Genomic DNA, 280,783 nt, shown 5'->3' with positions numbered 1-280,783 from the left:
AGAGACAGAATAATGTTCCTCAGGTCACAGAACCAGGTTCTAAGTCAGGGTATTCCCACTGTAAAGTTTATGCTTCCGCCTCCCACTGCAGCTGAGTTTTCTTTAACCTGGCCACTGCCTATACAGGTTGATGCAAAGCATGGGTGGCATAGTCTGCCCAGACAATGCCTCTTCTGAGACAGGGCTTGCCAGTTTCTACTCTGAGTGTTATCTGAAACCACGTGCTTGTTTAATCTCACTTTTTAGTCGTTGCAATGAAATACTTGGGTTAGACTTACTGAGGCCAAGCCATGGACATGGCCCACACCAATACTACCATCCCCCTGGTCAATCCAAGTGCCAGGTGGTGGCCCTCTAGTGGGCTTGACCCTGCCTGGTATCCTAAGACCTGAGCCCATCCCCACCTGCCTGGCAGTCTCTTGTATACTACTGTTCCTTTTGTACTGAGTGTAGTTTACACCTGCCCATCAAAATGAATACACCATCAGGGCCCTGGGCCACATGTGCATCAAAGTTTTCTCTTCAACTACCATTCAAAGGTACCTCACCTAACAAATGGACCTCACCCCATACACACCTACCCTAAGTTTGTCTCCCTTCTGCTTGCTTGTCCTCAGCCATGGTTTCTACCCCTACCCTCTGTCCCATAACATGGAGAGAGCACAGGAATTTAGTCCACTGATCCTTGGGTATAATCTTGGCTCCAATTAAATGTCACCGGAATGTCACCTTCCTTAGCAAGGAGCCAGCATTGACAGTGCCTTCTTCATGTACATCTGAAGGTGTTTATCTGGCTCTGAGATGCCATCTTGGCAAGTTGATCATCCAGCCTGGTTCTTTGTTCTGGGACATTAGCTCTCTCCCCTGGCGAGTAGGCTGTGCTGGTGCCAGTGGCTGTGAGACTCTGGGATAACTGGACTGTGTTTGGCTGCACTCCTCAGCACCTGTTCATCCTCCAAGTATGTCACAGAAAGGGGCAGTTGTCAAGGAGTGGCACAGAGTAGGCACTCCAAAACTCTTGGCTTTTCTTCTAACATTATCATATGAATAAGATGCAATACAAGGTCAATTCTGCACACCAACTGGCTGTGCCAGCTTTCCATTATTATGACAATACGCCTGAGCTAATCAACATATGAAGAAGAAAGGTATCTTGTCTCTTAGTTTCAGAGGTTTCCGTCCATCCATGGTCACTGGGTACATGGCAAAGCATCACATCATGGTAGGAATGATGTGTCAGAGAAGGCTTCTTAGCACAGCTGGAAGTAGAGAAAGGAAATAGAGACCACAGTTCTACCCGCCTCTAAGATCCAGGGACTAGGGATGGCTCCTCAGTAACGCACAAAGCCCTGAGTTTGATCTTAAGAGTACAAAGACTTTATAGAGTTTGACTTTCAGGAGCCACATAAAAATGCCAAAATGGTGGCATGCGTTTATCATTCCAGTACTGAGGTGGAGATAGAAGGGGAGATAGAAGGAAGGATCCCTGGGGTCACTGGCTAACGGGAGACCCTATCTCAAAGAAAGATGACACCATTCCTGAAGGTGATACTCAAATTTATCCTCTGACCTAAACACACACACATGCATATGCATGCCCTGCACATGTGTAACTTTGGCGCACATGGACACATAGATGTATACACACATTTAAAAAAATGACCCCCAAATGACCTAGCCTCTTAATGTTTCTATACACATGCATGCCCATAGTACTGTAGGCTGGGGACCAACCCAGCATCATGTGGGGCTCAAGATCCAAATGACAGCATTAAACAAACATACAAGAATGCCAAAAACACATGAAAAAGGTCACCTGAGAGTGATGGGTGATCATGGGGCATACCGGTGGTCTAGGCTCTTTGTCACCACAGTACAGTGGGTACAGGTGTTACCTTGCTGCCTGCTGGGAAGCATAGAGCTAAATCTTGTTTTTGACTGCAGTAACTACCCTCAGTTTAAGCTTATGGCTCATTCCCTCTTCTCATTTTGTTAGAAAGCCCTTCCTCCTTCCCCCACTGAATGGGCCTATTGTTATTGTATATGTCATTTTCTAAAAATTAGAGTCTACCCCAAATCCTTTTTAGGAAGTAAATGTGGCAAGAATGATGAATGAGGGAAAGAAGCCCAGATGCAGGGAGCAAGTCACACATGGAATAAAGACACTGGCAAGGCATCTCCCTCATGCTGATAAGGGCTTCCCACCTTGGAAGTCAGTGTAGCTGTCACCTCCTCCGTGAAGCTTCTCTGGGACTGATCCCTTTGGACACTGCATTCATCAGAGTTCATCAGCAAAATGGAACCAATAAGAGACAGACAAAGGATGATGGATGGAGACAGACAGAAGATAGCTAGATAGAGAGAAGACAGAGGCAGACAATAGAGGATTAATAAAGATAGATGAAACATAGGAAGATATAGAGAGTAGATATCGAAAGCCTGGGGCTGTAGTTCCATGTGTGAGGCCTCAGGTCCAATCTCTAGGATTATTTCTGGTTAAAGTCCCCAAAATAGACATAAATAAAAGATAAATATATGTAGACAGAAGATAGATAAATAGATATAGATTGAAGATATAAGGTGGAGAGTTATAACAGAAGATAGATACAGATGGGTGGATAGCTAGATACAAAGATAGATAGATGATAGGTAACACATCGCAACTGGCTTGTAATTATGCAAGCTGAGCAGTTCTCCAAGCTTCCTTTTCAAGTTAGAAACTAGGCAGATAGAAGATAAATTTAGACAGACAGACAGACAGACAGCTCATAGTGAACAACTGACCTGTGCAATTATTGAGACTGAGAAACCCCACAATCTTCCCTTTTCAAGCTGGAGATAGATGTAGGGTGTCAGTAGTGTAGTTCTAGTAAAATCCTGGAGATTGGAGAAACAGGTATGAAAATCCTAGTCCAAGGACAGGAAGATGGTCAACATGCCATTTCCAGCAGGCAGGCAGGCAGGTTCAGCTCAGATAGTGCCCATACACAATACAGAGTCCAACCTCCTTCAACTTCACTAATCCAAAGGCTGATCCCCTCTGGAAACACATCCCAGACACCCAGAAATAACATTTAACCTGTGCACCCCTGGGCCTAGTCAAGTTCGCACAAAATGAAGCCCTACAGTGCACTAGCTGTTCCTCCTTTGTTCCTTGGGCTCATTTTTGTTGTTTCCAGGTCCTCTGCTGTAATTCTCTGTTCTCACACCCATCTATTAGCCTGTGGGCTCAGGGAAATGGGGTGGGGGTGTGTGTCTTGCAATGGACTCAAGCTACAGCTTATAGAAGAGACTCAGAAGAAGGAGCGTGTGCCTTTAGCAACCACAGTGTGGAACAGTGCAGAAGACAAAGGCCTCAGGCAGGCAGACTTGAGGTGAATACTATGTTACCCCTTTCTGCCTGAGCAACTTCAAATATGTTACTGTAGTTCTGTAGGCCTCAGTACCCACCAGCACTGTCATTAAAAAAACTATGTGGGCCTATTCCCAGTCTTTGGGAACATATTAAACTTCAGACATCACAGCAGCCAGGGCCACTTCCATTCATCCGTGCCTTGTGACCACCACTCAGGCCCTGATCTTAGAAGTCCATGTCCAATTACTTTGTCAACTTGACACAACCTAGAGTTATTGAGAAGGGAGTCTCAAGTGAGAGAGTGACCATATCAGATTAGTGGGCATGTCTGTAGGAGATTGTCTTGATTGTTCATTGATGTAGGAGTGTCAAGTTCACTATGGGTAGCACCATTCCCTGGGCAGGTGATTCTGGGCTGCATAAGAAAACTAGCTAAGTATGAGCAGGAACAAGCCACTAAGCAGCATTTCTCCATGGTTTCCGAATTAAGATTCTGGTTGAGTTCTTGCTCTGAACTCCCTCAGTGGTGGACTGTGAGCTGCCAAAGAAACCTTTTCATCCTCTAACTTTTTTTGGTGTGAGATGTTTTATCCAGAAACAGAAAAGCAACTTAAACACCCTCTCAGATACTTGAATGGGTATTGTGATTTCCTGTTTCTTCTTCAGTCCACACACTTATCAGTAGTGTGATCTTGGGCAAGTTATCTGGTATCCTTGCTATTACTAACAACGTATTAACAGTGACATGATTATTTAAGATGGTAACTATTTTACAGTAGCTATGATAATGAAGTGCATCCTGTGGCTGGGGACAGTGCATTCCATAAAGTTCTATTTCAAGGTCTGGCTCCTGACTCTGGGTGCTATAGCAAGAGCTGTAGCCTCTCCTGATCCACAATCTCCTCTTCCTCATTGTTGTTCTTTCTGTTCAGTCCTGCGGAGGACTAAGCATGGGGTTGGAGTCTCAGAGCCTTGGCTTTCCATCCTCAGGAATCACCTGCCACCTGTAGGACTGAGCACACTGCTGCTCCTGGCAGCAGCTTCTTTTCCAAGTCTGGGATCTGGGGGAAATCCCCTTGTGAGGATGTAGCTGAGAGGGGACCTGTGGGCAAGTCTCGCCAGGTGTCTGCAGAATCTGAAGCTTTGAGTGACGGTTGTGTTAGGCATTTTCTGAGTCTTTTATTGTTTATTGATGTCTACATTTTACAAGTCATTTTGTATATGCATGTGTGCATATGTGTATATGTGGTGTGTGTGCGTGCGCGCGCACATGCACATGGAGGGTGGAGGCCAGAAGCTGGCAAGTATCCTCCTCAGTCATTTCTTTAGTTTATTTTAATTTTTTAAAAAAACTGAGTCTTTCACTGAATTTAGAGCTCATTGATTGGCTAAAAAGACTAGCTATCTAGCAAGCCCCAGGAATCCTCCCTGTCTCCACGTCCCAAGCACTTGGGTTCCAGGTACACATTTTCTTTTTATGTGGTGCTGGAGATCTGAACTCAGGTCTCCATCCTTGTGCAACAAGCACTTTACTAGCTGATCCAGCTTTCTAGCCCTTGACTAGCTATTTTAAAAATGTTTAATTGCCCTAAACCAGTTGCCTTGACATTTGATTTGAAAATAACACTCAACCAATGAGGCCAGCAGCCCTGCTCTTAACCTGGCTTAAACTACAGCCTTGGGCAAGTTGCTTTGTCTCTCAGAACTCCAGGTTTTTTTGTTTTGTTGCTGTTATTGTTTTGTTGTTTGTTTGTTTGTTTTTCTGTAAGGTGGCACTTAGAATACCTACTTCACATGGGGTCTAGATCTGGCTTTACACCAACCACTGTGACAGAACAGCTCTGCAGCGACAGGCCGCACACCTGGCAGATGGGAGCATTCCCACTGGCTCACTACCACCTGTTTCCACACCTCAAGCTCTGCCCTCGGTTATCCCTAGGCTGTTACTTGAATAAGTACAGTGAGGGGTGGGAGGCAGGCTCAGGGCTGCCCATATCATGGTCAGGCTTCCATAGAACCAAGGAGGAACCAGCCTGGGGGATCCGTTTGCCAAATGGAGTCTCAGAGCCAGCTGGACATCTACAGTTGTCCCTGGTGGGAAGAGCTAGCTGTGCACCCAGGCTCAGTTTGACCACAGCAGATTTAACTTATAGAGAAACCAACAGTCATAGACAAACTGCACCAGGAACCTCCAGCATATCTGCATCTGTGAACTGGGTGTGACAGCAATGTTGTACCAAGCTCTAAGGTTGCTTAGGGACCAAGTGAGGGCCATGGATAACTGGGTGTGGAGGCTTCATTGCTTAGCCATGGGGTGTCAGGGAGGGATATTTTGGGAAGACTTCAGTTCCAGAATTGGCAGAAACACTGAGGGAAGATGCTAGTTTTGTCCTAGGGCTCGTGTGTGTGTGTGTGTGTGTGTGTGTGTGTGTGTGTGTGTGTGTGCGCGCGCATGTGTGTGCCCGCACGCATGCGTGCTTGCATGCATGTGATAACCAAGGGGTCATCCAGCTGGGCACTCAGTACTGAGTTCCAGGAAGGGGTGTAGATGAGAAATGTGGATTATCAGTTTTTGGTGCAGAATGGTGAAACTGTAGGGGCAGTTCATCCCTGAAAGTGACTGTGGAGCAAGATAGGAAAAGAAGAGAGAAGTAGGGGCATGTGCCAGAAACCAGACTCCTGTCAACAGGGCCCTGGATGCCCTCAAAAGACTATGGGAGGAGGTCAGGGGGAGACCTTCATAAGCCTCTGGTGGTCAGCAAACATCTGTGAGTCTCAGTTCCCACACCTGTGAAAAGGGGATACCATTGAGATTTCGGTCAGGGTTGTATGAGATCTGAATGACCTCATTCAACAAGACACCCAGGACAGAAAGGATCCTGAGGAAACATTAATGCTTTTTACTCACTGTATCGTGGAAATGCGTGTCCAATGGTGATCCTGAATCTTCCAGAAGGCCCATTCAGGTCAACTATTCTCATAAAACACACTCTAGATTCTTAGCCAATGGCATATCTCTCTTGTTTTAAAAGACCACTGGCCTTGGTGATGGGCACCCCAAAGTGGAGTTACTAAGCTCTCCTCAGGCCCTGCTCACTGGTTGTTCCTGAAGAGAAGTGGCTGCCTCAAAACAAGCTCGCTCTGTGTCAGGGGATTTGGTGTTCAAGATATACTAACAGCCTGGCAAGGGCTCAGTGCAGCCGAGCAAGGCTGAGTTTGTCCTAAAAGAGATGTCTGAAGATTCAGCCACAGTGATCACAGACCAGAGCACAGAGCGAGGTACAGACATCTACCTGTCGGTGGCCACCATGCCAGAGGAGCTGGAATTGTTTCCTGTGTTTCTGGTGGAAACCAATTCTGTCAAGGCTGTGTTCCGTTCAGTCACACAGGTGGCCCTGCTTAGGATGAGAAGGAAGCCTGTGAACATCTGGGTTTGAGGAAGTGGAGAGGACAGGATGAGGGCAGGAAGCCTCGGCAGTGCTGTGCGGTGTCCCAATAGGTGCAGGGAGGAACTGAGACCTGGTGTCACAGCTAGCCTGCTGGTGGGCCAGCTCTGAAGGGACAGACAAAATGCCCAGGCAGACAGAGACATTGCCACCTAGTAGACCACCTGCAGAGTCACCTCGGAACATTCTACCGCCTGTGCCTGGCTCCCTTCTCATGGAAGAAGCCATGGAAGGGAAGGGGCAGAATTGGGGCTACATGTTGCTGTCCACAATGGCCAAAAAGCTGTGAGACTCTACATCCCTGGAGTGAGTGTGAAGTCTGAAACAAACCAAGGAAACACAGCATGGCTTTTCCTAGAGGCTTGCAAGAACACGCACAACAGCAATGGGTCCTCAGCACAGGACATTCCTGTCCCCTCACTTATCAGATGAGGAAACGGACACAGAAGGAGGCAAGGATTTGTCACATATGTAGTATTTCCATTTATATTAGAGGCGTCCTTCTCAAAAGGCTCGTGTATTAGGGGCTCAGTTCCTATGGTGCAAGCACCATTAGCTGGGACCCCACAGATGGAAATAAGTCATTGGGAGTCTGGAGGTAAATTTGTGGGATATTCTCTCTCTCTCTCTCTCTCTCTCTCTCTCTCTCTCTCTCTCTCTCTCTCTCTCTCTCTCCCCTACCATGATGTTCTACCATACTTTCCTTGCATGGAAAGACTGACCCCTCTGAAACCATAAGCCCTGATAAATCAGTTGTTTCTATCAGGTGTTTGGTCACAAAACCAACCAAACAAACAAACAAAAACAATCTAATGTGTTAGAACTGACGAGGCTAATGATGGAAGCCAGGGCCCTAACCTCACGTCTATGACTGTTCTTCCCTCCTAGGTGGTGCTATGTCAGCTACAGCCCCCAGGCAGACCACTCTACTTTCAGAGGTACCATCTAGAGCTGGGCACCCATCCTCATGGCCACTATAGTGAGTGGCCATGCGTGCTGAGAGCAATGGCTGATTCACAGTGGCATGAGTTGTAAGGATGTATCGCAACATTTTAATTCAGGGGTACACATGTATGTGTGTTTACACACATGTGCATGAATATACGGTCAGTGCATTTGCATGTGTGTGCAGCTGGCTGGCTTGCTCCAGAATGCTGGGATTGCAAGCGGGCTGCCACACCCTCATGACATTTACATGGGCTCTAGGGATTTGAACTACTGTCCTCAGGCTTGCATGCCAAGCAATTGACCTTGAGCTGCCCTTCCAGCCCCAAGATTTGAAGTTGTTACATGAGTAAAATTTTTAAAAATTTTATTTATTCTTTTAGAATCTCATTAAGGATTTTTGATACTGATCAAATCTGATATGAGATTCTTTTAAATAAATTACCTGTTTGCTTCCGCTTTCATTAAGCTGACTTCTAATGTGAGCAGCACACGTAGCTCCCCTGATGTCACCGCTGAACAGTGCAGGTGACGGGTGGAATACAGGACTGCACACCTCAAGAGCCATCCTGGCACAGGGTGGCCTGTCCAGAGAGCGTGATTAGGGTTGCAGACCTCAGAACGAGACTGTATTGGATGATCTCAGGAACCACGTCATATAAGGGAAAGTTGAAGAAACCAGACTTGACCCAACTTAAAATAGCAAAGAACTGTCACAGGACAGTGGGAGCAGGTGTTCTGTGTGGCTCATAGAGGAGAGATGGGACTGGGTGTGAGCGGAAGCCCATGCCTGTCTGCAGATGAGCTGGGCTGGCTAGCCAGGATGCAGTAACAAGCAGGGCCTGGGATTTCTGAGTGGATTCAGGAGCAGAGATGCTGTCAGGGTACTTCCGTGGAAACAATCTGCTTTCTTTAGCCACATGGGCCATCCGTGGGATTGGATGGCTGGCCTGGGAGTTCAGGATGGAGGGACTGTCTGAGATGTCTGCCCAACAGTAACAATGCTGCTCACTGAGCATGTACTACAAACCAGGAGACTAATATTCTAATGATGATCTCTACTCGCCCCGGTAGACAGAGAAGGAAACTGAGGCTCAAAGGGTGCTTTGTCCAAAGCTACACAGTCTGGACAAAGCAGGATTTGAACTCTCTCTAGCAGACGCCAGTGCCCACTGGCATGGGGTGTCCTCCTGAGAGAGTCCGGAGGGCAAGGGCCAGCTGGAGTCCTGGGGGATCTAGACTGGTTCTTCCTAGGAAGCCAGGGCCCCACTGGGCTCTCCAATTAGCAAGAGCAGAGAAATCCAGGCGGCAACAAGCGCTGCTAATGAGCTGCCACATTAAACAATGAGTCACACTTCCATACGGTGCCGCTCCAGCCCTAACCCGGAACAAACAAGCTGTGAGAAACAGTTTACAAAACAGCGAGGTGTGACTGTTCCCTGCTGCCACTGCTGCTGCCACCACCAACGCCACCACTACTACCCCGTCACCCTCAACACCACCACCACCATCAACACCACCACCACTGTTAACACCACCACCATTAACACTACCACATTAACACCACCACTACCACATTAACACCACCACCACCATTCACACCATTCACACCATTCACACCACCACCATTCACACCATTCACACCACCACCATTCACACCACCACCACCATTACCACTACCATCACCATTATCACATTAATACCACCACCACCATTCCCACCATTCCCACCACCACCACCACCACTATTACCACTACCGTCACCATTACCACATTAACACCACCACCACCATTCCCACCATTCCCACCACCACCACCATTCCCACCACCACCACCATTACTACCATTACCACCACCACCACCAGCAGCATCACCACCACCATTACCACCATTCTCACCACCAACAACCACCATTACCACCACCACCACCATTCCCACCACCACCACCAGCACCAGCACCAGCACCACCACCATTACCACCATTCTCACCACCACCAACCACCATTCCCACCACCACCACCATTCCCACCACCACCACCATTACCACCATTACCACCATTACCACCACCACCCTCACCACCACTAATTTCATCATCATTACCACTGACACTACCACTACCAATACCCTCACAACCACCACTAATTACCCTAACCATTACCATTATTCGTACCACCACTACCCTCACTGCCAACACTGCCAATATTAACACCATCACTACCACCCCCCACCATCACAGCCTCTGCCATGCTCACTGCTACTTTTTTCACTGTCACCACCACCATCAGCCATCATTGCTATCATTCTCAGGATCCTAACACCACACTCTCACCACCACCGCCGCCTCCATTGTCACAGCCACAGCCACAGCCACAGTGTCACTGTGCAGCCATCGGCACCTCTGTTGGATGCCTTCATGCAGGTGTGGATGCAAGGGCAGATCTGGGAGGGGCTCTTAACTCTGCCCTGACTTCTGAGCTCAGGGCAGTGTCTGTCTTCAAAAGCAACGCCTTCCCGCTGCCCTCCGTCCAAAGCTGCAACATCTACTGCACCTTTAGCCGTGTCCTAGGACCAGTCTGTCATCTGGTCACTCTGGGAACTCATGCAAGTGACTTCATCTCTCTGGGTCTCAGAGTCCTTTATGAAGTTGCGGAGACAACAATCCTGCCCAGCCCATTCTTTCATCAGGTCTGACTGAGGTTACCAACCAGGTAAGCTGCCACCACAGGAGGCCCTGCACAGAGCCTATCCCAGCAAATTACAGATCACTCCCTCACTTTTCCCTGTAGAGGGAGAGGCCCAACTGCCTTCCATTTCCTGGCACACTTGTGCCCCTGGCTCACCCGCCTCTGCACTGGGGACTTGGGGTCAAGATGACCTTACCTTATCACTTCCAGTCCAGCACAGGGAGGCAGATGGTGCACTGAGAAGAGCACAGACTTTGGGGACAGCAGCTGTGGGTTCAGATCACTCCCTGACAACTTTGATCTTTGGGAGCATCTATGGTAAAAACCTAACCTGGGCCAGACTATGTGTCAGTATTCAATGCACTATGCATGGCCACCGTCCACCTAGTGAATCCAGGGAGAACATTACTATTCCACCCTGGAGAAGAGGACATGGACTCAGAGCAGTCAGCCTAGGAAGACTCTAGAGTCAGCTAAGGTTGGTGGAACCACATTTCCCAGAATCTCTTTCCTTTAGTCTCAGGTTAGAGTCTCTGAATGGTTCTGCTTCTCTAATCCAACCTTGACTGACACGCATGTCTACAGTTCCACACTGAGTTAATGATGGAGCTTGGATTCAAGTGGGCTGCCCTCAGTCAGGCCCAGGTTTTTAACAAGTCTGCTCTCACAGCAGCAGTGGTGCGGAGTTATTACACACCACTTATGTGGTACCTCTGTACTTTCCTCCACCAGCCATTTCAGTTCATCCCTGATAAACCATCCCAGCTGTTACAGGTGAGAAAACCGAGAAGAGGGATGATAACGCAGCTAGTAAGTAGGGAATCTGAGAGTTAATTCCCGATTGCTGACACCATCGCCCATCTTAGCTGGAACATTCTCTCTGCTCTACTGTATGCAACTTTATCCCTAAATTGCAGTTTTCTCTACCCATAAAATAAGGCTACCCTACCTAAAATACAGGATCATTGGGATAATTCATTCCGAATACGTTGTTACAGGGCTTCTGGGAATATAAAATAAGGTGCCAATTTGCTCTCTGTCCTACAACCACTGAAAAGTTTCCAGACACTGAACACCAGGCAGCACAAAGCAACAGTCCCTGAGAGAGGAGGAACTAATGAGCTGAGTCCTAGGATTGCCAGCTTCCACCTGGGGAGGGTTTCCAGGCTCTGCTCAAGGAGAAGGGACCACAGCTCCCTCTGAGTTGAGGAGACAGAGCCAGGAGCCTGGGCAGCCAACACAGCTGGAGTGCACAGGGCAGAGACCTGAAGAGAAGAGAGCTGGAGAGAGGGGGAGCTTCAAAGACCCTCAGGGCTCCCCGCAGGCCTGAACATGGGCAGAACCGGTGCGTGAGTGGACTACCCAAGTACAAGGAAGGACCACCCTAGAGGAGCCAAGGAAATCATCCCCAGAGTTCACACAGGCCTGGTACCTTTTACACACTAGCAGCCCGAGCGCAAAGCCTCTCTACTCCCAGCACATAAAGTAGGTTTCTTAGAAGAGCAGTCCTTCTGTACTGGAGGGGAAAGAGTAGTTCTGTCTGAGAGGGCAGCAAAGCAGGCCTCAGAAGAACACTCTTTTCAAGTGACTTCACTGCATCCCAGAACAAAGCTCAAGACTATTATCAGAATACTAAAACGATCAGCTCATACCAAGGTGAAATTCACAATGGCTCACAGCCAGCCAGCAACCACTGGGCCTGCAAAGACACAGGACAATACGGCCTATGTGAGGATGTACCAACCACTAGACATAGACCCCCCCCCCCCATGTAGCACAGAAGATGGAATTAGGACACAAGACATTAAGTAATTATGCTAACCATAGTCCACAGGTTCTGGAAGTTAGAGCAATGGTTGATCGTGCTAAGTAGAAAGAAAGAAAGAAAGAAAGAAAGAAAGAAAGAAAGAAAGAAAGAAAGAAAGAAAGAAAAGCCAACAACACAAAACCAAAGTGAACTTCTGGATATGGGGGTGGGGAGATAGTGTTTGGGATGGAAAGAGCATCCTGCGTGGAATTGGCAACATGAAAGAAATGAGTAGTAATTTAAAGATGTAGCAATAGATTAGAACGATAACGAGATGCTCAACAGAGGCGGAGGCGGAGGTGGAGGCGGAGGCAGGCAGATCTCTGAATTTGAGATCTTTGAGTTTGAGGCCAGCCTGGTCTACAGAGCGAGTTCCAGGACAGTAAGGGCTACTGTCAGAGAAACCCTGTCTCAAAAAACAAACAGAAAGACAAAAAAAAAAAAAAAAAAAAAAAAAAAAAAAAGTTGTAGCAATGAAAACTATCCAAAATAAAAGACAAGGATAAAAAGTACTTTTAAGGAAGTATTAATGAGCTGTAAGACAGTCCAACAGCTAATGTATGTGTAGTTAGAATTCCTAAGAATAGGGGTGGAGGGCAGGACGCAGGACAGGACAGGGTAGCTGATGAGGTGGCTCAACGGTTAAGAGCACTGGCTGCTCTACAGGAGGACCCTGGTTCAAGTCCCAGCATCCACAATGACTGTTCACAATTTTAACTCCAGTCTCAGGAGCTCTGGGGCCCTCCTCTGGCCTCTAAGAGCACTACAGGTATGTGGTGCACAGACATACATGCAAGTAAAATACCCACCCACACATACGTAAATAAACAATTAGGTTTCTTTTCTTTTGTTTTCTTTTCTTTTAAGAAGAAGTATAAAGATATTTGAAGGAATAACAACGAAAAGCCTTCCCAAATTTGGAAAAACAACCATGCATTCCAATAGTTCAGTGACCAACAAGCACAAGCACAATCAAGCTTAAAGCTTCACTAAGGCACACAATAATACAATTGTTTAAAACCAGTAATAAAGAGGAAATCTAAAAGGTGTGGAGGAAAAGAGGATCAGCCGAACAAAAGAACAGAGTGACCGCAGACTCCTTGTTGGACATGCTTTGGGGCAGAAGACAGTAGAGCGTCTTTATAGCACAAAGTGAGAACGAAGGCAGAGCAGAGACCTGTCAATCAATAATTCTATACATGGAAAATATATGTAAAAGCAGAATATATGTGAAATATAGACCTTTGGAAGATATAAAAAATGCCGAAAGAACCGATCTCAAATGGACACGGTCTACAAGAAAGTTGGAGTCCTTGAGACAGAAGGAAAGATAATCCCCCAATGGAGCCCAGGGTCTTCAGGAAGGACTGAAGGCCTCTGAGAAGACATCTATGGGGGAAAGTACCAGATACTCCATTTTCTGTAATTAAACATGTTGTGGGGGCAACAAGATGGCTCAGTGAATGAAACACTGGCTGTGCAAGCTTGAAGACTGGACCTCAGTTCCCCAAACCCACTTAAAAGCCAGGCAGGGGTGATGGACCACTCACCCACAATTCCAGCACATGGAGGCTGAGATGAGAAGTCCTTGATCAAGCAGACTAGCCAGAATCCCCATCTCCAGGATCAGCAAGAGAGTCTGGCTCAACATAGAAGGCAGAAACAACTAAGGAAGACACCCGACATGCACTTTGGACCTCCCCATGAGCATGTACATATATGCATGTTCACATGGACAACACACACACATGTGCTAATGAAGATAATTTATTGGATAAAGTGAAACATATTTTGATTTTATGATATATAGAATGCAAAATACATCACCAACATAAAGGCTGACAAAAGAGTTAATGTGAATTCCCCCTTTAGATGGTTCTCTCTCTCTCTCTCTCTCTCTCTCTCTCTCTCTCTCTCTCTCTCTCTCTCTCTGTGTGTGTGTGTGTGTGTGTGTGTGTGTGTGTTTATGTACATATGTGTGAGTGTGGCTATAAGTCAGAGGTCAATGTTGATTATATTCCTCAATTACTTTTTGCCTTATTTTAAAGACAGGGTCCCTCCCTGAACCAGGAACTCACTAGTAAGTCTCAGAGATCCTCCTGTCTCTTCCTCCCCAGTGCTGAGATTCCAGGTGTGTACTGCTACACTCAGATTTTCATGATGTGCTGGGAATCCAAATTCAGGTCTTCATGCTTTCATGGCAAGTACTTTACCAAGCAAACCTTCTCCTACCCCTGGCAGGTACTTGATGGTGCTCCTGGATAAATTAAAAAAAATGTATATTATCATCTCAAAAACCACTTAAGCCAATAAAAGAGATAAAATATAAAACTATTCAAGTCAAAGAAGGTAGAAAAAGAGAAAAAGGAGCCACCATGCAGGGTAAGTAGAAAACAAGGAGCAAGAAGACACATTTGAAACTCATTCATATCAATGACTGCATTAGATGTAAATGGTCCAAACACCATAGTTAAAAAGTCACAGGTGTTTTGCATATAAATATAATAATATAAACTGATTAAAAGAAGAACGAAGAATACATACCACTCTTAAAATCATCAGCCAAAACTGAAATTGCTACATTAATATAAGACAAAATAGATTTTAAGTAAGCAACATTATCAGAAGCAGAGGTGTTTCGTAATGATAAAGGGACCAATTTATCAAGAAGAGATAATAATCTCAAATATTTATATCCCTAGTAGTAGGGCATTAAAATACATTAAAGAAAAACTGATAGACCTACAATGATAAATGAATACATTTCCAATCATAGTTGGAGATATTTCAATATCCATCTCACAGTGACTGGCAGAACAAAAAAGCAGAAAATCAGCAGGGGCATATCATTATTGGGTGAATTTTCCTGGTGGGGAGACAAACAAGTCTCACCTCATGTTTAACCAAAGACAGTGTCATCCAAGTCTAGCCTAGTGAGCTGATAAGTTGACTAAGGTCATTTACAGCAATATAGGTGACACAAAAGCAGATGCATCATTTACAGCAATATAGGGGACACAAAAGCAGATGCATCATTGAAAGCCTACCCCTAATGTGGCCATTGACTCATGAAAGCCACATTCCCAGAGATCCCTATACAGAAGTTCCAAAAGACATTGTGAATCCTGTAATTTTCAGGATGCTCCTGAGCATTGTGTGTTTCATATACTTTGGAATTTTATCAACTTCCCTCTAGTAGGAGATTTTCAACTAGGAGGAGCTACAGCGTAGTAATAAACTTGAAGAACACTATCAACCTGCTTGACCTAACTTGATCTTTATAAAAAGACTTCCCACAACAACAGAAGACACACTTTTAAGTGGACATAAAATTGTTACTCAGATATTTTGACCATAAAACCAGGTGCAGTAAGTTTGAAATGGACTAAATTATATTCTCTGACAATAATAGAATTATAAACAAATAGCAAGAAGTTATTTGAAACTTCCCCCACCTATGTTACCCTTAACACTTGAAAGAGAAATATGTTATTTGAGTTAATAATAGAAACAAGAATGATATTAGAATGTATTTTGAGTGGAGTGAGGGAGATGGCTCAGTCAGTTTAAAGTGCTTGCCTCCCAAGTATGAGGCCTGAGTTTGATCCCCAGAAACCATGTTAAAAAAAAAAAAAGCCAGGCATGATGGCGCATGCTCATAACCCCAGCATTGGGAAAGCAGAGGCAGGACCATTCTGGAAATTCACTGCCCAGTCAATCTAGTTAATTAGGAGCCCAGTTTTATTTACAGACTCTGTCACAAAAAGTACAATGGAGAGCAAAAGAGGAGGACAGCCAGCATTGCCAACTCTGGCTTCTGTGTGTGTATGTAGGAGCATATCTGAGTGGGAAAACTTCAATATGTTCTGTGGCCATAGTCATACATGGAATAAAAGTATAGAAACATCCAATGTCAGATTTGCGATTAAGAAGAGGCAGTGGGGAAGGTTGGACTTTGTGTCTTCACTATTCTATTTCTTACAAAAGGAGAGTATTGTGACGTAACATGGTAAGATGTTACTGCTTTCTTAAATGAAATGAACAGGCTCCACAGCAGCCAGCAACACTTCCCTGTATCTTTCCACACCCTTGAAGGATTTTCATACAAGTGAATTAAAGGAATACAAAAGGAAAAGGAAGGAACCTGAGTTCTCCTTCTCCACTGGCACACAATGAAGAGTCTGTCACATGGATGCTAAGAGAGGTAAAGAGAGGAAGACAGCCCATGCCAGACATCACAGCAGTCAGCACTTTGACCTTGGGCTTCACAGCCTCCAGTTCCTCAGCAGTAAATGCTGTGGCCAAAGCCACCCATAGCAGCCCAAGACGAGCAGACAAAGGCAGATAGGCCTGTCTGTCTTTTTTTTTTTTTTTTTTTTTTTTTAAATCACATCTACCCCAATGAGTGTGATGCAAAATGGCAGGGTGGGGTTTTTGTTGTTGTTGTTAGTTAATAGTGAGTATCTTTGCATGTGCCTCACCATCAGCCATTTGATTCATGTCTCTGAAGACAAATCTGTCCATACACTCTGGTGTGTGTGTCTGTGTGTCTGTGTGTCTGTGTGTCTGTGTGTCCTGATTGGTCTAGCTACTTAAGTCTACAGGGACCACTGCACTCATGTGGAACAACGCACACAAAGCCGGCTTACCACTGCATTGGAGCTGTGGCGTTCACCCATACACGGAACAGAACAGAAAGAGCCAGCCACAGAGAACTTTATGGAAAGCACCCCAGGATATGCTATTAAATGAAAAGTTTAAAAAGACACAGATTATATAGGGTATGATTTTGAAGAAAGAATTAAAGTGTTTGTATTTCCATATAGAACCATTTAGAATGGTCTCCAAGAAGTTTCAATGAACTCATCAGTTGACTTAGTGTGTGGGAGGAGGTCAGAGGAAGACTTGCAGGAGCTGGTTGTCTCCTTGAAGCATGTGGGTCTCAGGGATGGATCTCTGGTCCTCAGGGTTAGAAGCAGCCTCCTTTACCTGCCGATCCATCTCACAGGCCTCCATGAGAAGATTTTTTTTTTTAAAAATTGCCAGGTTGGGCATGGTGGTACATAACTGTAATCCCAGGACTCATGTGGCAGAGGTAGGGGCACTCTGCCAGTTGGAGGCAGCCTGGTCTACAAAGTGAGTCGGGACAGCGAAGGCTATCTAGTAAGACAGCATTTCAACAAAGAGCTGGACAAGTAAACAAAATAAGTAGCGTATCTAAGTGGTGAGACCGGGGTTGAAAGGAGCCATGATCCACACCAGGACTCTCTGCTGTATAGTTTACTGCTTAGCACTTGGAAGCATTTAACCATGTTTCTTACACATACACATACCTTAATTTTAGGCAAAGTGGGCGGTCCTCAGCTGGTGCATTAACAGGAAGTCTCATAAAGATCCTGTCCTGTTAGCATCACATGTGGTACAGCAGTGAAAACTGAAGCACAGAGAGGCTTACCCAAGCTCATCTGTGCCCAGCAGATAGATGCTACAGCCATGCAAAGTGCCAGGATTACATCATTCTGCATCCCAGAGGAAGAGAAGGCTTCTTCTCGCCCAGTACTCACAGCTTGGCAATCTCAGGGGAGAACTCTGATTGGCTCTACTCAAGTCACATGCTCATCCTTGTGCTAAGAAGCAGGAGCTACAACTGAATGCAGCCTCAGAACCATGGGGGCAGAAGGGGAAGGAGGATCACTTCTTCACAGGGAGGAAGGATGACAATTAGGGAGCAAAGGGGGTGCTGTACAGGTCATAACAGGCATGACAAGTGACAGCTGTTTGTGTGGCATGTGCCACCATTACAGGTCTATGTCTGCTGGCCATGTGAGACCAGAGGAAGGCTTCTTGGAGGAAGGAGATTCTGGATGAGTTTTAGGTTGTGGACAGCTGGTCTTCACAGCAGTGTCGCTGGCAGTGAGAGCCAGGACCACAGTAATGACCCAAGGAGGAAAGGAGTGACAGAGGTGGATCACATCCTCTGACGTCTCACATGCTGGAGCCCTAACCCCCGAGAACTTCAGAATGTGGCTACATTTAGATGGGTTGTGATTAAGTTGAAATGAAATTCTAAGAGTGAGCCCTCATCCGATCTGATAGGTGACTTTATCTCAAGAGTGGATTGCCAAAGAAGCTCACAAGTACATACATGGAAGGTCACTTGAGAACTCAGAGAGACCACAGGCATGCCAAGGAGAGAGGACCCCTGTGTCTCTGGGGCTTGAGCCATGGAAGATCTTATTCTTTCTGTGTGGGTTTTGCAGAGTGAGGACCAGGTTGAACGAATAGGTATTTCCATTCTCAGCTGCCCTTGCCTCTGCTAATGACCCTCACATGCTGGACAATATAAAAGTACACCTTATAGAAAGGAAAAACCTGGCTTTGGGCAAGGAGGGGAGGTGGGCCTGGAACCTGGCCACAGCTCATTCCTTCCTCCTTCCAGGGCCCACATTAGAGAGAGCCCATGAATCTGCATGAATGTGCTCTGTTCAGACCCACAAGCATGGAGCAAGGGAATTCATTGCCGAGGGCTCCCAGCTACAACCAGTGACTACTTCCCCTTGTCACCCTGTTTCTCTCACCCTCTTACACACTGTCACACTTATTAAATGAAATAATGTGAGTTAAGCTGTTAGCACTCTGCCTGGGTATCAGTAAGCACTTAACAAACAACTCACAAATGCACAGACTCAGAGGCAGGGCTCCTCCATACCACACACACCCTCTTGTTGCTTCATTCTGCCCCCTGAGATCTCTCCCTGGCTGGATCTCAGGTAAGGGCCAAGTGGCTGGCAGTGTGGTGGGAAAGCTTGCTGCTGCTGAGCCAGCCCCTCCCCAGAGCTCAAATCTGGAGAAGCCCCAGGAAAGAAGCTGAGGCTGGCAGGGTGGGTGTCAAAGACAGCAAGAGGTGAAGGCTTTGGGCCTCGGTCGCCAGCATACTCACAGGGCTACTGAGATGGTCATACCAGGGACAAGTTTCAGAAAAACAGACTAAGCAAAATACAGAGACGGGAAGGCACCGCCTTCAGACTCTACAGAATCCAACCAACCTGAGAACAGGATTTTGTGGAGATCCTCTCTGGTACCTGAGGTCTTCCCACCTCAGATAAGAACCACAGTTCTAACCCTGAGAACCAAAGGCTGATACTGGCCTGGCAGGGGTAGGAGGAGAGAGGAGGAAACCAATAGGGACTTTGCCTCCCTATCTCCTACGTCATTGCCCATTTAGGAGGCCCCTGGTCCTTGATCTGATATTGATAAATAAGGAGAGAGAAGAGGTTATAAAAGTGAAGAGCGGTCTGACCCCCAGAAGACCAGGAAAGGAGAGAGACCAGCCTGGGTCCCAACGCATTCTGAACACCATCAGCACCCTCAAGATATGGAGCCCAGATACACGGACTCACAAAGTTCACATTGGAACCCATCAGCACACACTCAACCTGGATTTTCTGTGCAGATTCACAAACAAACACGTGTGTGTGTGTGTGTGTGTGTGTGTGTGTGTGTGTGTTTGTGTGTGTGTGTGTGTGTGTGTTTGTGTGTGTGTGTGTTTGTGTGTGTATGTGTGTGTGTGTTTGTGTGTGTGTGTGTGTGTGTGTTTGTGTGTGTGTGTGTGTGTGTGTTTGTGTGTGTGTGTGTGTGTGTTTGTGTGTGTGTGTGTGTGCGTGTGCGTGTGCGTGTGCGTGTGCGTGTGCGTGTGTGTGTGTTTGTGTGTGTGTGTGTGTGTTTGTGTGTGTGTGTGTGTGTTTGTGTGTGTGTGTGTGTGTTTGTGTGTGTGTGTGTGTGCGTGTGCGTGTGCGTGTGCGTGTTTGTGTGTGTGTGTGTGTGTGTGTGCGTGCGTGTGTGTGTGTGCGTGTGTGTGTGTTTGTGTGTGTGTGTGTGTTTGTGTGTGTGTGTGTGTTTGTGTGTGTGTGTGTGTTTGTGTGCGTGTGTGCGTGTTTGTGTGTGTGTGTGTGTGGAATTGGAGATTAGAGACAGATGTGAGCCATCATGTGAGTGTCAGTGACCAAACCTGAGTTTTCTGCAAGAGCAGCCAGTGCTCCTAACCAGTGAACCATCTTTCCAGCCTCTAGAACCTGTCTGTTCTTAATGCTTCCCTGCTCCTCACCTTTTCTCATCAGGGATTCCTGCGAACATGTGCACGCATATACACACTGTGCATACTTATGAGGGAGTCTTAGGGAACAATCTCATCCCCCAGAGAGAGGTAGCACCACTTTGGGTAGCTGGGAGGCAGGGAGAGGGACTTCAGGAGGGTGACCACTGTAACCCAAGAAAGTGGCTTCCTGGCTCCTTGTTTAGACCCCACTAGAAGCTCCAGCCCATGTGTGCTTGCTGCTCGTTGACAGTTTCAGGACACGCCATACTGTTCTTTACACGTACAACTTTCCTGCCCAGAATGTCTTCCAGCTCCAGCTGCCAACTGTTCTCAGAACTGAACTTCATGAACTAGTTAAAAACTTCAAGGATGCTGACAGAAAGTCACCAAATTTTCCTTTTGTTGGTAAGGATGTTTACAACACAGAAGCCATCCTCCATTCACGACCATTTTCTGGAAAAGATGCTTTGATGCCAGCAATGTAGAAAAGACATAATCTCCCGATAAATGCTTCACTTGAGCATTGTGAGCTTTATGCAAAACCCACCGCGTGTCCTTTTCCTTGTCTAGCCCTGTGAACACTGAAATGTCTCATATCTACATTTAGAACCACTGAGTCCTTGGCTCACGCCACGCTTCCTCCAGGAAGCCTGCCTCTCAGGCCACAGCCACATTCTTCCAGCACTGGTCTCCTTGTCTGTGAGACTGAGCTGTGTGTCGCACACACAGCCACAGCCATATTGTTCCTCCTCGCGGGCCTTCCCAGCTAAGCATGGCCAGGTGCTTAACACGGATTATCCCGTTTTATCCTCATAAGCCTGAAAGGTGAACGTTTGCACATGGGAAATTCTTAAGTGGCTTCCCCAAATCCTGTGCCCTTTGCTGGAGACTTGGACAGGGGAGTGGTGGAAGGCACTCAGAGACAAATCTAGCTGCTGATCTGGGCTCCCCTTTGGGTTGTATGACCAGTCTGGGCTCTAGTTTCTTATGCATGAACTAGGAATGGTAGTATATACTTTCGGTGCTCGCCTGGGGCTGTGAGAGTAAGTCCTCTGAGACAGTATGTGCCAGCGCCTCTCCTGCATGCCCCATGTCCCCTCCCCAACCCTGCATCCCTCTGGCTTTCCCTATACTTCATCCTTATGATCATCTCCCAACCCATCTTTCCCAGGTCCTGTGCTAAACTCTTGCTTTCTTCCCTTCCCAAATGACTGTGGCCCAGAGAACAAGCCTTGGTCCTCTTCTCTCTAGTCTTATCCAGTCTTTCAATATCATCTACATGCTGACTCCAAAATTTGAATCTCCAGTTCCCATCTTTTCTTACACTCCAGACCCATGCGTTCACTTGCCTGTCAGACAGCTCCTTGTGTGTAGCCTTATGGGTCTTCTCACTCCAACCTGTTCCTGAACTGGCTTTCTCCTCTCAGTAACTCACACCTTTATGGTCTGGATTATCCAAGCCAAAATACCATTTGGTTCTTCTTCCTATTAACCCTCACTTTAAACCATCAGCAAACCTCAGTGCCTATACATTACACACACACACACACACACACACACACACACACACACACACATATATTTACACACACATATATACATACATACACACATATACATACATATATACATAGACATATACATGCATGCATGCATACAGACATACATAATTTCTCCTTTTACCTCCACCTTCACTACTGTCCATGGGGTCTGAAGTCCATACCACTTTTTCACTGTTTTATGCCAATAACATCCCAATTGGTCTCTATACTTACTTTATGATAAAACTTTATTTCATCTCTAAATTCAACTACAGAAACATGAGTTTTGTGTGCCTGTTGTAGGTCTGTCTTTGTGGTTTTATTTATAATGTCACTGTCATTGGTTCAGGGGACCTAGAAAAAATTAGTTTATAAAACAAATGATCCACATGGGTTATGGAACACTGTGGTTTGCTATGAAATCACATATTCATTTGCACATTCAATTTTGCAGACATTTGTGTTTTGGTTTTGCGACAACATCTTGCTATGTTGCCCAGGCTGGTCTCAAATTCATGGTCTCAAGTAATCCTCCCACCTCAGCAACCTCAATCATAGGGTCCACGGGTGTGCGTGTGCCTGGCTGTAGCTTTTTAGTTATTAAAAGTAAGACACACTCCCTGATTTTTGTGGAGCCACAGTGGCTTTCAGGACACACAATTAGTAACTGTGGGGCATTAGAGGTTGTAAGGTTAACAAGTGGATTTCACCATTGGCCTTTTCTTTCAAATGAAACAGTAACTTTTTAAAAAGCCATCTTTGTATCAGATGGTGTGAAGCCTTTAGTCGTACCATTTTCAAAATTACCTAATTCCCTCTCACGCTTGCACAATTTTAGAATGAGTTTGTCATTTTATCAATGCTATGCTGGGGCATTGGCTGCCGTCTCCAGTTCATTCGAGGCATGGTGAACATCTTAGCAGGAGTGAATCTCTCACCTCCCGAAGGCAGTCTTCTAGTCCCTTCAAGTCTTCTCTATTTCAACGGAGTTTCTAATTTCTGTACAGAGATCTTCCCTGTCTTTGCTAGGTCTGTTTCAAAGTACTTAAGGTTTTCATGCCACTTCACTAAATTTTGAAGTTTTACTTTTCCAATTGCTTACTGATAATATAGAAAAGACAGATGATTTTTTAAAGATTTAATTTAATTTATTTATTCATTTATTTGTGAGTATGAAGTTTGTCTCTCTGTGTGAGTAGTCACACGTGCATGCAAGTACTTGGACAGGCCAGAAGAGGGCGTCAGATACCAGAGCTAGAGTTAGCATCAGTTGTGTGCTATGTGAGTGCTGAGAAAAGAACTCCAGTCCTCTAGAAGAGCAGCAAACACTCTAACAACTGAGCCATCTCTCCAGCTCCCTCAAGTTAGGTTTTATGTTTTATCGTGGCTCTCCCTTCTTAGCTCTGGTAAGTTTTGGGGACTGTGGTTTTCTACAAAAATAATTACATTGGCTACATATGAAAACAGTTTCCCTTTTCCCTTCCAGTCTTTGCATCTTTGTTTCCTTTTCTTGCATTATCACACTGTCAAGGACTTTCTGTGAAAGCTGAATAGAAATAATGAGACCAGGCACCTTTGCCTTGATCCTGAAGAGGAGACCCGTCTTGCAGTAGGTAGTCCAGAATAAAGTATTTTTATAGATGTCTTTCACCAGGCTGAGGAACTTCCCTTCTATTCCTGGTTCGCTGAGGACATTTGTGTTGTCTCAGATCCTGAGTGGGCATTGACTTTGTCAGCTCCATACTCTCCTGATGCTCTTTTCCTCCATCTATTGAGTTGATTTTAGGGTTTTACCCTTGATTCTGTCAATGCGGTAAATTAAATCGATTGTCTTTTTTAATGTTAAACTTTTGCACTCCTAGAATAAACCCCACTTAACATTCATTATGGTTTGGATCTATAAATGTCCCCAATGGCTAGGAGTTTGGGAAGATGGGATCACAGAGCTCTGACTTCATCAACGAATTCATCCACAGATAATTCATAGTTTGAGAGGTGATAGATATGGTCTTCCTTAGTAAGGTTCTGAGTTTTACCCCCGGCACTACAAAAGATGAGTCGATATGCAGGAGGAAGGGGAGGAGGAAGGGAGAGGAGAGGAAGAGGGGAAGGACAAAAGAAAGGAATAATAATAATCTCAAAGCAGGATTCATTTTTATTAAAGTATAACTGATCTATACACTGGGAGACAGATAGGAGAGTGACTTACTCAAAGATGCACAAGAATTGAGGGACTTCTAAATTACAACCAGTAACTATAGTTTTTCTCCCATGGGTTGCATCATCTGATTCTGTCTCCTAAGAGGCTTCAGAGTTGCCTCTGCTGCATCTAGTGATGGGTGAGGAAGCCAGACTAGTGTTCTACCTTGACAGAAGGATCCCTCTGGGCTGGGCTTGTATAGCACCTGGGAACTGCTCATTCTTTTACCAGATGCTGCCCATTTCCGGGCATTCAGAGGAAAAAGTAAGTGCAGTTGGGCCGAGGGTGGGTGAGAGGGTCCAGGACAGCAAGTCAATAACTTAGTAAATGTCTATTTATCACCCTCTAGGACTATGTGTCTTAAGATCCAGACCAACAGTAATGAAGAAGACCAGTGAGGTCCCTGCTTACACAAACCCAAAATTCTAGAATGCTGTGGAGAACACCTTAGAGATAAACGTGTTGACAAAGAACAAAGTTGATGTCAGAAAGCAACAAGCGATATAAAATTTAAATGGATAATATGGAAGAGTGACAGACAAAACAGTATTGATGTTTGTTGGTCAAGAAGACATTCCTCGGAGGGGCCAGATCTAGGAACTAAGATCTCTGTGACAGGAAGGAGGCAGTCCGGTAAACACAGAGAACAAGGCACCAGTGAGACCAGAAAAGCCGGGGCCAGATTACAGTGAGCTTTGTAGGCTGGAGAGGGACTTCTGTTTTATTCCCAGGTCATTGGGTTTTCATAATGGAAATGAGATGGTTTATTGGCATTTCAAAGAGCATGGTAAGGCTGAGGCAGGAGGGTCATGAGTTCTAGGCCAGCCTGGACTACAAAGTGAGATTCTGAAAAACAAACCAAAACTAAACCAACCCAAACAGATCACTCTATAAGGAAAAGCAAATATGAGTCTGCTGAAATTATTTAATGAGCAAAGGTGATTTTTTTTCCAAACCTGAGAACCAGTGTTAGATCCCCAGGACCCATTTGATGAAAAGAGACTTGTGGTAGATTTCCTTTGGCTTCCTTTATAGCCATAGCATATATGTGTGCAACACACACACACTCATACATATACATGCATATACACACATATACATGCACACACACATACATATAGATACACACTCACATACATACCTACATGTAATAACTGCTTTAAAAAAGAACAAAGTACTTATGATTCTATATATATTTTAGAAATTATCCAGATATGGTGGTTCATGCCAGTAATTCCAGCACTCTAGAGATGGAAGCAGGAGGATCAGGAGGAGTTTAAGGCCAGCCTCAGCTCCATACAGAGCTCAAGGCAAACGAAATATGTGTCTCAGAAACATTCCCTACCCCTCAAAAATAGAAATTAAATTTATAATGTGAAATCCACCATGTGGGTCCTTTCAATGGTAAATTTTTATCAAATGCCTAAGGACCAATATTAACCATCTTCCACAGGCTCCGGGAACTACAGAGGAAGGACTCTGACCTACTCTGTTTCTGAGCCTGTCACAAACCTGCTGCTGCTCATATTTACCCAGTGAACTGTCCCTGAAGGCTGTGAGTTAAAGCATACTTCTCTTCCTGTCTTTCACTAGGCTGGGGTCAGGGATTTGGACAGTGGAGAAGGCCCATCGAAGTTCTACGGCATCTGTGGCCTCAGCTGGTGAGCCCCAAATTGTGGGGTATGTGACAGTCAAAAGTGCCAACTCTGTATCCTCTCCCCTCTCCATAGGCCTCCTCTGAGCACCATGGTGATTTCTGGGAAGACAGATCTCCATCACAGTTGAGTCTAAATCCAGAGAGGCCTGGGAGAAGCTACAAAGATTTTTGTAACTAGCTTTGCTTACTGTTGGCCAAGCAAACCAGTAAGGGAAGGAGATTAGACACCACTTCTCAGCAGGAGAGTTGTACACACTTCCCATGCAAACCCTGATGAGGATGTCACTAAGAAAAAAAGGCCACCAGTCAAAATTACTCATGGAAAATGTGTGAAGCTATTTAATAAAACAGTTATCAAATCAAGTCTCTACCAACTCATAAAAACGATAGCACATTGTTACTGTGTCAGTCAGTTGTCTGTTATTGTGACAAAAAACAAACAAACAAAAAAGAAAACAAAGGGGGAGAGGTAGGCTTGGGCTTAGAGTTCCAGAGGGCCCTGTTAGCACACCATTTGTGGGCTATGTGCCTTTGGTCAGGCAGTGTGTAGCAAAGACGACCTCTTACCTAAAGCAGCCAGCCAACAGAGCCAGGGAGGAAGAGACAGGGAGCAAACACAATCCTTCAAGGAATCCAATCCCTTCAATGAACATCTGTGGAGGTGAGTTTTACATCACCTTGACAAAAGCCGGAGTCATTTGGGAAGAGGGAACCTTAACTGAGAAAACGCTGCCACCAGATTGGCCTGTGCTGGAGTTTCTTGATTGATGATTGATGTGGGAGAACCCAGTTCTCCCTGGGCAGCGTTACCCCTGACCTGGTGGTCTTATAAGAAAGCAGGCTGAGCAAACCACAGGGAGCAAGCAGCACCACTCCATGGCCTCTGCATCCCTCCTTGCCTCCTGCCTTGAGCTCCCTGCCTGACTTCCCTCAGTGACTGATAGCTCTAATCTGAAATAAACCTTTCCTCCTCTAGTTGCTTTTGGACATGGTATTATCATAGCTTCATCCCCACATTTCTAAGGATGCAACTTTGCCCCAGTACTGATAACCTTGCCTTAGATGTAGAAACTGGAGCTCAGAGAGGCTCGGTAGCTTAGCCGCTGCTGCACAGTAAAGTAGCTGGAAGAGCTGGCACTCAGATTTTCCCCTCAATTTATGATCCACCAACAAGGGCATCAATTTCAGAGACTAACAGCTGCAAATGATGGCATCAAACTGGCTGCCCCAGCAGCCCTCCAAAGTGCATCTCCAATTCAGGTTTATCTTCATTAAGCAAGTAATTCATTACGGGCGGTAAGCATTCACATCAGAGTGAGAATATTAAAAAAGTAATTATATTTTTCACAGTGCAGCTTTCTGGGTAAATTGTATGCAAATTGCTGTCTAAATCAGGCTGCCAGATCCCAAGCAAGTCTCTACTCTTTGGGGAGCTACTCTGGAGGCTGGCCTAGTCACCCCCAGTTCACCTCTGTGTGTGTCCAGCCCAGTGCCTCTCATTCAGTCAGGGAAGGCTCAGAGCAGTTATGTCATAACTCTAGCAAGCCACAGTTTTCTCACCTTGAAGTGGGCTCCTCCTGGGATGGACAGTGTCTGGCATGAGACCTGCCACACATGGATATGGTGGACAGGTCCCTTTGGAAAATGGAAAAGCTGTCCGGGAAGAACTACAAGTTGTCACAGCAAAGTGCTGAGTGAGCGTGGGGCAGTGACCGGAGTGGAGCAAACTCATCTCATCGTTGACCTCAAGTTCTCCACTTCTCCCCACTGGGCTCTGCGTGATGCCCAGCATCACTAAGTCCTCTGCAATGGTCAGCTATCAGGCACGCGCAGCCTCATGGGGAAAAACAGCCCAGATGAGGATGGAAGCAACTCAGAGTCACGAGTTGGATAAGGAGCCAGGACCCAAACCCCACGTGCTACTGATACCCATGGTCAAGTGGGCGGCTCTTTAAGGTCTGCTGGGGAACCTGAAAAGTGTGCCTATCTGAAGTAATCAGCGTGACCCTGGGCTTGGATCTGTACAAGTTACTTCCCATCTGATCTTCACTTTCTCCATGTGACAGTTGAGTCTCTCTGGACCCCTTCCATGGGACTTTTTTACTAGGTAGGATGTTAGCTTCATCATTTGTGTTCTCCCAGAAGGGGAGAATTTGAAAAGAAACCTGGAACTTCTGAAGAATCTCGAGGCAGAAACAGTTGGGACTAGACTAGGGGGTCTTGGTGCCAGATGGAAGCATACTTGGCCCACCCATGGGACACCAGCTGAAGGTAATGGTTTAGGAAGATGCACAGCGCCCCCTTGTGATAGGGAAACCTGTTACAGAGTCCCAGGGATGGATTTAAACCGGACCATGCAATTCAACACAAATGTAGCACATTGGGACAAGGGGTTATGCTGAGGACCATGGCCATCCCTGCAGCGAAAGTCATTAACAACCTAACTGTACTCTAAAGCTCATGTCAGACCAACTATACCCATGGACATACAAATTGAGCCAGGTATGTCCAGACATGGTTACACTAGTTATAGTTAATCACGACGGAACCCTGGATAGTGACCTCCCAGAGGAGTACTCCATAGTCACATTTGTCCTTGGTTGCATCTAGACATGGACTCTGCTTGGGGAACAGATGCTTCTCCTTGTCCCAGCTTTTGTCATACACCCTCAGCTGTGCAGGCTCTCCTGTCCTCACTGTTGAGACAACTGGAAACCTGACTACCCCAACCAAGATAATGGGTGCCCGGCCACATACCTGAGCACCAGCTTCTGTGTGTGGCCAGCACTCATCACAGCGGTACTGTACGTACCTCTGAGATTTTTCTAATTCTCTCATTTTGCTCAGGTTCCTCATTTGAAACAGCCAATCTTTAGAAAAGCTGTGGAACGCCTACTCTCACCTTCCCTAATACCACTGAGACAAAGCCCAGGCTACGAGGTACTGCAGGCCTGGCCAATCTGCCTTCTGTAGCCTTTTCTGAGGCTGGGTCTACAAGGGTTTAGGACTAAGAATATACTGTGGCGCTTTCTCCAGGCTGTGAAAACTCCCTCCAGGCTTTCAGAGCCTCTTCTGACTGGCCCTCCCTTAACTCAGCTTTCAAGAGGAATCTCAAGGCTCTGGAAGCCTTTTATCACTGTATCTACAAGTGCCAGCCCCTGGGCACAGCCATAACAGTGCCTTGATGCAGGAGTTCAGAGTCTAGGGATGTAATCTTAGCATGGACCCATCTATTCTCTGTGGGCTTCAGTTTCCCTTCTGTGCAGTGTGGTGAGTGAACTGGAATACGGGTCACTTTGGATAGAGCTTCAGAAACTCTCCAGATCCATATTTCTTTCTTTCTCTTAAAAACTGTGCATGTCTTTGTGCCTTTGTGAATTTATGTGTACTACTTGCATGCAGGTGGCTGCAGAAGCCAGAAAGCATTGGATCCTCTGGAACTGGAGCTATAGGTAGCTGTGAACCTCCTGATTTGGGTGCTGGGAATTGAGCCCAGGTCCTGTAAAGAGTAGAGGTGCCCTTAATATCTGATCTTCTCTCCAGCCCCCAGCCACATATTTCTTTGACCTAAACCCCATATTACTTTCATTAAGGATGGAGTCAGCAGGCCAGACCCCTATCTCTGGATATCATTTCTAGTAACCTTCCTCTACTGTGAGCTGCAGAGCCAAGCCCCACTGGCAAAATGATTGTGGACACAATCAGAGATGGCTCTGGGTACACAGTGTGTCTGGCATTCCTGTCTGGGTCTGGAGCTTCTTCCTGCACAAACCTTTTTGCTAAGTCAAATCTAATTCCCTCCTTCCCTGACATGTAGCCTTGGGCTTGAAGCTTTGTGTCACCGAGCCCCACTGTCTTCAGCTGCAAAATGGAGATAACAGCCTGGTTACAGGTGGCCACGGGGATCCTTAAGATACAGTCTGAGAAAGGACTGGCCCAGCTCCTAGGCTGAGGATATGTGGGTGGATGCCAACAGGTATCTCTGCTTCCTCCCCCATCAAGCCTGCACTGTTACTCAGCTGGCCTAGGAGTCCAGCTCTCTGTAGCCTACAGGCCTGCAAGGAAGAGGAGGACAGAGTGGGAGAGCAGGGAGAGGAGGGGATGTGAGCATCGGGATCAAGGTAAAGATATTGGGCTAGTGGAAACAGGTTTCTCCTCCTTCTTGCCACATTCGGAGCTCCCCAGGATTCTGAGCAGGGAGCTACATTGTAATGGAGAGAAAAGGGGAGAACACCTCCACTCACCACGAATACTTGGGATCCTCACTTCTGAGATAACTGGTCAAGGGTACCCACTGAAAGAAGAAAGCCCTCTGCAGCAATGCCAGCATCCTCTCTTAGGAGAGAATGCTTACGGCCTCCCAGAGTTCCTCATGCTGTGGCAGGGCATCCCTTCATTCTGCTAAGTAAAGCCGCCTCCCTGGACATTCTGTGTTGGTTTCAGGTTTGCCCTCTAGACTGTGTGACTGCATCTGCTCAGGCAGCCCCAGGACATGCTGACCAGCTAGGTGCTCTGTCATATCCACACCTATATCCCCTGTCCTCCTTGAAGGCAGCCATGCAACTCTTGCTGTCATCTCTGGGTCTGACTCTTCTCACCTGCTTGGACACACTTCTGCGTGTCTACGTTCTTGTACACATCTGTGCACACATGCACAGTCATCATGGAAGTGCACATTTACTCTCTGCAGTAGTGGCTGCCCCTCCTCTCCTGGATCCCTCTTCCATGCTGCATGAACTTCCCTGGGAAGATAGCGAGCTGGAGAGTAAGGAGGGGTCCCTGGGACGACCCATTTCCCTCCAAGAGCCCTTCTTCTCTCTCCTCCCCCTGCCTTCTGCCACTTTCCTATGTCAGGGCCATGCTGATGACACCAGAGAATCCATCAAATGCCACCCCCATGTCAGGTCATGTCACAACATAATTAAAGCATTAGATCTTCGTGATGAAGCCGTTGCCATCAATTCTGAGAGTGACTGATCCAATCTACAGAAAGAGGAAATTTCTCTCCGCCCGCCACAACCACCACAGCTGCCTTCCCCTCCCCAGGAAGGGAGATGGTATTGCTTGCTGTGTCGAGGGCTGCAGGTCTCAGCCTGGATGCCAGGAGTTGAGCCATGTGATAAAAGGATCTGCTTTGAAGGTCTGTGCTCCTCCTGCCTCTGGGTCTACTGAGGACCGGCTGAGCCTAAAGGCCTGGGAAATCTTTGGGCTCAGGTACTGAGTCATTCTGTGTGGCCTTGGAGAAGACTCTTCTTACTTCGTTCTCGTAAGTGGGTGGGTGAGAGGAAGCTGTTGATCTCCTAGGACCACTAATGTAGAAGATTCAGGAGTGTGGGGTCAGATGGGACCTGCTGCACATCTGGGCTCACATGAATTCTCAGTTGCCCTCCTACAGGAAGGGGCAACTATTTATGGCTCACAGGACTCTTGTGAAAATTAAAGGGGATAGGAATGTAAGGACCTAACACAAAAGAAATGGTCCCACCCCCTCAGCATCCTAGTCCTAGGCTTGTGGGTTTTAAGTAGGCCCTTGGGCCCAAGAGATACTAGCCAAAGGCCTGGATTTCAACTGGGTTTTCTTGGCCCACAACTTGCCAAGTATGGGAACAAAAATGTTAGGTCTACAGTGACAGGGAGAAGACAAAAGAGGTGGGACAAGCAGAGACAGAAGAGTTGCTGTGTCTCTTTGCAAATGATGTCACCGGAGGGTTGGATACAGTGGGAACAGGAGCCAGGCTCATGGGAACAAGGAATCAGGGAAGGTCCATGATAGAGAAACAACAATGGGTCAAGGCCATCAGTCTACAGCTGGTATGTCAGGAGAAAGTAGGTAAGAACTAGGAAGGCAGCTAGAGCTTACACTCTTCACCTGGTTGGGAAGTGGGAAACAATGAGACCTGCTTGAGGCCACTTTAGCGATCAGGGTCAGAATGACAGTAGGGCTGGAGAGATGGCTCAGTGGTTAAGAGCACTGACTGCTCTTCCAGAGGTCCTAAGTTCAATTCCCAGCAACTACATGGTGGCTCACAACCATCTGTAATGGGATCTGATGCTCTCTTCTGGTGTGTCTGAAGACAGCATATATCTATATCTATCTATCCTTTTTTTTTTAAAGAGAGAGAGAAATGACAGTGACTTGGACTAAGTTTGAGGTGTTGAGAGACAAGGGCAAGTCTTAATTGGCAAATGTGAACTTGGCTTTGGCCAATGGCTTCGTTGAGCTATATGGCCTTAGAGTAAGGTCATTATTGCCTCTGGGCAGGACCACTACTGTACCAGAAAGCATTAACCACAAGTTCCAAGTACCATTTGTACCATGACATTATAACACTTATTAAGTCATTTTTGCCTCAAAGCCACCCACATAACAAGCTTCCTATAAAAGCTGCCCCATAGAATGTATTCGCACAGAAAGTTCATCTTTACTTCCTAACCCACTGTGCTGTATTACAGCTCTTCCATGACTTGTCTCCAACAGAAGGCTCGCTGCTTTTAGAGATCAGGTTTGGGTAGACTGGGCTTGAGGGTTGGCTGGATAAGCAAGAGTTAACATTGGAGACATAGAGGAAACATGAAATCTACCAGTCTGGAGTTCAGGGCAAGGTCCATGCTGAAAAAGTCCACTTGACTCTTAAGAGTCATCAGCAAATAGATAATCCTAAAGCCAAGAGATTGGCACTGGTCTCTGGGGAAGTAGGCTAGGCAGAGAGAGGTGGACTGAGCCCTGAGTACTGACTACAGCATTTCTAAGACAAGGCTGGGAGGGGGAGGTCAGAAGGGAAGGGCCAAGGCAGGCCCCTGTGCTGCCTGTGTGGGGAGGAGGAGGCGTTTATCTGTGAAGGGGAATGACAGCTCAAGCAGAGGAAGATTGAGAACCGGCTGATGACAATGTGGAATAAATATTTGCTGAATGAATAAACTGGGAGTGCATTGAAATTCCACCATAGAACGAGGGTGACAGATAGGATCTAGGGCGGGATCTGACCTGGTGAGGACAAGGTAATCTAGCATAGCTACAGCCATGGAGCCATGGAGCCATGGAGCCATGGAGCCATGGAGCCATGGAGCCATGGAGCCAAGCACCTAAGGGGCAGGATTGAGCTCTCAAAGTCTCCTAGCCTAGGGTTGGGCAGGATGGGTCCTAGGAGCTTGGAGAAGACCCATGATGCAGGTGACTCCTTGATGGTAGCTGTGGGTGGATGGGGGTGCTCCAGGCAAGGCCGGAGGACTGAGTCCAGATCAAAGACAGAATTAAAATGCCATAAAAGCCCATTGATCTGTGCTATGTATGTACCAGACATAAAACTAAGCCTGTCCCAGAGAGCATCCTCTGCCTGACGAGAGAAGAGAGACCCATGCAGACAGAACGCTCATGTCCCTTAGTAAATGCCCATCTTATGCAGCTCCCTTAGCTACCCAGGCCAGCTCCTGGAACCAAGATCCTATAGGCTGGGTAGACAGAAAACATTTTGCTTTGAAAGACTTTTGTCATCTAGGTTTTGAGTATCTGATTTCTGACCTCTCTTTATTTATGTTTACGTGTGTGTGTGTGTGTTGCTATGCATGTATGTACGTTCATATGTGTATATAAGCACATGTGTGTGTACATGTGTAGAGTCTTCCTCAATTTTTGTTCACCTTATTTTTTTTTTGAGACAGGGTCTCTCATATGAACCCAGAGCTTGCCAATTTTGCTGGTCTCACTAGTTTATCTCAGAGATTCCTGTCTCCACCTCCTGAGCACCAGCTGGCATTTTAGGCAGCCACCACTCCCAGCCTGTATTCCTGTGGGCGCAGGAGATCCCAACTCAGGTCCTCATGTTTCTGCAGCAAGCACTTTAAGACTGAGACTTCTTCCCAGGCTCTGACCTCATGCCTGATTCTTCCTGGGGCCTGATCCTCTGGATATGAGGATCACTCAAGCCTTGAGTCTTCAGTGCAGCCAAAGAAACCATCTGAAGGCCCTGCCTGACTTGTCTGAACCTGTTCCCACCCAAGTCTTTCCTTCTCCTGCTTCTTTTGTCTTGGGATCCTGACTCTCAGAACCAAGGACAACTTCCCCAACCCAGCCATTGGTCCCCACTCTACTTAACCGCTTCAGGACCAAACCATGACCCCACATGTGCAGCATAATTGTATAGAAGCTCATTCCCCAGCTATGCCCTTGGGTCTACTCTGGAGCTGGTTTTCCTTCCAGGTCACTTGGCCTAGGGACTTGGCTCAGAGTCTCTCCTGCCCTCATTCTATGAACTGTTTACCCATCCTGCCTGACCAACATCCCCCTCCAAAGACAGATGGCTGATGCTTTAGCAGGGAGAAACCATCCTGCACAGAAGGGAAAAGATTGATTCTAGCCTGTGAGCTCTGAGGCTGCCTCCTCTATAGAGCTCACTCAGATTGGGGGTGTCAGACAAATGGAGATATTATAGAGACTGATGAAGGCATCTTTGAGAAGGGGAGTGGTTTGCTTGGGAAAAGGAGTCATGAGATGCCCCTCAAAGTGGAAATGGGGACCAAGAAGAGAAGGTTGAAGGGGAGTAGACAGTAGCCACAGGCTCCATCCTAGATGCTGCCAAGCATGGCCATGGGCAGGAAGTCGCTGTCTACTTCACTCTCAAAGTCAGCCCCACACTCACTACTAAGGATATTCCCAGAAGCTCAGTAAGAACACAGCCCCCTTCCATTGAGGACTTCTAAATTGGTCTCCAAAAGTTCTATAAGGTCCCAGGATAAAGGTTGAGTAATTCCTTATTTTACTAAAGCCTGCACCTCTCCAAGTACAGAAAAAAAGTTCTGTACTTGGAGTTCAGGAAAAGAGAACAGAATGGGCAGCTTCAAGACTGTCTCAGAACTGATGTTACACAGGGGAAAGAAGCATATGGTCAGGACTCCTGGCTTCTTTTCAGAGAGCTGGACTGGAGGAAGGAGGCCACTGATGGAGCAAAGGCTGAGGGTTGGGACACACAGCATCAGGACCAGAACGGATCCTCAATACAGTGCCAGGGTCCCTCTTTACCATCCTCATCTGCTGGCCTTCTGCTCCCTCTGTGCACATCTTGGCTTCCCAGATGTTCACTACCTTCCAAAGGAGGTTGTTTTATCCTAGTACAGCTCCAGGTTCTAAATCTACATCTGTAGAACACTCAAGGTCAGAGTCCTTTGTACTTTTAGGGTCTACAGAAGTTATTCTATAGTTTTCCAAAACCACAGCCTCACAGAGACAGAATTGTGACCACAATGTCCTACGAAATTCAAAACCCCAAACTAGTTGTACTGTGCTCTTGAATCTGGACCATTATATGAGGAGCAATGTCTTTCTCCATGTGTGGACCCAGGTGGGTTTGTGACTTGTGTCTTGAGCACAGCACACCTGTAGCTGAGGTCTGCAGGTGTACAGACTGCCTCTGTGTCTCAGGTACAGGAGAGCATCGTGCTATACACTGCTGGTTATCTTGCATGAGTGCACGGCTGCATATGAGTATTGATGATTGTCTGGGTGTGGGCACAAAAGTGTCTGTGGATGAAGGTCTGTGTGTTGCTAACAAACAGCGATCGCATGTGTGAGTATTCCCATGTGCTTCTGCATACAAAGGACCTTCCAGGGCTGCATGTGAATATGACCAGCTAGATGTGTGTAGGTGTGTGTTTCTTGTGCAGTTGTCTCTGGGTGTCTGTTTGTGACTGTGTGAAAATTGTGTGTGTGAGTGTGTGTGTGTGTGTGTGTGTGTGTGTGTGTGTGTGTGAGAGAGAGAGAGAGAGAGAGAGAGAGAGAGAGAGAGAGAGAGAGACAGATTGCAGCTCAATGAATATGTGAGGCTGTGTTCATGACAGATTGTAATTTAATGTGTGTGTGTTTGAGACTGGCTGGGGCCATGAGAGTCTGAGAAACTGGTTCCATGTACCTAGGTGTGTGGATGTGGTGTGTGTACATGCTTGGACATGCTGGTGTGACCCTGTGGCTGTGTGTTAATGACTGTGCATGCAATGGTGGCTCTGTCTGTGTATGAGGATGCAATGAATGTTTGTGACTCCACTGTATGTCTCTCTCTCTCTCTCTCTCTCTCTCTCTCTCTCTCTCTCTCTCTCACACACACACACACACACACACACACACAAATGGCTGTGGCTAAGTGCAAATGCAGGTTTCTGAATGTAGAGGTAGAGGTGGAAGGGTGAGGACAGTGCAGGAGAAAAGGGGGACTTGCTCAGAAAGGTCTCCCCAACCCTGTTTTAATCAGAAACGGAGCAGCTGTTAGTCTGAATAGACACTGCACAACGGCAGACGTCTTAATCTCCTCTGCATTGTGATTCACTCGGCGGAGCCCTATTACTCAGCTTTTGATAGGAGCTTACTTGTCTCAAGTGTTTTCATTATTGCCCTAATACTATCTATTAACATACTGGAGGGAGCTCACTGCTGTCTGGAGCTGGCATCACTGGGCTTTTAAAGATTATGGGCCTTGCAAATACATAACATTTTACTGCCTTGCAGACGTAATTCATTGTGTGTGTGTGTGGGGGGGGAAGCTCACGTAAATAGATAGGTAAATAGATAACGGAGTAGGAGACAGAGGGCGCTGGAGGGAGAGAGAATCTATGATCCAAAGGCACTCACATCCCAGCTTAAATAATCGCCTTCAGGAGGAGGGGCCAGACAGACGCCTGTCTCTTTTGGGGGCAACTCCTGTGCCAAATTCTTCATTTCTGGGTATTGTATGGTAGCCTGTATTGCCTGGGCCTGTTTAGGACATTAAACCCTGGGCTTCACTAAGGTGACCGGAGGTGCAAACTGAGGCATGATATGGGAACGTGTGGGGTGAGGGATTTAGGAAGCAGAGGCTCATGTTCCAAAGAGGCTCATATCTTAAGAATAAATCGAGGGTGTTAGAGTGAGCTAAAGTACCATCTCCTAGAGTCCCCACTCTACCCTATAGACAGTAGGGCATTTTTGCCTCACAAAAATCAGTATCTAATTCACCAGGCCAGCCTCCAGAGGGAGAAGGGGCCACAGGCTTGGTTTCTACAGCATCATGCAAGATACAAAAATGTCATCTGGTCCAAGCACACTGTTCCTTCAGCACCCCTACTGTGTGAATACAGGCCTGCATCAACAGGGGTCTCTCCACTTTCTTCTCCTTTTTACAAAGTAAATTCATTGCAGTAATAGAGACCCCTCCCAAATACATTCTTACTAGCCTAAGGAAACTAGAAATTGTGATATCAGACAAATTTGAGGATTTTCTAGAAGATAAGAACAAACAGGATTAGATTTGTGAAGACAATCAGAGTAATGACATCAGTGCAGAAGAAATTGGCCCAAGAGGTATATGTTGTCCTTCCAACAGAACCTTGGAGACACTCCAAGTGCCAGGAGCAGAGAGCAGGCCACAGAACAGATATCAGGTAAAGAACAAGCACAGAGGCAATCCTGTCTCTTCCTCTTCTACAGACACAGAATGTCTGACTGAGGCTCTTCCACCCCTTCCTATCCTACAGACACAGAATGTCTGACTGAGGCTCTTGTCCCTAATGTTGGAAGCCAGTGAACTGATGAAAGATCACCTCACAGATGTGGTAAACTGAGACAATGAGTCACTTCTCTTGCTGTTTAAATGCTTGTGGGTCCCCTGCATCTCGCTTGATACCACATGACTTGCTTCAGCCAATGGGCATCAGTAAGGGCAATATAAGCTGAGACCAGGTAAATACTTAAACTGGGGCTTGTCTGCCCCCTGGAAGCCAGCTGCAGCTCCAAAACAAAGTCCACACTCACCTCCCAGAGGATTAAACAAAACAATACAATACAAAACAAGCAAACAAACAAACAACAAAACCATGTAGAGAAAGAGGCCAGTTGGTGGCAAAATGAGGTGTCTATGCTGAATGTTAGCCACAAAGCCCCCAGACTGTAAGAACATCTTGGGCCTCCCAGTACAGTCTATTCAGCTGCTGACCTCAGTCCACGTAAAATGGAAATGGTAGTGCATATCTGTAATTCTAGTGTTCCTTCAGTGAAATGGAGAGTAAAGACAGGCAAATCCCAAGAAGCTCAAAGTCCAGGTAGCTTTGTGTACATGGTGGCAAATAAGGAGAAGCCCTGTTTCAAATGAGGTGGGAGGTGAAGAGCAACAGCTGAGGATGTCCTTTGACCCCTCACTAACACAGTGGCATGCATACGCCCGAACTCACTCACGCGAACCCATGCATACACAGTACACACACAGCCTACACACACATACAAGGTATTTACTTATTTGAGTATGAGAAAGAATAAAATGAAAACCCAAAATGACTCATCCCAGAGTCCGTGGAGATAATGTAGGGAAGAATAGGGAACATTAAGGAACCCAAAGAGACCCAAAAGACATTTGCTTTAACAAAATAAGAAAAGACTGCTATTGGGAAGGAACAAAGAAGGAACCATCCTTGAACAGTAAAAGTGAGAAAATGAAGTCAAAGAACTCTTCTGGAAGGTACATTGATGGCACAGAAAATTCAAAGTAAGAGGAGATATAAGACCCAATATTTACCTTAAAGGCGTTAGCAACAAAAATGACAAAGACTAGAGGTGATGAAATAATTTAAAATGTGATTTTAAAGTAATTCCCAAAATCTAGAGAAAGATCTGAGTTCTCAAACTATAAAAAGACTTACCAAATGCTAAGCAGAAAGTACTAAAAAGACACGCATCCTGTGACATTTCTAAGTTACAAAATAAAAACAAAATTTTCAACGCTTCTGGATTTTTTTGAACGTGCAATTCTACATCAGCCAAGCTATCAAGCATGAAAAACAAATCTGAGATATTTTCAGATAATAAAGGACAAAGAAAATTTACTACCCATTCACTCCTGCTGAAAAAATAATTATGCACTTCAGAAAAACAAAAAAGGAACTCAAGAAAGAGAATGTCACAGGAGCACAAAATTTTAAGAAGCCAACACATACCCAAGAGTCTAAATAATAAATAAAAATACATCTGTAAGAGTTCACATGGTTTTTAAGAAATAACTTCTTTTGAAAGTATAGAAACAAAGTAAAATCACAATACTTGGATCTAAAGTTTTAACAGAATGTGGGAGGCAGTAGGAGGTTTAAGACATTATTGGAAAGAAAAAATGTTTAAATAAATTTATCTAAAATGTAAGGAACTAACAAATGGTACATAAAATGTGCCAATAAATACAAAAAAAATAAGAAAAACTTGATCAAACAAGTAAAAAGCAGAGGGGAAATCCAAACATATCAGAAATAATAATAAATATGAATAGATTAGAACTCCTACTAAACTGCAGAGACTATCAACAGCCCATTTATGCATCCCTACATACAATGCATTCTTATTATGAGACTGACACTCTACTTACAGTGGTAACAAAGCATCTGATAGAGTCCTGTTTAAGACAGTGCAACACAGAAAAGATTTTAAAAAATGGAAAATCTGTATGCAATAACAAAACAAAAATGAAGTATATGCACATTAGTATCAGATTAAATAGAAATGAAAATAAAAGCATTGCCTGAAACAAACAGGACACTTTATAAAAGGGGCAACCCACCAAGAAGATATGAGAATAAAATATGTTTTATATTAAACAATGGAATATAGAATAGAAGAAGAAATAGCTTTAAAATGGCAAAGACAAGGTATCAAACGCAATAATACTTAACTTTTACCTACTTCTCCAGAAACTGATAAGTGGAGTGGTTAAAAGTAAGTAAGGCTACAGGATAAGATGCGTAATATAATCTGGAAGTTCAATTTAAGATTTATATAAGAAAATTTATGGAAATGCAGTATGCTGCAGAAATGCAGCTATGATTTTTTTTTATTGTGCCCTTCAAAGAAACACGAATTTATGGGTTCAGTGTTGAGTGGGGGGACTTTTAAGAAGTGATAAGGTGGGGCTGGAGAAATGGCTCAGTGGTTAAGAGCACTTGTTACTCTTGCAATAGACCTGAACTTGATTCCCAGCACCTACATAGTGGCTCACAACCACCTGTAACTCCAATTCCAGGGGGTCTGATGTCCTCTTCTGACCCCTTCAATTACAAGGCATGTATGTGAGATATATATATATATATATATATATATATATATATATATATATATATATGCAAAACATTCAAACATATAAATTACAGAAATTAAAAGCATCAATTAAAAAACCAGAGTTGAGAAGAGGAAGAAGCACAGGGTTCTCTTGACTTATCAATGCCATTATGTGTTGATCGGTTAACAATCCTTTGAGTGATTCCTGACAAAAGAATGAGATTGGCCCTTCACTCCACCATGGCACAACACCTCTTGCCATGTAAATTTTGTTTTCCTTTAGGACACTAAAAAAAAATCATTTTATTGATTCTTTGTGAATTTCCCATCTTGTACCCCAGTCCCACTCGTCTCCCTGTTTCCTTGTATCTACCCTCTGCCCTTGTCTCCCTACCAAAAGAAAATAAAAAAAAAAAAAACATACTGACAAAAACACAACAAAGCAAAGAAAACATCTTGTTGTGAAAGTTGTGATGTGTCACAGTGTGTCCCACAGTATACCCCTCTGTCCACACACACATCCTCACTTGTGAATGTTCATTGCAATGAGTAATTGGTCTGGTTCGAGGTCTCTGGCTTCTATGAATCCATCAATATTAGACCCTCTCCAGGACTCCTCCCAGTTATCCTTTTGTTGCCCTGTGTCATGGAGATCCTGCAGCTTTGGAACAACAGGAGTGGCCCTTTCATGCACCCTAACAGTTCACAGATGACGTAGATTTTGAAGTGAGCCAGCTCAAATCCCTGGATTGGACCTGCGTGGTAGCTGAGCTGGTCAGTCTGCCACACCTTCTTCATTTGCACCGTCAGCGTGAGTTCTCCAACACTGTTCCAGCTAGGATACCCAGTGCCACCACTGGCAGGAGACAGGGTCAGCTCTCTTGCTGTCATGCCCTAGGGCTGCTCACCTGCACCTATGCCTCCAGAGCCAGGTCCACTGTGCTGCCCAGTCAAGATGCTGGGCTCACTCTCCCAAGTGCTGCAGCTGTCTAGGGGCTGGGCCAGCTCTCCTGCTCTTGGGACTGGCTCAGCCATGTCCCCTTCATCAGGGACAGCTCTACTGTGCTGCTCAGTCGATGTGCAGGGCCAGCTCTCCCGAGTGCTGCAGCTGGTGAGGGGCAGGGCCAGCTCACTTGTTTTCCTGATTGTCCCAGGTGGCAAGGGGGAAGGCATCACCCCCAAGTCCTCAATACTTCAAGGCAGATGAGTGTTAGAGCCAGCCCTGCCTTGCTCTCACCCTTGCCGTTGAGGTTGACTTATCAGTGCCCTACCACCAGGGAAGTTTTCTTTTTCTCTTGTTTTACTGTTATTTGCTTGGTTTGGGGGAGAGAGGCAGATATTTGTGGGTTTTTTTATTTGTTTGTGACAGGGTTCCCCTATATAACCCAGACTGACCATCAACTATATCCTCTTCCCTCCTAAGTCATGGATTACAGGTTTGTGGCACCGTTTTTAGTGTTTTTAAAAAAAAAAAAAAAGATTTATTCATGTATTTTATATATGAGTACACTGCAGCTGTCTTCAGACACATCAGAAGAGGGCATCAGATCCCATTGCAGATGGTTGTGAGCCATCATGTGGTTGCTGGGAATTCAACTCAGGACCTCTGGAAGAGCAGAGGTCTTAACCACTGAGCCATTTCTCCAGCGCCTTTAATATTTTATTTTAAAGTTTGTATGTATACCTGTTCACAATTATGGGTGCATGCACATGTGTGAACATACTTGTTTGCAAGTGGAGGGCAGAGGTGGATGTCAGGTTCCTTCTCAGGCACTCTCTGTCTTATATATCAAGGGAGGAATCTCCCACTTGAACAGAACTTTCCAATGGGCCGGTCGAGCTAGCCAGCTTGTTCCAGGGATCCTGAGTCCTCCTCCCCAACACCGGGATTTAAGTGGCTGCTGCACTTGCCTGGCACTTACATGGATTTCAAGGATCAGAACTCTGTTCCTCACATTTGTACGGTAAGCACTTTACCCACAGAGCCTCCTCCAGCCCTTGCCATGTTTTAATATGGCAAGAAGTCAATCACAGATGCAGCCTCTCAACCTTCCCACCACCCAGCCTCAAGAACCACAAGCCAAACAAATTTATTTATTATAAATTACCCACTCTGCTGTATTCAACTATAGCAACAGAAAATGATCGAGAACACATATTTATACATTTAAAATATGATTTAAGATATGTATGGGTTACTTACAAAAATAGCCAATTCTTAAAGTTGATTACAAGAAAAAAAGAAAAAAAAAACCTTATAATATCCAAAAAGTAGAAAGCACGTGGACTACATTTTCTGACTACAATGTGAAAAGAAATAGTCTCAATGAGAGAAAAAAAGACAAAAACTCACCTCTCAGAATCTTAAAACACTGTCTATAGAACACTTGAGAGTGGAATGACAGATTATTTAAAAAATGAATGGCTCTGAGGGCGTCAGGAAATGAAACTGATTGTCAAGGTCGGTACAGTGCTTATAGAAAATATATAGCCTTGAACACGTTTGTTAGAAGGGAAGAGAGAAAATAGAATGCAAGCAGCTGGGAAAGAGAAAACTGGAGGGTGAAAATTCTGAAAAGAAGAGATGAATCGAGACAAAAGCAGAAATTAATAAGACGAGAAGCAAATGTCGACGTGGAAAGCGAAACCAAATGCTAATCGTTCTGTTTACTCATCCACTTAAGGGCTCAGGAAGAGGTGAAGACGGCAATATCCACAGAAGCTCTTGGATGATTTAACATCAGCTTCTGAAAATGGCATCAGGCCTAGAATGAGTTAAAGGAGACGTTCAAGGAACAAGTAATTTCTATTCAATTCCATTCTGTTACAATGTTAAAGGTGGGAGCCAGCCCAGGGCCCTCTGCATCTGTTGTTTTAGCTCTTTGGGTCCATTCATCCCTTTACTGGCTATGCCCTGACTTTGCTTCTACATCCCACTCTGTGGCTGCGTCCATCCAGGAATGTGTACACCATCTCCGGTTCCAGGCCAGGCTTCCTCAAGCCTTTGCTTCCTAGCACCCACTGTGAATGACTCTAGGAAGAGCGTGGGATTCTAACCAAAGACAACAAAAAGAAAGACAATTTCCAGGGACTTCTGCAAAGAAGTGGCTGTTGACCTCGAGGCTGCAGTACTCTGGGCAGACACTTGCCTGCCACATAGAGTCAGACTGAAGGGCTAACTCAGGGAAGCAAAGCAGGTGATCTCTGGTTACAGAGCCCACGGGCAGCCATGCCTGGAATGCACCTCCCCTCAGCTTACTGAGCCAGTCTTTAAATCAACCGAGGTTGTCATTATCAGCTGAAGCCACTGACCCTGAGATGCCAAAGCCAAACAAAGACAACACACACAAGGGCATTCGGCCCAATCAGTTACTCAGCTAGATGGCCTATAAATAAAATAGCAGCCATCTTAACTTCTCTACATTATATAACTGATAAATCATAACCAAATAGGTTATCCCAACCAACCCTCTATTTCAACATCATGAACTAAATAATGATTTTTGTTCACTAGTGACATAGTGAAGAACATGTAAGTATCACCTCTATGGATGACTGAAAACAACATTGTAAGAAACTCATGGATGGAGGTGTGGCCCATTACTAGAGGGCTTGCCTAGCATGCATGAGGCCCTGAGGTCAATCCCAGCAGTTTAAAAAAAGATAATAAAGAAAAGAAAGAGGCTATGTTAACCAAAGGACCAGAGGCAACTGGTTCTGTGTGTCTGGATGCTATGTATAGTTCTCGTTATTCAATCATACACCATGTGTGATTATAGGTATTACTGTGAGTTTTTAGTGATTGTGATTAGAGTCCATAAGTTCCTTTAATTAAAGGACATCATACTTAATAATCTTGGAGGACCAGGCTCAGTCACTGGCTTTAGGAACAGAACCAAGGCTGTTCAGAGGTGCCACCCCTGATGCCAGTGTACAGCTCAGGACTTTGCTCACAGCTGCTCTGCAGATTTAAACGGGCCTCACCAGCCCCACAGCCACACAAGCCAACTCCTTGTAGGAATCTCCTAGAGGTTTTGTTTCTATAATGGGAATCTGAGTGACACAGGGTTCCAATGGTGGCAAACTCATACACATTTGAGCTCCAGGAAGCATTGCTTCCTTCCCAGAGGCTGAAGCATGAGGACTGCTCTGCCCACCCCCACCCCAACCCCCTTTCTGAGACACCATAAAAGCCTGCCATTCGAGTTAGCCTGGAACTTACTGTGTAGACCAGGCAGACTTCAAACTCATACTGATCCTTCTGCTTTGGCCCCCGAGTATTTGTATTCCAAGCATGAACCACCACACTCAGCCTTTCAGATGCTCCTAAAGGGGTGGTTAGGAAAGTCAATGCCCCTCCTCAAAGCATCCATGTTCAATGTCCATGTCTCTGGAACCTACACATGCTGCCCTTACATGGCAAAGACAACACCCGAGCTGTGTACTCACATAGCACATGCTTGGTAAATTTACAAAAGTAAGATATTTTAACCAGAACTAGTACCTGAGGACTAGACTTTCTGCTGTGGGTGTTTCCTTGATGCTGGAGTGACTTGGAGTGAGAGCATGCCAGAAGAGGCATCCAGGGAGCCCTGAGTGGAGGCATCTTTTTTGCTTGGGTTCTGTAGGGTGTATTAGTGTGGTCCATGGTTCCTTCCATGTTATTGGAAGTTATCATCAGCTTTCCTGGAGCAAGAATGGTTTCCAGAAACCTTCCTCCCACCCACTCTGCTGCCGTACCCTGGAACTTGACGTGAGGGATTTAATTGAGTGCTGTCATCTCGCAAAAGTTTTTAAAATTAGTCACTGCCTAAGAAAACTTGAAAAACTCAAGACATCTTACTGCTCCCATATAAAAGACATTTGACGGGTTTTTAGCAAATGAGACAATTCCAAAGTTTACTCCCCTTTAGTAATAACAGGTGGGGAGGAGAGAGGAACATTTTCTAAAGGGTTAGAAATTTTAACTAGTCATAGGAGAGGGGATATTTATATTTTTTTCTATTGAAAATGTCTTTACAGACAAAATTATATAAACCAGTGACCAAAATTATAAAGCCCCCAAAAGATGCCACACCCTTTCTGCCCAAGGCTCAGCAATCATTGAGAAAGAAGGGGTGGAAAGGCATGAGCTGGTGGAGGACTCCAAGAAACAGTGCCTCCTGAACACAGCAGGACAGCTGCATGGATGGACTCACAGCGGTGGCAGCACACACAGAACCTGTGCAGTCTCAAGCCAGACCAGACCCAAGCACGCAGAGAGGCAGTGAAGTTCCACCCCTAGCCACAGAGATTGACGACGGTTAGCTGACAGAAGACTGGGAGTCAGTTTTCAAGTACAGCCCCTGGTAGCCAACCATGACCCAGGGGAAGGCCACTTGGCTAACAATATTTGGGCAGCACAAATCGGTCTTCATGGCTTTAAAAAAAAGGAGATAAAATCAAGTGGTTAGGTGGGTCTTGAAGGAGTCGGGGAAGGGAAAGGAATATGATCAACTTATAAAATTATTAAAGAATTAATAATTTTCTTAAAAAGCATTTCTGTCATGGAATGGTAAGCTGCAAAACAAACTACTGCTTCATCAAAAACAAAGGAAAAAAAGTAACACGGTGGGCAATTAATAAAAACCACTGCTGAAGGGGGCTGGAGAGACAGCTCAGGGTGAAGAGCACTGACTGTCTTCCAGAGGTCCTGAGCTCACTGCTGCTTTTCTTGGATTTTATTTTAGATGTTTATTTTGTTTTTGGTTTTCTTTGTTGTCATTGTTTTAAATTTGTTTTGAAGTAGGTTGCTCTGGAACTCACCGTGTAGCTCATGTTAGCCTTGAACTTTCAGCAATCCTCCTGCCTCAGACTCCCAACTGCTGAGATTACAGGTGTGAGCCACCACATCCACTTATTTGTTTGCTTAAAAAAATGGTATAATTTGTTATGATCTCTCATCCTAAATGTTCACTTTTATACTTAATTTCCTGGGGTTTTTTCCCTTTATGTTTTTCTTAAGTGTCTATGCTTTAGGTCCTACAAAAACCCGAATAAGTTCCAGAAGGGAAGAGAACTCGGATGAGAACAAGGGTAGTATGCTGTCTGTAGCATCTTTGTTGAGATCCATTGCTCATCCTTCTGCACCTCCATAGCAGGGGAGTGAACATGTGACCATTTTCCAGGGATCCTGTCAGTCGCTTTCTGACAGGATCTGACCAATGACAGGACAGGGCAGTAAGTGGTAGCCAACTCTAGTTCCTCTGTCTGCTGCCCCAGGACCTGCCAAACAAGCCAGCCAGGGTCCTGGTTTCTTTCCAGGCAATTGCAGCTCCCAGTGTATTGCCACCAGTCACCTCTACAGCCCTGGGCCTTGTAACTTGCTGCTCTTGATGACTGCTGAACTGCCTCCCTACTCCCCAGCTGGCCCCTCAGTTTCCTACAGTATCTACTGCTCCCTTACAGAATGATACTGTTTCCCAGGGTTGATCCCAATGGAATGATGGGAGTGGGGAAGGACACAGGACCTGTGTTGGAACTGGTGTGGTACCCAGGTAAAAAGTAAAGGTAACATATTCCAAAGTAGTGGTACTGACCATGTTGAGAAACTGCTTACGGATCACACTCGGGGAGGAAGAGGTAGAGAGGAGTCAAAAAACAATTGCAAGGTATGTGGCCCAAGCACCTGAGAACACAACGAAGATGTACAGCTTTAAGGAAACAGGAGGGGACAGGGAGCTTGTTTGGGGACATGTTCAGTTTGAGGTGCTTATTAAACATTCAAACATAGCAAGTTGGCAGTTGGATATAGAGTCCCTGTCAGGAAAGAGCTTTGATATGCAAATATAAATTATCAATGCATGAATAGAAACTGTGAACATCAGTGGGTGCCAGTGGGGTAACTGCAGATGCAGAACAGATGTTTAGAGGCCAGGGGTATGAGGACTGCTGAGAGAGTCTGAGAACAGGTCCTTCGAGAGATAGAAAGCAAGGTTTGGGTCTCAACGTTTCCCATTGGCCTGTGTGTTAATAATGATACACTGTTGCAAGGCAGTAGAAGAGTTAGGAAGCAGGGCCTGATGGGAGGAAGTGAAGTCACTGGCTATCAGCCCTCAAAGAAGATGCTGTCATCATTTCCTGTCTGGCACAAGGTCCTCTGCCACATGCTGTTGCCATGATACGCAGCACCACCCCAGCCCCAAAGGAACAGGCAGTGACCACGGACTTCTGGTATCATGAGCCAAAGCAAACCTTTCCTCCCTTTAACTTGATTAGCTCAGGCATTTTGTCATTGCAAACGGAAAGCTGACAAACATATAGAATGGAAAGGACGAACATCAAATGAAGAAGTCCGCCTAAGAGAAGGGTCCTGTGTGTCAAACTCTGCTCATAGATAAAGCCCAACATAAAACTGTTTCTAGCTTAGTAGGTTTTTCTATATGGCTACTGGTGACTTTGACAAGAGCAATTTCAGAAGAATATAGGCATCTAAAATCTATGAGACTAAGAATCTAAACCATGTTTTGCAATTTTAGTGGTAAAGTAAAAGAGAGAAATATGTAAAACCATATAATAGCTCAGAATTAAAGTAGGATCAAGAGAAAATTATATACACATGTGTATGTGTATATATATAGAAAATTACATACACATGTGTACATGTATAGACACAGATAACTTTTGGTTAAAGTATAACATATATTCAGAGGAGTGCACACATTCTAAGTATATGCTCATGGTTTTCAGAAGTGTTTATCTATCAGTGAGACCACCCTCTGGATGAAGAAAGAGAACATTGCTTAGAGTCAGACCTCCCATCCCCTTCCGTTTCCCATCTTTCGTCCCCAAAGGTAAACTATCCTAAGCAATAAATTGCCTTTGTCTGTTTCTGGAAATGAGGTAGCAGAGCCATTTGCTGTGACTTCTTTCACACTGTGAGCCCACAGCAGTGACAACCTCTTTCTTCCCGTTGTCATCTAGAATGTTCTTATCTGGCCATTTCACAATTTACGTGTTCATCCTATTCCTGATGGACCAACAGTCAGAGGAGATTCTGTTGGTGCCTTTATATTTAACGTTGCTATGAAATGCCTGGATGTGCCTTTGAAATATGAATGCATGCACCTCTGTCTGCTGGAGAAGGGCGTTGGAACTGCTGGGTCTCTGGATGAGTGTTCCTTCATATTTAGTAGATATTGTCCTGCAGTTTTCTAGAGCGCTGCACCAATCTACACTACCACCAGCAGAGAAGCCCACTCGTTCCAGACCACTTGGCACCGTCACAGGCATGTTTTATTGTATCCACCCTGATGGGTATGTCATGGTACCCCACTACAGTTTTCCTTTCCTCCCTCTGGTGCTTGGGAGTGAACTACAACCTAATACATGCTAGGCAAGTGCTGTACCACGAGCTGTGTCCCATCCACGGCTTTAATGTTCATTCTTTTGATGATGAATAAAGCTCAGTACCTTTTTGTTCTCTTAAAGCCATTTGGATGCTTTCTTTACAAAGTGGCTCGGGTCTTTTGAGGAGTGAGGACAAGGTGTTGAATCGGAGAGCAGAGTAGTGAGTGGTCAAGAACTACTCTCTTTCCCTGTACCCACTGCAGCCTGGAGAAAAGGAATTTCATAGGACTGGCCAGCTTGTTATGTTTTTTTTTTTTTTTCTCTCCCGGATTCATTCAGATGCACAACAGCTAATGGAAAAAGGGGGGGGTAACAGAAAATAACAGGGGGCTCTGGACAGCCAGAATGAGCCAAGGCTGAGAGTCAATGCGTGAGTGTGAAGACATCTTGAGAGGCACAGGAGCTGGCCTGTGTGAGGGGACAGTGATGATGAATGACAGAATGAGAACTGGGCAGGGTGGAGGATACAGATGGTAAATCTAGTTGGTCACTGGAGAGTAGGTCTTAGTGTGGTCACTGGATGGTAGGTCCTGGTGGGTTGAAGGTGTCTCAGAGTAGATGAACAAGAAGAACTGGCAGGAAAGATGAAAGCTGGTGACCTAACAGGTGAATTGCTTAAAGAAGTCAGAGATGTTGGTCGCATCAGGTCTATAGTTTGTTGAGAGCTCTGAGTGGAGGAAGGAGGTGAAAGCACAGACTACAGTGGAGGGGAAGTCAAAGGAGCAAAGGGCAGAGTGTCTGAATCCATTGTGGTCCGAGGAACTTAAAATGGACATTTATTGGCCGATGATCTGAAGGCTGGGAAGTCCAAGGTCATGGTGCCAGCATTCAGGAAGGGTCTGGTTGCAGCATCACATGGCAAAAGGCAAAAGTTTAGCAGAGAGTCCACCCACTTCTACCAGCCCATGTTAACAACAGTGTCAGTCCCTGTAATAACCTTGTAAGGATAAGTACTTTAATTTTGTTTGCTTTTAAATTGTAACTTCTTTTTAATTCTTTTATACTTATTTATTTTATTAGTTCATATGTATGGGTGTTTTGCCTTGATGTATATGTGTACATCATGTATGTGCCTAGTGCTTGGAAGCTAGAAGAGGTCACTGAATCCCCTTTGTCTAGAGTTACAGAAGGTTGTGAGCTGCCATGTGGGTGCCGGGTATCGAACCCAGGTCCTCTGCAAAAGATACAAGTGCTCTTAACCACTGAGCCAACTCCCCGCCACTTTTAACTACCTCTTATTGCCTCTTAAAGGCTCCACCTTCCAACACTTTCACACTGGGGATTAGTGTGAGGATAGTGTGGAAAATAGTGTGAGGATCCCCAGCTCCACCAATACACTTCAGAAGGCATACATGCTCTCAAACCATCAAAGTGTCCAAAAGAGGATCTATTTGAGCATGAAATCTCCAAGAATTCTGACCAGGTTAGAGTTACTAAAAGTCACAATCATTTGCCAGTGGAAAGTAAGAAGCAAGGAATAAATATTGCAGGGGTTTAGCCAAAGTGGAGAAGTACCCCTGCATGGGAATTCACTATTTAGAAAAGAGAATTCATGAAATTAGAACAGAGAGGGTGGAGCGTTCCATAAATAGCAATGAACAACTGTCTACCCATTTGGAAAACAATAAGAGTTGACCCCTGACTCACACTGCCTACATTAACTTTCAAACAAACTGGAAAAAAAAAAAAAACCTTAAACATTAGTTACTCAAAGAAAATGAACTAGAATGTTCCATAATATTGGGGTGAAAATGTTTTCCTAAATTAGAAATGAAATCATGAGCAGTTGTTAATTTATTGTGTGGGGTCATATGTTGGTTATTAGTCTAAGAGCTTTTAATGTGTATGGATTTAGGATAAAGAGACGTCTCAGAGGTTAAGAGAACTTGCTGCTCTTGCAAAAGACTTGGGTTTGGTTCCTAGGACCTGGGTTCAGTTCTTAGCACCCACCCACATGATGGCTCATAACCATCCCTAACTCCCAGTTCCAGGATACCCAACACCCTGTCTGGTGTCTGTGGGCTCCTAGACACACATGGGGCACATAAATTCACATAGGCACATACACAGAAATTAAATAAATAAGTAAGTAAAATTTTAAATTAAAAATATTTATTTTTGCATGTTTGTGGGTACCTGTTGGTCTGTATGTGTACCACATATATGTGCCCCTCACAGAAGACATTTAATCCCTTGGAAATGGAGTTACAGATGATTGAGAGCTGTTATTTGGGTGCTGGGAACTGAACCTAGGTCTTTTGAACAGCAGTAAGTATTTTGGCCACTAAGCCATCTCTTCAGCACCCAATAAACAAATCTTTTAAAAAGATACTTAATATCTATGTAGCCACTCAATCCACTGCATTTTACATAAGGAAATTGAGCACAGAATGATGATGTAATGTGCCCAAGCCACACAGCTAACTCTAGAACACAAATTGTCACTTGCCATGTATGCATAGAGAATTTACATGTCTTCAATGAGGTTTAAGGATGGCAATGTGAGAGGAAATATATGAACTGTAAAGTTTTAACTTTTTAAAAAAAAAAGCCTTTATTGAGGTGTGATTGACATACAATAAACTATACATATTTAAAGTACAGAATTTGATGAGTTTTGACATAAGCACACACCTGTGAAACAGCCACAATCAAAAATGAACATCTTCATCACCCCTAAAAGTTATTTATAACTCTCCAGCCGACGGTTTCCATGTCATACATACATAAAGAGTTCCTACACACCAATAAGGCAAGAACATAAATGAAATAAATTGAGGGAAAAGTGATGCATACTTTTAATCTCAGCACTTGGGAGGCAGAAGCAAGTGGATCTCTGTGAATTCAAGGCCAGCCTGGTCTACATAGTAAGTTCCAGGACAGCCAGAGTTACATAGTGAGACCTTGAAAAAGAAAATAGAACCTAAAAGTTGGCAGAGGGTAGCACTGTGAAGTCCCAGTTCAAGATGGTTATGGTTTTTTGTTTGTTTGTTTGTTTGTTTGTTTGTTTTTTCCAGAAAGGGTTTCTCTGTGTAGCCCTGGCTGTCCTGGAACTCACTCTGTAGACCAGGCTGGCCTCGAACTCAGAAATCCGCCTGCCTCTGCCTCCCAAGTGCTGGGATTAAAGGCGTGCGTCACCACTGCCCAGCCCAGTTCAAGATGTACAAAAAACTATAAATCATATGATAATGTGTGCAGCCATAGGGACTGTATGGGGAGGCACATCAGCGTGATGAGATAGTTTCTGAGTGGTAAGACTTGGGGAGGGATTGCTTTTCCAAAGTGAGGGTGTAGACACACAATTTGTCATACCCTGTAGTAATAGGTATTTACATGCATTGTTGTTGTTGTTGTTGAGACTCACTATGTAGCCCTGGATTACCTAGAACTCACTATGTAGATCAGGTTGACCTTCAACTCACAGACATCTGCCTGCCTCTGTCTCTCAAGTGCTGGGATTAAAGGCCTATACTGCCATGCTTAGCCTGTGTGTCTTTTTGGAATATAGTAGATATACTTTATGTCTAAATACACAAACTTCCTTCTTAACAGTTCAGTTTTCTAGGCCTCTGTCCAGCAATTGTAACACAATTATGCCAATGTCTAGAGCCACATTTTAATTAAGGCAACATTGAAACATTGATATTGGGGGTGCCCCAAATTTCCATCAAGGACTGATTTATGTTTAAGATGATGTGAATATATTCTGGGCCATCATCTATTGCTCTAGTTTCATTTCTGTTGCTATGATAAATTACCCCCAATAAAAAGCAACTTAGGGAAGAATATCTATTTAGTTCACAATTTCAGGTTACAATTCATCATTATAGGGAAGTCAAGGCAGGAACTTGAAACAGATGCTCACATCATATTCATATGAAGAACAAAAACAAATGCATATATGGTTCTATGCTTGCTTGCTTGTGCTCATGTAAATTCAGCACCCCCTGCCTAGGGAATGGCGCTGCCCACAGTGGGCTCTCCACATCTGTTAACTAAGATAATCCCCACAGTTACGCCCATATGCCAACCCCATATAGACAACTCCTCACTGAAACTCTCTTCTCGGTGACTGTAGATTGTGTCAAATTAATGATTAAAGCTTACTATCACACCTGCCTATTAAAAATAATAAGGAAGATTTCTATGTACTAACAGGAAAAAGCAGAGCCTTGCTTTTATTTTTTTTTAAAACTCTGCATGTGAAAGATTTTTTATCTTTTACTCTTTGAACTTTTGAATTATTTCAATATTAACAAGGAGTTTAAAAATACATGAATATGAAAAAAGTATCTCATGCTTGTGGGTAAACAAATTCATGCAATATAAGACCAAAGAAGCTGTGCACATCCTTTCCTTGTTTACTAATTCATGAAACGAGCTAAGTTCTAATGTGGGCCAGATATGAGCAAAATACTGTCTCCATCCCTATAGAGCTTGCCCTCTATCTAAGATGACAAAGCAAGGCAGGTGTGGTGGCCCATACCTTTAACCCCAACACTTGGGAGGCAGAAGCAAGAGGATCTTTGTGAGTTTGAGGCCAGCCTGGTCTAGAATGAGCTCCAGGACAGCTAGGATTAGAACCTGTTGTTGTTCTAATAGAGAGAAAACATGTCTCAAAAAAGGAAAAAGAAAAAGAAAAGCAAGCATTGATGAGGAAGGGGTTGGAAAGTCCTCTGATGGAAAGTGAAGGCTAAGGACAGGTTAACAAGGTGGCAGGCACAACAGGGGTAGCAAGAGGAAACTGTGCTCCTGAAGGCTGTGTTACTGGGTAGGACAGGTGTGTGGTACACAGGCTATCTAGAAAGAAAACAGGAATGGATAGTGGCTTGGAGATTGGTTACATGTAAGAAGACAAGTGGGGAAAGGAGGTGCCTGGATTTTCAAACTCTGGCAGCCTCAGAGCTGTATGATTTCTGGTCAGAAAAGGTTATCCTTGTTAGGTAGACAGTTTGATGCATTTAACAAACACATAGTCATGAGACCACAACCACAGTCAAGTCGTAGGGCATTTCTATGACCCCAGAATGTTTCCTTGTCCTCAAAATCCCCACCCGTGTCAGCCCTCACAGCCACTGATCAGCTTACTGTTGCTATAATGTGTATCATCTATAGCCTTCAAAGATGCTTTCCTCACTCTATTAAAAAAAAAAAAAACTTCTGAGATTAACCCATGCAGATATATCTGCATGGTTATGGTTAATGGTGTCATTAACCAGTGTTTTATTGCTGTGAAGAGACTGTGATCAAGGTAACTCTTATAAAAGGAAGCATTTAACTGGGGCTGGCTTACAGTTTCAGAAGTTTGTCTATTGTTAACATGGCAGGAAGCATGGCAGCATGCAGGCAGACATGGTCCTGGAGAAGTAGCTGAGAACTGTACATCCAGACCCACAGGCAGCAGGAAGAGACAGAGCCTCTAGGCCTGGCTTGAGCCCTTAAAACCCCAAAGCCCACACCCAGTGACACATTTCCTTTAACAAAGCCACACCTACTTCAACAAGGCCCCACCTCCTAATCCTTTCAAACAGTGCCATTTCCTGGTGACCAAGCATTCAGTCTAAGAGCCTATGGGGCCACTCTTCAAACCACCACAGTCGGTATCTTTGGTGATTAAAGGCATATTTGACTAGGTGTAGAATTACCATGAAGCTATTTCTAGACCTGTCTATGAGGTTGTTTCTAGAAAAAACTGAATGGAAAAGGGAAGAGTGGCCTTGAATGTGGGCATCATCACCTCATGGACTTGGGAGGGGAGGGGCGGTCTTTGACTGAGTGGAAGGAAAGGGAAGCTGACACCAGCATCCACCTCTTTGCTTCCTGACCAGGTACACTGTGATAAGCCTTGCCCATCACGATTAACTCTATCTCTGCTTAACCTGAGTCATGATAACCTGTTCCACCTTAAGTTGCTTCTTGTCAGGTATTTGGTCACAGGTAGGAAAAACTAAGATTGTGCACACTGGCTGAGATCTGTTCCCTGCATCACAAAAAAAAATGAATTTAGTGACAGCTGAGTTTCTTTGTTAATCTGTTTTCAGTTTGGGACAATGACAGAAGCTGCTGGGGACATTATGTACCTGTCTTCCTATGGTTGTGTCATTTCATTTCTCCTGAGTAAATACCTGAGTGGAATTGTTGGATCAGATATAAAGTGTGTAAGAAGCTGCCACGCTGACTTCCAAAGTGGCTATGGCATATTGTACCCCACAGGGCAGAGTGTGCAAATTCCAACTGTTTTTATTCCTACCAGCACTTGATATCATCAGTTTAAAAACTCGATCTTCAAACGGTTTTATTTTGCATTTACCTAATTGTTTGTTTGTTTGTTTGTTTAGTCTCTGTATGTGTACATGCATGCATATGCCATCAAGTGACTATGGAAGTCAGAAAGTAACCTGCAGGCGTCAGGTCTCTCCTTTTACCCTGTGGGATTTCAGAATCAAACATGGACCACAGGCTTGGTGGCAAGTCCCTTTACCCACTGAGCCAAATCACCATTCTTAGAACTCATTCTTATTTTAATCATGCTAGCAGGTGTGTAACAACACCTCACTGAGATTGTGTTTGCTTTTCTCCAGTGATTAATATTGAGCATATTTCTATCTGTAACTCTTCTTTAGGGAGGTGAGCCTTAGGGCCTTTAATTTACATGAAATTAATTGTAAAATCCCCAAATCTTAAGTCATAATCAAGATCTGATTTGAAAGTTGGGGACTAAGAGTTGTAACCACTTGGCGTTTCATTGGCATCCCCTTCCTGTCCCAAACTCTGACCTCTGAGAAACTGATTAGTCCATAATTTTCTACTATAACAAGATATCTAAGGTATTCTAAGGTGTGTGTGTGTGTATGAGAGAGAGAGAGAGAGAGAGAGAGAGAGAGAGAGAGAGAGACTAGTTCATAATTCTGCAAGTTCAAATGCATCACTCCGGCATCAGCATGGCTTTCAATGAGAACCTTATGACCTATGATGTCACAACTGCAGGGAATGCTTGCAACAGAAGTAGGAGTCCAGTGGGACCAGACACAGGATTCTTAACTTCTCCCAGATCTGGTCCCCCACTTCACGTCCTTTTTGAAAAATACCCCACTTAGTCCAGTTTGAACAGTATATGAGCATGGAGCCATCCTTTGGTGCATGGTCACCTGACTAGGTCGACACCCTTAAAGGAAAACAACTTTTCCCTCTCCCGGTGGCTGTCAACAGTTGGTGGCTTCTCAGGGGCAGGGACTCACAAGCTTCTCACCACTCCATGCTCGGTGCTGATTGCCTTGATCTTATGCAAGTCTCCTGCAGGCAATCACAACTGCTATGAGTTCATGAGTTTTGCTTTGATCCTTCCTGATCTGCAGCTCTTACAATCCTTCTGCCCCCTCTTTCATGATGTTCACCAGGCTCAGACTTGTCTAACCTCTCCAGAGAACTAACCATGGTGCTGCGAGAAATACTTTAATCCCTTCCAAAGGAATACCCTCACTGAACCCTCACTAGCCTTCCCCCCAGAAGATTCTACACTGTCTCCCAAATCCTAACACCTTGGAAACCAAGTCCCAACATCTGAACCTCTGGGTGGGCACACCCCATCATTTCCAAACCTTAGCAAGAGTCCTCTGTGGAACAGTGCTCCAATCACAGACTAGCATTTTGCCAGCTGCCAGCTGCCAGTCTCCAGGGATGGCACCCACACAGAATCTGGACTGATGCTAAATGACCAATAAAACAGAGCAGGCCTGTGACTTGAACCAGTCAGGATATACAAAGCTCCCACTTCGATCCTTTAGCAGGTTCTGGAACCTAGTTCTCAACCTGTGGGTTGCACATCAGGTATTTATGTTTGGATTCATAACAGTAACAAAATTACAGTTATGAAATAGCAACAAAGTAATTTTATGGTTGGGGGTCACCACAACAGGAGGCACTGTATTAAGGGGTCATAGTATTTGGAAGGTTGAGAATCAATGAGTTTAGGAGAAGCCAGCTGCCAGTCAAAAGGCCCAGCTGAACTAAGACCATTCTGCAATGTAAGAGCCCATGTAGCCTTGCAGAGAAGTTTCATGGAGAGCCAGCCCATGCTTTTCCAGCCATTGCAACCAGCCTCCTGATGTGGGAAAGAGGAAAGGGAAGTAAGTCATCTTAAATATCCATTCCCATGCCACCTTTGGAGGCACTGGCTCCAGCTACCCATAAACCACAGCCCTAACAGGGTCCTCAAAACCAACCCCAGAGCCATTATAAATGATTGTTCTAAACCCCTACATTTTAGACAGTTTTGTGTTGTCCCCATAGTAACCAGGACTGAGGTGTGTAATGGTATGGCTTGGGACCTTCTGACTTGGGAAGATGGCAGGTCGTCCTTGAGATTGAGAACACGACAGGGGGCTGCTGTCTGCTGTCACGTTCCTTCTACATTCAAATTCCCCATCCTTACACGATCTGTGCCAGAATCGTGGGTGGCTACAAGCAATCGGAGACTGGCAAGAAACAGGAACTGGGAAAGTCAAAGCAGATGCCAGGCCCAGGAATGAGCCCAACTCCAACAAGATAATGAGAACCGTGATTCCTTGCAGCCCACGGCCCCTCACAGTTTCTAGAGCACCCTGAAAGGTGCTCTCTTACTTGACCTATCACCCAGATGAGAGCCACATGATGACTCCATTTAACTAGAAAAAGAAGGCGGCTCAGCAAGAGCTCAGGGAAGGACTTGTAGAGAGACTAGTCCAGGCTCACAGAGCACTGAGAGGAGAGACTGGCTCGGCCCTGGCTTGGGTCTGGGTTGGGGTTTTAAGTCACTTTGTGTATGGAGCCGGTGTGTGGCTCAGTATTGGAAGACTTGCCTGGCATACACAGACCCTGGGTGTGATTCTCAGCATAGATAGTTGGGATTGGTAAAGAAAAGGCGCAAGGCTATTTGTTGTGCACCTGACATTAGACCAAGTCCTTCCCATGTTGTGCATTTACTCTTCCTGAGCCTTTAAGTAGGTTTGATTATTACCTTTTTGCAACAGGCCTCCAATGCCAGAGCTCATCACATAACTAATGCTCTGGACGCTGCCTCTGTGGGTAAGCCTAATGCCTGGAGACGAGGGTAGAGTCTTAGTTGGCTCTATGAGGACTGTGCTTCAGAGCAACAGGCCTTGAGCCCACCCACAAGCCTAGATCCCATGGCAGGTCCAGACCAGCATGTATTGGCAGCCCCCCCTCATTTCCCTTTGTCATTAGTTTGGGGGTAGGCATGTGGTGAGAAGCCTGTTGGACAAGGCTGTGAAGAGGATTTCTCACTCCAAAAAGACACCTAAAAGGAGGACCTTTTCTTTCTACTGGACATGTGCTGTTTGTTTAGATGAGATACTTGGATCTGAGTAGCCTGAAAACAAAAGTCAACTGTTGATCAAATTCCTTCCCAGGGTATGACACAAACAATGTATACCCCTCCTCTTGAGATTTCAATGACAAACCAAGGTGCGACTCCAAGAACGTTCACTCTGGAGAACCAGTGAGTTTATTAGGGGTTTGGGTGCTCCTTCCACAAAAGGCTGCACCAGAAAGTCTTTATCCAGCAGGGCTGATGGTGTCACCACAGCCACATTGATGGGGTATTCTGCCTTTAGCCTTCTGAAGCCTATCCCATGCCACCATGCCAGACCACCCCTTGCCACCAGAGGACTTGCGTAGGTTTCAAAGTTAATTAGCAAACTACCTAGAGTCTCACAGGAGTCGCTCTGGCTATGACTCCAGTCCATTCTGTTGATTTAAGTAAACTCTGTGTGCAGACCCCTCTCCTGAGCCCAACACTAGAAATGTCTCCTTCTGAGAACAGCAGCATGCTTAGTTGTCTGGGTCTTAAAAGACACTGACCCACTGCAGTCCTGAAAGCCACCACATTGTCTCTGCCTTCTGCATTGTCCTTTCCTTATGGCTGCCTTGGGTATTCAGGCCCACTAGGAAGTTTTCTCACTCTCACCATTGGGTACCTTTTAGGCCACTCTAGCTCCCTAGGAAATTTCCTCCTGAATCCTAACCAGCCAGTGTTAGTTAGCATAGTCTCCAGAATCTTCTCTACCTTCAGTGTGAGTGTGTGTGTGTGTGTTGCTAAACCCTACCTCCTCCAGTGCACTATCCTTTGGACATATGGAAGACTGCCTGCACCCAGCCCCCAGCCTAGACTTTGCCTTTAGTCTCCATATCTCTTCTGGCTTGTCTTCCCTTAATGTTCTGCCCAGATCTTAGACTTATACCCCAAACTTTCCTTCCCAAATCTGTTCTTCTTTTTTGTCCCCCTGATAGGAAGATGTAACCAAACCACCCAGACATACAACTTAGGACCCCACAACATAGTCTCCAGCTGACACACGAAAACTGTAGCCTAGCCACACGTAGACATCAGTGACTCCACAGATTCCCACATCTTGATCCCACGGCAGACACACTAGACACCTATGACACGATGCTTACACTCTCACAAAGCCCTTGCACAATGCAGAAGATTGTTCGGGCACACAGACCACAGAGCCCTAGAGAGGCAGACAGAGCCCAAGGCCTGCAGCATCCCAGCAAGTCACATGGGATGATAAATGCATGTGCACACTCGTGCACACACAGTGCTATGACATGCTCTGAACAAGGGGTGTGTCCTGGGGAAATGAAACATCATAAAATCCAATCATCTCGAACCCAGATCTGAGAGCTGAGCCCATTAATCTTGCTGGGGAGAAAGGCTGGAGTTGCCTCTCCCTATTGCTGATAGCCTGTGATTTGTGCCTCCTCTGTGGGCCCTGGTGCCATAATTTATCCTTGGTGCCCACAGGATGACTGCCTGGAATTCTTCCCGACACAGACTCCAGCCTTGTCTATTCCTGTCTTCCTAGCTTTCGCAGGGTCCAGCCATTGTACAAAGACTGTGCACATGCAAGCTTGTGGTGAATCTCGGAGATGGTCACATCAACCGATCCCTCTTCCAGGATCCTCTGTGCTGAGTATTTGTCCAGGGAACTTCTAGACAACCTGCTTTGTAAATCACCCCATCTCTAAGCCACCTTAAATACCTTAAACTGGCACAGAGGATCCAGTGGCCACAGCCTGGACACTGATTGTAAGACTCCAGCCTCTTTCAGTACAGGTGACCCAGAAGCTACTGCTGACAAAAAGCACAGCTTCCCTTCCCCACAAGCTCTAGTATACTTCATACACACTGGCTGTGGTGGCTCTGGCTATCTTCCTGAAGAGCATAGAATGTCTCCAATGCATGCCTGGGACCAGTGCTTACTCCCTGCAGTAGGAGTCTAAGTGAGTATGGCCAGATGGCTTATTTATATGTGACTATGGTGTTATGAAGGTCTTGGGGGACAGTGGGTGCTAGAGTAATGAGGTGGTGAGGTCTCAAGTTACAAGGCAATATGCTCTTGACACCAAAAGCAGGCACAGCTTGATCTTGATTGCTCAGACCTGGCTGCAAGGCTCCCACCACACATAGCTCTTTCTGGAAGGGACTTTTAAAATTACTTATTCTTACATTTTTATTTAAATTATATGCATGGATCTGTGTGGGTCTGTATACTTGAGTGCAGATGCTGAGAGAAGCCAGTGGTGTTGGATGCCACTGGAGCTGGAGTTATAGGTGGTTATGAGCCACCTGATGTGGTGCTGGGAATTGAACTCCAGTCCTCTGGAAGAGAGGCCATGCACTTAACCTCTGAGCCATCTCTTCCACCCCTCTGTGAAGAGAGTTTGGTGATAATACTGGGTGTGGCCCAGTTCCACTAACATCTCTGCACATGTAGGACAAGCAAGATCACCAGGAGGAGGGACTCCCATTCAGAACTGCTATATATAGTCTCACCTATTGACTCTGGTGGAGCAGTACTTAGTACCTTTCTCCCCTCTCTAGTCTTCACTGGGGCTCAGATTGGAAGAACAAGCATTCAACTGACCGTTGACAACTTTAATGGTCAACTCTACACACCTGGGAATTGAGAAATCACCTTCATCTGGTTGGCATATGGGGTATTTCCATGATTGCTAGCTGATGTAAGAGAACCCAGACCATTTTGATTGGTGCCATTCCTAGGCAGGTGGGCCTGAGCTGTACTTGAAAGGTAGTTGATCTGATAAGCCTGGAAGCAATGTAGTATAAACAGTGTCCTCTGCTGATTTCCGCTTCAGGCTCCAGCCTGGAGTTCCTACCTTGGCTTCCCTTGATGATGGACAGTAGTCTGTAAGCCAATTTCCTCCCCAGTTTTCTTTTGGTTACAGTACTTTTCCCAGAAACAGAAAGCAAACTAGAACACTGACCATTCATTTGAAAAACGATAATGCTGGCACTGTGCCGGCACTGTGCCTTGCTCTTTGAACCAAAATAAACTCCGAAGGGTAAAAGCATGGAATGAAAAAAAGCAAAAAGTGGCCGTGGACAAGCACACTAAAGCAAAGTGTGCATCCACAGTTTAGAAAAGAGGCTTCTCTCTAACACAACATGAAATACAAAAGTTACAAAGAGAAAAGCCTGGCAGACTTTACCACATTAAAAAAAAAAATCAAGTACTTATGAAGGACAAGAAATAAATAAGGTTGAAAGTCAGGATGAAGTAGAAAAAGATTAGAGATATGATCTCTAATATGCAAAACAGCTCCCAGGAATAAGAAAAAAGATAAATGCTCCAGTGGAGAAGTGGGCCAAGCACATGATCAGATGCCTCAGGGATGCGATGTGAATGTCTGCTGAGACCTGAGTTCAAGTCCACATGCTGGTTCACTGCTGATCAAAGAAAACAAACAGGAAAGGGAGGTCCACTGTCACCTAACGAATGCAGAAGCCTGTCTTTGTTTTCAAAGGGGCAAGGGTATTTTTGATCAGCAATGGCATAAAGAAAGGAGCTGTCCTCCACACTGCTGGCACTATGAAGGGAAAGACATAGGCAGGTTCAGTGTTTCTGGGGATCATCCATCCAATTCATCCATGCAGGCAGATACATACCACCCTCACTATGCAGTAGACAGCTTTCTAACTGCTTTGCATGCAACTGCCTACTTAATCCTGACACTAAACTCATGAATAAATCTCATTATGTGCCATGTCACGTGTATGTATAGAGGTCAGGACCATTTACAGGAGGTGTTCTCTCTTGCTATCATGTAGAGTCTCAGGGATCAAACTCAGATCACCAGTCTTCGTGGCAAGTTCCTTTATCTGCTAGGTCATCTTGCCAGCCTGCTATCATCCCCATTTTAGAGATAAGAAAACTGAAACCCATAGACCCAATTTACTTGAGACCTTTGCTAAGCAGTGGTAATACTGGCTTTGAAATCTCAGGCACCTGGCTCTATGAGGCTTTTCTATGGCAAAATGTAAACTATGCCAACCCTTTGTCTAGAAATTTTATTTCTGGAAATGAATCTTAAGGAGTTAACTAGGCAAGTGCACAGAGATAACGATGTAAGAATTTTGCCCTCTGTGGCAAATATGTCCGTGATAAGATGGGAACATTCTCAAAGCTCATCGATAAGAGATCCATTGACTAAATTATGTTATTTCCATAAGACAGAATGCTACGCAACCATTAAAAAGCCTGATGTATATTTATATTCGCTGATATGGAAAGATTTCCACAACATATTGTTGAGTGGAAAAGCAGGTTGCAAAACAGCATGCCTAGTATGATCCCATTTAGGTAAAATTATATATATATCACTCAAGATCGGAGACGATGCTCACCAAAACGCGAAAGGTTATTATCTTGACGGGGATTTCAGGGAATTTGTATTTTTTTTCTTTTCTTCCTTTCTTATGTTGTTTGGATTTTGTACAGCGAGCATATATTATCTTTGTAAACAGAAAAGGCAATTTTAAAAAATAAGCCTCTTGGGATTGGCAGCTCCTTCCTTGGTTCTCTTAGTGCTTTGTTCTGCAGCCTAAAAGGTGAACCTACTGTGTGTGGGGCCCCGAAGTAGGAGGACAAAAGGAGAAACAGGCACCTAGAAGGCAGAGACAAGATCACAGCAGGAAACACAGGGACTGTACATTTGCAGATGTGGGTGGTGACAGGCAATGGGCCCAGGCAGGGAGTCCGGGAGGTAGGGAGGCAGGAAGGGAGGCAGGGAGGCAGGGAAGGAAGGAGGGAGGGGGGGGAGAGAGAGAGAGGGAGAAAGGGAGGCAGGGGATGAGGCAGGGAGGGAGGGAGGCAGGGAGGGAGGGAGAGAGGGAGGGAGGAAGGCAGGGAAGGAAGGAGGGAAGGAAGGAGGGAAGGAAGGAGGGAGGGAGAGAGAGAGGGAAGGAGGGAGAAAGGAAGGGAGGAAGGGAGGCAGGAAGGCTGGGGATGGGATGCAGGGAGGGATGGGGGCAAGGAGATGAGGGGGGCTGGACTAGCCAGGAGCAAAGACCAGAATGTGCGATGCAGGTACTTGGTATGGGTGCCATGTCCTGGCTCCCAGGTTGGCTAATGCTGTCCTGTTAATGAAGTGAGTGATTAATAGCCAGGGGGATAGAGAGCTGGTGTATGAGATTAATCCCAGCTAATGAATCCATTGTTAACGGCATTAAATAGCAACAGGGGGGAGGGGAGACAGCCTCCTTGCTCTTCTCAGCACTCCAGGCCTCAGGGGGAGGAAGGCTCCTGGCATGAGGAAGAGAAAGGAGCACGCAGAGCATGCCCACTGTGAGCCCCAAAGCTCCCTCACACCCTCACCTGCACCATGCTGCTCAGCTTCTGTGCCTGCTGGAGAAGACAGCTCGGCCCTGTCCCCAAGGCTGTGCCCCATGTGTGTGATGCCAAGCCAGGTTCACACCATCAGACCACACTCCCTTCCAGGGCAGGCTGAGTGGCAATGTCTCAGGAGATGAGCTGCAGGACCAGAGTGTACAGGGAAGCTGTCACTGGTCACTGAAGACCAGGGACAGGAACCAGCAGGGGCGAGGGTGGTTTCCTCTAGTGTGAGTTAGAGGAAAGGTAACAATGACAGCAAAAGAGCTTAGAAGGCATCAGGGTAGGGATGAGGTGACCCTGGAGTACACTGCCTCTCCTGTGGGGCCTGATGCCAGGCATCCTGAAGCAAGCAAGGCTCCAAAATGGAGGCCACTTCTATCTTTCTTCCACCTGAACACCTGGAGCCCTATGAGCCTAAAGAGGACTGGACCGTCCCTGCCTGCCCCAAAATGCTGCAGGTATCCAGCAACATGTTCTTACCTCACCTGTCTGGGAACTTGTCCAGAATGACTGAAGATGTGACTTGCTTGCCTTCATAATGACCTCAGGCACTCAAAGGGACTGCTCCCATTTTGCAGATAGGGACACTGAGGCTTGAAAGCCATCACTATCTGATCCATGATCACACAGCAAGTTAGTGTTAATGCTAAGACTCAAGACCAATTTGAGCTGACTCCAAAGTCCAGGCTCTTTCTGCAGATCCTTTCTGTTCTTACCCTGTAAAAGGGGGGCCCAACAAAATGTCCCTGTGTTCACACTGGCACTACCGGGCAACCTGCTAGACGTGAAACTTCTGGCTTAGAGGGCTCAGTGGTTGAAGCCCTTGCCATGTAAACATGGAGAGCAGAGTTCAGATTCCCAGAATTGGGATACATGTCAGGTGGGCATAGTGACCAGCTTTGGAAGGCAGAAACAGGTGATCCTCAGAGCAAGCTGCCTAGTGAGTCTGGCTACATCAGCAATCTCTAGGTCGGATTAAAAGATACTGCCTCAAAAGAATAAGGTAGAAGAGATGGAGGAAGATTCCTGACAGTAACCTCTGGCCTCCATATGCACACAAACACACACACACACACCATGTATTTGCACACACACACATGTGGGCCCACACACATATGAACATGCATACACACACACAAACGCATGAGATGAAAGGGAGAAAGAAATACAATTCTTATGCTAGGAATGTGTCTCTGTTCGTAGGGGTGCTTGTCCAGCATGCACAAAACTCTAGGTTTGCTCTCTAGACAACAATAAATAGGCGTGGTGTGCACATCAGGAATCTTAATGACACTCAGGAGGTGGAGCAAGGTCAGAAGTTCAAGATCATTCTTGGTTACATAGCAAATTTGAGTCCAGCCTGGGGTACTTGATGTTCCATCTGTATCTTCCTGTCTCAAGAAGAGGAGACAGAGGTTCAGGTGGAGGAGTGAGGGGGGAAGAGGAGGAGGAAGAGGAAGGAGGAGAAAGAAGGAGGAGAGGAGGGGGAGGAGGAAAGGGGAAGGAGGAAGAAGGGAAGGAGGAAGAGGGAGGAGAGGAAGGGGAGGAAGAAGAGGGGGAGGAGGGAGAAGAGAAGGGGGAGAGAGAAGGGGAGGAGGGAGAGGAGGAGGGGAGGGAATGGAGAGGGAGGAGGGGAGGAAAAGGAGGAGAAGGGATAGAAGGAGGGGAGAAAGAGGAGGAGGGGAGGATGAAGAGGAGGAGGGGGAAGAGGAAGTGGAGGAGGGGGAGGAGGAGAGGAATGCAGTTCTGGGGCCTTGCCCAGCAGACCTGTGTTAACAAGCCTGAATGATCCTGAGGCCCACCATCACAGAACTTGGTGTTTCCTTCCTGGGGTAGCAGAAGACCTTCCAGGGAGGCCCTACAAGTCATCAGTCTCTGGCCCCTCTTCACTACACCACCAACGCTGAAGCTCTTATGCAGCCTATCTCTTGCCTGCACCTCCCTCCGGTGATATCATCCTACCTCGTGGCTTTCAACAACACTTTTACACTGACAGCTCCCCAATTTATGTCTTCAGTCCTGACATCTCCCCTGAACTCCCATCTCACATCCCGCTGCCTAGCTGACATTCTTGCTTAGATGTCTAAAGCCATCTCAAAATTAAAGTCAACCCTCATTGCCCCCAAACCCATCCTTCCTCCCAGCTCTGACTTAGCAAACAGCACCCACATTCACACAGTCGCTCTGGCCTGGAGTCACAGAGTCAGCCTTGGCTTCTCTCTTGGTCTCAGTGCCACATTCAGTCTCACAGGAAACGCTGTTGTCTCTATGTTTGAAATACTTCAGGGCTGACTCCTGTTTACAATCCCATGGTGCTCCACATGGCTCCCATGGTGCTCCACACTGCTACTCCCCTCTCACCCAGCTTATACAGTGGCTCCTCAATTAACCCTTTCCCTCCAGTCCTGCCACCCATGACCTTATCGGTACTTTGTAGTCAGGGGTATTTTGCAACCATGGAACTGAGATCCTGCCCCAGCTAAGCCAACACAATGTAGAGTCACTTCCCCGGCTTCATAAAACCTTCCAACCCACCCAGCCTCATCCATTCCCCACCCACAACCGCAGCCATCTTCTTGTCTGCCTTGATCACAGCAGGCAGGCTCCTATCCCAGCAGGGTCTTTGCTTGCCTTTGCTCAGAATAGGCCTCATGATTTCCCTATTGAGTTTTCTGACTAAAGATCAGATCTTCAGGTCCTGTCCCACCAATCCCTGACGCACCTAGTTTCTTTGTTTGGCTTCTTCCCTGCACAGCACTCATTACTCAACATGATATGGCTTTGACCATCTCGCTTCCAGACTTTTTCAACCACTTGGCAACTAGAATAGTGTCTACCATGGAAGTTGCCCAATAAGTATTTGCTGAGGGGATGGATGGATGGATGGATGGATGGGGATATGGATGGATAAATTGACAGGTAGGTGGATAAATGAATGATGAAGGATGGATGGATGAGTGGATGGGTGGGTGTGTAGGTGGATGAGTGTGTGAACGGATGTATGGATAGGTGGATGAGTGGTGAATAGGTGGGCAGGTGGGTGAATGAGTTTCTCTGAACTTCTGCTTCTTCACTATAAATATAGGCATATCTATCTCTTAAAATATCTGTGAAGACTAGGAAAACATATTAAAACACCTAGCTCATGATTGACATAGTATGGATTATAGAGAAAGATTTTTGACTTGTTTTGTTTTTTTTTGCAATAGTGCCTCTTGTAGCCAAGGCTAGCCTACGTAGCCAACTTGTCGTGTGTTTTTATCTAACTTTCCTTTGCTTGTTTCAGAATCTCTCCTCTCTCGGTGTCACCTGCCACCTCACAGGCGAGGCTTAACCTGGCCTGGCTGACTAGAGTTCGCTAAGGGCTGGCACATAGCAAGACTATTGTCAAACCTGCCATCTCCTCATCCCTGTGTCAATGTGCTATAGCTTTCTCTACATTGGTATCAGTCTCCACACCCATCCAGTAAGCCATGTATCCTCACACCTCTGGATAGGACACTCATAATGAATGGTGTGTCCAGGGCATGCCCATGAAGGGAATCGGCCTCCTGCCCTTTGCTGCCCCTTCTCGCCTCATCCTCCTATGTCTGTCAGAACCCTATTCTTGCAGTTTACCTCCTCACTTCTGAGTACCCACTTGTGCCCATTGCCCATCTCTTCAGCATGCTCTTTCTTTACTTGGCAATGCATCTTTGAGACTGCACACATGTACTCCTGTTTAAGAACTCTGAGACCGTGGCTGCATATCTTCTATTACTTCTTTTGGTGTACATTGGGCTGACGTCCAGATGGTCTTTACAACCACTGCCCCTGTGTGCATGCCTGTAAACATATGCCTCTTCTATGGGAGAGGACACTCGAGATGCTGGGGTAGCCAAGGCTCAAGCATTTGACTAGCGTAGACAAGACTGCATTCCATCCTCAGCACCACAAAATGAGTGGAGTCCCAGGGAAGAAAGCTGCTGCAAAAATTGCTGGGCTAAATTACACCATGCCAGTGGCATGACACATTGACCCTGTATGTCATCTGCATGGGAACCAGAGAGGTGGTGGCACTGGTACCTCTTCCAGGTGAAGTCTGGAATTCAGCCCCATCTTGCCACTGGCTGGGGTTCATGCACAGGTCTAGTCTTTCCTGTAAGAACAAGACAAGTCCCCAGACCCTACAAGCAGCAGAATGGATACCTATATGTTAGGGAATCTCAGAGGACTTGTAAGCATAAAAGGAGACTGGGGGGTCTTCAGGGTAGAGGTGGGAAGTCTAGAGGTCAGGACACCTAGTGGGGCTCAAAAGCCTGAGGAAGGGCTTTCTTCCCACTCCTTCCATGGCTCAGAGGAGCCTGGGCTCAGGCTGAGAAGCAGGGCTGCTATGTTGCCATGGAAACAGAGGGTTCCTCTCTCCCTCACAGCAGGAATCACGGTGATTGGGGGGTGGGGGGTGGAGGAGGACGTTTCCCTGGCAGCACCAAGGGTTGGGGGTAGGAGGGGCTGGTCACTCCTCTCCCTCCCCTGTTCCTCTCCTTCTCTTTCAACCTCACCGCTGAGATCAGCAGGTTTGTGATGGTGCTGCTTGGTCTGGACTGGGGACATGGGGAGGTAAAATCGGTGGAGGTAGGATGGGGAGTCAGGGAGACAGAAGCTGCAGAGGTCCCTTCTCTTAGATATTCCATGCATCAGGGTCATATATGTACTCCACGTGCTATCCAGACACTATTAGAAGACAGGTCTCCTTTCACTGTCACTCAGAGTCACAGTCAGCCTCACACACAGGCCCACCCAAGATGCATATACTTATGAACTTCACACTTGCACTTGCACGCACATGCATACACATGCACATATATGGGTGCATGCACTTGCACACACGCATGCACGCACGCACGCACGCACGCACACACACAGACACCATACACTCACATGCACTCATGCACTGGCATGCTCAAAGACTGGCAGTTTTCATACTCATTCATACACTGACACACCCACCCCTAGCCCCCCCCCCACACACACTGCATGCACCTGATGCACACACGTGATTCCACAGTCACGCTCACAAGCAAACAGGCACAAGCACACTCCCTCTGTCTTTGTGAATGACTGTCAGTCTCTGAAAGCACTCTTTCTCCCTCCTCCTATCTCCTCCCTCACCCTCCTGTCTCTACCCTCAGTCCTCAGCCTGTCCTTGTCAGGAGTCCTGCCCTCTGGGCTGAGCCCTAGAAGGAGAGGTTGTCATCTGCAAGAGGGCAGATTATTGGGCACAGACAGCATTTGGCCTTGAGGAAGGGCTAAGGTTGGAGATTTTAATGCACACACACCCCCTCCAGATGATATACTGTCAGATCCTGTGCTGGATTTAACAGCAGCAAAACTTACCCCCTCTTCAAACAAAACCCTCCTACATGCTTGCCACAGTGAATCTCCAAATAATTCTGCCTAACTGTAAGTGGCAGCTGAGTAGCTGTTTATTGAGGGTTTGAGCACTAACTAGGTGCTGTGCTGAGTAGCTGTTTACTGAGGGTTTGAGCACTGGGTGCTGTACTGGGTCCTCCATCCCACTTACTTCCTCTGTCAGCCTCCCACCAGGAAGATCAGATCTGTTTCACAGAAAAGGAAATCAGACCTTGCACAGTGCCTATGACCTCTAAGTGACAGAGCTGGGTCTCAAAGTGAGGTCTGACAGCTTGCACAGCCAAAGCTGCATCCAGAGAGGGCTCGTGAACATCCCCTGGATCCGCAGGTGCTGGAAAAGACACCTGCCAATCAAAGCTAGCTACTGGCCATTGTTTCCCCTAAAACCCTTGGGTCATTTTCTGGCTTCCACTGTTTGCAGACAATCTTTGGGTCTCTAACACTTCTGTTTCCAGGTTACCTACTGACTCATCCTTCCAAGTCCCCCACTATAAATTAAGTCTGTTAAAGGAACTATTCTGGTTCTGTATGCCTCTTGCTCACTCCAGCCAGGCCTAGGTGTCAAGTGTTTACTGCAAACACAATGGCTCATCAAGGTGTTATGTTAGATATGCTTAGAAAAAAGGAATTCCTTTCTTAGATATCATTGGTTTTTTCTCTACTTTATGCTAAAAGTATATCCTTCTACATTTTGGAAGGTAAAATGTTCTCTTTTGAGACAATATCTCATGTAGCCCAGGCTGGCTTCAAACTTGCTAAGTAGCCAAAGATGACCTTGAACTTCTGATTCTTCAACTCCCACCTCCAAAGTGCTAGGATTAGAGACATGCATCATCATGCCGAGTTGGGGATTGAACCCAAGTCTTATCGGATGATAACCAAGCAATCTACCAATTGAGCTACATACGCAGGTCACAAAATGTTCTTTTTAGTAAACTTGAGGGGAAAAAACTCAAGTTACTTATTTTTCTGGTTTCACTGCATGTCACTTCCTGTCTCTTAGTAAGAGAGTCTGGGAAGAGTCTCTTAGTTAAGAGAGTCTGGTTAGCGATGCAACTAACCCATGGCTCTCAACCTTTGTATTGCCATCCCCATAGTGGTCACATATCAGATATTCTACATATCAGATATTTACATCACTGTTCACAACACTAGCAAAATTACAGTTATGAAGTAACAACTAAATAATTTTATAGTTGTGGGTCACCACAACCTGAACTGAATTACAGAGGTGCCGCATTAGAAAGGTTGAGAACCACTGACCTAATCTTAACCCCCTCATTGCCACAAGATGAAGAAATGAATGCAAGAGAAACCTAGCTTGTCAAAGAAGATGCTTTCTCTATGGACTGCCTACACTTTGGGATCAAAGACTTGCTTCAAAGCCAACCAAGCTACTATGTGACCACAAGTAGGCAAGTCCCTGGGTTTGTGTGAGCTCTGGTTTCCTCATCTGACTATTGACCGATCTGGGAATGAAATCAGACATTGATTTGATTATCATTTGGAAACTGTAAAGAGTGAGTTGCTACAATCTATTAGCTGTCGTGGCCCATGCCCTGTTATGTCTCCCTGGTTCTTATGTTCCAGGGGGACAAGAGTGGTCTATGGAACACTCACAGTTGCACAATGTGGTCCTCTGAGACTCATCTTCAGAGAGCAAGAGAGCACAGAAGTTCATCGGGGGTTGACAGCAAGCTGTGAGTTACTATACAGAGAGGAACACAGAGTAGTGAGCACGCAGCGGAGAAGTGGTTACACTTTCTTTTTCCCATCACATCTCTTTCCTCTAGCACTGTTCTCTGAATTTCTACAGTGGCAACCATTTTCTTCCTTAGGGTTTGATTTTGGAAAAAGCCCAAGGTCAGAGGGTCAGAGGGTTAGTAACAGAACCCACGAAGGATGCCTGCAGGGGAGAAGGGAGGGCTTCTTTCCTGGTGGCCCATGCAAGCAAGCAAGGCTTGCATGGCTTCCTATGGAGAGGTAGGTTTGCATCTCCCTAAATAAGGTGGTCATTGTGGAAGCTCATAGGGGAGGACTCTGGCCTTGGTGGCTGCCTGTCATCTGTGCCAAGCCAGATGTCAGAAATAGGATGACACAGCACCTATTCCACACCCCCTATTCCTCTTAAGTGACTGAAGCAGAGCCCTGCCTGCCTTCTCCTGCCTGCTGATGGACATAGGGGAGTTTCAAGGACAACTCAGAAGGTTCAAACTAGACAGTGACCTTGGCAGTATCTAGCCCAACTCCCTCCCCTGCACTCTCCCTTATCTATAAGGAGAAAGAAAGCCAGAGGGAGCAAGCAACACCCAAAGTCTCCCAACCTTCACCCCATGTCCTAAAACTGCCCTGGGACACAGCTCTGCATATGAGGAGCAAAGAACTCCTCTCCCAGGATTTTCTGGCAACAGCCATGGCTGTGACGGAAAGAGAGTAAGCCTAAGAAAAGATGTAAGGTGGAGGGAGGCCACCAGCTAAGAGAAATTGGCAAATCAAGGGATGCTATCCCACATTTTGAGCCAAGGCCCTGCCTGCTATGGAGCCCTTCTGCAGCAGAGGCCAGCTAGACAGCCACTGTGTCTCTGGCTCCCCAGGGGACCAGGCAAGCCCTTCATCCTGTCTTCAGCATCTTCATCTATGAAAGAGAATGAGTACTGGTTCGTATCTATCCTAAGACATTCACCTTGTCTGTAAGGGCTATAGATAGCCTCTGGGATCCCCCAGCAGGACCTGATAGCCATAGTGGCAGAGGTGCCCTGTGCCACCAACTCCCACAGGGCCCAGTGAAGAACAGCAAGGATCTCTGGTTTAGGGTTTTTGCCCCAATTTCCCATTTGGTTCACTCTCTGGATCATCTTTGGCCCTCCATTTCCCCCAAATCTTCTAGCCTCCTTTAGCAGTTGCTCATGGGGACTGAGCCTAGGGAACTGCGCCACCTAGGGGCCCTTGGCTTCCACTGTCGCATGAAGGTACAAGGAAGGAGTAAGGTAGCAGACAGGGTTGGCTCCTGGTCTCTATCTGACTTCTGGGCAGTTAAGAAAATTCAAGGAAAGTGGAAAGCCAGAAAGCAACAACACGACATAATCCAGACCAGATCTCAGGCCTTCTGATCTAGCAAGTTCTTCTTTTTGTCTCCCTGTTCCAAGGACATCTGGGTAGAGGGACATTCACCCATTAAAAGTAAGACTTAACAATACTCTTTGGTGGCACAGAAGTCATTTTCAATCACTAGGAAATGCTCTCTGCTTGTGTCCATGAAGATCTGGAGGGGACTGGAGTAAGCTGTGGGTGGGAATGGCCTGACGGAAACCACAGGGCTTGGACCGCAGGGCTTGGAGGGGACAAACCAGCCAGCGTCTGGCTTCATCAAGGACTTGTCTGTGTGATTCCAGTTGCTGACCAGGAGAGAGTTCCAGGAAAAGTAGTAAAGGGAAATTGACTTTCTTCTGTATTCTCCTGAATAAAATTTGAAAGCAAGCATGTGACTGACTTCCAAGCAACCACTGGGGCCACCTGCCCCTCCCCCACCAGTCTAGGACAAGAACCAAAGTTCTTGCCTCCCTCCCTTCCTTCCTCTACTTTCCCCTCTCTTTCTCTCCCCCTCCCTGACCTTCATCCTCCCCCCATCCTCCCTTCCCACCCACTGTCCCTATCTATTCCCCCAACTGCTACTGGTCACCTCACCACTCTTCCGGACCCTAGGGGGAGTTTTTGCTTTGGCCTCTGCTTGCAGAACCTTCTGTGTAACTGTCCCTCTGATTGCCTTCAGGGCTGTAATTAAATGTCACCTTCTGGAGAGGTCTTCCCTACCTGAAGTCCAGCACCTGCTGGGCTTTCTCAGCCTTAACATTGTTCTGAATGTACTTTTGTTCCCGTCCTGGCTTCATTCAGTGTGGCATTGCTGAGTTCCGAGCACAGAGTAACACTCATTAAGTGTGTGGATGACTATTCAAGCAGTAATTCTAAAAAGAAAGTAAAAACAGAATGCTGACCCACCCTACAGCCTGCCCTTGGAAACTCAGAAAACAGTTAACATGCAAATGCTTCATTTGTGAAACTCCTGCCTTTGAGCATTCACTGGTCCCCTGGGCACTAGGAGACAAGGGAAGGCATGGCAGTGCCCCTCACCCCTGTAGATAATGAAGTGGAAGCATCACAGGCTCCAGGGCTGGAGTGCAGCCCACAGCTGGTATTGCTGAGAGCCCAGTCTGTAGGCTCAGCCGACACAGAGCCATCTCCTTCCCACGCTGCAGCTTCTATGGAGTGGGGGACCTGGAAGCACTTACGGCGAAGCACTCTGCTGAAGTATTGTTCTTCGCATAAGCACAGCACTTAAGTGGCCACCCAGTCGGCTTTCAGAGGGCCATCTCAGGGGACAGACGGAGCCTTTCCTAACATGCGGGAAAGCTTATTAGGCACCAACTCTATGGCAGGCTAAGAGACCAGTCCAGGGCTGAGAAGACCAGCTGCTCAAAGCACCAGGGCTGGCTTCCCAGTGCAGAATCTGGCCTCCTGGGGGAGCTGAGGGCAGTGGGTGGATTTGGAGAGCTATGGGGACGTGTGAGCAGGGGAGCACTTGGGCCAGGCATAGAGAATCTGGGACTGAATCCCAGCTTCTCAGGCAAGTGAACTTATCTCCACTGGCCAATTCTGAGGGGCCAATTTTACCCCTCTTAGCCACTGTTCCCTATGGCCCATCTCTGATGCAGCTCTCAGTAAACTGCATTAGCATGTGTGCCCCAGGGGAGTTTTGCTTCCAGGGGACATTTGGCAATGTCTGGAGACAGCTTTGGTCGCCACCTCTGGAGGATGCTACTATCCAGAGATAGCAGATGCCAGAGGTGCTACAGCATCTCCTATGCTGCACAGCATCCCTCAAGGATTACCTCGTCTGAAATGTCAGTTGTGACAAGGTAGAGAAACCAGCCAGACCAAGTCCTAGAAAAGCAGGATGTGTGCATATGTTGGAGTCTCTTTTACACACACAGTGCCCAGTGTGTTGCCTGGAATTATATACTTGAGTGCCTACTGATGGATATGGACCAAACTAGAAAGCCTCAGGGTCTGCCTTGCTCTGGGCCTGTGATTTAAAGTCCTCTGGCTTTACCTATCAGAGTTCACAGAACCTTCTCATTGACAGGCTGACAGATCTGGGGTTGGAGGTCAAAAGTGTCCCCAGGAAAGGACTCACATCCTGTTTGTATGTGTTTCCATTTCTTCCTGAAGTTTCCAGCCCCTGCTATGCCTCCTATATACCTCCTCTCAGATGCCTTGGGATTGGCCTGACATAGATATGAGCTTAGTTCTCCATACACACCCTCTTTGATTAGCCTTGGTGAGCCTCTTTATTCTCCCTTCTCATCTGGAAACCCACACCATGATCCCTGGCCTGCCCCAAAAGCTTGTGAGCCCACACTGAGGGGCTGAATTGTCATGAACAAGCTGGGTGCTTCAGATTGAAGAGTTCTGATTGCAAGGGCCGGGCTAGAGGGCACAGCTTATCAGGATAACTCTGCTTACCATGACCTGGTCAAGCCAAAACCACCAAAGGTACCCCAGACACAGGTTCCAACCCAAGTCAGCAGCAGGTAACCCTGATCTGAGACCCAGGCAGATGCTCAAGGCCTCTGAGTGGGGCCTCTGAGTGGGGCAGTGCTTGGCATATTTGCTTGCTTGTAACCCTGTTGAGAACACTTGTGGCATATGTCATATCCACTGTCGTCCCCAGTGGAGCCTGACCAGATCTGCATCCTGTCCTAATGTCCTCACAGTTCCACTTGACACTTGTAACAGCCCCTCTTGGAGGAGATACATTCCTAAAGGAACTGAGGGGCACCAGGGTAAGGCATCACAGAGTTGGAGACTTCCTACTTAACCACCCTCCCCCTCCTCCAAGAGTTCAAGGGAAAGACCCTGACACCCAAATGAGCTTCATCATGTAGGAGGGAAGAAGGGAGTGTAGCAGACAGCTTACTGAGGCAAGAACAACCTGAGGTACTTAACTCATGAGGAGAAAAGGTTTATTTTGGCTCACTGTTTTGGAAGTTCTGATCCTAATTCATCAGCCCCACTGCTTTAGGCCTGGGTGGGGGTCCAGGAAGTCCAGCATGGCAGGAGTTTGTGCCAGAGCCACTCACCTCACTACCCAGGCAGCCAAAGCAGAGGAGAGAAAGGGGCCAGCGCCACATAGTTCCCTTTGGAGTCAGCCTTTCCATGCTCTAAGAAACACCCATTAGGCTGCCCCTCCTCAGGGACCCACAATACCTCCTAATACCACTGAGTAAGAGACCAAGGTTCTGACCCATGGGCTTTTGGGAGACAATCAATATGCAAGACATAGCAGAGTTGATAAACATAGTAGTTAGTTGGTTTTGTTTTGAGACAGGGTGTTATTATATAACCTAAGTTGGCCTTGAACTCTATGTAGCCAAGGCTGAACCTGAAATTGTTATTTTCCTACCACCCAAGACCCAAGGATACAGGGATGTACCACTATGCCTGGACATATATTTTTAAATGTGTGTGTGTATGTGTGCGTGCATGTGTGTGTGTGTGTGTGTGTGTGTGCACGTGTGTCTGTGTGCATGCTGGTATATGCACTTAAGCTTTGACAGACTCCACATCCCTAGTAATCCCTTACCCAGAGCAAAGTTACAGAACTACCCTTTTCTTGGTCCCCATCAGCCATCCACTCCTGTGCTTAGCGCATGTTAAAGTCATTTGCAGCCTGCTTTTCTATTAGATGCTGAGTTTCACAAGAAAGCCCTTACCTTACACATCCCGTGTGTTCAACACCAGGTCAGAGATGGCACCTGGCAGCCACTCAGCAGGTGTTACTGACCTCAGCTGATGCCTCTGAACACAAATAAGGAACACAGACCTCTGCTCTGCCTCCACCTTGAGCTATACAGCAACATACAAGGCAGAGTGGCTTCTCCTCATGTACCCCCTCAGTGCGCCCATCCTGTGCCAGGCATTGTTCTGGGCAGCAAGAATGTTAGCATTTGAAGTGCAAGCATGGCCTCTGCCCCCACAGAGCTCATGTCTGACACCTCAGTCCGTGCCCCTCAGGACACCATCATTCCCTTCTCCTGCCAGACTGATGCCCCCCACCACCACCACCAATGCCCAGGATTACAAAAGAAATCTTATAGCTCAACCTCTTCCCACCTGCTCCAGCCCCTCAGGCCCTATGATCTCTCCCAGAGGGACTTCCCACCTCCTTCACTGCCCTCCTGGAAGGTGACTACTCCAGCTCCCATGTGCTCGTTAATTTCATGCTCTGTCTCCTGTGTGACTGACCTACTTTCTGCTCTTTCCCATGTGCCTGCCCAGCAGCTCTGGGTCTTTCACACACCTGGGACCACGTCTCCCTCCACCTCTCCCTGTTCCCTACGGCTGTAATGTCCCCTCAGACCTCTGACCTTCCCAGCCCCATCTCTGCAGAGGAGAGATCTATCCTGTCAAAGCAGGAACTGAGAACTTGTAATGCACAGCACTGGGTTCAAATCCCAGACTCGCTCACCTGTCCCAGGTGCAGTCCTGAGCTAGCCGAGCCACTACCCACGCCAAGCCTGCATTGCTTTGTTTGTAAGTAGGCCTATCCTGTAGGTAGTAGAGAAGATGGCATCTGAGAAAGAGTGGGAATCGCAGGGACGGATTCAAAATTATCTCTTGCTCCAGTCTCATCCATGGACCACCCCCAACCCCAGCTGAGATTTCAGTTACTGAAGAAGCTTGCTATAACTATAACACAGTTCCCTCTGCTCCCAGGGGTGCTCATGCTTCCTGCCAGGCCCCTTCATCTGCCTTCTGTCCTCTTTCAAGACGAAGCACATGCAGTGGGGTGTGGGGGTGGGGACTCTTGAGGAGTGCCCCTGGCCACTTTCTTCTTTCCAGGCCTCCTTACAGAGCAGCATGCATTTCTTTATACCTTGTCTCACTAAGAAACAGACTCAATGCAGGGCTTTTAATTGGTGATCCTCATTTGGTATTCATCACATCTGGGCTTCTCTGGGAGAGCCCCAGTGTCAGATACTCTGCATTCTCATTCCCATGAACACAGCTCGAAATAATCAGTGTGATGGCTAGCATTCGCTGTGTGCTACGCCTGGACAGGCACAATTCTCCAGACTCTGTGAACGGGACTTGTGAAGCCTCTCACAAGAACCTGACAGAGCAGATCTTATCATCACTCCTCCTTTCTCAAGAGAAATTGAGACACAAAGAGGAAGTAGGAAAATTGTTCAGGTTGGTAGAGGTGGAATCCTAGCCAAGACAGACTGTCTCTCCCCAAACCATCATGAACATAGCCTAAAGGACACCCAGATATGGCTTTAAAATCCCTTTGTCAAAAACAATTGCCCAGAGATGTAGCTGAGTGGGAGAGCATGTGGCCAGCATCATGTATGGGACTTGGGTTTGCCCTCTAGCACTAAAGAAACAGAAAGTACTCCCAGTAACTCCCCACAGGCAAACGGGACTATTGGTCTCTTCCCTCCAACAGGAGTGAGCAGCAGAGCTGAGGCTTCTTGAACTCTCCATGGACTGGCAGCTGAGAGCTCTGTGTCCCAACCAGAAGATATGGCCAGTTGATGTTCACCCCAGGCATGGCCAGTGTAAGGCGCTTTGTATGGTACCTGGTCCTAGCCATACAAGGGCCATGGGAAGCATCAGAGCCACTCTGAAGCTACTTGGAATGACACAGGCAGGGCCTGGCTTCACGCAGAGAGGTAGGGACATCAAGTAGAAGCCTACTCCACAAATGTCATTTGGAAACATGCTCGGAGGACAGAGATAAGCAGCCTTTCCGTTTCAGAACAGAGTACGGTTCCATCGGCCCAGCCCCACAGCAGAGGCTGAATCCAAAGCCAAGTGTCTGGACACTCACTCTGCCTCCCGGAGTTACTGCCCAAGGGGAGGAGTGGGATCCTTGTAACACCACTGAAGCAGAAAACTGCAGAGGTGACTTCTTATATCTCACAGATCTCATTTAGTTTTAATGATGCATATTAGTTCCCAGTTATAAAGAAAAAAAATGCTTATTCTAAATATTAAGAAATGTCATGTGTGCACATGTGTATGTGCAGAGGCCAGAGGAGAATGGCAGTGTCCTACTCTGTAACTCTCTGCCTTGTGCGTGTCAGATGGGCTCTCGCACTGAACCTGAGGGAGAGAGGCTAGTGGCCAGCAAGTCCATGATTTAACAGCCCTACTGTCTCAGCCCTTCCTACAACTTAGCATCAGGGTAACAAAACCACACCTGGCTCTTTTATGTAAGTGCTGGGATTTGAACTCTGGTCCTTAAGCTTGTGTACCACAATTCTTACCCACTGAGCCATTACCCCAGCCTCAAAAAACATTTTTTAAGTTAAGTCATTCATGATCCCACCATTCAGATATAAGAACGGCTAGCACTGTGGGGTTTTTGGAGTCATTTTCCTACACTTCCATCATCATTAGGAATCTAACAGTATATGATAAATATTGTCATACCCCCAAAGCTCTCCAACCATGATTTAACAGCTGTGCAATATCTGATTCTCTAGGAGATCTCACAGAAAGTTAGCCATTCTCTTCTTGTTGGATATTTAGATACAACCTGGCATGCATCTAGGGTAGTATGGCTGTAGACTGGCTAAACTTTAGACTGTTCTCTCTTATGTCCCTTCCAAAACTTCAGTAGCTGTTGGAGCAAGAAGCCATGCCACCTAGTCTGTATGAATGAAAGAACAGATAAATGAATGAACTGGATTGAGAGTCTAAACAGCCAGAAGAGGGAGTCTGGACCCAGAGAGAGAAGGCCTGAGCTGGCCATCAGAAAGCTCTTATTTCCTTTCAAGGCAGATGCTGTGACCAATGCCCTGGCTATGGAAGTGCAGGCAAGAGGCCCTCCCTCCCCAGGGCTGGCATCAAAGAATAAACTCAACAGGAACCCCAGTGAATTTGCCAACCATGCACCCCCAGTGGCACAGGATTGAAAGAAGCACTTGCTCTACTTTCCAAAGTATTCAAAAGCAGAGCTGTCAAAAGCAGGCCCCCAAATGTTCATATTATGTGGGAGACAGTCTTGGGGAGAAAAAGAGAAAGAAGGGGAATTGTGCAACTGGAAATGCATAGCAATCCAGACACAAGACTGTACTCAATGACAATTGCACTCTGCCATGTTTTGTGATTTGAGAGAAAGGGAGACTCACTCATAGATACAGATAGAAACATGCAGAGCAAGAAAAAGTGGGGAAAGGTAGGCGCAGAGAGGTGGTGGCAGCCAGAGGGAGGGCCTGTGAGAAGCATGTTGGCATAGTGGGCTGAGTAGCACAGCCTTATTCTTGGCCTGTGTCTGCTTTCTGTTGACCTGGTCTGCAGAGGGTGAGCACAGGAAGCCCAGGGCTAGTCCTGACTCAACTTGTTCAAAGGGGAACCCAACAGACCACCTCCTCTTCCAATAGGAGGACTTGGAATGGTTTTCTTTTACTGCTCTGTTCTCTCTCTCTCTCTCTCTCTCTCTCTCTCTCTCTCTCTCTTTCTCTCTCTCTCTCTCTGTGTGTGTGTGTGTGTGTGTGTGTGTGTGTGTGTTTGTGTGTATGTTCTAAGTACTCTCTGTAAAGGATCTCTCGTGGAATACTGCTTAACAATGGAAAAAATACACTAACATGTGACAACTTGAGTAGATTGCAGGGAAGTATGCTGAGTAAAGAAAGCCAATCTTTTCAGACGCTCCAATGTTTTGTAGTATAGGGACTGTGCAGGTGTTCAGCGGTCTCTATAAACTGGCTAAATTTTATGCTTTGTGCTTCCCATAATTTCAGTTAACTCAGTCATTCTGGATTTCTGATGGGGTTGGAAACTTATAGTCTCATAGCCAATCCTGGCTATTTACTTTGAGAGAAAAGATTTGAGAGGATGGTTTTCAGCTGATAGTCATTCTAAAGCCAAGAAAAAGCCAGGTTCAGAACTATGTCTTTTAGTTAGGAGAGATAACAGAGGTTCTGGTTAGTCAACAAAATGATGGACTGGGTATTAGGTCTATCTTGCACCTTACTGACACAAATTGGTATGGTTATGCTCTAATTGTATTTTGAGAGAAAAGTTTTATTTTAACAGGAAGGGTGATATGTAGGAGGAGCTAAGGTGGGAGGAGTATGGAGAGGAAGAAGAGGAGTAAGGAGAGGAGGAGAAGGAGAGAAAGAGCTAGGTGATGAGAGAGAGAAGGGGGGGTGTGGAGGTGGATGTTCACATGTCTCTGCCAGTCAAAGATAGTTAATATATCTAGGTTGGGTATTGGGTTACACTTCTAATTGATACTGAGCATTACCAAACTTATAAAACCTTTGGTTAACATTTAAAAAGTTGTATAAAAGCAAAAAGCAGCCGGGCAGTGGTGGCGCACGCCTTTGATCCCAGCACTTGGGAGGCAGAGGCAGGTGGATTTCTGAATTCGAGGCCAGCCTGGTCTACAGAGTGAGTTCCAGGACAGCCAGGGCTACACAGAGAAACCAAAAAAAAAAAAAAAAAAGCAAAAAGGAGGAGGAGGAAGGATGGGATAGGGGATAGGGGGTTTCTAGGGAGGGGAAATGGGGAAAGGGGATGGCATCTGAAATGTAAATAAATTAAATATCCAATTAAAAAAAAAGAAAACCAATCTTTAAAGGCTTTATATGGTATTGTCCAATTTATTTATTTATTTATTTATTTCTCCCTCCCTCCCTCCCTTCCTTCCTTTTTTCTTCCTTCCCCATTTCTCTTCCTCCTTCTTTTTGTTTTTGTTTTGTTTTTCAAGACAAGGTTTCTCTGTGTAACCCTGGCTGTCCTGGAACTAGCAAGTACTGTCCAGTTTTTAGGGCATTCTAGAAATGACAGAACTGTAGAGGTGAGGAGCACATTAACAATTGCCAGGGCTAGAGATGGCGTGTGTGTCTGTGTGTGTGTGTCTGCATGTGTGTGTCTGTGTGTGCATGTGTGTGTGTGTCTGTGTGTCTGTGTGTGTCTACATGTGTGTGTGTATGTATGTGTGTCTGTATGTGCGTGTGTGTCTGTGTGTGTGTGTCTGCATGTGTGTGTCTGTGTGTGCATGTGTGTGTGTGTCTGTGTGTCTGTGTGTGTGAGAGAGAGAGAGACAGAGAGAGAGAGAGAGACAGAGAGAGAGAGAGAGAGAGAGAGAGAGGCAAAAAGAGACAGAAATAGAGAAAGGGAGGCTAGCACATGGGGGACCTATGAAGTACTTTAATGGTTCCGTATCCTGATGGCAGTAGTGTTTGCACACATCTGTACATGTGATCATATGACATAAGGCACACACATTGTGTTGATGTTGGGATCCTGGTTTTAATTTGGGCCTTTAGGGGAATTAAGCGAAGAGTCAAGGGACCTCTTTGTACATGTTTGACAACTTCCTGTGAATGTATAATTATTTTAAACTAAAAAGTTACCCAAAATAGAACATGTCCTATTTTATAATTGGAAAAGTTACCCTATGATGTTAATCATCACATAGATGAAAGTTAAAATACATTTTGTCATGACCTAAGGGTTACAATTCACACAGAGATTCTCACATTAGCAGAAGTTACCTCAGGAAGAGAAGTGGGAACAGAAACCAGTTGGGGGATTTGGAATAAAAGTGGCTGAGAAGGACGTAACTTAGCTGTGTGTCTTCGGGCAGGTCACTCTGCCTCTCTGGGTCCGGAGTCTTCATCTGTGAAATGGACTGTTATACATATTGGAAGACACAGCACTTGTGAAACACATTATGCTCAACAGAGATGAGTCCCTTCAGTGCTCCAGGTAGTCATCTGTTGTGACAGCTGCCCTGGCCTGAGAGCACCTTACTGTTACCTGCTGAGGCTAAGCAGGATAGCTACATCTGAAGTGCCCTTAGGAAAATTCCCTAAATACTGTGTTGTATACCAGAAACATATTTGTGGTCATTGTTTACAAGTACACTAATACTGGCAGAAGAGCCCCTGTGAAGACTGTCCACAAAGATGAGTGGACATGGGAGGCTGAGGACCCAGGCAGTGGGGAAACCCTGCAGTGCCTGGTCTCCAAGTTCCAATAGAAGAGATTCTGTGAACGCCAAGTTCCAACTCCCTTATTCACAGATGAGACCTCCCTACCCCCAACGAGAAGTCTGTGTCGGAGTTCTCAGGCCTTGCTTTTGGAAATCCATCAGCACGGGAGCACGGCCAGCTCTGGAGCTGCATGGCCTCTGGGAACATCAGTGGCATCTGTGATGGCCTGTCCCGCTGTACCACATGCCTTCATCGAGCTGTTTCCTTTGCTTCTCACTCTTGCTTCAAGCCTCCCTCTGCCAGGCCCCAGGCTCTGGAGGAAGGTCAGCTGTCCACCGCTTGAGTTCCCCCAGTGACAGCAGCACACCCCGTGTTGGACAGCTCCTGTTGTCAGGAGGCTCTCCGGGCCAGCCAGGTGTGATGGCTTTGACCCAGCCAACCAACCCCACACACATCCTGTCAGCTTGCTGCTTACATTTCATTCCCGCACCTTTGAAAGACAGAAACACACTCTAGAGTCCCTCCTTAAAATGCAAGTGACCACCTAAAGCTCCAGTGAGAGGAGACCTTGAGGTGAAGTGCAGGTAAGAACCCCAGGCTAGGAGCACTATGAAGAGCTGGGATACAATAACCAGCAAGCCCGGGAGTCTGAAGGCTCAAATGCATTGCAGACCTGTCTTCTCAGGTACTAGAACAGAGATTTAAAAAAAAAAAAAGTGTGTATGGTGTGTATGGGAGGGGGGACCCTTTGCTCCCTGACTCTGCATACAGGCTCCTGGGACAATTCTGCCCTTGGCCACAGGTGTCTTCCGTCTACAGATTAAGGGGTTCATAAACTTCTGGTCAAATGACATTGCAAATTCATGTTTGCAGTCCTATACTCCCCATCCCCTGCACTAAACTTAGAGCAACAATGTAAAAGACAGACTGAGAGAAGGAAGCAAAACTAGGACAAACATCTCTGTGGATCAGGAACACAGGGAGTGAACCTCAGCCAGGGTGGGATTCCAGTAGCAGGGGACCCTCTGGCCTCTGCTCCCTTAGGGCCCGTGAGACTACATAAGCTGCACATGAGTCTGGACAAAGCTCACACCCATTAGGAGCTGGGGTGTGAAGTCCTCACTCTCACCTAAGACAAGAGTATTGAGTTGTCTGTTTAAAACCTGATTCTGGAAAAGACTAGAAGAGACCAGAAGTACAGAAAGGACTTGAAGTCCACAAAACATTAATCCCACCTCAGAAAAGCTGCAAAAGAAAGTTCCAGAACAAAGGGGGAAAACAAAATCAGTGGCTTGGGAATAACTCCATTGACGATAAAAGGCAAGTCGTGGGGTCATACGAAAACAACCTCAAAATAAAGCCAAGAACAGGGATTGTGAGATGGCTCAGTGACGATGTGTTGGGAGGCTTGCTGCCATGCCTGATGACCTGAGTTTGATCCCAACTTCACATGGTGATGGAAAGAATTAATTCCTACAAATTATCCTCTGACCTGCACAAGTATGCTGTGGACACACACACACACACACACACACACACACAATCTAAAAAGTCAGTAATAGCAGCCATTCATAATAATAATAGTAGATTATAAATTAAAGATGTGTAAACAGCAAGCATAAACCATTTTAAAACACTGACAGTGATAAATAGGACATATGTGTGTACCATAGGAGTCAGAATAAATTCGATTGAATATGGTAAATAGTAGAATTAAGTATTTGGAGGCAAGAATTGAAGATTTCACTTAGGATGCAAGAGTCAAATTATAGGACACAGGAAATAAAGAATGTTCTGGTGAAGGTTGGTTTGTACATAGTGTTAGTGAACAGCCTACATTCCCCTGAGTGACCTAAGCAGTCATTTAGGACAGCATCTCTGACCACAAAGCCATGCCCAGTTTATAAAGGGGAGGCAGAGTGCTAAAGCAGGTTGCCCCAGAAAAGCTGTGGGGCCCGCAGAAGACATCAGCTCTTGGCTAAATGCTTTGGCTTCCTTTGAACCGGTGGGATAGTTAGGTGGCCCATTTGGCACTGCGCCCTTTTAATGGTTTGAATGAAAATGGCTCCCAAAGGCTCACAGGGACTGGCATTATTTGAAAGGATTAGGAGATGTGGCATTGTTGGAGTAGGTGTGGCATTGTTAGAGGAAGTGTGTCACTGGGGTGGGCTTTTAGGTTTCAAGTCCTCAAGCCAGGCCTAGTGATCACACCATCTTCCTGCTGCCTTCTGACCCAACTGTAGAACTCTCAGCTCCTTCTCCAGCATCACGTCTGCCTGCACGTTGTCATGCTTCCTGCCAGGACAATAATGGACTATATCTCTGAACCTGAAGCCAGCCCCAATTAAATGTTTTCTTTTATAAGAGTCGCTGTGGTCACGGTGTCTCTTCACAACTTCACAGAAAGCCTAAGACGGTTCCTATCCTTGTCAGGATAAGTATCAGTTGTATCCAGCAAAAACTTGCTCGTGGCTCAATCTTTTGCTAGTCTTTCCTTTCTGTCTCATGGGACTTTTTATCTGTGTTTCTTGGGTCCATCCCTTGAATAAACCACTTGCATGTAAATCCTTGTTCCAGAGTTTGCTGTTGGAAACTGGAATGGAGATAAGTAGAGAAAAACATTGTTTAACTAGGATGCAACTTTCTTCTGGAGTGGTCCAGCCTTATGTAGTATAGGACTAAAACAACTGCATAAAGTCATTCAGTGCTGCCCCGACTCCAGCCAGCCTTCTCATGCATCTTTCAAATAGAAAGAAACAGGTCAAGGGCCAGAACACTCCTTTGCATTAAAGATGTTTCCCCAGGGCTCCTAGTTGCATTCAGTCTAGAACTATTGAGAGCCTGGCTTTTATTCTAAGAGACCATGTGCCTAGTTAAAGGATAGATTTTATTTGCTAAGGAAGGTGAGGTTAGGTACTGGGAAGCAAGTAGCGATGTATGGCCCTAGCAGCTCAGAGATGCAGGTCGGCAGGTGCCGTGGAGGAGTTCCAGAACTGAGGGATTGCCAGAGAAGCAAAATTAAAGTGGTAAAGACTAAGACTTTTCCAGGATTAAAGGGGGATTTGAAATGCATACTCAAGGGTGAGGGAGAAAAAGAAAAGTAAATCCACACTTTGCCTGAAGAAGCCGTTCTGGGCCACACTTCTTCATTCTTCATGTCGACCCCCTGTGCTAAGCCCCTCAGACTCTTGAGCCATGACTACTGACTTCTCAACCCTGAGCTCGGTGATGTTCTACGGAGGCTTGAAATCAGCCACCACAGAGAGAGAACACAAACCATCCTCAGACACTACAGAGCTCTCCACTTCCAAGAGCACGAAACTGTGTTGCAAGAGTGAGTCACTGGCTGGAAGGCATGAACTCTCTGGGATGAGTGTGGGATTTGGAAGCCGTGGCCTTGACTGGAGCCAACTCTTAACTATATCTCTTTGGGACATGATTTAACTTCTTCCACTCAGTGTGACACAGAGCTAGGCCTGAGAGGGTGGCTCTGAATACTAAGTCTGTCAAAAGTGTGCTTCCCCCTTTCCAGAAGCAGAATGACATGACCCACAGTCCCCAGAACCACTCCCTTCTTAGAAGCAACAAGACAGGTTCCTGGTCGCTTCTCTTCCTGGAAGGTCTCTACTGCCACCTATTGTTCAGTATTTGTTTCTGCAGGCCAGCCTTTCTGGTGAGAATGGCTTAATCCTGAAATGGCCTTAAGACAAGCACTCAGCTAGATGGAACCAAAGACACATTATCTGTCTTAACATTCACTGTCTGGCCTGTCAGCAAAGCCTGCTCTCTGTTGCCCTACAGCTCCCACTGTGTTCCAGCCTTGCTGTGCACCCTAAGGGGAGAAGGCAGAGTGCAAGGACCCATGTCTTCAGCATCCACTCCCTTTCTGATGCAACCATTCTAATTCAGTCTTTAACATGCATGTGCATCTTTCCTTATCTGAAAAATGGAGGCTGAAACCAGGAAGTGACATTCACTTAAGGTTACTAAGATTACTAGGTGAGCAGTTGAGGTAAGATTTGGTTTCAGAACCTCTTTCCACAAGTCCAAGAGTCTAAAAAATAATAATAATCTGCTTGCTTATTTATTATTCATTTACCTATTTGTGTCTGTGGTATGTGTGTGCACATGTGCATATGTGCAGTCCACATATGGAGGCCAAAGGACAACTTGCAGAAGTCAGTTCTCTGCTGTCTTGTGGGCTCTGGGGCTTGCACTCGGATAGTCAGGCTCACTTGCAAGTGCCTTTACCCTTTCACCCTGTGAGCCATCTCTCTGGCCCAAGTCCAAGACTGCTCCTTTTCCCACAATTGCATCTATCACAAACTAGGCATTGAAATGTTCAGTGGGTCGTTCTATGTATTAGGCTCTTTTAAAATAAGGAAGCAAAGAGGTCACTGAGCAGGGTCAGGAGATCCATACCCAGGGTCACGTTCTCTCATTAGAACTGGCGGAGTAATCTTAGTGACCCTCAGTGGTATTCAGCATCGCCAGGACAAAAGGATTGACTCAGATGGTCTCAAAGGTTACCACAAACACTTGGCTGTGACCTCCATAGCTACTGGCAGGACAAACTAGTCTTTGTTATTCCATAGATGTGCCACCATGGGCAAGTTATTCCTCTTGGCATACATTTTCCTCTCTTCAAAAATAAGAATATGAAAGTTCTTCATCTAAAAGAACCTCTGCAAACTGTTTAGTTCTTAATAGGTGGTAATTTGTGTTCATTATAAAAACTATCTTGAGTCTGCATGCTACCTAATTTCTTTTGCTAAGCCACCGACTGACCATGTGAAAGCCTGGCTCACTACAGACAGGACTGTGTTAATTCCCGCAAGGTAAATCTGCAGCGCTATCTCACACAGAGCTGCAGACAAAGCAGCTGTTGAAGTCATTTGTTTGACATGCTCATTCCTCATAAGATCACCAGGATTTACAATGTCAATAAAATTTGACATTCTTAAGACAAAGTGATCTCCAAAGAGCATTGTTCTATCCTAAGTTTCATTGTTTATGATACCTTTGCTATGTGGAAACCCAAATTCTAAACTGGGCTATTGTGGCATCCAGTTTGTGAAGCTGGGAACCAGACTAACCAGTACTCACAAAGACCCTTATTTTGTACCAGGTCCTAAGTAGGTTTTCACATAGCTGAGTCAAAATACAGTGTGTATTGGCAAAGGGACAAGGTACTGGCCCCTCCTGGGTCACAAATGACAGGTATCAGGCTAGGGAGATAATTTAATAGGCAAAATACCTGTCTTGAAACCACAAGGTTCTAAGTTCCATCCCCAGAACCTAGATAAATAAGGGCAGGTGTGATGGCGTGTGTTATCCCTGATCTAGGGAGCTGGAGACAGGTGGACGGAGCTCTGGAGCTACCAGCCAGCTAGCTTAGCCTACTTGGCAAGCTAAGGCCACTGGAAGTCCCTGTCTCAAAGCACTACTACCACTGATAAGACAAGATGAAAAAAGTCAGCTAGTGCCTGAAGAGAAATACCTCAGGCTGTCCTCTGGCCTCCACATACATGAACACATTCACACACAGACACACACACACACACACACACACACACACAAATATGTTCATACACACATGGTCAATACCAATTCTGAGGAATGATGATCCTCTCGACTCTATTCTTTGGGGTCTTTTCATGAATGCAGAGAGAGTGGTGGACACCTTGCCTCAGGTAGGGACACAGCCTCTTTCCTCAGAGTTTCAGGCTTCAGAACAGTTCAGGCCAGCAGAACCTCCTTGAATGAGATGAGATCTGGTGTCTATGCCACATTGTGCAGTGGCCAGGCGGCATCAGTGGTGCTCAGTTTGATTTTATTTGTTTTTTTAACTAATTTAAATTTGAATAGTCCCTTATACCTGATGGCCACTGAGCTGCACACCTGGCTAGACACTGCCATTTGTGGAACAGCGTGAACTGGAAAAGCCACTAATCTTTTCACACCCTACTCCATAAAACAAAGACAAAGGTCTTCCCAGAGTCATCTTGGGGCTGAGATGTGATGAAGTGCGTAATTGTGCCTAAGACCTCAGCTGATGCCATGCAAATATGGAGGAAAAGGCAGCCATGTCAGTGGTTTGCTGGCCCAGCACCCATAGCCAAGCTGCGGGGCTCTCCTGTGGAATATTCACAGAACACAAAGCCAGACAAGATTGTTGTTATTATAATACATAAAGACAAAATATACCACCCTGTAACTGCCTGAGTACTGACAAGAGACCAGGACACTGGTCAAAATCATTAAAAGGATCAAACATCTCCCTCCCCTGAGCAAATTACCAATTATAGCTTCAACCCTGCTCCGGTCTTCCTTCTCTTAGATAAAAGTTTAAAAGACCACTAACTATAGAGTTACCTCTGCCCTCTGCCAATACATGCTCCCACAGTGTGCCATGTCCTTTGTTCAGTGTGGGATCATGCAGCTTTGAGTATAGGATGTGTTTCTGGGAAGCCTTGTTGTGAAATGTTAGAAAAGATTTAAATGGTAGATGCTCGTCCCTGTACCATATAATAGTGGAGAAATAGATAAAAAGCTACACGCATATGCACGGTTTTTTGTTTGTTTGTTTGTTTGTTTTGGGTTTTTTTTTTTTTTTTGTCATCACAAGTTCTTTTCTTTAAATTATACAGAGTGGGTCACTTACTAACCTGGAAATTAGAGAAATGGAGCCTCTGCAAAATTTGGGCAATAACTTTTTTTTTTTTAAGATTTATTTATTTTATGGTATGTGAGTACATTGTCTTCAGACACACCAGAAAAGGGCACTAGATCCCATTACAGATGGTTGTGAGCTACCATGTGATTGCTGGGAATTGAACTCAGGACCTTTGGAAGAGCAGACAGTGCTCTTAACCACTGAGCCATCTCTCCAACACCTGCCCCACCTCCCCGGGCAATAACTTTCATGAGCAGGAAAAGAAATGAGGACAAGAAGAGAGAACTATTTGTAGAAACCTGTCTGCTTGCCAGTCTGTATCATTTATTCCTCCGTGACTAACCCTGGAGGTAGAGTACTGTATCTGTCTCCCAGCTAGAAGACAAGGAAGTAAGTCCACAAAGTGTGGAGGAGGTGTCTGTCAAGCAGGACTGCCCCCTCATTCCTTGCCTGCTCTATCCTGGATATGAGCACCTCCACCTTTCCCAGAAAGAAGGAATGAGAGAGCTGGCCCACCCTGTCCAGCCAACTCCACTGCCTCAATGCAGCCCCCCACCCCCACCCCCCACACAGCACTATACATAACCCACAGACTAACATCTAACACCATTCTGAGGAAAGCACACTTGTAAAGGAATTGGGTCCAGAGGAAGTGAGGCCCTGCTTCCATCTGGATTTCCACCAGAGGGAGGGGAGCCAGTCCCTTCTACTTTACAAGGGGCAAGGACAAGCGTCTGGTGTCAAGGGAAAGCCTAGCAGTAGCTACATCAGCCTTGGTGTCTGACTCTCCACTGTAGAGGCCAGCAAATGCTACGGACAGGATTTCTTTTTTTCACTTTGGGTTGTTAAAGAGGTTCAATTTTCAAACACTTGCCAGCATGCCATCGGCTTCTCTCCATGAGAGGGGGTTATAAACCGGGGTGGGGATGCGTGGGGACGACTCGACTCCTGTCGGAGAGCAGGCAAACTGTGAGTTTGCCATTAGTATTCATGTGATCGGTGACTGCTGGTATCAGAACAATCAGAGGATCGTATTGAAAACGTTTGCTGGGCTGTTCTGAGTCAGGGATTTATAGAGGGAGACCCTGGCATCTGCATTTTCTAACAGGTCTCCTAAGATGAGACTTTGGTTTCAGAGTTTGGTTGTCACAACTTTGTTATCCTCTCTGTCATATCAAGGGGCACCTCAGCTACATAAAGCAAAGGTTAGACCATCAAAGAAGATAAAATTCTCCCTCTATTTCCTGAAAACCCACCATAGGCTAGCTGAAGGTAGGGGAACCCAGGGTCTCCATCTTGGTTCTATTCCTCTGAGGTAATGTTAGAAGCCCAGTGGTGCACAGACGTTGGAATTAGACAGACTCCCCCCACCCACATCACCTTTAGGGGTGAGTTTGCCTGCTAGATCTTCTCCTATGCATGGAAATAGCCAGCCTCAGAGGTTTGAGAAAACCAAGCAGAATGCTCTGAAAGCTGACTCATTCACATGGCACTGGGTAGGTGCCCTTCCCCCAGCTAGCTCCTTCTTACTAGCGGTTCTTCTCTGCGTTATGAGAACTGTCTCTGGGTGTGCTGAAATTTACTAAATATTTCTTGATGAGCATGAATTTTAGATGTGAATACTGAACATAAATCCTAAGTGTCAGGGTTCTCCAGAGAACAGAACCAACAGGGAAGATGGGTAGATGAATAACAGGATAGACAGACAAACAGACAGGTAGATAGGCTGACCAATAAGATCTTGGAGGCTGAAGAGTTCCACACTCCACTGTGCAATATCTGGAGACACGGGACTCCTACTTGTGTGGCTCATAGTCTTGTAAACCTGAAACCTGAGGTGGAGATTTCAGTCCAGATCTTAAAGTCTGAGGAACAAGAGCACCAAAGGCAGGAGACCATCACTGTCCCAGCTCAGAGAGCCAAAGTAATCGTCCTCTGTCTCTCTGTTCTCTTCTGACCCTCAACAGCATGCATGCTGCCCAGACAGACACTTGAGGCAGGGTGGGGGATGGGTGAGAGTGGCTCTGCTTCAGTCAATCCAAATACTGATCTCTTCTGGGACCAGCATTATAGACACACCCAGGAATAATAATCAGGTACGTGAGCATCCTATAGGCCATCAGGTTAACATATATCATTGGCTGTCATAAGTAGGTATGAGCCACACAAAGAAAAAAACTAAAAAAACAAAACCTAAAAGCACACACGGAGAGATACACATAGCTACTGATTGGAGATTGCCACAGGGAGGCAGCATGCAGTTATAAACAAACCATTAGGTCAGGAATTGAATGCACTTCTATAGCAAACTACCACAACCTCAGAAACTTAACCCACATGCCCACAGACCTGGGTTCTGTGGGTCAGGAATCAATGGGGGCATTTTCCAGGGCCGGAGTCTCCTCTGTGCTTGGCTAGGGAGAGATCTGCTTCCATAGCACTTGTGATTTGGGCAGAATTCAGTTCCTCCAATCGCAGGATGGACAGGCCAGGCTTCTTGTTGGCTGTCAGGCTGGCCATCTTCAGGTCTGTTCCTCGCCTAGGAGGTCTCCATCAGAGGCAGCCCAGCACATGGCAGCTGGCTTCTTCAAAGCCAACAAGGCATTGGCAAGGTGTTAAGACTCTGCAAGACAGGTACCATGCTTTCATGGGAAATGACTTTGTTACCCCTCCATCCTTCCACGTATGCTGAGTCTACCAGTTAGAAGAAAGTCAACCCCCCCCCCCCCCACACACACACACACTGACAGGGAAGGAATGACACAAGTTACGATTGCAGAACAAAGAAGTAAGATGACAGGTGATTGACTCAACAACCTGCTCACTGCAAAAGCTGAGGTAAACCTTTTTAGGGGATTTCACTGGCAAAACTACTAAGCATATTTGGGGCACAGTAAGTGTGTGTGTGTGTGTGTGTGTGTGTGTGTGTATGACACATATACGCATCCATGCCCATGTACATATATATGCTAGTTTGCCTTACTTAGGAGAAAGTCTACGGAGAGGCAGCAGCCAATGGGATTAAATAGCTCTGTCAGACTAGAATCCATAATTCCAATTTCTACCACATTCCCACTGCTGCTGACTGTCAGGACTTTGGGGATGAAAAATATAAACTTAGGTGACACTTAGAAGCTGTAGTTCAGGGGACACTGGAATGTCTGTGGATATCTACAAAATCCTAGTCCTTAGACATTCAAGACTCTTGGGTTCCCTGGCCCGACTAAGCATCCTTCTCTCTCCTCTTGCCAGTATCCCCTCATAATTGATGTGTCATCAAAGAAGGCCATTGGTACTTCCAGGGGACACTCCCCTCCCTTTGTATGTTCCCCCCAGAAATGGCCTTTTCTTTTCTCTCCCTGGAAAATAAACAAAGCTGATTGTCCTTTGAGTCTCAGCTCAAATGTCACCTTCCCCCTAAATATTCCCTTAATTCTCTTAAAGCAACAACTGAACCTCTAATTCCTGTAGGCAAAATGAATCCCTCCCTCCATTCTGCTCTCAATCTTGCACAGTTCCTATCATAGTTCTTTTCAAATGAGTGACACCTGTTTTGACTCCTGCTTCTCCTATCACATGAGGACCTTAACGTGGGATTGTTAGAAAGATGTGAAATTAATTTGGCTTAAACAAGTCTATTGTGCCAGCCGGCCCTGTCAAAAGACTACCACAGCCTCCTACTGAGCAGAGACACCAAAAAGGCTAATGAGAGCATTTAGTTCAAAGCAGATGTCTCTGGCTCACTGCAAGTTAAGGAAAGGCTAGCTTGATCCCCACCTAACTACACTTTCCTTTGTAGCTCCCTGAAAGCTTTGCATTCAGGAAATCTCTGTAGGCTGATTGAGCAGAATGGGGTTGTCATTCAACAATGGAAACTGGTATCTACCAAAGGCTGGCCACATACTAAGGGTTCAGGTTACAGAGATGTCAAGAAAACAAGAAAAGGGCACGAATAATCTCAAGCACATTTCGTAACCCAAAACAGCCTAATTCAAAGCCAGACTCAGTTACTTACTGGCCATTTGACCTTGACCAAGCCATTTAACTTCACTTTCCTTAGTTAAACAAGAAATAACAGCTACTCCACAGGCATAAAATAACCTAGGATTCCGAAGGTCATCAAACTTTACTGGCCTTTTCCTTTCGAGGAGACTTGAAATCACAGGCACTAACCATCAAGTGCTATGATCAATGCTGTAACATTCAAAAGTGCAAGGAAAGCATTGCAAATGGAGATGTTTGTTCTACCAGAGATGGGGAGGAACAGCTTCCATCAGAGGAGCTGGCAGGAATATTCCAGAGCAGGAAGGGAAGTGTAGCACAAAAGCAACATTGTCCTATGCCTAGTCTGTGTCTTTGTCTGCTTCCAAATGAGGCAGCTTCTGTGCCCTGAAGTTAGCTCAGGGATAAAGCAATCTCTCCCTTCTGTGACAGATGACTGACATTTTTATTTTCGTGCCATACTGGAGAAAGTGCTTTCTCTCTCAACCAGAAATATGAAATAATCCTATTTGCAGCTAAGTTAACACGGAGAATTGAAATACACTGAATTCCCAAATTTTGATTCTAAGAAGAATGTCAAGCGAATCTTGCCCCCAGTGTGTGTGACACATCTCGGAAGTGTGTTTGATAGAAGTGAACTCTGTGAGGCTGAGACACATGTATAACCTAGGAGCCATAGAGTTGCTGTAAGAACACTTGGGATTATCTGATATTTATATAGCCAGAGTTTCATGATCTTAATAACTTAGATTCCCAGAATCCCAGATGGTTAGAATCAAAGTTGGATTCTGATGGAGAAATCAAGGCCAAGACACAGCCATGACCCATTCAGGCCCACAGAGCTTAACTTCCAACTCAGGAGTGCAGCCCTTTAAGCCCAACCCAGCGTTCTTGCTTCTGTACTATTGTTACTTCCAAGAGACTGGTTAGATTACAGTGGGTCTTTCCAGATTCTACACCGAAGTCATCGATGCTCACTCAAGTAAGATAAGTTCCCTTTGGTCCAAGGTCAACACTAAAATCTCCCAGGCTCTTGGCAATCTCCCCAGTACTGGGACTCTGAAGGTGGCAGAAATGGACTCTAAGAGAAAGAAATGAATTTCAGAGATTTATCTCGTTCAACTCCGTTTCTACAAAATAAGTACCCTTCTTGAGTGTATTCATGAGTGTATTCAGCCCTTCCAAGGGAATGCCCCCCATTCATTGGCCACAGTTCTAAGCTTCAATGAGCAGAACGCTGTATGATCTGTCTTTCAGAAGGAAGAGAAAAGGAGGTGATGCTCACTTACTGAGCACATACCTTGAATCACCTAGGAAGACAGCCTTGGTGAGGAACTGCCTAGGGAAAGCCTGGCCTGTGATTCTGTCTGGTAGGGATGGGAAGGTTGGCCTGTGAGCATGTCCAGCAGGACTTATGTGGACTGCCTTAATTAACATGGGAAGACCTAGCCTGAAGTGAGCAGCATCCTTCTCTAGTTCCAAGCCCTCAGGCCCTGAAGAACAGAGAAAGCTCAGTGAGAACTGTACGTGTGCACATTGACTTTTCTCCACTCTTGCCTATGGGTGTACTGCGACTAGCTGCTTCAAGTTCCTACCTTGACTGTCCCCAGTAATGGAGTGTGACCTGGAATTGTGAGCTAAAATAAGCCCTTTCTCCATTAAGTTGCTTTTTTTCCAGGTCTTTTTATGACAGCAACAAAACCAAAACTAGGGCAGCTCACGTCACGTTTGTAGAGTGCTTGATGAAGTGGGCATCTTACAGGCTGAATACCTCTTATTTAAAATACTTGGGAACAGAAGTCTCAGACTTCAGAGTTTCTTCTATTTTGGAATATTTGCATGGCATGGGCTTTCCTGGTTGGGCATCCTTAATCCAGAACTCCAGAATGTGAAACTTTTAAAATATCATGTTGGTGTTCAGAAGCCTGTTTCATCTTTTCAGCTCGGGCATGTTCTTCCCATATCCCAATGTATAAGCCAAAAACCCAAAAGGTTTTGAGAGTTTGCAGAACAAGCTCAAGGTGAAGTATGACAAGTGCAAGACTCACTGTGTGTTCTCTGTCTTTCCTGTCTCTGGTATGTAGCTCTTTTGAACAGCCCTGACAGTCTGTGCTAAAGCTTCACTTTTAAAAATCAAATATCCTGCCGAACACCTCTGATGGCTCTTGAATGCCCACTTGAGGTAAACAGTCCAAACTGTTTAGTTGAACAACCAAGACCTTTGACAATCTGGGCTCTAAGAAGACTTGATGTGCCCACTTTGCTCCACTCTTCCAGAGCCCCGAGGTTTCCCAATAGGATGCTTTTGTGTCTTTGTGTGCGCTGTGCTTGCTGCTGTCATGCCCTGCCCCTCTTTTTCTGCCTAAAGAAATCATTGTTTTCCTGTAAGGCTTCTTCAAATGTCACTTCCCCAGGGAAGTTTGCTCATTCTCTTCTAGCAAAATACTCACTTCTCTACTTTCTGTAGTATGTTCTATGGCTTTCTGCAAGAGCCTCTTTGGCCTTGTCTTGGTCCTTGAGGTCTATAAGCCTCAAGGACAGGTATTGTATTTTACTTTTCTTTGAATCCTCAGTTCCCAGCGCCCAATAGCATTAATGTTTATAGAAGTAAACAGGTTTAATCCTTTCCCACATTTGTTTTCAGTTTTTCAAAGACTTAAGGCCTTGCCATACTACACTCAGTTATGCAGGATGAATAATCTCAAATAGCTCATCTATTTCTTAGAAAGTCTCATGTCCAGGTTTCTTAGCTGGTTATTTGCTTCCAGGTGTCAGCTGGTCACTATTCCCCTTTCTATATACAACATCTAGGTTAACACTTGATGGCCCAGACATAGCACAGCCAGGCACAGGACAGTGTGAGGACTCTGATTTGTGACCTGGAGGGAGTACGCCTTATACCATGGCCCTATGGGATCCTGCTCCTGCTTTATTTTCTCTCACTCCTCAGTAATCTGGTAAGGTAGGTGTTCTTTCTCCTGTTTTTAAAGCTGAGGATCCCAGCCATCTGGTTAGCATCACAAGCCTGGAGCACAGGGAGCCTTTGGTCAACTGAGAACTGTAGATCATTTTAACATTAACTGCTGTCAAGTTATTATTTTTTTCCAGTTACCAGCTAGCAGCAGACTTCAGGGCAACCAAGGACAAAAAGGATCAGTATCTTTAGAAGGGAACAAAACCAAAGCACAGAGAAAGGGCATGTTGGATTAATGACCAGCTGCCCAACAGTAACAGCCTTGATCTAAGAGCTTAGGCAGTGTTGGAGCTTCTCGACCACATAGCTTCCTGGAACTATTTTTATTTGGTATTTTATAAGAGGAGAGGGGGGGGGAGGAAGGGAGGGAGATGGGAAGGGAGGGAGAGGGAGAGGGAGAGGGAGAGGGAGAGGGAGAGGGAGAGGGAGAGGGAGAGGGAGAGGGAGAGGGAGAGATGGGGGGGGGGGGTGTTTTAGATAAACAGTGAGGCCTAGCGCTAAGCTTGTCTCTACAAAACAGTCGAATGGGTTGGTGTTACTGGAAGACAGTAAGGAAACTGCTTCTCTGGCCTGTGGCTTGGGAGGCAGAGGGTCCTGCTCTGTACCTCCATTCCAGAAACATCTACTAAGCAACAATGCTATTCTAGGTGTGAGGTGCTGGGGACAGAGTGAACCTGAAGCTCCTCTCTCTGAGCATAGCAGAAGACAGAAACAACAACAGACAGCACATTTTAGCTAAGCAATGGAAGTATGTGTCCAGGCTACCAGGGCAGCAAGAGGCAAGCCATTTGCCCCATCCCCAGGTGAGAATGCAAGAGACATTCAACATTTCCAGGGAAGGCACTCCTCATTCATGAGTAGGCGTAAACCCAGTGAAGACATCTGAAAGAAGAAAAGTTCCAGGCATGGCAAATGCAGAAACGGAAGGAATAAAGTCTGCTTAAGTGTAGGAGGAATTACAAGCAGCTCGGGGTCAATAGTTCAAGAGTCTGGGGAGGTAGACAGGTTTAAGTGTCTGGTGGATGTGAGACCTTGTGGCGAACTTTTTCCATGCTTTATTTCCAAACATTACCTTACCATATGACCTTACTGCATCTCGCTGGGCCTCACTGGTAAACTGAATTCTAATGTACCACTTAATAGATGATATTCTCGAGTAAAGATATCCAAATCTATGATCTATTTACCACATTTACTGGTTAACTTAAGTGACGTTTTAGCATCGTGGTGGCCTTGTACCCAGAAGTTGTAGGCAGAGTACTCAAGAGGACTCTGTTAGGCTTAAAACCATTTACCTGGTAAATGGGATTTGGAAAAGGAAGATTACAATCCATGCCTGTCACATTCACTGTGATAAAGCCATTGGAAAGAGTCAGATGGTAGGCTGTGGTCACTGAGAACTAAGAGAGAGCCTGGCTGGCTTGGAGGACAGGCCAAGGCTTCTTAAAAGAGAGAGACTGCATTGTGGTAGGCCATAGGATGCAGAGTGTTGTCAGGAGAGATGATCGGGGGCATCCCAGGCAAAGGCAGCAAAGAGAGCCTGGCAAAGTTAACCAAACACCATACACATCTGTTCCCTGCATCTGCCCACCCCTCACTGCTCACTCATTCTACCTTTGGAATTCCCAGCTGACATTTGAGATTCTCCAGAACTAGCTTATGGTTCTAGGTCTCCTCTACCCGGACCCTCTGTTCTGCCCGCATAAATGCACTTGTCACCTTCTAATTGATCCTTTTAGTTCTGTGTTTCTTATTATAAACTCTCCACACAAGGCCCCACTCCCTTAACTCCACCCCAAGCCCTCAATCAACTCTTCTTCCCAATCGCCGAAAGGAAAGGTCCATTTAAAATCCCACCTTGTCTTCATAACCCTTCCTGGGTCTCTCTTCCACATGTAACAGCACTTTGATTACATACCTGTGGTACTTACATTTCCCTGTCTTCATAGTTTGTCTCTACTGGATTCTAAACTCCTTGAAAAATACATGCTACAGTGACATCTCCCCTGGGGGTCTTAAACGTGGAGCCACTCAGTAGTAACTGAGAGGCTCAGCTCCTCAGTAAACCTGTGGGCTCAGAGGTCCATAAACTCAGGCATGCGTATTGGCAGTCCAAGCCACATGCAGTTCCAGCATCAGCATCTGGTTTGCTTTTGACAGAGGATTTGTCTACATGTTTCTGATGGGAGCCTGAGGGTGAAGCTGGCTGAGAGGTATAGATGGAGAAGGAGGGATGAGTCTAACGGGTGCAATAAAAAATAAATTCAGGGTTATGGTAGCACAAGCCTGTAATCTCAGTATTCGGAAGGCAGAGGCAGGAGGATCACTAGTTCAAGGCAACCTAGGCTGCACAGAGCGTTCCAGGGCAGCCTGCACAGTGACAGTACTTTCAAAGGAAACAGTCCACCCTAATGGTCCCTTAGAGAATACTTGAAAGCCACTGCTTGGTCACATTTACCAAATCGTGATGTAGGTACTCTGCTCTTACTTTACAGATGGGCAGACACAGGCTGGGGCTTGGAGAGGCATTGATAAGGTGCTTGTTCTTGTCCTGTAGTATATCACAGAGTCAGCGCTAATGCATTCTCCACTGTGTTGGACCTGCCAGGTCACATCACGGTCTTCTGTGAGGAGACAGTAGGTTCAGAGTTCCTAGTAAATCAGATTTAAAAAACCTCCAACCCTTCTTCAAGTCCAAATTTGGAAAGCAGATGATAGGTCGAAACTGCCCTTGTAGTGACCTCAGCCAGCCTCAAAGCCAAAAAGACTCATAGGAAGATGTGAGCTGGGCATCATCAGAATCCCGAAGGAGGCCAGCTCATGTTCAGGCCTCTCCTTCCCCCACTCCCTTTTTTTAAGAAGGGAAGAAGCCATGCTTTTCTGCTGCCTTTGCCAGCTGTGCCCTGAGATCGTTAAGAGCACAATCAAAGTAGAATGCTGACTTTCAGTTGGCAATAACAACAGTCACTCCTGTTGGCTAGTCCTCTAGAAGGCTCTGCCAGGTTTAATTCTTTACTGTAACACATATAGCATGGCTTCCTAGCATCCTTCCTTTTGTTTGTTTGTTTTAAGAGCTTGCATCTTGATTAATTTCTCTCATTCCCACATCCCCTATTGCCTCTGTTCTTACTTATGACCCCAAGGTCACAGCATCTGTCCAATTTCTCTCTCCAGCTGCTTCCTCAGCTTTAAAGCCCATTGATCTCCTTTTTTAAAAAAAATTCCAAACATTAAACAATTAATGACATCTATGATAGCTGTATCCTGGGATACTAAGTGGAGTATAAATGAAACTCGTGTGTCCAAGGAAACCAGCCTCACTTAAGATACTACAATGTAATACATTTCACAGCCAGTGCTTACTAAGTGACCACTCAGAGGAGGGAGAAGTGAGCCTCTCATTTACTTTTGTAAGAAGACATGTCAGAGATGTTTTGAGCTGGATCTGAGAGAAAAACAGGGACCAAAAGGACAATATGTAGTTTTATTTACTTTTTAGCAAAGTAGTTCAGAGTCCTCCTTGCCGCTCTGTGAGCACTGGAACTACAGGTGTGAATAAGGAGCCTGGCTCTCAAGCAGCCTTCAGCCTAGACAGAGGTTACAAACATAGCCAGTTCACAGGAGATCAGAGAAATTCAAAGGATGCAGGTAAGGAAATGTCCAAGAGGCTCTGATGATGAGAGAGAGCTCATGGCAAGGACCTAAGCCAGTTCTCAGTTAACAGTGAGCAACAACCACAAAGAAACAAACTCTGCCAACAACTCGAAGGTGCTAGAAGCAGACCTTTCCCTCACTGAGGCTCCAGATGCCTTGGTTTCAGCCTGGACACACTGAGCAGAGAACTTGGTCACATTGGCCCGAGTTTTAACCTCAGGAGCTCATCAGTCGGCATTGTTTGAAGCTGCTAATCTGTGTTAGCTGCTCATGCAGCAACAGCATTGTTGCCATGGCTATTTCCACATTTGCCTCCTGATAAGGAGCTCCTCGGATTCAGGCTATAACTATCCTTGTAACCTAGGTGCTAGGTACTAAATCTCCACTGAATGAGAGAGTATGTAAGACTTAGAGATGTAGATCAATACCAGACACATTGTGTATACTCTGCTTTCCCAAGGATGAGAGTTACTGACCTTACACAGAAGGATCCCTGGAGAGAGAACAGCACCCGTCCTCCCTCCAGGAGGATATGCCAGGGCCTGGCCCCAGAATAAGACAAGTAATCAGCTTGAGTGCCCCAGGCATGGGTTAGATCAACTTTTTCCAAGGCGCTCTGCTGACAGAGGCACGATCCATCAGTACACGTCTTACAGCGTGAGAGCTGCATGTTTTTAAACCGTTTCTACTTGCAGCCTGTTCTTGTCTGAAAAATCTTCATGTGACCTTGGATAAGTCTATAAAATAGGCATGTAAATCAAACATTTACATCATAAATAAATTTGTTTTGTGGCAATTCTTTGCTAAACATAATTTTATCATTTATCAGAGATAAAAGCAAGAAAGGTACGATCATTTTTGTAGAAATAGTTAAATCTCGGATGAGTATTTGAAGTTGTAGAAAGGTGGGGAACAACTTCACCAGCTGTCTTCTAGCCCCCATGTGCATACTGTTGAACGTGTGCCCCGCCCCATCCCACATGCAAACCCCACACACTTCAGTCCCCCACAAAGAAGTTGGGTTCTGAATGATATTTACATCCATGGCAATCTCGGCAGAGCTAGAGTCTCAGGGTTTGTATTTCCCCATAGCACACTGCCTGTACATGAAATCTTTTGTGGCTAAAGTGGAGTCTTTTATTCAAAAGTCAAACTCCATTTATTGATCTCTAGAAATGTTTTATACTATTTTTTAACATGAAAAGTATAACTAACCTATGAAAAAAAATTCTATCACATGAGCTTCCTTATGCTGTGAAGTTCTACTCTTCCCTTGAGTCCTTCTGTCTGTCCAGGTGGTTTTTGTGAGACAGGCTGGCCTAGACCTCATCATGAAGCCACGGACAGACAACCTTGTACTTCAGATCCTCCTGTCTTCACCTTCCAAGTGCTGGGATCACAGGTGTGTGCCATTGTACCCAGCAGGATTTTTTTTCTTTCAACAATTCAAAATGTAAGAACAAAGCTGGAGACATGGGTCAATAGGTGAAAGCATTTTCTGTGCAAGCCTGACAACCTGAATGAATTCCCCAGGTCCATGTACAATGTTGGATGTGCTGGTGACTCAGGGAGGCAGAGACAGGGGAGTGAGCTAGAAGTTCTCAAGCCAGCTAGCCTGCGGTGTTCAGAAACTGCAGCAATAGAAACAGTGGCAGAGAGCCTGCCTCAAATCGGGTGGAGGGAGAGAACCAACTCCCTAAAAACGGACCCCTGAGCTCTGCATGCACACTGTGGCACGTGTATGTCTACTCTCTCCTTCTCTTCCTCGCTCTCTTCTTCTTCCTCCTGCACACACAATAAATACATCAATGACAAAGTTTCAATTTTTTTAAAAGTCACGCCATTTTGAGTTTCTGTCCAAACAGAGGGGTCAGATTAAGCCCGAGGACAATTGCTTGGTGGTCCTGCTCCAGATCACTCATTTCTTTCTAGTCTTCTACCGTATAGTCATTCATTTGGAAATATTTATGAATTGCCTACCAGATTCTGTTGCAGATTAGGCACTGATTAAAAGCATTCTTTTAAGAAACTTACTGTATATGCAGGAAAAATAAATCATGCTACCCAGCGACGAGACAAAAAGTCAGTCTTAAAGCCCTTCGAGAAGATCTCTGGCAGGCGGTGAGAGCTAACAGGAGATGGAAAATCATCTCCAGTTCCAACAGTGGTTGAGAAAGGGTGCTCTGAACAGGACTGCTTAGGTTCCTTTGTGTGGCCACCACTTACCGAGGTGACACTGATACGGGCAGACCCTGAGGCAACTCACTATTTTGTGCCTCAGTTTTCTTTTCTAATTTTTTTTTTATCTTTTTTTTGTTTGTTTGTTTGTTTTGTTTTTTGAGACAGGGTTTCTCCGTGTAGTCCTGGCTGTCCTGAAACTCACTCTGTAGACAGAGGCTGGCCTCAAACTCAGGACTCTGCCTGCCTCTGCCTCCCAAGTGCTGGGATTAAAGGTGTGCACCACCACTGCCGGGCATGCCTCAGTTTTCTTATCTACAAAATATGAATCGTTACACTACTTACTTCTGCGCAGGTTGGCTGTGAGAGGTCAATGTCCCATGAATAAGTTAAGACAGTGAAACACCCAATGAATGCTTGGCTTCTAGTAAACAATGGAGAAGGCTTTGACATTCAACATCATGGAAGACTGCATGAAGGCAGTATTGAGTCAGGTGGGGACTTTGGCTCATGGTGACTGAAAGAAAAGTGTTTTAAGACAGAAAGCTTATGGAGAAGCCTGGAGTACACAGAGGACAAATTAGAAACAAATCAATCAAAGAAGAAGAAAGAAGGATAGCGGGGAATTTAGAAAGGAAGGCTGTGGTTATACCATGGAGAGCCTTGAATGCCAGGCTGAGAAGTTTGAATTGTGGCCCATTGCTAATGAGGTCTTATTAAGTTTTATGAACTAGGAGACATGCTGCCAGGATCTGACAGCTGTGGGCGGCAAGTTGGAGAGAATACAAATCTGGATTTAGGTTACAGCCCCTATAGCTACTTTATTGGACCTGGATAAGGAAAGGAAGTCATTTCAAAACCACCACTATGGTTTGCAACTTAAATATCTCCTAAAAGTTAATGTGTTGAAGTCTTGGTCCTCAGTGTTTGGAGATGGGGCATTTTGGGAAGTGATTGGATCATGAAGGATCTAACCTCATGAATGGATAAATCATCGGACAGATTCATAACTTAATGGGTCTGGGGAATAGGCCTTTGCTATAAAAATGAGCTCTTATTGCTTCCTTACCACACGCATAAAAGTGAATGGGTAGGGACTAGGAAGATGACCCAGTGGGTAAAGTGCTGGCTGCGAAATCATAAAGCACCCACATAAAACCTTGGCAAAGTTGCATACATCTCTAATCCCGACACAGGGCTGGAGGAGTGAGGACAGGCAGATCCCTGGGCTTCACAGACTAGCCAGCCGAGGTAATTAGTGAGGTCTTACGCTCAATGAGTACGATGAAAAGCAAGGGGGAAAGACATTGGATGTCAACCTCTGGCCTCTACAGGTACTCACAGGCACGTACATATACATATGAACACATACATATGAACACATACATATGAACACATACACAGTTAGGCAGGTGAAGAACAATGCATGGAAACCAAGGCCAAACATTCCTTTCATTTCTCTCAGGCACGCTGTCACAGTGGCAGAAAGGAGACTAATACAACTATCATAGTTTTACCCCTAGATGGCTGTCCGTCTGGCAGTGCCGTTACCTGAAGTGCTGAGCTATGACAGAGAAGGTTTAGGAAAGTGGCTGCTTTACTCCTGAAGCTGTGAAGCGGATGGGCTCCAGATGGAACTGTAGAGTAGAAACGGAGCTGAAAAAGAGCAAGTCTGAGCAGAGGGCTGGTGATGGGAGCCAAACGCTTTGAGGTAAGCCTTTTAACAACTTGAGACAGGCGTCTGATACTCCCTAAGGGACTACTCTTTGTTTTATTGCTTTGTTTTTGAAGCCAGGATCTCACTATGTAGCCCAGGCTGGATTTGAGCTGGTGACTTTCTGTCTCTAGCTCTCAAGTGTTGGGAGCACCACTACATTTGAAAGTGAAGGAAACAGAAGGCAGAGAGAGTGAGGTCGGCCTCATAGTTTATAACCAGCCACTCTGCTCCACGGCTACCATGGCTAGCCTTTTCAGCCCCTCAGACTTTTGATTACAGGCTACTCCATGGGATCCTGGTAAACGTGGATTACTCACTGTCCTGTGATGAAACATGCACCATGGCCAAAGTAACTTGGGGAGAAAGGGGTTTTATTTTGCTTACACTTCCAGGTTACTGTTACTGAGGGGAGTCAGGGCAGGAAGTCCTGGGAGTCAAGGAAGGAACCAGGAGGCAGGAGCAGATGCAGAGGCCATAAAGGGATGCTGCTTACTGGCTTAACATTTCTGGTTTTTCCTGGAGAGCTGTGGGTACAAGGATCTTCATACTGTGCTTCCAATGAAGCATTATTAAGAAAAAGGCACCTCAGTTCACTGACTCCCTGAAAGGATCTTAGGGGCACCTTGAGTCTCGAGGTGCACATTACCATGGATAAAAAAAAAAAACCCAAAACAAACAAAAAAACAAAAAAACCCCAGCTTGAAGCTCTAATCTGGGTGTGCAAGGAACGCCTATGCTTTGGCTTCCCTTCCCTCTCTAACAGCTTCACCACCATATTCCCAGAGCCTCTCAGACTCCATCGGCCATCCCTGCCACACCTGTGCTCTCAGCCTCCCCTTATCCGGAGATGCCTTTCCTAGCAGCTTCCTTTAGGAGGCAGACGGAGTGAGCTTGGGGCTAAGGGGTGCTTTTCTGGAACCCTTCCGTTCTGGTTTGAGTTCCAGAGCTGTGATAAGGACCACTACCAAAAGCAGCTTGGGAGAGGAGACAGTTTATTTGGCTTACACTTCCACAACATTGTTCATATCTGAGGGACATCAGAGCAGCAACATGGAGACAGGAACTGAAGCAGAGGCTAAGGGGGAACATTGCTTTCCTGGCTTGCTCTTCGTGGCCTGTTTTCTTTATACCATATCTAGGACCACCTACCCCGGGGTAGCACCTCCTACATCAATCTTTAATCAAGAAAATGCAGAGACAGACTTTGCCTACAGGCCAATCTGATGGAGACAATTCCGCAACAGAGATTCCATCTTCCGAGATAAGTGTAGATTTGTTTCAAGTTGATAAAAATCAACCAGCTCTTCCCCCTAACACCTAACCCTCAGGCAAGAGCACAGCCTTTGAAATTGTGTGACCTTGGAGAAGTAACTTTACCTCCAAGGACTTCAGTTTCCTCGGGCTAAAACGTGACATTCACGAAAGACAATGGTGTGTGGGGTGGGAAAGCATCACTGGAAGAACCCAGGGTCACCGTACCTAGGGTTCAAAGCCCACTCCGGGGCAAAATAGAAGGCCTGCTTTCGTTAGTGCTGTCGCGCCCTTTTGGGGGCACACTCATTTTCTCCGCATAGTATTTCCCACCCCCTGCCTGCACACTGGAAAGAGAAAAGGTGCGAAGGAACTCTTTTAGAGTCACTCCACAGTCGGCCACCAGCCGGGTGGGGGCTGAGGACAGACGGGATTCGAACCTGGGTCCTCAGAGGACGTTATTCACTTGTCTGGGAGACGCGAACAATACAGTGGGTCCGGGCTCTTTTTAGGGCTGGCGGTCGCGAGGCCGCGGGAAGGCGCGAGCCGGGGTCGCCCCTTCCCGCCACCCCGCGCGCGCAAGAGCCCAACGGCCGCGGCGCGCGCCACCTCGCGGCAGGAGTCTCTGGCGGGCGGGGCTGGCCAGCTCTCGCCCCCGTCCCCCGCCCCTCGGCCGCCGCCGTCTCGGTGGAGCCCCCCGCCGCCCGCCGCCGCCTTAGCCGAGCCGCTCTCCTGAGCCGCCGCCCGCCCCTGCCGGCGTCCTCGCTCGCTCCCTGCTCAGCGGAAACATGGCGGCTGGAAGGGAGTGAGTGAGCCGCCCGCGCCCCGCGCCCCGCGCCGCTGTCGCCTTCAGGTAAGCGCCTCGCTGCCGCCGCCAGCCCGGGCCGTGCCCCGAGGGGCCCGCCATACGGCTACGGGCCGGAACGAATCCCCGCCCGGTGACCCCGGTGTCGGTGTCTGCGGCCCTCGGGCGGCCGTGTCAACCCGGCCCGAACCCCGGCGGCCTGCGCCGCATCCGCTCGGGCCCAGTGTCCGGCGGCGGCCTGACGCGCCGGGGTCGGCCGGGGGCGCGGCGCGCGAGTCCCCGCACAGGGCCCCTTCCGAGTGGGCAGCAGCGCTTGGGGCGGAACCGGGAAGCCTGGCTCGGGCCCAGGGCCGAGGCTCCTTCGGGCTGGTGGGACGCGTCGCCAGAGAGATTTGCCTGGGTCCCAGCAGCGGAGGACCAGGGGTCGTGGGCTCCGTGGATTCTTGGAGCTGTCTGCCAGAGTCCCGGGGCGGGGGGTGGGGGGAGCTCACGTGTGCCACCTGCCTGGAGCCCGGCCAGCACCGGGCGGCTACGGCAGGTTTCGAACCTCAGACCGGGAATGGCAGACAACCTTGGAGCACAGCAGGGGAAGGCGTTCCCAGGTAGATGGGTGAACCCCAAAACATCCCTCAAAGCGAAGAGAACCGAGAGTCATCTGGTTCCCCCTACTCTTATCCTCTTTGGAATGGAAGTATCTTTTAAAATCCCAAATAATACCCTAATAATTTGGCGAACGTACTGTTCCAAAGTAACCCAGTCTGGTCCTGGATGGACTTGGTTGTAGGTCTCCCGTCTTTCTACTTCACTTCCCTCATGGGCAGCTGTTTAGAGTGAAGATAGTAATCGTGTCCCCAGAGTCTTATTTTGGCGAACTCCCAATTCCTTTAGTCTTTCTCTTTACTCTGTCTTTGATCCGCTCCTTTGATGAGCTCTGCTTTACCCATATTGCCCCCACAGAAGAGCTTATTGTGAGCAGAGAGAGAAACATACACACACCCCAAGCTCAATCGTTTTTGAGGGAAGAGCTTTGACCCTAAAGGACTGACCTTAAATAAAAAGTACTCTCCCTTCCTCATTTTCGTACTATGTTGAACTTAGGGGGTGGGGGTGGGGAGCAGTGAGGGAAAGCTGTCTAGTAGCATGTGTGTTCACCCAAGCTAAAAGAGATCATCCTGTTTTGTGGTTTCTCTTCCTTTGAAAAATTGAACACTTGATCAAATGAGCTAATGTATATCAAAAGATTGTACAGTGTAATATATTATGCAAATAAAAGAGCTTATTAGTTTTGCTCTAAAAAGGACTGATTGGTCCAAACTGCAATTTAATATTTGCTTGGAGAGAGAACTGCTTTATTACAATGAACTTTGCTTTTTTTCCCACCCTGCCAGCAGAAGGCCTTAACTTGCTGTGAAAAACAACACGTTTTGTTGCTCATTAAAAAGCATTCCCTTTTTTTTAGTTTAATTCTTTTAAAGTCACTTAGCCTTGGTGTACATAGGGTTAAAGTATTTAAAAAGGATCTTTTATCAGTTTCTTAGACCCTTGCCTATGCATCCCTGCAAACAAGTCATTTCTTAAGCTCATTAGAGAAGTGATGGCCTTGTAGATAAAATGCTAAGCTCTGTATCTGGGACCTTGTTCAAGATCTGCTCGGAAGTCTCACTGTTCTTATAACCAAGGCAAGTGCATACTAGCAGTCAGAACTGTGTTTATCTTTGTTCTCATGTCTTTGTTTCTTAAATTGGTTAGTGGTTTTAAAGTTTGTAGCACATATGTCAAAAATTTTCAAAGTATTTCTTTTTAATATTTTGTGTGTGCATGTGTGTGTGTTCACGCGCGCATGTTCACACTCACGTGCACTTGAGTGTTGTTTCCCATGGAGGCCAGAGGAATAAGATTTCCCTACAGCTGGAATTAGAGGCAGTTGTAAGATAATTGTTGGGTGCTAAGAGCCAAGCTTGGGTTCCTCTTGAGGAAAGAGATGTGATCTTTAACATTGAGCTCTCTCTTCAGCCCCACGCATGTCAGATTTTAAATCTTGGTATGTTGTACAGATACTGTTTCACTTTTGTGTAATGTGTTAAAAATTTATGTGACACTGTTCTGTACAGAACTGTATAGGTACGGAAGTCTCTGAACCCTCCAATGTAAGGATTCAAACTGGGAAAACACTGGTATGAACATTACAGTGAAATTTAAACTTGCTGTATACTTATAGACTCCCATGTGTCAGGCATTGTGTTATGTATGGCGCTAAGTTGGACACACAGATACGTGAGACATTTCTAATCATTATGGAGTTGGATCAATGTGGTACTTACACGGGCTATCTCAATAAAAGTTAAGCACTGCACATAGAGTGAGGGCATTTGAACTAGCCAGGCTTTGAGGGAAGGCTTTGGGGAGGCATGAGCCCAGGCTCCGGTGGTAAGGGGGCCAAGAGAAGTAGAATATACCTTAGAGAAAATAGAACAAATAAAGGAAAAGTGTGAGAAAATGAGTGACCCCCACAACCCACAGCATTTTGTGACTGCCAATAATGTAACAGTAGAGATAAAATGTAGTGAATTAAGATGCTCTAGTCAGGTAGAGGCTGTGTCATGGTGGACCTTGTGTGTATAAACATTGTGAAATTAATTCAGTGGGGGATGTTCTTTAACCACTGAAAGGCTTACTAAAAAAATCTAGACGCGGTTGAAGGTTGAAGTAGCATTAAAAATGGGCATTTATACTTGAATATGGTTTTATTTTATTTATTTTTAGATTTTGTAATTTTTTTAGTTAGACCAGGGAACAAATATAATGGAAGTAATGTGGAAGAAATAAATTGTGGTCAGAACATAAAATATTAATATATTATAAATAATAAAGTTGTCTAATGTGGAACCGCTCTAGGTGACAACTAGATATGTATGTATATATGTGGGGGGTGGCTAACGGAAATGCAACAGAAGCGAAGGTCATTGAAGTGGAGTATGGCGGAGCGGTGAGGACGGCAAAGTGATTTAGGGTGATGGGCTGAGGAAGAGAGGAAGATTGTGACCCAGGTGCTGTAAAGATAAAGGATTAATTGAGGTAGTAGATGAAACAGGAGGCAGTCGGGCAGAAAGTGGTCCTGCCAGATGGCACAAACCTCAGAGGAGGACGTTTAAATGCAGGAGTGGGGAAGTCAGGGTTTTTACCTTTTCCTTCTTACAGGCAGGTTCTGATCTCTTCATTTTTATTCAGGACTCACATCAATTATTGTTTGCACCAAAGAGTCTGTTTTGAGGCTTGAAAATAAGGGCAAATACCATATATTGAATATTTTTTACCCATATATAATGGCAAAGGGTTTTTCTGTGATGCTTGTGGGTGAGTAGGAAACAATTAGATAATGGAGTGAGATTAAACTGTAATTACGGGACAGCCCAGTAGAAAGAGCCTGCGCTGTGGAGCTGGAAACACCAGAATTCACATCTCACCTTAGGACTGTAAATTCCCTGATATATAGAAATAATGAATAAGTAAATAAATGAAAATTCTTATTTCATAGAATTTCACAAAGTTTACATAAAACACATAAGAGGCACTAGGAAAGCAACTGGCTCTTTCTATAAGTAAAGTAAATGTTCATTTTCTTATTTCTGCTTTTAATGGGCTTATGCTCGGCTTGCAGAAATGAAGCTCCCTCTCCCCACTTACTGAATGATTAAGCAGAATACAGTAAGTATTCTTTTACCTGAGGGAGGTAAAGGCACAGTAGGAAATGTAGTCTTCACATTCAAGATAAGTTTTCTTTGAGCCCTGGAGATATTTCAGTAGATTACATAATAATTATGTCTAGCTATCAAGTATGCTCTAGCAATATAGAGTATTTTTATTTCAAATTATTAGCTTTGACACAAATTGGGTATTGTATTCATTTAAGTCAATAGTGGGATATGTGTGTGGCTAGAGAAATGGACTTGAGCTGTTCTGTGAAAGCCTTGACACTATCAGATTTGGAATTGGTTCCAGATATATTAGTGAGCAGTGGCTTATATGTCCATCCTCTCTACCTACCTCAGTTTACTATGCGTTCATTTAGACACATTAATTCAGAAGTTCAGATTTTTGTTTGAAGTAAATAAATTCCTCTTTGAAAATAAGTTCCCTATAGGCCAATTTCGGATTAACAAAGTGACAGTCATGGTTTGTTTTGACGCTATAGTTTAATCCTTGCAAAGACCTTATTTGGTAGATAGGCTCAGTCAAACTCTGGATTCTGTTGGTAAAAGATTCTCTTTCCCACCATACTGACTTACAGTAAAAACAAAGCCCAGATCTCTTATTGTTGCTAAATATTAACTGCGTAGAGGCAGTTCACTTTGATTCTCAGATACTCAGCTTCTTAATAAAATGAGGGAAGGTATAGCTACAAGGTTGAAGTGAGTAAATTCTTGATGGTTATTGGTCACATCAGACACTGAAATATTAGATCCCTCTTTCCTTATCTGAAATTCAAACCTTGGCCAAAGCTTTAATACTAACTTTAGCTATCAAGGACTTTCTACAGCTAATTGTTTTGATAACCTTGTGACTGGATAAACCCAGAAACTCTTGCTCTCCCAGCCTCTTCCGTCATCTGTCATCTTTGGTATTATTATTATTCTTGTCTGGTCTTACTTCCTCTTCCTCTCTCTCCTAAGCCTTATTCTCTTCTTCTTAAGCATTTTTACATGTTCTTCCAAACTGCTGTTTTCCTGTATTGTTGACCATCTCACTGGTGGTGGTGTGTGTGCCCATTGAGTCCTGGCGAGGGTATTGATTGTTCTGTAACCCTTTAAAATAATAGCTCATTTACATTCATCTCAATGGGAGAGTTGAGAATAACTAATTTTTCTGTCACTACTATTTCCAGACACCGTCTTTTTCTTGTTAAAATGCCTATGGTTTTCCAGAATAAGTGTTACATTGCCCTTGTTAGGTCTTCTTTACCATTTAGGATATGGCACACAATGTCTCCCTTACAACCTCCTTTACTGCCTTCATTCTGAGTGACTTCAATGTTCACATGGATTATTTTTTCCTCCAAAATACTGGTTTCTTTTACTCAAGAGATCATATACCGAATCCACTTCCCTGTGTTACCTTTTATCACCTAGAGCTGGCCCACCTCTGAAATGATGAATGAAAGTGACCAGCTTTGTTTAGAACTTCTCCTTTGCCTGGCCTTTGATTATCCTCATTAGGTCGTTCCTTGACCTTATCACTCCTTCCCCGTCCAGGTCAGTTTTTTAGCATATTTTAAAATTCACTCTCTTGCCATTACCCCCAAGTACCATGCTCCATTTTTCTGTCCCTGAAGTCATAAAGCTTGTTGACTCAAGCCGACCTCTTTCATTGTCAGCATCAGTGCTGCTCACCTGAGACAGACCACACTGTTGGACTGACTGCTGCCTTTGGGCCTTTACTACACACTTTATTTTCTGTCAGGAATTGTGTAAAAAATACTCTCTTTTCAGTTTTCTGACCTTTTTTTTAAAAGATTAATTTATTTATTTTAAGTATATGAGTACACTGACAATCTCTTCACACACACCAGAGGAGGGCATCAGATCTCATTACATTACAGTTGGTTGTGAGCCACCATGTGGTTGCTGGGGATTGAACTCAGGACCTCTGGAAGAGCAGCCACTGCTCTTAACCACTGAGCCATCTCTCCAGTTTGACTTCTGACCTTCTTAATTCCTCTTCTCAGTCTCAACATATGGCCAACTGCTGAAAAATGTAGATAACATGAAAATGATATTTGTCTCATTTTCCTTCTCACAAAGTTGCTTTAAATTACATATCTATGTTTTCCTACATCTTCTGTTTACCTAAGCTAAATTGTTGAGCCCCATCTTTTCCTAGTCTCTAACCTTTTTCTCTCTTCTGACTCCTAAACACATACACACACACACACAAATCTTATCAATGAAGTAAATCTTGTAAACTGCTTACCCTTTATACAAACTTAAGTTGTATACAATGGCTATATATATATATATATCCATACATACATATATATATACACACACATATATGTATATATACACATATATACAATATAAATATATAAATACAATATAAATATTTATTTTATATTTATATACACATAGATACTTTCTCACCTTTACTTTTTAATACATTTTATTTTAGGTGTGTGTTGGTACACATGTGAAAGATGAAGGTCTTGGGATTTATTTGAGGTCATGTCGTCAGCTTGGCAGCAAGCACCTTTGCGTGCTGAGCCATCTTGCAGGCCCATCTTGCAGATCCTCACTCTTTGTTTTCACTGTGTCTTGACTTAATAAGGCTCGGTTTTCTAATCTGAAAATGAGCATAGTAGTAGTGCCTGTTGGGTGCTATAGAACCTCAAGATTTCTGTTAGTTTAAAAAAAATCCCTAATCCATGTGAAGGAGCTCTGTACATCCTATGTTACATTCATGTATATATTAGTTTATTATTGCTGCTTGTATCAGTTTCCCAAGTACTCAGGAGATAATAGTCTTGCTATTTCAAAAATAAAAGAAACGGATTTAAAGGTTTTGGAATTCATTCTAGTCACCACAGTAAAGTGGCGGAGGCCCGGGAGCTACTCTAGTCAAGGTCATCAGTTTTCCTCTTCGAGCGGAAGTGGGCGAATGTCTGAAAGGCAGCAGGTCCATGCATTAGCAGTATTTTACTTTCATGATTACCCCCTGTTCCCTAAAACATTCCCCCCCCTCCCCCGCTTAGAACTCAGTGCCCTTCAGTGTTTGGCTGCCTTGCTGGCTACATCACTGCATGTAGTGTTTGCATGAGAACTTTTCTCCCCTTGCCTGCCCTCCATTACATTCTCTTAACAGGCAACTTGGTTTAATTGCACCTGCACACCTAGGACTCAAACCCTTCTGTGGTCCTGATATTTCTTTTGAGTGTTAGCCTATGTTTAGCTACCCGTGTGCAGCTTCACAAACAGCTGTCAGCCATATCTCCCTGGATCACTAAGCAACCTTGTTTTTGGCATTTGTTACAACAGCACTAGCAATTAGCCCCCAGAGCAGTTAATGTCCAGTTTGGCTATGGAGATGCTGTAGGTCACAGTAGAAAGGTAGAAGATGTGGGGAAGGGCAGAATATTGACAGATGTTGTGTACATCTTTTTAAATTTGAAGTATGTACTAATCCTAATAATGGGATGCCAGACATTGTCAACAGGATTTTCTGATAAGAAACTGAAGTGCAGATGGAGAAAATGATGTGCCCAGTTGTGAACAGCTAGGAAGTGTCAGAATGACTCCTCAAAACCAGGTCTTACTACACTCTGCTTTGTTCAGAGTGGCTCACTTCCTCTTTTGACCTTTTTCTAAGTTTCTAAAAACTTGGTGTGTATTATTGAACCTCATGATGTTCCTCTAGATGGTCATCATGAATTAATTTTCTTAAGTTTGATGCTTATAAGTGCTGCTGTCCCTCATTGTTCACTTTTTAAAATGAAAGCATATACATGTATTTTCATTTTGTCTGCAGTGTTTCTTGCTGCTTTGCTTATAGCCACACTCCCAGGTGCTTTCTTAGAATGTTTTATTAGAGTTGCTTTACACCATCCTTATTGTGCTAGCTAGTTTTATGTTAGCTTGACACAACCTAGAGAGAATCATTTGGTAAAAGGGAACCTCAGTTGAGAAAATGCTCCCACCAGATTGTCCTGTGAGCAAGTTGATGGTGCATTTTCTTGATTGATGGTCAGTGCCACCCCTGGATAGGTGGTCCTGGGTGGTAGAAGAGAGCAGGCTAAACAAACCATAGTGAGCAAGCCAAGAAGCAGCATCCCTCCATGGCCTCTCCATCAGTTCCTGCCTTCAGGTTTCTGCCCTGACTTCCTTTGATAATGGTCCATGATAAGGAAGTGTAGGATGAACTAAATAAACCCTGCCATCTCCAAGTTGCTTTTGACCAGTTTTATCACAGCAGTAGAAATCCTAAGACACATAAACATTCCTCTAACATGGTGGAAATGAGACTGTTTTAACCATTGTGTCCTGTGAAGTATGAGAGAAAACAGAAAAGTCAATATATTTATTCATAAACAAATAATTTAGAAGTTTAGTTTTATTATTAGTTTATTAGTTTAATTCTGGTTTTGTAGTATTTCACTGTGCCAGAAAATTTCCAAATCATTACATTTGTTTCTTCAAAAATAAAGCAGATTCCACGTCATCCAGGGTTATGTAGAAAATCCTGTCCCCCCAATAAAATAAAATTAAAAAAATTAGGAGTATAAACACTTATATATAAAGGGTCATAATTCCAAAGTAAGAGAATATTTATTTGAGCTTAGACACATTGTTGTTGTTTGCATTTTTATAGGCTTTCATGTGTTCACCAATTCAACAAATATTTATTTTGTCTAATACTTATTTGTATCTAATAAATATTTGTGTCCAGACACTGCTATGCTCCATGCCGTGTGTCTTAGTTATGGTTACTATTGCTGTGATGGAATACCATGACTTGGAGTTCCATGTAACAGAAAACCATCAAAAGCATCGAGGGCAGGGACTCACACAGGTCAGAACTTAGAGGCAGGAGGCATAGAGGAGTGCTGCTTACTGACTTGCTCCTCATGGCTTGCTTAGCCTGCTTTCCTATAGAACTCAGAACTACCACCAGCCTTGGGGTAGCACCACACCCACAAAATAAGCTGGGACCTCCATTGATCACTAATTAAGAAAATGCCGTACAGCTGGATCTTAAGGAGGCATTTTCTCACTTGAGGATTCTCCCTCTCTGCTAACTCTAGCTTGTGTCAAATTGACAAAAAATTAGTCACTATACTACGATAAAGATGGATACCATAATTTTAAAATATTAAAAGATAAGTCATAGAGTTGAAAAAAATAATTGTGGTACACTTAATAGCCAATATTAATACAATAATAAAAATTCCTTTTAGTGGATTAAAACAAGACAAATCAGTAGACAGATAAGACAGACTAAATGTTTATTAACCATTTGGATAAATTAATTTTTTAATTGCCTCCATCAGATTGGCTTGTGGACCCATCTGTGAGGCATTTTTAAAAATGATTTATTAATTTATTTTATGTGTATGAGTACACCATTGCTCTCTTCAGACACACCAGAAGAGGGCATCAGACCCCCAATGCAGATGGTTGTGAGCCACCATGTGGTTGCTGGGAATTGAACTCAGGGCCTCTGGAAGAGCAGTCGGTACTCTTAACCACTGAGCCATCTCTCCAGCCCCCAATAAATTAAATTCTTACAAGATGTCATTTTATACCTGTCAAGTTGGCAAAAATGAAGCCTTGCAGTTTCAAAAGTTAGTGGAGATGAGGAGCTAAAAGAGCTCTTGGGTACTGCTGGTGAGACTAGTAATCACACAGCCACAGCAGAAACAGTTTGCATATACCTGCTGAAAGAAAACTGTTACCCCATAAAGCTTCACCAGCATGGCTGCCTAAGCATGAGTTGAACAGGGACAACAATCGACATGCTAAAGTGGCCAGAGGGGTAAGATGGTAGGTGAAGGAATGGGGAAATCCAAAAGACCTCCACCTGCTCAAAATGCTACAGACAATTAAGGAATGCTGAGATTGGGAGAACTAGTCTTTCCAAGGAAGAGGACATCAATTGATTATCCAATACTGAATGGTTAGTCCTGAAAACATACATCTGTTAACACACAAACCAAGTAGGTTGTATTTATGTATACATATATGTATGTAACAAGAATTAATGAAGAACAAATATGAATTTGAAAGGGAGTAAGGAGGGGTGAGTAGGAGGGAGAAAAGGGAAAGGGGAAATAATGTAATATTATAACCTCAAAAATAAATAATTAAAAAATAGAAAAAAGAAACACAAAAATATTCACACATGATTATAGCAAAAATCAATCATTCAATCAAATCAATCAATCAAACTAAGATTGGGCATGGTGACACATGCTTTTAATCCTAGCACATAGGAGGCAGAGGTAAGTGGATTTCTGTGAGTTTGAAGACAAAACAAAAACTAGTTTAAATATCTTTTAACAAAAGAATAAAAATATTGACACTTTATCTAATATAATTACATATGATAAGGAAAATGACCTTGTAAATCTTGCAAAAATTTGAGTATAAATTTCAGAAAATAAATATATGTTGCTTAAGTTGTATTTCAACTATGTAGTGAATATATGTATCTATTCATTATTCTTAAAAATATGGCCGGGCAGTGGTGGCGCACGCCTTTAATCCCAGCACTTGGGAGGCAGAGGCAGGCGGATTTCTGAGTTCAAGGCCAGCCTGGTCTACAGAGTGAGTTCCAGGACAGCCAGGGCTACACAGAGAAACCCTGTCTTGAAAAACCAAAAAAAAAAAAGGTCTCACCAGTTGTGTTTTAAATATCAATATATAGCCCTTTTTATGAGTGTAGTATGGGAAGAAGATAGCAAAAGTATAAAAAGATATAATTAAGTTGAATCATAAAATTTCTGGTTTTGTAAGTCTGAAATTGCCAAATACAGGTTATATTAAATCACCTGAACTCTTTGAATCTAGCTTAACAAATGCTTTGGTTGAAATACATTCAAATTACTATCACAACACAAAGGTGAGGACAGCAGTCTGCCAAGGCAGAAGAGGAAGAGACCTTTGGAAGCCTCTGTAGTGAGAACAGCATATGAACTCTGAGAAAGAGTTAATGAAAAGACAGCTTCCCATAGGAAGAGATAAAGACACCTTTGAATGGAATAGTGTTGGCAGTGCCTTGGAAGAAGGTCTTAAGAGGAAGAACAGGCACAGCATCACTTATCTGTAGAGCACCTAACAGCTACATAGAACTTAGTCTGCTCAAGGTCACGAGGTTGGCTACAATTTGAACTCTGGCAGCCTGGGACCAGAGTCTATGTATATGATCAATAAACTTATAAACAAAATCAGTAGGAAATAGTGTTTTGAATGTCAAGGGGACAACACTAAGTTTAAAATGAATAGTCATCAGTATGAAAAACTCAAGATACTCAAAACAAAATTATTTAAAAAACAGCATTCACTTAAAAAAAGTTATATGCTTCAAGTACAGGACACCAATATAATAAGAAGTATAGTTCTCAGAATACTAATTATTCAACATACTACCACTTCTCTGGACTGGTGATTATAATCCTATTAATTTGAGAATATGGTAGAGTCAGATATTCAGAAGAGATCTCTATTTTTTAAATGCTTGGTGTATCAATGTGAAGAAAGGAATTTTTATTCTTTGAAGACTGGAATCATAGTTTCTCTTAGCTAATCAGGATTGATATTCACAATTTTGTTTACGCTGTATTTTCTGATTTTTAACAAAAATAGTACTTACCCTTTTGTTTTTAGTGGATACTCTAAAAAACATTTCAGCTTTAAATACTTTACAACTGAGAGGATGGAAGAGAACTTTGAAGCAGAGTTTAACAATCTGAAAATTGGGGTCAAGAGAAATGATTCAGTGATTAAGAGTGGGTATTGTTCTTACAGAGGACCTGAATTCAGTTCACAGCACCTACACTGGGTAGATCACAGTCTTCTGACTCGAGCTCCAAGGGGTACCAATGCCTTTGACTTCTGAGGGCACCTGCACTTGTGTGCACACACACCCTGCCTCCACAGATACACCTAATTAAAAAAAAAAAAAAAACAGCTCATCAATCTGGACACAGTTGTATTACTTGGTAGTTAGAAAGTCCCTTTTCAATCCTAGTCTTCCATTTGCTGGCTTTGTGATTTAGGCAAGGACATTGCAATGGTGATATCTAAGATTTCTTCTAACTTAAGTTCTGAGACTGCTAGTTGTTCAGTGACAAAATGAGGCCCGATGAAAGGAATAGCTTGGCAAAGGCATGAAAGCTGGAATCTAGCTCTACTGACTCTTGGCTCAAATATCATCAGGTATTTGATTGGCCACTGTATATCAGACATGAACTAGTTATATGGGGCAGGGGAGGGGGAAGCATGGGAAATTGCTTAAGAGTTTATCCAGTATATCAAAGTGGCAACCAGATCTTCTTTATGTGTGCTTGTACATATCTTATTCTAGAATGTAGTTATTCTAGAATGTACTTACTTTAGAATGTAGAATGTAGGACACCTTTTCCATATAAGCTACTAAACTAATCAGGAGGGTAATCTTTCTTGAGTAGCTTGGGTATCTTCTAGATATACCAAAACATGAAAACATTTTCCCTAACTGCATATGAATATTATTAGTTCTATTTGGTATGTTAAAAAAAAAAAGATAGACCCCAGGACTCAGATATTTGGCCATTAAGAAATGTATGCTAGAACTCAGTTTCAAACATGGGCCAGCCTGACTTACATTGCCTTTTCCATTTACCATGTACACTGTCCCCAGCAGAGTTCTACAATTTTAGGACTTTATAAGTTGATTTATGACAGTTAGTTAACACCTATATTTTCATTGAGTGTATATTATTTCATCAAACAGTATAGGCAAACTAGAATCCTTATGTTATAGTTCAGGTCTTAAATGTCCCTGCAAAAGGGCCCATTTGTTAAAGACTTGGTCTCCAGGCTGGTGCTTTTAGACTCTATTGGAACCTTTAAAATAGGAGCCTAATAGGAGGCCTCTGAGCTGTTGGGGGCATGCTCTCAAAAGCAAGAGTGGACCTCAGTATCTTCTTTCATTTTTTTTTCCATGCTTTCCACCATGAGGTAAGCAGCTTTGTGCTGCTGCAGTGCTGATCTGCCTTGCCGCAGGCTCAGAGTGACAGGGCCAATTGAATATGGGTTGAATTCTCTAAAATTGAGCTAAAATAAATGTTTTCTCTTCATTAGTAGGTTGTCTCGGATATTTGTTAGAGTGACAGAAAATTGATTAACATCTAAGTAGAAAAATGAAATGCTTCAGGAAATCAATCAAGATTCTTTCTGCATATGGTGGTGCCTATGCGGGTGGTATGCATGCCTTTGGAGGCCAGAGGAAAACCTCAGGAATACTAGCCACCTTATTTCTGAGACAGGTTTTCATGGATCTGGAGCTCCTATGTTAGGCTAGGCTGGCTGGTACCCTGTGGATCCTCATCCTGTCTTAGCCTTCCATTGCTAAGGTTACAAGTTCACATTACCATATCTGGCTTTTTTTTTTTTTTTTTAATTGGGTTCTGGGGATTACAACTTGCTTCATGGCAAGCACTAAACAAATTGAGTCATTTCCTCAGCTTGAGGTTGATTTTGAACTTGAGAAAATGTATGTTCCTTTTATAAAGAGTCAATGTTCATGTTTTAATTTCTGTACTCTCTCAACCTTTGGTCTACATCTGCTTTCCCATCTCAACCAGTCACTTACAAACTCTCTAATGATACAAAGGAGGGTGAGATGGTTTCGTCCCTTGGTGGCTTTATTACCAATTCACTGGCTGGGGTCCTTTTGCTCTATTTAGGTTAGAAGCAGTGGTTAGGCAAAGCAAAGCTCAAGTGTTAGTCTTTGGCGTGCTGCCAATTGGCATTTGCCGCCAGAGGACATGGCAGTAGACAGATGGAGAAGCAGCAGAAAAAAAATACCTTCTAGTGTTACAGCTTTCCTGCAGGCTTCAGGAAGCCAGACCCTTAGCTCTACAGTATTCCAGCTCCCTCATTAGCCTGGGAGATTGAGATTTCCTAGCCCTTGGCAGATGCCAATTTTACAGCTCCTGGCCTGGGGTGTCTGAGATCTCTGGCTTGTTCCTAAGGTCTTTTCAGCTCTCAGGAACTCTTCAAGTGACTAAGGTGCCTGCTGCTACCCTTCTCTGGTTTCAGTTCTTTGACAGCCTCAACTCTGTTCTCTTTCTACTTCTGCCATTTTCCTTGTTTCTGCCCTAGATGGCCTCTTGAATTGTTCAGTTCCCTCTTGTTACTGTGACCCCTTTCCCCAGTTGCTACTGTTCAGGAGGTGACTATTGATGCTTTCCAGCCACTATTGTTGCCATTGTGGCCTGTGCTGCTGCACTTGACCATGAGTCTTGTGGTCTTGTCCATACAGACAGATCTGCCTTTGCAGCTTGGAGTCCTTGCTGCTCCTCTGTCTGCCTTTCTGCTGTCTTGCTGTCACTGCTGCTCTCCTTTCTCTGCTGCTTCTCTCTTTCTGATACTGGCTCAGCCCCCACCACTGGAAGTAGACAAGAAAAGGCCACCCAAGAAGCTTTTACTTGTGCCTAGTTTTGCAATGGCAGAGGAGTTGTCTCTCAGCCAGTTTATCAAGTAACGAAACTCCTTGCTTATATTGCCAGAAAATGGGTGTTTGCACCAATCATAGCAAACCTGGCATTCAGATGAAGGTTTGTTTTATACCAATTGCATCGATGTCTTTTTAGCACCTGCCACAGTAGTCCCACCAGGAAAAATGCTCCTTCTGCCTTTGTTGGAAATGGTTACAGGGTCATCTGGAGTTTACCGAGTCTTATAATAGTAAAAAGACAGGTACAAACTGTTTCAAACAGTCCTGGCTAAGGCCGTACCTTCAGGAGCCAGAGCAATCAGCTTTAGTCCTAATGCAGTTTTTTCAAAGTATCCATGGAGTGTTGAAAACAGCTAGTGTTTCTTTAAGAGTAGTCTGGCTGGCTGTTTGAGCCCCCTGTCAGCAGCCAAGGAAGCAAGAGAATTCAATTATAGGGCCACATTGCCCCATCCCTTAATATCTTTGTTCATTTACAGGAAAGTGAACATCCATCAGGAATGCTTTCCATCAGAAGATCTTTTTTTTTAAATTAATTTTTATGTGTGTGGATGTTTTATCTGCATGCATGTATGTCTGTATACCACTTGTGTGTTTGGTGCCTGCAGATGCCAGACAAAGGCATTGGATCCCTTAGAAATAGTGTTGTAGTCTATTTGAGCTGCTGTATGGGTTCTGGGAACTGAACTCTGGTCGTCTGGAAAAGCAATTAGTGTCTAAACCACTGAACTATCTCTCTAGCCCCTGCAATAAAATCAGAAAGAACTTACACTAATTGTGACTTTAGTAGATTTTTTTTATGTGTATACCTGTTTATATATATGTGATATATATATATATATATATATATATATATATATATATATGTGTGCATGTATATAAGTCAGGTAATAATTTGTGTATGTTCTTTAATTGGCCCTCCACCTTCTCTTTTGAGACAGTCTCTCACTGAACATGAAACTCACAGATTTGACTAGACTGGCTAGGCAGCAAGCTCTAAGGATTCTCCCCTCTATTTTCTCAGCACTGGGATTATAGGTACATACCACCACACATAGCTTTTACGTGGATGCTGGGGCTCAAGCTCAGGAATTCATGCTTGTACAGTAATCATTTTATAGACTAAGCCATCTTCCTAGTTCCCACATTTAATCAGTTTTAACAGTACTTTAACAATGTTTGGTATTTTAACAGTACTGTGATCACACTTGCCTGGTGCTCCAGAGGGAGATGGAGCTCCCTCACATGTTTCAAGTTTTTTTATCCAGGTGAGAGGAACTTCGCTTCAGTGTCCTTCCTTACCAAGCCTATAACCCTAGTCTCGTCCTGACAAGAGCCTCCAACAAATCCTAGCCGAAGACCAGTCTAAAACAATATTTGCCTGCTACTCTTTAAAAATGTGTACATGATTTTAAAAAAGTTTGAGAAGCTACCAAGTCAAGTCAAGCTTAAGAAGATAGAACAACCAAATATATTGTAATCACGTGGGTGTCATCTTGGAACAAAAAGAGTGTGTTAGGTAAAATTAAGAAAATGTGACTCAAGTATTGGCTTTATAATTAATAGGGTATTGGCATTGGTTTATTAACTGTAACTGATATGCATATTACTAAGATACAAGATATTATAACCAGGAAACTGAGTGGAAAGTACAAAGTATCTGTGCAGTTTCCCATAAATCTAAAACTGTTCAAATAAAGGATTAGATACTATTTACTTGAAATTTAATTAAAACATATTTCTTCATAATGATATGCCAAATGGTTGACTCATTTTATGGGTCTGACAGACTTCAGTCTATATAGATAGACTTACATGCCAGAGTATGTGCTAACTGGATGTCATATACATTTTCTCATATCTGTGTCATACATGTAGGTGTCAAAAATGTGCCAAGTGCAGGTCAACAGAAAGCATTCAGACAAATGTAAACAATTCTTACTATATAATATTGTTTCTTCATTGAAAACACAGTGCCACTATTTGGCAGAATATGTCCTCAGATTGGCTTGTGAACAAAAATTGTTTCATATATAGTTTTTTATTTGGTTCGTGTAGTACTTAAAAATGTTTTATAACCTTTATATATCAACATGAGTTGCGTAGTTATGATTTTGTCTGTATGAAAAGTATGGGATAAACTTAAAAGACCTATAATTACTTTCAAAAACAAAACCTTTTCAGGGGCTAAGGAGATGCTCAGTAGGTAAAATGGTTGCTGTGTAAGCATGAGGACCTGAGTTTAGGTTCACCACACCCATAGGAAAAGCTGGGTGTGGTGGTACACACTTGTAATCCAGGTCCTGGGAAGCAGAGACTGAGGACTCCAGGAGCTTGCCCAGGTCTAGACCAATTGATAAGCTCCAGGTTCATTGAGAGATCCTTTGTGAAAAAATACAGTGGAGCACCAAAGAGTAAGGTGTTTGACATCTACCTTTGGCTTGTGCACATATAGGTGCACACATTCTAATTCACATGTGCACACACATGCATATAACCACACATCTCAGTAGTTTGTAGTTCTACTAAAAGTATTTTTCATTATCAGTTATAATTCTATAATGAAAACCACTCATAGAAAAAAATTTTAAATTATTTTAAAGATTTTTTATTTATTACATTGTATGTGAGTACACTGTCTCTGTCTTCAGACACACCAGAAGAGGGCATCGGATCCCCATTACAGATGGTTGTGAGCCACTATGTGGTTGCTGAGAATTGAACTCAGGGCCTCTGGAAGAGCAGACAGTGCTCTTAACCACTGATCCATCTCTCTAGTCCCACTCATAAAAATCTTATCTTTCAGGGTATATTCTGTAAATATTATTTAATGACCTCAGATGTCTTCTTGCTGTAGAAAACTTAGAAACTGTTGCTAAACAAATATCTGTAGAACTAGAAATTATCTTATTTCTTGTTCAAGAACCCATTCATCAAATCCTTCAGCTCTGAATTCTCAGATTTCCTCAACACCTGCAGCTGAGTTAAAGCAGTTTTAACTAATGACAAAGCAGTTATGCAGAGCAGGGGCAAATCCAGCTGTTGAGCCAATGGGCAGGGTTGTTTCTTGGTCGACCTTGATGCTTAGTTGTTACACTAACACCTTGAGAACTACCAGTTGAATTGTTGAAATGTTTTATCTTTGCTTTTCTACCTTTATTTTATTTCACTTGTTTAATTTAAAACAAGACAGGGACTGTATAACTTAGTGGTAGGACATTTGTTTAGTGTGTGTGAGGCCCTAAGTTTGATTTCTAGAATGAATGAATGAATGAGTGAAATGAATGAATGATTGAAATAATAAAAACAACAGTTTCTACTATAACAGTTTGGATAAGTTTATTTTGAAATGTAAATGTAAAATAATTGGCTTCATTTTATTTATTAGCATGCATTTATTTTACACATTGGTGTTCAATGTGATATTTCAATACTGCAAACAGTATATAACCAAATTTAGCCTGCTTTTTGTCTAGATAGTCCCCTTCCTTTCCTCTATAATCAAGACTACCATTTTTCCTTTTTCTCTTACTTTTTAATCTCCCACATATGAGAGAGAACATGTGGTACTTGTCTTTCTGTGCATGTTTTACCTTACTAAATATTATCTGGTTTTATCTATCTTTGCTGCAGATAACAGGATTTCATATTTCATTGCTTAAAAATATCTATCTATATCCTCTCTCTCTCTCTCTCTCTCTCTCTCTCTCTCACACACACACACACACACACACACACACACACACACACACACACACACACGGATGGATAAATAAAGACACTGTCCAGTTGGATTCTCTGTTGCTGTGACTAATCAGAAGCAACTTAGGGGAGGAAAGGGTTTATTTCACTTTATAGGTTATATATAGCCCATCTTTTAGGGAAATAAGGGCAGGAGCTCAAGAGTGGAACTTGAAAGTAATACTCAAACAGAGAGACCGTGGAAGAATTTTGCTTACTGGCTAGCTTGCTTTCTTACACAATCCAAGACCACAAGCCCAAGGGTAGCATCACCCATCCTGGGCTGGGCCCTTGACATTAACCATCAGTCAAGAAACACCCCCCGCCCCCAACTTTTCTGCAGACCAAATCTGAGAGAGCCAATTCCTTAGTGAAACTTCCCTGTAGAATTGACAAAAACTCGTCAGCGCAGACACCATATTGTCTTGACTCATTCATCTGATGGGTACCTAGCTTGATTCTCTGTATATGCTCTTGTGAATAGTACTTCAGTGAACATAGACATGGAAGTATCTCTGTGGTATGGTATGCTAATCAAATTTCTTTGAAATGTATATTTAGAGTTGGGACAGATGTCTGATATAGTAGATTGACTTTTTAAAATGTATACATTGATTGTACAGAATAGTGCATTGGTTATGACATTTCATGTATGCACATCATTTCCTTAGATAATTTCCATCCCCATTATATATACCCTTTCTCTTTATGCAGGCCCCTCCCTCTGCCCAAATAGTCCCATGCAGACTTTCATGTCTTACCTTTTAAAACTCTAGATTCTGTGTATGAGAGAAAATATAGCTTATTTCACTTAGCATGATGAGAGTTTCAGGCCAACCAGGGTAGTTGAGACATAGTGAGATTCTGTTTCCAAAAAAAAAAAAAAAAAAAAAAAAGCTAGATCCTCCTCTCTCAACTTCAAATGAATTAAAAACCTTAATGTAAGCCCTGAAACTTTGAAATTGTTAGAGGAAAGAAATACAGAAAACATTTCAAGATATTGGCTACCATGTCTGTCAACATAGGAATGGATAAGAAAATGTGATATTTTATAAATAATGAAAATTTTCATCTGTAAAGAATAAGGATGTTGCCTTTTGACTACACTCATTTATAACCCATAATGGTTATACTTATTTATGTTCCCACCAACAGTGTGCAGAGTTCTTTTTTCTCCATACTGTTCGTGTGTGTGTGTATGTACCCACATGCATGCACATGCCGTAAGTTTGTGTAGTCAGAAGATAACTTCAAATGTTGTTTCTCAGGAGCTGTCCATCCTCCTTTTTTTTTGTTTTGTTTTGTTTTTGTTTCTGTGACAGCATCTTTCCCAAATAAAATTCCAAATCTCTTCTAATTATTTGAATTTGGCATGAACCACTGGATATGGCTCATCCTGAGACAGAGTTGACTCTGTGAAGCCTAGAAGGCAGGTTACCTGCTTCCAAGATACAATGATAGGGCAGTCACAGGAGAAAGTTCCATCAAAACAGGGAGATTTTTTAATTTATTCTTTGGGAATTTTACATCATGTAGCCCAATCCCATACTCATTTCCATGCCCTTCCATATCCTCCCTCCATCCTTGTAACCCCTCCCACCAGCAAAGGAAAATAAAAATTAAAGAAACTCACCAAACCCTCTGGGCATGACCCCAGGACCTTGAGAATAAAAATTATAACTGGTCTAGAATAAGTTCAGAATTCTGTAGGAGACTTATTCAATTCTAAGATAAGAGAATAGTATTTTGTGGTTAAATCACATCTTCTGAGCTGCTAAAATAACCCTTAATCCTTCCATCCCAAGATCTCATTGGCCTATGACTCTGTATCTGTGATCTGCCTTTGGAAACCATATACCTTTATAGTGCTCTATTTCTGCCTCTTTGGTCCAGTCTGAAGACATTTCTGCTGCTGTGAAGTTCTCAGAATCTTGTCAGGCTTTCTGTGTGATGTACTGGTATCCAAGCCATCTGATAAGAGACTGTGTACTTTTCCTATGTAATGTGGCCCTGGCTTTTGCTAAGGTGCTTGATTGACTCACACTAATGATTGTCTAGCTTCATTTCTTACTTTGTTTTCAGTGTGCGATCTCTAGATGAACAGAGACTTTTCCAAGTCATCAATTAATGGTTCCTTTTTCTTACTGATTCCTTGATTTGTCTTCTACATTTTACTTTAAGCATCAAGAAGACTCCAGGCCCTTTCACGCTTTAATTAGTAATATGAGATAAGCATCCCAGGTAATCATTTTTAATTTCTAGAAAAAAACTAGCTGCCAAATACAATTCAAAGTTTTCTGCCACTTTATTATAACAGAAATTTCTCAAAGATGTCTAATACTTGTATTTTATTTCCTTCCAAGATCCTACCAGAAATATCTTTAGTACTCACATTTTATAACCATGTGTCCCATCAAGTCAAGGTGTTTTTTTTTTTTTTTTTAATTGATGACCTTAAACCTCTTTCAGCTTCTTCTTTTAACTCAATTCCAGGGTTAAGTCCTCATTTTAAACTGTTTGTTAGAGCAGCATTCCATTTTAGGTACAAAGACCATTATTAGTTTTATAGGGCTGTCAGAGCAAATACACAGGCCTGTCTACAGCTTGATATCAAACATCAGCTTTGGAGCATGATACACTCTAGAGCTGTTACTGAGTCTAGCAGCCCAAGAAGGGCAAATAGGAGTGTTGTCTCAAGGCGGTGAGCACCACGGAGCTGTGTGTTAACAGGGCTTTCAGCCTTCCAAGTCCTATGATGACAGGCAGGTGCCACTGTACCTGGCTCCTTTGTCTATCTTCACGAGGACCTATAGGTTTTGTACTTTAAAAAACCAATCTTTTTAGTACTAACATCAATGTTGAAGATCTCAGACTACTATGTAAAAATGGTTTTGCATTAAGAAGACTTATCCATGGCACGACTGGTGAGAGGAAGGAAGCTCTAGTAATGTGACATGTTAGTTGCCAGGACTGTCATTTCAATTTATTTTACTTGCATTGAGCACATTAATAAATTGCCACAGTGGTAATATGAAAGTAATGAACTTTCTAGAGGCCAGCTGGGGCACAGAGTGCTAACAGGGACCTTCAGGGCAGCTGCCATTGTTGTGCACAGTTGAGTTAAACTGTGTAAGGTTTCTGTTTTATTCCCTTTGAAACATATACTTTGCAAAACGCAAATACTGTTTTAGTGTTATGTGCTTCCTAACTTGATAAGAGTGTACTTTAATTTTACTTAGTTTTAAATTTTATTTTAAAAATTTAACTTGTGTGTGTGTGTATGTGTGAGAGAATTATAATGTGATTTAAATGTTTTAAGTATGAACCAGCTATAAATGTTGTATAGAAGAGGAATTGTTTACCAAGGGAAAAGAGTCAGGAAGGCTGGAAGAGAGGGCTTTCACCGTTTTTTCAGTTAAATCCTAAAGAATGAGTTGTAAGTTAGCAAAATGTGTTCGTTGTGTGGCGGATGAGTCAAAGCATGCTCTCAGGCAAGTGTCCGTTCTCTCCTTCAACTCTGCTCTAGCCTGAAGACCCTGGCACTGTTGATGTCCTTCAGTAAGCCTTATGGTGGCAGCTTCAGTAAAACATTCAAACTTTTTAATGTACTCATTGTCCTTGTCATAGGCTCACTGCATGTCTCCACATAATGAACGACATTAACAAGAGAAAAGCACTCATTTAACTCACATAAGTTTTACCATGACTGACACCTGAGCCTTTGTAAGGACATGATACTCATTTGTTTGTGTATTTTTATGCCAGGTTTTGTGAAGTAGTCAGGGAGAAATAGAATTAAGCAAAGGGGATGAAGTATAATGGGCATAACTTAGGGGCTTCAGCAATTAGGGCCAGACAGTCTGTTGAGAGTTTTCCTGGTGTCTGTGCCTTTGATTACTTACCTCCTGGTGTAGGAGGTTACTTTTACTCTGAGGGTCTTAGGACTTGTGTTGAGGCAAAGTGAAAAAAAATCTTCCTCAGTTTTTATGACCAGCTCTGAGGAAGAGAATGGGAATGTGAGAGTGGCTTCTGCTGCTTTCTCCTAGTCATTCACCTTACAATATTTATGGAGCCAGGTGATGGCGACACATGCCTTTAATCCCAGTACTCAGAAGGCAGAAGCAGGAGGAGTTCAAAGCCAGGTTGGTTTACAGACCAAGTTCTAGGATAGCCAGGCCTACACAAAGAAACCCTAGGAATCTAAATCTTAGGATAGAATAAAGAAGTAATTTCAGGCAGGAATCTAAATCTTAGGCTAGAACAAAGAAGTAGGCTTCAGGCATGAAAATGACTTTGGATTAGGACAGGGAAATAGGCTCAGATATTTTGGTCATCCTGCTAAGCCCTTAGAAACAGTGATCATGGGAGTGATCACAGTACATTGTTTATTGTCTTGCTTGTTCTTTGACTATTTGTGTTTGTTGTCTTGCTTGTTCCTTGACTATTTGCATCTATAGTATTGCTAGTTCCTAAACCTAGAACTGACCTTAATACTTGCATGTAATTAAAATAGTATAAAAGCAAAAGGGAGGGATGGGACAGGGGTTCTTGGTGGGGAGATGGGGAAAGGGGATAACATCTGAAATGTAAATACATAAAATATCCAATAAAAAACAAAAAAAATTTTTTTTTGAATCTTGGTACTGAAATGATGGTACTTTGTGTAGAACACTTTTAGCTGGTCTGTTGGTGATGTCTCACTGAGAATGGGTATTTTAAATTCTAGTCTTTGCCTTTCCCCCTTTAAAGAACTTTTAAGATGAATAAAAACAACACTGCACAATTTGGACCTAGTAGCCTCAAGTCCAACTCTGCAGCTGTAACTTTCATGCACAGAGTGGGGTGTTAACGTGGAGTTTAGAATCTTAGCTCTTCCCATCCTCTCTCAGGAAAACTAGACCTTTCAGTGTATCCAGCGGTAGACAGGGGTGTAGGCTGTTTGGTGATTTGTTTACTATGTTCAGAGAGAAGCTCAGCTTTGAATGATTTTCCCCCGAAAAGCTCTGCGTATGTTTTATAGTACAAAAATTCTTTCAAGTTTCTGGCTCTTTGGTGACACTCTTCTCTTTTTCCAGTGCTATAAGTAGCTGTATAGTGTATTTTTAAAATCTTTTGTTATTTGAATGCATGGTTTTTAAATGGCTTTTAATCAGCTAGAATTTGCCTTGGTGTCGATAAGTTGTGCAAACTATATTCAGAAGTCTTTGTAAAGCTGAATTATAATCATTATGTTACTCAATCCCTTCCATCTTGAAGGTACCTTTAAACAGTAATCCTGTCAAGTTACAGTGACTTACAGATAAATATTAAGGTGTTCAGCTTATTTTTGTTTAATTTTAGGTTTTCTGTTGCATTAATTAGCTAAACTGCTTTGTGCTACCAACAAGTCACATGTGGGCACCTGCCCAAGAGCTATCTGGATTTGTGAATCACACACACACACACACACACACACACACACAGAGAGAGAGAGAGAGAGAGAGAGAGAGAGAGAGAGAGAGAGAGAGAGAGAGAGAGAGAGATAGATTTGGAGGGCCAGATGTAATTCAAAACATTAGAACCAGTCTTCAACAGTTTTCATTGATTATTTTTCTCTCAGAAATCTATTCATGGGTTCTAATTAAAAATCCTTCCAAGAAAAAATTTAAAAAATTCAGTTGTGACTACTGTGTTCTTTCTTTCCTGATTTTTAAAAAATTTGTACTATTTTTCCCAGTTATTAGGGTACTTTCATTTAACTCATAAATACTGTTTCCTCTGTGCTAGGCATATTACAGATGGTTGAAATCTAGGGCTGAATATCAAAGGTAAGGCCGTGTTGGGAGAGACACATAAAATAGATGTAGAAAATATTTAATGGTGATAATTACTATGTAAATAACTAAAGAATAATATAATAGAGAAGATTTGAATTACAACTTTTGAGTGAGATGTCAGGGAAGGTTTCTCTGTGGGGCTTACATTTAAAGCCAGGGAGGCCTAGAAAATAAAAAGTTAGCCAAGTGAATAGAAGAATGAAACATTCCAGTACTGCAAAGATCCTTGGCCTCTCTCTCGATAGACGCTGGAGCGTGGAGTGAATGGCGAGAGCAGGTAGCTCAGGGCCAGATCACATTGTACTGTATAGGCCATGGGACGGAGCTTTGAAAGATTTTAAGTGAGAGTGATATGATCAAACTTACATTAATATATAATCCAGACAGGATTCTATGAAATAGTCAATACTGAGAACCTCTCATATGCAAAAGATTGCATTTTCTACTAAGTAAGTATTCTGTCTTTACCGTATTGCCATATCAACTGCAAAGATTGTTTTGCTGCTTCCTTTCAGATCTGGATGCCTTTAATTACTTTTTCATCCCTAATTGCCCTAGATAGACTTGAGCAGAGTCAGCCCTTACGGTGGGTTCCACACAGGAGCACTCTGTACTTCCTGCATCCTTTAAAAAAAAAAAAAGGACTATGTTTCTTTTCAAAAAGCGATGAAAATAACAGAAGGTGGCATAAAAAAAGCCACATTTCTCTACTCATTCCACAGTATTGGAGCCAGTATTTCTACTATCACAGACTATGATTTTCACTTTATCCACTTTTATAAGTTGTCAGTTCTCTGAATTCAACATCATTCAATACAAAAGTCCAATCATTATTGCAGAACCTGTATGTATTTAGAGAGCCCCTGAAATTGACTCTGTTCTTGACTGTCTGAGCCAATGCTTAATTTATAGCTTTGTCAAACTGAAGTAGAACTTGAAGGGCAAGCTTGGGGGTGATCTGTTGACTGTATGAGCTCATCAAGGCTCTCTTGAAGACTGTTCCCCAAAGTTGTTATTTCTGTATAACTGATAAGCCATGGCTTAAAGGAAGCAATGCCTTTTTCTTCAGGCATGCAGTTATGTCCTGAGGGAAGGCACTTCCACCATGGTGGTAGCAGAGTCAAATAGGGAGCCGGCTTCGAACTGCGAAGACCACAGCTCTCGTAAATGATATTCATTTTTTAAAACAAGTTCTTTTTTAAAAAATAATTTATTTATTTTATGTATATAAGTACACCATTGCTCTCTTTAGACACACCAGAAGAGGGCATTGGACCCCATTGCAGATGGTCATGAGCCACCATGTGGTTGCTGGGAATTGAACTCAGGACCTCTGGAAGAAGTCAGTGCTCTTAACTACTGAGCCATCTCTCCAGCCCCATTAATGATATTCTTTGTCAAGTGTCTTAGTATGAAAGTGTTAAAGCTTGTTAAATGCTTTTTAAACATCAATTAAGGTTTTGTTTTTTTTTTTTTCAAAAATTTTTCCTTTTTAAAATCTTTTTCTGTTTATGGCATACATTGCATTGTTTGGTTCTCATATGGTGAACCATCTTTGCATTCTGGAAATAATTTTTTTCTGATATTTGTATGTAATAATCCTTAGGCCGTGTGGCTAAATTTTGTTTGCTAGTGTTTTGTTAATGAGTTTCTATTAATAAGTGTATGGTCTGTTACCTGTTTTTGAATTAAAATATTGGAATACAACCATGCCCATTATTTTTTTTTTCTATGAATGATACTTTACTCAGTCATTTTCCTTATAACTAAAACTCTGGGAAATCAAAATTAACATCCTTGCCTGTGAGCTTCTTGTATACTCCAGAAAAGTTTCGACCTTGTGCTCCATGTTGTTCTGCTGTGCTTTGTCTAAGTGAAGTTTTATGAGCCAGCTGCCATCCAGTTTCACACGGATCCTCTTATCCACAATTTTACTTGGGAAGACCAAGTCCTCAAGGGTGGCGTCCTGCACGGCTCTCAGGGTGCGGCTTTTAGAGTGCTTTTACTTATTTTTCATACGGCTTTTCTGGGTTGGTTTGGGCAGAATCCTCCTCTGAGCAATGAAGATTGCATGCTTCACCCTAAACTTTTTCTCCAATTCATGAACTAGCAGGACTTGGATTTTCTGGAAAGATTTCAGCTGAGGAACTGGTACAAAAATTATGATAGCATTCTGACCACCACCAAGTTTGATTTCCTTGGCCGCGGTGATGTTGAGTTTCCACAGCTGCGCCTTGAGTTCTGAGTTCATCTCCAGCTAGAGCAGCGCCTGAGAGATGCCAGACTCGAACTCGTCCGGCTTCTCACCACTGGGCTTCACAATCCTGGTGCTCGGGCTGAACATGGCTTCGTTCTTATGGGGTGCCAGTTTAGAAAGAGGCACAGCTCTTGCGAAAACAGCTCCTATCCGCGTGGTGGAAGAGCCTTATAATTTCTGTGCTGCTTGTGGCTGCTTTCATACTACAATAGAAGAACTGAAGTGTTTCAGCAGATACTACATGGCTCATCAAACTAAAAATATTAACCTTTTAAAAAGATTTTTAAATTTTTATTTTATTTCTATGCATATTTTTCTGGCATATAAGTGTACCATGTATGGGCAAAAGTCCTTGAAGACCAGAAGAGGACTTCAGATCCCCTGGAATTGGCATTCGGGAAGGTTGAATACTAAACCCAGGGTCTCTGCAAAAGCAGCCAGTGTTCTTAACTACTGAGCCATTTCTCCAGACCCCACTAACATTTTACAGGAAAGCTTCGTCACTGTCTCAACTGGTTCTACCCTGCCCATGACTCTGTTTTTCATGTTGATTTGGCATAGATGCATTGTTAAATTGAATAGTCTTGGCCATCGAAAATTTTAGGATGGTTGGCCTTTTTTAAAAAATAAATTATTATCCTAATTCCTGTTGTTATTGTGGGCAAACATATGATTTTAGTCATAAAAAACTATTTTTAAACAGAATTAATATTTAGAGTCCATAAAACTAAGGGAAGAATCCTAGAAACTGAAATCCTAACAAAAGTGTTGCTCTTGGGAAGGTCTGTCTGGATACCCAGTTTGATGACTTCCTGTGATTAGGAATCTAAGTCTCCACAAGTCTCTTTTAATCTACATTACTTCACTTTTCTGTTTTCTCTCTGTACATGTTTTTGCTTCCAGATTCTTCACAGCTTTATAAGGAAGAATAATTTCCTATTTGGTATAGCTGATGGTACTATGCAAAAGTCTGTATACATAGTATGAATATAGTCTTATCCTCTGTTTAGCTGTGTATGAATGTTTTGTGTTACAAAAACATATGGAATAAAGAAAATTACCCCTTCTTGCCAGCTTATTCTATAGCTTTAGCAAAACCTATGGACAAACTACATAGCTCTTTATAGTTTGAAAAGTACTTTCCACATAATTATCTCCTACAGTCTTCATATTTTATCCTTCATACATAATTTCATAAAGTGAATTGTATTTATTAACCCTGTGTTATGACAGTTGTGGGTTAAGAGATTTCATTAGAATCATACAACTCTTAGTTGCAAGGCTTCATCACAGATAGTTTTACCTCTAAATTTTACTGTTCCCAATACTTTGCAAATCATATTCAACATGATTGAGTAAATATTTTTCCAGTTTAATTGACACTAGAAAACATACATATAAAATCTATAAAAAGCATTAGAACTTTTTTGTAGTTGTAAGATATCACCAAAAAAATCAAATAGGAACAGAAAATACTTGATTAAAAAAATAACATAATCTATAGGATGATATTGAAATCTCTATAAATAGCATCTTAGTATTTGATGCAAATTAATCTGTTGGTGTCTCCAAGATACAGTTCATTTCTTAATAAAAATACTTAGCTCTTCAGTACTATGCATACTATGTAAAGCAAAATGGGCTCCTATTCTCCACTATTTTTTCTTAAAAAAAAAAAAAAAACCCACTACATACCAAGTTCTATTGTGGTAGATAAAGGGTATACAGTTGAGCTGTGCCCTGCTGCTGTTACTTCTGAGACTCTCACAGGACCAAAGGGACCTAAGATAAAGTGTGTAAAATGCCAGTAAATGAGAGATAAATAAGCAGGAAGCAAAGGTGCTACTGCTGTTTTCTTCCCCTTTGTCACATTTCAGTAAGCCATCTGAGAGAGCTGGTATTGTGTGTGTACATATATAATATGCATAAGTAGTATGCATAGATGTTCTCAGTATCCTCAAAAAATTGATTGTGAGTTGAAAATCATTAGTCAAAGATATATTTAAGTACATCTGGCCTACAAAACATAGTTTCACCTAGCCTACTTGAGATACACATAGAGCACTATATTTAACCAACAGTGATGTTCAACCTAAGTTTCAATTGTGTTATCTGTTAAATACTATACTGTGAGTGAAAGAATGGTACATTGGGTACTGTGGTGGTTTGAGTGAGAAGGGCTCCATAGGTTCAAATATTTGATACTTGGTCCCAGTTGGTAGAAATATTTGGGAAGGGTTTAGAGGTGTGGCCTTGTTAGAGGAAGTGTGTCAACTGGGTGTGGGCTTTGAGTGTCTCTGTGTCTTAATTGTATCTTAAGATCAGAGCTCTCAGCTATTGCTCCAGTGCCCTGCCTGCTTGCCTGCTGCTAAATTTCTCACTTATGATGGTTATGGACTAATTCTCTGAAACTGGAAGCCCCAAATAAATTCTTTCTTCTATAACTTGGGTCATAATGTTTTATCATAGTAACAGAAAAGTAACTAAGTATACTTTGCATTATTATAAAACTGAAAAGTCTTAAGTCAACCCACAACAAATCACAAATCTGTACACACACACATATAACTTCAAGTTGTACAGTATTGCTTATAGTTAAAACTAGGACTTAGATTTTGAGTATCAAATTTGGAAAGGACTTTAAAAGGTGTAAGTCTAGTCCCTTTTGAAGTGGAAACTTAAGGATTCTTTGGAAAGTCTGTTGTGTCAGATGGTGTTTTTCTGGGGCAAACATGTGAAGGAACATTTCACTGGAGTGGACACAGGTAAAAGGCTCAGGCAGACTCGTGAAGGACACAGGTGAAAGGATGTTCTGCTAAAGCAAGCACGTGAAAGGACAGCTGTTGAGGGATTCTGTGCTGACGACGACATGCATGCATTAGTCCGCATTACACTGAGTAGTTGAGCTCCAGTTGTTAGGACGGCATAGAGAGAAAACAGAAATTTCTGGTAGTATGCTGTGGCTTCTTCAGGCTGGCAGAGTGATGTCAGCTGAGACAGACTCACCTGCTGAGGCAAGACCCATGGAGGACATTTAAGTTTGGAGGGAGTATAAGTAGGACTCAATGAATTCTAATGGAGGCTTGCCTGGGCTTGGCTTGGTTGCATAACTAAATGCTTCTTGGTCTCCTATCTTCACTGATCTTTAATTTGCTGAGAGAGGCACAGCTGAGAACTGTTCCTGTTGGCCGTGGTACTCCTGCTGACTACTGTGGATTTGACTGAGGCCTAGCTATTCCTGTTAGGTGGTACTACCACTGCTGCTATCCTGACACTACAGAACTGGACTGCTGGTGTATCCGTGAAGTGTTTGCAAGTGGATTGAGCTGCTGCTGCTGACCTGTGAACTGAACTGCTGATTTCCTGACAACACAGATGGGATTTGCTCAAAAGAACCATTTCTAAACAGGTCTACTTGCCCCATATCCTTTCTTTCCCACTACCTGTGATGAGTAGTGGGCTAGAAGGGAGGTTAAAGCGTTTAAGATCCATTATTAAAAGTAGACTTTGAAAAAAATTAAAGTTACACTTTCTTGTTTCTAATGACTTAAAATCTTGACCAAAAGATTATCTTACTTCTGCTTCTGAATCCTCTGTAAGGCCAAGTTCATCCTTTCCTTTGCAATGAGCTTATCTCATTTTTGGATACCTTTGACTGCCAGCATTTCTAAGTAATGTGCTCACATCTTCCTATCTGTAACTTTCACTCTCTAGTTGGCAGTTTTTCCCCTAAGTGATTATTGAACAAGAAAAGGAAACCTCATCATTCCTCGTCATAAGAGGCCTCCAGATATTTACAAACAGGTTGTATATTTCTCACAAGCCCTTTCCTTCCTAGCCATCCATAGTTTCACACCTCAGGCTGGAGAGATGTCTCAGGGTTAAAAACCACAGGCTGATTTCCAGAGGACCCAGATACTATTTCCAGCATCAACAAAATGGCTCATAACCATCTAGGACTCCAGTTTCAGAGGAACCAATGCCATCTTCTGGCTTCTGTAGATACCATCCATGCATACATGTAGTACATGGATGGGTATGCATGTGGCCAGAGCATCTATAAACATATAGATTTTAAAAATCTTTAAAAAATACCTTTCTCTCGTTGCTTTGAAATGAGATTATGTAACTGTAGCACATTCAGGGTTACAGATCTAGATTTGAACATAAGGGCCTATTTCTAATGTATTATGACTGACATAGAGTTGAGCACATGGGACTGTCATTTCCTTTATTCTAAATACTAACAAGGTTGAGCTTAGTGATACTCTAAATTGGAGATACTTCAGGAAATTGACTATTTGAAGCTAGCTTGGACTGCATAGTAAGACTTCATCTCAGCAGACAGAAAGCTAACTGGGGGGAGGAGATGGTGTTGGTGGAACATTACTTCGTGACATCAGGTCCATGTTTGTATTCCTGGAAATACAACATGGTAATGTTGGACCCACTAAACTTCTGTTCAAGAAGCACAAGCCAGAAGCATTCTAAAGAACATCAGCATCTCTTTGCTGTGGTTCACACAGAAGCCATTAGAAAAATTAAGCAATATATATATTGAAGTCTAGGCACATTCATAGGACAAAGGGCATTATTACCTTTCAGTATTTCCACGAGCCCTCCATTTCTAACTGACTTTGGTTGTTGAAGAAAATGTTGAAATTCTCTAGAATTCTTTCTTCTTTTTGTATGTACACACAGAGATGCAAGACTTGTTACAAAGCAAGAGGTGGAAATCTTATTTGCTCATCGGCTCTGTAGAGGAAGCAGGATTGCCTGGTTTGCTGCCCTTCCTTCCCCTAGAGCACATCCCAGAGGAATATTAATCTCACTCTTGGCTCTAAATGAAGTATATGAATTAAGAGGCTCTAGAGGCAGACAGTTGGCTGAGAAGCATTGAGAATACCAGCTAATGGAAGTGGCTCATCAGTTGTATGCCCCACACCAGTTCCCCGCCTATTTCCAACAGGTGTTTCCAGCGCTTACATTCTGAGTTCCGTATATACTGGCATGGAATCATGTTTCATCCCAAGCCAAAGGGGTCTTCAGAAGTATATTTGATGCATCTTTGTTTTTAGCTTTATTTTCTAGGGGAACATCCCTTCTTTCCTATTTCTTTGGTCCACTTCCTTCCTCAACCCTTTACATTTGTATGTACATTCAAGCCTATTGTCCTTTTATATTTTTCAAACTTTATTAGCATTTGAAACATGGTACCTATGAGCATTCTACATTTAATCTAGTATTCAGAATGAGGTAATAATAAGCCTGTTAAAAGCATTCAAAGGTTTCCTTGTGTCATTTTTGTTGGGGTAGGACAGCACAGAGATGGGAAATACTATAGTTAAACATGGAGGAATACTGGAGCTTTAACTCAGTGGTCAAGAGCACTTACTACTTTTACAGAGGACCTAAATTTGGCCCCCAGTACTTATATCAGCTCCAGAGGGTCCAATACCCTCTTCTGACCTCCACAGGTACCCACACACATATTCATAACACAAACAGAGACGTACTAAATCAATAAAAATAAAAAACCAGGCCTGGAGAGATGACTCAGTGGTTAAGAGCACATACTATTTAGTTTTGGAGAGGGCCCAAGTTTACTTCCCAGAACCCATGTTGGGTGGCTCAAACCTGCCTGTAATTCCAGCTCCAGGGAATATGATGGGTTCTGGTCACTGTAGGCGTTTGCACTCATATGAACGTACCCCTCCCCCTCACATAATTGAAAATAAACATTAAATAAACAAATAAATGGGTTAAGTGCTACTTCTTATGATAAGATTTTTAAAATAAAAAATTAAAATTAAGTTTTTTTTAAAAGAAAACTATTGTTTTAGTTAAAATGATTTTTTCTAATGAAAGAAAGTTAATTGACCTCTTTTGGTATCATTTCCTTAGTAGTAAAAGAATATAGTAATATTGTGCCATATGGTGAATACTCAACAAGATAGTATCTGTTAGTGAAATGTTTAGTATCCTATCTGGCATATCTTGGACACTTTAGTGATAGCGATATAATGCTAAGAATTAATAGTAACATATGTTACAGTTTACAGCTGATTTTTTTTATAGTATTATATGCTGAATTTATCAAAGTTTTCCTGGCTTCCAGGGTGGTTAGAGTGATTTTTTTTTTTTATTTATAAAGAATGTTTCCATATCCCTGTTGATAGTTCAGCCACATATCTTTCTATTAAAAATTTACAGAAATACATGAAAGTGTAGTAGAACATGAAAATAATCCTAGCACTTGATAGAAAGTGGATTGTGAATTCAAGGCAAGCCTGGGCTGCATATCAAGTTTGAGGTTATATAATAGTGAAACTTTTATCACAGAGAACATGATTAAATATGTTCATTGATGTTATTTATATTCATAATACTCTGAATTTGGAAACAATGTTTATGACCCTCAACAAAAGAAGGGATAAAGAAAATGTATTACATGTATATTGTGAAATATCACTCCTCCTTTAAAAATAATAAAATCATGAAACTTGTAGGTAAATGGATAAAATTTGAAAAAAATCATCCCTAGTGAGGTGACCCAGACCCCAAAAAGGACAAATATCATCAGTCCCTAGCTCAGCCATCATCAGAGTACCTTACTCCTGCAGCCTATCAGAACAAATACAGAGATCCATAGCCAGATAGTATGCAGAGATGGAGAGGCCTTTCATTCGGCCCTTTGTCAGATGTCCTCATCAAATCCTGAATCTGAAGGCACAGGAAACACTGTGGAAGAGAAGGATGAAACAACATAAGAGCCAGAGGAGATGGTGCACACCAAGGAAACAAGGCCTTCTAAATCACTATTATGGATGCGTGTATGAACTCACAGAGACTGAGGCAACATGCCCAGGAAGAGATTGCCAACAGAAAACGAACTCATTTACATCTTTGGAGGTTCATTTTCTCCCAGTGTCATGTCAGGGCTTTTCTTTTTAAATTCTGTCCTTTAAACATTTATAGGGGCAAGGAGAACCTCTATAAAGTCTCAGAGACTTGGGATGTGAGAGGCTCCCAGGACTTAGTGGGGGTGACCTTAGCCGAAATGACCAATGGTGGGGAGATGGAACCTGAAGAAACCACCTCCAGTAGATAGACAGGGCCCCTGGTGGAGAGATGGGGTCACCAACCTACCTTCAAACTTTTGACCTAGAATTGTTCCTATCTAAGGGAAATACAGGGGAAAAAATGGAACAGAGATTGAAGGAAAGGCCATCCAGTGATAGGCCCAACTTGGAATCCATCCCATGGGGAGATACCAAAACCTGACACTGTATTATTGATACTATGCTATGCTTGCAGACAGTAGCCTAGCTTGGATGTTGTCTGAGAGGCTCTACCAGCAGCTGACTGAGACAGATGCAGATACTTACAGCCAACCATTGAAATAAAGTCAGGGACCCCTATGTAAGAGTTGGGGGAAGGATTGATGGAGCTGAAGGGGATGGCAACCCCATAGGAAGAACAACAATGTCAACTAACCTAGAGCCCTAGGATCTCACAGGGACTAAGTCACCAATCAAAGAGCATACATGGGTTGGTCCATGGACCCCAGCACATCTGTAGCAGAGAATTGCCTTGAGTGGCCTCAGTGGGAGAGAATGCTCCTAATCCTGTAGATACTTGATGACCCAGAAAAGGGGGATGCTTGGGTGGGGCTGATGAGGTGAGGTTGAGTAGGTGGGGGAACACAATCTCAGGCAAAGGGGAAGGGAATAGGCTGAAGAACTCTTGGAGGGGAGACAGGGAGGGGTGACAACATTTGGAATATAAATAAATAAATGTTAAAAAACCAAACCAAACAAAAAACTTTTTTAAAAATATCAAAATCTTTATATCTTATATATCAGCAATTTCCAATACAGGGGCTGCTCCCTATCACTGATTTCATTTTATAGTAAATACCACCTTATAAAAACCTATGTCCAAATATGTTCAAATTGTGGGGTTAAGGTTTCAAAATATGTATGGTAGAGTTTAATTCATAATCTTTATTAGTAGGTTTTTGTGACTTTTGGATTTTCTGGCTTTATTTGGTTAGTTGGAAGCTATTTTTATTTTTCAACAGAGAAGCAAATATAAAAATATTTGTATTTATTTCTATGAGTGTAAAGAGTTCAGTTGTACCTGTTGTACTTGTTATAAGATACCTTCTAATTCTGCGATCTTCTTAATAGCAAAAAAATAGGTATTGAAATACATTTTTCTTAATAGTGTAGCCCAGTGTTAGTACTTAGGTTTCACCATGGGATTTTAACTGTCCTCTTTCTCTCCACTCCCTTTCTTTACAGATGGAGAGATTAATAACACAGAGAAACTAACTTGTCAGAGGTCAGAGCAAGGTATAGGTGGATCCAGGAATAAGTCCCAAGCTTCATCACTCCTTGCTTAGTTTTAGTCCATTGACTATGCAGCCTAGTGGTAAGTATTCACTCATGCCATCTTACGAAGAATTAAGGAGACCTAACAAAGATTGAGTTTAAGACATTTCTTGTTACTGATTAACTTTATTATCCTTTTTGTCTTAGAGTTTTACTGCTGTGAAGAGATACCATGACCAAGGCAGCTCTTATAAAGGAAAACATTTAGTTGGGGCTGGCTTATAGTTCAGATTTAGTTCATTATCATCATGATGGGAAGCATGGCAGGATGCAGGCAGATATAGTGCTGGAGGAGCCCAGGGTTCTACATCTTGATCTGCAAGCAGCAGAAGGAAATTGTATATGTCTAGGGATAGCTTGAGCTCCCACAGTGACACACTTCCAAAAAGGCACCTCCCAGTAGTGCTACTTCCTGTGGCCAAGCATTCAAACATATGAGTCTCTGGGGGCCAAACCTATTCAAACCACCACACTTTTCCATTTAGTTTATTTTTAAATTTGGTGTATACATCTACATGCATGTAGTTTTGTGCAAATGAGTGCAGGTACCTATAGAAGTCAGAAGAGGGCACTGGATCCCCTGAAGCTGAAATTATAGGAGTTACAATCACCTGACATGGGCATTGGGAACCAGACTCTGGCTTCTACAAGGTTCATCTGACTTTTCTACTTGCTCATTTTAGGGTATGACTAATCACAGGGCAAGTTTCATTATCTAAAAGTTTCTGACATGTACCTCCTTGCAATGAATATTCTTTAAGACACCTCAAATAAGGGTCTAGAAAAATGGCTCAGCAGTTAAGAGCACTTGCTGCTCCTCCAAAGAACTGGAGTTTGAATCCCAAACCCATGACATGTGACTCTCAGCCACCTGTAACTTTAGATCCAGGGATCTGATGCCCTCTTTTTTATTGTTGTTAATTTATTTATTCATTTTACATCCCAATCACAGAATGCCCCTCTCCTCACAGTCCTACCCTCACACTCTCCCTCTTCCCATTCTCCCCTTTTCTTCAGAGAAGGGGAGCCCCCCACCATGGGTACCAAACTACCCTGGCACATTTGATGCCCTCCTTTGACCTTCATAGGCACTCACATACACTTGTGTACAGACACCAAACACATGTAGACACATGCATACACACGTACACATATGTACCACATATTTGTGGAACCCCACATGAGCAAGCACACACACATACATCTGAATAAATAGTAAAACAAATCTTTAATAAAAGATTCCTCTAATATAAAAAAATGTTTTTTAAATCCTTGGTGAGCACACCATAAGCTGGGGAAAGAGTTTTTATCTGCTTTATTCTGTGCTCTTAATATTTAGAGCAGTGATTACTAATTAGCAGTTGATCACTCTCTGTTGAATGAATAGACCCACATAAGCACGTTTGCAGATGTTATTTTTATTTTTCTTATTCTTTGACAACTTCATCTATGTATACAATTAATTTTAGTCTTTTTACCCCCGTTTCCCTTGCATGTTTCCTCTCCCCCTTCTACTTTCATGTCTTCTGTCCTTGCCTGAGCATAAGTAGGAGGTTATTTACTGTAGTCTTGGCAACTTACCATGGAAGAAAATGACACTTCTTTCACTAGCAGCTATCAACTGGCAATGGTCCCTTAGGTAAAGGGTGAGGCCTCATGAACCTGTTCTCCATCCATGATGAAATGTTGGCTGGCCCAGTCTTGGCTGGTTTTGTTAAATAACCACAGCTGCTAGGGTTGATCAGTACACTGGCTGTGTTGTATTCTTAAGACTTTTTTCACAGCATACCTCCGCATCTGCTGGCTCTTACCTTCGTTCTGCCCCCTCTTCCATAATGTTCCCTGAGTCTTGGAAGGAGTGATGTAAATATCCTATTTAGAGTAGTAGAACATAGTTGCTTATTCTTGGCACGCTGACCATTTTTGAATCTCTGCATTAGCTGCTTCCAGCACCAGTTAGAAGCTTCTCTGACAAAAGTTGAGAACAATACCAATCTGTGCGTGTAAACACTAGTAGTTAGAAGGCAATTTGACAACTTGTCCATTTAGCAAAGAAGACTTGTAAGTTTTCCTTTAGAGACTATGACTCTCCCCAGTCATGAACTCTTCGGTAGGTTTACAGCACCATGCATGGGTTGCCTTCTGTGGATGTGCCTCAAGTCAGAAAGCTACTGCATGACTATCTTGGTAGGTCACTACTGTACCTTGAAGGGCTCAGAGCTGGGTAAGACTTGTTTCCCTCAGCAGCCTGCATGGCACCTTCTGACACATTGAGAGCTAGCCAGCAGGAAGGAAGGCTCCAGATCAGTTCCAGCTTGAGTCCTCTGTGTTCTGTAACTGTGTGGTTACATTTACAGGATTTTCCCATCAAATTCTGATGGGCATCCAAGAACAGTGGCAAAACTTTGTATTTGTTGTTCTAAGAAGTTTAGAAGTCTACTGACCAAGTAGGGAGGTATCCCACTAAGTATTATTTCTATTTATATGTGGATAACTTTTTTGTAGAATGTTATTGTTTATTATCTTTCCATGCTCTTGCCAAAACCAATCTTTACTGCATCCTAATTCTCACCTTTAAAAAGATACTGATAATACCTGATATGATATATATGAAACAATTTGCATTGGCCTAGTACATGGGTATAGTAGAAGTTAGTTTAATGTGAATTTAGATTAATACACAAATGCCTAAGCCCTCCTTTATTTAGATATGTGCCCTATCTTCTTCCCAAGCAAGTTAACAGTATTTGGTCATTAGATAATGAATTGAGGATAGACTTGCCAAAGGTAGGGCTTTCTGTGTATCAGGGTATGGAAAGCTAGCCCGTCTGAGTATTTTTGTATGTTGACAGAGTACTATGTCAGTACTATGTCAGGTCCCACAGCATACTGGATAAGACCCTGCTAGCTTGTTTTTTTGAAAAGGGTGGTGGGGGAAGTTTGTTTCCTCTGGCTGTCTGTCTCAGGTTTTGGTTCAAGTCTGGATCCTCTCTCTGGAACTCCTGGGATGCTTCTGTAGTGGTTTCCTGGAAGACAGCCATACTAATCAGTGGGGTGGCTTTGGCAGCCTACTTGCTGCAGGAACAGTCAAGGTCCATTTGTAGACATTTGCTGGTGTGTACAGAAAACACCCTCTGTCAGTGAGTAAGGGAGTTAGCAGTACCATCTTAAAGCTGGAACACAGCAACCCTAGTTACTCTTCTGTCAACTATATCTTCTATCCATCCACTGTGCAGATGCAGCTTCTAATCTGCCATCTTACCTGGGAGTTCTTAATTTGAACTTCCAAGTAATCATAGGAAACTGATCTTGTTTTCTCATTTCCATACAGTTTAGAAAACCAGCCCAAAGAATGGTACTATCCACATTTGTTGGTGATGATGGAGAGTCTTTTCACTCTAACCTAATCTAAAAACTAAAAAGATATTCCTACGAATTTTAGATCTAGTCAAATTGACAATAATAACCATCAAAAGGCTATCTCCCACCAACTCACAATCCAAATATATCACTTTAAGCCTGTCCTGTAGGCTTATGGAAATCTGATAAGGCAGAATGCATTTAGTCCAACTTAAAAAAAATCCCCTAGTCTCGAGCAGATCTAAGGTGTAAATGCAGTCTTTTCTAAGACTCATGCAGTCTCTTAACTGTGAACACCTATAAGCAGCTTCCATACTTCCAACATACAGAATAAACACTTTCATTCCAAAAGGAGGGGATGGGAGCGTACCAGCGAAAGAGCCAACTAAGACAGGCCTGAAGCCAGGGAAGACACTGAATCCTGTAACACTGGCCTTTTTCTTTTATTATATAGAAAAGCTGAACCTTTTCAAACAAAACCTTTTTCTCTATTTGTATTATTTCATTAGAATGAAATCTCTGAGGTGCATTTCTTTATTAGGAACTACTAATGCATGGTGTCACAAGTACTGAATCTTATATTTTCTTTCCTCATGATATATCCTTATCTCTTTCTGTAACAATAGACTGGAATGATGTGAAAAAACATAAGTATGGTCACTTGTCAGAGTCTGCATCTCAGTATCAAGGTAAGAAAATACTAGTTAGCATGAAAAATTGTATTCAATGTCTCTCACCAAAAAGTTGTTCTTAGAAGTCTGTATTTACAACTAATTGACTCTTTAAATCAAAAGCATATATTATCATGTTAGAGGTGTCTGTCAAAAGAAATCTATTTTCTTTTGATCTGGAAACCTAGATTTGAGTATAAATAATCACAAATTAGTGTTACTGCTCTAGGCACAGTTGCTTGGCCTCTTCATTTTCATTCTGTTCATTTAGGCTTAAAAGGAAGGCAAAATCAAATGTTATACTTCAGTTATTAATAAGCTCTTTAAAAATGAAATAGTTATACTGGATAAACTTTTAAGTCCCTTTTTTATACCTTTCTATTATTCTGTTACAGTCTGTTACTTAATGACCTATGGTTTAATATTTGTTTTCTTTAATAGAACCTGTTTGCATCCTGGAGCTAGGTAAGATATTTTTCTTTTTCTGTTAAATAAGGGGACTTACTAGGCCAGGGATTTGATTGTAAGTAGTTTTAATCCACTAAGAAAAGAGCTCCATGTGTCTTTGTTTCATAATCCAGGAATCACTGTTTGCCTAATTGGCATGTAATTAACTTGGGTGTCATATCAAGTCCTACTCATCAGGAGACTACAGACCAAAATAACAAAAGGGGAAGGAGTATGGTTAATCATATAGAGTACAGGTAAGACAGGAAACCAAACCAAACTGGAAGTAACTCCTTGATCTACCAAGTTCACACTAAAGCAAACATCCATTGTTCATTATATATTTAATGTGATTTTCTAAAGGAAATTATTAATAGGATATTAATAGGAACATAATGGTATCTTCCACTTATAAACTACAGAAAAACACAAATGCATCTGTTTAAGTAACAAGTCAGACTGGTACTGCATTTAGTTTTTACTTTGGATAGTATATTATAGGACTAAGATTTGAGGAATAAAACTAATGCTTATGGTTTTCAGTCAGCTTTTAAGGTCTCTACCTAAACACCAGTCAGTTCTTAGGGTTTTGTGATGTCCTTTGTAGCACATGATATTTGTTCAAGTATTTTGATACCTTTTTTACTGTAATTCCATGTGTTCAGCAGTATTATAGTTATTATACACTCTCTTCTTCTTGTCTTTTTATAAGATATTTCTGTCAATCCTGATACAGAAAAAAGCAAAACAGAAGAGTAGAGGAGGAGTCCAACAGAATTTCTAGGCTGTTGAGAGCTGGCTCTGCCATGTAGTCACTTTGTGACTCTGGTCCTTAGTTCTCACATTAGTTAAATAGGAATAATAACCTATCTTGTCCATGTCACAGGACTGGAAGATCATATGACCTAATGAATGTGAAAACATAAACCTTGCCTATTCCTTTGCACTGGAGAATTATAATGTTTTCATTCTTCTCAGCAGCTGAGCTTACACATTAAGTACAATCTGACATTCTTTGAAATGAAGCATTATGAATGTGAGCTGATCAAATGAATGAAGTGAAATGATGAAGGGCAAAGTACCTGGGATTTGGTAAACAAATAATAGACATTACTTCATCCTTTAGAGTTTTCCTCCAGCTTTTATGGCACGAATGTGTAAGTGGGAAAACCATGAGCATGGAGTCGAACAGGCTTGGTTCAATTCCTGTTCTCTACTCCAAGCAAATTAATCTTTATGACATAATTTCTCATCTTTAAAATGAACATGAAACAGAGATGCTGAGCTAATCTAACATCATCAGGCAAAGGGGCACAGTTGTAGCTGCTGCTGATTAGCTGTTGCTAATTTGACTCATGGTAACAGTTGTAGCTCACTGCACTGCCTTGGGCATGTTGTAAACAGTGTGTTTACAGGACCTTTGTTACTCATTTTACATGAAGGATATCAGTTGGCAAGGGAGTTTATAATTTGAAAGTACAGTTTTCCTTATAAGAGTAATTCAGGTGTATTCTCCAATATACATTAAGGCTTTGTGATCTATTTTTCCTGTGAGAATTGAGAGCCAGCGACTTCCAAAGACTTCATTCTGAAAAAGACCCTAAAATAATCTGCTTAGGAGGGCTGGGATATAACTCACTGATGATGTGTTTGCCTGGCATGTTCAAAACCCTGGATTTGATAATAAGAGTAATAATTATTTGCTTTGATGTAGCATTTCAAAATTTGACACTTCAGATTGCTTATTGAATATCTCAAGTACCTCAATGGTTAGGAATTTAATTGCCTCTTCAGGTAAATTGCTTCATATTAGACAGGTATCTGTTGAGCCAAATATGTTTCTTCATAATTTCTGTTAATCATGTTCTAACTTCGGCCCATATAGTAGAGAGTCAGCTTTCTGGTTATTAGATGGAAGTTCCAGGTATGCCTTTTCTCTGCTGCTCTGATGCTTTCATAGTGCAGCCACTGTCACCTCACACCAAGGTAGCAGTGCAGCTAGAGTGACTGCCCCTAACAAATGAGTATTCTATTTCTCCTTAACATGGTCCATTAGTGCCTTGTCTTGATGTTATAGCAGAATACTTGACAAAAGCAAGTTAGGAAGAAAGAAGGATTTATTTAGTCTGAGTTCATACTCATGAACAGTGTGTGTATGTACAGAGCAGGGCAGTAGTGGTGTCAGGGGCTTCAGACAGCTACCATATCCACAAACAGGAGCAGAGGCAGATGAATGCCTCTACTCAGCTAAATTTCTCCATCTTATGTATTCTGGAACCCATTGAATGGTGTTGTTTACAGTTAGTGTTTAACATGTTTATACCTGAACCAGGTATATAGAGTTCAGTTCCCTGCCTGAACGCTACAGAAAGCATAGCAAAGCCTCTTTTCTTCATTGCCTGAAAAGAACAGCGATGTTGCTCTAGATGCTTTATTTCTATTACATAACAACGCCTCAAGTTACCTTTCTTTTTCTTTCTTTTTTTTTCCTCAGTGAAGAAACTACATGAAACCTCAGTTAACCTAATCTAGATAAACCTTTACAGACATGCCCAGAAATTTGTTTTTAGGTCCTATTACATTGACTATATTAACCATGTGGTATAAAAGAGTCCTTTAATACCCACACCTTTTCTGTCTGTAACCTCTTTTTGAAAATTTTCTCTGAAACAGTTTGCTTTTGCTTTGACTCCTGCTTATCTTATCCTTTTATACTTAGGAGCCCGGATGTTATTGCCTCTGGGAAGCCTTCCTCAAACCTTCTGCGTGCTCCTACAGCACCCTCCACCTCTCCAAGTGCAGCCCTCACCACACTCTTCTGCCATGGATCACTTAGTTTCTGTCCCTCTCTAGACTGAAGCTCACAAGAATGAGGGCAATATTTTGATCATGGTTATATCTGCAGTGCCCAGCACAATACTGTAAATAAGTCTTGGAAGAATGGGTGAGGAAATGACTCTGAGAACTTCTTTCTTACTTGTGACTAATGTTAATGGATTGTTTCTTCTGTTGCACTAAACTTCAAGGCACTGTGTTTAACAATAAGGGTTGAATGAACAGTCCCCTTCTATAAAGACTTTAAATAGCTTATCACAGTGATATGATGGAGTGAGTAGGAGCTTAAAGGAGATAAGGGAAATCAGAAGGCATTGCAGATCAAAGAGTGGTTTTGTTGAGTGGCTTTCAATGTATAGTGGTGGTTTGGTACAAGGTGGTGGGATATGAGGTGCTAAGGTAGCAGACCAAGCAAAGTATCCAAAAGTTTGTTTGAGGAAACTCTTAAGCTTCCATCTAGCATAAGGTCCATGATTCTGAGCCTGTGAAGCCTCTTGAACCCAGACCTTTTCTACCCCAGATTCCCTGCCTGAACGCTACAGAAAGGCACAGCAAAGCCTCTTTTCTTCATTGCCTGAAAAGAACAGCGATGTTGCTCTAGATGCTTTATTTCTATTACATAACAACGCCTCAAGTGACCTTTCTTTTTCCTTCTTTTTTTTTTTCTCAGTGAAGAAACTACATGAAAATGTTTTTCAGTGTCATAGCTGAAACTTTTTGGTTTGGTTTGGTTTATTTGGCTTGGTTTTCTTTTGTGAGGTTTTTGTTGTTATTTGGGGTTTTGTTTGAATGTTTTGTTCTTGTTTTACTCAACCTTCGGCTATAGTCGAGGCATTTGATGAAAGATTGTACACACTAAATCACTCAGACTTCTCTGTGCATGAATTTTTTAAAACCCTAAACCAGATGGTTGGAATGTATATTAATGAACTCTTAGTGCATTGATTCTGGGAGCTGAGCTGCCACTTGAAACTTCCCTTTTTAGCCAGGGTATTTGATGAGCACTTTGCTTTTAGCTAAGAGGTTTTTTTTTTTTTTTTTTTTTTTTTTTTTTTTTTTTTTTTTTTTTTTTTTGTGGTATATTTAAGAAACACTAATAATACAATCAAGTTATTATTTTCAGAAGTTATTTTTTGGTTTGATGTTTTATTTTTATCAGATCCATTAACAATATCAATCTAATAATTTTAAAGGGTTCTGGATGATGTTTTGTGAGTACTATTTGACATCAGACATTTTAGAACAACTGGATTTTATTAGAGCTATATATGCTACCATTTATTAATCATCTGAAAAATGCCAAGAACATATAATATGCAAGATATGAGTTATTAAAAGAACCCGTTCAAGCAAATTATTTAAATTGATTATGAAATTACTTGAAGCAGTGTTCCTGATGCTGGGATAGACAGATTAATGAAAAGAACAGAATAGTATCCAGAAATAGATCTAAGAATGTATAAAAAAATTAATACATAAGCAAGGTAATTTCAAATCCATGGAGAAAAGATGGTTTATTCAGTAGATAATAATGGAGCACATTTATTAAGGAAAAAAGTTTAAAAAGGAAAGCTAGATGCATGCCTCATTTATTTTATAAACTAAATTACAAAAAGATCAAATGCTTACATATAAAAAAAAGCAAAACTGGGACATTCTTGAAGAAAAAAATGAGTTAATATTTTTTATAATATCGAAGTGAGGAAAATGTGGTATGAAAACCAAGAGGCCATAAAAGGAATGGTGGAGAAACATAAGGGCAAACCCTACCAAATGAGACAAGCATTTTCATGATATAGATGAAGGGTTAATGTTTGCAGAGACCTTAGAATCCGTAAGAAATGGAAGTTTGTTAGCAGAAAGATAGCAAAAAATAAATAAATAAATAAAAACTAGTTATTAAGCCTCTGAAGATCTTCAACCTTATTAGTAATCAAAGAACTGTCCAGAAGTATATTAGCATTTCACTGTCTTGTTTTTCTTTTTCTTTCTTTCCTTTTTTTTTTTTTTTCCCTGTTAAGATTTATCAAGTTTCCTAGCACATAAGAAGCTAAGGCAGTAGCACTGCTAATTTGAGGTCAGCCTAGGACAAGTACCAAGTTCCAGGCCAGACTGAGCTATATAAGTGAGACCCTGTCTTTAAAAAAAAAAGTCAAAAGCTAGAAATTGTCAAAACATAATTTTAGCAAAGGCATGAAATACATATATACTTTATTTTTATTTTTCTATTCTTTAAGAATTTTATACATGTATACAACGTGTACACAATCTACCCTCTCTTCATCCATGTACTTGTGATAGTAGTGGAAATTGGAATACTCTTTGTAGAGGGTATTTCAGCAATAGATACTGTGTCAAAACCTAAGCCAGTTTGTCTATTAATCCCCTTCTTTGGTATTTTCCCTAGGAAGACCATCTTAGTCTGACTTTCATCACTAACTAAAACCTAAGAGTAGGAAGAAGCAAAAGAGGGTGGTGGTGGGAATATGACCAAAATGTTTTATATGCATATATAATGGATCCTAATGAACCACCTTGCATATAATTAACATATGTTAATAAAGGCTTAAAAAGTTAAATAAATAACAGACACAATCTACCCTCTCTTCATCCATGTACTTGTGATAGTAGTAGAAATTGGAATACTCTTTGTAGAGGGTATTTCTTGGGGATATTAAATTCCCAAGAGAATTTAAGGGAGGAGAGATTTATTTTGGGTTGTTGTTTCAGAGGTTTTGGTCATGGTCAGCTGGCCCTGTTGCTTTTAGGTCTATGGGAAAGCAGATGTATCACAAAGAAAGGAAGGAAACTGTCTCATTGTAGACAAGGTAAGGAGGAGTAACAGAAAGGGACCAGAGACTAGATAAGCCCTTCAAAGGCACACACCAAGTAACCAGCCTCTTCATTAGACTCCATCTTCTACCATTTGACCACTTTCTGGGAATCTGCTGACAGTCTATTGATAGATTAAGTCATTGATTAGGTCAGAGCCCTCGTGATGTATTTATTCATCTGTGGGAACACCTTCTCAAAGGCCCAGGAAGATGCTTTAATAAGCTTCTAGGTGTCTCTCAGTCCAACCAAGTTAACAATTAAGATTAACCATTCCAAAAATCATTTTAAAAGTACAGATGGGTATACAAAGATGCGCACTACCACATCAGGTGGTGTGTAAATGAGCCTCACAGTTGTTAGATCTACTAAGTTACAATGAAACAGTGTTTTGACAGTAACCTTGGAATAGAATTTCTAATCTAAAGGCATTGATCATTATGACTGCTCTTAAGGACTTTTCTTTCCACATGTAAGTAGAATGAAGTAGAGTTCTTAAAGGGAACATAACTAGAATAGTAGCCAGTTAGAGCAGCTGATACGTAAATATGTAAAGCTGCTTCTTTGTTTTTTTTACATCATCTTTCACACCACTTTATTCCTTTCAAATGTTTATCACATTTCTTATTTATGTGCTGGGTGTGTCTTATACACCAGAATGCAAGGTAAATTCCGTAAGGTAGGGATTTCTGTTCAAGTGCCTACTCTGTGAAAGATGCTCAGTAAACAGGTGTTGAATAAATAACTGAAAACTCTATCATATTTGAATGTTTTAAACACTCGTTTTAAATGTGTTTAAATTATAAAATATTACATGTCTGTTAGTAATATTCTTCAAGTAACTGCAGATCCCAAGTAGGAACTAGGGCTTAACAACTAATAGCACTCGCTGCCCCTGAGGAGGACCTCAGTCTGGTTCCCAGCACCCAGGTCAGGTGGCGCACTTGCACTCTAACTCTAAGGAGATCGGAGGCCCCTTTTTGGACTTTGTGGACACCCTCACACATGTATGCATACTCAAACACTGATGTAACACACATAATTAAAAGAAGAAAAATAAAATATTAAAAATTTCCTATATTATATATTCTCATAGTATATTCTATATCTATCTATCTATCTATCTATCTATATATATATATATATATTTCCTATGTATATATTCTCATATATGTATTCTCATAGTGATCTGTTCTATCTTGTTAAATTTTTCTTAATTAGAATATTGTGCAAGTAAGTTTAATATTCTGCTTATCTAGTAACTGAAAGTGTCAAAAACATTTAACACACTTCTTTATACTTGAAAGGATATTATGTATTTATCTTTTTAATGTATTTTTTATTTTTGTGTATTTATCAAATGAAGAATTTATATACAATTGTATGCATTATATATGCAACTATCTCCATCTTTCAGATGAGTAAACTGAGGCTTGGAAGGTTAAATTTGCCCAAGACATTTGCTATAAAAGCAACATTTTTGACTTCCAATATATGTAAAAATACCAGTAGTCCATAAACACAGCTTTAAGTACCAGAGTCCTTGAAAACTACCGAGTGAAAACTCTTAAGGTGGTTCCCTGAAGTTTGAAGAAATGAGAGCTCTTAGGAACATGGTTTTAGAATCAACAAGTTAGACTCCGTGTTGTGAAACTACTGAGTCTGCCAGCTGGTTTTATCAAGACTTCCTAGATGCGCCGGGTGGTGGTGGTGCACGCCTTTAATCCCAGCACTTGGGAGGCAGAGGCAGGTGGATTTCTGAGTTCGAGGCCAGCCTGGTCTTCAGAGTGAGTTCCAAGACAGCCAGGACTACACAGAGAAACCCTGTCTCGAAAAACCAAAAAAAAAAAAAAAAAAGATGAAAGCTTTCACTCTGACTTCCAACTGTCTGCTGCTCTGTCACACCACAGTGGCTGAGTGTTAAGAGCTGTGATATGGAATAGCTGGCTTTTATAGCAAAATAATTTTATTATCTTTTTTAAAACTAAGTTTTGATATATTCCTTGTTTACTTTCATTTCTTTTGTGATTATTTTAATGCTTGCAGATTCAGAAGTCATATGAACTGACTGACTTTATGATAAACATGAAAGAATGTGTTTAAATAATCTGGTTAGGTTTCTCTCATTTCCTCCTCCTACCCCCACCTGTTGATAACTCAAGCAATCAAATAGAAGAAAAAAAAAATATGGTTCAGATCAATCAGCCATCATGGTGGGTGAGCTGTTTTTAACAAATTTCTCTTTGCTCACTAATAGGAGATTTCCTACATGGTATATGCCTTGGGTTTCTGGCCTTTTTACCTTATAGCACAGGAATTGATTAGCATGGTTGATATGTGTGATAGGCAGCTATAACTAATGCCATCATAATTTTTAAAACCAGAGTCTCTTGGGTACTTTTGATCAGAACTCAAGCTAGTAAAAACAATTGCCCAGAATTTGCCACACCTTTAACCTGTGCTTCCTAACACACGAGCTATGAGCCATATCTACAGTTGAAAATTATTTGAAGTTAAATAAAATTTAAAGTTTAGTTCCTTACGCTAGTCACATTTAATATGTTCAGAATTAAATGTAGCTAGTGTTATCTTACTGGCTACATAGTTCGTGTCTGTCAGCATGGAAATGTTGAGCTGGGCTTGCTGCTCTAGACGATAGAAAGCTTAAGATCTCAATCCTGTGAAATCCAAGATTGAAAAATTTGACTTACATCTTTCATTTGTAAACATGTAATAATAATTTGCAATGTTTTCTTTTTGTAATAGCAAGTAATGATAGCATTATTCTGTCTTCAACTTAAGACTTTCTCAGCTAATAGTTATAATACTATCAAAATTAAATTTTTGTAACCTCTTTAAATCTTCATCCTAGGGAATTACCCTCTCATTTACTCTACGGGCTGTCTAGTCATGTCGTTTAATCATTGACTGGCTTGTGAAATATTTCAGAACTGATTAGGATTTCTGGCCAGACTTACTTGCTTAGTTAAGGATGGTGGGAAAGGGACAGAACAGCAGGTGTACAGTCAATAGAGTGTGAAGTCTTGGCATCATCTTTGTAGTGATTTAGATATCATTATTCAGTGACTCATTTTTATTCCCAGCATCTAGTGCTTTTTGCATGGCCCAAAGGGGCCTGTGCTGCTCCACTACAGAGGAAACTTCAAGAAATGCTGGTTTGCTACAGTGTTTTAGCTCGTGAGAATCTCTGGGACCTTCCCTGCTCCATCATGGGGTCACCTCTAGGTGGGTATTAGGGGGAAACTGTAAATTGCTTTAATTTTGAAATAAAAACTTGGTAATCTTTTTGTCATTCAATGATATTTGTATATAATAGCCTATTCCTTTCTATGTTGTCCCAGCCCCAGGATACTGTCAACCTCAAAGATTTCTTCTCTAGTTCACTGTTCTTTATACTTTGAGATACTTAAGGCAATATCAAGAGACTAAAAGAATCTGTAGACAGCCAGTCTCTCTGTCCTTATTGCCATCAGGACTACATCCCAAGCCCTACTTTGGGCTAGATTACCACATTCTCTTCATTCCATACTACAGTCCAGCATTTCGTGCCTGGGGTGGCAACTTAGCAGCTGAGGACTGGAGTGTATTAGCTCATTCATGTTGCTTTCCTTCCCCTGAGATCTTCTTGCCCATGTCTCTAGATAGTCTTTGCTTTATACTTCCTAAGCTGTGGTGTGGGGTTGAACCATATTGGGTGCTAAATCATGCTACCTGACAGCATTTCAGGGCCTCTCTAGGAGTCAGATTGTTCAAAACAAACAATTCTCTCACCACCTTCTCCCTTTTCTGCTTTCTATGGGCTTCTTGGTACTTCTTTGCTACTCTATATAAGGTATACTAATATACCCTACTTCAGAATTTTCAGTCAGCATAGGGTCTAACATGAAAAACAGCAAGAGTCATCTTAAGACTGATTTTAAAATGTTAATTTAAAAAGACCCAGAGCACTTGGATTCTTCCCTCTAAGAAGATTAAGATCAAATTAAGATTAAGATCAATATTAAGATCAAATAGGGAAAAAAAAAGTTTAAATTTAAATGTCCACTAATAGCTTACTTGCTGATTAGTGTAAAGTACATCCTAAAAGCAGTTTCTTAAAGGAAGTTGACTGTGATAAAGATTTCTGTTTCCTTTACAGGTCATTTTACCTGGGACAAATACCTAAAGGAAACATGTTCAGTCCCAGCACCTGTCCATTGCTTCAAGCAGGTAATTGATTTTCAGTATGGTTAGTAGGTGGGAGACAGTGTTTTCTGGTGCTTGAGTAATCAGAGCATGAGGTAGGAGCCCTTTGATTTCTTACCTGAGGATCCCAACGAAAAATTTGATTAGAAGGACTCAAGTAAAAGTTGGTCACTGAGTTTTATTTAGCACCAGGTGTCTCCCTGACTTCATTTCCAAGTAACACCTTCTGTCCTCCAAGGTTATTCTGTTACTGATTATACTGAGGTGTTTTTTTTTTCCCTGTAGCTCTTAATTTAATTCAGAGAGATAGAAAAGAGAATTGTGGATTTTAGATGGTTCTTGAATATGGAGCAGTGTTTTCCTGTGTTCAACACCTCTGCCACAGTCTTACCTTTCTTTAAGAACACTGAACCCAGTCTTAACTGAGGGACAATTTTGGAGTGATTTAGAGCTGCCCACATAAGATTAGGTGTTGCAGACATGTGTGGGTGGAGCTGCTGTGTCAGTGTGTGGTAAGAGTGAAGCAGTGCATGGGTGCTGAACAGCACACGTCACAGGTCGCTGTGTGATCTGCCTTAGTCCTCAACGAGGCCTCATCAGCAGTTTACTTTCATCTGTTTTCTAAGAAAAAGTACACATTTCTGGTTATTTGAAATAATATAGTCTAAATTCATATTTTTACCTAAAATATTCTTCAGTCAAAATATACTAAGCAATAGCTTTCAGGTCACCAAAGATCAAGCAACTGAACAGTGACCTGAGAAATGGGAAACAAATGAGCTAAGCCTGTGTGATTTGCCTTCTGCCTGGATCCAGATGATCTTCCAAGGAAGGGGAATCTTGGGTTGAGCCACCAGACTCTCTAATTCAAGCATATGGAACAAGAGAGTCCAGACACATTAAAGTAGCTAGAATCTACAGGGAAGTGTGTCAGAGAAGATGAGTGTTTAACATAACAAAACCCAACAGGTCTACTGAGGATCGCTTTTAATTATTCAGGAAAGTACTGCTGTTGAGTGATGAGGAACCTACTTACAGACAGTGGAGAATCATCTGAAAATATTAGAAGTCAGCCTGATAGTATCTCACACAAGACTGAGCATAGTTCCTGGAGAGCCCTTTCATTAGCTGGACATGGGGAGGATGCTCAGGAAGTCCTTCTGACTGACATGAAACAGTCACTCTGAGCAGTGTTCCATTTTTTCATAAAAAAATAAAGTAATTTTTATTAAAATGATTATTATTTTAATTTTTAAAATTAATTATTAAAAATTAAAATTAATTATTTTAATTTTTAAAATTAAAATTATTTAGATTTTATTTATATTTAATTTTATATTTATATTTAATTTTATGTTTATATTTTATATAATTTTATTTATATTTAATTTTATATTTATATTTAATTTTAAATTTATATTTAATTTTTAAAATTAAAATTATTTTAAAATTAAAATAATTAAAGTAATTCATTAAAGTTATACTAAAAGAGCTCAAACTTCCCTTAGGAAACTTTATCTAGAAACAAATCATAATAAATCTATAGAAAAATAAAATATCTAGTACTCAGTGTTAAAATGCACAGTTCTTAATAACATCCAGTTAGAGATTATTGCCATGCAAAGAGGCAGAAGAGTGCAATCAGTAGTAAAGAGAATAGTAAATTGGTTCCAATAACTCAGGGTCATACAGAGCACACAACAGTACATAAAAACCTTCAACTATTAATTGATAGGTTCAAAATGTAAGTAGAGAAATGAAATATATCAAGACTCTCGACTATGTATAAAATTAAAAACACTCTGGTTAATATGAATGTTAGAAGAAAATATTAAGCTCTGAGACAGGAACAGAAATTATCGAAAATGAACCACAGAGAGGAAACAATTCAGATATAAATGAAAGAGAACTGCAAGCCATGGCTTCTGCTTGCCATGTAGACATATAATTGGAGTTCCCAAATTGAAGGGGAAGAGAAAAGTATGTGAGGCCAGAGGAGGCCAGTGGGTGTCCCCATACATTTTTAAAATGGCTGTGATTTAAAAGAAGACATTGAATTGGGTAAAGATAATGGAGCAAAAGGGATTCTTATACGCTGTTAGCAAAAATACACAGTGTGTCACCCTTGGCAGAAAACATCATACTACTAAAAGGGAAATTGCCCTTAGAATTGAATAATTTAACTAGAAAATTAGCCTCAGTATTAAATTAGCATTCTAGTTAATGATTTAAAATAATCCGACAAGAGATATAACACAAAAGAGAAACTTTCACTTAAAAATAGCAGCCAAAGGGGTGAGGTGAACTTACAAATATCCACCCTACATATACAACATATCTGACCAAAATATGCTCCATAAAAAATTAAAAATCATAAAAGGAGGCACTGAGATAATGCCTTAGTCAATAAAATGTTTGTTGCTCAAACATGAGGATCTGGCTTCAGATTCCCTAGCACCACATGCTTATGGTCAGGAAGCACACACACATGCAGTAAGAAAAGAACAATTGAGGAAGACATTGACATCCAGCCTATACATGTATACTTACACATGTGCACAAACTTAAATATGTACACATGCAATACACCACTTACACAAAAAACATACAAAGAAAATTTCAGAAATATAAACTTCTGTTCTTCAAAAGCCATACCCAAAATTTGTAGAAGAATCAGGAAACAAATCAAATAAAGGCTAAAAGAACACAACAAATAAATAAAATAATCCTTTGAAAAGATTAATAAGCCTTAACTAAAGAAAGAGTGATGGCCCAGATAAAATTCCAGATGAAAGTAGAAACATTACAACTTAGAGTACAAAAATTCAAAGGGTCTAGAAATTATTTTTGAAAAAAAAAATAGGAAATTCTAGTAAAATAGAAAAATTTCAAGACCTGTAGAACCTACCAAAGTTGAACCAAGAAGATATAAAAAACAGAATGGGGCTCTAGAAAGATGGCTCAGTGGATAGGAGCACTTGTATGAGCATCCCCATGAAAAGCCATGCATGCCTGTAATTCCTGCACTGTGGATCTCTGTGGCTGGCAGCCTGCCAGCCTAGCTTCAGATACAGTGAGAGACAGTCTCAAGAAAATTGGTGAATGATAGAGCAGGACACCCACTGGCCTCCTCTGGCCTCTGCATGGGTGTGTGCTTACACATATGCACTTACATTATACCTCAGCATACCTGTATGCATCATTAATAAAAAAAAAATCTCACTAAATAAAAGCCTAGGACCAAATTGTTGCTGAATTTAATGCAGCTTTTAAATTTTTCTTTTTTTTTTCATGTCTGTCTGTCTGTCTGTCTATCTACCAAGTTGGCCTCAAACACTCTATATAGCTGAGGATGACCTTGAACTTCTGATTCTCCTGCATCCACATCCCAGTTTATGCGATATTGGGAGTTAAATCCCAGGACTTTGTACACAGTAGGCAAGCACTCTCCTGACTGACCCATATCCCAAGCTACTGAATTTATCCAAACTTTTAAAGATCTAATGCTAATGTATCTCAAATCATGAAAGAAAATAAGGATCACTGTGTATGACTACAACAGGGAAACAAGGATGAGATGTAAAGAATAGCAAATCATACTGTGTTTGAAAATGTTATAATGTTATCTAGCACCTATGTTCTGCGTTTTCAAACTTAGAAATCAACTGAAATGGGGGGACCCTTCTCAGCCTATTCTGTTGAGCCTGAAATACCTGTTACCAAAGCCTGACAGCACAACAAAATAAAACCATAGAGCAATAAACCCTGATGGACAAATGCAAATAACCTTCAAGAAAGTACTTGCAAATTAGAACCAAAGGCTTGTCAGAAAGATCATACAGCATGTTCAAGTTGTTTTGTTTCCAGGGATATAAAAATGGTTCAGAATATGCAAATCAAATACTTATTATACATAATATGTTACATACATAGAATGAATTATAAAAATCATGATCATCTCAATAGGTGCAGAAACAGTAGTATAACATTCTTCATGATAAAAGTCCTGAACATATTAGGTATAGAAGGATTGTACATTAACATAATAAAACTTGTATCTGACACACATTTAGGCAGCATCCTACAGAATGAAGTAAACGGAAAGCATTTTCTCCCAAGAATCAGAAACTATCCTGCTGTTGTGGTTTATATTGCTCTCAGAAGTCTTAAAATTTAGTATTGCCACAGCTCTTATGTAGTATAATACTAGAAATTTTAACCAGAGCACTTAGGAAGAGACAGAAAGAAAAGTCAATTGTCCTACTCCTTGCAGATGATGTAATTGTGCCAGAAGTGAGGGGACAGAGGCATAATTTCACACTGTTGCTCTCAGCAGCCTGTGGAGTTACCTAATGTTTTACAGACCTTGACTCAAAACAGACTGGGGTTCCTGGCTTTGATACAGAAAAGAATTTCAGAATTGAGCATTATGAAACAGTTGTTCATTTTTATTATTAAATAAGGTTTAATCTATACTTTATTATGAGAGAGACATACCTAAGTGTGGATATAGACTTAACAAGGGAAAGTTGTAATAAGGTTTTTTTAACATTAGCTATATGTATTATCCAAAGAGGAAACAATGCAAATATTTATCAATGATAAGTAAGCAAAATGGAATATGTCCATACAAGGTTAATTAATAGTTTTGGGGGTCTCTGCAAAGAAGGAAATGTAAAAAGCTCCTAACAATGATGGTGAAGATGTTATAAAAATAGGTACGGTATTTTGTTGCGGATAATACTTTAAAATGGTGCCTGGTTCAGCTTGTCCCTGACTAGAAGCGGCCAGTGGTGCCATGCTCCTGCCACTGCTCCGCTTAGACCGCAGCTCTGGCCAGCCAGAAACACCAGCTCTGGCACCCATGAGATGCCAACATGGTATCCACAAGCTTGGCTGAGCCCCTGATAATACCTGCCATCCTCACAGTACCCGGTAGAAATGAGACTCTTAATGCTTAAATATTATCCAATATTTATATATTTGGAAATGCTCAGTTAGCAAGATCCCCACACAATTAGAGTTGTTACCCAATATCTAACCTTTTGATATAAATGGTTACCCAGGACTGCTCTGGACCTATGCATAGTTCTCCATGGCTGCTTGCCTCCTCCTCCTCTTGCTAGCTCCTCCTCTTCTCCTCCTCCCCTCTCCTCTCTTTGCTCCTCTCCCATCAGCTCCATTGCAAACAATGCAGCAGCAGCAGGAAACCATCGTGCTGCAGTATTTACACAAGTATGCATGTGCTAAAAAGCATGGAGTCATATTCTGTAGAGGAGTTGATTTTGATGTATGGGTCACACATAAACCTACTCTCATCATTAGAAGTTTATTCAAGAGAAAGGAAAGTGGTTGCCAAATGTAGTGTTACACATCTATAATCCCAGCACTTGGAAGGATGAGGCAGCAGGAGCACAGGAATTAGAGGCCTGTCTGAGCAACATAATGAGATCCAGGTACAGCTGGACTGTGGTTGAGAAACTTATCTCAATAAATGGGAGTGGGTAGGTAAAAGGATTTATGTACTAACATATACAGAAGGTGTTTTTGTTGTTGTTACCTAGACAATACAATATCAACATTTATATTAGTTATTATAAGTAAGTATAGATACCAAGAGCATGGCGTAGTAGTATAGGCTTTGATCCCAGCACTCAAGAGGATTGTGAATTCTAGAACAGACTGGACTTCAGAACGAGACTGAATCACTGAATCAAGAAAACAAAACAAAAATGTCTGTGGGAAGATGTTCATAGGCTATACACAGACACCATACCATTTGGGGTTTGACCTTCTGCTTGAATATAAAGTGGCAGCCTGGAATTAATCCCTCATAGACATTAATAAACTATTGTATATTTTCATACAATAATTTGTTTATGAATGTACATAGCCACATGTTTATAAGAGCCAAAAGCTAGAACTAAACTAAATGGTCTTTTACTCAGCAACAAAAGGAAATGTATATTGGATCCAGGGTCATTAAAATTTAAAAATCATAAATGTTTAAGGCTTCAGATTTTGGAATATTTTCTTATAAAGTATCTTATTGATATAACCCATCTAAGCATGCAATTTATTGTTTCTTACAATACCTTATACCTAGGGTCTAAAAGTAATTATTATACAATATGTTAATAGTCTGTATTTTGACTTCAACACATCATATAATGCCAAGTACAGATTTTTTTTGTACCAACAGGTCAGTGACAAAGTTTTTCAGTTTGAATATCATAATTTCAGATTAGGTATACTTCATATATATATATATATATATATATATATATATATATATATATGAGAGAGAGAGAGAGAGAGAGAGAGAGAGAGAGAGAGAGAGAATACCAGCATAGTTATATTGGCTAAAAAAATTAATAATAAAAACAGTACTTCAAGATTCCATCTAAGACTAGAAGTCCCCGGGAGGGATTAGAGAAGGAAATTATAATGAAGCATGTGAGAACTTGAAGAAAATGCCATGTTCATTATTTTGATCATAATGTATATTCAGAGGTGCATGTGATGCCGTGTCAAGACTTACCAAAGTATATAGTTTATGTCAATGTTAGTTGATTTAATATTAAAATAAAAAATTAACCTCTAATGGTCTGTATGGTAGATGTAGAAAAAGTGAATGATCACCAGATATCATCAGACACTCCTACCATTTCTTGTACTGGTAATGAGTTAATATTTGATATGTCACAGGAAAGTAACTTCTTTCTTTCATTGTACTTTCTCATGAGTCATTTGTATAAAAGCTTTCCTACATGTTAAGGAATAAGCTAGGCTGGTTATCCTTGGCCCAGCTATAACCAGTTTGAATCCAATGCTTGTATTTTCAAGTTCCATCTCCTTATCATTCCTCTTGACATGCAGTTTATCTATAGTCTGCCTAATTCCCTTGCCTTGTTCTCCTCAGTCCTACACACCTCCAAGTAATGAGTTCAAGATCAGCATGAAACTGGAAGCACAGGATCCCAGGAACACCACATCCACCTGTATTGCCACAGTAGTTGGACTGACAGGTGCCCGGCTTCGTCTGCGCCTTGATGGCAGTGACAACAAGAATGACTTCTGGAGACTAGTTGACTCTTCTGAAATCCAGCCAATTGGAAACTGTGAGAAGAATGGTGGTATGCTGCAGCCCCCTCTAGGTGAGGAATTAGAGCCCTGTTTTCCCTGGTCAATCAATCAGCTAGCTTCCAAAAAACATACATCGTACTATGGAAAAGTCTGGAACACACCCCTACTCTTTCTTTCTCATAGAGTCGTTCCCCTGAAAGGCCACCTAAAATAAAGAGACTTATCTTTACCTTAGTGTAGGGTGTCTAGTCCTCACACACCCTGTTTAACTTAGCAAGAGACCATTCTCTTCCCATTCGTGTCTGTGCTTATGTATACTGAAAGAGAAAAACAGAAGGGGTTTGCTTCATTTAACCTACTTCAGAAAATGTAAAGGGGAGGGAGGGAGGGAAGGAGGGGAGAGAGAGAGAGAGAGAGAGAGAGAGAGAGAGAGAGAGAGAGAGAGAGAGAGAGAGAGAGAGAGAGAGAGAGAGAGAAGACAGACAGACAGAATGAGAATATAAACCTCTTATCAAACCCCAAAAAGACAAGAGAGAAAGTTCACCTGGAAGAAAGGATACCTGTTAAAGAGTCTCTTAAATTCTCTCCCAGTTCTTACTTGGCCCTTGGAATTTTCTCATTAAGGTTCTATCTATTCTTTTAGTTAAACTAATAGTCAATCTTCTCTTTCAGATCATAGTCATTCTTTTTTTTTTCTCAATAATTGAGAAAATCAAGCCACCTCATCAGTTACTGATGGTTACTGTTGATTGTGGTGAGTCTTCATGAGAAAGAGTGATAAGCTGTGGGTTCTGGGACATGTTCCTTTCAGGATTCTGAGCTATGTTGACTGTGCTTAGGGGAGATGTATCATTTAAACGAGTTTAACATTTTCTCCCATGTAAAAAATTATGTGGGAAAATTTCAAGTATGTACAAAAGAAAACAACACAATTATGTCAGTCTGTCTTCTATTGTTACAATTGTCATTGTGTACTCTTATTTTATCTGTACTTGATTGTGTCTGTCCTAAAGTACAAATATAGTACCACTTTATCATGAAACAGTATGTCTCTCTTATAGACAAGAATCTTTTTTAACAGCTATGCCTCAAATTCAGAGATCTACCTGCCTCTGCCTCCTGAGTGCTGAGACTAAAGGCATGAAATAAGCCAGGTTTATTTCTTAATACCATTAAATATTTGGTATTTAGAATTTGCTATTGTCACACCACCTTTACTTTTTCTGTCTTCCCTGGTCTGTCTCTCCTTTCGCACTCCTTTGATCTCCTCACCACTTCTACTTATCTCTTCTCCCCTCTTTCCTCCTCTCTTTCCCTCTTCCTCCTCTTCCTCTTCCTTCTCTTCCTCATCTCTCTCTCTCTCCCCTCTCTTTCTCATATCCTTCTCTCTCCCCACATCCTCTTCTATATTTCTTCCTCTTCCTTCTCTTCCTCATCTCTCTCTCCCCTCTCTTTCTCACATCCTTCTCTCTTTCCATATTCTCTTCTATATTTCTTCCTCTTCCTTTCTCCCTCTTTTCCTCTATCCTTTCTCATCTTGAATTTCCTTGAATAAGGTTGGTTGGTATAAAGACAATATGGTTATTTGGATTAATTTCTTTCTGGGTGGCACTGTCACTAACTTAAGAATTAAGGTTCATTTATCTGTAGGTGCGGACTTGCTTTTTAATTAATTGGGTTTGCAAATATATAAGTATATGCATTTTAAAGTAAAATTTATGAAACAAAGTATCAAATTCCTCTCAGTGTAGTTTTTCCTTTTTGAATAGGTTACCACTTTCTTAATTTTATTGTTTATTTTTCATTCAAAAAATATAGCCACAGACGTAGGATATAGTTGAGAGATAGAGCACTTGGATAGTATGCACAAGGTCCTGGATATAGTACCTAACTTAAAAAGTAATATAAAAGCAAACAAAATATTTAGGTAAATATATGTGTGTATACACACACATATGTATAACTGTTATATATTAATATGAATATATTTGTGCCAGAATATTGTTATTAATAGCTATATCAGAGAATTCAAGAGTAATAAGAAAATGTATATATAGATATTTGCATGTATATAATGCATATACATTACATGTATGCTTATAAAAGATAGCATACTTTACATACTTGTCTTAGCTTTGTCTTTTTTGTTTACTGGTGTGTGCTAAAGATGACTTTACAGTGAAATAGAATTATTTCTACTGCCTCTTCTAGTTGCACAGTGCTATTTTATTGTGCTACTTTTGGATAACAATTTAGAAGCATCTTGCTGGGGATAGTTGGTAGAATGCTTGTCTTGTATGCATGAATCTCCTACACTTCAAAACAATAACAACAAAATGGCAATAACAAAAGGAGGCTATTGTATGGACTGCGACTATAACTCAGTGGTAGCTAACTTCTCACTTTCTTCCCCTAGGGTATGAAGCTCTAGGGTTCAATTCTCAATACAACAAAAAGGAAGAAACTCGTTAGTACAGAGAATGTAGCTCAGTTGGTAGAGAGATTAACTAGCATATGTGAGACTGAGAACCTTGGGTTCAACCCCATCACTGAATAAACTGAGTGTAGTGGTTCATGTTTATAATCTCAGCAGTCAGGAGATGGAGGTAATAGAACCAGAAGTTCAAGGTCATCCTTGTCTGCATAATAATTTCAAGGCTAGCCTGGGATTGATTGGCTATGTCTCAAAACAAACAATAGAATAGAAACATTTTCAAAGATTATTAAAACTATATACTCAGTGATGATAATAAGTATCTAAATAAAGTAATGAAAAAAATCTCTATAAACCTGTATATCAAAAAAGAAAACAAAACAAACCATTGCCAACTCATACTTAAATATAACTTTGAGGTAAGAATATGAGAAATTAAACTACATTTCCATGAGAATATGAAGCTCTGATACCAGCAGAGACTAGAATCAATAGTTTATGCAGGCAGAAACTGTATAAAAAGGAAGAGCGCTGGAGATCTAACACAGCCTAGAAAGAACTAGACCCTTATAGAACAGAAGATATTCAAAACAAAGCTGAGATCCAGCGGGATTCAGTTATATGCTATTACATAATCAAGCAGGAGGATCTGAACTGATAGTGTGAAGGACTAGAAAAAGAAGAACAATATTGGGGAGAAAAAAACACTGTTGTGGGAAGGAAGACTTAATGTTGCAACAGTGAACAAGGAAGCAAAAAGTGGAATTTAAGTATATGTAGAACCTAAGAGAATAACAATCAAAAGACATCCTGGACTCCTCATCTCTTTCCAGAGAAGTCTGTCTTCTAAAGAAACTACGTTTCATTATGGTAACTCAGAAACTTAAGTTCCCTGCCAAAATAGAACCTCTGGATTTTATTGGTCTAGGAAAAATAGACACTTGAAAATGATCAGTTAATATCCATAAAAAGGAAGAAAAACAGATGAGGGTAAAACTGCATCAGTTATTTAAAATCTTGTTACCAAAACCAGTGACTAATCAGAAAGAAACTTGCACCACAGCCTAACTTGACCTAAACAAGTACTGACAGGTAGAGAAGAATACCTTGACTCACAGTGAAAATCACGCTAGAAATGTCTGCTAGAAGATGTAAAATGGAATTGTCCAAACTTGGGAAACTGATGAATCAAAATCGGCTCAATTAAAAATTCAATTCCAAGATGACCAATGAGACAACAGATCCAAATAAAAACACTACAGGGATGTTGAGGAGAGAAGTAAAAACATGCAAGGGAGTGAGATAGACTAGAAAAGATAAAGCCCTGTAGAAACAAGGGAATGAGATAGACTAGAAAAGATAAAGCCCCGTAGAAAGGACGTACTGGAACATAGAACATGGTCCACAGAGATTCACCTTGTCCATGTGGGTTTGTTTGACAAATAAAACAGAACAAAATAAAGTTTTAAAATAAATTTAGATTTTAAAAGACATAAATCTATTTAAGGGGGGCTATTTTTACTTCCTGGGAAGTGTACTTCAGATTGGTCAACTCTGAAACATTCTTGTAAAAACTATTGAATTTGAAGGAGGAGAAGGAGGAAGAGAAAGAGGACAAAGAAGAGGAGGAGGAAGAAGAAGAGGAGAAAGAGCCAAGTCTTTTTTAAAAAAATTATTTATTTACATTCCAGTCGTTGCCCACCTCAGTTTCCCCCTCCTACAGTTCCTCATCTCATTCCTTCTTCCCCTTACCTCCCCACAGGCCTCCCCCTTACCTGGGGCCTCAAGTGCATTTTCTCCCACTGAGGCCAGACCTGGCAAACCTACACTATATATGTGCCAGGGCCCTCAGACCAGCCCATGTATGCTGCCTGGTTGGTGGTTCAGTCTCTGGGTGCTCCCTGGGTTCTGGATAATTTGAGACTGCTGGTCCTCTATGGAGTCACTCTCCCTTTCAACTTCTTCAATCCTTCCCATAATTCAACCATAGGGGTCCATGACTTGAGTCCAATGGTTTGGTGTAAGTATCTGCTTCTGTCACAGTCAGCTGCTAGTAGACCTCTCTGAGGACAGCCATGCTAGGTTCCTGTCTGTAAGCACATCATAGCATAGTAGTGGCAGGCCTTGGTGGCCTCCCCTCACCCCCATGAGATGGATACCAAGTTGGACCCACTTTCCTTCAGTCTTATCTCCATTTTTGTCCTTGCAGTTCTTTTAGACAGGGACAATTCTGGGTCAGAAATTTTGACTGTGTTAGTAATCCAGTCCCTTCACTTGAGACCCTGTCTATTGGATGTACACTCTTTGAATTTCCTCTCCCCAATGTTGGACATTTTGGCTAAGGTCACACCCCAATGAGTCCCCGGTCTCTGGTACTTTCTAGAGGGTCCCTCCCTCCCATTCCCCAAGGCTGCTTATTTCCATTCATTCTCTTGGTACTCTGGGCTTCTCTCCTGTCCCCCTTTTCCCTTCCCCCTCTCCTCCCACCCAGATCCCTCCCTCCCCCTGCCTCCTATGATTATTTCCTCTCCTCTTCTAAGTGGGATTAAAGCTTCCTCACTTGGGCCTTTCTGCTTGTTACACTTCTTACAGTCTGTAGGTGTATCCTAGGTGTTCTGTACTTTTTGGCTAATATCCACTTATCAGTGATTACAAACATACTGATGTCCATCCATTTGCTCACAAACTTTATGATCTTGTTTTAATAGCTGAGTAGTATTCCATTGTGTAAATGAACCATATTTTTTTATCCATTCTTTGTAGACTACATGGCTCAAAGATGGCAACCTTTTCCTCAGAACTACTGTTATTATTGACCCATTCTTCTCAATATTGTGTTTAAACAGTGCTTCTGAAGCAGTAGGCCAAAAACTTGAATATCTACCAAAATCACTTTAAGTAATTTCTTTATCTAGGTTTTAGATTGGTAAGGTCAGAATTTGGGGCAGTAAAACTGATAGAGCCTGTAAATCTCCCCTGAAGATTCCACTGTCCAAGTTTGTGAGTCACTGGTTTAGAGCAGAACTAAACAAGGCAGAATAAACTGCTTTCTCAGCAACATTGGCTACCATCTGATAGGTGTACGCTATGCTATATGAAAGGAACTCTGTGTGTGGTCTATATCATTGTTCAATCTTTTCATTTGCTACATAGCTTTTAGGGTCAGTGGAGAGATTTTTTCAAAAATACATTTATTGTTTATTGAACTTTAGAAATGTGTAAACTTTTATGGATGAAAAACAATCAAAATATTAGAGAGAAGAGGCTTTTACCATGGTGACTTAAATACTTATTTTATAAAGGTAATTTTTAAAGTTTTCACTGACCTAGTCTGCAGCAAGACTCTTAGCATTGATAATTCAAGAAAAGTTTGTTGGACCACATCTTCACCTTTGGCCTACATCAAAATCAGTCACAACTACTATTGCCAGTGAAATCTGAGTTGCAGGTACAACAGGGAAGTAGATAGAGTCTTGCCAGAACCAGGAGGACTCCTCTTGAGCACTTCTCTAGTTTCTTCTGTCTTGCACTCTTGGGCTGAAACTTTGATAGGTCAGCATCTTGTCTGGCAGATACAGAAATAGGAAAGCAAAGGGAAGTCCATAAGGACTAGTGAGTTAATGACACCTCTGTATGCACATTTGCATGCCAAGCTCTTAGGAGAGCTGAGGTTAGGTGCTATGGAGTCATATTGATAGCTATAGTCTCTATTAACTTCCCAAAGCTTGTTACAAAAGACATTGGTAATGGTAGAGTGAGGGTGAATCCACCTGTTACCTGCAGTAAGCAGTGTTCCATGGCATGCCACCAGACGGTGCAAATTATAATTGGAGTAGAGCTCTGTTGATTACATTTAAATCTGTGATGTGATAGTTCACTCAACAGCTGGACTCTACTTCTCCAGTGACTCCCACAACCTCAGGAACACCTGGAAACTCTTAGAATGGCTTCTTGAAGATTTTAAAACAATCCTAGCCAAGTGAGCACAAAGCAGGCTGTGCCAGGGCTGACTTAGCATTGTGTGGCCAAGGATAATTTGCTTTACCTTAATTTTAACCTCAAATTGTTTCACTTAAAATAGCATTAGTAAGGTTTAATACATATGGCTTGTGTGATAATTAAATGGAATTAACACTGTGAACCAGCCATCAATTTCTGACACCCAAGCTCCTTTTCAATGTAAAACTCAGATCTATGACTTTAAGAGTATTGAAACAAATTTCCTATTCTCTTTTATTTGGATGGGGAGAGAGCCACATCACCTGGGAAGCAATGGAATAAGATATTACCGTGTCAACATGTATATCTGGCCCTTCTACCCCTAAAGATGTTTGCTAGGAGGTAATGAAATAAAGAACTATAAGATATAGGTCTAACAAACATTAGGCAGAGCTTGGTGAATTCTGCGGTATGGTGGAGGAAGGATTGTAGGAGACGGGAGGGTCAAGGAAACCACAAGAAAGCCCACAGAATCGACTAACATGGGCTCGCAGAGACTGAACTGCAGAGACTGATGTAGACCCTCTGCATAGGTGTAGCTTGGTCTTCTTGCAGGACTCCTAACAGTAGTAGCAGAGGCTGTCTCTCTTTTCCCTGCTTTCAGGACCATGTTCCTCTTACTGGGTTGCCTCATCCAGCGTTACTATGAGGTGGAAGTACTTAATCCTGTCACAACTTGACATGCCATGTTTGGTTGATATCCCTGGAAGACCTGCCCTTTTCTGAAGGGAAATGAAAGAGGAGTGAAGGGGGTGAGGGTGTGGTAGGAATGGGGCCAGATGACTGCCATGGGATCACGTAATACTGTAATCATAAATAATTTTTTTAAGATAGGGCAAACCATCATGTATTGAAATCTGTCCCCACCTCACTAATGTGACCTTGGACAACCTACCACTCTGTCTCCATTTCATCTTCTATCAACTGGTGATCAGTCATTGTGTCTGCCTTATGTTGTGTGTTTAATGGCATGTGAAGTGGATAATACATTCAGTACACATTGGCTGTTTAGCTGATACCCTTATATGGCTGAAAGGATTTTTTAGTTCCTCAAGTTTCAAATGAGATGGAAGACTCTCAGTGACCTTTCTTTAAAATGGAGTTGAGAAATCTGGCAGACACACTACTCATTAGAAACTGAGGGCATGAAACCTAAATTTCCTAATTTTGCAGCCATCTAACTGAATATGCCTCCATATTATCTCTTATACACACACACACACACACACACACACACACACACACACACACGTGCGAATGCTCACAGAGAGAGAGAGAAAGAGACAGAGAGAGAGAGAGAGAGAGAGAGAAAGAGAGAGAGAGAGAGAGAGAACACGGTCTTAAACTTCTGGAGGATTTTGATTTATAAAAACAAAAACTGATCAAAGCAAAAAAAGTAGCAGTCAAAAACCCAGCTCAAGCCAGATTAGAGAAAGAAATAAAGGAGGCAAGAATTATTTAATCATATAACCAAAGAAGGCCAAGAAATTAAATTACCTGGTATCATGTCTGAACAGATTGTTTTAAATGCTAGAATTTAAATCTCTCCATCCCAGGCTTACTTTGGTCTTATTTGAGTGTGTTTTCTATGCAGCAGTGCTGAATCTATACATATTCTTACAGCTGTGATCTTTTTTAGCATAGCTCAGATTATATCATTTGCATACTTTGAAACCTTAAGTGGTTTATTGTTGCTTCCTTCCTCATCTTTAAAATGAAGATAATATCTCTGTTTTGAGGCTGTCTTAAGGATTCCGCAGTCAGTGGAAAGTGCTTGGCACAGCGCCTCACACTCAGTTGCAGTCTCTGTCCTTATTCCATGTTTTCAACGTTACACAGACTAACTGTCCTCTGACTATGATGAGAAGGCCAAACTTGGGAGACAGTTTTAAAACCATCTCAGGATACAGAGTTGAAGCCAATTTGAAAGGAGGACTTGGGGACCAAATTGGAAGACCAAGGCTAATAATGATCTTAATTTTTACAGCTCACTAATTCAATGGTTAATTGACTGAGTGAATTTCACTGGGCAGTTGAATTTTTAGGCTTACTTTTTGGAAAATGAATAATTTGGTATAGAATAATCTTTAGTTTCATCATTAATGGTTCTTATTAAAGATAAGGAAGTTAAAAAGTATGTATGCATGTGTGACTGTCTTCAGAGAGCCATAGGAAAATGGTGTATTAATTTATACTGAGTGATTTACTGCTGTGTTATACTTATAAATTGACTTGATCAGCATTTTTTTCTTAAGAGACTATTAGATTCTCTTTTATAATATTCTGTCTAGATCATTTCCAAGTATCTATTCTTCCTATTTTATTCCTGTCTTGGATTTATGAAGGAAAGTGTTTGAGGAATTAAGGTAGTATTTGTCTTAAAGTCAGAGCATTGGTTTTGTAGCCCTGTCATACTACTTACTCGCTGCACTGCCTAGGATACATTTACATTCCCTCCAAAGGGCCTCCTTTCCTTCCTCTGTCTAAGCCATTTCTTTTGCTAGCTTTTAAATCCTTTTCTAGGGCCTCTGATTCTATGACTGTCACAACATAGGTCCAGCAGGAATAGCTAGATTCCAAAGGGAGAACTTGATATCACCTTGCGTTTGAGAACATTTTTTAACCTGTTCTCCATTATATTTACTGCAGGATTTCGGCTGAATGCCTCCTCTTGGCCCATGTTCCTTCTGAAGACACTAAATGGAGCAGAGATGGCTCCCATCAAGATTTTCCATAAGGTATACTGTGCCTCAGCTATCACCATCTGCAAGCTTCTTAAGACCAAATACTTGCCTTCCATCCATTAAGGAGTCTCTCTTGTCTCTTTTACTTCTGTGGCATGAGAATGCTTCTCAAAAACTAGTTCAGTAGAAGATTTTTTTAAACACCTATGAAGCAGGTGTTATCTTCAGAAAATTATATTAGTCTGCAATAATGAGACAGGATTTCTGGTTTGTGGGTTCTAGCTGCCAATAACAAACAAATTAATATATTTTTGTTGTTTGGATTGGTTTGATTTTTTGAGAACTCCTAGAGATCCACCTGCTTCTGCCTCTGAGTGCTGGGATTAAAAGCATGCACCACCACTATCACTCGGCTGAGATATACTTTTTGCTTTATCTGCAAAGTGAACTCTTAACAAGATTGTTAAGAAACTAAGATGTGTTCATTAGAACTATAAAATATAATACAATCTTGAAGCAATTTTTAGAGTTCTGTAATCTGTGTTCTAAGTAGGGAGAAATAAAGGAAACTGTTAATTATCTATACTATGTTTATAGCCTTATATATATTATCATATCTAATACCCACATCTAGCTTATATACTAAGAATTATTCAACTCAACAATTAAGAAGCACACTTTAAAATTTTTAATTGTCTTTACTTTTATTGTTTGTTTGTTTATGTGTATGAGTGTTTTGCCTATATTAATGCATTTGCACCACATACATGCCTGGTGTCCCCAAAGACCAGAAGAGGTTATCAGATTCCCTAGAACTAGAGTTAAAATGTTTGTGAACCACCATGTGGGTGCTGGAAGCCAAACCTGGGTCCTCTGAAAGAGCAACCAGTGTTTTACCTGCTGAGCCAGCTCTCTAGCCCCTGGGAAGCATTCTTCTGAGTAAGGAACTGCTCAGGATCGCATAGCTAGTAAGGGACAGGACAGGGATAGGTGGCCTGTGTTTATTCTTTCTGTGCCTCAAAAGGAGAAAAGGTTAGCCTGTTGACAGTTGACTTCTCCGGTGGGGTGAGAGTCCCAGCAGAGATGACTGAGTTAGGCTTACCTGTGTTGCTAGTTAAAGCTAAACCATGGGAACACTCTGGTTTCCACATATATTAGGCCACTTGAAATCTCTTTCAGTGATAAATACCTTAAACGGTGAGGTAGTTGTGTAGGGAAGAGCCATCAATACTCTCCTTAGTGCTTTGTGGTGCTTACTAGAAAGTAAGAAAAGCAACAGTGTTAAAACATGTGATAAATGCATAGCTGTCTTGGGGGTTTTGCCAAATCTTACTTTATAGAATCTTGCTTTTATAATCATTGTAAAACACAAGATCAGGCTTGAACCATGCCAGAAGAAAATAGATCTTAGAGCCTGGCCAGATCTGTTCAATTTTTATCTCTTCAGTGAAAGAGATGATGGCATTTCTAAGGAAGAGACTCTGGAAAGGGGTGGGATGCAGCCAGCTTTGATTAGTCTTCTCCTCTGTGGTTGGGTTGTCTAGGGACTTCAAAGTTATATGAAGGCATTGCTAGGTGCCTGGCAGAAGCAAACACAAAACTCTCTAGATGGTTTGATGTCACAGTAATTCAGTGAAGGACTACTCAGAATGACCACTGAGTCCTACCTTACAAAGACCTCAGAAACTTTCAAAACACATGTTACATGATACAGAAGTAACAAACATCACATTCCCCAAGTAGTTTCAGACAGTACAAATATCAGCTAAAGGGTATAAGGTATGTATTTTGCCTGAAGAACTAGAAGAAGAAATAAAAAGCATTTTTATCTTTACATATTTATTTTATTTTGTGGTGAGGGGTACATGTCATACATACATACATGGAAGTCAGAGGTCAACTTATAGGAACAGGTTTTCTCCTTTCACTCTTTGGGTCCTGGGGATGAAACTCAGAAGGACTTGAATGATCAGGCTTGTCAGCAAGTGTCTGTAACCACCAATCCATCTCACTGGCTCAAAATATTACTTTTTAAATGCCACATTTTTAAAAGAACAAAACTGAACATCTGAAAATAAAACTGAGAAATTTCAAACCTTTGAAATTAAAGATTATTAACATGTATGTAACTTAAAAGACATCCACCATAATACATATGTATGTATGTGTATGTATACACATATACATACATACATATATACATGTATATGTATATATGTATGTATGTGTGTGTATACACATATACATATATACATATATATACATGTATATGTATATATACATACATATACATACATATACACATATATACATACATGTATATATGTCTGTGTATATGTATATATGTAGTTTCCCCCTCAGATTATAACATTGAGAAATAAAGAAATGGATACATACTAAGGAGAAAAAGAATTGAGAATATGAGGAGGCTTTGTATATGGAAATCGTGAAACCCAGAAAGGTTAGAGTAAAAGGGAAGTGATATTTGAAAAGATCTTAGGTATTCCAGCAGGTGTAATTGAAACAAATACACATTGTAAGAATATAGCATTATTATAGCTGTAGAAGACAAGGGTCAAGAAGAAGATCTGAGAAGGTAATGAGCAGGGTGCCTTCAGAGTGGTTACCTTAGTTGCAGCACATTTCTCCACAGCAGCAGTTCAAGCCAAACACAGTGACTGTGTTTCAAAGTACTAAGTCATCTACCTTGAAGCTGATATCCAACTACACATTGATTTCAGAGTGGAGTGAAAATCAGACCATCAGACAAACCAGTGCAGGTAGAGCCCAGCATAGCCATTGAGTATGTTTCAGGAAGAAGAAACTGGACCACAAAGTAAGAATGAGACTCAAGAAGATTTGGTGAAGAAATGGGTTTGTTTTCATGTAGATTATTGTATGCTCTGAGTATAATAACAAAATGGTTAACTGGAATAAAAGCAATATAGAAATTAATTACTTATCCCTTTATAACCCAGAAGTAATTAAAACAGTCTAAAGTTCTTCCATTGTCTCGGACTATATATAAAGATGGGGTAGGCTTTGTATGCCATCTATGCAGTTAAATTCTTAAGATAATCCACAAAAGATTTAAGTAGAATAACTTCTGAGTTGGTAAAGGAGAAGAGGGGAAGAAATTTTAATAGAGATGTTTTAGAATATTTGAACTAGCCATATAGTTAAGATCTTAAAAGAATCCACTAAACAGCTATAACTAGAATGTTTAACTTCTCAGTCATTGAAGAGAAAGTGAGGAAAATGTAGTTCATTGAAAAAGAGTAAAAGGACCATAAATAAAATTAAATAGAATCATAGGCAGTAAGATATCTGTAATAAATTCAGATGGGCTTAGTGGAACCTGCTTATAGTTCAGGTTTTCAGAAAGCTGAGATGGGAGAATCCCTTGAGCCCAAGAGTCTGGGTCAAACTTGGAAAACCTATCAAGACCTCTCAAAACACAATTAAGTAAATGAATAAATATTATGTTACAATCATCATGAGAAACTTTTTAATTACAACATGCTATCTGTAATATCTATCTATACAAGGACAGCCTAGTCTATATAGCAAGCTCCAGGGCGGCCATGGCTGCATAATAAAACTATATATCAAAATATATATATATATTTACAGTGAAAAGACATAGGAGATAATACCAGGCAAACTTCTATCAAGGTAAAATTTATATAAAGTAGAAGGTCAGGCAGAGATGTTGATACTGAAAAGCATTAAAGAAGTCACTAGGGGATGAGTTAAAAGTAAAGTTCACCCAGAAAACAAAGCAATCATAATAGCACATATGCTCCTTAAAGATGGCCTTAGAGTCCATGAAGAAAAAATGATAACCAATGGTGATGTGGCAGTTCTTTTTCTAGGAAGATATAGCAACATCTAGCCTCTCCTTATAAGACTCAATGACAGAGCCAAGTCTAGCCTAGGAATCCAGTGCGTCAGTTGAGCATGCTGTAGAACATGGGTGACCTCACAGCAGCTACACTGGAAAGTTTTCTTCATTCAGCATGGGTGATGGCTTCCCCATATCTACATAGGCCGGTGGAGTTCCTCTCTCCAGTTAACCTTCCCCATCCTATGTTCTCTAGTACCTTGCTAGACCCTAAGACTCTATGCAGTCATGACAGGATTGCATACAAATAACTGAGAGGTACAGGAGGGAGCACATCTCAGAAGAGTGTCCAGTGACCCTTCCTTTGCCTTCCTTTTCTGAGGTAACATCAACAGGTTGCTTTTGTAAGCAGCTGCAGCTGCTCTGATCAAGATGGCAGCTGTTTTGCTCAGAGAGCCCCACTCTACAGCACACACCAAAGCTAGAAAACTTGCAATCAGTAGGAAATACTTTCATGTATATCTCTCCATGGTTGATACCTAAAGCAGGCAAAATTTCATATGCCAATCAAGAGCAATGATCAACTTTTAAAGTGTTATTCATTCCTACTTTAAGTAATAGTTTAATAATAAAAATTTAAAAATACCATTCATGGTAACAATGGAACATTAATATACCTAGAACAAACGTCTGTAAATAGCTTGAGGGGCTGTTAGATGCTTCAGTGGTTAAAGATGCTTGCTGCCAATGCCAACAACCCAACTTTTACCCCCGGGACTCGGGGTAGAAGAAGCCAACTCCCAAAATGTGTGCCATAGCAATACAGCTCCACATATACCCACAGACAAAATAAATGAATATAACAAAAAATAAAGCATGATATGTTTATAGAGGAGATGTAGATTTTGTATAAAGGAGAAATCTATATTAAAGAAGTTTTAAATGGAAGAATGTAATCATGTGCATAGATAAGATTTAACATTACTAGTAATAAAGGGTATTTCTTCCCTTATCAATCTATAAATGCATTGCAGTTCCAGTCAAGATCTAAGTAAGGTTTTTCTATCTTAACTTCAAAAGCCAATTAATTCATTTGAAAGATGAAGGAGAAAAAACAAGAATGCTGAAGAATGACAAAGTAGAGGGGCACTTCCAACCAGGTACTTACGAGGGAAAAGAACAGAGTGGACAGTGAATTTATTTGTAATTTAATCTGTGTAGCTACCTCACAAATTAGAGAAAGGTCTGAATATTTCTGTTTTTTATCTAGGAGCCACCATCACCTTCCCACAACTTCTTCAAAATGGGAATGAAGTTAGAAGCTGTAGACAGAAAAAACCCTCATTTCATTTGCCCAGCCACTATTGGAGAAGTTCGAGGTTCAGAGGTGCTAGTCACCTTTGATGGGTGGCGAGGCGCATTTGACTACTGGTGCCGTTTTGACTCCCGGGACATCTTTCCTGTGGGCTGGTGTTCTTTGACTGGAGATAACCTGCAGCCACCTGGCACCAAAGGTAAAGAGCCACTGTAGTTCCCCCGAAACCAGACCTCAGATAGTAAGAGAAATGGCCCAGGTTTAGTGTGGTCAGTGTGTCTTTACTAGTGTACTTCACTGTAGGCAGGGGAAGAATGACGGCTGGCTCCTTAGGTGCAAACCAAGAGCTTCCAGAGAATTATCACTAACAGATCAAGAGTAAGATCAAATGAAGGCAGACATGTAATTTAGGGAAAAGTAAAAAATTCTCTCTTCTAAATATCCCAACAGATTCTCAGGCAACTCCTGCTTTTGCCCCCAACCCATTTAAAAGTTTGGAAGTATCATTCTCAGCCTCCAAGGGTTGAGAATTGTATACTGAGCTGGGAAACACTGTTGACAAAGTAGAATCTTTGGAATAATGGAACTGAGGATAGGCCACACCTCTGCCTGCACTAGCAGTTAATTCACCTCTAGACCTCAAATTCCTGTTTCTAAAAGAACACCTACTTCAAAAAATTCTTGAGAGAAATAAATGAAATCACATGGATAAAATGCCCATATCTGGAAAATGGCAAGCTCCAAGACAATTTCTATTTTATTTCTATGGCTATTATTGTATCTATTATATGTTGTATTTACTATCAGTACTATATTATATGTGTTATACTAGACTCCATCAGCACTGTTATAATATCATTACTTTAAAATTAACTACTACAAAGGTGGGAGTGTATATACCATATTACAGTAGTGCCACATACTAAATGAAACATAAAGATTATTTCTAGTCAGATAGTTGAGCTCATGTGTTAATCTCACAGATGTGAGGAGAAAGATCACTGACCCAAATCATGGCCAGATTAACTAAAGCAAGCTTTTCTTGTTTTATTCACACACGCAGGCTGTCTCTCCTTAAAGGCAGGGTTCTAGAGATGAGCATTGGACATGGGTGAGATAAGACTTTTTATAGCTGAGGACTAGGGTGTTTCCAAATGTGGGATTTGGCTGGCAATAGGAAGGGTTGCAGAAGCAGAACATAAGCAGAACAAGGTGGTCTGAAAAACTCCTGAAACAAAGGTACAGCTGCCATTTCCTGCAACAGTCCATGCAGAATCATGTGTCATTAGGGTTACAGGTGGGGCAGAGCCCAATCCTTGAGAAACAGATTTAATCATAAACAGGAATAAACCTAGTTTGTCTTTACTGTAAGATTGCTTTCAAGCTCAAGATGGATGCAGGCTAGTTTATCACATCCAAGAGAGATTTTAAGATAGATACTCTTAGCAGCAAAAATAACAGCCCTATTATCTTAAGTCTAAAGCATATTAGTGAATCTGAAAGAATGTGATTATGCAATCCATTTCACAGAAAAGGATGTTTTCTGTCTACTAGTCTGTTTGTTCTCCTTTCTAATTATAATGTCTCCTCTATCTTTCTGGTCAATAGAATGCAGTGGGGTTTTTTGTTTTGTTTTGTTTTTGTTTTTGTTTTTTCGAGACAGGGTTTCTCTGTGTAGCCCTGGCTGTCCTGGATCTCACTCTGTAGACCAGGCTGGCCTCGAACTCAGAAATCCGCCTGCCTCTGCCTCCCAAGTGCTGGGATTAAAGGCATGCGCCACCACCGCCCGGCAAATGCAGTGTTTAAAAATTCAAAGTAAAATAGGAATGTTTCTTGTTGTGGAAAGGAAAAATTATATTTATCTAATGTTCTTTCACGCATATTGTTTTGTTTTATTTTATTTTCCCTTTAACTCTGAATTGGGCATAATTATTTTCAGATACATTTTACTTATGAGAGAACTGAAGCTTAAAGTGACTTGGTATGTGATATATGAGGCTACAGGGAGAGACAGCTATCAGGCCAGTACACTGAGCCACACTGCCCTGTACATCATCCCCACACATCACCCCATTCTCTGAATTCTTCCCCACAGGCCTGCACTATTTAAAGTTTCATTTGAGATCCTAGATTTGAGCTTCCAGGTCCTGGTAGGAAATAGGAAAAAGACAGTATTTATACTAATAGAACTCTAAAGTAGGTTCTAGGCTCAGTGAGACTTCGTTTGTCTTTAAGCAAATAATTCTGAATGAGAGAGGCTTAACTAGAGCTTTGAAGGACTTTAGTCTCTAAAAGTCCCATGTATTAATGATCTTGGGAACAGGTAGCAAATGACTCATGACTGTCTCCTACTTGATTATAGACCGTCAGCTCTGCTACTACTCATCTCTATCTATGTAGACAGAACCCTACATGCTGTTCACAGCCTCCCCTCTCCTTTACTAAGCCAGGAATGTGCCTGTTAGCTCCTAAACTCATGGCACCAGCTACCAAGAAGGCAACTAATTCAGGATTCTTGGTTATATGACGCAACAGCTTTTATTTTTTAGCTTATCTTTTTTTTTTTTCCCCTGATACAGGGTTTCTCTATGTAGCCCTGGCTGTCCTGGAACTCACTCCGTAGACCAGGCTGGCCTTAAACTCAGAAATCCACCTGCCTGTGCCTCCCAAGTGCTGGGATTAAAGGTGTGTGCCACCACTGCCCGGCTAGCTTATCATTTTCAAGTGAAACAAAACTAAAATAGTGCATGCTTTATTTTTTAATATAAAAAGTAATAGAAAGAATTCATCCCACATGACATACTATGATGGTCTTTAAGTCATTTAACTTCCCTTGCTTTGATTTGATACCAGTTTCAATATAGCTTAGCTTCCTAAGCACTTTTATAAGAGGAAGAAAACAAATATACCCTACCTCATACTCATTTTCTTTTAAAAACAGTATATTGTTATCCTGGATTATACCACACATTATTCTGTTAATTGGGACTATCCACTCCAGTTAGTGTCTAGTAGAGATACCACCTGGAGCATGACAGACACAGCCAGACTTCTTTTTCATACTTCAAAACCCATTCTCAGTGACAAACTTCCTCCAACAAGGCAACACCTACTTCAACAAGACCATACCTCAGCCTTCTAGTACTTTCAAATAGCACCACTCCCTAATGAGTGAGCATTCAAATATGTGAGCCCATAGGGGCCATTTTTAGTCAAACCATCAGACAATACCACACTCACTTCCAGATTCTGAGACACAAATGGAATTGGTTAAAATATAATCCTAGACTACCGATGAGACAGCATAGAGACAAACAAGATCAGCACAGCTGAGGTGGAGTTCAGGTCATGCCTGAGTGTTGTTATTAACTGGATTAAGGGGACCCTGACTTTAGAGGTCACAGTTTTGAGAGTAGGGAGACCAGTTGTAACTTTAGAGGACCAAATGTGCCAAAGAACCCTTAACCTAGGTAAGAGGACTGAAGATTGAAGATTTGGAAAGTTGCAAATTAAGGAACAACTAAGCTAAGATCTAAAGAATAGAAAAGTAGAGAGTGGAAACAGATGAGCAGAGGCACAGAATTTTGTTGCTGGTGGTTTTTTATTTTATTTTCTAAGTGTTAGTATTTTGTGTACATGTATGTCTGAATACCATTTGCATGCCTAGTGCCAGAAAGGACCAGAAGACAGGATCAGGTATCAGGAACTGGTGTCAGAGATAGTTGTGAGCCTCTGTGTAGGTGCTGGGACGTGAACTGGGTCCTGTAGAAAAGCAACCAGTGCTCTTAACCACTGAGATAGCTCTCCAGCTCCTATGGTAGCTTTTTAAGACAGGGGCTCACTCTGTAGCCCCAGCTGGCCTGGAACCAACTGTGTAGACCGGGGTGTCCCCAGAACTTGCAACCCTTTTGTTGCTTCCTGTGTGCAAGGGATACAGATGTACACCACTCTACCTGGCTTGCAGGGTTTAAAAACAATAAAAAGAAGGAGGAGAAAAAGGAGGAAAAGGGAGAAGAGGAGGAGGAGGAAGAAGAAGAAGGAAGAAGAGGAGGAGAAGGAGAAGAAGACAGAAAAAAGATTGAGTACCTAGATCTTAAGAGGAGGAATAGAATAGAGGGGAGATGAAAGAGGAAGGCACATGAAATGCAAAGCTTCCCAGAGTGGCCATTTGACACTTGACATCTAGGTCTTTACCCTATAAGCTGTGTGGATTGTTGAATGGTTGTAAGTGGCAAAGTTACAGGTCAGGTTCATTTTCAGGAGAACCGTCCTGGCAGCACAAAATGCTGTTCAGAGCTTCAAGAGGTGTCACCTAGCAAGCCACTGAATTCCATGTGACAGAGGAGAAGCATTTCAGGGAAAAAGAGCTAAGACTGGAGCCATCTCTCTCTTTGTTAAGGATGCTAAGATGTAAGGTAGAAAGTAATGGTTATTTTCACACCTATTTTAATGGTAGTTTTATATTTATTTATGGGCCTATCCCTATAAACTGAAATCAGTATAAGTTTTTAGTATAAGCATTAATGAAGATCTAAAGTTCTCTCTTCCATCTCAAGGAATTTAGTTTCTTTTTAACCTGAATCTGTGTTAAATGGAACTAATTTATTATATCTTTATATCTCAGCACATGTCACATGAATAATAACCATGTTTATTGAGTGATTTTCTTGGTGAGATAGATAATATTTGAGTCCATTTCAGTTGAAGGTCATGTGATGCCATTATTCTTACATTACTCACTTAATTAAAATGGCAGTACTAATATTTACTAAAGTTGTATGAGCAGATTGAAAGCCATTTTATTTTAACTAGTGTTCTTTTTCTAATTTTGTAAACTTGATGGCCAATGTTAAGAATGGCACACACCACCTCTGTGTTTATAAATACGTGTACACCTCTATACCTGGGCCACCTCCTGCTTCTGCTCAACTTCCATTTCTAATAAGCTACAAGGTACTGTCTCTTCGGGAATCTTCTGATAGCTAGGATGCTCCTCTGGGTCTAAGGAAGCATTCAGTAGCCATGCCAAAAAGGGAAAAAAAAAAAAAAAAAAAAAAGGTATGTGAATTTTGGTTAATGAATAAATTCACTGATACCCTGGATGCGAACAACTGCTTTTCTCTTTTTTTTTAACCCCTCATTTTTTTACAGTCCCAACACATGGGGACATCATAGCTAATAAACTATTTGTCTCCACCATTTCCCTGAACTGATATACTAGTTTCTCATTCAGTTTGTACAAAACACACCATATGTCATTATTCTATCTTTGGTCTTGTGATGTCTTCAGAGCTAGAAACCTTGACCTTTGTTCATACATCTCCTTAACATGTGTAGAGCATCTCCTGTTAGCAGTGTAAGGCTCAGTAGAGTTTATGGAGAATGTCTGCTCTAAAGGTAGATTGAAATTTGAAATGAGAAGGTAGGCCGGTTGGTTGAAAACACTATAAGAAGTGCCCTACTATATGATACATATACCTAAATTAAAATGCCCAGGCATCCCGATAAGAAAGGAATTACACATTCAGTAATGAAGTATACAAATTTGATCAGGAAGAACATGTATTATTTTTGTGATGTGAGATTTGTGCAGTGAGCCACTGCTCCATAAATAGTCCTCTCTTGATTGCATGCTTATTGGCACAAACAAGTAGAACTATGGAGAAATGAGATGTAGTGCTTACTCTATAATGAAGCAGAGAACTTGGGTTTTCTCACTGATTCTAATATATCTGCTCAGATGACCAAAATATCTTGCTCTATGCCTCTCTTCTAAGTACCTTAAGCTGCCTTTTGGTGTCCTTGCTGATGCCCAGATACTTGAAAATGGTAGTAGGTTTGGGTATATGTATTAGTATCTTTCAAATCCCTAGAAACAGTGAGATGTGACTTAAGCAATGCACAGAGTTGATCAAAACTGCTATTTTCATGGAAATACATAGAACTCGTGGAGGTCTGATTAACAAGCTTTTATTGTATCATGGACCAGCATGAGTACATACTGACTTATAAGACGTCCCTGCTTTTTACTTTTTATTTCATTAACTATTTCATACATGTGTATAGCGTACCTTGATCCTATCTACCCGTTACTTCCCCTTCCAGCTCTTCCACGAACCCCAATCATAGCTCCCTCCCAACTCCATGTTCCTTTATGTTTGTTTATTGATTTATTTAACCCACTGAATCCAATAGTACTGCATATACATGCATGAGCACGGGTCACGCACGGCAGCATAGGGAATCCAGTAATAGCCACACTCTTTGGGGAGAAAAAGATTCTTCTTTCCCTAGTAGCAGTTAGCTGTTCCGGAGTGGGATACCCTCTTCCAGTTTCGCGCTGGAATTGTTACCTGGGTTGGTTTTGCGTAGGTCTTGTGTGTATAGGTAACCACAACAGCTATAAGTTCATGTGTGCAATAGCCATGTCAAGGCCAAGGGTCAGAATTTCGTAGCCCTTCCTTACCCTCTGACTTCCACTTTCTTTCCATCCTCTCTCTGGAGATGTTTCCTGAGCTCTGGGGCAGTGACACAGCTGTCCCACCCAGGCAGAGGACTCAGTTACTTGGTCTTGGAGCTTAGACATCCCCACCACAAATAAATAAATAAATAAATAAATAAATAAATAAATAAATAAATAAATAAGTCTTAAGAATTTTTCCTCAGTTCCCTAGATGGTTTGGGAGAAAACATTATAGTTACAAATGAGGGCTCCATTGTTTCTTTTTAAGCAATGGTACATTAAACACATTTAGGCATCTTTTTCTATGCTGGATATTAGATCCTTAAGTTTTGGGTCTTAATAATTAGTAACCAGGGGAAAAAATTTAAACATTTGTATATATCAAGAAGACAAGAATTTACCAAACTCTTAAAGCAATGACAAGTGAAAGGTTCTGAGGAAATAAGGGAAGAAGGTAAGAGTTTGTGACAATTAAAATTCATTTCCTTGAGGTTGGCGGTAGAGCTCCATGGTAGAGCTCAGTATGGGCTACCTTAGTGCTGCATTAAAAACAATGATTGTTGGGCTCAGGAAAGCTGGAATATGTTTATATGACTATGGCTGACCAACAGACACTTCATCCCAGTGTTCTGTCATGATACCTCTCAGAGTAGCCTGGGGAGACATAGCCAAATAGACTAGCAGACCACCAGATATCTTTCTGGGTTGCTCGTTTTAGCTTATAATTTCGGTTAACTAAGTCTGTTGTATCTTTTGAGTTTTGGTAGCTTGAGGCTTTTAAAGTTGACTTATGACCCCATCATGTAAGATTTTAGTTATCTTTCTACTTCCCCACTTAGAAATCTCTGAGGAAACATGGTGTCTTTGTAGTTGTAAAGAAACTTTCCCCAGGCCACAGAGATGAGAGTTGGTAATATAAAAAGAAGTATGCAGGTAGTGCTGAAGGGTTAGCTGGCTGGAAGCAGGGCCATCTAGGCTTTATTAAGAAAACTAAAATTAGGAGTAATAGAGTTTCAGCCTAGGCATAAGCCCAGCCAGTAACACAGGTAACACAGCCAAGCTGAGCAAAGCTAATGGAGAACATATCTTCTATATCACTATGCCCAGAGAGATGAGAGACAGTTGCAGGCCAGGCAGCTTCTCCCCACTTTAGTTGTTCTTAACACACACACACACACACACACACACACACACACACACACACACACCAAATTGTGTTACATTTTATTTATCTGTTCCTAATTCCATATGCTCTGTTATTGCTGTAGAGAAGATAAAATTAGCAATAACGTCTTCTTTAGGACACCTATGGCTGCCTACTAAGGATTATTTAGAAAAATATAGAAAGCAGTAGAATCCTATAGTCATTTATTATTATATAGAAACACTTAATTTCTTATCACCCCTCACTTCTATGTTCCATTGTTTCTTAAGTAATGGTATATTAAACATTTAATCATCTTTTTCTATGCTGAATATTAGAGCCTTAAGTTAGGGTCACAAAAATACAAGATGGTCAAAGAAATAGAATATTTTTAAGAACCTTGGCTGCATACTGGCCAAATATTCTTACTTTTAAAATGTACCTTTAATGTTTAGCCAAAAATCTTTCTATTAGAGCCAACCAGAAAACAGTATCCAAGTGGAATTTTGGCTGCTTTTATCATGTGGGTCTAATAGGTCAGCATTATATAGTATATAGATACAATGTTCCTAACTATAATTATTGCAAACCAGAAGCAAATAAGTTGATTTTTTTTGCCTGTTTTCTATTATTCTTATATGTATGCTATTGTTCAAAAACAGACTTTATTTGGAGTTGTGACTGTGAAGCTCAAAAGTATTCCTTGGGGAAGAAAATGTGTATAATCTGTCTAAAATCTGTGCCAAATGCTTTGGCAACTGCATGTAATGTTGATTAACCTCTGTTATGAGTTAATAGTCATTAAAGGACATTAAACACAGCACTGAAAAAGCAATCAGCATACAGCAAAATCCTGAACTGTAATACTGGATTATATATTAAAGTAAAAAGCTGAAGACACAGGTTAGTGCATAGTGTTTGTGAAGCCCTGAAGAAGAAAGAAGAAGAAGAAAGAAGAGATACTAACAAATTTTTCTGGGGGCGGGAAAAAGGAGAGAGAAGACTGGAAAATAATTATTGCCAGGGATCAGGGAAATGGGAACATGGAGGTTTGTTTTATACAAGATAATCATGGGAAGTTTCACTAAAAAGTATCATTTGAGGAGATATTGGATACTGGTGTGTAATTACATTTTTCCTGGGGAGATAAAACACACAGGTCTACTCACTCCAGATAGGAACCCACAACAAACTACAGTACATGTATCACCAAAGTACAACTTAGTGAACTAATAAGCTTTATTGGAATTGTTTAGGAATATGGGTGAGGAGTTATTAACAGGAGCAGAAATGATTCAAAGACTGCAGCATCACCAAAGCCCCCCTAGCATGGATGATAGCTTCAAACTTGGAGACACTGCACAGCCTGCAGGCAGTGTAACAATTTGGAGTGTCCTTTCCAAATGACTCCGTAGGTCTAGGCAACCTGTTCTAGGCAACTGCTCTGGTTTCAGAGTCGTCTTGGCAGTTTGGTTTGTCTGAGCTTCTTCCCTGGGAGGGACTCTCAGCAGTCTGTTGTTTATTCTAGGAGGGAGGAGCCTAGTGAGTCCCATAGATTCAGAGACTTGCTGAAGCTGTTTTGGGTTGTTTAGCTTCTGCTTAAAAAGCTTCCTTGCAGGGTAGAATGTTTCCAACTCTTAGGAAGCTGTTACACAATAATAAGTAAAATAAATTCAGCAACTATCATGAGATATGTTAATACTTTTGTTAATTTCAAGCTCATTTACAGTGGTACATCCTTTCACTTTCAACATGTGCATGTCTCCATCAGTAAGGAATGTTTCATGCAGACAAGAGTTTGGATCTTGTTTTTAAATTTAATCAGCCTCCTGAATCTATTAATTGAAGAATTAAAGAGGTTAGGGTTCTTGTTGAGAGTCCTGTAATTTAGTTTGTGTGAATGTTTGTCCTTCTCTTTCTTCCCTTTTCATCTTGAAGTTTTCTGACGAACTGAGCAGGCCAAATTTGACTTTTTCCACCTACCTCTCATATGATCATCTATTTATATTTATATTCTCAATACTATTTTCAAACTAAAAATCTTTTCATTCCAGCGTAACAGAAAATTTGCAGAAATACAAAGAATTTCCCTACATCTTTAACCAAGATTTCCCCAAAATTAGTATTGCATTCCATGTTGTATCAGAGTCTCAATATATAATGAATAGTTTTCTAGATACCTCCATTTCATCACTGCATATAGTAATTTAATTATTTGATTCATGCTCTGCCTACCAGGTTTCTTTACTACAGAGTTTTTTCCCTTGTAATTAATTATCTTGTGGGAAAATACTTAGAGATAATGAGTGTCCTGCTTTTCTTTTTTCATTATTTTTTTCTTAATTTTTTTAGTTAGCATACAGAATATTGAGTTCCATTATGACAATTTTATGTGTATACATCATGGTACTTTAAACCTAAGTTTAAATCTAAATGCCCACATGCATAAGAGAACATGCAATATTTGTCCTTCTCTAAATATCTCATTTTTAATCAAATTTTCACCCTGCAGTATCAGCATGTATTGGTAATATTGATTGAATCAATTATTTGTTTCCTAAATTAATTTTCAAATTTTCTAATTTTATTTATATTAATTAACTGAAATGATCCCCACAAGAAAGTTAAGTTATTGACAACTATGCTAAGCCAATTAAAAGTTTTTAGTTCTTTTATTAATGGCCAGACCAAGAACAGGTTCATACTCTGAAGTCTTGTGCTGCCCATGCTTAGACATCCAGCTTTTTACATCAGTGTTTGAAGGGGCCTTAGGAGACAGACTTGGGGGAAGTGGCTAGTAACATCTGATTTTGTTGTTGTTGTTGTTGTTGTTAAGGTGAGTGGTTACTTCCTAGTTTTTACGTAGTTCATTTGGGCTTTGGTCAAAATCATGGACAATCCCAGGAGCATGGCCAAGGCAAATGTGGCTGTTAGGGATAGAAGGCTGACAGGTGACCAGGCAGGCAGGAAATGGAGTTAGTATGTTGTCACCTTAGTCATTTCATTAACCTGAATTATGCAATCAGAAAGAGCTTTTCTTCCCCCTGTTTCGTTAGTTATTTAGTTACATCAGTGTGAACTCATGGATTCTTACTCTAGTTAACTAGTTATTGTTTGCACCCTTTATCTGTTGAGATGTTAAGACTGTCCACCATTTGGTAAGTGAAAGCCTCTTAGAATGTACTTAGGTGTTCTTGGAGCATGGCTCCATCCTTCCTCCAGTCATCTCATTACTTCCTGATTAAGGTGTCCAGACCACCCTGTGTCCTCCACACCCACAGAATTGTTATTCAAAATTCTACCAGTCTTCTTGAAACGACTCCTCTAGAGTCACACTGGGTTGTTTTATATTGTATTGTTCCAATATAGATCCTTGACAGCTTTAATACCACTTATCACAGCCTCAGAAGATTAAGATTATATGGTCAAGTTAGTTAGCACACAAACTGCTGCTCCCAGGACTTGCATGATGAGGAAGCTGTGATGGTAGAGAGAGCATCCCAGCTGTTGGCAGGAGTCAGAGGTGCACTGCTTAGCCGTCAAGCAGAGACATGAATGCTGGTACTCACTGGCTCTCTCTCCCTTTTGTTCAGAGAAAGATTTCTTTCTTCTAGGCGACGTAACAAAGACTAAAGACTAGAGTCATCAAGTCCAGCTCTACCACTGTAACTTTGATGAAGCTTGCTCTCATTTGTTAGAGAAGGCACTGCCAGTCTTCACAAGAGTTTCTTTGAGGCCAAGTGAAAGCCCAGGTGTATAAGAACTTAAGTACTGTGGATTATAGGTTTAATTCTTTCCACATTAGTAGCACCAAAATGTGTTGGAGTGTACTTAATGTCCTTCATCATCCTCTGATACAAGACAATCATTAAAGTGGTTAATCATCTACATCTAGAAAAGTGAGAAAAGATTATGTTTAAATGACAAATTCAAGGTCATTGTCATAAGGGACAGGACTAGAATTAGGTCCCTGGTCCCTTGATATCATCTTTTTTGTCAATCAAGATAATTAAGTTAGAATGTGCAAGGCAGATCCAGGCTTTTTAATGGGAAGAACTTCCAGATCTTCCCCCAGGATAGCTTCTTTGGATGTAGTTATTATGAAGCTATTAAATTAGCCTGAAACCCCATCTCAGTATTGCTCATAAAAGACACGCATAACCTGATTTTTAAGAACTGTCCAATATAAATGTTTGGTTTCTTCTCTCTAGATCTTTCAGTCCAGTGAAGGCTATTTCCTCCCCAGTCCATAGATGTGTACTATATGCTTATGCTTCAGGGAAAAAGAGAAAGAAAACTATTAGAATTGCTGAAAAGAGCTGGGACAGAGGACTGTTCTTCTCGTTATCTGGCTTCATTTCAGTTCTGCGGACATGTACTAAGTCCCAACTAAGAACCCTGTTTGTCATGTGACTCATTATCTCTTTACTCAACTTAGGTTCATAGTCCTATCACTATTTTAGGACCCATAATAATTTAAAGTGAGACCATTTGGCTTATTTAGTTATTCCATTAAGTTTTTTTTTCTATGCAAGAAAGAGAACTTACAATATTGCTGTAGATAGGGAGGTCAAATATTGTCAACCTTAGTAGTACTGTATGTGTTGGGCTGTTTTGTGGATATTTATGTTGTGTTACTTTTCCCATTGTTGTGACCAAATACCTAACAAAAGTGAGGCAAGGAAGGGAGGCTTTCTCTGCCTCACAGCTTGAAGACAGTGCTCCATCATAGCAAGGAAAGTGTGGTGACAGAGTGATTCTAGCTTTTGGCAAGAATGAGAGACATATTGTATCGGCAGGCAGAAAGTGCTTGTGTTGTAGATGTGAGCCACCATCCTTAGCTTAAATAGCATTTAAAACTCTGCGCCTCCCCCCTTTTAAATGTCTGTGTGTGCTGTAGGACAAACCCAGGATGCCCACGAACACATGTTCTGCCAGTGCCCAGCCTAAAACCATTTTACTAATAGTACACGTTTGGATAGTTTCAACTTTTCAGTTATTAAAAATAATACAAAGAGGACCATGTCTAGGTTCATGGTCCTGCTGCAGCCAAGGGACCATGTATTGATGTCTGTGTCTCTTTTACCACGGAAGGCCAGATAGACATCCATGCTCTGTGCTGCCACCTAAAGCCATGTTGATGTCCATGGGCCAGGATGCCACTGGGGCCCATACTGGTGTCCATGGCCTGTGCTGTGGCAGACAGTCTTGTTGATGTTTATATTTTTTGGCCTGTACTGTCACCAAGGGTTATGATGGTGTCCATGACCTGTGTTTTCCCAGAGACCACATTGATGTGCATGATCTGTACTGCCACCAGAGACCCTGTGGAAGCCCAATATGTGGTCCCTTACTGTAAAGGGCAAAAGAACCTACTTTTGCAGCTGTATCGACGACTGCAGACTTACATTTGAGAAAGGCAGACATAGAAAGCTTCTCCTGACAACCCCTACCACCCACTCCCACCACCCCAAAAAGGTGACAGTTTAGATAGAAAGCCATTGAGGACTCTTAAAACTGTGATGAAGCGATGCTGAAGTGTAGCTCTCCACAGTTGATAGCATCTGGCAGGGGTGTGGTGGGGAGGACTCAGATTTCTTTAAGAGGCTGACCACTGGGAGTTTAACAGTACTCGTCAGTGAATATATGGGCAATACAGATTGGACGCTGCCTCCTCCTCCTCCTCTCCTTCCTCCTCTTCCTCTTCCTCTTCCTCTTCCTCTTCCTCTTCCTCTTCTTCCTCCTTTTCCTCCTCTTCTTTTCCCTCCTTCTTTTTCAAGGGGGGGTCACACAGGTGGGAAGGCAAAACTGGGAGGACTGGAAAGTGAGTGTGATCAGGGTGCATGATGTAAAATTCCCAAATAATCAATAAAAATATATTGGGAAAAATACTACTGTTATGAGCACTTTAACGTATATGCTGATATACGTGTACAAAAACCTCCCTGGAGTTTATACCTATGATTATAATTGCTAAATCATACAGTAAATAATCCTCTGATTTATTCAGTAATTCATATGATACCCTACCCTAGTGTGACTCAGCAAGCCACACTTGATATCAGATGTTCCCAGAGTAGGTATATAAATCTTATCTATTGATCTATTATCTCTTTTCAAATGTGTATATCCCAAGCTCTAAACCAAACTATACATAGCTTTAACTGTATGTCGCTTTCACCTTCAGAATATAGAATACTTCCTGTATTTTTCTCTCTGTAACATTGACAAGGCCAGTTACTTTGTTAACTGAGCTTCAGTTTTTGTGTGTTTGACCTCAGAAATAATTGTTTTGAAGGAAAGATGATGTCTATGTGATATTTGTGGTCTGTCACATTATCAGATAAACTGGGTGTGTTCTAGCTGGGGTGCTGTTAGCTTTGAACACTAGGTTGAAGTGCTGCCTTTCCCACTTCCTAGAACTTGACACTTATTTTCTTTTGGATTCATTTTTAGGCCACTCTTTAGTTTCCTTTGCTAAATCCTCTTCTCTCTAACTGATGCACATTAATGTGTGATCTTTTTCCCTCTTTTCTTGATTATGTATTCATGGTCAACAAAATCTCATTTAATCTAATGGTTTTACATATCAGTAAACACACTGATGATTCTCAAATTTTTATCTTTAAATCCAGCATCTCCTTTGAATTCCAGACTCAGATATATAACTCCCTAATTAACATTTCCATATTTTAACATCTACTAGGCATCTCCTAAGAAACAAGGTAGAAACTCACTTCCACATCTCTTTCTCCAGTGTTTTCCATCTCAACAGAAGGCATCATTATTCTCCCAGCTGGCCCAGCTAATAACATTGTATCATGTATAACTCCTCTTTTTCATTAGGTATGATTTTAACTGAATGTGTTCAATATATTTTTCTGGTTTGTTTGCTAATTATTGGCTACATCTAATCAAGTATATGTAACTTTGATGTGAATGCTGGGGACCTGAACTTGGACCCTCATTTTTGTGTGGCAAGCACGGAGCCTTCTCCTCAGCCCCATTCTGTCTTGTCTGTTTATTTCTTTTATTCTGATACAGTTTGTCTTAAGCATCTCAAAGTGTCCCTCATAGTATCCAGTTTCTTCAAACTGATCCATCTTGTCAACCTAGATTACATTTTTCTGTTTTTAAACTTCACAAAATTGTATATATATTCTGACTTTTTCTTACTTAATTTTTATTTGGCTTCTTTCATGCAGCATATTTCTATGAGATTGAGCTATGTTGTTCCGTGTAAAAATGGTTAGCAGTAGTTTCTTGTGTTTCTTGTGATGTTCCTCTGTATGAATATACTACATTTTTTAGAAATCTGTTCTGCTGTTTGTTGTTTGAGTTGTTTCTATCATTTACCTCACAAAAAATGTGATAAATATCCAGCACATGTCTGCTGGTGGCCATATCTTTTGTTGGGACAATAAGGTATACAACTATATAATTTTCCAAAATGATTTATGTTCAGACCAGCAGTGTTGAATTCTAATTGCTTCACTTCCTTCACCACTGTTAGAGATGGATTTTAATCCTTTTAATTTTGGAAATTTGGTGAGATATAGTAATTTCAAGTGCTTTGTATGTCTTTGTGTATTGTATTTATGTTGGTGAATGTGAATGCTGGAGATCAGAATTGAGGTGAGCATGCTTGTACAGCAAGCACTTTACTGACTGTACCATCCCTTTAGCAGACCCCCCAACCTAGTTTTTCTTTTTTTTTGAGATGGGGTCTCATTGGCCCAGGTAGATTTGGCTGGCTGACGAGTGAGCCTCAGGTGTCTTCCTATCTCTGCCTTTCCAGAGCTAGGACTACAAGCACACACCACCACACCCAGCTTTCTTAGATGGACTCTGGGTTCAGACTCAAGTCTTGGTGCTTGCGTAGCAAGCAGTTTAGTGGCTGAGCTATCTACCCAACTTGATCTACTCAGCCTTAATGCTACTCTTGCTCTAACTTATTCTCCACATTGCTACCTTACGTCCAGCTATTCTAATTTCAGACACATTAGCATGTTCCCCTGAGTGGAAACTGTCTGTTCTGTTCACTGTTCTATCTATCCCTAGGACTTGAAACAGTATATAACTGATAGCAAGTGCTCAGTTACTTAATCTGTGTGATGAATTAAGTATTCCTTATCTCTAAATATTCTCAATTTAAGGAAAAGATGAATGATTGCCATAAAACTAAGGAGTCGTGTAACACAGATGTCTATGGAATACTTTAGAAGTGCTCACTTAGTAGTAACCTGGTCAGAGAATACTTCAGTGAAAATGTTGCCCTATTTAAGCTTTGACAACTAAGTATTGATACATGTGTAACCAAGAATAATAAAAGGCTCAATATATAGGGCGACTGGGATATAAAAGTAGATGACACAGTATGAAATCAGGCATAACTAGAGCACAAAGCAGAGGCTAAAGCCCATACTTCTTAGAAATCACAATAAATAATCTTACAGTTAATAAAGAGCAGACGTTTTAAGTTAAGGAGAATGATTTCCATTTTTCACTCTCCTCACTTCAGTTACCATGCTAAAACCTCAACTGTGGTGATGCAGCCTTGGCTGGCCAGGCTCAGTTAAAAACCAAAGTTCCTGACTCACTGAGTAACCTGGGAGAGATATCACTTTCTCTTTAATTGGATCTATATTCTCATCAGAAGAGGGGTGTAGACACCTGAGTTCTGTCCCAGTTCTGAGCCTCTGGGACAGAAATGCAAGTTACTTTTCCTTCTGTCTGGGTGGTATGCTGGCTGATCTTATGTCAGATTACACAAGCTAGAGTTATCTGAAAGGAGAGAACCTCAATTGAGAAAAATGTCTCCATAAGATCCAGCTGTAAGACATTTTCTTAATTGGTGATTGATGGGGGAGGACCCAGCCCATTTTGGGTGGTACCATCCCTAGGCTGGTGGTCCTGGATTCTATAAGAAGGTAGGCTGAGCAAGGCATGCAGAGCAAATCAACAAGCAGCAGTCCTCCAAAGCCTCTGCATCAGGTCCTGCCTTCAGCTTCCTACCGTTTTGATTTCCTGTCCTGACTTCTTTCAGTGATGGACTACAGTGTGGAAGTAGTATAATCCCAATACACTTCCTCCCCTATTTGGTTTCTGGTCATGGTGTTTCATAGTAATGGAAACCCTAAGACAGATGGAAATGCAGATGGAGGGATGATGCAATGAATCTTTTTCTTACAGTTGTGATTCCAAAGAATCCTTCCCCTTCGTCTGATGTGAGCACTGAGAAGCCCAGCATCCACAGCACCAAAACTGTCTTGGAGCATCAGCCAGGGCAGAGGGGGCGCAAACCAGGAAAGAAGCGGGGCCGAACACCCAAGATCATTATTCCCCATCCCACCTCTACCCCATCCAAGTCAGCTGAACCTTTGAAATTTCCAAAGAAGAGAGGTCCCAAGCCTGGCAGTAAGGTAGGTAAAAACGTGGGTTTCCCAGAAAGAGGTACAGGAGAGCAAAGAGGCAATCATTCAAATGTTTCACCTCAAAAAAAGAGCACATCTAGCCATTTTGTCCACCTAGTGGATGGGTTGTAAGAGGAAATCCTATATTATCATTCCTACTGAGCACTTACCTGGAGTTTGCTAATGTTCAAGTAGGAAACAAATTTTGGTTTTTGGGAGGATCTATCTAATGTCCTCCATAGATAACCATCCTGCCCCTCCTTACTCTTCACAAAATAGATATCTAACATGTAAACAAAGTATATTAATTCTGTAAGTGTATTTCTTGTGTTATTCCTACCATTTCTTTTAAAGAACTTCACTTAATTACTTAATGTCAAGCTATAGTAGATGCTAAGGCATCTATATCATGATCATCACAAAACTCTGAGAGATACTATTAACATTATTTTATTATGGAGTAAGTTAAAACTTAGACTGCAGTGATAGGTTCCTAGATCTAGTTCCAAGATTGCTACAGAATACACATCTTCTATACCTAAGAGACATATATTTTCTTGTAACTTGGGAAAAGACCAAGTCCAGCTTCACTGAGCATTATTACTGAAAGTATGACCTCTTAAGTCATTCCACCTATTCATGGATATCTTCCCTAGCAAAAGAAATGATCTGAAAAAGGTTCTCTATGGCCTGTTAGCATCTCACCTCCAATTGACTCCCAGTGATCAAAGATTTCTCAGAGCCTCCCTCCTGAATTGGATTGAGTCACCCTATGGAAATAATACCCTGCAGTTTCCATATTTCCCCAGAGTTAGTTATTTGGTTAACTTATTTGTTATGCTTGTTAGTAACTCTGGCTAACCTCTGTCCTTATAGAATATAAGCTCCCCGGGGTCAGTTACCTAATCTCTTCTCTTTTTCTCCTGCAGTGCCTTATATCTCAGTCTCTTGGGAGATGTTCTGTATATGGAAGATGGATGGATGGATGGATGGATAATTTTAGTCATGATGTTATCAGTCTTAGTTGTCTATTTTTTTGATTGGATATGAATTCTCATATTTAATCTTTCTGTATAACATACAATGCTGTTTCTGATCTGTTGCCACTAACACCTAATCCTGGTCCTTATTATCTACTACATTCTTATTAGTATTACCATTACCACTACTACTACCACCGCCACTACTACTGCTACCTCTATTACACAATTACTTTATTACTCTTCTCTTATTCATGTTGTAGAGGAGAGGCTGAAGGCCTTAAGGATGCCAAGGTCAGAGAGGCATGTGGTATATCTTGAGGGTAATCAAAAGAGTGAATGTATATATCTAAGAGACTCCAAAGACAAAATAAGATCCAGTAAGTCAAAAATCACACAGAAGGTCTTTGTTTTTCAAATACATGGAACTATCTCAAAATAGTAGTAAGCCCTATGGTTGCCAGGAGTTTTCTTAGGGACTAGGTGGCTCTGTAAGAGGGCTATTTCAGGAAGAAGAAGACAGAAATATTGAAGATGATTATATTAAAGGGCCTTTAGTATCCTTTGAAAACCAAGACCTATGATACTATGATTGCCTCTGCTCTGCCCCTCATGAAGTTTGAAACAAAGTAGCCCATATCTTCTTTTCATCCTCTTGAAAATAAACATTCTCATGATATCCTGTGTTTTGTGTTCTAATATCTGATCCTAATTCCCCCCTTTTATTCTTTTACATAAAGTATGAAATTATGTGCCTTCTGTGAGATGGCACCATTTCTTTTTTAAACAAAAAGGAAGTCTTAGAAACCAGATAGATTTAGGCTTTGGTCCCATTTCTATTTATGGCCAAGAATGTGACTTTGGAATGGTTTCTTTCAGTGGGGTGCTGAGCCCCCTTCTCCCCTGTAAAATGCAGCTAAGTTAACACATGAATCTGTAAAATATGTGTAATTATACCTATCTAAAATGCTAATGATACCTTCCATCTTTAGGCTTCTCTTCTATAATATCCAAGTACCCCACTCACCGGGCTGCTCTCTGAGGGATGCTTGAAATCATAGCACCAGCTCATTGAAGTTGAGCTAGTATTTATTTCCCTTGGCTTCTATTTACATGGAATTCTACCTTCAGGAGTATCTGATGATACAAGCACATATCCATTTCTTGTTTGTTTGATGTTGGTTGGTTTGGTTTCGTTCCAAAACAGGGTTTCTTGGTGTAGCCAAGTTTCTGGACATCCTGGAATGCCTCCATAGATTAGGCTGGCCTCAAACTCAAGAGATCCAACTGTCTCTGCCTCCCAAATGCTGGGATTAAAAGTATGCACTGCCATCACCTGGCTCATATGTCCATTTTTCATGAGGGTTTTGCATGCTGGCTTTCCATGTGAAGTTGTTTGATGTATGGTCACTGCTCTCAGCAGATCTCTCTAGATTACATGTCCCTAAAAGGCAAACATATTTATAGAGCTTCTAGCAGTATACCTCACACCAGTACTTTTTGAAAGAGGACTGTTGGATCTTGGTAATGGGTTGTATTTTCTTTGTATTCCAAAAGGCTTTTAGAAACTGTTTCTGGAAACATTCTGAGTTCCAGCATATAAGATAATAGGTTTCTCTCAGCTCTCACCCCCTTTATTGGTAATCTCTACTATATGCTTCATGAAAAACATTTATTAATACTTATATGTCAAGTGTCCTGTGAGGTTTGGCACTCAGACCCTCAAAGAGCTGTAGGTTAATTGAGGCCATTAGTGGGTAAGCAGATAGTAATAGTACACAGACAAATGTGGACAAGGGATGGAGTTAAGAGGGAAGGTAAGAGAGCAACAGAGAACATTTCCTATTGAAGAGAATGCTTAAAATCCTAAAGATGTTAGGCAGATAAATTTGTAGAGTTTTTAGGGACTGTTAGATTATTAAGGGAAGGAATAGCAGGTAATGACCTAAGGGGAGGGAGGCAGAGGAAAGCATTTGGTAGAGTCGGAGGTTCATTTCCATTTAGAGAAAGAAACAAACTAATAACATTAAACCATAGCATGCTTTTTGTTTTATCTATCCAATTTACAAAGGATTTGGAGTTCTTCTGATACTGAATCTAACATGGAAGTACATTAAGCTCTTTCTCTTCAGAAAATCAAAATTATATATATACATTCAGAAAATGTTCAATAAGGACTTTTAATACATACAACTTTGGAGCCAGTTACTAAGTAGAAAATAAAGATAAAGTTTGGTTCCATTCATAAATATGCTGGTTTCATGGGCATACTGAGTGATAAGGATAGAGGAGAGATGTCACCTGTTATGGTAGCAAACTTTTTCGCATCCATTTTAACAGAGAAAACCTCGGACTTTGCTGAGCCCACCACCCACCTCACCAACAACCAGCACCCCTGAACCGGACACCAGCACTGTTCCCCAAGATGCTGCCACCATCCCAAGTTCAGCTATGCAGGCCCCCACAGGTAAGAGCCAAGGATGGAACTAGTTGTAGTTGCCCCTGGGACATAGTATCTACATTTCCTTTAGTCTTCTACCAATAACTAGCCCTGTCCGCTTATAAATCTAGGTAGAATTTTTATTTTTTTCCCCCTGTAAGGGGTTGTTTTTATTAGATTTTTTTTTCCTTTTTCTTTCTTTTTTTTTTTTTGTTTTATTTTTGTCTTTTTTAATTGGATATTTTATTTATTTACATTTCAGATGCCATCCCCTTTCCCCATTTCCCCTCCCTAGAAAACCCATATCCCATCCCCCTTCCTTCTTTTTGCTTTTATACCATTTTAATTACATGCAAGTCTTTCTTAAGGTCAGTTCTAGGTTAAGGAACTAGCAATACAATAGATGCAAATAGTCAAAGAACAAGCAAGGCAATAAACAAAGTTCCATGACCACTCCCGTGATCACTGTTTCTAAGGGTTTATCAAGATGACCAAAATGTCTGAGCCTACCCTGTCCTAACCCAAAGTCATTTTCATGTCTGAAGCCTACTTCCTTGTTCTAGCCTAAAATTTAGATTCCTGCATGAGATTACTTTTGTTCTAGCCTAATATTTAGATTCCTGCCTGAAATTACTTCTTTGTTCTAGCCTAATGTCAGAATCCTGCCAAGCAGCGTATTTCCTTGTCCTTGGCCCATGTCAGATTCTTGCCAAGCAGCACCAAAAGCTCTCCAATTCTCCTTTTCTATTTCATAAACAAGACTGAACTTGTCTTATGTAGTTCTGCCAAGAATGCCTTCCTTACCCATTGTGGAATATGCATTATCAAAAACAATGCCCTTCTGTCTTAGGTTGGTAAGGCTCTGTGCAGAATCTTACCTGTCCTTGACTTGCCTGCCTGTTAATTTGATAACTCTGTCTGAGGATCCATTTTCAGTTTCTAGCCATGTACTTTGTCTGCCAACATATTGATGTTGTTAAAGACAAGCTATAACATGATGGGCAGGAATAAAAGAATTTCCAGGACAAAAAGGGCTAGCATGATCAACTATACATGACATTCTTGAAGCTTGACCAAAATAGAAATACTCACCTCAGGCCATGGGTAATTTTATCAGCAGTTCTGCTGCATCAACGCTTAGCAGAACAGCATTCTTTAAATTCATAAGCTCACTATGCAAAGTTAAAACATCCATAAAGGTGTTAGAATTATGCCAAATACACTGCAAGTGTCTTTAAACTTTTTCCTAATTATAATGACTGCCCCTGTAAATTTTAAAACTAACGTGAACCTACTACATGACACTGGAGATGGCTCCTTACTCTTAAACTCTGAACCTCCTTCCAATAATTTGAATAGGATAAAGAGCATCAATCTATTCTTCTAAATGCCTATCTAAATCCTCTTGTATATTCAACATATTAGTAACATTTTTTGCTAAATGATTAACAAAAGTAGCTGTCTTAACGTCTTGTGTCAAAGCAATTGCAGAAGCAGTGGTGCTAGCAATTAATGTAATTAAAGCTGTTATACCAGCAATAATCAAGCCCACTACCCTCTTGCTTCTGCTTAAAACCTGACTCACTTCATCCAGTACTTGCAAGCATTTTTCAGAATAGCAAGGTTCTGTGATACTCAGTGCAATAAAACAACGCTGGTTAATAGAATTCTGAAACACACATGCTGGGTTTCAACACACTAACGTAATTAGAAAGTACAGTCAATGGAACTTCACATTAAATGCTGTAGAAGAAACAAAAGTAATTTAACTTGATAATTAAAAGAGCCTTAACACATGTACCAACACTTGTTTGAAATCCAGATCCTGTCCCAACTTTATCTCTTGCGAACATAACATCATAGAGAACTGCAGCTAACTTCCAAATATGTCTCTGAAAATGTCCAGAACCAGACTTCCAAATGAAGACTGTTATTTCCGATATTGGATTGATTTCTAGACCAGTCCATGATTGAGTCCAAATAACTGGTCACATTTAAGAAAAATACAAGAGTCATTATAACTTCTCTTTTTGATTCTTTGTTCCATGAGATCTAAACTTGAGGCAAGGCAGCTTGTCCCATCAGGGGTATAGGTAAGCAAAGGTTGGTTGGGAACTTATGTCCAATACAGCTTCCCAGTCACCATTGTCAGGGCACTCAGCAAGCTCACAGGTCAGCATTATTCTTTGTCCCGGCGTCAGTATGTCTCACCCATCGCTCTGGCAGCTACCATGATCCTTCAGCATCCTGCAGAAAAAACACAAACATGCCGTCTTCCCCATATTAAATACCTGATCGGGATCATGCCGTATACCAGTAAGTGGATCCTTCCCTTTCACCTGTGCATAAGTATGTCTAGTTGTAGAGTGCCATAGACACTCAGCAGAAAGTTCCTTGGCATCCAAATTTTTTTTTAAAAATTTAAAATAAGAAGAACATGACTTAAATAAATTTGCGGTATACAGGGATATACCCCCCTCTTTTTTATTTTATAAAGATAATGTTTTAAAGTTCCATGGGCCCCTTCCACAGTCCCTTGTCCTTGACAGTTATAAGGAATCCCAGTAATATGGATAATATTAAATTGCTGCCGAAAAGTCTCAAATGCTCAACTTCGATAGCCAGTTCCATTACCTGTTTTTTGTTGTTGTTTTGGGTATTATCATTATTATTATTATTATTATTATTATTGGATGCTTTATCTACATTTCAGATAATATCCCCTTTCCTCATTCTCTGCCCCCTCAGAAACCCCTTATCCCATTCTTCCTCCTCCTATTTCTGTTTGGGTGTTCCCCCTCCTATCCACCTACTCCCACTTCCCCACTCTTGAATTCCCCTTCATTGGGGCATCTAGCCTTCATGGGACCAAGGACCTTCTCTCCCACTGATGCCCGACAAGGACAAAGTCATCTGCCACTACATATACAGCTGGAGCCATGAGTCCCTCCATGTGTGTTCCCAGGCTGTTTAGACCCTGGGAGCTCTGGTTGGTATTGTTGATCTCCCCATGGGGCCGCAAGTGCCTTCAACTCCTTCAGTCTTCTCTCTAACTCCTCCATTGGGAACCCCATAACCCAATGGTTAGCTGTAGCATCTGCCTATGTATATGTCAGGCTCTGGCAGAGCCTCTCAGGAGACAGATATATCAGGCTCCTGTCAGCATGCACTTCTTGACATCCACAACAGTGTTTCCATTTGGTGATTGCACCTGGGATGAATCCCCAGGTGGGGCACTCTTTGGACAGTCCCTCTTCCAGTCTCTGCTCCACACATTATCTCCATATTTGTTCCTGTGAGTATTTTGTTACTCCTTCTAAGAAGGACTGAAGCACCCACACTGTGGACTTTCTTCTTCATGGGCTTCATGTGGTCTGTGAGTTATATCTTGGATATTGTGTGCTTTTGGGCTAATATCCACTTATCAGTGAGTGCATACAATGTGTGTTCTTTTGTGACTGGGTTACCTCACTCAGGGTGATATTTTCCAGTTTTATCCATTTGCCTAAGAATTTCATGAATTCATTGTTTTTAATAGCTGAGTAATACTCCATTATGTAAATGTACCACATTTTCTATATCCATTCCTCTGTTGAAGGACATCTGGGTTCTTTCCAGCTTCTGACTATTATAAATAAGGCTGCTATAAACATAGTGGAGCATGTGTCCTTGTTATATGTTGGAGCATCTTTTGGGTATATGCCCAGGAGTGGTATTGCTGAATCCTCAGGTAGTACTATGTTCAATTTTCTGAGGAACTGCCAGAATGATCTCCATAGTGGTTGTACCAGCTTACAATCCCACCAACAATGGAGTAGTGTTCCTCTTTCTCCACATCCTAGCCAGCATCTGCTGTTATGAGTTTTTAATCTTAGCCATTCTAACTGGAATGAAGTGGAATCTCAGGGTGTTTGATTTGCATTTCCCTGATGACTAAAGACATTGAACATTTTCTTTAGGTGCTTCTTGGCCATTTGATATTCCTCAGTTGAAAATTCTTTGTTGAGCTCTGTACCCCATTTTTAATAGGGTTATTTAAATGTCTGGAGTCTAATTTCTTGAGTTCTTTGTATATGTTGTATATTAGCCCTCTATCAGATGTAGGATTGGTAAAGATCTTTTCCTAATCTGTTGGTTGCCGTTTTGTCCTATTGACAGTGTCCTTTGCCTTACAGAAGCTTTGCAATTTTATGAGGTCCCATTTGTCAATGCTTGATCTTAGAGCATAAGCAATTGGTGTCCTGTTCAGGAACTTTCCCCTTGTGCCCATGTGTTTGAGGCTCTTAACCACTTTCTCTTCTATTAGTTTCAGTGTAGCTGGTTTTATGTGGCAGTCCTTGATCCACTTGGATTTGAGTTTTGTACAAGGAGACAAGAATAGATCGATTTGCATTTTTCTACATGCTGACCTCCAGTTCAACCAGCACCATTTGTTGAAAATGCTCTTTTTCCACAGAATGGTTTTAGCTCCTTTGTCAAAGATCAAGTGACCATAGGTGTGTGGGTTCATTTCTGGGTCTTCAATTTTATTCCATTGATCTTCTTGCTTATCTCTGTCCCAACACCGTGCAGTTTTTATCACTATTGCTCTGTAGTACAACTTGAGGTCAGGGATGGTGATTCCCCCAGAAGATCTTTTATTGTTGAAAATAGTTTTCGCTATCATGGGGTTTTTGTTATTCCAAATGAATTTGAGAATTGCTCTTTCTAACTTTGTGAAGAATTGAGTTGGAATTTTGATGGGGATTGCATTGAACCTGCAGGTTGCTCTCAAAGGATGAGCATTTTTACTGTATTAATCCTGCCAATCCATGAGCATGGGAGATCTTTCCATCTTTTGAGATCTTCGATTTCTTTCTTCAGAGACTTGAAGTTCTTTTCATACAGATCTGCTGCTTGCTTGATTAGATTTGCACCCAGGTATTTTATATTATGTATGACTATTGTGAAGGGTGTCATTTCCCTAATTTCTTTCTCAGCCTGTTTATCCTTTGAATAGAGGAAGGCTACAGATTTGTTTGAGTTAATTTTATATCCAGCCACTTTGCTGAAGTTGTTTATCAGGTTTAGGAGTTCTCTGGTGGAAGTTTTGGTGTCACATAAATATACTATCATATCATCTGCAAATAGTGATATTTTTTACTTCTTCCTTTCCAATTTGTATCCCTTTGATCTCCTTTTGTTGTCTAATTGCTCTAGCTAGGACTTTGAGTACTATATTGAATAGGTAGGGTGAGAGAGGGCAACCCTGTCTAGTCCCTGATTTTAGTGGGATTGTTTCAGGTTTCTCTCTATTTAGATTGATGTTGGCTACTGGCTTGCTGTATATTGCTTTAACTATGCTTAGGTATGGGCCTTGAATTCCTGTTTTTTCCAAGACTTTTACCATGAAAGAGTGTTAAATTTTGTCAAATGCTTTCTCAGCATCTAGTGAGATAATTATGTGGGGTTTTTTTTTTTTTTTAGTTTGTTTATATAGTGGTTTATGTTGATGGATTTCCGAATATTGAACCATCCCTGCATTCCTGGGTTAAAGCCTACTTAATCATGATGAATGATTGTTTTGATGTGTTTCTGGATTCGGTTTTTGAGAATTTTATTCAGTATTTTTGCATCGATATTCATATGGGAGATTGGTCTGAAGTTCTATTTCATTGTTGGGTCTTTGTGTAGTTTAGGTATGAGTGTAATTGTGGATTCATAGAAACAATTGGGTAGTGTTCCTTCTGTCTTTATTTTGTGGAATAGTTTATAGAGAATTGGTATTAGGTCTTCTTGGAAGGTCTGATAGAATTCTGCACTAAAATCATCTGGTCCTGGGCTTTTTTTGGTGGGGAGACTTTTAATGGCTGCTGCTATTTCTTTAGGGGTTACAGGACTATTTAGATGGTTTATCTGATCCTGATTTAACTTTGGTACCTGGTATCTGTCTAGGAAATTGTCCATTTCATCCAGATTTTCCAGTTTTGTTGAGTATAGGCTTTTGTAGTAGGATCTGATGATTTTTTTTAATATCCTCAATTTCTGTTGTTATGTCTCCCTTTTCAGTTCTGATTTTATTAATTGAATATTATCTCTGTGCCCTCTGTTTTAGTCTGGCTAAGGATTATCTATCTTGTTGATTTTTCTCAAAGAACCAGCTCCTGGTTTTTTGATTCTTTGTATAGTCTTTTTGTACTCCTCTTGGGTGTATTTGCTTCTTTTTGTTCTAGAGCTTTCAGGTGTGCTATCAAGCTGCTAGTGTATGCTGTCTCCAGTTTCTTTTTGTAGATACTTAGAGCTATGAGTTTTCCTCTTAGCACTGCTTTCATTGTGACCCACAAGTTTGGGTATGATGTGTCTTAATTTTCATTAAATTCTAAAAAGTCTTTAATTTCTTTCTTCATTTCTTCCTTACCAAGTCATCATTGAGTAGAGCGTTGTTCAGTTTTCACGTGTATGTGGGCTTTCCATTGATCTTATTATTATTAAAGACCAGTCTTAGACCGTGGTGATCTGATAGGATGCATGGCATTATCAGAACCTAGGTAGAATTAAAAAAAAAAAAAAAAAAAAACTCTTTGGCATTTGAAATTGTCTCAGAGAAGCTTTCATTTGTCAAGGGGGCAAAAAGTAGGGCAACTGTTCTGTGAACTCAGAGCTGGGGACCCAGAGCTGATTTCACTTAGTTGGACATTCCCTTCTTGATGATCCCTTACAGAATCCAGTGAGACTGTCACCATCCAAATTTGGATGAAAAGCTTCCAAGTTTTAAAAAAACAGTCATTAGGGCTGGAGAGATGGCTCAGCGGTTAAGAGCAGTAGCTGCTCTTCCTGAGGTCCTGAGTTCAATTCCCAGCAACCACATGGTGACTCACAACCATCTGTAATGGGATCTGGTGCCCTCTTCTGGTGTGTCTGAAGACAGCTACAGTGTACTCATATACATAAAATAAATAATTCTTTTAAAAATAGAGGATTTTTAAAAAGTTTAGAGATAAGACCTTGCTATATATAGCCATGGCCGGCCTACATTCCAGCATGTATCCTAGACTAGCCTGAAACTCAAAATCCTCTTGTCTCAGTCTCCGTAGTGCTAGGATTACTGATAGAAGCTACTACACCAGCTTACATTGATCAGTTTTTAATGTTAGATCACTCTTCCATACGTAGGATAAATTCTGTTTGTTTGTGTCATATATCCTTTCTATACAGTATTGGATAAGACTTTTTAATGCTTCATTGAAGATTTTGACATCTTTGTTCATGAGAGATGTTAGCCTACATTTTTTTATTGTTATGTCTTTGGGTTTGGTGTTAAAATAATGCTGACCTCATAAAATGAGTTTAATAAGCATTTCATCTGTTCTGTCTTCTAAAAGAGATTGTGTAGAATTGGTATAATTTGTTCCTTAAATATTTGGTAGAATTTACCAGTATTTGTTTTGTTTAATATATGTATGCCTATTCTGATCATATTTTCCTTTTTGTTAAGAGAAAATGTCTCATTGTTTGCTCAGATTGGACCTGAACTCTGAGCTCAAGCAGTCAGAACTCAGCTTCCCGAGACGCTCTGATTACAACCACATAGCACTATGCTCAGCCTCTGTCTGCCTTCTTGCCTAAGTCTCAGGAAATTGTCTTTCATCAAGCTGCTACATTCATCTAGCTTAATTAATTTGTAGGCATACAATTTTATTACTTATATTCTCTTTTATTTCAATTTAAATATACTTTGATCATACTCTTTCCCCTCCCCCAGCTGTTCCTAGATCCTCCCCCTTCCTACCTACCTAACTTCATGTTCTTCTCTCGCTCTCAAAAAGGAAAAACCAAAACAAAAGAAATCAAAAGAAAAAGTAAAAACCAAATATATGACAAAAATATCAAAAAAGCAAAAGCACACAAAAAATATAGAGGCCAGCTACTACTCTTTGACATGGATCAGGTCCTGGAGTATGTATGGTTGATACACCCCGTATCACTTTATTAGAGAAAACTGAGTTTCCCTTTCACAGCTGGTAACATTACAAATAGCTTGGTGTCCCCTTGAATGATTTGAACTTGTGTAGGTCATAGTTTCTGAGTTCAGATGTGTTTTCAGCTCTGTTGTGTCTAGAAGACACTATTTCCTCAAAGTCATCCACCAACTTGACTCTTACAAGCTTTCTCCTTTTCCACTTAGATCTTGGAGCTGTTAGGGGATGAGTGCTCAAAACTTTCTCACTTTGCACACTGTCCAGTTATGGATCCCTTTGTTAATTCTGATCTACTACAAGAAGGAGCTTCTCTAATGAGCACTGAACTAAAGGCGTACTAGTGTGTCATTAGGAGTCATTTTATTACTCTGTTCCTTTAGCAGAATAATAGTAGGATTTCCCCTCAGGCCCATGATATATTTAGTCCCAGGTTCATAGCCACTTCATCCATGTCAGGCATGGGTTATGGGTTCCATATCATAGAATGGCCCTTCAATTCCATTTTTTAAAAAAAGTCACTCACTTACTCATACCTTCTCCACCTGTGGATCAGGATGCAGTTCTCAGTTCTAGCATCATGTATATTGCCATGATGAAAATGGATTAACCTCCTTAGAATAAGCAAGCTCCCAACTAAGTGGTGTTTGTTTTATAAGAATTGCCTTGGTCACACATGTGAGTGGTGGCACAGGCTTTTCATCCCAGCACTCAGAAGGTAGAGGCAGGCAGATCTCTGTGAGTTTGAAGCCAGCATTATCTACATAGTGAGTTCCAGGATAGCCAGGAACACTCAAGGGAGACCCTGTCTCAAGAAAAAAACAAAACAAACAAATAAACAAAAAAAAAGAGTTACTTGGGTCATGATGCCTCTTCGAAGCAGTAGAACAGTTGAGTGATAAGACATTGGTATTAATCATTCCATGTATATTTAAGCATATATATTCACATATAAGCAAAGGTAATCAAATATGTTATTGGTAATTATTTAGAATAATTTTAGTAATTAAGAATAAAAGTGCTTGTCTCCAGTCTTTCTTATTTTTTCATTTACTCATCTATCTATCTATCTATCCATCTGCTTTGGGAATCCAGCCTATCTATTCTGTCTGTCTGTCTGTCTGTCTGTCTATCCATCTGCTTTGGGAATCCAGCCTATCTATTCTGTCTGTCTGTCTGTCTATCTATCCATGCTTTGGGAATCCAGCCTAGGGTCTTGTACATACTAAGCAAGTGTTCTATCACTGAGCTATAAGCCTTAGCCCTTCCTTTTTGTAATCTAGATTTCTGATCTACATCTTACTAAAGAACTTAACATTTCTTGAAAAATGCTATTTTAGCTTTTCTTTTTATTTCTCCTTCACATTTGAAGGAGAATTTTACAGGGTTCAGAAATCTGTGTTGGTGGGAGCTTTTCTTTCAGTGATTTAGATATTTTATTATATTTTCTGTTTGCATGATTTCTGAGATATTATTCTACAGGTAATATGATTTTTTTTCCACCTGACTTTTAATTTTTGTTGTTCTGGTTTTTGTTGATGAACTTTTTGTTCATTTTGATTCTTTGGTGTTTTATTTTGAGACAGTCTTTCAGTTTTATCCAAGTTGACCTTGAATTCTTTGGACAACTGATTCTTTGTTCATCTTAGCTTAGAGTTTCTTGTTGCTGTGATAAAACAGCATAACCACAGTTTGGGGAGAAAGGGGTTTATTTGACTTACACTTTCACATCATAGTCCACCCTTAAAGGAAATCAGAGCAAGAATTCAGGCAGCAACCTGGAGGTAGGAACTGAGGTAAAAGCCATATAGGAGTGCTGCTTACTGGCTTGTTCCTCATGGTTTACTCAGCCTGCTTTCTTATACCATCCAGGACCACCTACCCAGGCTTAGCACCGCCCACAGTGGGTTGGTCCCTACTATATCAGTCATCAATCAAGAAAATAAATGACCAACAGATTTGCCTGTAGGCCAATCAAATGGGGGCATTTCTTCAATTGAGATACCTCTTCCCAGACAACTCCAACCTGTTGTAGCCACATACCCACTATTAATAGAATATGGTTAGAAAGACACTAATGCCCAAGCCCCAAACTTAGCATAGCATTATTTCAACCATACTCTGTCAGTCAGTGAACCATGGAACCTAAATCCAAGAACAGGGAATCCCTAATCGGACCTCACCTCTCAGTGGAGGAGGATTAAAGAATCATGAGCTATATTTTAAAACCACCTCAGACAACTCCCAAAATATAAATTATTTCTATTTTTCCTGCTTGAGAAATTAATTCTCAGTCCTTCACAGGACTCTTCATCAAAAGTGTCATCTCTTTGCAATGTTAGGCAGCAGGTCCTCTGAACGAGGTGCAGGTACATGAGTCCTCTTAAGTGAAATTTCTCAGCCACAAGACTTGGATGTGATTCTTCATCAGAGGACCCATGAGGTAAAGAATTACATAGTGATCATGTGACTGTGGACAGGGTTGGGATGAGTTTATCATGTGTAGCAATACTAATTGCAGAAATTGTGAAACTCCAGTGAGCACATGTAGCAGTGCTTAACTAGGTCCAGTGTTGTTTCTTAGACATGGTGTGCTTCTGTTTTGTTCTTTGCCATTAGACAAGTAGGTATTCTCCTTCTCCTTGCCTAGGAAAGGTTGGGAGTTTAAAAAGATGAAGAGGCAGGGCTGGAAGAGCAGTGTGTTCCATTTGTATACTCCTTCTGAACCTTCTCAGTCCATACTGGCAATTGTCCTAACAAAAGGCCTGCCTTAACAGTTTGAGGAGTTCTGTGTATCATCAAAGTTCAAGACGAGAGCCACAAAGGTCTCTGAAGATAAACCCTTCTCTACTTTGTGCCTCTTCTGCAGCTACAGCTACAAGACAGCAAGCTGGGGAACCCTCAGTAATTAAAGAAAGGAGGCCATAAATTGGAGAGGGAATGAAAAGAGGAATGAAATTCATGTAATTGTATTTTAGTTAATTTTAATGTTTTTTAACTTTTATTTTATTTTATTTTATTTTATTTTATTGGCTTTTCAACACATGGTTTCTCTGTGTAGCCCTGGCTGTCCTGGAACTCACTCTGTAGACCAGGCTAGTCTCGAACTCAGAAATCTGCCTGCCTCTGCCTCCCAAGTGCTGGGATTAGAGGCATAAGCCACCACTGCCCGGCAGTTAAAGTATTTTTCTATTACAGGTGGTTGTGAGCCACCATGTGGTTACTGGGAATTGAACTCAGGACCTCTGGAAGAGCAGTCAGTGCTCTTAACTGCTGAGCCATCTCTCCAGTCCTAAAATATTTTAAAATTGTTGTATAACAAGGAGTCTGCAAGGGTTTCCCTTAGCAAATTCCTACAGAAATCTTTGCTCTGAAACAAATCTATGAAGCATATTCTTGTATCTTTCTGCCTTTTGTTTGGTTTGGATTTTTGAGACAGGGTTTTGCTATGTAATTCTGGTTGGCCTGGTGTAGACCAACTTGGCCTCAAACTCAGAGATCCGCCTGTCTCTGATATGGATGCAGGAATTAAAGACATGTGGCACCATGCCCCCACCTTCTTTCTTACCTCTTAAAAAAAGGATTTTCTCTCTCATCTTATATTTTATCTTAAGTAGTAAGAAGACAGGCAATACTATGATGGCTTTAACAATCCTTAGCTATTTTATTGAGCTCATCAAGTGCATTTTCTGTTGTGTTATTATGGACAACAGTCATACCAAACTTTCAGTCCCTTCCTAGCACGTTGTCCCCCCAACCCCCATCCTTCACTTCCTAGTCACATTGTCTTTACCTTCCTTTAAACTCTCACTGATAGCTTTCTGGGCAATTTTAGATTTCCATTAAAACTGTCTTAAAGGGGCTAAGAATGTAGCTCAATGGGACCTACGCACTTGCCTAGCTTGGATGAGGCTCTGGATTCGATCCCCAGCACCAAAGGGAAAAAATAACCCAGGGGTATGAGTTTGCACTAGTAGTTTGCTTCTGGTGCTTTTTACCTCTGGTTCCAAATGCTTAGTTAGCATTCATTACTGAAGAATTTTGTATTGGAATTTATCCTGATAAGCTTTTGCTATGTAACAAACTACTACAGAACTAAATTTTGAAACACTAAGGGCTGGCTGGGTAGAGACAGCTCATCTATTGCATACAGTGCTAGATTGGGCAGGGTGGCAGGGACAAACTAGGTTTGGGGATTCACTTTTACACATGGCTGGCATGTTGGTTCTGCCTGTCTCCACATGAACCTCTCCACAAAATAATTTGTTTTCCCACACATAGTAGTTAGGACCAAAGAGTAAATATCCCAAGAAATAGGAAGTAGAAGCTGCTGGTTTCCTAATCCTAGGCCCAGACCTACTGCCTATTGGTCAAGTGTGACAGAGATCAATAAGAGGTATGTCAAAGACTTTCAGAGCCGTGTTCTAAAATAGACAACCATCTAGAGGTTGTATACTTTGTTCTTGGGTATTTTACCATAGAAGCCATATAGAGTTAATTTTTAAATTTACTATTAGAATAATTATTTAAGATTTACATCAGTGAAATATACAAATCTTAGTTGCAAGTCTATTGCACACTCATATGATTTTCTGAGTTTTAGTAAATCTCAGCACCTGTGTAACTCCTGCCCACCCCTACTGTGATGGAGACACAGGATACCTCCCCTGCCCCAGAAGTTCCTCAGGCTCCTAGACTCAGTCTTTGCCTCCACTCTGATTGCAGCATCTCTACCATAAATTAGAGTTCCTAGAGCTTGAATCTGATATAAATTAGCCATGCTGTCTGTATGTACTTTTGCATCTCATTTCTTTTACTCAAAAAACATTTTTGAAAGTCACTTATGATCTTGTTGTTATCCATAATTGAAAGTTTTCTTCTCAGTGGTATTCCTTCAGAGGAACATACCATAGCTTGTGTGTTTATTCTCCTGTTGGTGGATACCTATGCTGGTTTTAATTTAAGGTTATTATAAACATATTTGTGTTCTTATTAAGTGTCTTGTCTTTGCATTCCTCCATTTTTAATGATTTTAGGACAAAGGCCACACTATCAAACATGAAAATCCTCTTTTTTTCTTTCTTTTTTCTTTTCTTTTCTTTTTACTTTTTGCATTTTGCTTTTTGTTATTTGTTCTTGTTTGTTCTCTTAAATTTGGGGAGGTTTTGAGTCTACTTAATATTACCCCAAGCTTGCCTGGAACCCAGAATTCTGCCTTAGCATCCTAAGTGCTGGGATTACAGATGTTCAACAACATCCCCTGGTTGTTTTTTATTTTCTTATGTGGGTGTGGTGTGGTATAGTGTGTACTTATATGTGTGTGCATGTACAAGCCAATCTTTTTTCTCAATCTCTTTCTACCTTATTCACTGAGGCAAGGTCTCTCAGTTGAACCCAGAGCTCACAGATATAAGATAGTCTAGGTAGCTAGCTAGCTCCAGGGATCTCCTAACGCCGCCTTCCTTCCAAGTATTTGGATTATAGGTGGTCCACCATGCCTACTCAGCCTTCACATGTACTCTTGTGGTGCTGACTCCAGTCCTCAAATCTGTATAGCCAGCACTTTATCTACTGAACATCCCTATAGTCCTCTGTCCCCATTTCTTAGACTGACCCTTATATCCACCTTCATGGGCACTTTTTTCCTGCCAATTAGCTATCTTTAAGTTAGGAGATGAGGATGTTTGATTCTTGAGAGTCTTCTTCAGAGTTTACATTTTCTTTTCAGGGACCAGAAAACAAAACACAAAGTCTGTATCTTGACTTCTGTTCTGTGTTGTCCCCAAAGCTCTTGTGGTGCAGGTTGGGCTGGTGGCAACTAGGAACAGGATTTCCTAAACCTTCTTCATTACCCACAGTGTTCCACAGAGTAGCTATGGGGAATCCCAATGGAGCCAAATCCAGAGCTGAGCAGATGGAAGAGAGCTGCTTTCTGACTTCTCTCTGTCAGGCACATTGTAAGGCTCTTGGGTTTTTTTGTTCCCTGTAGTTTGTATCTACTTGAACAAGAATGGCAGCACCGGCCCCCACCTGGATAAGAAGAAGATCCAACAACTCCCTGACCATTTTGGGCCAGCCCGTGCCTCTGTGGTGTTGCAGCAGGCTGTCCAGGCTTGCATTGACTGTGCTTATCACCAGAAAACTGTCTTCAGCTTTCTCAAACAGGGCCACGGCGGTGAAGTCATCTCAGGTAAACACTTTTGGGCTAGTCTGGCCTCCTAACCAGAGTGACAAATCTTCATTCTGATGAGAGATCCTAGTACTGAGTTCATACTCATAGGCTCTGGAAAATGCAAAAGGATCCCATTCCTCAAGCGTCCTAACTGCCAGCCCCCAGGCTCTGCTGAACCTGTATAACCTATATGCTATGTAGTATATACCATATACCTCTGCCAAAAATAGCCTAACAGACTGCCTAACACAGCTTCTAAACTTTGGTCCCCACACAGAAAATATGAGTGTTGCTTAAAGCCATTTCATGGGGAAAATATATAGGGTCTATATTGTTGCAACAAGAGAATTTCCTCAACTGGCTTCAGAGGACCTCTGACCTCCTTTCATTCCTCTGCCTCCTAAGTTTCTGGGCCTATTGTACCCATAAAAGAAAGCTGAATCCCAGGATAGAGGGAAAACGCAAACTTGATTTATCTATCTATTTATTTATTTATTTTATTTGGTTTTTCGAGACAGGGTTTCTCTGAGTAGCCCTGGCTGTCCTGAAACTCACTCTGTAGACCAGGCTGGCCTCAAACTCAGAAATCCACCTGCCTCTGCCTCCCAAGTGCTGGGATTAAAGGTGTGCGCCACCACCGCCCGGCGCAAACTTGATTTTAACAGTGTGGTACTTTTTCTGCAGTAACTGACAATACTTTCCTGCTGTGCTCTGTTTTTGTTTCATTTTTCTTGAGTCTAAAATCTTATTTGTACCCACCAAGCCTACAATAACCTGACCTGCCTGTGCCTTCCAGTCTTTACTCTAACCCTGCCTTCCAGTCCCTCCCTTTCCTTCATAGCGAGCTGCTGTGGCATGGAGGAGCCAGCTGACAGGGAGCCTAAACAGCCTTTTAGCAAACACCTGCTGAGCCTTTACTGTGTGGCAGAGGTGTCTGCCACAGACTAGCCAGGAAAAGGGAAGACAGGCTCATGTCTACAGTGGTGGAAAAGAAAATCTACATACTCTGTGGAAGGGCGACAACAGACATGTTACAGAGCCAAATCTAGCCAGGCACTGGATGCATGGAGGACGGGAACTGTTGAGACATTCAAACCCATCTGCTCTGAGCCCCAGACCACTCTCTGGCCTCCCTGCAGCAGTCTGCAGAGTCTGTCTTCCTGCAGTCACTCTTCACCTCTAGTGCCTAGAGTTCTTCCTCTTTAAAACTTTCTTGAGAGTGATTTATCTCCACAGATTTCCATCTCCTCGATTCCCTCAACGCCTTTTACTTTTTAAAAATTATGACAATATTTTGATAGAAATAGATAGTACATAAAAATAAAAACAAGCATGAGACATTTCCCAATATTGCCGAAATCCAGTAGCCTGATATAGATTGGAAATTGTATACCTAACCACTGCTAGAAGCGGCAGTGTTATCTTCCACATAGCTTCCCTGTTGTTGGGCAGTTGGCTTGTGAATACAGCACCCTGGGTGAGCACACTTCCTGAAAGAGGCTCTGCCAGGTGATGAAGCAGATAGCGTTATGTTCAGAGTTGTTTGCACAGGTTGAGTCAGATCATACCAGACCCCTGAGGGTGCAACAGACCTGGCCTGGCACTCCCATGGTTGCACACCCTTTGGAGTTAGAGGCAAAAATCAAAGCCCTTGAGCAAGAGAAAGCAGCAGGAAGAAGAAAAGTGGGCAAGCAACCTGCCAAGCCCAAGACACACAGTGAGCTGAGCTCCTCCAGCTAGCGCTGCACTTCACTGTACAGCTCACTTGTTTACTTAACTCCACAGCCGTGTTTGACCGGGAACAGCACACTCTCAATCTCCCAGCAGTCAACAGCATCACCTATGTCCTCCGTTTCCTGGAGAAGCTCTGCCACAACCTTCGGAGTGACAATCTGTTTGGCAACCAGCCTTTTACACAGAATCATGTATCACTCACTGCCACAGAGTACAGCCACAGCCACGACAGGTACCTACCAGGTAGGAGCTGGGATGGGGCCTGGGCAGCCAGCAGCCCTGTAAGGGCCCAGGCATCCACTGTCCACAGATCTGGTTTTCTGCCCTTTACCCTTGCAACATCTGGGTTACATCTGGGGGTGGGGGTTGTTTGTTTGTTTCATTTTGGTTTTCTGCCACTTTAAGTCTTCAGAATTTTGCTGTCACTCTAGAATCTCTCTTTCCTCTGGACCCTTGACTCTAGAAGTTGTCCTATGATTTCCTTCTGTGTAGCCCATGAAGTCCCAGCACATCTCCCAGTATGAATCAAAGGCCTCATGTAGCTCTCCTTTGCCAGCTACAAGGTTTAGTCTTAGGCTAGAGATTGAGAAAGTTGCTCCTTGTTGATTGGCCATCCATTCTTTTCTTTGGCACGTGGCCCGAACTTCTAGCATTGCCAGTCTAACAAGTCCATTCAAGTTCCTGCTGTTTCCAACTAGGCTGGAAAGTAACTTTTTAGTTAACATACTAGACCCACAATGAGAAAGCGGATGCCACGTGGCTAGGGCAGTGACTAAGCACTTCCTAGAGGGCTTGAAGACTAAGTGGAGCTGGAATACAGGACACAGAGCCGAGGGAGGGAAGAGAGCTTGCTCCCAGACAGAGAGAGGTAGGTTGCTGTTAAGACGGAGGAATTGTTCTTTAAAAGACACTTATGATGGTGCCCTGAGCAGAGGAGGTGCCATCAGCCTGGGACTGCTCTATCTCTAGGGGTGCTGGGTTCGTGAGTCTGAAAGGTGCTCTGGGGCTTCCGCATGAGTCTCACTCCCACACTCCCTTTCCTGTTGTCTTTTCATCAAACTCTTAATGAAAAGACTTCAGATGAAAGTATCACTTCTGGAGAATGTAGTCCAGGAAGAGACCACACACCCAGTCTCCTCTGACCCCTCTATACTTCTGCAACAAATAAGAATTTCTTATGTGATTTGGGGTGAAAAGATACCTAAACTCTTCCTTTGTCTGCATGTCAACCAAACATCTGGTCCCTGCAGCTGTACCATGCCTCTCAGGTGGTTCTTTTCTTCAGAGGAAACTTCTTAAACTACCTGCTCTAAATTGTTTTTTTTTAAACATCAGAACCTATAAGAACAGTCCTTCAGTTATAATGTATTGGATAGGATGCAGTTGGTACAGACAAAGTGTTAAATATTCTCAGCCATTGTCATTTGAGAGCCTGGGCTCCCTAATGAAAGGCCAAACTGGAATCTGAAAGAGGAGGTGCATGAGAGAGCAAGGCATGGCCAATAGGGCGGCTGCCCAAAGAAAAGAAACTCAGAATGTTTACATAGAACTGGGAAAGTACAGTGGCAGCAGCACTCAGCAGCTGCTGGGGACATGCCCACAATGGGCCTCTAGTCATGATGAAGAGCAGGGATGCCCTTTCCAGCCTTGACTGCATCCTATCAACCCCACATCAGACAGGTTACACCAACTCTGAGCCTCTCTGCTCACCAAGCTGTTCCTCATGGAAGGCTTTCAACACGTTGTCTACTTGCATCCTGTCTTCTGTTTGCTTCTTAGAAGCAGTTTTAACTGTGCCCAGACAAGCCAGGGCTTTGTCTAGGCTTCTGACTCCTCTACTCTGTAGCTTGTCTTCCCTGCCTGCCTGTTCCTCTGCTCTGATACCTCATTGGTACCTATATTTTTCTGGTTACTTACCTGCCCTCCACCGAAAGCGCCATCAATAGCCATAACTTTCTTTTGCTTTTTCTTTGAACATTTTTTTTTTTTTTTTTTTTTTTTTTTTTTTTTGCCATTTCTGCCCACCTGCCTCACACATTTCTACTGATGTAGTATCTGTGCCGCCCACCTGTGTTAACTGGATTGTTACGGGAACCCTTTCCCCTTCCTGCCTTGCCAGCACATAGCCCTACTCTGTGGACTTGGCTCAGCTGACCATGTACTTACAGTGTGACACAGAGCCATCAAAAGTTCATATCCTTTTAAGCTTCCTTTCCGTTTTCACTGCTCTATTTTGGGAACTTTCAAACCTACAGAAAAATTACAACAAAAGTAAAATGAGTCCTTCACCAAGAGTTACTTTCAACTTTTTGCAATATTTGCTCTGTTTCACTGTCCACACATATATTTGTATCTATATATTTAATACATCTATGTATATGGCTTTTGTTTATTTAACACACAAGAATTAACTGCCAGTAAAATTTTTGTTTTGGTTTTTCAAGACAGGATTTCTTTGTGTAGCCCTGGCTGTCCTGGAACTAGACCTATAGACTCAGAGATTCACCTGTCTCTACCTCTCGAGTGCCGCCATGGCCCAGCTAACAAGTGGAATATTTTTCTACATATCTCTTTTAAAGAGCCTAGAACATAGGCACATACCTGTGATCCCAGCTCTCAGGAATTTGAGGGGAGAGCTTCACAAGTTAAAGAGTAGCCTGGGCTACACAGTGAAACCCTATGTCAGGAAGAGAGAAGAGGGAAGAAGGGAGAGTGGGAGACGAGAAGGGAAAAAGAAAGAACATTAATTTTTGTGTTCAAGAAATTTAATGTAGGGGCTGGAGAGATGACTCAGTGGTTAAGAGCAAAATTTCCCCAGTTGTCTCAGTGATCTCTTTTGTAGCTGTTTTTGTTTTGCTTTGTTTTGTTTTCTATAATCTAGGATCCAATAAGAGATCATTTGATGCCTTTTACTGTCCTGTCTCTTAAGCATTCTTTAGCTAGAAGTATTCTCTACTCTTTCCATCTTCTCTGACTGCATTGGCATTTTGAAGGACCCAGCCCAGGTGTTTTACCTTTAGGTCATCAAACATTTATTAAATCCTCACTCTTTGCCAGATTCTGTACTGAATTTTGGGAGACAGAGGTAAGACAGATTGCACCCCTGCACTCTGAAGCTAAGAGGGGAAAGGCATGTGGTTAAGAGCATGGATGAGAGATGCTCCAGCCCAACCACTTATGATCAGCAAAGAGCATGAAAGACAGTGGATGAGCGGACTCCTGGATGAGAGCAGATTAGCGGCTGAATCCCTTCTGCAGAGTTAATGTGTTCTGGGTTAAGTACCAGGCATGTGGAGGCTAAAGGAAGGAGCTCCTTTGGATCCCCCCCCCCAAAAAAAAAAGTGGCAATATGAGGCAGGAAATTTATTTTAATTCAGCTAGTTACTATGGATATTCACATTAGCTGTGATTGGAATCTACCTTGCATTGACCTTTCTGCTGTTTTGAGATTTCCTGGCTGCTGCCTGCTAGGGGAAATAGTGCCTTTGTTCTAGGACTCGATGACTTGAGTTGTTTCTGGCATGTCATCCATCCTCAGTGCCCTTTTTCCTGGTAGTCAGCCTGCTTATCTATTCAGACAGAGATAGAAGATCTCTAACCATCCAGTGTGAATGTAAATTAGCTTTTCTGCTGTGACGTTGGAGCATGGAGGTATGTGCCACTGCTGTGCTGGGTGTCAGCGGGCAAAGGTGAGGCCCTTGCTGTGTTCACTCACCATCAAGAAAAGGCAGCTCTTCTCCAGATCTTACTGCAAAAAGGTACCCTACAAGCATTCCTAGTGGAAGGTAGCCAGCAAGGAAAGGGGAAAGGGTTGGGAAGGAGTATAGAGAAAAGTCATAGGTAACAGATACTCCCAGGGGAGCCTGGGAAGATGGGAGGACTCAGATAGAGTGCAGAGAGTAGAACATGGGGGACGATTTGTGAGAAGACATATTTCAGCTAAAAAAAAAAAAAAAAAAGAGGGCATTTTAGCCATCAGAACTCTCAACAGTGACATGATTGCCAAAAATCCTCAAAGAGAACAGCCAGTCATGAGAGGAGGGGGAATGGTCTTTATCAAACAGAGGTCAGAGAACCAGTGAACCTAGAAAACATTATTCCACAAGGCTTATTCAGCCTGCTTTCTTATAGAACTCAGGACCACCAGCCCAGAAGTGACACACCCACAATGGGCTGGGCCCTCTCCCATCAAAATGAATACCTTACAGCTGGATCTTATGGAGGCATTTTCAACTGAAAATCTCTCCTGTCATATAACTTTAGATTGTATCAAGTTGGCATAAGACTAGGCAGCACACCATCCTAAGCTTGGGATTAGGTTGGCCATAGAGATGCAGAATTGTCATGAGATTCCCTTCCCAGAGGCTTTCAGAGATTCACAAACCCCTTGGAAGGCTTCCTGTGTATGGATTAACTTCTTCAGGGTTTCCCACGATGTCGTGAGAAGCATTCTGCTGAGTGATCCTGGTCCCTGGGCCTGAGCTCCCCCAGCTTCCTTGGAATGTTTCTATAGAACAAGGTCAGTACAGATAGATGACTAGAGGCTTTGAAGGAGCGGGGTCTCTGCAGACAGGCCTTTAATCAGGTGTCATGGAGTATTTCTGAGATGTCCTGCTGATGAGCATCTGCTTCTAAAGAATCCTCATGTGAGGATTTACTAGCTCAGTAATTAAAAGCACTTGCTCTGAAATTGTGAGGATTTGAGTTTGAATCCCTGCGATCCACATTAAAAAGTGGTTGTGGCTGTATGTGCTTTTAACTCTAACACTGGGGGTCAAGGACAGGCAGATCTTGGTATCCCACTAGCCAGCCAGCCTAGTCCAAAAAACAGTGAACTTCAGACTCAGTGACAAATTCTGTCTCGGGGGAATCAAGCAGAAAACGATGGAGGAAGACACTCAGTATCCTCTGGCTTCCACATGTGTGTGCATGGGCGCACACATACAAAACTGTCCTCTGATCATTCACATCCTTCCCACAGCCCTTACCCTCTTTCTAGCATCTTATGACTAAGGAATTGTCTTCCATCTAAAGTAACTCTACTCCTTTTAAGTTGTCCTTATCCAGAAAAGACCCACCACTATCTTAGGCGAAGAGGAACAGTCTAGAGAAGACAGAGTCCATAGAGGAGTCCAAGTCCGGAGCTCCTGAGCCAGGAGCCAGGAGCCATGACTGATTCGCAGGCATCCTCAGTCCTTGTAGGGCTTTGTCTTGCTGCCTCTTGTTCCACTCGGGAAGGTACCTGGAGCCAGCACTCTGCCAGTCCTTCCAGGCCAGTTCCTACTTTAACTTTGTTTTTATTATTTTCCAGGTGAAACCTTTGTCCTGGGGAATAATCTGGCCCGATCCTTGGAGACACACTCAGACCTGATGGACTCTGCCTTGAAGCCTGCCAACCTTGTCAGCACATCCCCAAACCTTCGGACTCCTGGCTATCGGCCCCTGCTTCCCTCCTGTGGCCTCCCATTGAGCACTGTCTCTGCTGTACGTAGGCTCTGCTCTAGGGGTAAGCTGACCAGGGCTCTGTGGTCCTCATGACTCCTTGCCCTTTCTTCTTCCTTTGTTCCTGGGATCAAAGAGTACTAAGGGAAACTAGTTTTGCTGCCCTAATGGGTGTTAGGACTGGGGCTATGCTCACTTTTGTGCCTTGCCCAACCACCTGGGATGTTATTGGTGTTCTGCACTTGGTTTAAAAAAATAATAATAAAACAAACATAAATTGGGAGCCAAAGACCTAGAACTAAAAGGGACAGGGAAGGGGTTGTTCTTACAGCTTTTAACTGTTTATTGAATACTATCTGTCTTTTGTATGGGATAATACAAATTACTTTTTAAAAATGTCTTATACAGGAGATACACTTTTAAAAAGTGAAATAGTATGAAAAGTGAATAGTATGAAATTGCAGAAAGGGACACCTAAGCCCAACCGTGCCTTCAAGGCCTTCTTTGGAGAGTGATACCTTGTCTGAGACTAGATGAATGGCCGTGTCTCTTCTGGGAACAGGGAGAACTTCCTGGAAGAACAGAATGGAGCTAAGGTAGAGAGTAGAATGGGTCGTGTCAGAACTGCGTGGCTTTGGTATTGCTAGAATGTAATGTCAAAGGTCAGGGCTTATATTATGAAAACCTTCCAAGCTGAAGAGTCTAGAGCTGACCATGTGGATGGAGCTGGGCTCCCAGTGGTAGCTGACCAGCGCTAGACACAGACAGCTCTGTCTGAATAACAGAGTGCTGGCTTGAACCTGGACTTGAGGGACAAGACTAGAAAGAGTGGGCCAGAACAGAAGTGAGAAAGGCCTGAAAATTAGGACTGTGTTAGACGTGAAACTACTTACTAGATTAATTTAGAAAAGCTTGACGATAGGGAGGGAGGAAGAAGTGGAGACTGTCTCCTAGGTTTATTCAAGAATGCAGTGCTGAAGTTAAGTGTTAGGGGTCATTGGCACGTCAATTACTGTTGAAACTTTACTAGGAAATGCGTTCCCAGAAGTAAGGGTAGGGTGAAAAGAGCAGCTTGCCAAAGATGGGTGCCTGGGTGCCTAGTAGGCAAAGTGGGAAAAGTGGGAGCAGGAATGGGGCTTACACAGGAGGAAAGGCGCCCAGCGTGAGGAAGAGGGAGAATTGGTTGGATCACAGTGCCTGGACACTCCAGGGATGCTCAGCAGTAGGCCTGAGGAAACCTACACAGCTTGATAATTGATAGGTAGTTGGTGATCTTATCAAGAGACATGAGGAGGGCAGTGCCATATTTATCAAGGGAGAATTTGATCACAATAAAGACAGATAAGAGAGCCTGTGGATCAAAAATTCTTACTGCGTAAGCACCCAATTGGGCATGATTGCCAATAGGCAACTTGAAGTTGTGAGAGGTTAAGACTGTAGCAGAGAAGAAAGGAGTGGTGGGAAGTGGTAGGGTCCAGAGTGCAGGCAGCTGGATTAGAGAATTCCTTTCTCTGGCACAGGAAGAAGACTGCCAGCACTGAACAAAGAAAGGACTGAACAGGGAAGGCTTGAGGAGTACTGAGAGATTAGACCAGTGAGACAGACAGTGAGAGACAGTGGGGAAAGAAAGGAATGTTTGCCAGAAATCTCAGGGGGCCAGGTCTGGGTGGAGACTAGTTTGTAAGAGCTATGGATTTCTTTTGTTTCTTAGAGTCTCCTGTTTAAGGCGAGACAAGACAGTTTGGAAATCAAGGTTTTATGGTGTGCTAATAAGGCAAGAACTAGGAAGACAGTGCATAAAGAATTTTGAGTAGAGCCTTCCGGAGCATGGTGGGGATCATTGGGAGCTAAGCATAGCTAAGCATTATAACAGCAGCTCTGGGATCCATCTCAAGAGAGCTGGAAAGATGATCAGTTGGTATCAGAGAAGGACATGGTTAAAATTCGGAAGCAGTTTGTTCCAGATGCTGATAAGCACCAGACAGTGACCTTAGCAGTAGATATCTGAAGGAGATGAGGTGAACTCACTGGAGATGTGAGAGGTGAATGGATTGCCCCACAGCAGGAGCTGGGGTGGAACAGAAAGTGGTAAGCTATGCACCAAAAACTCTAAATAATAGTGTTCAGAAAGAACAGATGGTTGGATATAGGGTTCGCCTCTAAAACACATGAGTTTCATAGGAACGTGATCTAGAAATACCAACAGGAAGCCAGGAGGATGTACTCTCCTCAAACCCTAGCCTCCCCCAGCCCAGAGTATGTAAAGTGTAGAAAAATAAAAAAGATTCCAGTAACAAGAAGTAAAAGATGACTTTATCAGAGAGATTTCATGAAGCTGAGACAGACATGCTCCCTGTTTTATACCCCAACCCCAGCAAGGGGCAAAATGAAGTAGAAAAGGCTCTCCAGCAGAGATGTAGCTGAGACCTGGCTCCCTCAGCGTCCTTGCCTTGAGACATGGATAAGTTGTCTCTCTCACCTCAGTACAAAGTGCTCCCATGAAGAAAGACTGGAAATTCTCATATCAACCTGGTCTTTTCCACAGGAGTGTTAAAAGGAACAAGGGAGAGAAGGGATGTGGAATCATTTTGGAAACTAAATCATTCCCCAGGTATGTGGGGAGTTACTGTGGTTTTCATCTCAACCAAGGCAGGGTCTGCTTCTGGTAGTGATACACTGTGAGAGTCTCAGTCAGTCTCAGTCTCTCTCTCTGTCTCTCTGTCTCTCTCTCTCTCTGTCTGTCTCTCTCTCTCTCTCTCTCTCTCTCTCTCTCTCTCTCTCCCTCCCTCCCTCCCTCCCTCCCTCCCTCCCTCCCTCCCTCTCCCTTAGCCCAGGTGGTACTGTGGTATCAGCTCTCCCCTCTTTAAACATATCAGGAGTCTTTGTGCCAGGTTATACTCAACCCTTTTGTACATGAAGGACCTCTAAGGCTGGACTCCATCTGATGAGCTCTAGATTGCTTGTCTCAAAAAGATATAAGCATGCTACCCTGCTCCCTGCTCTCTGCCTGACCCTGTCATTCTCTGACTGTTATGGTTTGCCTTCCCTGAGTGTGGAGGTAAGGACCCTGAGGTCAGCTCGACAGAAAAAGGAACAGACAAGTCAAGGATAAGGCACTAACTCATCTCCTTAGCTGGGTAGTCTTAAGCTAGTCATCTCACTGGGCCTCAGTTTCCTCCTTTCAAGGGCTGTTTTAGAGGTCACAGCAGCTGAGAGCAGTAGGTCTCATAACTTGTAGACTACTGTTCTTAGCTCCAACTGCTTTCCTGACTACCTCTGCAGTGCACTTTGGGGGTGTCTGTTGCCTGAACTATCACCAAGACTCCCCTGCCCTGAATACCTGTTGTCAGCAGACTGCAAGTGAGCCTCTGGGTTAGTCCACCACTCATCTGCCCAGGTTCCTGAGCACTCCCTCTTCCCCTCAGTAAGCAAACATGCCACACACGTCACCTCACATGTGTCACCTCACATGTGTCACCTCACATTGTTTCTGCCTCATTCCCTTCCTGCTAACCTTGAACATGCCAACTGTTCTGCTTCAGGTCTTTGCTCAGATGTCATTTCATGAATGCCTCTCTGGCTGTCACATAAATTAAAACTCCCGCCATCTGCCCTGCTGAATTTATATTCTAATGGAGGCTGGATGACAAACATAAATACATAATAGTATTCAATATGTGAATTGTTAGCTCCTTTGTGCTGCTTTAATAATTACTATAAAGCGGGTTGCTCACAAACAACAGAAATTTATCTCTCTCAGTTTTAAAAGCTGGAAAGCCAAGATGAAGGTGCTGGTATGTCTGTTATCTGGTGAGCACCAGCTAGCCTCACTTAACTTACAGACTCGGGTGGGAGTTCTCCCTCAGGCTTCCTTCATAGAAAGAACACTGATCTTTTTATTAAATTTGGGCTCTGCCCAAACTCCTAATATAATCACTTTTGAGGGTTGGAAATTTCAACATAGGAATTTGGGGAAAACACTATACAGTTAACAGTATGTTGTGTAATGTATATGTGTGTAAACCTGCATGTGTATTTATATGTGAACACACACACACACTTCCTAGCCCTCATTAAAGGCTGTATGGTCCAAAAGGGGCACATTTACACAATACACTGCTCAACCAACATCTCCTGTCTCCAGAGTATCTGCAGCTGGTTTCATTTTTGGCATCACAAAGGACTTTCAGTGAAGGGAAAAGTGACTAGCTCGAAGAGCCCCTCCCACTTCCAGTCCTTAAGAGACTTAAACCCCCTGAGGGTGTAGATGCCACTTCTGCTCTTGTTTGCTTAGTGCTGACTACAAGCTGCAAGTATTCGCTAAAGCTCTACTATCCTTAAACAAAAACAGGAAAGGTCAGACTGGGCCGGCTACTGTGCCCAGTAGACCCTAAGACCCAGAGTGAAGGCAGGCAGACAGGCAGGAGATTCTCAGCTTTGGAAGGAGAGAGGTAAGGAATGCATTCTTCAATTATATGTCTTAGCTCTGCTACCAGGTACTTATGTGACACAGGGTATCTACGGGTGTTGTCTACAGAACAGGTTGTAACCAGTACAGGAGATGCTTTGAGGGACCATTTATTTCAGCATTGAAAACAATGTGGTCCCAGGAGCCAAGAGCTCCTTAGATAAGCTAGCGTTTGCCTGAAGAGCTGGAGAGACTGAAGGAAGAGAAGGGGATCCATGTGCAAGTATATACAACAGTGGATGACCAAAATAATCAGATCCCAAATCACACAGGAAAGTATATACAACAGTGGATGACCAAAATAATCAGATCCCAAATCACACAGGAAAGAAGAAGAGCTGAGTTTCAACCACAATTGAGATACAAGCTGTAAACAGGGTCCTAAATTCTGTCCTGAGATTCCTGGCAGCTAAGGCAAAAAATTGTGTTTTGTTTTGTTTTGCCCTAGTATATGAGACTGTAGGAAAGCCACTTATTCTTGCCCCCTTGGGAAAGGACCCAGAGTGTGCTTTCTCAGTTTTATCTCTGGTCCCCAAAGTCAAAGCAAAAGTACATACCCACTTCTTCGTGTCCCACCACCTTACATTGACACCTACCTCAGGGTTAATGGAATGTGCCAGGGGACCAGTGGCCATGGACGAGCTGTCATTTCATGCATTTGTGCTAAGTGCCCTTGTGTCCTTCAGGGTCAGATCGACATCTGGAGAGCCGAGATCCCCCACGCCTAAGTGGCCGGGACCCCTCCTCATGGACAGTGGAGGATGTGATGCAGTTTGTCCGGGAAGCTGACCCTCAGCTTGGATCCCATGCTGACCTCTTCCGAAAACATGTAGGTACCTCTGTCTGACTTCCTGTGTGTGCTCTAACCAACAGATCTTAGAGGGCATGGCTGTTTGCTGTGTCCAATGAAATACAATGCAAGCAATGCCTTCTTCAGCAGACCCCACAGTGCAGGCACTGTGCTTACCTCAGTCTTAGCACAGGCTCTCACTGAGCCACGGTCCCACTGGGCTTGTACTCTGGGGCTCAGTTCCAGGTTCCAGGGATCTTTCTCAAGGTGCTTTATCCCTGTCTGCCTTGGTGTGAGAGTCAGGGATCTCAACCCAAGTTAATCCTATGCAAGTGGCCCCTGCTTCCTTCTTCATGGGCCCCCTCCTCTGCTGAACCACTTGGTTCAGTGGCTAGCCATTGCTCTTGCTGCCCTCCTGTTCTAACCACACCCAATTTTAGGGCTCAAATCCATTCTCCTACCTCTGCCTGCAGGCTTGATGTCATTCTTCCTGTGGTCACAAAAATAAAGTCTACCCTGTCACTGACCATGTAAATCTTTTAGGTAGGTGGGTTTGCAGGGGCTCCAGAACAGTCCTAACTGTCACCACTGCCTCAAGAGGCCCTGGGCTCATGCACAGTGCATCTTGAGGGTCAGTGTCTACACAGGCTGCACATGTGCACTGACTGAAAGCTTCTTAGAAGCTTAGGACAGGAAAACAGGCCCCAGCAGCAGAGAAGAACAAGGTTTGGAAGCAGCCTGTCCTATAGTGCCTGCCTGGGGAGAAATGCGCAGAGTGACAGGGAGGGGAGTGGGCAAGCTTCAGGACCCCAGCAGCCTGACGTTACTGGGTGCTCTGGATGGTCTTTGGTTGGCCCCTGGGGCAGTCAGACCAAGCAGACCTCTGATGGTGGCTCTTCCCACCCCCAGGAGATCGATGGCAAGGCCCTGCTGCTGCTGCGCAGTGACGTGATGATGAAGTACATGGGCCTGAAGCTGGGGCCCGCCCTCAAGCTTTCCTTCCACATCGACCGGCTGAAGCAGGGCAAGTTCTGAACAGAAGGCGCTCTCTTTCTAGGAAACCACCAGGCAGCTCCCAGGCACCTTAGTAGGGCTCTGGGTGACCTCAGGACTCTAAGAGGCTGGAAAACCACCACTGCTACCCTTCCTGCCCTGATGTGTCCTTCCATGAAGGACTGAGGAAGGAACAGTGGGCCTAGGGCTGGTGCTGCTCTTCCCCTTAGCCTGCTGTAGCTCCCAGACCCTTCTATTTATTTCTCAAGGCTAGCCAGCCTCTCACCACGAGTTTAGACGAGCACCTTTCAAGAGATAAGGAAGACGCCAACCCTAGGACCTTGAAAGCCCTGGTACCCAGGCCCCTTGCCACCTTCTGGGCTTGGCATAGTATCCCATGGCCCCCCAGCTCATGCCTTCTCACTGGATCCCCAGACTCTGAACTTATGGTGCAGACCTTTTTTAAAGAGATTGTTTCTTATTGCTAAGTTATTGCTTTTGGCATTTGGACTTAATGTTTCTCTTGCACCAAACATTTTTGGAAGAGGGAGATCATCCTCTGTGGTCCAGAGAGGGTCTCTCCAGAGAAGTGTGGCCCATTTCAGAAGACACTGCCCTAGGGCACTTCTTCTCTGGAATGGACAAAGTCTATGGCTCACTGAGCATGAGGTGAGGGCCCCTCTTCCCACACTGGGTCCTTTGTAGCCTCAGTCTTCATCTCTGATAGAGTTTCTCTCACCCTGACCCCACAGCTCCCTGCCCTGGTCAGAATTGCTGCAAAAGATGGGGCCTAATGCCATTAGGCCACGGGGCCCCAATGGTGGGACGGAGGACCTCAAGGCTGGAGGGGTTTTGCCCTCTGCTAGCTCCTGTGCTTCCTCCTAAGCAAGTCAGCAGCACTGCGGCCCCCACTGCCATCTGAACTATTTTATGTCAGTTTGTTTATAAATAAAAACCAATACAAATGCCCGTGTCTTTTTAACCAGTTGACATCCAAATCACTCAGCAAGCAGGTTACCCCTTCCCTTTGTCTTGGTTCTTATACATGTAAAATAAGGCACCTGAGCCAGATTATCCCTAACTCTTCTTCATTCACAGTCCAAAAGAACAGGCTGTTGTCCAAGTGCCCACAGCACCCAGCACCCTGCAGGCCCCAGGCTCTCCCCCAGTTGCTTCCCTCTGTCAGGTTGACAATTGTTTGTTTGCACTACAGTTTCATCAAGCCAAGAAGTAATCCAAGGCCTAGCAATTCTCAGAAGCCTCTGTAGGCTGCTTTATCCTCCTCCTGTGGGGTGAGAAAAGAGGCAGTATAGACAGGCCTTCATGGTACCCACTGCACTCAAGCCCAGGAACATACAGCCTGTTGGCTTACAGTGGGAGCAGGTTTACAGAGGGTAGAGAAGGCAGCCTGAGATAACAGCCAGAGAACGCACCAAGCTTCACTGTTGCCGCGTGAGAGAGCTTTGGGACAGCTGCAACAGACATGGCCGCAGGGGTGACACATTTAGCACCTGCCAAGTCTTCATAGAGCCATATTGGGCCACTCTGTGGCGCTACGCCTCTTCCTTGTCTGTACACCATTGCCTTTCTATTTCCCTGAAGTTCCCTGCCCAAGCTTCTGCCTCCAACCCTACATGCCACAAAAGTTCAGGCATGCCTTCCAAATGGCTGCCACAAGAAGGCAAACAGCTACTTAATTGAACTAGTCACTGTTCTCCCCCTTGTTCCCAGTGATCAGGGATACTGGGAGTAGAGTAGGGAAGTGTGTAATGAAGTATTCATCTGGAGCTGACAAGATGACTTGGTCAGTAAAAAGTGATCCCCAAAATTAAAGGTAGGAAGAAGGGAACCAACTCCAGCGTTGTCCTCTGGCGGCCACATGAGTGCCATGACACATGCACTCCCTCTCCCCACATCAGTTTTTTAATAATCATAAAAGGCCCTTTCCTAAACTAAGCCTTGCCCTCAGGGAACTAGCTGCCACGTTGGCAGAGGCTGCATGTCACTCAAGCAGCAGAGAGCCTCTCTCTCAAGATGGCTAGCTGATTTTCAGTTCCCTCTAGATAGCAATAACAAATGTCTATGTTTGGCACACAGAGAAGCCTTGTATCAGGGGAGCCCTGGACCATACCATGTGCATTTAGACTCATCCTAAAGCAGCGTTCAGTGGGATTGGGGACTAAGGAAGGAAGTGGAGACTTTAGAAAGCAGAGCCAGAAGATGGTGAGTGGTGGCTTGTGTGAGCACTGACACTGAAGGCTGGAGAGGTGGTGTGGGGGAACAAGAGTCTTCAGGTCCTCAGTTCTAGATCCTACTCCAAGGGCCCCATGGCCAAGGTGTGTGGCGGGCAAGCAGCTGTGTCTGCTTACATTGTCTAGCAGACACAACAGTTATTGAAGACTGTCTTGCTCAGCGTCCCAACCCTACTTGTCTGAACCAGAAGGCATTGTTGGCCTTCATGAGATCACAGAGGCTGTTACACAGGCCCCGCCCACTTCCTAGACCCTGATTCTCTCTGTCTCCATGCCAAAGTGTCATTCCTAAGTATCCCGGGTCAAAGAGTTGTGGGAGCTCAGGGCTGACACCTCCTGTGCCCTGCAGGAGCCAGCAGGACATGAAGATCATAGACCTCCCCTTTCCTCCTCTTCCTGCTTGCCTCGAATACCCCCACTACAGCTGTGGTGGCTCTTGGACTCTGACTCCCTCAAGGACCCAATCTGGAAAGATGCAGGCTGGTGGTGCCTGCCACCCAAGTTGGAGGCTGAGGGTGTGGGGGTGAGTGGAAGGCTTTTGTGTGTGTGCCTGTGGCACAGCCTGTAAATGAGCTCCCACACCTAGGGTAAGGTGCAAGGAACTAGCTCCAGTTCCTGAACCACCTCAAGTATATATACAAAGGCCCTTTTTATGGGAAGGGACCATAGTTGTGTGCCAGAACCCCAAAACCTGCCAACCTAATCCTAAATAGTTTGAGTGTCCCACACCAGCCTCCTAGCAGGTTTTAGAGTTGGTGGGAAAGGCTGCCTTCAGTTTGGAACTAGGGCCTCTTCTCTGAGGTCCATTTTAACCATCATGCTAGGGCCTGGAGACTTTTAAGAGCTTTCTGGAAGTCAGGAAACCCCAGAGACAGCCAGGAGGTCCTAGATACAGACTGAGGAGTATCTAGAGGGTATAGAGACCTCAAAGATTCCTAACCTTCAGGCAAATCCCTTATTTGCCCACAAGCCCAGAGGCCTGGCCCAGCACTTGGCTCTTTCCTAGACACCCAAGGGGGTTACTTGGTTACTTGCCCTCTGCCCTTTCTTTCTGACCCTGCCTAGCCTCTGCCCGTCTACAAGCCTCCAGAGGCCTCAGCACCTGTGAGTCCATTGAGAAGCCCTGGCCAGTCTGAGAGCCAGGCCCAGAAGGAGCAGTCAGCAGTGAGGTCTACCAAAATCCCTTCTGAGGAAGACCACCATGAGCCTCAGGAAGAGATCAGCACAGACACAGATGTGGGAGTCTCCTGTGATGTCCCAGGGGAAACAGTCCCTGCTACAACTGCCCCTAAAAGAGTCCCCGCCCAAGGACTCTGGCCTCAAGGCAGCTCCAAGCACACATACTCTTTATGTGGGCCACCTAAACCCCCAGTTCTCTGTGCCCGTGCTTGCCTGCTTGCTTCGAGACACCCTAGAGCGGCTGGAGCTGCCGGTGGCCCGTGACCAAATCGAGGTAGTGAGGCGGCCACGAAACACTTATGCACTGGTACAGGTGGCTGCCCCCAAGGCAGTGCTGGCTTCCCTCCCCCGGCGCCTGCAGATGGCCTTGGAGGAGCAACTAATCCTCAAAGAGCTCACAGCCCGTGGCAAGGAGCTAGTGTTGAGTGAGGGCTTGGAGTCCCTACACCACAGGGAGGTAAGTGCAGTTTACCCAGCTGTGCCCTGCAGGGCATGAAGAGACCTGAGTGTGGATGGCATGAGGAACTGTGCACACCCGGGGGGGATGTGATTCCAATGACTGGCCCTTCTGCTAAGAGGGACACTAACTCTCAGGGACCCTTTTGCATTCCAGTCAGGTTTGGGCCTGGAACATAACAAGTCCTGAGTTTCCCCTTGGTCACCTCATTTGTTCTACTGACAAACACTAGAAGCAAGGCTGAGGCAGGCAACCTATGCACTGTCCTGGTCAAGCCCTCTAAGAACAGAACCAACTCTGCCAGTCCCCAAATCGAGGTGGCTATGTGAGAACAGGAAAGCCCTCACTGGGGACAAATTTATAGGGGAACAGAAATCCAGTCCTAAGGTTTGGGACTTAGGAATCATGGAAGGCAAAGAAAAGATGTTAGGGTCATGATGTAGGACAGGTTGTTTGGTATCTCTGAAGCTGAGGCTGGAGGCCACAGAGTCAACTGAGGAAGAAGGCTAAGCCACAAGGTAGACCCAAATCTACAGATAAAACAAGTGAAAGCAGGATGCAGGCCATTTTTGTTGGGGGTGAAAGGTTATACTACCAGTATCCTTGGTCTTCTGTTCCGAGGACAAACCCATAGGTGCTTGAACTGTAGAAAAAAAGGGCTGTGGTAACTTTTTTGATACATGTACATCTATTGTTTCTGAGGCTAAGTTCATCTTCTCTTGGGAGTTGCTGGGCTACTAGGGCTCTGTCCATCTTCACGTACCAGCCCAGTTGAGTGTCAAGCCCTGTACAGGTGAAGGCACCAGAGACCTGGGAAATGGGAGTGGCCATTGAACTGCCATTAGAGCTGCTGAGAGGATGGGAAGGGGAAGCTGATGGGCTGTTGAGACCCTATGGAGGTGATTTGCAGAAACAAACTGCCAGAGCCCTAGAGACAAAGCAGAGGCCTCAGAGGGACTCAAGACAGAAAAGCTAAGATTTGGAGGACTTTTCATTAGCCAGACACTCAGGAACAATAATAGGTCCCTCAGATCAGGGACCTGTGTCTGCCTAGAGGACTGCAGGGCTACCAAAATGCCTCCTAGGAACATCTGGGCCTGGGACCTTATTACACATTCCAAGTAGAGAAAGACTGGACCATGGGTATGCTGACTGCCAACTTCAAAGTGGCAATCTTCTGACCCACCCAGGCATTCTATAGCAGGTGCCAAGGAAGAACCCAACCTAAGAGCTGGCTTGAGCCCTTGGGCCAGTACAAGCTTTTGCACATATGTGGAATTGGGCTCTCAGCCTGGAAAATGACGGCTAGCAAGAGTGTGATGGGGGTCTTGCAGTCCTTTAAGTTAGGGTCCCCTGCCTTTTGCCTTTGCCTATATACCCAATCTTGACCCTCACCCCAGCAGGAAGACAGCGGTCCAAGCCCAAGCTACAGCCCTGGCCCAAGCCCTGGCCCCAGCCCTGGCCCCAGCCCAGGCTTCAGGCACCCACCATTGCCCCAACTGGCAGACCCTCCCCCTAACTGGGGCTCAGCTGGGCGTCGGCAGATCTCTCAGAATCGACCCAGTGGTGTGCGCTCTGACAGTGCCATTGTGCACCAGAAGATCCTGGGCCAGGAGCAGCTATTCCAGGGTGCCTTCCTTGGCAGTGAAACACGGAACATGGAGTTTAAGCGAGGCGGTGGTGAGTACCTGAGCCTGGCCTTCAAGCACCACGTGCGGCGCTACGTATGTGCCTTTCTCAACAGTGAGGGTGGCAGCCTGCTGGTAGGTGTCGAAGACAGTGGCCTGGTGCAGGGGATCCACTGCAGCCATCGTGATGAAGACCGTACACGGCTACTGGTAGACTCTATCCTGCAGGGCTTCAAACCCCAGGTCTTTCCTGATGCCTACACCCTCACCTTCATCCCTGTCATAAGCACAACCACGACCAGCACGCCTCTCAAGGTGAGCTTCTGGTCATCGTGCAAAACAGTGGCACTGCCCGGTGGTATTGCTGAGCAGCACAGGGGTGGGAAGCAGCAACGGGAGCTAGCTTAAGGAAAGGAGCCTACCAGGCCGCCTTCAGAAACTAAAGTATGGGACAACCCAAGTGCAACTGGGACTACCACCGTTAGATGTGGCAGGCACTACGAGCCTCTGTTGCCCCTGCTAAGGTACTCCGCCTGACGGTGCATACCCCCAAGGCCCAGGGCGAACCACAGCTGTACGAGACAGACCAGGGGGAGGTCTTTCTAAGGCGTGATGGGAGCATCCAGGGCCCACTGTCGGTTGGCGCCATCCAGGACTGGTGCAGGCAGGTGAGGAGGATTGGCCAAGGTGGGCTGGGGTCAGGCTGACTCAGGTCCACCGGCCATTGACCCCAAAGTGCTAAGCAACCCTAGAGAAGAGAGGGCTTGGATACAAGGAACTCTGCCACCTCCTCCCACAATTCACTGCTCAGTGGTTAGAGGTTAAGTCCCAGTAGTCATTTTAAAATCTGTACCCCATTTCACAGCACAAAGCCCCACCCACCCAAAAGACCAAGGGATCATTGAGAGTAGACTGAGATCCTATAAGGAAACTAGAAAAGGGGTATGCACTGTACTGAAGGAGAGCCTGGTGAGGAGGTAGGGGAGGGGTGAGTCCCAAGGAGAAGCCTTTCTATGAAGGAACTACCAGATGGTAGAAAAGCAGAAGGGAAGGGAGCTACACTGGGGACATAGATGGTAATCAGGCCCCTATGCCAGCCCTTGAAAGGCTGCAAAGGGGGCGCCACCCCAGTGGATGATATACAGGCAACCGCAGCAGTGCTGTCAGGGGCCCCAGGCTGCAGCCCATCCCTGGACAGAAGACAACCTAATTATCTACTGCCTCACTGTCCTCTCAGAAGTGGACAATGGAGCTGGGCAAGCTGGAAGAGAAGGTGAAGGCATTAACGCTGGAAAAGGAGCAGCTTCAGGAGCAGTTGAGGCAGCGCCAGCCACTGTCCTGCAGCTGCTGTGTCCTGTGAGGATATGAGGAAGATGTGGGCTAAGACTTGGAATAAAACATACCTGGGCCACCTCCTCTCCCTCAGCATTGCACACACAGAAGCCATGTGGCTTCACCTCAGAGTGGGCACAGTAACACAGCTAATAAACAGCTCTTGGCACATCCTCAAGGAGCCCTGCTTTCAGAAAATTTGGCTAATTCCAACTAAACACCTTTTGCCTAAGCCAATTACAGTGGGCTAGGAGATCTGTCAACTTGTTAAGGCCACTTGCAGCCAGCAAGACCTACTTGGTAACCAGTTATAGGGCATGAGCACCCTGCAGCTCTGAGCCAACCTGCTGGCACTTTCAAGTCATCACTCCTTACACTGATGCACAGGAATCCCGGTTATTTCTAAGACACTTGGTCTCATGCCCAGCCCACATCTGCTCAGGAGTTAGAGCCCACTGGCACAGCACCACAACCACTCGGCACCCACAGCAGCTCTGCCCTAAGACCAAGCACTTAGGCCAACAGTGCCTACCACTGCCTCAGTCTTGTTACCTGTGAGACAGTGACAGTAGGCAAGGGGCATTTTGTCATCATCATATAATATCTGGTATCTTGCTGGCTGTGGCAGAACAGCCATTCACAGGAGGGGTCTAGCCAGACAGGACTGCCTCACTACTGACACTAGAGCTAGATCTGCCCTGTCCACACGCATTTTGTCCTAAGCCACCTGTGCTAGATCCTCCTGCTGTCCCTTACACTAGCCATGTGTGCCACAACAACCAACCCACCATCACCTCTGAAATGGGTAATCTCTGCCTAGAGCACTCTTCCTTCAGAGCTGCAGAACTTTAGCTTCCCCTCCAGGCTGGCCTTGAACTTGTGGCACTCCTGCTTCACCACACTGACCAAATCCCACCAAGATGCTAAGATGATAGGCAAGGGCAACTTTTCCCCCAGCTTTTTTTTTTTTTTTTTCTATAGCAATGTCAAAGTTTCTCCCACTAAAATACATAAATACATGCTGCAGGTTAGATATGGTCTATGTTCAGAACACATGCAGGCTTGTGGTGGGTGCCTAAGTACCTAATGAGGCAATCATGACATTTGCACTGAGCTAACAGATAATCATGAGTATTGGAGTATTGACAGCATTTTACAAGAGAACTGTTTCCATGAAAGTATTCAGTATCAGCTCTCTCTTCCTTGAGGTTGTTGACTATATTCAGAGTAGGGACCAAAAAAAGTGTGTGTGTGTGTGGGGGGGGGGGGAGGATGGTGAGTACTGACACAAGCACTGGATCCTCTTTGATACATGTGCACACAAACTGGTTTTGAAAATTCAGTTCCCATGCCCCACTCACCAGACACTGGACACCCCTGGACCACTCTAGACCTGATTTTCCTGGATGACGAACAGATACAACCCCTGCAAGCACTTACTATGCTTCCAGGAACCAAACATGATCATAAATGTTCATGACAGATCACCAAATTCCCTTTACCCACACACTGATGTCCCCAGAGCTACATAAAGAGTGCACTCCTGAGGCTGTGGCTCAGACAGAACCCTCCACTCAGTAGCATAAATAAGGTCATGGGTTCTAGCCCCAAGATAACCTAAATGAATGAAAAAGAAAGCCATTACTCAGAAGATGCGAGAAGAATGTTTCTGGGCACCACACTTGCATGTGCCAAGCACCATGCTAGATTCTGGTCCAGGTGGTACCACCCTCAGAAGTACTTTCTCTGGAAGCTGTTTTTGGCAAAAGCAGATAGTCACAGGGAACACAGCTGCCACCTGCCCTTGGCTCCTAAGTCTGAGGTCAACACACTAAGGACATGGGTGAGAAGCCACTGCACACTGGTAGTGACTAATCTATGAGGGCAGCCTTCCAGCACCACCAAGCATCAGTCCTGTCAGGATAGTCAGCAGCACAGCATGCTCTGGGGAGGCAAGGGAGGGTGGGGTCCCTTTGGTGACAGGTTATACTTGTAGCTACCATGTGACAATTAGTCAATAGTGAGACCATCTTCATCAGGAGAAAAACATTAGAGACGGCTCTTCCAAACCACTCCACACCCAGCCAAGCCCTCACTATTGTGACAACAGCAGTAGACCCTCTAAGTGGGAAGAGCTTAGAATCATCCCAAAGCCAGACAGGATCCATACAGAATGAAGTAAGCTTGTGAGTTCAAAGACAAGAAGGGAAATACAGGATAGGATGCTTTTGGACAGGAATTAGAAGAGTGGGGTTCTGAGTCTCAAGGGTGACAGTGACACTGGACCAGGGAATGGGGAATCTGAGGTAGGAGTTAGGCAAACAGGTGAAACATGTTTTCCTCCCCAATGCCCCGTCTAAACTTGTAGCAAGTGACGGCTGTTACCACCTACCTATACACAGCCAGGCTACCTATCCTGTAGCCCAAGTGAAGAAAACAGTGTCATCCACACTGCACAATTCACTTTGGAAAGAACCCTGCCCTGTGACCTTGAATTTCTGAGCCTGAACTCTAGAGGTCAAGAATGAGAACAAAGTGGGAGAGAAAACAGAACAGCAGCTGGTTAAGACAGCACATGGTCAGCTGCCTGGCTCCATGTATGAATTACCTGTCTGCAGTGTGCAAAGGACCCTGTTCAGGCAGCCCATGGTTCCTCTCTCCTTGCTAAGTAGCACACAGCACCAACTGGCTTTAACCCCTTGGCACACACGTCATGACAACCCAACTGGCTTGCTGAGAAATCCTAGTTGCTACTAAGGCTTGCATCTTAGTTTGATACTCAGACTGTCCACTGAGGAGAAGCCCTGACACTGAAGCTGAGTGCCCATGGAAAAGCACCCCAGCCAGTGACCGGAGAAAACACACCAATGGTTCCACATTATTTATTAAGTTAGGAGTATACATCAAGCCAGCCACCATATTGTAAGCACATGGCCATGCCCATTGCTATATCACATTAAGAAAATAACTTCAAATTGCATTTCAACTGCAATAACACACCATTCTAGAAGAAAAAAATACGCTCAAATCAATGGTGCATACACAAGAGAGGGCTTTAGAACCAGTTACCCTACAATTCCTTGTTTCTTGACCCCTTGATGCAAGGAGTTTTCTCAGCCCTAGGAATACAAAGTGTAGCCAGAGAGAGACCCAGGGTTTTGATGTGACACTTTATACAGACAGAGCTTGTCTGATGTACCAAAGAACCAAACATCCCTCTGGATGGTGAGGGCAACCACAGCTGGCACCTAGACCCTATCACTCAGCAGCACTGAGACTCCAGCAACATCCAGTTAGCAGCCCAGCACTGGGAGTCCTGGCACCCCAGGGAGATAACAGCAATTCACTCCAATGACAGTGACTCTAGTGGCTGGAAAACAAGGTGGTTAATGGCCCTTAACCAGCCAGCGGCCACCATCAGGTCCCATCCAGAGTCTTGCTTCCCATCACAGACGCACACAAACCGCAAAGGTATTGTCACACAAATGCATGTGTTGCAAGATCCAGTATAAATGACAGGACATGCAAGTGACAAAGTTTTCCAAATGCCTTTCCCCCATAATAAAATAATCTTAATAAAAACATAATTTAAAAGAAGTGTCAAAAGCAGGGTGTAAAATCATAGTTGTAAACTATCAAAAGTTGAAGTTGAAGGCTTTCTTGCAGAATCATCCTGTTTAAAAAAAAAAAGCTAAAATTATATGATGTTTATTAAAGTGTCAGAACTTAGTTGCCAACACACACAGGGAATAAGGCCTGTTCCTGTGGGAGAATGACAGAAACCTATGTCTGCAAATCCAGACCTTCAAGGCCTTGCAGCAACCTCTGTGTCTCAGCCAGATAGAAGCACTCTGTTGACAGCACCAACCTGTTTCAAGGCTGCTGAGGGGCAGGAAACTCCCAGTGACTGACAAATGGAGAAATGCAGTTGTATACTCCTGTGCGTGTGCTTATACAATATGTGAAGACAGAGGTTAACAGACATCTTCCTGTCAGTCTCCTGCTTACTTGACAACTCACACAATCTGTAGCTCACACAGAGAGCTGAGCTGGCTAGCCAGTGAGCTCTTAGGGAGTCTGTTACCACTTCCTTTGTTGTTTTACTAAACCTTAAAAATGTCACTAACTGGGGCTGGAGAGATGGCTCGGCAGTTAAGAACACTGACAGCTCTTCCAGAAATCCTGAGTTCGATTGCCAGCAACCACATGGTGGCTCACAATCATCTGTATTGGAATCCGATGCCCTCTTTTGGTGTGTCCAAAAACAGATACGATGTACTCATATAAATAAAATTTTTTAAAAAGTCACTTACTGGATCAGTCCTGACTTATTGATGGAAACTTCAGTTCAGTGATTTCAGAGTCAGGGGAGCTGCTCCCACTTCTGTCACTGTAAGTGTCCCTGTGGAATTGAGAAGGTTTACTCATCTCCCATCAAAGACTCGCTTTACTTCCCCACCTATGTAACCACAGTTATACACAGCATGTGTCCACATGTAACTATCTCTACCACATACATGAGGCTGTGGAGGGAATTCCTTCCTCTAGTTGCAAGAGATACAGCCCCTCCCCAGTAGTTCAACATCAATATACTAACCACCCAGAGAAAGCTGTTTCAGATAAAAGGAGTAATAGGGCCTATGCCTACCTGGTAGTGACCCACTTGCCATGGACAGGATACACTCAGCAGCAATAACAGAGCCAAGAAACTAAAGATGAGGCCTGGCCAGTAAGACGGGCAGCCTAACAAAACCCCAGGGTAAGAATGGGAACCTTCACAGCATACCAAGGACTGTGTGGTCACCTAAACAAGGACCAGGCCCTGTCACCTATGGCTTTTTCTTAGGACTGTGTAGAACCTCACTGTGATGAGTTAGCGTCCCCACCTGGGTGAGAGCCGGCAGCCTTTCTGAAGGTAATGTGGGAGCCGCCCCACAGAGGCCAGGAGGAGGCCAAAGTAAGGTGGGGAGGGCTTGATAGGCCTGGACAGGAACTCAGGGTGATATTGTACTCCAACAAAAAACGGGTGATCTGCAACAAATTCAGAAGACAATTAGCATTTGAAAAAGTCTATTATCAAAATGTAGGAAAAGGGAACCCCAAATCAGGAGTCAGCTGACACACTGCTGTCAGCCTTGGCTCTCCAGAGTCCCATCTGAGTATCCTGTGACTTACACAGGCTAAACTACACTGTTCACATGAAAGCTAAAAGGGATTTAGCACTGAGTCCAGCTAGCTCTTCATGCTACGTGGATGTTGTGAAAACTGGACATGGGTGTGTGCCTCCCACCTCTGGAACCTTGTCTGAAGCTCTTGCCCCTGACTCTGCAGCCTCCTCAACACCAGGTCAGGAGAAAGTGTGGCACACTTTTCTTTTTCTTGAGATAGCGTCTGGCTCTGTAGCCCTGGCTGACCTAGAACTTATGATCTCCCTCAGCTCTCCAAGTGCCGGAACTGCAGGTGTGACACATTGTTGTTTTTCCACACACCAAGAAACCTCACTGCACTTTGTCCACTGGGATATCACTACCCAGACAGTTACCTTCCAACTCCACAATCTCCATCCTCTCGCCTTCAACATCTTGGCCAACAAACTTCAAGCCTTGCTCTTCCAAGCACTTTTTCAGGACTGGATTCACCTGGTAGGACAAGAAAACTTATTGTTCTGGCCTCTCCATTCTTTGCAAAGTAATGGAAGGAACAGGCTCACATCCTCACCTCAAATCGGTGGCGGTGCCTTTCTTCCAAGTAGTCTGTGTCTCCATAGAGTTTCCCTGCAGAAAACCAAGCAATTTATGACTCCTACCTGCACAATAAGTCTATGCAAACTACTAACTATTCCCAGTTCACGCTTATCATGTAAGTAAACCAGGCCACCAAACTTCTGCTAGCCACATTTGCCTGCTCTTGATATAATTCATCCTGGGGCTCTGGCTCCTCTGCCCAAACCAAGAACCACAGCAAACACAAACTTTTACCATCTCCCCTGAACACACCACTGCTAAATGCTAAGCACTGTACTGTTGGGAAACACCAAAAGGACAGGCCCTCCTGGAAAACCAGGCCCCTGAAAACAGTGTGTGGGGAAGGGAAATGCAAAGCCGTTTGGTATGTGGTGACTGCAGATAAAGAAGCACAGTGTGTGCAAATGGGGTGCTTACTGACTTACTCCTCACTCACTCCTACTGAGACCCCAAACCCACAGAACAGCATAGATGGAAGATCTTGAAAATGATACTCAAGTGATTCTCAAACTAGTCTGACTGGAACCCCTAGGCACCTCTACCAATGTTAGAAAAGCAATGTTCCCATTGGGCAAATCTTGTAGGGGCATTTTTCTTCCTCCAATTCCCCAAAGTTTTAACCACAATCGCTATTTGTTAGACTAAAGCATATTTAAACTATGTGAAACTGATTTTTTTTTAAATCACCAAATTCCACATAGTTCTATTTACTAGTTTAAGAAAGTAACCACAGATTGCAATGAATTTAACTGAACAGCCTGTTTTATTAAGCTACCCACACCCAAGGGCCAGATGCATTACCAGAGGCCATCTAGCTAACACCATACATCCTAAACAAGCATGAAATGAAGAGGAGGAGGAAAGAAATGCAAATGTAGCCACACAGCCAAGAAAAGGCTGGCCTGGCTCTCTGGAGCTACAGAACCACCTAGCGCACATGTCCTGCACAGACCAGGATAAAAGCCAGACTCATGTGAAACAACTTACTCATGACTGAGTTCTTGGTCTGGAACAGGGTTCTCCTCTTGCCCAGCCTCATGGTTCCACCCATTTGCCCAGGGTTATGTTCTGGCATGTCTATGACCTAGAGATGTTCAGAAAACAAGTCTAACTACCAAACTCTGCTTCTGTTAGAGCCAGACCTCCTTCCCCAAGTGAAGCCCTCCAGGGCAGGAACTCAATGCTTCAGCCTCCCTCATGATGGTGTCCCCTGCCCTAGCACTTGGGATGCCAACGGCTCTGTGCTCTGGCATAGCAACATGGACACAAGGCTAAACTAGTCATCTACTGGCCCAGGGTACTTGAGCACCTTATAAACCCCTCCAGCCTCCCTGTGTTCCACTCCCTCACCCCATCATTGTTCTTACATTAACAAAACTTCAACTTTAGAACAAATATGCAGAAGCTAAGTCAATAAGATCAAAAGCCATGTCTAGCTTGTCACAGTATCCTCAGTGACAAAACCAGTACCTCACATACAACTAATGCTCAGCATTTGCTGAGTACTGGAAGGGCAAATGCCTAAGCATGCCTACCATTCAAGGACTAGGGATTCAAAGACAAGGACAGTGCCCGCCCCCAGTGAGCCTTAGCACCACCACAGGCTGACTAGGCCCCAGGCCCCAGGTGATCAACAGCAGCAGGATTACAGCCTGGAAAGCTTCACTTACCACTACAGAAACCACCACCCCTGAGCCTGTCTATCCTCCAGGACTGGCACTGGGAAGAACATAAACTGTTAAAATATGGAGCTCTGACAACAGTGGCTACCAGGCAGTAAGCTTTCACACACGATTCCCACCAGGAGCTGAGGGGATGTGAGGCTATTTCACTTGGGAACCTCTTCGTGCTATTAGGGAGAACACCTATCATTTAAAGACTTCCCATGGTAACCTAGAAAGATTGGTGAGGAATTAGATGAAAACTCAAAAGGTCCTTGTCAGGAGCTCTGAAGGGTCTTTGGGACACAGTGGTCTCTCTGCCTGTCTGCCATCCCACTTCACAGATGTCCTTCCACCCCATCGAAGCCCCTGAGAGGGTCAAACGTTTGACTCACCACAGGATGACTAGTCTTAGGGTCAAACTCTGTAGAATTGGCATCTAAAAAGTTGAAACAACTGAGTCATGAAAATAGCTATAAACAAAACCTTAGTTACTAGTTTCCTGCTAAGTATCAAATCATGAGCTCTCTCAGTTTAAAGTCTGTTGTGGATAGCCCCGAATTTTGATACTAATTCCCCTTTCCTGTGAAGAGCTGCAGAGGAGGTGAATTCTAGTGAACCTTCTGCCCATCTTAATTTGTAAAGTAAAGGCTGGAGCCAGTGATTGGGCAGAAGAGGGGGAGGTGGAGAAATAAAGGTTGGTGGAAGAGAGCAGAGGGGAGGACTGGAGGAAATACAATGGCGGAGGAAGACGATGAAGGAGAGGACGACTGGGAAGCAGGAGGTAGAAGGACAGACAGACGCAGGGTCTGGAAAATCCTCAAGTTAGCCAGGGACTTCTGGATGCACTCCCATGGTCAATCCAGTTAGAGGTAGACATTACACTATCTAAGCAGTTTCCATCTGCCAGGAACTGCTAGAGACTATTTGTTTATACTATTTCTCCTACTTTTTGTTTTGATTTTTACAAGACAGGGTTTCTCTGTGTAGCCCTGGCTATCCTGGAACTCAATCTGTACACCAGGCTGGCCTTGAACTCAAAGAAATTAAAAGCATGCACCACTACCACCTGCCTTCAATACTTTTTTTTTGAAAATGTGCATTAATGTTTTGCCTGCATGTATGTCTATGTGAGAGTATCAGATCTTGGAGCTACAGACAGTTGTGAGCTGCCATGTTGGTACTGGGATTTGAACCTGGGTCCTCTGGAAGAACAGTCCTTAACTGCTAAGCCATCTCTCCAGTACCTTCCCTTACTTTTTACAACTGTGTGAAGTAGGAATCACCTTGATGTTCATTCTTCAGGCAATAGAAGCCAGAAAGTTGCCTAAAACTACCCACAATTAGTGATTAAGCCAGAACTTGAGCCCAAGTCTATAACTGCACAACCCTTCAGCAGACTAGTGGCTTCTTGCTGGGTAACCATGTGGGTAGTGGTCACTGTGTTCAAAGTGAGGATCTTGAGACAAGAAAGGCGGGGTCAATAGCCAAAGGCCTGCTTGCTTACTTGGTGCTCCCTCAGAAATGTAGAGTGATTCACTGTGAACTGACCACTGAGAAGTGCTGAGAAACAGGCATTATGGCCACAGCTCCCAACCACCAGCACACAATGGCTATCAGGCCCTCCAGGCATCAGTTGCTAAGCAGACACTTCTTACCTTGCCATCCCAGAACATTTCTTGAAAATTCTACCACTGCTAGCTGCATTCCTAAGCACACACCTTGCAAGAAAAGAAAAAAAGTCACTCTCCACTGAGAGGGCACATTCCCAGCCTGTTGGTATCTCTGTATCATAAGTGGAAATCACACGATGTAAGAAACACCCAAAAGTGTTATCTGTACTGAATTAAAATCAAGCCCTATACAGGCATGAACACTCAGGGTTCTGCAAAGCTATTCAGTTAAAGACTCTATACTAGGCACCTTAGAATCCATGTCCCTAATCCTTTCTCATTAAGTTCTCATTTACAAACTGCCTAAATCTGCAGAAACAGGAAGCATCCAAAAATCACTTGGCCCAATTATTGGCTGGTTTGCCAAATAAAGAGAACACAATCCCAGCCTTACATGTACTGCAAACAGTTATTTCCTATCTGACTCTCTCAAAACCCCTTGTCATCTGCATACAGCTCTTTAAACTTTCCACATTGCGAATCTAAGGGCCAATGAGATGGCTCGGTAGGTAAAGGTGCTTGCCACCAAGCCTGACAACCTGAGTTCAATTCCTGGGACACAAATGGTAGAAGGAGAAAACAGACCTTGGCAAGCTGTCCTCTAACCTCTACACTGGTGTCATGCATGGGCCTATGCACACATACATAAATAAATGTAATTGAATTTCCTCCCAGAAAATTCCTTTCTTCTCATTCTTCTCTGTCAGAGTGAACAGCAAAAGGCTTACCCAAAAAAGGCTTCTTCTGTTTCCGAGCCCAGGCAATTGCTTGAATTTTTCCTTCTGTTCCCCGAACACCAAATCCTCCTGGAACCAGCACTCCACTGCAGAGAAAAGACCACAGAGCAATTTCCCTTATCAACTAATCCAGCCCTCAGTCATGTCAAAGAAGTCACTGCCAAGACACTGAAGTCACTGCCAAGACACTGAGGCCCTGAACTTACCTCTCATCTATCTAGTTCAGACCCCAGGGACTGAGACTGTGATAAAAAGATTGTGTATGAACTTTCTGTGCTTACAAATACAAGGAACTTAATGCAAACGAAGACGTGGGAACCATCACACGAATAGACAATAGTCTATAATGACAATGTTGCTACTGCCCTTCCCCCAAATTCTTTACTCATACTTCTTTTTTTTGAGATGGGTCTTTGAGCATAATCTAGGCTGGCTTCAAACCCACAGTCCTCCTGCCTGAACCTCCTAAGTGCTATGGGCACGTCTGACATGCAATCAGCTCACTTGTCCTCCCAATTCCAATACTCCTCTTAGATTCTGTGAAGAGACTTTCCTCAGCAGTGTGTCACACTGACCAAGCATCTCAGCAGAAACTTCACTAGTTTTTACTATTTAAAAAAAAGAAACTGGACATAGTAGCACACTCATTTAATCCTAGCACTTGGAAAACAGAAGCAGGCAGATATCTGAGTTTAAGGCCAGACTAGAGTTATGAGTTAGCCAGGGCTAGGCAAAGAAACCAAGTCTAAAAAAATATAAATAAAGAAAAGAAAAAAAAGAAAAGAAAAGAAAGAAAGAAAGGCCTGGGGATGTGGTAGAGCATTTGCCTAGCACATGGCCCTGGATTTGATCCTCATCATCTCAAAACAGTAGTAGTGGTAATAGTATCAGCTACCAAAAACAATTCATGAGACGCAACTGATGGCAACTCATCAAATGACCTGGATGAAAAAAGTCTTTACGCTTTATGATGTATATATGCATAGCAAGAATCAATATAATGAGAATGTTTTCCTCATATCCAACTATAATGGTGAGCCGCACTTCTCTTATAACTTAGGCCATTTACTAGGCAGTCTAACCAATAAAGACATTTTCTACAGGCAATGACCTCCTCAGCACTAGAAGCACACGTCCTAGTTCACTGGCATGAGCACCGTCGCAGAGAAGGCTACTTACTGAGCACTGCAGAGCTTCTGCCATGCCTCGTGGTAGCGCACAGGCTCTTCCTGCAGGGTGCTGGGCTCCAGGTCTGTGGAATCGATGTACTAGTCCACCAAGGCAGGCAGAGAAACAGCAGCTTATGAATCCAACCATACTCTCAACTCCAAACTACATTATCAATGTTCCATCTCCCTTCATTTCAGTTTTAAAGTGACAACATAATTAAATTCCCCTTTCCAACTAGCCTTCAATTCTAGCTCTACCCATTCCACTTAGAGTGTTTAGATCTTCCTGCAAGTAAGCCACTGGAGGAGACAAATGGCACTCTCCCCAGGCAACCTCCATGTAAGTTTTTGTTTAGTTTGTTAGCAGGTTTTCTTTCTTTCTTTTTTTTTTTTTTAATATCTGAATCAACATTTTAGGAGTATTTGTCCAATGTACCCTGTACCAGCTAGTTGTATATCAACTTGGTCCAGGCCAAAGTCATAAGAGAGGAAGGGGCCTCAGTTGAGAAAATGCTTCCTTAAGATCACCAGGTTGTAGGGCTGGAGAGATGGCTCAGTGGTTAAGAGCAGTCAGTGCTCTTCCACAGGTCCTGAGTTCAATTCCCAGCAACCACATTGTGGTGGCTCACAACCACCTGTAATGGAATCTGATGCCCTCTTCTGGTGTGTCTGAAGACAACTACAGTGTACTCATATGTAAAATACATAAATAATTCTAAAAAAAAAAAAAAAAAAAAAAATGCAGCCTGTGGAGCATCTCCGTGATTGAAGGGAGAAAAGCCCACTGTGGATACTGCTACCCCTGAACTGGTAGTCCTGGGTTCTAGAGAAAAGCAGGATAAGCCAGCCAGTACACAGCACCTTTCCCGGCCTCTGCATCAACTACTACCTCCAGGTTTCTGCCCTGCTTGAGTTCCTGTCTTGGCTTCCTTTGATGATGAACTGTGATGGGGCAGTATAAGCCAAATGAACCCTTTCCTCCCCAAGTTGCTTTGGTCATGGTGTCATCACAACAATAGTGACCCTGATTTAAGACATATCTGTACTCCATGAAGACAGTATGTACCCCACCCAAAGAAATAACACCATTGTCCCAAAAAACCTTTTCAGCCTAGGGACAGCTGTTCCTGGCTTCTCAATTCTAGACAACCACAGGGCTGATTCTGGCACCAGACTGGCCTTGCCTCTTCTACAACTCCATGTTTAAGTGGAACTACACAGCTATAGTCTTGAGCCTGACTTCTTTAGTTCAGGCTGTCTGATACCCATTCCTGCTGCTGCACTATGAGATGTTGGTTTCTTTGTATTGCTGAATCAATTTCTACTACATAAACACATCACACCCCACACACTAACCTGACAGAGACACTTAGGTTGTTTCCAAACGTGAGGTGGTATGCCTGTATCGACTTACATACAATCTTCTTTGTGTTTGTTGTGTTTGTTGTTTTCTTCAGCAGGGCCTCATACAGCCCCCCTGTCTTACACAGCTGAGAGTGACCCTGCTCTTCTGGGAACTGAGCTCTACCAACCGAGCCACCTCTTCAGCCCAACACATTCATTTCTCTTGAATGAAACACCTGGGTGTGAGAGCATGAGGCCATGCCATTCTACTTTATATTAAACTGTCAAACTGCTTTCTAAAGCAGTGCACCTGGCAGCAAGCACGAGGTCCCCTGTCCTCTCAGCCACCTTATGGGTATGTGCCACCAGCCCATTTGAATTAATTCATTTGCAATTATTTCTGTAAAAACCAAGTGCCAAGCATCTGTTTGTAAGCATCTTATTTTACAATTTCCTTCCTTCCCGGTCTCCTTCCTTTTTTGAGAAAGGTCTCATATATTCCAAGCTGGATTCAAACTCAAATCAAAGTATGATGTATTATTTATAATACAGATAATATAATTATTTATAATAAGATATGAGCATTTTAGCAGTATTTGATTCTAATACAATGAAGATAAAAATGACCTTGAAGTTCTGATCCTACCTTGATCTCAACTGCTTGACCTAAAAACTGCTCAGATTATAACTGGTTTATTTCTTGTAGTACTCTCTCTGAAAGTCTTTTGACTATTTTTAAAATAAGGTTCTTTCTGCCACTGTTCCTAATCTCCCCTGTCTAATACCTTGTAGTTATTCCCCAAACCTCAGGGAATAACTACAGGGAACTGCTGACCTAGTTCATGTCCTCAGCACTACCTACACACCCTCTCCAGTTCATACTGAATTCCCAAATATTCTTCATCTCCAGGCCCTAGGACAATCTTCCTTCCCTCTGCCTTCCCAACCCTTCTCAACCTCCTCAGGACCTTCCTTGAGAAGTCTACCCTTCTCAGATATCTACCAAGGTAGGTGATCCTCTTTCCTAGGTGTTCTCTCTCTGTCTGAGAGCCAGTATCTCTAAGAAGCCAGGACTTTTTATTCTTCTTTATTCTTCTCTCAACTTCAACCATTGAACACACGATGGCCACAAGCTAAACCTCAAATAGATAAATCAATTATGGAAAGAACTAGCCCAAAAAAAAAAAAAAAAAAAAAAAAAAAAAGTCAAGGTAGTAAACTGGGCTCTTCTATTTCTTAACCCATATACCATGTCACTGGTCACTCTATAGGAACCTATGTGCCAACACACTCAATTATATAGAGCTATATGGAGAAGCAGGCAGCAAACCTTAACACCAATTGTGGGCACAGCTACATGGGCCCCTGGAGACCAAGAGCCTACTCTCCTGTCCTCCATCTCCTGAAAAGCTCCAGCCAGTACAATAGGAGCAAAAGCTCTTAACTTCCAAGGGCAATGAATACATCCAGCAGTTTCTTCTATATGGCAGATTCAATCTCAGCAGTTCCCAGTAAACCATTAGTTCTTAACCACAGAAGGAAGAGCTATCATTATCCCCTTTTAAAGGAAACTGAGGCATGAAGTTAAGATATCCAAGGTCACAGAGCACCAAAGCCAGCACCCTAGGCCTGGCCACCTCCTCTTTAGTCTTGTGTCCTTAACCATGACACTTGCTAGGAGCCTGTACTGACATCTCATCAGAGCAGCTAGTGGAAAGGGATCTTAGGCAGTGTCCTCAACTGTGTACCGTACCTATGTCCACCAGGCCCTCCTATCTATTCCACAGAGACTGACACTCAGACCCATGCACTAAGGCACTTTTGTTATTTCTAGAAAATATTCTACTGTCTTCTTGGAGCCAACGGCCAATATAAATCTTTCTTATCCCTAAAAATGAATGCAGAGCTCCAAAACTCATAAAGTAGATAAGCTTCAGTCTTTGAGATAATTCAGTGGGTAAAGGCATTTTTCAATCCCAACAACCTAGTTTAATCCCTAAAACCGACATTGTGAAAGAAAAGAACTGACTTCTACAAATTGTCTTCTCCATATGTATACCATGGTACACAAACACAGACCCACCCAAAAACCGTCTTAAATGTTTAAACACACACACACACAGTCTCCATTTATTCCTTGGTTGAACCTACACTCCCCATTCCTTACCTTGATCTCCAACTTGTGGTTAATAGCCAATGCAGAATGCTCTAGAGCTTTAATAACAGAGGCATACGAGTCTGAGAATTTGGTGTACTTGCCCACAAGAGCAATAGAGCAGGTCTCCAGCAAGCGATCGTATCTAGCAAATAAAGATCAAGGCAGTTACTTGTAATGTCCATACCATCACGAGACTAAAATGACATAAAACAGGAAACATGCCTGGAAAGATGATAACCAGAGAGTATCACCTAAGGACTGCGCACAGAACAATAAAAAGGACCCTCAGATCAACTGGACAGGCTTTGCAAAAAGGGTAGGACTGGAGCTAATGAGAGGCTCAGTGGTTAAAAGCACATGCCATACAAGTGTGAAGATCTGAGCTCTTATTTCCAGAACCCACAATGGAAAGAAAAAAGAAAACAGATCCCCACAAGTTGTCCTCTGACCACTACATACACATTGTGGCATGCACACACTCAAATGTACAAACACAACCAAAATAAATGTCATTTTTAAAAAAGTCCCAAAAGGGGAGGAAAACCTAAACATTCAGTTCATAAGAGTTAGTGTGATAAGTCAAATTATGGTACAGTCACAGAAGAAATAGCCACACTTATTAAAAATTTTCATTTGCAAACATAATTAATAACAGATTGACAATGTTTCATGGTTTATCAAAATGACCATTAAAAACTATAGGCTGTTTTTATAGCTACATGCAAATTGACACAAAACATACCACATAAATGGCCAAAAAACCAAAAAGCCAAAAACTGTCAAAGTGAAAGCAGTTATCACAGACAAGAGAATAAGCGCTCTGCTTGCTCTGTGTGTACTTACACCGCCACCACCATGATCCCAACTACAGCTGGGTTCACCCTGCTCTACACCACAAGTAAATATCTTAGAAATGAAACACTCTCAGAGCTTCAGGACAAGGTGGCAGCAGCCCACACCCCTGTTCAGCCCTTTCCTGTAGAATACATGGAATGTTCCCAAACTGAGCTTAGGTAACAGAAACACAACAGGAGCACTACAACCAAGGCCAGCATTAGTGGCTCTGGAACTACGTGTATCCCTCTGCCCCTAGGCTGCCGGTGGTGCTGTTGAGCTGCTGAGAGTATTGTAATCTGAACTCTCTGCTTGGAGGCCTAGCTAGTCCTCCTCCTCTGTGCTGTGACCACATGCTGGTCATAAAACCTTTGTTAGCCTTCTGAACCTCTCTTCCTATAAGCACCTTTTCTATCAGGAGTGCTAACCCATTATTATAGCATGGTGGAACCCCTGCAAAAGATGAAGGCATGCATGCCCAACTGCGTGTGAGGAGGCAAACCTGTCTGCCATCTCCTTCCATTTCATCAGCATTTTTCGTGACTGTCTCTCAATAGGAAGGTCAAGTCTCCGAAGAAAGTAGTCTACAACCCCTTGCTCTTCTAACAACAAGGGTACCCGGTAGATGGATGAAACGTCATGAACACAGATCACCTGTTTTAAAAAAAAAAAAAAGTGGTTTAATAGGTGCTTAAATATAAACAAATAACTTTGGTTATATCTATATGAGCTTGGAGGTGAAGGGACACTTTAATTTGGAACAAAAAAAGATAATTTTCTAGAAAAAGTTAACTTCCACAACTGATTCACGAATAAAAAATAATTAGTGGCTAGGCTATTATGAACATGGATGCAAAAATCCTTATAAAAGAACCAGATTTGGTGGTACATGCCTGTAATTCCTGCACTCAGGGGGCTAAGCTTAGGCTATCTCATAATACTTATCTCAAAACAACAACAAAACTATGCCCACAAAGGACCTGTTCCTGAATCAACAAACAGATCAGTAGTTCTCAAAATCAGCTGTACAAAAGAATCTCTGAGGGCATGCCAGTGCTGTAGCCACAACCACTCAGATCCGAGTCTCTGGAGGCAGAGGCTCTCTACTTATTGCAATGTGCAGTCAAATTTGAAATCCACCACACTGAACCATTTTAAAATGGATTTTGGCTCCTCTCCATTAGGAGACATACAGGACATGAAAACAGAAGAAGGGCCACACAGTAGGTAAAGGAAGAAGACCAACAGGAAGTAGGAAACAAATTAAAAAGGGGGCAGGGGAATAAACTCAAGCTAGGCAGTGGTCACACACACACCTTTAATCCCAGTACTTGGGAGACAAATTCAAGAGGATCTCTGTGAATTCAAGGCCAGTCTGATCTACAGAGTGAGTTTCGGGATAGCCAGGGCTACACAGAAACTCTATCTCAAAAAATATAAATAAATAATTTTTGAAATAAATAAATCTTATCAAAATTCAGGTAAACTTATGGAAATATTATTTTTAAAAAAGCCTATCTTTCTGTTCAGTGAGTATGTGCCAGTAACAGGAGCAACAACGGAACATGCCACAGAAGCACATTACAAAGGAGAAAACTAAAAAGATCGTCTCTGTGGATATAAACGATTACGATTCAGAACATGTTCATAAGAAAAAGTCTAAGTAAATTATGATTAGGGAAATTCTGAAAATAGAAAACAGCCTCAGCCTGACACTTGCTTTTCTTGCTTACTGTTAGAAGTCTAGAGAACTAAAAAGAACAAGAAGAGGGTCCAGTCACTAATCAGGTCATGTCACCCATTACAGTCAGACAAGAAACACAATGGAATCTGAAAAACCAAAAGCAACTGGTATTACATACATGTGCCACTACTGCCTATGTGCCCATAAAAGACAAGGAATTATAGTTATCTGTGTCTAACAGAATCTTAGTAGGATGCAAGACCATGAATCAAAAGAAATCACCATGGTGCCTCGTGTGTGGACCATTTCTAATCAAGAATACAATTTTTAAAAATATCACTCACTATAGTTAACAAAAATTATGAAGTTATATATATAAATCTAAAGTTTATAAAACAAATCTCATATACAATGCAACAAAATGATTATCACAAGATAGCCCTCTCAACAAACAGAGCAGCATACCTGGAAATACATACATAAGAAAAATGGTTTTATACTCCTTATTGAACACAAATATCAACTCAAGATGTGTCTGGTATAAATTAAAACTTTTGCAAAAACTGAGAAAAATCTTCATGATCACGATTAAGCAGAGTTCTTCAAATAGCCACCCACAAAAGAAAACACTGAACATTTAAAAGCTTTTGTGGGACACTAAGAGCTTAAAAAAGCAAACTACAGACTGAGAAATCACACACGACAAAAAGATGACATTCAAACTAACCTCTTAGAACATGACAAAACAATCCAATGTTTAAAACAGGCAAAAGAGCTGAAATTCAAATCTGTTATAAACGAGGGAATACTCATCTCGGTGAATAGAAGAGTTTTCACAGCTTTGGGTTTTTTTTTTTTTTTTTCTACATTCTCTATTTTTGTTTTGTTTTGGGTGTTCTGGAACTAGCTTTGTAGACCAGGCTGGCCTCAAACTCAGAGATCCACCTGTCTCCCACCTCCCAAATGTTGGGATTAAAGGCTTGTACCACCACGCCCAGAGATTACTTCTGAAAGTTAATTCTACTAAAGAAAGGAATCTCCTCTCTCCTCACTTGTAAAGACAGGAATACCTGAAATAAAGTACATAATAAAGGGCCACTGTGGAAAAGTGAAAATCATTCTATGCTCAGTGGTTTGAGTATAAAGCAGAACCTGAGAAGGAGCCCCTGGCTTAGGAGTAAGGAATCTGACCCCAGCCCCAGGAACCTAAGTCAAGGAACCTGACCCCAGCACCAGATGCCACCTTTATCCCAAGGCCTGAGTCCTCATGGAAGAAGACCTCTGTAAAGACAAGTCAAGAACTTTCCCCTTGCTCCATGCATGCCAATGATCTGAACTGCCCTTTTTATCAATATCCTTCAAGTTTCACTAAGTGGACTGCTCTCATTTTAAGGCCTCTGCTTTGCTGTTCTCACCAGGTTAGCTGGGCTCTCCTGCTCTGTCTCCTGACCCTCCATCATCAAGCAGTAAAACAAACTCTACATTTTCTCATCTAGAAACTCCTTGCCTGCACCTTTCTTCTGATCTCCTTCAGGCAATTCTTAGTGCTATGGTTTCCACGTGGTTTGGAGCCCTTCAATTGCCCATGTGGCTAGAGGGTCAAGCCCAAGCTGGCATAACTGGAAGGTGCTGGGGAACTCTTAAGACCAGGCCCAGGAGATCCCTGAGACGTTGGGAATCCTGCCCTAGAAGGAATTACAACACTCTTTCTATAACCCTTGAGTCCCAGTTGCCACAAGGTAGCTTGCAACCATCTGCCACTCTAATTCCAGATCCAGTGCCCTCTTCTGACCTCTACAGGTACCAGGCATGCATACTGTGCACACGCAAAGAAAACACTCAAACACATAAAATAAATTAAAAAAAAAAAAAAAAAGAAACTCTTAACACATTGACCAATGCCATAAGCTCCATATATATCCACCACTGTTTCCATAAATAAGCACCATACTTAGATCTATTAACACTGCAACAGACAAAAATATATGGGAGCCTTAACATCCAGAATACCAGGTTGCAGAAACATAAAACGGATTACACATGCATGTGTATATACATATCAAGGGGCATAAGACAGGTTCATGATCAGCATATCTGAGATATACAAGCAACCTAGAGAGGGAAGTGATTCATTCTGAGGGTTAAGGAAAATGTGGCAAAAGCTTTTTATAAGTACTGAGGCAGGCAAACAGGAGACGGAGATGGTTTAGCTTGGGACCCACATTTGGTTTTGGGCTATGTACCCCTCCCCCTTTTAATAATATACTTAGCAACCTCATTCCTTCACTTGCACATATTATGCATACATATCCATCTTCAAACAATGCACCTAGCAATCTTAGATTCCCTCAACCTCCAACCTGCACCAAGTTACAGGTACTATCATCTCTGAACAATAGTGTAAATTTCCCTGCCAGTGAAATAACAATCAAATTTAGACAGTTTGTAGTCAAGGAAACTTCCAATGTATCTGGGTTGATCTGGCCTGAACTGGGGTATACATGCTTAAGTAAGACAAAACCACATTTTCTAGCAATCTTTTTTGGAGATCCCCTATTTACCATGTTATCACTGTGTAATTGGATTTGCACCAAAAGCGCAAAAACAAAGCAATAGCTAGACTGGGAGCACGCACCTGTAATCTCAGCACTTGAGAGATGAAGACTAGACAAGCATAAAGTTAAGGCCAGAATGAACCACAAAGTAAAACTACGGGCCTGAGACAGCTCAATGGTAAGAGAACTTGACTAGCATACACAAGGTTCTGGGATACCAAGAAATAAGGTGAGACCCTAGAGACATTCATCCCAAGCAGCAGAAAGAACAAGTCAGGGGATAAGAGAGGAAAAGTGTTAAGACCTATGGGACAGTTTTCTATCTCTTACCTATGACATAACATATCTTGAGAAGAAGCCCGTGGTTCAGGCTTTAGGCAAGCAGAAGTAAAAAGCCATTTCCAGAGCTTAAATTTTACTTACTTGTTCAGGTTCCACATGGCAAAACATTGATATTTTCTCTTTCACAGATGTGTCAAGAGGATTTGAGCACCTGCACACCACCTAGCAATTAAGAAAACAAGAGACTCCGTAGAAAGAAGGGTCAGAGTAGGGCTTTTTCACAACTAGCATTAAAATAGAGATGAAAATGTCAGTTGTAAACACAGTGCCCATGATCCACTAACACACCACTGTTTTTTTCACCAAAACTCCTACATCCCAAGGAGAGTATGAGAGACAGCAAAGGAGAAACAAGTGAACTACGGAGCTAACTGACTGGTTTTCCTCCTTATGTTCTTGGGAGGAATGGAGGACAGCAAGAAACAAGACCCAGAAGGCCACTCAAACTCCAGCCCCACTCGATGCATTATTTTCTCCATCAAACACATGCTGACAAACGTCCACACTGCCATACAGGCCAGAGTTTAATTAGAATTGGGAGATGACATAAAAACCAGAGACGTAGGAAATCTTACTAAGTCTGGAGAAAGTCCAAGTCCTCTAAGTTCCCGAACACTGTTCTGGGTAGGTTTTGTCTTCTGCTCCCCTGTTGAACTTGGCTGTTTTACAAAATGGAGGGGAAAAAAAAGTGGTTCATTTCTCTATGAAAAATTCCTAGCATGACTTTTCTTTAAACCTCTAAATGAAGAATTCAGTTGTACAATTCAGCCTAGATTTTTATTGAAGTTACACATGCATATGTTGTAGAGTCTATTGGTTCTATGGGGTTTGGCTTAACAGACAGTATTACATGGCCCTGTCCTCCCACTCTCCAAACCCTCCAAATAATATATATATATATATATATATATATATATGGCACAACTGAAGCAGGGCTCTGCTCACACTCAGGACAAGGGCTGCCATTGAGCTGACCCCCATGTTAACTCAAGTCTTCTGCTGCGTGTCACTGCTACTTCTCTTGTCTAAGGCATGCTCTATTGAGCTCTCTGTCCTGCACCATGGCACCACCCTCTTCAGCTGTGGCCACTTTTGAGTATGTAAAGACCTGTTCAGGTAAGCCATGTGCCATACTTCTATCTATAGTAAAGTACCTTTATTCTCTTCCCACACTTAAGATAACTCTGCTAGGTTTACAGTTCTCAGATAGAAAGAACCTTTCCCTAGAACAGTGATTCTCAACCTGTGCCTTAGGCCCTCTTCATAGGGGTCACGTAAGACCATCAGAAAACAGATTTACGATAACAAAACTAGTTAGAAAGTAGCAACAAAATAATTTTATGGTTGGGGTCACTACAACATGAGGAACTGTATTAAAGGGCTGCAGTTAGGAAGGTTGAAAACCACTGCCTCAGAATGTTTTAATGCCATGGCTCCACTTTTCTCTGGCTCCTAGTTTTGCCATACTGACTTCTGATTTTTTTCCTTAGAGCCTTTGAGGCCTTCTGCTCCATTATTCTGTACTCTTCTAGCTAATAACCTTAGTGCTGGCTGTTTTAGACCCAATATAATGAGCACTCAGTGGGCTTTTTTAATCCAGAAACTGTATCTTAAAGTTTCCTTGTTCAGAGCAGAGGTCAGAAAACTCTGAAAAGAGTTTTAATAGTTAAAAATTTTAGGTTTCAGCCCTGCATGGTGGCTCATGTACATTATCCAAACACTTAGGATGTCAAAAGTTCAAGACCAGCAGCCTAGACTACACAGTGAGTCCAGGCCACTCTGAGGTACATTACGACACACTGTCTATCTCAAAACCCATTACTATTATTTTGAGCTTTATGAATCATATGGCTTTTCATATATGCTAAACTCTGTTGTTTCAGAATAAAGTAGCCAAGATGACATATCCACAAAAGAATATGGCTCTATTTCCATAGCCGATCAGTAACCCTTGCCTCCAGGCATACCATGACAGTCTGCTTCAGGTCACATTTTCCTCTTCATTTCTTTGTTGTAATTTTCAGGATATCCTTTTATATATAACACATCTGGACCAATCTGCTAACATTCTTAACTCTTCTCTTCTATTTTCTCTCTGCCCTACTTTCTGAGTATTCCTTCAACCTCCCTCCTTCATAATTTCATCTTTGTTTACCCAATTCTTAACTTCAATTCTCGCCTGTCTTGTGTTCCTGTCTTAGGGTATCCAGCTCCTGCTGAGCACATGCCGTCACTGGCTGCTGACTCTTATCTAAAAGCAAACTACAAGCTCCCTATAAGTGACAAGTTAGTGACTGGGGAGCCTTAGGGTTAGTGTCTTCTCCTAGGCTAGTCATAGGTGAGTCTCAGATTTCCCATGTGGAGGGGCCCACCCTGGCTCTACAGACTCTGGAAACCAGCAGGGCAGCTCAGCAACACAGCATCTTTATGATCAGCATCCCGCTCTCAACTGTCCATAGTGTCTGCTTGTCAGCAAACCTCTTCTAAAGCAGCAGTCGCAGTGAGCCCTTATTCCTATCTACTCCCAGAAGAGCCTGAAAGCCTCCCACTGCCCATCCTGAGCCTCTGGAGAGTCCATGGAAAAAAGGATGACTTCTCAACATCCTCTGCCGCAAGGCTGCTCCCTCAGCAACTTTGTGAAGTCCTTATTTTTATACTACCAGTTCTTCTCCCATGCTATCTATCTTTTTTGAAATACCGTCTTAAAAAATTATTTTACTTTGACAGATAATAAAGACAAGCACACAAACTCAATCTACCATCTTTAACTGTAACTGTCCTGTTTCAATTTTTAAATGTTTTCCATTTAATCTTTCATATCATAGACTGGCAAAAAGGCTCAGCAGGTATGAGCATGTATGCCCTCCACACACACCAAATAAGTAAATATAAGAATGTGATTGTAATAAACTCACAAGAAGTTCTTTATTTCCTATTTCCAGCAACTCCAGTGTTGAAAGCTATTAGAGGCAAACTGCATGCCTTACCTGAGGAACCAGACTGACATGGATATTACAAAAGTTCTCCCTCTTGACCTTGAACTGGAACTGTCGGAAGGCCTCAATGAAGGGCATGCTTTCAATGTCTCCCACTGTGCCACCAAGCTGAAAGGACACACCATGTTAGACATTAACAATGACTCACTAACATGTGCTGTCTCTCAATTTAGTGCCCAGTTACAGTGTGACTACAAATGCCTAATAGCCCTGCAGAAGTCAGTTTTCAGACACTGCTTAGTGCTCAAAGGTGATGCTGTTAGAATCTCCTGATTACCCCAAGAATATTGTAGATATTACCACAGCATTTTAGGGAAATGGTCGGGTTTGAAAGGTACCAGGAGCTAGGCACACCTTTAATCCTAGCACTTGGGAGGCCAAGGCAGACAGAACTCTGTAAGTCAAAGCCAGCCTGATCTAGAGCAAGGCTACACAGAAACCCTGCCTCGAATCCACCCCCCCACAAAAGAAATGTACCAGGAACTAAACTGTAATTCTTAGATACCTTTAATTCACTTGAGAGTCACAAAGAATAGATAGACAGAGTAAAACCTAGATGTGGCTCCTTAGTTAAGTATAAATAACTTTTCTAATAAAAACTACCAGTTATAACAAAACTGCTGAGACTTGTGAGCTCCAGCCCTGGAATGAACGGACAGTAGAACAGAATCTAAGCAAAGGAAGCTAACAGGGTAAACCCTGCCAGAGGTAAGCAAAGGGCTGCCAACATCAAGGGAGGGACAGAAATGTGTCCTGCCACTGCGAGTCAAGTGTTCGATCATCCGACACACACAGAAGGGAGCGTCGGTGAGGACAGCATTGCTTCCCCGAGCACCAGTCCACTTCGTGGACAGGAATGTCAGGGTAGGAGTTCACTGGGCATGGTCCTATTGGTGGCCAGGAAGAGGAATGACTGAATTAGTTCACAGAGACAAGAATCATACAAACCTCAATAACACACACTTGAGGTTCTAAGCCGTCTTCGTCTACAGGTATTAACGCCTGTCTCATCACCCACTCTTGGATTGCATCTGTGATGTGAGGGACAACTGAAAAAGAGAAAAGAAACCTGTGACTTGTGTTTACTGTCAGTCAGCATTTATGAAGGTAAATACATTTACTGTTAAAACGAACTGATATACTTTCTGGCTGAATAAACAAATAATGGGGTACTTTTTTGCCTAAACAAGCGGTAGGATCATAAAAATACTTTTGAAGTACCTTTAAATGACTCAATAAATCTTTGGGCTCACACTTCCCTAGGCTTTCTTTCCAGATTTGTAGGTTGTTAATGAAAAGAATGAAGCCAAGAGTGGCTCTCTACTCTCTTCTCTCTGCTGCTTCTTCCCCAGACCCCCATGGTGACTTTCCTGGCCTCAGTCCTTGGGACTAGTGAATTCACTCAAGAGCAGCTTCCCAAAAAAACTGTCTTTAATATAGTCTTTAAAAAAATAAAATAAGAATGGCTCCCTAAGGACCTCAGAACACCTACCCTATGCAGTCTACTTTTCTGGCCACACATGGCACAGACCATGTGACCACTCCTACCGCTCCTAGCTGAGGCTGCAGTGGGTATATCACACCTGAGTGGTTTCCAGGAGCAAACAGTCTACTAGAACCCTGTGCCATTTATTTCCAGTTTACCAAAGTATAGACAATCTACTGTAAGAGACATAACAACACAGCAGAGTGTGAAGGTACAGCATCTAGGATCAAATCTCAGTTCACCACTCACTACATGTGGCTCACTGATTTAATATAAAATATAAAAATATTTTATATTTTTAAAAATACATTAAAGATATATTTTTAAGCTTGGTGTCTCCATCAATCACGTAGTGTTAATTGCTGTCTCCACTTGTGAAGATGTCTTTATAGCTGTACATCCAGGACTCAGTAATACCCAGCTCCTAAGGGACACTTTAGAATCACAGTTGTTGAACTCAAGTCCCTAAAGTACAAAGGTGACTGTATAGAATATCTGAGGTTAAGCAGCAGTGCTCTTGCATAGGTAACCATTATCTATGTCACACTGAGCAGCCAAGTGATCTATAAACACTAATCAGAACATTTAAACTCCACATTTAAACTCTAGTACTCAATGAATGCATCACAAGATCCACCGAGTTACTGTTCCGTTGCTTTAAACTGTAGTGTCTCAGCCACAGCAGTCTCCCCTATAGCCCTTGCCCAAAGATCCCTGTGGTCTGAGGCCTGTGTACCTGTGCTTCCTCCCTCACTCTTCCTGACTAACTCTAAGCTCAAGCTCTCTCCTGGAGCCCCAAGACACCTGTCTGGAGTGGCTTTCCCAGTCATGCTTTCTGGCCCTACTCTTTATTTCCATCACACCTTCTATCAGACATCTCATGTGATTTGTTTTCTGCCTGTCTCATGCCCAACCAACATGAGGACAGTGACCTCAATGATTTCCTCATCACATACACTGCGCTGGACCAGTAAAGGTCTGACCACAGTTAAGTATTCAGAAAAACAAGCACACCAGAACCACCAACTGTACATCTGACATAACCTTAATTCACAATAGTCCCTTCCATGTGTCGGAAAGGTGGAACAGCACCATACTGATACAGTCCTTTAACTCTTAACAGCCCAAGTAGCTGAAGTTCTAGCCACCTCCATTTTACAGAAAAGGTGTTCATGAGGCTATTAAATAACATAGCTAAGCCCCAAATTAACAAATGATTAAGCCTTGATCTGGCAAAGGCAGCCCCATGCCACACCCAGGTGTCAGGCTGAACCTTAGCTCTCTGTGCTAATCTATTCTTATAACTCAGAGGCCCAAACTGACATACTGTCATAACACTAGACCCATGGTGTCACAATGCCACCTTTTCAAATGAGAACACTTTTCCCAAATGACTACTTACAGAGAAGCTCAGAACAGTCAACAGATGTCAGCTGTTCTCAGGACCCCAAGAGCCCACTTCTCAGACTCCCATCAGCCCACACGACTCAGAAAACCAAGAGATGCAATGGAAGCTCACTCCCTCCTCACTTACACAAGCCACATGGCATTAGGCCCCAGTCAAACTGCCTTCACTGCCCAGCACATAAATGTAACAGCTCACTGGACTCCAACCATGCCATCATGCTAAACTAACCATCAATGCCATTACTACAACAAGAGCTTTCTCAAATTATTAAGTGAACAACCATACAATTCTGAATTTTCAACTGAAAGGATATTTGTTTTGGTAATAATACCGTGACAAAATAGTGAAATCACATAAACATTAAGTTTTTGAACTCAAAAGAAACTAAATTGGCTAATAATTTATGCCTTAAAGGTAAATGCAGTCTTACCCTGAACAGTTTTCCCTAAGTAATCTCCTTTGCGCTCCTTGTTAATGACATACTGGTATATCTTCCCTGTGGTCAGATTATTGTCCTTGGTGAGGCGGATATCAAGGAACCGCTCATAATTTCCCAAGTCAAGGTCAACTTCTCCACCATCATCTAGCACAAAGACTTCTCCTGCAGTGAAGAGTAAACATGTTCAAGGAAATGAAAAACACATTTGCCATGGCGCAATTTCAATCTTGAAATATAAACACTGTGAACAAAGTCTACATAATCCGATTACAAAACAAGGACATCATTTCTAGAAAATTAAATATGTCACAAAAAGAAAAATTACCAATTATTCTCCAAGAGAGTGCTTCATGCTTTCAGCCTGAACTCACTCTGTATCAGGAACAGTTAAACAGCATGGAATGGAGGAAAGGCCAGCCATGAAGGCTGTGGGTGAAGGGATTTCACGGTAAGAGAGATCTTGAGCAAAAGACCTACTGGAGCAGAAAATTCCAGGAACACAAACGGGACGTTTCGAAACCCTAGACATATACACAGAAAGGTGGTATTGAATTCACAAGCCTGAGCTACACTTTATTCAACAGCCTAAGTAGCACCATCCTTTGTTTAATTTGCTCTTTATAACTTACTGGTGAAAATACTACCTAGAATGATTCATCCTACCACCAGCATATAGAACAAGCTCAGAAACAGAGAAGGAAACTGTCTTATATCACCCTTTTAGATAGAAAAGGAACCCATTCTCTGCTCAAGAACTTTATATTAAAATCCCTCCAAAGGCAACGTCTATCTATCTCTATCTATAGATCTAGATAGAGATAGCTATTGCTAGCATGCACAAAGCCCTAGAAGTAAATGAAGAGCAATAACAAAATCCCTTTAGTATATGAACCTTCTGTTACTTATTACTAATGATAATATATATCCTTACAGATTTTTACTTCAAAACCAGAAAAAAAAATGTATAGGATTTTAAAACTTGAAGGCATGGGGACTTAAAAGAGTTCTATTGTTTTATGACAGGGCCTTGCTATGTAGCCCAGGTTAGCCTTGAGTTCACTATGTATTTAGTCAAGACTGGCCTCAGTCTCCTAATGCTAAGATTACTACTACAGGACTGTGCCACCAGCCTCAGCTTTAAGGTTTGTTTCAACATTGCTTCTCCAACTTTAAGCAAAGAATGGATATGCCAATTATTCACCACACCACATATAAGAATTCACAGCCAGGCAGTGCACTTGGGAGGCAGAGGCAGGCAGATCTCTGTGAGTTCAAGGTCAGCCTGGTCTACAGAGCTTGTTCTAGGGCAGCCAAGGCAAAAGAAACCCTGTCTCAAAAAACAAAAAGGAAAAAAAATTTTCAATAAAAAAGTAAAATGCTATTTTCCACCCTTCTTCATGGTTTCAACTTTCACTCACTTCAAAAGATCCTCATTATAAATATTAGTCAAATCCAGGAGGAAAACAGAGTCCCAAGCATACCCATCCTTCAAGTCCAGCATCTACCTGTTGCTACAAAACAGCCCTCACTGTTTGAAAGACACTTGTCATGACAGGGCCAAAACCTAGTCTGTTACAGCTTCTACTCACCCATGCAATTTCTAAAGACTGGGGCCACAAAGCAGCATATTCCATCTTCTCAAATGTTTTCATTTCATGAAATGAAAATTTTTAAACAAACAAACAAAAAAATGCCGGGCAGTGGTGGCGCACACCTTTAATCCCAGCACTTGGGAGGCAGAGGCAGGCGGATCTCTGAGTTCGAGGCCAGCCTGGTCTACAGAGTGAGTTTCATTCAGGACAGCCAGGGCTACACAGAGAAACCCTGTCTTGAAAAAAAAAAAAGAAAAACAAAAAAATTTTAGTCAGCTGCCACCACCCCATCTCGCCCCCATATTTCACATGTATTATAGAAACTCTTGAGTTATCTATTAAGATAGCAGCTTCCTCTTAATCCAAGAGAGAAAAAGCATCATTCTATTGCACTAAGGATCATTCTAGAAGGTAGGAAATGGAAGTTATACAAGATATACACCTCATGCCCCAAAGCTAGCATGTTCTCCCAGATACATTACTATTTAAATGAAAGAGAAAAAAAAAATGCAGTTTTCTTACCATGTTCATAAGGAGAGAATGTTCCTGCATCAATGTTAATATAGGGGTCAATTTTAATTGATGTTACATGTAAGCCACATGACTTAAGTATTGTGCCCACACTGCTGGCGATGACTCCTTTTCCAATTCCTGATATAACACCACCAGTAACTAGAATGTACTTCATTTTTCTTTTAACCTGGATGGAAATTTTACATATAAATACACACGTTTATATACATATATCTTACAAATAAAACTTTGTAGCTCATTCAAGATTGTAATTTTCCCCCCCACACACAGGGTAAATAGAGACACTTGCCTGGTATGGGGGTTGGGTGATCACAATCTTGAATGAGGATTCAAATTCTCCTTGAAAGAATGTTTTTGGCTACCACACAGAAAGAACAAAGTTCTGGAAGACTAACCAACAGAAAAGAACTGCCTTTAATAGAAGTCTACAAAACCTCCAGTTCCTTCAATTACATGTAGTTCTCATCTGTACTTTAATAAGTTGCTTCTTGGCAGCAGTCTCTCCCAGGTATGCCCTACAGAAATGATACAGGCTGCAGGAAATGGAATTTGTGAAATAACCCAGTCAGAAGCACACACTGAATAGAGAAGATGACATTGAACTCAGGGGGTAATAACATGGTGGGGGTGGGGGTGGGGGTAAAAGAAACACGTGAGACAAGTAGAGTGGATGCAAGACCAGCAGAGTTGAGTGTCAAGTGAAAACAGAATCAACAAGCAATGAGATAGTAACATGCCAAAAGATTTCTCACCAGTCCCCAGCTTCAGAGGCCACCAATTGGTCAGCAAACCCAAATGTGACCAAAAGGAGAAAAATGCTGCCACCAAGTATCAAGAAATGCTTGCTTTAGCACAGAGAAGACACTTTCCTCCTCTAGAAACTCTCTGTGTGAAGCCAAATTAAAACAAAAATAAGCTAAGAACAAAGAAAGGGAATTCTGCTGGATGCATTTCCCAGCTCCATTCCTCCCAGGAACAAGAATGAAGACACTTGGCAAGGAGATCATAATGCTTGAAATACCTTTCCCTCAAACAGTAAGGAATGTTACCCTGCTTTCTCTACCCTCTGCTGCAGTCTTTTCAGAAGTATAGTGCTGCAAAATACAACTGGGTTTTCCAAAGTGTTTGACTGGGTGTGGTACTCCATTCCAGTAAAGAAAGGAGCACTTGGAAAGGAAGGTTGCCAAGTTCAAAGACACCCTGATCTACATACATAAAAGATCCTATCTGAAAAGAGTGGAAGGTGACTTTATGCGCAGAAAAAACGCAAAAGAAATGATGACTAATCTTTAACCTAAGCCCTTCAGGAGTGTTTAGTATGCTCATGCAGATTGGGAACCCCAAAAAGGAAGACAATACCCTTGAGAGAAAACCTGTCACCTCATAATTAAATCATTCCTTGTTAATGCATTTATCAAACTTGGGCTATATTTTAGATATGTCCTAATCTGCTTGGCATATCTTACAGCCTAGACTCACTCAGTCAATTTCTGATGCTCCTACAGATTCCTCAGTTCAGAACAGGTTGCCACTGAAAGAATCACCTCATCTTGCCCCAACTTTACTCAGAGAGAGTAGATCTCTGTCTCTCTGTCTCTGTCTCAGATTCTGGCATTCTCCCACAGTGACTAGCAAAAAATATTCCAAAAGCTACAAAGAGACAGTTGGAGAGGACCCATTCCCTAACATTTACAAACTACCTATTATGGGAGAGCTACTCATACTGGGGGCACCACAAACATGTCAAATTTGGATCCATACTTAAGTAACTAGCAGTCCAGTCAGTACAGTGAAAAATAAAGGAGTAGAGGAGTAGCAGGGTTTGAAGGAAGGAAACAAAGAGGCACACCAAGGCTACACATAATAGGGAAATAATAAAGCCAATCATTTTTTAGTGCCAAAACCAAGGTAATAGGGAGGGATGACCGGCCTAAGGGAAGATCCGGGGGCTCGGTTTTCAAAACCTGCCTAGTAATGGGCCTGAAAGGCTGATTGACTGAAATGAGTTAAGAATCGGGTAAAGCATGAACAAGCAGGTGAGCCCACAGGATGCACCAAGAAAAGAGAATGAGGGTAAAGGGATGGCCAGGGGCCAACTCATGGGCAAAGTTGAATGTCCACGCTGCACTTCTTTCTGAAGATGACAAGACATAAAAGGTTTTTCAAGTACAGGAGCAATAGCACCTGAGAAATTCACGAATGAAAAACTTGAAAGCTTTTGTTAAAAACTGAAGTCGATGAAGATCAGGCTCAGGATCCATCGCTTATGTGGCAAGATCTATCTAAATCTAGCCCCGAAGCGCCTGATGCCCGGGCTCGCACCGCCGTAAAAAGTGCGACGAGAACCACAGCAGCACCCGCGTCACTCGGCTGTTGAGGATTTAAAATAATGAGTGTGGACGTAAGGGAATCACATTAACGTGGTGAACTCGAGAACGCCAGCATCTTCGCCCTGGATTGGGAAGACACAGGCGGCGGGGCAGCTTGGGCTATGAGGCCCAGGGAGCCTACAAGCCCCTTCCATCGATCACTAGGCCGCCAGTCGGGCCGCGTCACAGGCTGGGGCTCTGGGAGGCCCCTCCGCGGCGACACTCGGCGCTCTCTACCTCACCAACCCCGGCTGCTCCCGCCGCCCGACTCGGCCCCTCTCCTCAGCCGGGCCACGCGGCCCGCGCGCGGGAGCCGGCACCTCGCGTTCCGGGACTGCCCGCCCCACTCCCGTTAGAGATGCAGCCCATTGGGCAGAACGCCGGACCAACTCTCCCCTGATTGGTGAGAAGAGGCGTTTATCGCCCGGGCGGCGTGGCCGTCCGCGCCGGGCTCGGTCGGCGCCACAGGCTCCTGCACCGGGGAGCGGTTCCTCCGGGATCCCTGAAGTCAACCTACCTGAGGCCGGCTTCAGAGTCTCGTGTCAGCTACAAGAAGGCCGGCGCGCGCGCGCGGTGAGCCTCAGACAGCCAGTGCTCAGCCGGGCCGCATGCGCCAGCCGTCTTTCTGAGAGGCGGGCTCTAGGCGGTGCGCACGCAGAGGGCGGGGAGGGGCGGGGAGGAGGAGAGTGGGGCTAGGGCGCGCATGCGCCGGACGCCTCATAGCGGCGTGGGGTGTGGCTGCTGCGGTGGGCTTCCCGTGGTGTGGGTTCCGTGGGCCCCCTCGCCCGAGTTTAGAGGCTGCTGGTGATTCACACTTAGCCGGAACACTGAGGTCCTTCGCCTCGCCCCGCAATAGCCGGTGCACGCGCTCGCCTCCCGTCCGCCTTCCCTCGGGCTGCGGGCCAAACCATCTCGTGGTCTCAGCCCGCACGGCCTTCTCCCGGTGCCTGCTCATCTCCCACTTGGGCCGGGCCTCTCGGCTTCACCTTCCTTTCCACACAACTAGCCCTGACGGTGCCTGCATTAGAACAACGGTCGCAAGACTAGTTCCATCCGGCACTAAATATAGAGAGGCAAATTAGCCCACTTCTAACAAGTAATCGGGATTTTCGCAGATGCTTGGCACTTAGGGAGTTAGTGTCCAGTGAGTCGTGAACACTTGCGTGAGATTGGGTCAGAAGCAGAGACGTTTACTGGCAAGGAAGGGAGGTAGGAATAGAAAATGAGGCAGAAGAAAAAGTCTGTGTGCACATTCCAGGCGAGGTCCAGAAGACCTTGCAAAGTGAACAGTGCAGGCTGGAGAGGCTGGAAGGGCAGTCCCATGCAGAGCATTGTAGACAAAGGGTTTTCGGTTCCCCTGAGGAGAGTGGAATGCTGTAGAAACCTATAAGGTGATGATTTTGTCTTTTGAATAGTACATAAATTCACGTGAGTTTTTAATACCCTCTACCCTGCAAATACTACACAAAAGTTTCCATGGAAAGTGCCTTGTACCTTGAACATCCAGTAGGCTTGTTTTATTCCTTGGGAGCAAGTTACCACTTCCCCCCCCCCCCCCCCCCCCGTCTTTGCTGAAAGAGTTAAAGAAAAGGTATGCCCTCCATAACCATACTGGCTTTTCGGGAAAATGACTCAAGTGGAATTCCAAGAAACCAGTTAGGAGACTTTTACAGGGGCTGCTCTCAGCGACTTCCGGATTCTTCCAGATCCCAGCCAACAGCATTCTCTGAGTCTGCCAGCAGTACCCGAACTGCTCTGCTCCAAGAAGCTTCTGTAAGAGGTACAAAACTAAACAACTCAGCCAGCCACTCTTCTGGGGGACCCTTTCACTCCTCCCACTCTCATATTATCTCCATTGATGGGCTTGCTATACATTTCACCAAGAAAATGGAAGCCAACAAGAGAACTTCCATCTACCAACCTGCTTTCATGTGTGCAGGCTGCATTGTCTTCCATCCTGATAGTTCAGACAAATGGCTGCAGTGGAGAAGGCAGCCTCCCCTCCCTATGCTTCAGGTACCAAACAAGCTTGCCAACTCACTGATGTCTCCTCTCCACATCTCCAACTTTTTCCTTCTACTACCCTAATGCAGTGTTACACGTTCTCCCATGTTTGCCCAGGACCCTGGTCCACATCCCACTCTGTCACTTTTCTGCAAAACTCAAGAAGAATGTTGGCACTTGCTATCTCTGGGTTTTGTTTTCCATCCCCCTCCTTGAGTTCTAGTCAGCCATTGTTCATGTTCTTGTTAACTAAATGTTTACTGTTGTTTGATTGTGAGCCACGGTCGTTAAAGCCTGAACCATCAACAGCCCAGTTTATGTTCTGTAATTCCATGAAAAATGTTTTGGTCAAAAATCAAGTTCATGTTCCCAAACCTTTTCTCTGAACATAGGACACAGATTCTAATCTCATATCTCTTCTCAGGCCTCAAAGGAAGACAATATGTACATGATGGGAATGTGTTTGTGTGTGCACACAGACTTGAACTTCTTGTTTTCCTAGCCTTAGACTCAGTCTCCACCTAAAATCATCTTCTAAATAATCATGTTCAAAATGACAACTCTGGGATTTATATCCCCAGCCTGGACTTGTTCTGAACTTCATGAGTAATTCCCCTCCTAGCACAGTCTTTAGTCGGCTAGGCATCTTGTCCTCCATCTACACCTGCCTCTCTGTGATGCCTCTCATGATCAACAGCTCCTCAGAGAATGAGGTCAAGGCAAACTTTCTATAGAGGGCAGCTAACCCAATACTTGATGCTACACAAGCAACTGAGCTCTGGCTTCATGGCACAGAAGTAGAAACACTTAATACATCATGAAGTAAGTGCGGCTCATCTGAAGAAAACTGTTTCAATAGCACAGAATGTTTACAGAAATATAGAAATAGTATGAAGGCCAAAGCTCACCAGTCCCTAAATGAAAAATACTTATTACCTAGCTTCTTCTTTGCCCTGTGTTCTTCCCCTTGCTCTGTCATGGGCTTTAGCCTAGAACAGGAAACATTCTCCACCTGTAGCCCCTTTTCACCCAAGAAGTAACCCTGGATATCTAGGTATTTAAATCAAACATTTGCTGTAATAGATCATAAGTTTAAGATACTTCTTTGGTATGCATACATATATAATGTATTGAAGATGAAAGCAATTTGCATACCACTAAAATAGATGAGCTTGCCTATTTTTATATTAAAAAAAATTAGATCTCTGGGAAGATGGTTCAATAAATAAAGTACTCTCTGCACAAGCATGAGGACCAACCTGAATTTGAATCCCCAGCACCCACGTGAAAAGGTCGGCAGCTCACACCAATAACCTCAGCACTGGGAGGCAGAAACAGGTTTGGTCTCAAGAGCTTATTGGCCAGACTAGCAAGTCGAGCAAAAAAAGCAAGCTTCAGATTCAGTGAGGGGCCCTGTCTCAAAAATTAGGCTGGAGAATCATATGAGGAAGACATTCTAATGTCATTTTCTGGCTTCTTAGCCTCAACATATCCCCATACAAATGAGTACACACACACACAAGCACACTAAATCTTGGTTGAATATGTGATACTACAGGACATAGGGTATCTTCAAGGTTTTCTAGAGTTGATGAATCTTATAATCATCAGTGATAAGAAGACCAAATAACAGGAACAGGGCTACACAGAGAAACCCTGTCTCGAAAAAAACCAAAAAAAAAAAAAAAAAAAAAAAAAAAAAACCAAAAAAAAAAAAAAAGAAGAAGAAGACCAAATAAATGTGTATAACTGAATGTAAAATGTCATAACCATGCTTATAGCCATTTCAGAAGTTGCTGGAAGTTCTAATCCCAGGACAAAATTCATTTAATGATTCTTTAAAAAATTAAAATCGCCAGGCAGTGGTGGCACACACTTTTAATCCCAGCACTTGGGAGGCAGAGGCAGGCCGATTTCTGAGTCCGAGGCCAGCCTGGTCTACAGAGTGAGTTCCAGGACAGCCAAGACTACACAGAGAAACCCTGTCTCGAAAAAAACAAAACAACAAAAAAAAAAAAAAAAAAAAAAAATTAAAATCAAGTCAGCAACTCAAACAGCAAGTTTTTAATCAAACATTTTTTTCCTTTATTTTCTAATACAAGAACAAACTTGAACTTCTGATTCTTCTGCCTCCACTTATGAAATACAAGGATTACAAACATGGACCACCAAGCTTTTTGTTCCTGGTATTGTGCACTGAACCAGGGCTTGCACTATAACAGACAAGCACTTTACCAACTATACACTCTAACACAATACAATTGAAATATATAATTGAAATGTGATACTTACATGCTAAGGAATGATGGCAGGAAAATATTAAAAGTCTTTGTTTTCTGCCATTTAGCTACTAGGCTTCTATACAAGCATATCTATACTCAGCATGTCTTCTTCAGTTTATAGCATGCAACAGCTTTAAATCTGAACAGAGGTGTTTCAGGCAATAGTCGCTGGCTTTGTATATGTAGTCCAAAGTGAGTGTTGCATGTCTAGAACCATGGCTGTGGTATAAAAAAAAAAAAAAAAAAAAAAAAAAAATCATATGACATACCACAGGTGAGCACAGCCAAAATGTCTTAGATTCATCACACATGTGCTTTTGAGCTCTTTTTGGTGGTTGTGCATTCAGAAACTTTACACAGCACTCACATTCAGTTATACAACCCTATCTGAGGCTTTGAGTCATGGTTAAAAGGAGCTGAGCCCTCCAGCACTCTTCAGTCATCCACTGACTCAAGAGCCCCACCTCAGGCTGTGTTCCCAGGAAACTCAAGATAGCACTCCTCCCACACATCCTCAGCTTACTGGTTGCTGCTGCCTGAGGTATTTATCACAGTCGCTGGCATTGCCTATTTACTTGTCTGTCTCTTCTACCCCAGATTGGAATCTCTTTGAGGTTACTTAACCTTTCTCTGCCTCCATTTCTTCCAGGTACAATCTTGTTCACCTTTTAATAAACAGGATCTAACATCTTTCTCACTAGAACCCTCTAATAAAAACACCACCATTATAGCTATCTTATAGATGATGAAGAAAGATAGCAGTGAATGCAAATGAAAACACCCCCATTATCACTATCTTATAGATCAGAGGTTCTCAACCTGTGGATATCAACCCCTTTGGATTGAGTGACACTTTCACAGGGGTTACCTAAAACCATCAGAAAACACAAATATTTATATTACGATTCCTAGCAGTAGCAAAATTACGTTTATGAACTATCAATGAAAATAATTTTGTGATTGGGGTCACCACAGCGTATTAACAGGTCTCAGAATTAGAAAGGTTGAGAACCACTGTTATAGTTAATGAAGACCAGAATGCAAATGGCCTCCCAAGGCAAGTATCAAGTTCCCTCAGTCATCGTTCTGTCTCCCTCTGCCCAACATGGAACCCTTTCCTTGACTTTTACATCACTGTATCTTCAATCTCATAGATTACCTTGATGAGAGATGGAGCAGGAGAGAAAGACAGCAACTGTTAACAAATGTGTTGTCAGTTTTCATAGACTGATAATATCCTAAGATTAAAAAAGCATATACATGACACAAGTTTCAGGAAATAAAAAGGAAGGTGTGTAAAGGTCATGCCTGTGCCCCTATTCCCAGTTTCTGCTCAGAGACAACCACTATTCCCAGTTCCTTGTTTATCCATGAAAAGAATACCTTGTGCATGCATATATAACCTTTCTTATTGGCTGCATGTTGTCATAATATGACTGTCGAATTAGGTCTCAACTGAGTTCACTTTTTAAATTATGTTTTTAGTAAACTCATGACTCATAATCTTTGATCACAAAGAATTTAAAGTGCTGTGTGTGTGTGTGTGTGTGTGTGTGTGTGTGTGTGTGTGTGTAAAATACGAGAAAATTAAGTAGAAACAGTCAACAGATACTGAACAGTAAAATTTGTGACCTCATTAAGGATCAAACCATAGAACTCAAGGAAGCTTTGCAACTTCTGGTCTGAGTAGGCCATGACAAGATCTTGTATACCTGTAGCCTGTCTTAGCTACTTTGTGGTTTCTTATTTTTCCCACTGATTTTTCCCTCCAGTTTCACTATCACTAGATAGGAGAGAAAGAAAAATAGAGGGGAGAGAGAGAGAGAGAGAGATCTTATAATCTAATTTCTTTCTTGTTTCTTTTTTAAGCACAACTACTAACAAACCACAACCAAACCACCTGAATGACCAACAGCTACCCACCCTACCTGTTGGCAGTCCTAGCATTTATATACCCTCTGAAAAGTTCCCAGAATTCCAAACCTCACACAGTCACAGAAACTGTCTGCAGCTGGCAAAACCACTCCTCTTATAGAGCATAAGGTAAATCATAGTCAGCTGCTGCAGACAGTGATGCAGCCCCACATCCCTACATCTGGAATTAAAACAAACACAACACATTCTTATAATATTTCTGTATTTTTTTAAGAATCCCAAAATCCAGAATTCTCACTACATCTACCCATTGTGAGGACCTGATGAGAGCACTGGGCCAGAACTCCACCAATGCCAAGGTACTCAAGGTCCTAATGAGCCCCAAGAGCAATGAGATGAATAAGATTCTGGACTTTGAACACCTAGTGCCCATGCTGCAGATTGTGACCAAGAATAAGAGCTGGGAACCTATGAAGATTATGTTGTAGGTCTTCAGATATTTGACAAGAAAGGGAATGGCACTGTCACGGGCCCTGAAGTCTGTCATATCCTTGGCACACTTTGTATAAAATAAAAGGAGTAAATGGAGATGTGTCTAGCATGAGAACTACAGTGGATGTGTCCACCATGGCAAGCTTATGTGGATGGTAGTGAATGGCTGAGGATGTTGCCAGTATTCCCAGAGCCTGTGTCTTGCCCAATAGGAGATTACTCTGTGCCCCCAGAAATTTCCCAAGTTCCCTTTTCGCAACACCTTTCCCATCTGGTGTCTCAGATGCCATTTGCCATTAGCATTCAATCAGTCCCCATAAAAAGTGTTAAGAATGCGTGTGTATAAGAGAGACAGACAATCTATTATACAGCTCTGGCTGTCATGGAACTTGCTGAGTAAATCAGCTTGGCCTCAAAATCACAGAGATCCACCTGCCTCTGCCTTCCAAAGAACTTCACGTTTTAATGTCATTGTCTTCAAGGTAAAATTACACAGAGACACACACAGACACAAACACACACACACTAGGGCTGGAAAGAAAATAACTCAGTTGGTAAAAATGCTTGCCTTGCAAACATGAGGACCCAAGTTCAATCCCCAGAGTACATGTAAAAATGCTCCATGTGGTGGTGATATGCATGTGTAACCCCAGCACTGCAGAGACAGAGACAAAAGACCCTGGGCTTCCTGGCCAGCCAATCTACTCTAACTAATGAGCTCTAGGCCAAAGAGAGGCTGCTTCAAGGAGGTGGACAGCGCTTCTGAGAAAGACATCTGTCGTCTTCTAACCTCTGCACATGCACATATACACACATGGGTTTAAGATTTTTTTTAATCTCTTAGAAGTGTATCTTATGCCTGAATTTTCTTGGTGCTGAGATAGAAGCCTAGAAAGGAATAACAGCCCCCAGGCCCATTCCTAGAAACTGCACCAAGGAGCTTCTTCCCAGCTGAAAGCCAGCTGCTTATTGCCAGTGATGCTTGTGCGGCGTGGATGTCCCAAGCACAGCATTTGACCATCACCCCTTTATAGTTCACGTCTTCATCTACATCTCCCCTTGTTTATTGGCTCGATGTTTATTTTTGTTTGCTCAGTGTCTCCCTGGTCCCAGCACACAGTAGGCTTTTAGTAAATAGCTGTCCCACAAATTTAATAAAATTAGATCACAGATTTTTTTATAGGTGAGTTACAAACTTAACTTCGTAACTTTTCCATTATTTAAGCTTTCCAGAAGCCAAAATGAATAGAACCAGTGTGAATGAGTAGAAAACACATAGTAATTGCTCAGGAGAAACATCACACCCTCAACCCCTATTAGCTCTTGGATTCCCTTTCCTGCATCCTTAAGTCCCTCCTGTTTTTCCTAGTAACAGTTATCAAAATTGTAATACTTGACAAAATAATTGGTAAGTTGGGTTGTGTGTTCACTACTACATTTGTAAGTCTATCCATAGCACCTCGTAGTGTCTGTATACAATAGACACTCAGCAAGTTATTGAATAAATAAAAGACCATTATTCCTGCCTCTGACCTCAGAAATCACTTCCCCCATCTAGTCTTCATGGAGAGGACACACAGGAAAAGGTTATCGGCCTGTTCCTCATAATAACTTGAGATAAAAGCTGGTGGCAATGTCACCAAGTGAACATTTGTCAAAACAGCCTCACAGAAAGTGAAGGTGGTGCACACCATGATGCTGCCTTGCTTGACAGGCATAAAGTATCCACTGCTGTTCCTCTATGAAGCTTTTTCCTGGATGCTAGGTTAGTGAGGGATCGTGGACTTAATGTTAACTCTTGAGATAGAAGGAAGAAAGCTGTTCCGTATTCAAGTTAAGTTCAGATGACCTACAGCCAGCAGATAGGCAGGAGGGGTGAACTTTATATTCACCTTAAGTTAATTGATGCCCTTTGCAGGGAGCACTATGAGATGTGAGAATAATCTGACAAAGATATCTGTCCTGTGTGAGGCCTATAATAATGTACACTGACAGAGTCTGTGACCATACAGTGTAATCATGTACTCATAGTCCAACACACTTAAGGGGAAAACCACTTTATAAGAGCATATGCAGGGGATGTTGCTGAGTTGGTAGAGTTCTTACCTAGCATACATGAAGTCATGGTTTCAATCCCTAATGTAAAACTGAGTGTGGTGGCACACACCTGTACTCTCAACACTCAGGAGGTAGAGGCAGAAGGATTAGAAGTTTGAGATCATCCTTAGATGCCTAGCAGAATCACAGCCTGAGTGGCATTAGACCCTCACTTAAAAAAAAAATCTTGCCAGACGGTGGTGGCACACACCTTTAACTCCATACAGAGGGAGAGGCAGGTAGATCTCTTGTGAGTTTGAGGACAACCTGGTCTACAGAGCTAGTTCCAGGACAGCTGGGGCTACATAAAGAAACCCTGTCTTGAAAGTCCAAAAAGAAAAAAAAAGAGATGGGCACATACAAACATGAATTTTTGCATAAAAATTTGGCTTGGGATAAAAAAAAAAAATATGAGGAAAAGTACCACCCGGCCTAGGACACCCACAAACTTAGGCTATTTAGTAACCTTATCTGTGAGTTCATCTTGTCACCTCTCCCCCTGTTGGAAGGTATTGGAGGAAGTAGGTAGCCCTCTTCTGACCTGCAGAACTTCTTTTGATTTCTCTGTCCCAGCACATACAACATGGGAGATACATGTGGATTTCTGCTTTCTAGACCAAGGATACAAACTGCTTTGTTTTGGCTCTATAGCTGCAGGAGGAGTAGGTAAAGTTAACCTTCAACTTTCATAAGTCCTCCAGAACCACCCCAAGAATGCTGACTACATAAAACTATATTCATTATAGGACAGACCTGGAAAATGACCTTCAACCACCCTCCCCCAGCCTAATAGTATCCTACCCAAATGGTACCCCCTTTCCAATATGGCAGCTCTAGGAACAGCATTCTTTTTGCTTTTGTTTGGGAAATATCTGGGGGGGGGGGTGTTTTAATAAATTTTTTTAGATTTATTTAATTTTATGTTTGAATGTTTCACCTGCCTGTACGTATATGCACCACGTGTGTATTGGTACCCACAGAGATCAGAAGGGGATGTTGTTGGATTCCCTGGAACTAGAGTTATAGATGGTTGTGAACCGCCATGTGGGTATTGGGAACTTAACCTGGGTTCTCTACAAGAGAATGCTTTTAATTGCTCAGCCGTTTCTCCAACCCAGTTTGTTTGTTTGTTTGTTTGTTTGTTTGTTTTTGTTTAAGTTAGGGTGTCTTGTAGCCCAGGCTTGCCTCTAACTTCCTATATAGCCAAGGATGACCTTGAGCTACTGAGTCTTCTGCCTCCATCTCCCAAGTGCTGAGATTACTGAGGACAGAATTTCAGGACTTTCTGCAATCGAGGAAAGTATTCTACCAACTGAGCTTTTAGTCTTCAAACAGCACTCTGTGCAACGTTCCCAGCACAGAACTGGGCACATATCAGCCCCCTCAATTATGAACTAAATTAAAGCTTTGCAATTACCTTGTGACTTCAAAATTCTCCATGGGCTGGCTTTTATCCATCTATCTGACCAAGACAAATCAGCATTCTTGAAAGCAAACCAATTATTGTATTTCAGCTGGTTGGAAAACACCACAAAAACCATCTTTGCATCAGCTCAGGTCAATAATTGGAGGGTCTTGAGCAATGCCAGGCAATGTGTCCCAAGGGTGGTTTGTGGCCTGGGTATTGTCATGAATCACTGTGTCTATATGCTCTGGGTACCCTCTACACACCCAGCATTCTCACGGCTGTCACAGCACCCAGTGAGCTAACTTAATAACGTAAAGTAGAGAGAAAAATCAAGAGATTTTGCATTCACCAAGCACTCACTAGAGCTATTATATGTGTATAAAATTCAATAGTTGTAATTTCAAATTCTGGGCCAGGCTCCAGACATCTGTACCCAAGATCTATCTAAAAGATGTACTCTGTCTCCATGAGCAACAGCTCTTACTCCTGTCATTAGTACAATGAAAGACGTGTTTGAAATCTGGAGGAAAACATGGTGTCTGACAGCCCTCGAGTTCACATAATAAGCACTTGAACTCCCATTGCACGTGAGAGTTTTCAAGTGAGTCAACCTTTTCAAATAACTGCATTCAACATGTATTTAACTGATCTGAGCTCAAAGAGACAGAAAAACTCCCATCTGTTTGTGAGTTTGAATCACTTTGCACAATAAAGACAACCTGAAGAAAGAAGTTTGGAGCTGATAGTTTTTTATTTCATGCTATGAAGTTTAATATATTCAGACGGTTGGTGAGATGGCTCAGCAGGTAAAAGACATATATACCATGGCATGGGTGAGCCCACACATATGACCAATACATAAGTTAATATGTGTCATAAGATGAAAATCTATTATATGTTTAAATATTACAGTTTTTAAAGTATTTTGAAGTTTTTAGAAAGGTATAAAAATCATTAGATCGCGACTTGATAAATTCCCCATATTTGTCCCACCTATATAACGTGGACCCCCAAACCCCGAAACAACACCAACAGAAGCCTAGAAGCTCATTGGAGCACATGCTATTGACCTTGACCTTGACCTTGACCTCTCATGCTATTGGTTTGATCTCTCAGTGCTCTTTTTGGGGGTGGGGAGTGGGGTTATGGGCATGGGGGACAGGTCCAGTGGGTTCAGGTACATGAGTATGTGGGGTGACTTTTAATAATGTTGTTATCAAACCTCTGAGGATTGTTGTCTAAACATGTCAGTATTCACATTTTATAGAGCTCCCGTGAGTTGTGCCTGTGCACTTGCTCTCAGGCCCCCATGTTCTCTCTCTCCCTTTCTCTTTCACTCACTAGTTAGGTTTTTTTTTTTTTTCTAGGCTGGCCTCCAACTTAATATGTAGCCAAGGCTGGCCCCCAAGGTCCTGATCCTCTTGTGTCTGCCTCCCAAGAACTGAGGTGATAAGAATGTCCCACCAGGCCCTGCTTTCTCTTCCTTAGATTGTCACTATGTGAGCAATTCAAAGGAGTCAGTAGAATGGGTGTGTTTTGTTTATTCATTGACCTTGCATTTATTGGTGTCTCCCTTGGGTCAGACACTGCCTGAGTCACCAATGTTACTGATACAGCTTGGGATCCAGAGGTCAGAACACTGGTGGGGGGTGGGGGGTGAGATGCCTCGGAATCCACAGGAATGCACATCATCTAGCCACACGCCCAAAAGTGAGGAGTAAGAGTGTGATGGAGGGAGGTGGGCTGTGCATTCCAACAGGAGGCAGGAGGAGGCCAGGGCACTGAGGGAACAGAACACTTATTCCACATGAACAAGGACAATGCAGAGGCCCTGGAGTGAAGATGGTCGACTGAACAAACATAGCAAAACCTCATTATTTTTACAGTGACATCCTCACAGGCAGGCCGAACAGGGCAGCCTATAAGAGAAAATGTCAAGAAGCAACAAATCAAATGGAAAACTGAGGAAATTTGTCTTAAAACAACACAAAACAAAAGAGTCAAGGGACTAATGAAGGAAATGAGATCACTCTGATTTGCAGGGCTAGGCGCAGGGCAATGTAGGAATTTGGCCCCCGCACAATGAAGGGGCAGCTGGGGAAGCAAAGAGGGGGCTGGCCACAGTCTTCCTGAGGAGCTGTCTCGGAGGACAGCTGGAGCTGGTAGGGAGCCCTGGCCAGCTGAAGACAGCCAGCCTCAGGGAGGGCACCAGTGGGGAAGACTATATGGCTGCAGCTTGTGTGAGTTGGGTCTGGTTGGTGCCTCTGTGGCCAGCAGAGTCGGAAAGTGGGAAGAGGAGTTTGTTGTGTGGCAGAGAAAGGACAGTCGGAGCCGTCACACACCAGCAGCAACTCTCTCTCTGTCCTCACTTCTGCTCCTCTTCCAGCGGACACACCAGCCCTGCTCTGCTCATGCTCAGACAAGTGGCCGGAGAGACAGAAATTCTACTTTGCTTAAACTATGGAAACTTGAGGTTGGTTTCTTCAGCTGAAAGCGTTAGGGATGACTGGGAAATACAGTTCCAGGCTGGGTGACCACGTCTCAGATAAACTATTTCTACAGGCTGGGCAGTGGTGGCGCATGCCTTTAATCCCAGCACTTGGAAGGCAGAGGCAGGCGGATTTCTGAGTTCCAGGCCAGCCTGGTCTACAGAGTAAGTTCCAGGACAGCCAGAAATACACAGAGAAACCCTGTCTCAAAAAACCAAAACAAACAAACAAACAAACAAAAAACAAAAAAACTATTTCTACAAGATTGCAGGAGCTCACAGCAGCCTAACTACCATTTCAGGTCTAGAAGCAAGTACTCCTCACTAAATGCCCTCTCCACCCCACTTCCTTCCACACTTCAGGCTCATGTAGGAGCCCCCAAGGGGTTTCACAAATGATGTGAAAAAATAACACTAGCAAGTGTGGCAGATGCTGTAAGTTCCCTGCCCTTAGTCCTCCAGGGCATGTGACTGTCCAAATCAGTATCTTAATCACTCATAGGGGAGGGGTTGTTTTGCTTTGTTAGTTGGTTTGGTGTGGTTATGTTGCTGTTCTGTTTTGGAATGTGTGTGTGTGTGTGTGTGTGTGTGTGTGTGTGTGTGTATGCACGCGCGCACGCGCGTGCGAGTGTTTTGATTACTAGATCTGCCGTGTCCAGGAGACCACTGGGCCAGAGACTGACATCTCATTAACTTCTGTTCCTCTCACTGACACTAATGCTGTCCCCCGGTAGACAGTAGACAATGAAGAAAGCCTGCACTCCCTTCAGCTCACGCGTTCCCTGCTTCCTCATTTGGTTCGCACAGATGCCTTTTAGGTTGTTGGCCCTCTTCTCCAATTTCACAGATGTGGAAACAGAGTCCTAGAAAGGATAAGCACCTAGCTTGATAACCAGCTCTAATCAACAGAGAGGGAGGAAGGGGGAATACAAGTTTGTGTGGCTCTAAGAGTGCTGCTCTTCTAGGAAGCATAGACCTGGGCAGCTGAGAAAATAACTCACAATGCATGCTGGGTACAATGAACAGAGTACAGAAGGCATTCTGCTGCCTCCCTGCTGGCGGGAACCAGCTGAATACTGTCCCTCGGAGTCCTTTGGTTATCCTAGGATGGTTGTCGATAGAGAGGGAAATACAATTCTGCATTTTAAACCATCATTATTTTGCAGAAGGACAAGTATTTTAATTGGGTAGTCCCCAGTGTTTCTCATGTCATGGGTGGGACTTGTGGAATATGGAAGTATTTTAAGACACATTAAAGAAATTCTGGAGTTGTCAAAGTCTGTTAAGGACTTCCCTGGTCACATTTTCTTTAATAGTGCACATAAAAAGAAGCAAAGCACAGCGAGTTTCAGAAGGCAGTAAATATTTAACTAGGATAAGATGTCCAAGTAACACAGTTTCAGAGTTTTTATGAAAAAAAAAATCAGCTTTCTTCTCCAAAAATGTTTTCTATATTAGATTTTATGCTTCAGATGGCTACAAAATCCTTGGATATGTTTTTCTAATTATCCTTTCTTTAAATTCCTGGTCACCATGAGCACTGACAAGAAACTGCACAGTGCGGAGCCTGCAAATGGCAGCCACATCCATCATACCCCGCCACGGTCACAAATGGCTTTCTTGTTCTTAATACAATTAGGGTCGTTGGAGAGCTCCTTCCTGGTGCAATTGTTCTCTGATCTAACAGCTCTGCCTCCTCTTTCATGGACAACATGCAATGCTGGATTGGTTGAAATAATACAAGAGGCATCAGAACACAATGGCACTTTGGTTCATTCTCTTCAAGTCATGCTGAAATTTTCTTCACATGCAGACACAGCTCTCTGTAGTTGTAATCATTTTTCTTTCCATCTCACATAATTCCAACTGATTCACAGATAAACAATTGTAATTTCGTCCTTACAAAAGCATGTTTTCTTTGAATCTGTAGGGGTTGCTAACACATATTAATGTTGGGGGATGGGTTTCCCAAGACATCTCTGGATGAAATGGTTGGCTGAGTAACACAGAGTTCAGAACGGCTGTGATACCTAAGGATCATAGAGAATAGATGCAGATTAAAGTCAGAAAAAGAAAAATGCCTGGATAAATCCAGTGCAGAGGTTCTCAGCCTGGGGGTTGTGTACCCTTTGGGAGTATTGAATGATCCTTTCACAGGGGTCCTATATCAGATATTTACATTACAATTTTTTAAATTTATTTTATGTATATGAATTATACAATTATACAATTATACAATTATAGCTGTCTTCAGACACACCAGAAGAGGGCGTCAGATCCCATTACAGATGGTTGTGAGCCACCATGTGGTTTCTGGGAATTGAACTCAGGACCTCTGGAAGAACAATCAGTGCCCTTAACCGCTGAGCCATCTCTCCAGCCCCTTACATTACAATTTATAACCGTAAAAAAATTACAGTTATGGAGTAGCAGTGAAAATAATTTTATGGTTGGGGGTCACCACAACTTGAGGAACTGTATTAAAGGGTCACAGCATCAGAAGAGTTGAGAGCCTCTGGTCCATGGAAAACCATGCCCGAGCTCTCACTGTCCTTCAATGGAGCCACTGAATCCTCCCCAGAGGGATGTGAAAACTTGGATGTAGTGCTGCAAACCAAAGGAGTACCCATAACCTCAGTGCCCAGGGAGTTTAATCAAGAGCTGTCACATAGGAATTTGGGCCACTCAACCCAGCCCAGCACCACCCACAGAAGTCAGTGACACAACTGTTTAATGCTTCAGGCACAGGAAAGACCTTCAACCATCAGGAGACCAGCACCACCAGTGTTGTGTTACAGAAACTGATCAAGGTCTGGAAGAAGCAAAGATCCAACTCCTCCCAATACCACCATCCCCCCCCCCCCCCCACCCCCACCCCCACCCCCCCCCACCCCCCGCCAGGTCACCTTTCATTCAACATATCTGATTGCACAGTTCTTGTAATCTCTCTCTTTTGTTTTTTAAATCAGAGATTCAAGCATGTTCTAAGTTAAATTTTGAAACCTCAAAAAACTGTGAAGTGAGCCAGGCAGTGGTGGTGCATGCCTTTAATCCCAGCACTTGGAAGGCAGGGGCAGGTGGATTTCTGAGTTTGAGGCCAGCCTGGTCTACAGAGTAAGTTCCAGGACAGCCAGTGCTCCACAGAGAAACCCTGTCTCAAAAAACAAAAACAGAACAAAAACAAACAAACAAACAAAAAAACCCCAACAACAACAAAAAAAACTATGAAGTGAAAGTGATTCCTAATTTTCAACTTTTTCTTAATTTTTTAAGCTTATAAATATATAACAAAACTGTTCTTTGGGTCAGGTGGTAGTGTCACACACCTGTGGGGCCATGGCACCAGACAGAAAACTTGGTAAGGTCGAGCAGATTCAGAAGCTCAGGCAATTCTGGTATCTGAGAACAGTAGGCACTCATTGACTCCTGACCAGGTTCCCGTCCTGGAAACGTGAGTGACCATGGGACCATATGTTGAGGACTGTGGCAATCAGTCACATAGGGGCAGCACTTGAAGCCTCTCCACATGCAGATGAGGCATCTCAGACCAAGCCAATAGAAATCATCTGCTTTTAGATCCCAACCCACCCTGAAATGTGTATAATTTTTTATTATCCACAAGGAATAAAATGCACAAGTTATTTCATCAAAGATGAGAGTGTCTGTCTTATAGAGCTGAAACACTTTGGGGAAGAGAATTCTCTCTGGAAGCTTTCCTCGCTGGAAGCTGCGCTAGCCCATTGCAGTCACTTCTAGCTTGGTGGCCCAACCTTGGCTCCTAGCCACTTGTTTCACCCTGCCCTCCAGCTGTGCCCAGCCAGCCTGTAGTGTCCTGTCCCCTACCACTGACTTCTCCAGAGCCTTGATCTAATCCCCTCTCCTCTTTGGAGAGTGCAACTCTTTGGCCACTCTGGCCGGGCCAAAGCCCTGCAGATCCCCACGAGCAGCGTCCAGTACACAGACTAGCATACCCTTTAATCTCAGGAGGCAGAGACAGGCAGATCTCTGTGAGTTTGAAGCCAACCTGGTCTACAGAGCAAGTTCCAGATCAGCCAGGGATACAAAGAGAAACCCTGTCTCAAAAGAAAACAACAACAAACAAACAAACAAATAACAACACCCCCCCCAAAAAAACCCTGTTCTTTGGACAGTCCACTCATTTTGGAATGAAACAGAGGGTGGCTCTGTCCTGTCTCTTCACACTCTGCTGACGCTGATGACATACAGAGGTTTGCTTTGTTTTGTTTAAGCAAAGCTTTTCTAACTTGTCAAAATTTCAGCAAATATCACACCACATTCCAAAGGCATACAGGCATACTATTACAGACTATAAAGTAACAGAAGAGATTTCTGCAATTAATTAAATTCTATAGTATTTCCAGAATAACCACAAAATCAAAAAAAAAAAAAAAAAAAAAAAAAAAAAAAAAAAAAAAAAAAAGAAAAAAAGAAAAAAAGAAAAAGAAAATTAAATCTGAAAGATTAAAACCAGGATTGGCAATATCTCTGAAAGCTGAAGTTTTTGTTGCTCCTATTATTTTGAGACAATATTTCTCTTTGTAGCCCTAGTTGGCCTGGAACTCTCCGTGAGGCACCATGCCCAGCCTGAGTGCCAGTGTCTTACATTAACTTACAAACTGTTACAGGGAACAGGAACTGTTACAGGGGACAGGTGTAGCACTGTGCTCCTGATCATGACAAAGGCTTCCCAGAAGCAGGTTTTGAGTAAAACAAAAATGCTAAAATGAGTATTACCAGACTTAGGATGTTTCTAGAGGGAGCCATCCCACATTACTTAAATATATTCTCAGCTGTGGCAAATCTCCAGGAGTTGAACAGGCCAGTGTGCCTCTCTGGCTCATTCATGGCCCACTCTGTAGAAAGCTGTGTCCTAATTAATAGAAATTGGGATTTCAGAACAAAGCAAGCACTGTAGCCAATTATCTGAAGAAACTGTGCTAAGTTAAACACACAGATCGCATAAACAGATATCCAAAAAGCATTAGAATGTTCAAGGAGCAAGGGGTAGAGATGAACACTTGTAACTCTAGTAGTCTGGAGACTACAGCAGGAGAGTTACAAGTTTGAAGCCAGCCTGGGCTGCCATTGTGAGTTCAAATTTAGCAAATGCTATCTTTAATTTGTTTTGAAACAGGGTCTCTCTGTGTAGTCCTGGCTGGCCTGGAATTCACTCTGTAAACCAACCTGGCCTTGAACTTGTAGAGTTCAAGGGCACATGCCTATGCCTCTCCTGTGCAGGGAATAAAGGTGTATGCCACCACGCCCAGCCCCACAAATTAACTGTTGAATTGACAGATGAATAAGATTCAGTGGGAGGTTGAGAAAGTGGCTCAGTTGGTAGAGTGAATGTCCTACATGAACCCCGAACCCAAAGCTCTGGGTTTGACCCACCCTGGCCCCCTCCCCTCACCCAAGCCCCCTCCCCCCACCCAGACTTCCTCCCCCCTCCCCCCTCCCCCACCCCTGCAGCATATAAATGCAGGGTGGTGACCCATAGTTCCCAAAACAGGAGAGATAGAGATAGGAAGATCAATATCAAAGTTAAAAGTTATCTTTTCGTAAGATAACTTTTCTCTCTCTCTCTCTCTCTCTCTCTCTCTCTCTCTCTCTCTCTCTCACACACACACACACACACACACACACACACACACACACACACACACACCAAAAACAACAACTTTCTCAAGCCAGGAGATTCCCTATCCCTGTCCCTCAGGACCCTCTCATTTCTACAGATGGATCCAGGAAGGTTATGGTCAACAAGCAAGAGGGAGGGCAAGCCTGGCCTTGAGTCCCAGATAGCAAACACATGTGCCTAAGGCACAGCAGTGCTCGATAAACTTCCCCTTCCCCCCTCCCAAAAAAAACCTTCATAACTAAACAACTGCTCAAAATAGACCTTTTCACATAGAGGACTGACAAACTTGAGGAAGATTTACACTACCTAGCTAAATTTGAGCAGGTCCTCATTTCAAGTGGGAAGCCTATAGACAGACATATACTCTTTGGAGGGAGTATACCCCAAAGCCAATAACATCATCAAATATGTGGTTATTACTTTTCCAAAAAAAAAAAAAAAAGCCTTAGAGCTAGGCATCCGGGCTGGTGCTGCCATAGAACTCTATGAGAAGCTTGGACTTCTTGTGTCTCTGCTTTGCCAGGCATAACAGAAAAACTTCTCTTTTTAAATTCACCTCCTCGTGACCTCCTGGTTCAGAGATGGCTACATGACCCAGGCCCCAGGTTCACATTCCGGGCAAGAAGGGAATAGCAAGGAGGAAGAGGTGATGCCTCTCAGGCCTGCCTGCTTTCTCAGAGGCTTCCTGCAGACCTTCCCCAAAGGCCTGTCTGCAGCTCTGCATGAGGCCTCTTTGAGAGAAGTCAGACTTTGGGCCCTGAGCTGCTTCTGAGACCGCTGATCTCCCCTTCTGTGGTGAGTCGGCCTTTGATTCCTCGTCATTAACTAGAGCGGATGTGTTAACCGGGAGCCTCCATTTCCCCTTTCCCTCATTCTGTGTGTGCCTTTTCTGCCTAGTGCCAGTGCCCAAGGCTCTTAAGGGAGCCATCGTTCTTGTTAGCTGCGGCCCTGGAGCCCACTCTCCCCACACATGGTCCCAAGAGGCCCTGAGTCCCTGGGATGGCCGACACTGGGGCAGATGAACAGAAATTAGTGAGTCGCCTAACCCTGCTGTGGGGCACAACAAAGCCTGTCTGAACTTAAATTCTCAAGCTGCCTATTGAGATCAGCCCCAGAGGACTCTCAGCAGGATTTTGTCTTACATTACACAACAATTTGCTTGCCCCCCCCCCAAACCCCCACTACCACCCCTAAGGGAGAATGTGCCTTTCAGCCGCTGCCCTTCCTGCTGTCCCTTGAGTAAGTGAAACTTTCAGGGTCTTTGCCACGGCTACCCCAGATGCCCATGTGAGGCTCCCCCTTGTTCGGGTCTTTACTCAAATATCACTTCGCCAGTGAGGATTCACCTAACAGCACTGCCTGGGATGGACTCCATACCTGCACTTACCACTGCTTACCAGAATGTAATATATTCTACCTATTACACCGTCCTGCCCACCAGAGCAGGCACTCAGAGGCTAAGACCTTTGTCTCTTTTATTCTCCCTCCCCTGTACACCCTGCACTGGGGTTAGTGTCTAATGAATGGTACTGGAGACTCTAGTTTGTTTTTTCAGAGGATAAAATAGCCTCTCTAGACTCTGTAAGCCATGTATAGAGACACCCAAATTGAGTCAGGACCTCCGAAAACCTCATGGACTAAGGGAGGATCAGACTCTTCAAATGGGTACTTTTGTGCCACTAAGGTGGCAAACAGAAGTGTCCCTAGCCAGTAAACAATTAGGGACATTGACAGATGCCCTTTGTCTCAGAGGCAGTGAAAAGCTACAGGCAGGGCTTAAGCTAAGGGAGGGGCAAATGGAGTGTAGCCAAGGCTGGGTGGTAACACAGGTGAGGTCAAGAGGGAAAAGCTGGAGGCTGGGAGGTCAGCTAGGGGCTCCCTTACCAACCCTCACTCACCTGCCTTACTAGTGCCAAGTGCTGACCTGAGCTATTGGCACCAGAGGGTGCTATAACCTAGGATACAGGCACCTCCCCGACAAGCTCAGACTCCTGCTTCTAGCTGCACGTAATTGCCAGTTTAGTTTGCCTCCCAGGAGTCCTGAACAAGCCCAGCAGCTTCTTGGGCTCTCTTGGCTTTAAAAGGAAGCAAGAGTACCCTTGGAAACTCTTCAGGGGCCAGGAGAGGGAGAGGTGAGCCAACAGGAACTCAGCACACAGGCCCTTGGGCAGTCTTTGTACAGATTTGCACGGGCTCACCTGCGTTTCATTTTTCCATGTAATAACCATTGAGGC

The 280,783-nt window shown here is 42.9% G+C and overlaps 3 protein-coding genes and 3 pseudogenes across 9 annotated transcripts; 3 read left to right on the top strand and 3 right to left on the bottom strand.

Moving 5' to 3' along the window:
* The first annotated feature begins 104,396 nt into the window (after positions 1-104,396).
* Positions 104,397-223,653, top strand: Scmh1 (Scm polycomb group protein homolog 1). 3 transcript variants are annotated; one of them, XM_034502548.2, is made up of 16 exons: positions 104,397-104,597; positions 138,875-139,004; positions 142,951-143,013; positions 143,437-143,460; positions 153,269-153,339; positions 160,238-160,472; positions 169,484-169,572; positions 174,633-174,876; positions 191,477-191,706; positions 195,018-195,144; positions 209,062-209,262; positions 211,030-211,221; positions 216,290-216,484; positions 218,966-219,031; positions 221,575-221,717; positions 222,588-223,653. In XM_034502548.2, the coding sequence occupies exons 2-16, from the start codon at positions 138,992-138,994 to the stop codon at positions 222,711-222,713; spliced, it is 2,019 nt and encodes a 672-aa protein (XP_034358439.1). In that variant the 5' UTR covers positions 104,397-104,597; positions 138,875-138,991; the 3' UTR covers positions 222,714-223,653. The 3 variants fall into 3 exon arrangements, with proteins under 3 accessions (XP_034358439.1, XP_076790396.1, XP_076790397.1); XM_076934281.1 differs by lacking the exons at positions 104,397-104,597; positions 138,875-139,004 and adding an exon at positions 152,214-152,355; XM_076934282.1 differs by lacking the exons at positions 104,397-104,597; positions 138,875-139,004; positions 142,951-143,013; positions 143,437-143,460 and adding exons at positions 146,246-146,386; positions 152,214-152,355.
* LOC117708650 (transcription initiation factor IIA subunit 2 pseudogene) lies at positions 129,023-129,349 on the bottom strand (annotated as a pseudogene).
* On the bottom strand, positions 130,078-130,661 carry LOC117708649 (small ribosomal subunit protein eS7 pseudogene; annotated as a pseudogene).
* On the bottom strand, positions 197,168-260,907 carry Ctps1 (CTP synthase 1). 4 transcript variants are annotated; one of them, XM_076934283.1, is made up of 20 exons: positions 260,762-260,899; positions 258,165-258,265; positions 257,864-258,041; positions 255,741-255,911; positions 253,365-253,465; positions 252,408-252,524; positions 249,996-250,079; positions 249,502-249,582; positions 245,342-245,493; positions 244,015-244,147; positions 240,514-240,602; positions 239,326-239,420; positions 238,583-238,645; positions 237,320-237,363; positions 236,251-236,347; positions 235,238-235,293; positions 235,062-235,158; positions 234,406-234,550; positions 233,833-233,921; positions 232,386-233,192 (listed from the first exon to the last, which is right to left on the bottom strand). In XM_076934283.1, the coding sequence occupies exons 3-19, from the start codon at positions 258,027-258,029 to the stop codon at positions 233,837-233,839; spliced, it is 1,776 nt and encodes a 591-aa protein (XP_076790398.1). In that variant the 5' UTR covers positions 258,030-258,041; positions 258,165-258,265; positions 260,762-260,899; the 3' UTR covers positions 232,386-233,192; positions 233,833-233,836. The 4 variants fall into 4 exon arrangements, with proteins under 4 accessions (XP_076790399.1, XP_076790398.1, XP_034358717.1 ...); XM_076934284.1 differs by lacking the exons at positions 232,386-233,192; positions 258,165-258,265 and adding an exon at positions 197,168-197,364 and having other exon boundaries at positions 260,762-260,907; XM_034502826.2 differs by lacking the exon at positions 258,165-258,265 and having other exon boundaries at positions 260,762-260,907.
* On the top strand, positions 223,667-231,283 carry Slfnl1 (schlafen like 1). Its single transcript, XM_034503739.2, has 5 exons — positions 223,667-225,446; positions 225,989-226,559; positions 227,960-228,502; positions 228,712-228,855; positions 229,425-231,283. The coding sequence occupies exons 2-5, from the start codon at positions 226,125-226,127 to the stop codon at positions 229,545-229,547; spliced, it is 1,245 nt and encodes a 414-aa protein (XP_034359630.1). The 5' UTR covers positions 223,667-225,446; positions 225,989-226,124; the 3' UTR covers positions 229,548-231,283.
* Positions 260,908-261,785: 878 nt separating the features above from the next.
* LOC143442364 (myosin light polypeptide 6 pseudogene) lies at positions 261,786-268,135 on the top strand (annotated as a pseudogene). The gene is made up of 3 exons (XR_013110478.1): positions 261,786-262,024; positions 266,400-266,573; positions 266,680-268,135. The product of XR_013110478.1 is annotated as a myosin light polypeptide 6 pseudogene (transcript).
* Positions 268,136-280,783: the final 12,648 nt, after the last annotated feature.

This window comes from Arvicanthis niloticus, chromosome 5 (genome assembly GCF_011762505.2).
Source record: "Arvicanthis niloticus isolate mArvNil1 chromosome 5, mArvNil1.pat.X, whole genome shotgun sequence".
NCBI lineage: Eukaryota > Metazoa > Chordata > Mammalia > Rodentia > Muridae > Arvicanthis > Arvicanthis niloticus.
Note: the sequence above shows the minus strand (reverse complement) of the source record. Positions and strands in the feature narration are given on the sequence as shown.

Bases quoted from the DNA above. Each gene is read 5' to 3' on its own strand.
- Slfnl1 (XM_034503739.2), top strand. From the start codon at position 226,125: ATGAGCCTCAGGAAGAGATCAGCACAGACACAGATGTGGGAGTCTCCT. The intron at 228,503-228,711 runs GTGAGCTTCTGG...GCCCCTGCTAAG, and splicing joins CGACCAGCACGCCTCTCAAG to GTACTCCGCCTGACGGTGCA. The intron at 228,856-229,424 runs GTGAGGAGGATT...CTGTCCTCTCAG, and splicing joins TCCAGGACTGGTGCAGGCAG to AAGTGGACAATGGAGCTGGG.
- Scmh1 (XM_034502548.2), top strand. The intron at 174,877-191,476 runs GTAAAGAGCCAC...TTTTTCTTACAG, and splicing joins GCAGCCACCTGGCACCAAAG to TTGTGATTCCAAAGAATCCT. The intron at 221,718-222,587 runs GTAGGTACCTCT...TCCCACCCCCAG, and splicing joins CTGACCTCTTCCGAAAACAT to GAGATCGATGGCAAGGCCCT.
- Ctps1 (XM_076934284.1), bottom strand. From the start codon at position 258,029: ATGAAGTACATTCTAGTTACTGGTGGTGTTATATCAGGAATTGGAAAA. The intron at 255,912-257,863 runs GTAAGAAAACTG...TCTTCACTGCAG, and splicing joins ATTCTCTCCTTATGAACATG to GAGAAGTCTTTGTGCTAGAT. The intron at 235,294-236,250 runs GTAAGTTGTTTC...GGTTTTCTGCAG, and splicing joins GACCAAGAACTCAGTCATGA to GGAAACTCTATGGAGACACA.